Raw genomic sequence first — 209,010 nt, forward strand, 5'->3', positions numbered from 1 at the left:
CCACCCAGGTGTCCCAAGAATTGCTTTTTAAATATTAAGTCAACCTTGCATTCCTGGGATAAACCGTACTTGTTCATGGTATGTTATTCAATGTAGTACTATTTTGCTAAGGATTATTGTGCTCATGTTAATCGTAGACATGAGTCTACGATTTGTTTTTCTCATGATGTCCTTGTCAGGTTTTGGTATCAGAGTTATACAGGTCTCATTAAATGAGTACTAAAGTAGTCCATCTTTCTCTGTTTTCTGAGAAAAAGTGTGTAAGGATGGTATTTCTTTCTTAAGTGTTTCTACTCACTCCAACACCATATGGTCCTGGGGATATACCTATGGGTTAATTTCTTTATGGAAAATGTTTTTTTTTAACCTAAAATTTCATTATGAAAAGTTTAAACCACTCAGAAAAAAAAGAATGGATAATGACAGTCATTTCCATGTCCTAGATTAACATGTTGTTTTACTTTCTTAATCAAATATCCTTCTCTGTATCCATCAGTCAGTCTTACTTTCTGGTGCATTCCTAAAGTGAAGTTGTAGACAGCAGCATTCTCTCCTTCAAGTTCTTAATTATTCAATTTCTTTAACCAATATAGGGCTAAACTTTCTATTTCCTCTTACGTAATTTTGTTGGGTTCTTAGAGAAATTTTTCCGCTTTATGTGTTGTCATATTTGTTGTGACAAAGTTATTCATATTATTTTCTTAATGTCCTAAATATCTGTGGTCTCTATAATGATATTCCTAGTATTGGTCATTTGTCTCTTCTGTCTCCTTTTCGATGGTCGTACTGGGGGACAGTTAAATTTCATTAATTTTTTTTCAAAAACCAACGGTCACCTCTCATTGTTTTACAATGGTTTCCTCTCTATTTCATTAATTTCCACTCTTTTACTATTTTCTTCCTCCTCTTTAATTTGCTCTGTATTTGTTGGTTTCTTAATATGGAGGCTTAGATCATTTTAAACCATCTCTAGTATCAGCATTTCAAATTACAAATTTATTTCCATAAGACTATATATTCCACAAATTTTGATATCTTGTATTTTCATTACTATCAATTAAAAACATTTTCTGGGGTGCCTGGGTGTCTCAGTGGGTTAAAGCCTCTGTCTTCGGCTCAGGTCATGATCTCAGGGTCCTGGGATCGAGTCCCACATTGGGCTCTCTGCTCTCCCCGCTGAGCAAAGAGCCTGCTTCCCTTTCTCTCTTTGCCTGCCTCTCTGCCTACTTTTGATCTCTATCTCTGTCAAATAAATAAATAAAATCTTAAAAAATTTTTTTCTAATTCCCCCTTGTGATTTGACTTGTGAATTATTTAGAAGCTTGTTACTTGTTGAAAGTTGAGTGCTTTTCTAGATACCACTATTGATTTCTGTTGTTGATAGAAAACATACACTGGATGACTTCTTTCCTTTAAAATTAATAAGATTTATTTCATGGCCCAGCATATTGTTCTCTCTTGGTAAATATTCCCTGTGCACTTGAAAAGGGTCTGTATTTTGTAGTTGATGGATGTGGTCTTCTATTCATGTTAATTAGGTTAGATTGTTTAATGATGTTCAAATCTTTTAAATCCTTATTGGTTATTTTGTCTGATTTTCTCATCACCTTTGATATGAAAATGTTAAAATATTCAACTATAAGTGTGCTTTTGTCTATTATTATTTGTCTCCTTATAGTTCTCATAATTTTTGTTTCAAATATTTGAAGATACAGCGGCTCCAGCTTTGTTTCTTTCTTTCTTTCTTTATTTATTTATTTGAGAGAAAGAGAGAACATGAGAGAGGTCAGCAAGAGAAGCCGACTCCCTGCCGAACAGGGAGCCTGATGTGTGGCTCGATTCCGGGACTCCAGGATCATGACCTGAGCTGAAGGCAGCTGCTTAACCAACTGAGCCACCCAGGCGCCCCACTACAGTTTTTTTTTTTTTTTTAAGGATTTTATTTCTTTGACAGAGATCACAAGTAGGCAGAGAGGCAGGCAGAGAGAGAGGAGGAAGCAGGCTCCCTGCTGAGCAGAGAGCCCAATGTGGGGCTCGATCTCAGGATGCTGAGATCATGATCTGATCTGAAGGCAGAGGCTTTAACCCACTGAGCCACCCAGGCGCCCTCCCACTCCAGCTTTCTTAAGGTTATTTTTTCCCATGGTATTTCTTTTTCTATCCTTTTATTTCCAATATAAATGTGTTTTTATATTTAAAGTGTGTCTTTGTTAAACATAATATAAGTGTATATTTTCTTTTCTTTTTTTTTTTTTTAAAGATTTTTATTTATTTATTTGACAGAAAGAGAGATCACAAGTAGGCAGAGAGGGAGGCAGAGAGAGAGGGGGAAGCAGGGTCCCTGCTGAGCAGAGAGCCTGATGTGGGGCTCGATCCCAGGACCCTGAGATCATGACCTGAGCTGAAGGCAAAGGCTTAACCACTGAGCCACCCAGGCGCCCCATAAGTGTATATTTTAAATCCTGCACGACATGCTCTGCCTTTTAATTTGGGTGTTTAGCCCATTTATATGTAATATAATAATTGATATGGGGCACCCGATGACTCAGTTGGTTAAGCATCTACCTTCGGCTCAGGTCATGATCCCAAGGTCCTGGGATTGAGCCCCACGTCAGGCTCCCGGCTCAGCAGGAAGCCTGTTTCCCCCTCTCCCACCCCCCTGCTTGTGTTCCCTTTCTCACTGTCTCTCTCTGTCAAATAAATAAATAAAATCTTTAAAAATATATGTGTGTGTATATATATAAAATAATTGATATAGTTAGGTCTATATCTACCTGTATTCTTGCAAGTTGTTTTCTATTTGTCCTGTTTGTTCTTTGTTCTTTTGTTCCTTCTTTCCCTCTTTCTTTTAGATTAACTGATTTTAAAATTTAAAAGTCTTGTCTCCTCTATTGTGTTTTATGTCACAATACCCTTTTACTATTTTCTAGAGTTCATTCAGGGAGTTCCAATACGTATCATTTGCCTCAAAATCATTTGAAATCACACTATTCTACTTCATGTATATATAAAGACCTTCCAACATATAGTTCTATTTCCTTTCCAAATGGAAATTATAATTTACACGTACTTATAAAAATAAACACAGACTACATTGTTACTATTTTTGCTTCAATGTCCAACTGTCTTGGGGCTTCTGGGTGGCACAGTTGCTTAAATGTCTGACTTTGGGTTTCAGCTTGGGTTGTGATCTCAGGGTCATGAAATCAAGCCCTGAGTTTTGCTCCATACTCAGTGCAGAGTCTGCTTAAGACTCTCTATCCCTCTCCCTCTGCCCCTCCCCATTGGTCACTCTCTCTCTCAAATAAATAAATCTTTAAAAAATGTTCAACTGTCAAATAAAATAAAAAATTTAAAAAATGTTCAACTGTCTTTAAAGAAATGAAGAAAATAGAAGTGTAGTCTTCCATATTTACAGATGTATTTACCATTTCTAGTGCTCTTCATTCCTTTGCATAGATCCAAGTTTCCATCTGGTGTCATTTCCTTTCAGCTTAAACAGCTTCTTTTGGCATTTCTTGCAGCGTGCATATACTAGCAATGGATTCAATAAGCTTTTGTTTATCTGTAATTACCTTTATTTTGCCTTTCCTTTTCAAGTGTATTTTCACGGGATGTAGAATTCACAGTTGACAGTTTTTCTTTCCCAGTCTTTAAAGATGTCTTTCTTTTGTCTTTGGTTCCCTATTATTCCTGATAAAAACTCAGCCATTTTTATTATCATACTAATGTATATGTCTCTTTTCCCCTTTGGTTGCTTTTAAGATATTAGTTTTTTGTTTTCAACATTTTGTGACTCGGTGTGTTTTCTTTGTATTTATTCTGCTTGGGATTTGTTGAATTTGGGGGTCTATGCATTGATTTTTTAAAATAAAATTTGAGGAAAATTTGCCATATTTCTTCAAATATATTTTCCCCACGTTACCTTTCTGGGATTCAACTTACACATATGTCACATTCCTTGATGTTATCCTACAGGTCACAAGTGCTCTTTTTATTTTATTCAATCTTTTCTTCTCTGTGATTTAGTTTGGAATATTCATACTGATCTGCCTTCAAGTTCACTGGAAGTTTCTTCTGCAGTGTCCAGAAACCTAGCCAATACATTTTTATTTCAGATGTGATATTGTGATGTTCAGTTCTTGAAATTCCTTTGCAATTTTAGAGTTCCCATTTATATTCCAAAATATCCCATACCTTTATCCATTATAGTTATCCTTATCTGCAGATTCTTCTACATATTTGTATTATTTTTCACATTGTATGTCTGCTAATTTCAATTACTGGACATCTAGGGTCTATATATTTTGATTGTATTTTCTCTTGACATGGGTCAAATTTTTCTGCTTCTTCACATGTCTTGTACTTTTTAAAAAGATTTATTTATTTGTTTATTTATTTTAAAGATTTTATTTATTTATTTGACAGAGAGAAATCACAAGTAGATGGAGAGGCAGGCAGAGAGAGAGAGGGAAGCAGGCTCCCTGCTGAGCAGAGAGCCCGATGCGGGCCTCGATCCCAGGACCCTGAGATCATGACCTGAGCCAAAGGCAGCGGCTTAACCCATTGAGCCACCCAGGCACCCAAAAGATTTATTTATTTATTAGAGAGAGAGAGAGAAGATGCCTGTGCAAGCAGGGGGAGGGGCAAAGGAAAAGGAAAGAATCTCAAGTAGGCTCCCCACTGAGGATGGAGCCCAATGCAGGGTTTGATCCCACAACCCTGAGATCATGATCTGAGCCAAAATCAAGAGTTGGATGCTAAACCGACTGAGTCACCCAGATGCCCCCACATGTCTTGTAATTTTTTATCCCATTCCAGACATCATGTGTAGATGAATGGTGGAGATTGTTATGTAATGCTTTATTTTTATTTTGTTCCTATTTCCTCCCAAATGCAAGCCATTTCCTGAGTTTGGGTAAGGGGCTTACCATTCAGATTCTTCCAAGAGTCCAGTTGACTCTGGAGCTGGGACACAGCTTTAATTATACTGCGTTCATGTACTTTCAGCCCAGCCCTCTACCTCTATTCCACTGCACCTTTTTGATCTTGTTAGAATTTGATCAGATATATTTAGTTCACCTGAGAGTTAATCCTGGTGTGGCCTGGGGGTCTCAGCACTTCCAGAATGTGGAAGACTAAGTGCTCACTTTGCTGTTCACTCTATTTTCTACTTTCTTTGCAAAATCTGAGTCCGGGTGGGAGAAAGTAGATTAATGGGGCTGACTTATCATCTAAGACTGTGTTTGTTTCTCTTCCTCTCTGCTCCTCCTTCCACCAGGGTGAGAACCAGACTTCTGCTCCGGGCATGGATGTTGCTACCGCATTCTGTTCTCTATGAAGAGCTTATCTTTCTCAGGAATTCAGTTCATTAAAATGTCTGTATTGGCCTACTAACTCCATAGAAAAGTACAATTTTTTCCCCCTGTTTTCTTCGTTGCACTATGGGAATGAAAGTCTTTTGCATCCACATCCCAGGTGGAAGGCGATGTCCCATTTTCTTTTATTCATTATGTTCCCCATTGAAAGTGCTTCAGCTGATGGAAAAGCCAAATTAGTACATTTGTTAAATCCTCCCTCTCAGGTGGAGTGAATGCCAGAGATTCTCATAACCTAAAATACTGCTTCGGCATGGCGCCATTCCTCTTGCCTTTCTTCATATTTCTATTTGTGACTGTTTCCAGAGGTTCTCAGAAGTCAGGAGAACACTCATTACAGTTTCAATAGCACCTGAGGATCGGTTTTGCACTATTGAGCACTCATACTACTCTCTGTTCCCATGTGTGTTGGGCTGGACTGAATGGTGAAGTGGCCTACCTCTACTGGGCATTGACATTGAATGTGGAGGTTGTGAATCATTTTACTTAAAGAAGAGTCCATTAAATTAAAAAAAAATCAAATGAAACAGTTTTGCCTTCATTTAATACTTTAAAAACTGCCAAGAGAAGACTAATAATGGTGCTATCACAATGCATAAAGGAAAAGGTAAACAAGCCCAAATTCTGGCCAGAAACCCAGAAGCCTTCTTTGTGCCAGCTATGGCACAGAATCTGAACTTGTGATACGTGGCTTTGAGGATGCCAACAATGATGATATGCTCTGGAATAATTCAAGGGTCCTAGCTGATAGTTTCTGCATCTGCCCAAAGACGGAAACGCTTGATGGGACATGTATCATATTTGACCTTACAATCGCCCTCAGAAACACAAAAAGAATGTCAACTAGATGCTGTTAAAACAGTTAGATTTAATTCACCCAAGATTCCAGCTGCATGGAAGAGTTAAGTAAAATAGCAGATTAACCTCAGATGAGGAGGAACCGTGGTCTTCTGAGGAAAGTGAATTGTTTGCTCTGTCGCGGTCATTTGGTGTGTCCATTGCTATTGATAATATTAAGAAAAGCTTGCCAAAAAAGAAAAAAAAAAACCAGATTGACCACTTAATGTTTTTAAAAATTAAGCCTTTTTTTTTTTAAAAATTGGAGAGATAATAACTTCTCTCAAAAAACACCACAAAAAAACAAAAACAAACCATCTGTGAAATAAGCAATAAAAATAGCATTCTAGAAAATGTAAGGAAATCAGAACAAGGAAATGAAATCATTTGCATGAAGGTGAAGGAGATGATTCACCTAAAAATAATCTCAACCAATTCCATAGAGAATAGTTACTGTCAGTTTAGGTGAAGACATGATCTTGATTGATGAGAGATTTGAATAAACTGGAAAACATTTGGGTGTTTCTGAAACAATGTCTCAGTGTTAACAAATTGGAAGGAAGAACTTTAGAAGTATCTCATAAATTTAGCTATTGCTTTAAGGTCTAGTGAAAATCTTGCTGTTAATAGTGATTTCTATGATGAGATTAGTTTGCCGAATTTTTTGTGATAACGTTTCATGTACAACCCCATAATAATGTTTGAACATGATATATAAAATCTGTGGCTCTTTTCCCACTATAAATATTTGCTCTAAGAATTTTATGGATGGCCCTGGTTTCTTCTACCTCAGGGAATTGCAAGTCAGAACCACACTGATGGGGCTCAGGTCCTGATCTCAATGTCCTGGGATCAAGCCCTGCATCAGGCTCTCTGCTCAGTGGGGAGCTTGCTTCTCCCTCTCCCTCTGCCCCTCTCACCCGCTCATGCTCTTGCATGGGTACATCCCCAAAAGAATTGAATGCAGGAATGCGACATGCGTAGGTCCACCCATATTCCCAGCAGCATTATTCACGGTAGTTAAAGTGTCTGAGGACAGACAGATGGATGGGAAGCAGAACGTTGTCCATCCACACGATGGAAGGTTAGTCAGCCCTAACCGGGAGGGAGACACTGACACCTGCCGCCACGTGAATGAACTTGGAGGACATTAGACATTATGTTCAGTGAACGAAGCCAGTCCCGTAGGGACAAATGCTGGGTGGCCCTGCGTACAGGAGGCCCCTGCCATCAAAGCACAGAGAGGTCAATGGTGGTGTCAGGTGCGGGCAGGGACAGAGAGTGTGTTAATGGGGACAGAAGCTCAGTTTTGCGGGATGGAGGGAGTTCTGGGCTGGAGGGTGGGTCGGCTGCCTATTATGCATGTACTTAAAGCCAGTTAACAATAGTTGTGGTAAACTTTGTGTGTCTCTTTTACCACATTAAAAATAATTGGGGAAAAAGACTTCATCGCTTCAGCTCGTCTTTTCAATTTTGTGGTTTTATAGGAATTTTTGTCCAGGACATTCTGTCTAGTTTATTCAGTTTGGGACCTTGGGACAGACCTCAGAGGAGCGGGGGCCTCCTGCGGTCATTCTGCTGGGTGGCCAGGCGAGGGTGTTCTGAGTGTAGGGCCAGCAGCACCCTGCGCCTGAGGCCTCATCCCTCCTAGGGCCGGGAGCTAGTGCAGTCCTGTCGCCCAGGGGCACCCCTGGGAGCCTGCCTATCATTGCAGATCTGAGAGGGGGTGAGGCAGAAAGTGTGTGAGGTCTGCCCTTGGGAGCACTGGGGCCCAGGGCTTGGAAGAATTCCCCAGTCTTCCAGGAGGAGACAGAGACCCTGGACAGACACCATGTATTCCAGGCCGGAAAGGGTCCTGTAGGGCCTGGCCTGGCGCTGCAGCCATCCATGCTGGCTGTCCCCACCAGGCGCTGGGTAGGTGGCCTGCTGGGGCGGCTTTATCGGGAGCAGAAGACCTGGGGTGTGGAGAAGGGTCCTGCTTCCTCCAGGCATGAAGGACTGGTGTCCTGCTAGCCATGAAGGGCACGGAGGCAGGGCCTTGGGCTGGGGGCTCTGGGGACACAGGACTTCCACCACCCAAATCCAGCAAGGCCCAGCCACACCTGGATGAGGGGCCCCCCAAAAGGGAAAGGTCACACTTTCACCCCAAAGAGCTCCCAAACCCTCCTCTGTCCTTAGCAGTGCGTGAGAGGGCAGGGGATGGTGGGAGACCCCTGCCCACCTGCCTGCCCCCTGCCACCAGCGAGGTGGCTTTGGGGAAGGCTGGGCAGTGGTATATCCGCGGCTGGCCTCAGTCTCCACACCTGTAAATGGGCACGTGTGGGGCTGCAGGGGATGAGGAGGTCGCCATGGGGAAAGCACCCAGTGCCACCTCACTGGCTGTGGCCGAAGGCCATTCTGTGCCCAGCTTGGAGCCCTTTCCTCTGGGACGTGGCCTTGACCTGGGTCTTGCAGGGCGAGGGCCAGACTGGTACCTTGCCGTGTCAGTGACTCAGAAAGAGGAATCCACCATTTTTATTAAAAAGAACGCTCATCTCTCCTCATCTAAACGTTCACATCTGAAAGCTGACCTCTGGGTGCTGCCTGCTCACGGTGAGGGGAAAAAAGCGAGCTGCAGGCAGCAGCCACTGCATCCCCTGGGAGCAACGTGCCAGGGGCCTGTGGTCACCGTGGAGTCGCTGGGGGCCAGGGCTCAAAGCGCAACATTTAGAAATGTCTCCCGCTGTCAACGTCCTATTTGGAGGTGATGCTCCCTGAATTACTTCATGCCTATTTTCTTTCTCCAAAGACACGTTTCCCCCAAAGAAGAGGAGACATCACTAAGCCAGGTCTGTCCAGGAGGGCGGTGTTTACACCATGCTGGGGACTCCCTTTCCTTCCCGTGACCGTGCCCAAGGCGGGCCTCCCTGGGGGGCCTCCCTGTCCCCGGCCCCCGGTCCCCTGTATGGTCCTCCCGGGGGCCCCAGGGAAATAAAGTCCAGTGCGTGCAGGGACAATGGGCTCCGGGTCATTAGTGTGGGTTCTGTTCGGGGACGATGTGGTCCTACGTAGTTAATGCATATTCTGTTTGGTAACAATGTCCCTAATTAATACAAGTTCCATTTAGTAACAATATGCTTTATTTAATTAGTTTCATGTGTTCTGGGTAAAAACATCAGGCTTCATGTGACTTATCCCCTGTTCACTGGCCCTAATGAATTCCACAGACCGCCACGGGCGGGGTCAGCGGGCATTCAGGGAAGGGGCGGCTTGCCCCCCAGAAAGATAGAGAGGGCCTTGGGGGGGAGCTAGAGCCAGAGTGATTCAGGGGGGTAGGTGTGAGTTGGGCTGGGCTGGGACACCGAAGTCCTGTGTTCATCTCCCTGGTGTCCCTTCTGGCTCCCGCATGGGCCCTATCGTTCTCGGGTTCTACTTGTCCCCTTGGTTCCTGTGCCGGGAGCCCCGCCTCTCCCTGGCCCCCAGATCCCCTGCTGCTGCTCCCCCAGGTGCTGTCGGTCTCTGAGGTTTGGTCACTGTCCCCACTTCCCAGCATCAGGGCCACTCCCTTCTGGAAATGCAAATCCGCCCTGTATCTTAGGCATGGTTCCCAAACTCTGAGTGTGTGGCCCTGCAGGATGACATACCTGCAGGGCTGGTCTACTGGGACGTCCTGGAGTGTCCTGCTCTCCAGCTCTGGACAGTGTCCCCAGGCCTGGTGGGCACCTGGGGTTAGGTGGGTGATTGGGGTCTACCCTTTGGATGGTGGGCCATGGTCCTCCCTATCCAGAAGCACTGGGGGCAGGGGTGGCATGGGACAGATGGAGCTTGACCCCTTTATGAAGTGACAGGATGGTGACAAGTGGGGTGGAGGTCTGATGGGGGCATGCATGGTCCTCCCTTCCCTTTGGGTAGGGTGTTAGGGCTGACACCCTGAGGTGAGCCCTGACAGGTGGGAGGAAGGCCCCCAGGGTGACCGGCCAGCAGGCCCGTGAGGACAGGCCCACAGGAAGAGCCTGGCTGGAGACAGAGCAGAGGACTTGGGCCTGTGGCTCAGCTTGGTCTGCTGGGTGCTGGACCCCAGGCCCCCAGTCCGGCCTTGTCTGTCTCAGCTGGGGCCCCACAGTCCCATCTTGGGAAGCACAAAGGGGCCCCGTGCCAGGGAAGCTGGAGCACCGGCCTCGGGAACTGGACTGTCAGCTTTCTTCCTGCAGCCGAGGCCACCTTGGGACTGTGAGTAGGGATCAGGGGCTGACAGCAGGGACTGCACAGCAAAGGCGGGCTTGGGGGGCGGGCCAGGCCGTATGTGGGGTTGGCCTCAGGCCGTGACCCAGGTGCAAGGGAGCAGCTGTGTCAGGCTTTGGGTATCATGTAGTGCTGACCTCTTGCAGAGCCGGTCTAGCCTCAGTCCCCGTCTGTAGAATGGGCTGGTGCTCACACTCAGCGCACAGGAGGTGGGCGGTTCTGATGAGAGCAACGCTGAGTACAGCTGGTGCACTGACCTCGGTTTCATGGTGGCCAGTGAGCCAGAGGAGACAGTGAGGGGGGACAGTGAAGGGGACAGTCAGGGGACAATGAGAGGGGACAGTGAGGGGGCAGCAAGGGGGACAGTGAGGGGACAGGGGGGACAGTGAGGTGAGCAGTGAGGGGGGACAGTGAGGGGTCAGTGGGAGCAGGCAGTGAGAGGTGTCATAGAGTAGGTGAGGTGGATGAGGTCACCGTCCCACTGAACTTCTCCTGGCTTGGACACTGTGACCCTGGGGGCTGCATCCTCTCCTGTGGGCCTGCATCCCAGGGGACAGAGAGGAGGGTGAACAGGGCATGGACCGGCTGGGTCAGGAGCACTGCCATGTGGCCTGACTCCCTCTAGCACTTCCCCAGCACCTCCCATGTGGTGGCTATAGAAAGTGGCTCATGCAGCAACCGGGTCCCGGGGGGACCACAGGTCACACAGTGGCCCTTCTGAGTGTGGCTTTGCCTCTGATGGAGGCAGGGAGTCAGGACCTTCCAGCCCTGGAATCCCTGAACCCACAGGGCAGTGGGTGGCCAGGGTGTCCCACTAGCTGCGGGGCAGGGTGTCTGCCCAATGTTCCGTTTAGGGGCTAGGGGACGACGGTGGGGTCGGCGACCTGGCTGCCTGCAATCCGGACTGGGCCCCTCTGCACAGGGTGATCTGCACATCTGCAGTGGGGACTGTAGGTCAGCCAGCCTAGATCACGGGGCACCCAGATTTGTGGCCACATCTTTTCTTTGTGTGTCTGCCGGGGTGTGGCTGCTGCTGGGCAGGCGCAGCTGTCCCAGAATCAGGCTGTGGAGGCTGCGACCGCAGAGGCTGGGACCACAGAGGCTGGGACCGCAGAGGCTGGGAGCCAGACCCCGAGGGTGAGGGCTGCTCAGAGCAGAGCCCTGGGCCCAGCAGGACCAGAGTGAGGAGCAATGGCCCTGTTCTTGCCCACCACCGGATGGGCAGAAGGAACCTGACTTAATTGAGAAGACATATCTGCTCACGCTCGGACTCAGTTTCCCCTTTGACCTCCCTGCTCAGTCTGACACACGGCACATGTCTGTCTCACACAACTTTTCCTGATCACGCTGCAGGGGTAGGCAGGCATGCTGCCTACCCCAGAAGCAGCCCCTCAGCACCACCCCTGCTGGAAGAGCATCCACTCTCCTCCCCGTGTGCTGCCTCCTGGACATCCCCGGCTCACCACCCCACACACGGCTGCCTCCTTTCCCATCCAAGCCCGCCACATGCGTGGGCGCTGCGCAAGGGTGGAGAAGCAAGCCGAAGACAAGAGAGAGGCTACAGCTCCTCGCAGAGCGGCTCTCTGCTCCTCTGACCTGTGCCCAGGGCCTGGAGGCTGTGCTGCCCCTGCCTCCAGAAGGTTCCCTCTGTGGACTCAGAAGGAAAAGCTGCCAAAAAGGAAAACTTGAAGGGGGTAGCATGGAGTGGGGAGAGAAGTATTTCTTTTTTTTTTTTTTTTTTAAGATTTTATTTATTTATCAGAGAGAGAGAGAGAGAGAGAGCACAGGCAGACAGAATGGCAGACAGAGGCAGAGTGAGAAGCAGGCTCCCTGCTGAGCAAGGAGCCCGATGTGGGACTCAATTCCAGGACGCTGGGATCATGACCTGAGCCGAAGGCAGCTGCTTAACCAACTGAGCCACCCAGGCGTCCCATGTATTTCTGAAGCCAAACAAAGCAGGTGATCTGTTCTGAAAAGGAAGAGGACAGGAGGGTGGCAGGCAGTGAGGGTCAGGTTTGAAGGAAAAGAAGGCCTGAGAGGAGGGAGGAGTCGAGGGCAAGCAGGAAGGAGCAGTCTGCCCAGTCCCCCCAAAGCAGGCTGCTGAGACAGACCAGGCAGGCAGACTTTCAGGAGGCAGGAGGAACACATGATCATCTCCAAAGGGGCTGTGGCCTCCGATGGGGCAGGACGCTTCTCCCCTGCTCTCCAGCCCCTGGCCCTTGGACTGCAGGGGGGGGCTTGGGTGCTTGTCTCAATCCTTCTGGATTGCTATAACTAAAATACTAGACTGGGCGGGAGTGCTTATCAACAACAGAGTTCTGGAGGCTGGAAGTCCATGGTCAAGGCATCAGCAGCTTCCATGTCTGGTGAGAGCTTCCTGATTCATGGACATGTTGGAAGGACAAGGGGGCTCCCTGGGGTGTCTTCTATGGGGCACTAATCCCATGCATGAGGGCTCTACCCTTATGACCTGATCACGTCCCTAGGGCCCCACCTGCTAACACCCTCGCACTGTACCCTGGAAATCCACACATTGAGGCCTGACCCCAGTCCGTAGCAGTGTTGTGGGGATGATCGGCCCCCAAGGTGCCCAGAGCCTTGGGGCTCTCTGGGACCCACCCCCCCCCCCCCATGGCTCCCAGCATCACCTGTGTGAGGCTCACAGTGTAGTCCACTCTCCAGGTGTTTCATCTGCCCTGAGGGGAAGATGCACATGCCCCAGGGGAAGGATCACCCTTGCTATCCTCCCGGAGCACTGGAAGGAATAGGAAACCTAACTTCGTTCTTTGTTTTTTCCATTCAGGTGGGGGTAGCTGGCCGCGTGATGCTGGTGTATCTGTCATGATGAGTTAAAGCCCAAGGGGCTCCAGCCACGTTTGGGAGCTGGCTGTGTCAGGAGTCTTGGACTTGATTTATTTCTAGGCTTAGATAGTAGAGCAAATGCTCAGGGGACAGTTTCCCCAAACTCTTCTAGCTGGTCGCTGTGACTCCAGGTAAAGTAATTTCCAAAGATACAGTGATTGTTGAGGAGGCAGGGGGAGAGCTAACCCCGGAGGGTCTCCGTGGGTCCCCCACAGGAGGGGAGGGGACCTCCAGGACAGCAGGGAGAAACTGCCTGGCTGTCACACCTGTTGGGAGGACTAGGGGCTGATCGTGCTCCGCAGGGGACACCATACTTCCCATCTGCTCTCCTCCCTTAAAAATAAAAGGATTCCGGTGGATTACGGTCTAGATGTGTATCAAGGTCTTCCGAGGGTGTGGGATCCCTGGTGCTGGGCGGCCAGGGCAGGGGCGCGGCGGAAGTGCCCGCTCAGCTTCTGTGGGACCCGGGGCCGGGAGACGGGAGGGGGACACGGGGGCGCAGGAACGGACCGGGTCTACGGGGGACCCGGGTGTGAGGTGGTGTCGAGAGGGACTCGAGGCGGGAGCGCAGGACGGCCCGAAGGGACGGAAGGGGACCCAGGCACCGGTGTGAAGGGACCGGGGCCGGGAGAAAGGAGAGGACCCGAGCCGGGGATCTGGAAAGATTCCACCGCGGGGACTACCCACCACCTCAGCTCCGGCAGCGGAAGTCCCGTCCAGGGAATGGAAGTGGGGGCCGGGCCCCGCCCCCCGCCCCTCCTCGCCCCTCCCCTCCCCTCCCCTCCAGGTCCGCCTCTCTGGCCCCGCCCCTGGCTGAGGCCTCGCCCCTTATTCTCTCCGTTCTCTTCCCCTGGAAGCCCAGCTGTGCTCCCACTTTCTCGCCCCTGTAGGCGGCGCCTCCGTAGGCCCGCCCCACCCCCGGCGGCTCCGCCCGGCCACTGGGGCTCCGCCCCACAAACCGAGGACTCCCGCTCTATTCCCGAGACCCGCCCACGCTTCTAGAGACCACGCCTTCTCTCCACCCCGCAGGTCCCGCCCTCAGGAGGCCCCTCCCTGTCTGCCCCGCCCCCGAGCCCCGCCCCCCGGGCGGGCGGTGGCGGCTGAGCGACCGTTGCGCGCGGGCGGAGCGGATCGCGCCCGCGGAGCGAGCGGCCGGTAGGTTGCGGGCCGGGCGCAGGGCCGCCCCGCCTCCGTTTCTTTCTTCTCTGGGCGCGCGCTCGCGCCCTTCGCGGCCCGGCCGCCAGCCCCGCCCCCGCCCAGCGCGGCGGAGGGGGCCCGGGGGCGTCCGGCCGGCGTCCGGCTTGTTTGGGCCCCTCAACCCCGCGCCCCCGGGCGGCCGGGCCGCCGGCCGCTCTCCTTTTGTTCCCGGGCCTCCGCCGGGACTCGTCGTGGGCTCGGCGCGCGCGGACCCCGCCCGGAGCCTGGGTTGTGGGGTCGCCGAGGGGCCCGTCGCTCCTTGGCTGGACCCGAGGGCCCGGGCCGGGGGGCGCGGGGCGGCGGCAGACGGGCCGGGGGTTCGGGCCTCTGTCCCCGCCGCTTTCGCCCCGTCCTGGGCTGGAGCCGGGGCGCCGCGGGGCCCGAGTCCGCGCGGGGTCTCGAGTTTCCTGGCCGTCCCGGCCGGCGGCCGCATTGTTTGGGCAGAGCTGCCTCCGGAGATCCCGACTCCGGCGGTTAACTGAAGCAGCGTCGGGGCCGCCGCCCTGCGGGTTCCCCTGGCCCGGCTGTGCTGCCAGCTTGGGGGTCCTGGCGTAGACAGAGCGGCTCAGAGCTGTGGGGCGTAGAGAGAGCCCCAGAGTTGTGGGGTGTAGACAGAGCGGCTGGGATCTGTGGGGCCTAATAAGACAGAGCCCCAGAGTTGTGAGGTGTATCCAGAGCGGCTCCGAGCTGTGGGGCGTGGGTAGAGCGACTCCCAAGTTGTGGGGTGTGGACAGAGCCGCAGAGTTGGGGGTAGAGAGAGCCACCCAGAGTTGCGGAGTATAGACAGAGCGACCCAGAGTTGTAGGGTGTAGGCAGCAGCGCCAGAGTTGTGGAGTGTAGACAGAGTGGCCCAGAATTGTGGTGTATAGACAGCAGCGCCAGAGTTGTGAGTAGACAGAGTGGCCCAGAGTCATGGAGTGTAGGCAGAGCCCCAGAATTGTAGGGTATAGACAGAGTGGACCAGAATTGTAGAGTGTAGACAGCTGTGCTGGAGTTGTGGAGTGTAGACAGAGCCCCAGAATTGTGGGGTATAGACAGAGTGGCCCAGAATTGTGGGGTGTAAGTAGCGAGCAGCCCTGGAGTCATGGGGTATAGACTGAGGTCCCCCGTGTGCCCTGCCTGGCCATGCTCCGGGATAAGCCCTTGGGCAGGTGGCTACCTGCTCTGTTGCTCATGGTGGATGGGCGTAGGAATGGTGCCCACCCATGGGCCCCTCAGGATTCTCAGGGGTGTGTCTGAGGCCCTGGGAGCAGGCAGTGTCGGTGATTCTGTAGTCGCAATGGGGCCAGTGTGAGGCTGGGGGTCCTGTAGGAGTGTGTGCTCCAGAGAGGAGGGGCGCGGTGGGGGGGGTAACACCCCCCACCCCAGGCTGGGGTGAGGCACGGGGAGTGGTCCTGGAGTCTGGAACATGCTGTGAGTGGAAGGCGAGGAGTAAGAGAATGTGGTCACAGTTTCACTTTAGAGACATAATTGTCACCGTGTGCAGTTTCATGAAAATGCCACCTCACCCAGTGGGTTTGAGGACCAGAGACGGTGGCACAAGGGCCTGGCTCAGGACCCGGGCTGGAGGGACACGTCTCAGGCAGGCTGCCTATTGCCTGGGCGCCCATAGCAAGAGCACTAGCTGACTGGTGATGAGGTCTGGGACCACTGGGATGGATGGGGCAGAGGAGGCCACGGTGACTGGAGGGAAGCCCATGGACTTGGGCTGGACGTGGGGAGTGACCGTAGTGGCAGTGTTATGGGGTGGGTCGCGGTGAGAAGGGAGGCACCGAGCTGGCCTGCGTGGCAGAGAGGAAGGCGGCTGTGGGCTGGTGGCCCTGGGGTCAAGGGCAGGCCTCCTTCTCCCCTCTTGCCAGAATAAGGGTGGGGGCCAGTGGCCAGGCAAAGGAGGAATGGAGGAGCTGTGGGAGAGGCTACGGGACACAAGGGACAGAAGTGCTGCCTGCTTCCCCAGGAGGTTCTGACGAAGGTGGCCTTGAGCTGGCTTTCTGGTGACCATCTTCAGTCGTCTGTCTGTGCCCGAAGCAGGCCAAGCTGAACAGTCAGGATGCAGGAAAAGCAGTGCCGGTGGACGGGGGTGGTTCACACTCTGGGGGCGGGTGGGTGCAGAAGGGAGTGGAGTGTAGACAGACCTGTCTTGTACGTGTCACAGCTCATGGTTTTCTTGCCTTGGGTGGGATGCCCAGAAATGTTTTACTTTCTAATTGGCACTTGAGTTTCCCATGGCTGCTGTGACAAGCGACCACACAGTTAGCGATGGAAGCTGCTGGAGGGCAGAAGTCCAACAGGGGTGTCCCGGGGCTGAGACCGTTCAGCTTCCTGGAGGCTGTCCTCTGTCCTTGCTCCCCTGCCCCCGTCTCCCAGCTCCCTCCCTCTGCCTCCTTCCCGAGAGGACCCCCATGATGGCGCTCAGACCTGGGGTCCTCTCTCATCACAGGACCCGGAATGTAATCACAACTCCAAGTCCCTGGGTCCTCTCAGGTGACATTCACGGTCTGGGGAGCTAGGACCCGAGTCCTAAGGGACCATTCTAGCCTCCCACCATGCTCCTGACTTCAGTTCTGGGAGGACTGGGTCTTCCCTCTCCTTGCTGAGGAGCGGCCATCTCCCGTACCTTTCTCGGTGGCCTGGGGAAGAAGATAAGCCCTGCTCAGGGTTCAAGGCTGCTAGAGGACTTGCTTTTACCTTTTGGGAGGCGATGGTCCCCTACTCCCTTCCCCATCTGATAAAAACTAGTTTCTCTTGAGAAGTGCACCCTATACGCACGCACACGTGATTTTATCGTAGACACGAGTTTTCCCATGATCGTCCCCATGTCCCCACATCCAGCCCAAGTTCTCAGGTTCGCCAGGTTGATTCGGACTTGTGCTCCAGGCAGAGCTCTTGAGTCTAAACCTTCCCAAAGAAGACGTGTAGTTTGTCCTTTCTGCTCTCGTTCCATCTCCCGCCCAGTGGCTTTGCTGTCCCCAACCATGCAGTTGTGGTGATCCCCAAGGTAAATCCTTTCCCATCTTTTTTCTTGTCATTTATAGGTGGACACGCCCACACAGCACATTCCCCCCAGTCCAACACACGGACACCCAACACTGCTGCTATCCTGCCCAGCCCTGTCACCCACCTATGGAAGGACTCTTGCCTTACACCCAGCACGCGTCCCTCCACACCCCTATTATGGCCATGCTTCTTGTTCTTCTCCCGGAGTCCTGCGTCCTGCCCCAGTCTGTTCCTGTCCTGGGGGGCCCATGGCTGGCTACTGCACAAGGTTCCCTGGACTGCTCTCCCTCTGTATTGGTCCCTGCACTCTGGACCCCTCTCTCCTCTGCCTGTGCTCGATGCTTGTTTTGGTGAAGGACAGTCTCTGGATGACTATCATGTAGATACTGCTTTTTTAAAAAAGATGTTATTTATTGAAGGGGGCAGGGCAGAGGCAGAGAGAATCACAAGTAGGCTCCCAGCAGAGCACGGAGTCTGACACAGGGCTCAAGCCCGTGACCCTGTAGACTGTAGCTTGAGCCAAAACCAAGAGTCAGATACTTCACTGACTGAGCCACCCAGGCACCCCAGTGTAGATATTCCTTTTGTCTTTATTTTGAAAATATCTTTGCTCCTCAGTTACTTTTAGTTTAGCTGGATATAGACTATTGAAATACTGAAAAGTATTTCCTCAGGATCTTGAAACTGTTGCTTCACTGCCTTTGGTTTCTAGCACAGGTGCCATTCGGAGTTCAGTTCTCTGTCTGTGGTGTGGCCCCAGGGAGCTTGTAGGCATGTCCCTCGTGCCCCTGTGCTCTGAAGTAGCCTGTGACAGTGCTTGCTGTCGTCGCTGTGTCGGGGACATGCTGGGACCCTGTTACTCCTGAGAGAATTCCTTTCTGTCTTGTGTTCTCTTTCTGGAACTCCCTTTATTTGGAGTTTGGATCTCCTGGCTGAACTACTGATCCCTGAGTCTTGTTGGTCTCAGACAGATGTTTGCTGGACTCTTGGGAGATGCCTGTGCATGTCTTCCAGCTCTTCCTTTAGTTGTTTCATTTCTGTTATCCTTTTAGGTTTTCAGGCATTCTTTTTTGATTTTCCTTTTTGAAAAAGATTTATTTATTTGAGAGAGCGTGTGTGGGAAGAGGAGGCAGAGGGAGAGGGAGAGAGAGTCTTAAGCAGACTCTGCGCTGAGCAGGGAGCCTGACGTGGGGCTTGATCGCATGGCACTGAGATCACTCATTACCTGAGCCCGAACCAAGACTTGGACGCTTAACTGACTGCATCACCCAGGTGCCCCCCAATTCCCTTTTCTTTCTTAAAAAATATAATCTTGTTCTTCATTTAGAGATGCAAGATCTTATTTTTTAAAAGATAACAAACAACTTTGAATTGTTATTCTGTTTTCTTATTTTTCTCCCTGTATTTTTCACGAGACTATATCCTCCATGAGACCAGGTTTTCTTCCCTCAATATTATACATGGCTAATTTCAAACACCTGAAATTATGCCTGGCACCTAGAAGAAACACCATATAGCATTCACATCTTCCGTATTATTTCTGTTGTTTGGGTGGTAGGGATTTGGGTTGTTCTAACAGTTCCTGAGAAAGGTTTTCTCAAATCTCCAACAGCTTGGATTTGTCTCTTTCTACCTTTACTTCTTTCTGGTTTGATTCACGTGTTCGAATCTCTGTTATTAAGTTCGCACATTGGTGATGGTGATGCTGCTGATGAATAGGGCTTTGGTCTTGATGTCTGATGTTTGTTTTTTTAAAGAAGAGGGTTGGTGCCAATGGGGAGAGAGAATCTCAAGCAGTCTCCATGCTCAGCATGAGCCCATTCTCAGCACACTGACATTGTGACCTGAGCTGAAATCAAGAGTCAGATGCTTAACCGACTGAGCCCCCAGGTGCCTTTGAAGTCCCATACTGAGAGCGCTTACAGCTCTCTCCCATTTACAGTTTCCCTGGCCTGGCTCTTCGGTCCTTTACGCTCAGCCTGTGTGTGTTCTTACGATGTTCAGAGTCAGCGTCTTATAAAGCATATGCTTGAGTCCTGCCCATTGATCCAGTCTGAGAGGTTCTGCTTGTGATGTGAATGTTTTGTTCATTTACAGTTTTTAGTTTTTAACTAGCCTTCACGTTGAAGACTTTATAATTAACTAATAACAAACACACATTTTTCCAAAGCAGTTTGGAGGTGGGCCATAAATAATATTTGGAATACTTTTATTTTTTTTAAGATTTTAAATTTATCTGTTTGAGAGAGAGAGGGAGCGAGAGAACAGCAGCAGGGAGGAACAGAGAGAGAGGGAGACGCAGACTCCATGGAGCAGGGAGCCTGAGGTGGGGCTCAATCTCAGGACCCCAGGATTTTGACCCGAGCCAAAGGCAGACGTGTCACCGGCTGAGCCCCCCAGATGTCCCTACAGAGCACAGCTTCATCAGGCTCCTACCCTTAGGCAGGCTATGCACTCCGTGACTCCTCTTAAGTGTAGTCCAGAGGAGCTGAACCCAGGAAATGTTTTCCCCAGGAAGTACTGGGGCAGGGTGAGGTGCCCAGACCACCCTGCTCACCAGAGCCCCGGGCCCCTAGCTGCCTGGAGTCCAGCCAGAAGCCAGGTCTGTGGGGTTAAGCATTTATGGGGCGGTTGGGTCCCTGGAGGAGATGGGGTCCCTGCCCCCCCCCCCTTGTTAGTTTCCTGTGGCTCTTATCACAAAGCACCACAGACAGGGGGCGCTTAAAGTAGCAGGAATTTATTCTCTTGCGGTTCTGAAGGCCAGGAGGCCAAGTCCTAGTGTGAGCAGGGCTGGGCTCCCTCCGAGACTCTTGGGAAGGGTCTGTCCTACCTCTTCCAGCTTCTGAGGCTACTGGCAGCTGGGATGTGGCCGTCCCGCCCCGTCCCTGCCTCCAGGTTCTGGGGACCCATCCCCTACTTGTGCTGGATCTTCCCTCTGCCTTCCTCTCCTAGGGATGCTTGGGGTGGCATCTGGGGCCCACTCAGACATCAGGATCATCTTGTGTCACAGAAGCCTTCCTTTAAGCCTATCTGCAAAGACCTGTTTCCAAAGGAGTTCCCATTGGGTTCTACAGATTAGGGCCTCATGTCCTTGGGGCAACCGTGTAGCCCACGACACACGCCCTGCCTGGACCCAGGAGGTGAGGAGCCATGTGGGGTCACCGGGACTTAGGGCCTCCTGCCCACGTGACTGCCTCTGGCCCTCGCCCCTCCCGTGGCTTCCATGCGGGGGCTGCCCTCGGCCTCCCCAGGGGCAGGACTGACGTGGCTTGTCCCTCTCACATTCCCCGCCGAAGTGGGCTGGTGACTTGGTGTGTCTGCAGACTCCCTTATCTCCCTGGGAGTAACGGAGAAGGACGCAGAGAGCAGAAAGATTTCCTGCAGCCCTAATGGAAGAAGCAGACAAGGACAGTACAACGTTCTCTGCCTGCTCCCCTTGAACCCTGTAGGGAATGACCAGATTTGTCCGTGGGTGGAAGAATGCCCCATGCGAGGCCTGCAATAAGGTCCTTTGTTCTGTTTTTCTAGGTGTCCGGGAGTTGGGGGGAGGCAGGGAGGCGTGGGGGGTCAGGCAGGGCTTGGCCTGTCCCCTCTTGTCCTGGGGCTGTCCCTGTCCACATCGCCGAGGGAGGCTGGGGGGACATTGGGGGCAGTGAGGGTAATGGGATCCAGCCAGGCCCTAGTGAGGAGGAGCTGAGGGATACTGAGTCAGGGGCCATGGGCACTGCGGCTTTCTCTGTCCCTTCAGTTAGATTTATCAGACATAAGGTACTGCACAGTGTTCGGGACATGCCTAGACTCACACTTACCCGTCTTTGATCTGAAATTCAAAATGTAACCAGGTGTCCTGTTTATTTGCTACACCCACCAGCTCGTTGAACTGCCACAGAAATACCAAGCAGAGCTAAGAAGGGAAATTCAAATAATGGGGGGCGGGGGGGGGGAATGGAGACGGCTTTGCCTCCAGTATACCAAGACTCTTGTGCTAGAATTTGTTTCTGGAATCAGAAAGAGCAGTGCAGTTCCATCAGCTGCAGAGGAAGCCGCAAGCTGGGGGCTGGAGGGGGTCGATCCTGGCTGTGGGGGCTGGGTGGCAGTGAGCTGCGGCTTCAGGCCCTTGTCTGAGCTCCTTGTGGAAGGTGTGGTGCCGAGCCTGAGCTGACAGCAGACGGCAGACATGGCCAGAGTGTGGGGTCCCCTGGTCTGCAGGGTGGTCAGGGGGATTGGTGGGGATTGGAAGAGTTCGTGGGCTTCAAGCTGAGCCGAGAAGCTGTGAAGGGATAGGGAGAGGGCACATTGGGGATAGAGTGATTTCTCGAAAGGGGTCAAGGCTGTGTGCCCTCCCGTGTGTCCCCCTGTCCTTCTGTGGGCGGTGGCGTTGGTTTGATGAGCTGTGCTTTCCCCCGGGAGCCATCGCCAGTCACTGTTCATCTGTTTCTCGGGAGCTGCTGTTGAAGCCACTCCACAGCCTTCAAGGGAATGAGCGACCACACAGATGATGCAGGAGCCGTGGGAAGTCATGGGGTGGTGAGGCCAGGCCTGCCTCGGGGTGGGGGGGATGCGGAGGTTGGGGCTGGCCTCGGCAGTCAGGTATCCTTGTTCAGCCCAGCCCTGTGGAGAGTAACACAGAATTATAGAAGGGAGCCCGTGGGTCAGGCCGGTGCCGGGGCCCTGCGTGTGCATGGGGAATTCAGGTTGTAGGTGTGGTTGCTGGGTCACAGCAGGCATGTCTTTGTGTCTCCCGAGGCTGCAGGTGCTTTGTCCCAGCCTCTGTGTGTGGTGTGAGCCCCGCTGATATTCGAGAATGAGATTTCTTAATCATCGGAGGTCTTGGGATTTTTATGTATTTCTTTGAGATGAGAGAGCAAACATTTGCTTCTCTTAATTGGTTAGCCTACACATTTGGTTCCATGTCAACTTCACATCCCAGATGATTCGAATCACTCAGAAAGATGCGTGAATATTTTTTGAACCTGTGAAACGGGCCTTTGTAATTTAAATGATAGTCTTTGTGCTAGTTCTTGTCCTTCCTGTGCTAGGGAAGGGGCAAACGCTGGGGGAGAGGGGTGTCGGAGCTGGGCCTCAGTCTGTAGGGGGACTCCAGGAGCAGGAGGAATGGACCCATGCTGCTGGGTGCTGTCCTGTTCCCACAGGCCCTTGTGTCTGGAGGGCCTTGGGCACTCGCTTGGCCACTTGCTGGCGCCACAGGTTTCCCTCTGCTGCTGAGCTGTGACTGGGGCTGGGGAGGCGGGGAAACCAAGGGGAGGCCAGGAAGAGACCGAGGGGCTGTGGGCCCAGGGCTATGAAAATGCACAGGTGTCCTGTTCTGAAGGAGGAAGCTGGGTAAGTGTAGGGCTCGTGTTTCAAGCTTTCTTTGTGCTAAGGATGACATGAGCAGGACTATTTCTTCAACGGCGTAGTAGAATTTTCAGAATTTCATTTCCTTTTCACATTAGACTGGGGGTAGTTATTGTACATACGTTTTTCTGATGGGTTTGCCAGTCTTGAGTCTCTTCTCTCTTTTACTTCTTTCTTTCTCCTCTTTGCTCATTGCTTCTCATTGCTGTCGTTACTGGTTCCAGGAGCCACTTTACTATTGGAGTGCATACTTGGCTCCCCTGCTAATCACAGCTGCTCAGCGAGGGGCTGGCTCTTCCTGGCTCAGCCTGGAGCCCGGAGCCTAGAGCCCAGCCAGCAGGGCAGACAGGGATGCACACTGTTAGTTCTGAGCCCGATGTGAGCCCCTCGTGGCTTGATCTCTTGGTTTTTTTGGACTCAGAAGTGTTAAACCTCAAGAACTGGCATTAAAAAAAGCCCGACGCAGCCCGACGCAAAACCTCTGTGTAATCACAAAATGCTGGGACATTGTATATATTGTGCTCTTCTGTTCAGCCTTGTAAATTATTCCGACAACCATGCATGCAAATGATTTCATTGGCTACTGACCTGCTTCCTCAGCTTAGATTAGTGGCGAATTTGGGAGATGAAGCTACCTGGGGATTGAGCTAGACTCTTCAAGAACCAGGTAAATAATTTTGGTAGGAGGAGAACCTCACGGGAGGTCAGCTCCTCTCGTGCTGATGAGCCCAGACTGGGATCAGTCGGCTGAGTCTGCATTCAGTCATGACCGTGACCATGGGCAGCGTGCCTGGGCCTCGTGTTCTCCATTGGGTAGTGAGATGGTCATGGTTAGCTGTGAGGTCACAGTGCTTACATAGTCACCCAGTGCGGTCACTGTCCTTGGCTGGTTTGCTCCGTTCCGTAGTCTGTTTATCTCAGGTGTGTGCAGACGGATTTCCTGAATTGCCTCATCACAGATTAGTTGAGGGGAACCTGTGAGAAAGCTAATCTCGCATTGCTGCCTAGAAATAAATTTAGCGCCGTTTTGTCTGTGTTTATAGCAGCCAGGCTAAGGAGGGTAGGTCTGCTTCCAGGCTCGCTTACATGCTGGCCGTAGTCTCCGAAGACCTCACGTGGCTGCTGGCAGGCCTCCTGACCTTGCTGTTGGCCAGAGACATTGTTGCCATTAGGCTGCTGGCCGCTGACTTCGCTCGCAGTGAGGGAGGGAGATGGCGAGGACAAAAGCTGGACTCTCTAGTCATCTTGGAAGTGGCTTCTCATTGCTTCTACCCTGGTTATTAGAAGTGAGGCACTAGGTCCAGCCTGGGCCCCGCGGGTAGGGGGCTGCCAAGGGTGGGACACTAGGAGCGCATCACTGAGTAACAGTGTAAGTATAAATACGGGTCAGTCTGCTCTAGCACTGTCCAGCCCCTGGCCCCAGTGCATCGTGGCCCTCCCAGTGCACAACACTCCCCCAGAGAGCCTCCCCCCACCGCGTCAGCTCGGTGCAGAAGTCCCATGGTGTCAGTCAGCGCTGGGCATGCATGAGCCTCCCACACGTGGTTCCTTGATGCAGCCCGTGGAGTGCACTTCCTCGCATCCTGGACTCTAGAGGCCGGCTCCCAGACCCTCCCCCACACCAGGGCGCACTGTCGGCACAGACTGAGGCTAGCCACCGTGGCCACTCCTGCTCAGGACAAGGGGAGGGGGCGCATAGGGCTTGGCGGGTGTTGAAAATGCCTTAGTCAGGTGCCAGGGTCTGGGGACAGCAGCTCTCACACTGACTTCTGGGTTCCTGAGCCCCGTCCTGAGTCACCATCCCTTGTCCTGGGAGACAGCTCATACTTTTTTTTTTTTTTTTTAAAGATTTTATTTATTTATTTGACAGAGAGAGATCACAAGCAGGCAGAGAGGCAGGCAGCGAGAGAGGAGGAAGCAGGCTCCCTGCTGAGCAGAGAGTCCAATGCGGGGCTCGATCCCAGGACCCTGAGATCATGACCTGAGCCAAAGGCAGCAGCTTAACCCACTGTGCCACCCAGGCGCCCCGACAGCTCATACTTTTATGGGATGTGGGTCTTCACCTGCTTCCTGCCAGTTGATAGTTTGGGATCTAGTGTCCACTTTCCATTATGTGCCTCTTCTGACGCTTTAGTCCCAGCTACCGACCCCCCGGCTAATAGAATTTTCTGGACCATCTGTGGGCCTTCTTTGAATCGCACTGGTGTTCACTCCCTTGGACGACGTTGAGATGAGCCCTCCTCCGTCTTGGGCCCCTGAAGGGTCAAGGGTGGTGGCCGTAAGCAGCCTTCTGGAGGCCCTGTTGCTCAAGGTGAGGGTCTGTGAGGTTCACCCTTCATCTCTCAGAAGCCCTGTCTGTCACCCCAGTCCCATCCCTCACCCGGCAGCTTTCCCTGACCTCACATGCACTGTCACTTGGCCCGCACCGAGGTAGAAGGCAAGGCAAGAAGGTAGCATTTGGGGATATCAGGGCCTACGCGGACAGTGGGGATGGCGTGGAGAGGGGCAGGGGGAGGTGCTGGTGAGTGCCCCCAAGGAGAGGTGCCCAGACGTGCCAGAGGGGTGCAGCAGGGGCAGGGGATGTGACCCCGAATGGAGTCCTCATTTCGATATCCGTGCCCTTCTCCTGCGCTATTTTGCTTCCTGTCATATGGCTGGTTTTCCATCCACGGGCTCTGTCCTGCATTGCAAACATGTGATGCCATGTGCTCACCGTCGGGTGCCCGCTTTGCTGAGAGCTCTCTTTTGGTGGCTATTTCCTTTCTTCAGTGTAAGCAGGTGACCATCTGCTCTGGCACTTGAACCTCAGGACCACCCCTTTGGGTCTGTATCATGCCCCCGGGAGGGGCAGGTGAGCTGAGCAGGGGACAGTGACTGTTCCTGCTGCCTGCTCGCACTCCAGCTGCCCACTGCCCTGCTTCCCTTGGTGTTGGGACTTAACTGGGTGGGAGGCTGGGTCTCTTGCCTGCTGACCTGGGCAGTGAGGCTGACAGCCCTTGCTGGAAGGAGCTGGGTTCAGGGGTTCGGGTAGAGGGGCATTGGGTTCTGGGAACAGGGAATGGTGCTGGGTCCTAGCTTCCCCTTAGGGAACCAAGACATGTGCCAGAGTGGGTTTCTCTCAGCTTTCTTTCTTCCTTTCTTCCTTTCCTTTCCTTTTGTTTTTAGTAGGCTCCACGTCCAGTGTGGAACCCAGTGCAGGGCTTGAACTCGTGATCCTGAGATCATGACCCGAGTTGAGATCAAGACTCAGATGCTTCACCGTCTGGGCCGCCCCAGCGCCCCCTGTGTGAAACCTGCTCTTTGCTTCCTTTCATCCCTTTACTCTTTTCTGAGCTGGTGTTGCTTATACTCTTGCTGATTGATGGGGGAGTGAACGGGGAGGGGGTGGGGGGCGATGGCTTCTGCTCACCCCTGGCCCACCATGAGACTTGCTCTGTGGCCATGAGGACGCACTGCGCCCTCGCCAGCCCATTACACTTACGGCACGGTCTCCTGCACAGGAACCAGCGGGGTAGGGGGCAGACGCCATGGCGGCAGAGGACACACCATAGGGCACTGGGTCCCAAGGTTGCGTCCCCGCCGGGCCAGCAGTGGGGAGGGATGGATGTGGGTCTGCAGAGGGAAGTCCACCATTGTTTGTGTATGACAAAGAATTACATGTAAAATGCGTCCCACACTTCAGTTAACTTTTATTTTTTTTTCTAATTACAAAAGTCATGTTTGTTCTTTTTCGAAATTTTAGATGCTATGAACAAAACATTAAATTCCAACACTTAGAGAAAGGGAAGACTGTGTCAGCCACATTTAATGGTTCAGCAGGTGCTTACTGAACACCTTCTTTTGCTCCAGGGGGCCAGAAGACGTGAGCATGGAGACCACCCACATAGCCACACCTCTCTCGTGTGTCAGGGAGGGGAGTGAGCAGAGGGACCTGGGCCTGTGATGGGCCCTGGGGATGGTGGGTGGTCTGAGAATGGGCGTTCCCTAGGGGAGGGTGCTATGAGCTTGGTGCTGGTGACAAGGGGTGAGAGCCAGCACATTCTTGCCCCACGAGGGGTCCAGTGTGGCCCCCTGGGTCCTGTGGCTCCTCAGGTGGGTGGGAGGAGTGCCGGCAAGGATGGAAGCGAAAGCCTGGGCGGGCCCCCCTTCTCATGTGTGATTTCTCTGGACAAAACCTCAGCCAGGGGCGGAGTCTGGGTCTTAACCATACCCACGATCAAGGTCATCATGTGACCAAGGTCACAGGAATGGCTTGGCTGGTCCTCTAATGTCTGGTTCCACAGTCCAAGAGCCCTGACTGAAATAGTCTGCTGCACTCTGTTTTCGCTGCTACTGGGCGGCCAGAAGGCAGGCTCCTCTAGGAGAGGCTCGTCCATGGGACAGGATTCTCAGGATGGGTTCCTCCAGGATGAGATCCCCCAGCACAGGCTCCCCTGGGTGGGCCCTGTTGTCTCTGTTGTTCCCTCTTCCTAGAACAGCGCCTGCGCGGAGGAAATGCTCCTGGGTATTTAATGCACGCGGACAGACCTCAGCTCACTCTCTTGTGTTAGCAGAGGTGTTACAGTGCAGCTGGTATTTGGGGGAAGAGTGCAGGTGCCGCAGGTGCTGCCTGTCCAGCTGTCTTTTTAAAAGAATTTCCTTCTCTGGTCTCAAAGCCCAATAAGCCTTTCTCGGACAGCATGGGACATTTTCCTTTTCTGGTCTGTTTGGGGCTTCAGCCCGCCCCTGCAGGATGTCTGGGGGGTTGTTTATACATTGCTGGTGTTGACCGGATTCTCTGTGCTCAGGACAGCGCCACAGATCCCAGAGGGCTGTTCTGGGAGCATCGGCCACCGTACACCTGTCTGGCCGGCTGGTTCGGGTGAGTGCGGTCTGTGCTCAGCCCCACACCAGCCTAGAGCTTGCATCGTGGGTGAATAAAAAGAAACACAATCCGGGGAGTCAAACAAATGGTACACGTGGGGGACGGTTCCCATGTCTGGGGTATCTAGTTCATTCCGACGGTAGTCACTATGCGACAGACTCAGAGGTAGAGCGACTGCCTCCCTTCTGTGCCGCCCTTGTTCTCCAGTGACCTTGATGCTGATGGACTGAGGTTGGACACACTGCTTTGTATGGCCGCCGCTGACCTTTTGGAGCTGCAGGAAGCTTGAGGTCTTGGGGATGTGGATTAACGACATCGACATCGCTTCACTCCCCTCAAGTCATGGAGGTGCCAGCCACCCTTTGGGGGAGGGGAGCATGGGCAGGCTGGGGAGCACTGGGGGCATGGCCACTGGTATCCTGCTGGGAGCCCCCCACCCCCAGCTTTACCTGTCTGCTGCCTTCTCACTACTCTCATGCTTGTGCCCCAGCATGTAGGCGGGGAGCTGCAGAGCCTCCCAGGCCCGGCTCTGCTGTTTTCATGGCTTCTCGAGCAGATTCTGTCCCTTTATACCGGACCTGTCTCATCTCTCTAAAACTCTGATGGGACTTTTTTCACTTGCCCTGCTCAGCGTTTGGTGGGCTCTTTGTTTTAAAGGTTCTTGTTTTTCTGTAGCTCGGGGAAAGGGTCTGTTAATTTTTGGACCAACCTACCAACCAGGTTTTATTGAGCAAACATTATCACTAATGAATTCAGTTAATCTATTGCATACATTCCCCAACTCATCTGTCCATCCCTCACCCATCCATCCCTCATCTATCCCCCAGCCATCCATCCATCCATTCCCCATGATCCAATATCCCCCAGCCATCCCTCCATCCACCCCCTATCTATCCCCTAGCCACCCATCCCCCATCCATGCCCCCATCCATCCCCCAGCCATCCTCCTCTATCCCCCATCCATCCACCCATTCATCCCCACCCATCCCCCATCCATTCATCCATCCATCCCCATCTATCCCCCATCTATCCTTCATCCATTCATCCATCTCCCATCCATCCCCATCCATCCATCCAACCCCCATCCATCCATCCATCCATCCATTCATCTATCCATCTATCCATCCATCCATCCATCTCCCATCCATCCCCCATCTATCCTTCATCCATTCATCCATCTCCCATCCACCCATTCATCCATCATCCATCCATCCATCCATCCATCCTCCACCCACCCTATCACTGGAGCTGTTACTGGGGCTGTGGTAACCTGTTGCTCCTGCAGAAGCTTGCAGACCACGCCCTGAGACTCGGCATGGCTGTGGTTTGGGGCTTGTAATGAAACTGCTGTGTTTCTGTCTGTGGGGCCTGAGCAAGTGGCCTATCAGCTGATCACAGGGATGGGGCTGGGGAGTGTTCCCTTCGCTCTGCTGACTGCAGGACCGCTCTGCTCTTTCTTCCAGTTTCTTTCTCTCGGTCCCCCTTTTCCACTTTTTTCTAACATCAAACTAGGCCCAAACTAGACATCCCACCAAATGCTGAAGCCTGGCTTTGGTCTCAGCCACCTCCAGGGTCCTCTGAAGAGAATGTTGTGTTTTCCGTATGATGTACAATTTAAGTCGTATGACCCAAATCTACCCTACAAATTTGGGGAGCCCTTTCTGGCTGCCTTCTGTAGGTGATGTAGTGACAGATGAGCGGAGAAACTCGTCCCTGAATTACCCACGTGTTTTCTTCCCCTCCACTCCCACTTTTCCCCTTGGCAGCTCTGGGTTGACCCTCCTGGTGGCTGAGGGCTTTTGCGCCCGTTTCCATATCCCAGGCCATCTGCTTCAGGGGCCGTCCTGTGTGGTCTGTGGCTTTGTGGACTCTGTTCACGTGACTGGTCCTTGTTTATGACAGCCTTTTCTTGGGGCCACCTCTTTGTGAATGTCTGCACGTCCTGGTTAGGACCTGGGGAGTCTCTCTGGGAGCCCCTGCTTGTGGTGGCTCCTGCCCGTGTGTCTGGGGAGGCCACGGGGCTGTCACTGAGAGAGAGGCAGCTTTGGGGAAGAGTTTGTTTAGACTGTTGAGTTTTAGGTGCCCCTGAACTTCAGGAGAGTATGGGTGGGGGATCACCATGTGGGAGACCCCCGCCTTGAGGAGTCTGATTGCTTGGGGCAGAGGGGAAAGAGCTTGGGGCCCCCATGCTTGGGGCAAGCCCAGGAGGTTTGGTGTGTGGAGTTTGCTGAGAAGTCAGGGAATGAAGGGTGAAAAGTGTCTGTGGATGCGGTTGTGTGGGGCTGTTGGTGGCCCGGTGGGACTGCTCGAGGCCAGTTTGGAGAGAGAGGTGCTTCCAGAAAAAGCTGTGTTTGATGGGCCGAGTGGGGTGGTAGGCAGCCAGGAGGGTGTGGGAAATGGGTTTGTAGCTGCAGAGAGAATTACCCATGAGGGAGGGCTTTGCTGTCTAGAGAGGAAATGGGTTCTCAAGGGAGAAGGAACAGGGGCATAGAGAAGGGGTCCTGGCCCGGGTTGACCGAGCTGGTGGTGCCATTTGGTGGAACAGAGTGTGTGGGGGCCATGACCCCTGGAGGGTCCCCATGGGGTGTGCTGTGCTCCTTGGGTTCCTTGGGAGAAGCTCACAGAGCGGCAGGGGTATGGATGTGTAGCTGGGGAGTCATTGGTGGCCTGCCACTATCCTTGTCCCTGAGCTGTGGGGTCTTTGGTGGAAGGGTCCACTCCCTCAAGGGGAAGCCCTGTGCTTGGCCAAGTCCCATGCACAGTCCCAGCCTGGGCCACCATGAGTGGCAGGTAAATAATGTGAGCAGATGTCAGCTGGAAGTAGCCTACGTAACCCAAGAAACCACAAGCTTGTCCTCTGGCGTTTGGGGACCTGCCATATTGGGGAGGGCAGGTCCCAGGTCGGTTTGGTTTGGGGGAGAGCGGGAAGCATGTCCTGGACGGGGGACAGCTTCTCCGAGGTCGGGTGGTGGGCTGCTAGGATGAATCAGACAGGGTGAGGCTGGGATGCGGGGATGGTCAGCGTGTGTCGTGGTGCGTGTGATCATGTGGGGGCTGTGTTGGGTCTTCCGCAGATGTTCCCAAGGGGAAGCTAGGGGGAGGTGGCCCCCAGCGGGTGGAACTGGTGGAACTAGTGCTGTGGAAGTGCCTGGGTGGGTGGCTGGAGGGAGTGCCCAGACACGATGGACTTGGGGGAGGGGAGAGGGGTGGGGCCTGCTGGTGGCTGGATCCCAGTCCGGGAGGGTTGTATGGCGCTGCCAGGCTCCTATAGCCAGGGCTTAGGCCGTGGGAGGGACTGTGGCGGCTTGCTCCCAGCCCCAAGGCTGTGTCTGCTTCCTCTGAGGACCCCTCCATGTGGACTCGAGAGAGCTGGGTTCCAGTCCACCCATGATGCCCATTAGCTGTGTAGCCCTGACAGGTTATCTCTCAGCATGTTCATTTGCTCATCTGAAAAGTGGGAATAATCATACCCATCTCATAGTGGCGTTGGAACCACCTGGAAGGTTGTGAGAACAGCCCTGGCCGGTGACAAGTGCTGAGCACTGAGCACTGAGTAGCGGTCACTGAGTACCAAGTACTGAGTACTGAATACCAAGCACCTAGTACTGAGCACTTAGTACTGCATACTGAGGATTGAGCACTATGTAAGGCCCTACACTGCCAGTGCTTCTACTGTTGTCTGGCTGTGTTCCTGCTCTTCCTGCTTGTCCCGGGTATGCTGGGTACTCTGCCTGGTAGTTCTCAGGCTCCCCTCCTACGCTGCTCCTGGGCACTGTTGCTGTTCTGCACGGCTTCGGTCTTCAGCCCTGAGAATGCCTGTAACCTCTGGTGGCAGAGTCATGGTGAACTGGGGTGTGGTCGTCACAGATGTGTCCCCTTGTGGGTGGGGATGGAGGCCAAGCCCTGGGCGCTCTCCTCCCAGAGGGAACCCGAGCACAGGGTGCAGTTCGCCTTGTCTTGCTTCTGCCCCCTGGGGCCTGTGGGCTGCTCAGGGCCGTGTCCCTTTCTGGGGGCTTCTGGGTCTGACCCTGATTTGAACCTTAGAGAGGAGTCAGGAGACATCACTGCTGCTGATTTGTGTTTCTAGGTCCTGCTGGTCTGAACGACATGTTGGTAAAGAAATGGCCGTGTCATTTGGTGATGAGAAACTGATCCTGGTAGTGGGCGTAGTGAGGAGGAGACCCTCGCGTCCCCCTGTCTGTGCTGCGAGGAAGTTGTCACCTCTTTCTGACCTCTTCCCTTTCCTGCCCCATGGGGAGGCTGGATCAGAGGATGTCTTTGTCAGCTTAGGTTGCCAGGACACTCCCTGCTGAGCGGCTGGAGGCACGCCGAGGTCCAGGTGCCCACGGGTCCACTGTCCACCTCCTGCTTCCGTGTGGCCCCCTTCTTGTGTCCTCACTGTCCTCAACCGAAGGAGAGCAGGGGCGGAGGGCTGGGAGGGCCTTAGTCTCCTCTTCCCCATCCCGACTGCCCCACCCTCCTGATCTCATCTGAACCTAATCGCTCCCAAAGGCTCTCCAAATACCGGGTCCCACTGGTTGGGGGTGGGGAGTGGCATTTCAACAGCCTACGGATCCGGATCCGGAGACACATGCATTCAGCCCAGAGCAGCTGAGCTCCAGGCAGGGCGTTCCAGATGTTGGCACCTGTCAGACGCACCTGGTGGGGGGGGTGAGGGTAGGGACTTTGTCGGAGCAGGTGGCTCAGACCTACTCACCCAGAGTTTTCGTGGTGGAGGAAAGGCACCTAGGAACTGGCACTAAAGCAGCTCAGATGGGAGAAAGCCTAGGCAGGGGTGGTGGTGGTGTGTGTGTGTGTGTGTGTGTGTGTGTGTGTGTGTGCTGGAAACTGTTCCCTGTGCTTTTTCTGAATTTCACTGCCTGCTCATTTTACTATTAACTGATGCAGTTTAAGGAAAAATTCACTTGTAGGCTGAACTCATAACACGTGGTTATAGGTATTAAGATACTACTTACATGAATTAGAAACAATTTTTTTTTTTTTGTGCAAGCCAAAATGCAGAAGACTGTTACTCTGTGTTATATCATAGGTGTGGGACTCTAGTGTTTGGATGAATTACAAAATAACTCTGCATATAAAATTAGGAAATCCTTTCTTTTATAGAGGTAGCTCCTGTTGGCTGGTGGAGTCAACCAGGCGGTTTTCTGTTACCAGAGCAGTGCTGCAGGGCCAACCTCTGTCTTGGGAGGGGTCGCAGTGATGGCCCCAGTGTGCTGTTTCCTGCACCCATGTGCCCCCTCCTTACCAGTAGGCCGTTCCTCCTGACTTCAGGATTGATTGTATCTAGAAACTGCTTCTCCTTCACTTCGACATTTATGTGGTAACCGGAGACTTCCTGTCACGGTTTTTGTGATGAGTTCTCTTCTTACATTTAGGTACTCTGCATAAGCAATAGAAATACGGGCTCTTTAATAACAAACTATGTATTTCCTTCCTTAGGACATTATTTCAAGAAAAAGGACGGCAGCGCCCAGCCTTTCCTGAACGATGGAACCCTTGGAGTAAAGAATGATGCCCTTGGTCTTGCAAGTTCATAGAGATGTATAGGGCAGGGGACATGGTGGACCGTCCGCTTCATGGGCCGGCGCCCCCTCGATTGAGGAGCGTGGAGGTGGCCAGAGGAAGAGCGGGCTACGGATTTACCCTTTCTGGCCAGGCGCCTTGTGTGCTCAGCTGTGTCATGAGAGGGAGCCCCGCAGATTTTGTGGGTCTCCGTGCTGGTGATCAGATATTCGCTGTCAATGAGATCAATGTGAAGAAAGCGTCCCATGAGGATGTGGTGAAATTGATTGGGAAATGTTCTGGCGTCCTACACATGGTGATTGGTGAAGGCCTCGGCCACCTGGAGTCCTGCTCCAGTGACGAAGAGATCGGGTTTTATGATGGCAAAGGCTGGCTGAAGCCCAAGCTTGATTCCAAAGCCTTGGGTATCAACAGAGCAGAGAGAGTGGTTGAAGAGATGCAGTCTGGTGGCATTTTCAGTATGATTTTTGAAAATCCTAGTCTTCGCACAAGCACTTCAGAGCCCTTGAAACTGAAACAGAGATCCCTTTCTGAGTCAGCCGCTGCGCGCTTTGACCTTGGACGTGAAAGTGTAAGTCACCCAAATTCCAGCCTGCTTTCTAAGGAGGAAGTATCCAAAGTCATTAACGATGATTCCGTTTTCAGCATCGGACCTGAGAACCACGAAGATTTTGCGTTGGATGCCAGTATTTTGAACGTCGCCATGGTCGTCGGCTACTTGGGTTCCATCGAACTTCCTTCCACAAGCTGCAACCTTGAGTCGGACAGCTTGCAGGCCATTCGCGGCTGCCTACGACGTCTGCGGGCCGAGCAGAAGATCCACTCCCTTGTGACCATGCGGGTCCTGCATGACCGAGTGCAGCTCTGTACCGACCAGGCTGCCGTTCTGGCCGAGTACCCGGCAGAGAAGTTGGCCTTCAGCGCCGTGTGCCCGGATGACAGGAGGCTCTTCGGGCTCGTGACCATGCAGAGCGGCGATGACGGGAGCCTGGCACATGAGGACGAAGGTGCCTTGCGGACCTCCTGCCACGTGTTCATGGTGGATCCAGACTTATTCAGCCACAAAATCCATCAAGGCATTGCCCGGCGATTTGGGTTCGAGTGCACGGCTGACCCCGACACCAATGGCTGCCTCGAGTTCCCGGCGTCATCTCTTCCCGTCCTCCAGTTCATCTCCGTGCTTTACAGGGACATGGGCGAGCTGATCGAGGGGGTGCGGGCGCGGGCCTTTGCAGATGGGGACGCAGATGCCCAGCAGAATGCCAGCACCAGCAGCAACAGTGACAGTGGCATCGGGAATTTCCACCAGGAGGAGAGGAGCAGCCGGGTGCTGGTGCTTGACCTGGGGGCCAGCTCAAGCAGGCATAGCCCTGGCAATGGTGGCTGGGAGGGTATGGGCGGCAGGGGCTCCCAGCCCTGGGGTACCCCCTGGAACGGGGCCTTCTGCCATGACACTGAAGTGGGGGGTCCGTTTGAGGTTGCTCCGCCAGCTGACAGGAGCCGGGACTTCAGTAAGCACTTGGGACCCGCTGCTCACGCTGAAGTTCCCCCAGCCTCCTTGCGGAGCTCCGTCCCTCCTTCTAAGAGGGGCGCCGCTGGCCACGGTGGTGGTTTGGGCCAGCGGTGGCTCCCGGTCCACGTCTTGCAGGAGTGGCAGTGTGGACATGCCAGCGACCAGGAGTCGTACACGGACTCCACAGATGGGTGGTCCAGTGTCAACTGCAGCACACTGCCTCCTCCCATGAGCAAGATCCCCGCCGACCGCTACCGGCTGGAAGGCAGCTTGGCACAGCTCCCGCTCGGTGCCCAAAAGAGGGACTGGTCCAGGAAGGCTTTCGGGATGCAGAACATCTTCGGGCCCCATCGTCAAGTTCGAAAGACAAAGGAGGACAAAAAGGTAAGCCTGCTCAGTGTGGTTCAGGAGAAGTGAGCTTGGAGTTGTAGCCCCGTCCATCCGTGATGGGATGACATGTGCTGATTGATACCTGATTGACAGGTGTCCAGGCCTGGCTCCCCTGCTGCCCTTGGGCCTCTGCTGGCCATCACAGGACGTGTTCCACTTATGTGCCGTAGGCTCTGCCCGCCGCCCACACTCTTGCAGGTCCTAGGCAGAACGACGGGGTGGGGCAGGTGATGGCGGAAGGGATGTCACTTCTCACAGCCAGGCCAAGGCCCTCCTCCTGCCCTCCTGCCTCTTGAGCTGCTGTGGGGGCCTAGGAAGGTGCTGTCCCTGTGCTCCCATGGAGCCCATTTCCGCACGCCCTTTTGAGGGCAGAAAATTCCTGAAGCCCAGAGACTATTGACTTTGGTACAGGGAATTTCCCAGGGTGTGGATCCTTGCTCCGTTTCCTTCATCTGGAAAATTCTGCCGTGAGAGAAATGCCAGCCAGTCGCAGCAGTGGGCTGGTGGCTCGTGGTCTCTTGCTCGCCTCAGGTGCGTCTTAGATGGTGGGGGGACCATGCTTGACACGGTGCCCTGAACACCTACATCCCGTCTATGTTCTTTGGGGCCTTTGCCTCCCCACCCCTCCACAACCAGGAACTCAGTTTGGAAGACAAGGGTGGGCGTCAGCCTGCAGGACTTGGCTCACGGGGGTCACGATGGGGATGGGCAGGCTGAGCTGCTGGGTGGCGGGTGCCGTGTGAGTGACCCGGTGAGAGGGGGAGTGGTGCCTGGCTCAGGCTGTTTCCATGGTACTTTTTTCTAGGTGGACTTCCGTGATTTTAAAATACCTTTTCTGTGTGTGTTCGCATTTTGTTCTCACAACGGGGTGGGGGGCAGGAGAGCTGGGGGTGAGTATTTTGTTCACGCCCATTCCCTTCCCGTGTCATGGTAGTTTTCACTGTACGGTGCATTAAAGAACAGTTCGAGATGGGAGGGGCAGCCCCCCCTGGCTTTCCCTCTTGTCATCCGCCATGGGCACATTTTAATGGGTCTAAGGTTATAAACAGTTGTAATCATGTGGGTTTTTGACTCCATTCTTACACTGCACTCTGGCCTCTCGCATGCCCCTTCTCTTAGTCCTTAGCCGAGCCACGGGTGGCCTGGGTTCTCGGGCAGCAGCCCTTGCCCCCGTCCTTCCCGGCCACCCCCACCGGGCCGGGCTGTGGCATGGGCAGCACCGTGCACCTGAGCCTCCCCGCCCCACGTCCCTGTCCCCTGGGGTGGGTGGTGGAGGGAAGGCCTGGAACGCAGCAAGTGTTATCTGAAATGGGAGAAGTCACTGTCTCTTTGAACACAAACGTGTCTCCCTGCCCGTGTGCAGGAGAGGGCGACTGGGTGGTGTGTGCGGCGCAGGTGGGATGGCAGCTGTCTCTGCTGCCAGGTGCCCTGCTGTCTGAGGGCCCCCCCAGGGTTCTGACCTCGGGTACCTCCTCAGTGGGGTGCTGTGGGCCCAGTCCTGTGGCTGAGGCAGCCAGTCCTCCAGAGGACAAAGGTTTGCGCTTTAACAGGATTAAGCAAGGTCCCAATTTGAACCTTGGGTTTCTTCCTTCTGTAATTTGTTTAGAGCAGTTTGAGGTTTACATTAACTCTGAAAAGGCACAGAGACTCCCCACGTACCCACCGCCCCCACACACGACAGCTTCCCCCACTGTCTGCAGCCCCACCAGTGGACCAGTGCTGACACGTCATCATCCCCCCAAGTCCACGGCTCATGTCCAGGTCACGCTCAGTGCTGCGCATACTGTGCATGTGTCATGACGGTTTCACACCTAGTAGCTTCACTGCCCTGAACCCCCTCATGCCCCACCTGCTCCCCCCTCCCAAATCCCAGCCTTGGCGCCGGCCGATCTCCTTGCCGTCCCCACCATGCTGCCTTTTCTAGGACATGCCACGGACAGACTCTCACAGCTCGCAGCCTCTCCCTGCCGGCTCCCTTCCCTCCATCACGTGCATCCCAGCTCTTCCAGGTCTCCTCGGGGCTCAAGAGCCGGCTTCTGTTTAGTGCCGGGTAACACTCTTCCACCTGGAGGGACCACCACGGATTCATCCATCATCTGCTAAGGACATGTTAGTTACTCCGGAGTTCGGGGGATTACAGAGAGAGAGGTGCTGTTAACATCTGTGTGCAGGTTTTTGTGCATCCGTGAGCTCTCGGCTCCTGCGGTAAATGCCAAGCAGCTTCATGGCTGGATCGGATGGTGAGTGCCCAGTTTTGTAAGAAACCAACCAGCCGTCTTCTGCATTCCCGGCACCGTGGATGGGAGCTCCCGTGGCTCGGTGTCTTGGCCAGCACCTGCTGGTGTCGGGGTCCTGGCTAGATTTAGTTTTCTGCACGGGGCCGTACTGTGGCTCCAGAGCCGTCTGTTGAAGATGCTGTCTTTGCTCCCTTGTGTTGCCTTTGTTCCTTTGTCAGAGATCAGTGACTATATTTGTGAGGGTCTCAGGCTTCTTTCTGATGTCCTTTCACCTTGAACACAAGTGTCATGAGAAGGAGGACCCGGCTTTTGGGACTTAGGCTGCAACAGAGCGGTGGCCTCTCTCTTGTCGGGACATAACAGTAGGGTTCTTACCAGGGCGGACCCAGGTCAGGAGTCTATGAGCTGTCCGGCCAGGCATCTTTATCTTTATTCACAAGTAGCTGGGAATGGTTCTTGCTATAACTCTTGAAAATCATCAGTTACTTTTTACTTTGCCTCATGGGTTCTCCTGGTTCTTAGCTCAGCCTGATCCCGCAGCTTCCCTTGCTGGAGCAGCTGAAGTTTCCAGAGGTTGTGAGCTGGTCTCCTGGTGTCCCTCCTGCAGGCTTATGGGGATGAGGAGGACTGGCTGGGAGGAATGTGGGAAGTGGCCAGAAACGGGAAGAGGAGGGGGAGGCATTGGGAAGGGCGGAGGGGAGCAGCGGAGGCATCCCGGGTTACTCCCATTCCTGTCCGTGGTAGTGGCAGCTTCAGTGCCTTGCTTTACACAGACTCAGGCAGTCTCAGTGGGGCCGCAGCTCGGGGACCAAAAACACACCAGAATCCGAGCAGGGAAACAGCTGGGAAAGTGCTAAGTAGGCCTAAAGTGGGAAGCTACTAGGAGGGAGAGCCCTTGGGGACCCTGGGGCGGGCCCCGCAGCATGGGCAGGACAGAGGCCAGTAGGGGAGAGGCAGGGGGAGCTCAGAGGCCACTCCCCAAGGCCAGGAGGCCCCTGCCACCGTGCCTCACTGCTCCTCTGGAGACAGAGCAGAAACTGGATGGCCATCCCTGAGAAAAATGGCACAGCACTCACACACCACCTGGAAGATATCCAAACCCAGAACCAGCTCCTATTTGACCTTGACCCCTCCCTCCCCCATGCTGCTGGCAGAGCCTCCATCAGGCTTTGGCTTGGAGCTTTGCCTACCCCCAGACGTATCTCAGCACCTAGCTGTCCTGGAGCTAGTCTTGGCCACCTGTGCCCGAGGGCTCTTTCTTGGGATGGTGGGGCAGCACTGGCCTGGATGGCCCCCTGGCTCCTCCTCCCCAGGTGAGGGGCACACACTCCCCCAACCCCAAGATGGCCTTTCCTTGTCTCTGTGCACTGACGACGGCTCCCACACGCCGCTCCTGTCCAATTACTGCTTGCATGCTCCTGCACACGGCCTGCTATCCTCGGTCGGCCTCGGCCCCTGCTTTTGTCACTGCGTCCTCATCCTCTGTACCCAGTCTCAGTCCAGATCCTGGCCTGGGGAGCCCCACTCTTGGGGAAGCCTGGAAGCCAGTAAGCCATGGGGAATGTCGCTCCCAGTCCTGCTAACAGCGGAGCACCAGCCCCGGGGTCACAGAATGTTCTGGTCTGGGGAGGCCTGGGGAGGCCGGAGGAAGTAGGAGGCAGCAGGAGGAGGGAGTTCCTGGGGGTCGGAGCCTAAGAGAGGCCCCTGCGGATGGTTGCTGACTTTGTTTATTCTGCTTTTCTTTTTGCTGGTGTCTGTAGCTGGTAGATACAGAAGGGAGCCCATGACCCATGTGAGAAACGTGCAAGACCTTGAAATGCTGTGTGTAGCATCAAAAGTGATTCCATTCCATTTATTTTGAATCTAGAATATGGAATTCTGCGTCTTTGAAAACTGATATCCTAAGAATGATATTAATTAAAATATCTAGGTAAGTAGCAAAATCCACATTCTGAAACGTGGCACATAGTGGATTTTGGAAAATTGTGAAATGAAAGTAGGTTCATTATGATACCATCCAAGGGATTTGCTATTTTGAAACAAATTAAGAAACATTTTTCAATTCCTCAGTTTCCTTTTTCATATGAACACATCAGTAGATGGAACCCACAGAGACAAAAGCTCTTTGGGGCTTTCAGTAATTTGTAAGAGGGTGCAGGCATCCTGAAACCATGGCGTTTGAGGACCGGTGCCCCGGGGACACTTGCCTGTCAGTGGGGTAAACTTTCCGGAGAGAGTCACTTCCAACCCGGCAGTGTTGGTGGGCGCCTAATAATTAATTACCTTTCTGATTGAATGCGATGAGAAAGTGCTGGAAAAATACCATAGACTACGTGTGCTCATTTAAAAGTAGCATAGGTTTTAGCTCAGGGTCACAGCAAGATGGCACCAGTGGCCTAAGCCCCGGAGACTACTGCGTCCCTGGCTGGCTGGTGCACGCACCGCCCCTCTGGAGCTCTGGGTTCCTTCTCTTCTCCTCCTCCACCTGCTGGACCTGACCCTGAAGGACAAGAGAGCGTCACACCCTTGCTCCAGTGTCATGGCCCCGCTGTGTTCCCATGTCTGCCATGCCATGTGGGTCAGGCGGGTCACAGGACGGCCCCTGCAGCAGGGAGGCCACCCATGTCGTAGTGAGCCATTCGGCCACGTGTGCGTACACAGTTCCACAGTAGAGGTGAAGAGAGAACAGTCCTGGGGCGCCTGGGTGACTCAGTCAGTTAAGTGTCTGCCTTCAGCTCAGGTCATGATCCCAAGGTTCTGGGATCGAGTCCCACCTCGGGCTCTCTGCCCAGGAGGGAGCCTGCTTCCTCCTCTTTCTCTTCCCCTACTTGTGTTCCCTCTCTCACTGTCTCTCTGTCAAATAAATAAATAAAATCTTCCAAAAAAAAAAAAGATCCCCCAAATACCTATATTTAATATATTCCCATTTTTGTGTAAAAATTTCAGTACCCCTCAAGTAAACCTGTATGTTTTAAAGTGCACATATATTTATATATAAATATCTAGAACAAATTCAAAGGAAACACCCCTAACTCATAGTTACTGCAGCGGGGGTGGGGGGGGCAGGTAAGGGAAATCTGGGGACCGTCCAGGACATTTTAGTTTTATCTTCTTGTACTTCGATTTTTTATTAAGGGAATAGGAACATATTTTACTTGCTAAAAATAATCCCTTGGGAGAAAAAAATTATTTTTCTGAATTCTTTGAATAAGAGTGAAGTAAGGCCTGGCCCCAGAAGGCGGCGTCTGTGTTCCTGTGGCCTAGTCAGCAAAAGGCTCCTCACCCATAGCGCAGGGAGCATTCTACGTCCCATGAATGGCTCCGGGCTTCTTCTAGTACAATGAGAGGAAGTTTTAAAATAGATTGTAAAAAAACCCTGGAGACTCCTAAAAAGGCCAGGGCAAAGGCCCCCGGATTTCAGTCCCTCTGCAAAGAGAGCTTTACTCGTGACCCTGTGGAAACAATGCTGAGCAACGTGGCATCCCTCTCTGCCCCAGATCATGAGGAAAGGAGGCTCTCAGGGACACGAGACCCTGGCCTGGCAGCTGGGGGCCAGGGGCGGTCCCCTGTCCAGCACTGCTGGGAGGGCCCAGGGCTGGGGAGCTCAGGGAGGCCTTGGGAACAAAGGGACAGACACAGAACGCCCCCTGCTGACTATCCTGCTGAGATTTCCTGTGGTTTCCAGGCAAAGTGAGTGTTCAGAGCTAAGTGGCCACCATGTTCCTACCAGAGTCAGGAGCCTTCGAGTCCCGCACGGTCACCTGTTCTGTCCTCGTGCTTCTTTCTCAGCTTTGTGAAGATGCCTTATCACTTGTCCGGTGTCGTTTCCCAGATTTACCCGGGACACTGTGTGCGGCTGCCCCTCATTTATTTTCATGGCGCGCTCACACACACACACACACACACACGCTCGCTCGCTCTCTCATACACACTCCCCCGAGCCGTAGAAGGAATGGTGGGAGTTGCTCTTTGGGACACCCTGCACCCATCTCCATCTCGGGCTGTGCGCATGACGGGGTTTCCCGGGGTCTGTCCATGGTGGAATGGCTGGTCCGTGGCAGTACGTGTCCATCTTTGCAAGTAACGGCCCGTGCTGAGTTTTTCATATCTGTATTTGTATTGACTGGAAATAGCAGGTCTCTGGAGCAGGGACAGATTGGATTACTGATCTATGACAAGCACACTGTTCCCGGTGCTCAGTCCTTGCCTCTGGCCCATTGCAGGGACAGTCGTGTCAGGGATCACCCTGCGCACCAGCATGGTACTGGAGGCAAGAAGCCCTGTAAATGGGAATTGGGGCACTTATACACAGGTTGTACCCTCTTCTTTCCTCCCTTGAGAGGGGAGAGAATCCCTGGCTCTTTAAGCAAGTATCCTTTGAGACAGAGGGGTGAACCCTGGGTTTCCCCTCCTACCCTTTGCAGTGTAGATAAATGTCTCTGGGAGTGGAGGCCTGATAGGTTCTCCCCAGACGTATTCCAGCCCCACCTCTGAAATGTGAGGACTTACCCTTGGCAGGTAAATTTCTCCTGGAGTTTACAGTGCCTGTTCCCCTATAACCCAATCACCAGTCCAAGACCGGGAGACTGTGGGTTCAGGTCCCATGCCTCAGTTTCCCGGCAGTCCCTCACCACTACTGTGAGTGCCTAGACTGACGCTGCATGTCTTCGCCAACACTCGGCCTGGCCAGGCTTCTTGAGTTTTCACCGGTCTAGCAGTGAGACGGGAGAGTGCACCATGGCTTTGCTCCTGGAGAGGCATGTTCCTCATTGTTGAGGCACCTGCTTAAGCTGATGCCCACTTTTCTCTTGGGTTGTCTCTTCTGCTTGACCTGTCAGAATTCTAGATCCTGGCTGTTGACCCTGTGCTGATGGCATTGCATGTACACAGTTCATGGCTTGTGTTATTCATTTGCTTTGTGGGGTCTCCATGAACAGAAGTTTTTTTTTTTTTTTTAAAGATTTTATTTATTTATTTGACAGATAGATCACAAGTAGGCAGAGAGGCAGGCAAAGAGAGGAAGGGAAGCAGGCTCCTTGCTGAGCAGAGAGCCTGATTTGGGGCTCAATCCCAGGACCCCGGGATCATGACCTGAGCCTAAGGCAGAGGCTTTAACGCACTGAGCCACCCAGGCGCCCCTGAACAGAAGTTCTTGACCTTCATGTCAACCATCTTGTCAGTCTTTTCCTTCTGATTTGCAGTGTTGATATAACACATTCATCATTAACCTGAGGTCAGGAAGATTCTCCCTCTCCCTTTTCTTTTCTTTTTAAAAAGATTTTATTTATTTACTTGAGAGAGAGAGAGAGAGAGCGACCACAAGTGGGGTGAAGGTCAGAGGGAGAAGCTGGCTCCTCACTGAGTAGGGAGCCCGATGTGGGGCCTGATCCCAGGACCCTGGGATTATGACCTGAGCTGAAGGCAGATGCTTAACCGACTGAGCCACCCAGGTGCCCTCTGTTTTTTTTTTTAATTTTTTATTTTTCTTAAAAATGTTTGCAGTTGATCTTTATGAGTGGAATAAGGTGATTGGCAAATTAATTTTTTCTCTCTTGGGATGACTTTGGAGCTGCTGCTCTTGTTAGAGCACAAAATTCATCCTGCCATGTGGCTCAGCTGTGCCCCTATGCATCACGTGTTCACATGTGTGTGCGTCTGCTTCTCAGGGCTCTACTCCCCACCGTCCACACCTCCAATGATACTTTCCTTTCACATTTGCAGCTCAGTAATGAGTCTTCATATCTGATATGCTGGATCTCCTTACCTTATCTTGGCTATGCTGAGCCTTGCTCTTTTATGTAGATTTCACAGTAAGTTTTTGTAAATTGTCCAAAAATGCTACCAACATTTTTGTTGCAGTCGTACTTTCATCTGTAGACTGATTTGGGAGAACTGAAATGTTTAGAATATCCAGTCTTCCTATCCATGAAATTGGTATTTCTCTCCATTTATTTTAGCTTTGTTTTCTTTGTAAAAATTTATGACTTCCTTTATAAGTATCTTTAATTAGATTTACTTTTAGAGCCTCCCTTCTGCAATCAGCTCCTGGATGTTGGTGTCTGTGTCCCCTACCCCTGGCAGAGCTGCCAGGCTCTGCCCCCAGGGGCACTGGGAGTGGACAGAAGGGAGGGGGAGGGCCCTGTCCCTCCCTGTCTGCTCTCTCCTTTTTGCCACAGCAACACTTCTCACCTCAGTGAGTGGGCAGTTCTTCCCCCTGTAGACCCTTAGCTCAGTTTTGGGCTCCCCCCCTCCCTGGGGGCTATCTCCTGGCCCCTCAGACACCAGCATGGCCCCATCTCTTCCCAGGTCTCGGTCCTCATTTGGCCACTGAGTTTATATCTCTCCCTCCCTCTTGGTGTCCTGTCCCAGTCCCTGGATATAGCCACCTCCCACGGTGGCTGTCTCCAGACCTCTTAGGGCCTCTGTTTGCCTTCCCGTGTCTCTGGTGCCTGGTTCACTGTTCTTTCCAGGGGGTTCTCCCTGTGAAAACCACTGGAGTGGGCTTGCTTTCTGACTAGACGCACTAGACACACCAGGAGCAGTATATCAGCTGGAAGTCTTACTTCTTAAATTCTCTAATTTTCCCACATTTTAGAAAAACCTCCAGATGATCTGGTCTCTGTTTTGAGCTAAGGTCTTCTTTGTTAGCATCCGTTTTTTCAGGAAGTGCTGACTGAGCACCTATTGTGTGCTGGGATCTGCCGGAGGGGTGGGGGCATGACTGAGCAAGACAGGCACAGCTTGGCTCCCCTGTGACTGATGACCTTCCGTCGAGACTCTCAGCGTTTGGAGTTTCTGGTTCTAATTGTAACTAAGAAGTGACAGGCCAGTCCCCCCTGGGTGACTGTGAGCGGGCGCCTCTCTGGCCTCCATGTTCTGCTGTGAGATTGAGGGGGTTGGACTGGCTGCTTTGGGTCACGGCCTGTGGTGACATGAGTCCCTGATGCAGTGGTTCCATGGGATAGTTCAGCACCAGTGCCGAGTGGTGGAGGGCCGTGGGGTTCTGCCCTCTCCCTGTTTCCACCCTGGAGAGAACGACACTTCTCAGGCTCCCTGAGAGACCCCTTGCTCATGGTCTGAGGTGATGGGAGCCAGGTGGGTTGTTTCTCCCACATCCTACGTGGGGGCAGGTGCACGGGAGGGCCCTCCGGTTCTTTTGGAAGCCCGGCTGCATACCCAAGCCTCGGCTCCATCTCCAGCGTGGCTGCCAGTGGTCAGGCGGTGCTCCCCATGCCCGGAGCTGGGGCGAGACGGAGTCTACCGCCGATGCTGGACCACGGCCATGGCCTTGTGACCGTGATAGCATGCTCCGTCTGTCTGTCTCCTCCCCATGTTCAAGCCCACAGTGTCAGCCACCTACATTCACTCCTGTTGGTGGCTGGGGGTTCTGGCGTATTCCAGTGCTGCATGGCCAGCCCAGCCCAGTGACACTGTGTTCTTCTCATGAAGCTGTGTGCTTGTTACCCCTCCCTGCAAATAAAAATGCAGAATCGCAAACACACGATTTGTGCAACGGGGTCATCTTGTGCATGTTCAGAGCCCTCTTTGGCCTCAGAACTGACTAAGAGCATTTCCCATAGTGCGACTTCGGCTGCAGCAAAGGCATTTAATTTGGATGGCTGCCTGGCTTCCCTTGGCTCAGAGCGACGGGCTCCCTGTTGCTGGGCACTTAGGTCTCTGGACAGGTTGTCCTCTGTCTTTCTCCCAGCACTGTGCTGGGCCGTAGGTGTTCAGAAGACCGAGGGCCCTGCTTCTGGAGGAGTTTGTGCTAATGGGTGGGGAGGAAAAGGGTGCAGCCTCTGAGGGGGACCCCATGGAGGGGACCCCAGGACAGCCCCTAAGGCAGCACAGTTTGAGGTAGCCTCTTAAAACAGGTGGCCTGGGGTGGAGGTCAGAAGGGCAGAGACCCAGGCACCTGGAAGAGTCTGGACAGCAGGTACCCAGCCTCACCTACTGTGTGGAAGGGTCCCAGCGAAGGGAGTGCCCTGCATCCCTGCACAGGAAGCCTGCCAGCATGGGTCCTCTTTGAACTCTTTTTGGGATATTAGCATTTGATGAGCGTAGTGGGATGTTCTGTTACCAGTTCTCAGCACCCCTGTGCTGCTGGTGGCGGCCAGGGTGCATCTGGGACAGGGACCCTGGGCTGCCCCTGCCTTTTCTTCAAGCCTACAGATTTTCCTGTTCCTGAGACAGTTCCTTCCTCTGTCTTTCTCCGCTCCCTTTCCCTCCCTCTCCCCTTTCCCCTTCCCTCCCTCTCCTGCTCTCTTTCCCTCCCTCTTCCCTCCCTCCCCAGACAGACCCCTTTGCTGTCCCTGCTTCTGGCCTTTGCTCCGTTGGGTTCTTTCTGCTCACAGCTGCACACAGGTTGCCTTTCTCTCAGCTTGTCCACTAGGTCAGCTGACTTTGCTCAGATCCCCTACTGGTTTTCAGCACGGCCTTGCCCATGCATCCCCCTGCTGCGTTCAGCCTCATCTCCACTCCTGTCAGCCTGGTCCCTTCTAGCTGTCCTGGCATGTCTTCTGCCTGGTGCTGGGCTTGTGGTCTGCCTCCTAGCCTCCAGGGGCCTCTGGTTTCCTCCAGAGTGTGAAGTGTTCAAGGAGCCCGCAGCTACCCTGGGGCCATCTCTGGGTAGCCCCTCAGGAGGGCTGATGGATGCATTGGGAGTCTGGAGAGCTGCCCCAGGTCCGGCTCGGGAAGCAACTGCCAAGAGCCCCGTGGCGCTGAGAAAACCAAGGCAGGTGCTCTTGGCACCTACATTCCTTCTTAATAAAAGTCGAGGGACTAAAAATTATGTGCTTGTTGCTTTGGTTCAGGCCGAGTGGCTGGTGGGGCAGAGGTGAGAAGTCAGGTTCTGGGTGTGAGTACAAAGGCGGGGTTGCGGGGGGCAGCAGTGGGTGCGAGGAAGCCGGGGGAGGCTGGGAGGAAGCAGGAGGCTGTGGTCAGTGGGTGAGGACTGTCCTCCCTTGGAGGCCCCTGTAGCCTGAGGTCCTGGGCGGGGGCGGCGGGGAAGAAGGGTGGGTGAAGGGAAGGCTGTCACGTTGCTGAGGGCACCCAGAGTCCATGTCGGGTAGGTCGGGGGACGGCAGTCCTGGGGGTGCGTTCTTCCCCCAGGCAACCTCGTGGCCTGGGCACAGGTGCCTCCCTGGCAACAAAGAGGGATGGTGGCATCAAGGGTGTGTGTGAGGCTCATGGGGTGTTGAGACCCAGCCCGCCAAGCTCTCCCAGGCAGGGGCGCAAGCCTGGGGTGCCCTAGGGTCTTAGGTAGGAGGAAAGCTGACAGCAGTTGGAGAGCCTCACAGTCTTTAGAAAACATGGAAACTTCCTTTCTGTCTGAAATGGGTCACTTGGGATTTCAAGTACCCAGGAAATCAGAGATTTTCAGCTGTGATGCTTTTTATATTTAAAATGTGCTGCCTTATTTGTTGGACCCAAATCGCATTTGGGGAAGTGTCCAGCATAATGACAGGGAATTAATTCTGGTCATTTCCCAGAGAAAGAACAAGATGTTTTAATGGCCTGTGATTTCATGCACCTGAATCGGTTTGGTCTTCAGACACCAGCTGAATGTCTAAGGAGTCCTTAGTTTCCAAAAATGCCTATAAAATGATGTAAAAGCATAATCTCTACATTAATAGTTGTTTCTCTCCCCACACAGTTTATTTTTCCCCAAATATCCTCATGTTTTTTTCATTTGCTCTTGGCAGCAGCCTCTGGAGGCTGGGGGGGGGGGGGGGACCCCTGCGTGTGCTTATGGGGCGGTAATGGGGTGTGAGGCTGGGGTTGTCCTCAGGCTGCAGCGCTTCAGTGGTGGGGCAAATATGTAGACGTCCTGCGGTGACTTTTGTTTTCAACTTTGGATTTTTATTGTGGTGACACTTGCAGAGCATGACATTGACCCCGGGCAACGTGCCAGTCTTGCCCTCCTGTGCTCCCTGGCGCCCTCTTCTCTCCAGGGTAGTGCACCTGGCGGAGCTCAGCATCTCTTTCCAGGAAGATAATGTGATTTGTTTTTTCTTTGTGTTTAGGGCTCAAAATTTGGGCGGGCCATCGGACTCACTCAGACTTCTCAACGCACCTCTGCCCGGAGATCGTTTGGAAGATCCAAGAGATTTAGTATCACGCGCTCCCTTGATGACCTTGAGGTATGTGATTTCAGTTTTTCTCTTTCCTTCATCAGACTTTTTATGTTGAAGTGAACATCAGTCGTGCAGATACATCTGAATCTTCCTGAATCCCACCCCGATCCTTCTCCCCTTCCCTCCCTCTCCCCTGGTAACTGATCTGTGGGTAGGCAGGCTTTGACCGCATGTCTGGGCCTTTTCTGGCCCCTCAAGTGTCTGCAGAGCACATGGGGGGCTTCACGCTGTCTTCCGTGTGGCCAGCGGGGCTGTAAAGGCCTTACAGATGCGAGCTGATCTCACCCCTCATGGGAATCCTGGGGAAGGGCCTCTCATGGCTCCTTCTTCAAAGATCAGGTGTTGATTCACAGATCGAGTTGCTTGCTTTTATCCAGAGTCCTTACAAAAGTGAGCGGTCTTGACTTTGAGAGCAGCTGTAGGTCCACAGAAGGGTGCAGCGGAAGGCACAGAGCCCCCGCGCTCCTGGCTCGCATGGGTGTAGGCCATGGGACACAGACAGGCCAGTGTGGAGGCGTCCTTGTTAGGCTCGCAGTATGTATGAGCAGCCACTCTCTGGGCCGTGCATTTGCCGGCTGTGGACAGGCGTGTAATGTCACATGCAGGTTTCACTACCCCGACAACCCTGTGCCCTGCCTGATAACCCTCCCTTCTCCCCCGAATCCTTCCTTGGCAGCACCCGATCCTCCCGGGGATCAGTGTGTGTTCTAGTACTTGACACGGAGTCTTACCCTGCCCCCTTGCACATGCTGCCTGGCACTTTCCAGGCGAACCCTCATGGCCTCGGTCTGGTGTGCTGGTTGAAACACAGTATCCTGCTGTCAGTGTGCTGGGGTCCCCCCAATCTGCTGCCCGTGGACAGCCAGTGGGAAGCAGGAAACCCTCTCCTCTGTGTTTGAGCCTGGGTACACGCTCTCGCAAGGGCCCCTTGAGCCCGTGTGGAGGTTGTGGGGGGGGCCTGGCCATGGAGGGCTGGGTAATAGGTGGCTAGATGCCATTGGCCATGGCCACTCCCACGCAGGCTCTGGTCACCCCTCCTCTCTGGCACCTGGTGCCGTCAGACTTGAATTTTCCATTCCAGTGGAAGGGCACCTTGGTTTACTTTGCATTTTGCTGATGACGAGCTAGGCTGAGTGGCCCACTGTGGGCTCTCTGGCACTGTTCGAAATTAGCGGCGTATTCATATTCTTTTTCTGTTTTTAAAAAAGATTTTATAGTATTTCTTTATATATTAATCTGAATATGGGTCCTTTGTCAAATAAATGTTTTAAAAAATCTTTATGGCTTATTTCCACCTTTGTTTACGGTGTCATTTATTACACATATATTTAATTACAGTAAACTGTTGCAGCACAAAGTTCCTGCTGTTAGTGCCCAGCTCCGTGGTGGTACACACAGCCATGTTGTTGTGCGGCCATTCCCCACCCTCCGTCCCCAGCACTCTTCCTCTTGCAACACGGAAACTGTCCCCATGGGGCACAGATTCCTCATCCCCTGCCTCCATTCCCCAGTGCCCACTGCCACACTTTTTGTCTCTGGTTTTGACGACCCCAGGTCCCTCGTATAAGGGCAATCAGATAGGATCTGGCTTATCTCACCGGGCACAGTGTTGTCCAAGTTCATCCACAGTGTAGCACATGTCAGAACGTCCATTTCGTTCATTGTATGGGTAAGCCACGTTGTGTCCATCTTTCCATCTGACAGCGGACGCCTAGGTTGCTTCCACCTTTTGTCTGCCGTGGAGAACCCTGCTGCGAACACAGTTGTGCAAATATCTGTTTGGTTCTGTTTTAAAAACTAACTACATAAGGTAATTTCTTACAGCCTGAATTTGTTTCTTAAACTGAAACAAACCAACTTTGGTTGTTTCTTGCTTAAAATAGCAGGGTAATTTGTGTTTTCATGCAAAACTGCAATCATTGACTGTTCGAGCTGGAAGGGGCCGTTGAAAGTATCTCGTTTTCTGGGCTGGATGTGGGTGGGGGTGGGGTGTCAGAGTCGGAGCGTGGGCCTGGAAGCTGGAGCTGGGCTGGTTGTGGGGTCTCTCGCCGGTGGTCTCGTGGTGAGTAGGGGGCAGTTCTGGTTAGTAATGCTCAGCACCCACGCTCTCGTGGAAGAAGCAGAGGCGCATGCCACACTTGTGCTCGGGCGAGGCCGGACCTGCTGGCTGGGACCCCCCGAGCAGTGCTGCTGCCACTGGAAGGGGGGGTTCTCGACGGAGCCTACCTTCTCAGGTTAGGCGGCTTGCCAGGTGTCTTCTCTGCATGTTTCTGGAAGGGGCGTGGAAGGGGTCTGAGCTTCCGTGAGGTGACGAGGTCGCGTCAGCCAGGCTCGTGGTGGCAGCCTGTGGTCTGACCTCCATGTCCCTGATGTGGTCCTGGCCTCCGCAGCCGCATGCTTTTTGCTCATATCTCCTCGCCCACGAGGAAGTGCTGGGGCTTCTCACGCCATGCCACCTGCATGGGTGCTGTGGTCTGTGCTCCTTTTTTTTTTTTTCTAAAGATTTTATTTATTTATTGTCAGAGAGAGAGTGCGGAGCGAGAGCGAGCACAGGCAGACAGAGTGGAAGGCAGAGTCAGAGGGAGAAGCAGGCTCCCTGCGGAGCAAGGAGCCCAATGTGGGACTCGATCCCAGGACCCTGGGATCATGACCTGAGCCGAAGGCAGCTGCTTAACCAACTGAGCCACCCAGATGTCCCTGTGCTCTTGATCAAGGGCAGGCCGGCCACTTGTATCTTTTCTCTCTGACCTTCAGACCAGCTCCACAAGGAACTTGACATGGTCTCTGTGGTACAGGTGGGGAGACTGAGGTGTGGGATCAATAGCATTTTCCTGGCCATGCCGGGCTGCATGCTGTGGTCTTTTGCCACATCTGGGACCTCTCACTTTTGTTAAACTGGTACCTTAGAGACATAAGATCAAATCTTTGCTATTTTTTTCCCTGTCTGAGGATTTGAAAATGTAGATGCTACATGTAACTTTCATGAACGCTTGTCACTGGTGAGCCTCTTTCCGAGGGCAACTCCTGGAGCACATTGTCTGTCTGTCCTTCCCTTTGTTCCTCTTCAGCAGGTGTCCTAGGCATCCTCTGGGACTGTCCCCAGACTCTTGGCCTTCACTCCCTTGTCCGGTCCCCTCCCCAGAGGCACTGGCGTTCACATCAACCTTCATTTGGTGCTTAATCATCCTGGGCGTCTTAGAACATTCTCTCCATGTTGCTCCTGCTAGAGGCCTCTACATCCCCTCGACCACCACCAGCCTGGCCCCTCCGCATGAGTCTGGTCTCTAGTCCACTCCCTGAGGCCCCTGGGACACCAGCACCTGGGGTCGGGTTCCCTGGAGGTAGAGTCAGACAGAGAGCTACTTAAGCTGGGGGACAGTGAGGAGGAGCGAGGAGGGCCATATAACATGGTGAATGTGTGGGTCAATCAAATGAATGGTGACTGAATAAAACGAGGTGCCCAGGATAGCGATTTTAAATGAATTCAGTATTCTAATTAAAAAGAAAAATGGTCAAGGAAAAAGAAAAAATGGTCAGCCCGCATGAAAAATCTGATTATACTCTTACTAGAGATGCGTGTCAAACTGGAGGGTACAGAAAGTGAACAGAAGAATGGGAAAGGAGTCACCGTGCCATGCCAATCAGAAGAACATGGCAGGGCATCTGGGGCCGTAATTGGTCAGGTGTCTGCCTTCGGCTCACATCAGGATCCTGGGGTCCTGAGATCGAGTCCCGCATTGGGTTCCCTCCTCAACGGGGGTCTACTTTTCCCTCTGCCTCTGCCTCTGCCCCTCCTCCCTCCCTCAAATAAATAAAATCTAGAAAAAAGGAAGAACGGTGGCATAGCTCTGTTGTCAGAGTTGGCTTTTAGGCAAGAAGCCTTCCTAAAGGTAAAAAGGGAGCTTTCACAACAATAAGAGCAGTAAGAAGTTACATTCTGTTTTTTTTTTTTTTTTTAAAGACTTCACTCATTCATTTGAGGGGGTGAGGCATGCGTGCAAGCAGGGGGAGAGGCAGAAGCAGACTTCCCAGTGAGATGGGAGCCTGACATGGGGCTCGATCCCAGGACCCAGAGATCATGACCCAAGCCGAATGCAGACACTCAACTATCTGAGCCCCCCAAGATGCCCAAAAGGTTACAGTCTAAATCTGGTTCATTCAGATTCATGCATTGAGTAGCTTAGTCTCAACGTATCTGAAGCTAAAAGAGAGAGAAGCAGGAGAAGTGGACTAACGGATGTAGCAGGAGATTTTTAACACTTCCTGCTCTGTGACTGGCGGATTGAGCAGGAAAAGGTCTGGAAGAGAGGGGATCCCAATAGCAAGACTCCTAGCTTGGCCTTCGGTACCCCACGCGGGACTGTCCCTGATGGGCACGTTCTCCCCACTCCCTCGTGGAGCGTGTAGGAATGTTGGCTACGTGCTGGACCATAAAGCGAGTCTCGGCAGCTGTGGAGGTCTCTTTATAGGGTCTGTCCACTGCCATAGCCAGGCCGGCTGGACTCCTGCGGTGCTCGCACACCCGTGAGTATGTGTTCCACCATGAGCTCCGTAGTTGAAAGGAGAATCACTGCGGAGTCAAGCGATGATGCTGAAATGTGTGCATCTGAACTGTGGTGCACAGCTGCCCCGGTGCCTGGAGTGGGTGCTCATGGTGCTATGGTGCAGGCACCAGAGGGGACAGAACGTGGAAGGTCGTCTTGAGGCTAGAGAGAGAGAGAGCAGTGAGACCCACCCAGAGGAACTGGAGGCTGGGCAGGGAGGGAGGCAGAAGGAATTAATGAAACAGAGAATGAACAGACTGAACCAGCAAGGGAATCCCTGAAGGTGGGCTTCCTTCCCAATTCGTTGGATGAGGCCTCCAAAACCTTGGCCCCCAAAGCTGATGAGGACCCAAGAGGAGAGGGGCGGGGTGGGGCGGGGCTGTCCAGTGGTTAGCAGAGGTGGAAGGACGCCACGCCCTTGACAGAAACACAGCCCAGCAGGTTACGTTCATTCCAGGGATGTGATTTTTTTCCACACCTGAAAATCAGTATAATGGGCCACATTAACAGAGGAAAGTAGAATTGTCTATCATTGCAGCAGACACAGGAAAAGCATTTGGGAAAAGCCAGTATCCATTCGTGGTAAAAACAAAACCAAAGAAAACAAAACAAAACTTAACAAAACAGGATTTAAATAGAACTTCCTTAATCTGACAATGATATAAAAACCCCAAAAAGCAGCATATGTAAGTTTTTCCCCTGAGGTCCCGAGCAAGAGGAAGACATACGCTCTTACTGTTCTGTTCAAATGTTTATCGCCAGTCTTAGCATATGAAGAAAGTAAAAACAGTAAAAATTTTAAAACCACAAAGGAAAGATGAAAATGTTCTTATTCTCACATCATATGATTAGGACATCAAAAATCTAAAAGAATCAATGGAATCATTATTAACATTAATGAATGCTTGGCAAAGTGCTAGATATTCTGTCCATATACTATAGTCAACTGTGGGTACACTTAGAAAATAGCATGTAGATTTAATGCAATTTTAATCAAAATCCCAACAGGTGTTTTGTCAAACTTAAGAAGATGATTTTAAACTTGGCATAGAAATGCAAAGGGCCAAGAGTAGCCAGGATATTCTTGAAGAAGAGTAAGTAGGAGGACTTCCGCTGTTTGCTGCCAAAACTCATTACAAAGTGAGAGCAGTTCAGGACTGTGTAAGTGTTGGTATATGGAGGGAAAGACAGACAGTGGACTAGAAGAGCATGCCCAGAAATAGACTACCCAGCGCAGGCATACATGTGCAGAGCAGGACCGAGTGTGCTCTTTTCAGTTGGTGGTGCTGGAATAAGGAGACATGCACATGGGAAAAAGAAAGAAACGGGTGCCGGAGCAGAAGCAGCCTGCCTGTCCCCCTGGCCATGGGAAGGACGGGAAAGCTGTGATGTCTTCATGTCTCGGATGCCCCATGGCTGCTCTGGGAGTGCTGGTGAATGTCCCAGAAAGAAGGCAGACACCAAGGATTCCATTTCTGTACATGAGTAGAGAGGCCAGACTGATCTGCGGCCCATGACTGTGTGTTGGGTGTAGAACCACGGAGAGGGGCTGGCACATGGCCATTCCTTATGGCCTGGGCGGGGCTACATGGGTGGCCCTTCGTGATGTATCTTTGAACCACATGTTCTCATCAGGGGCTTCTTTCTGGGTTTGTAGTCCAGCTTCCAGAAAACATGCTTGGCCTGAGCCTTACAGCCCTGCTGACTGCTGGGGTGGACAGTGGTCACCAGCTGGGGTTCTGCAGGTGAGCCCAAGGGAGGAAGAAGATGGGACAGAGGGGACAGGATGTATGGAGTGGGGGGGATGAAGGGGCCTGCCCTCAGCAGGAGACGAGCTGCTGACAGATGGCGGGAACTGGGGAAGGGCCTTGGGGAGGGGGGTCAGGGGAGGAGACAGTTGCTGTAGACATGTCAGAGGTGAGATCTTGTGTGTTTTCAAAAGGTGCCCATTTTGGTCATGACTTTGGCAGATGGTCACCTGGGAGGGAGTGACCCGAGAGACCGGTCAGGAAGAATGTGACCAGCTCTGTGGGCCCAGCGTGGACCGCGGGGCATCTCTGCCCCATAGGTGTTTAGTCAGGCAGAGATTGGGGCATGAGCCATGGTCTTGATGTTTGTGAGAGGGTCCAAAGGTGCCGAGAGCCCAGAAGAGGGGCCCCAGGGGCTGGGGTGCTGAACTGAACACACAGGCTTATGAGGGAGCCATGCCCCGAGACCAGCACAGGAGGCCCAAGTCTCTAGAGGTCCTCCACCCAGTGTCCCCAGTGTCGCCGTGGTAGGCTGCTGGCCACGGGGAGAAAGAAGCAGTTCACTGTGTGTGCAGCTGGACTGGTCCCCGGTGGTCCCTGCGCAGAGCGGGGAGCAGGTGCAGTGGGGAGCAGGGGTGGGGGTGCACGAGTGCAGACCAGTGGGGGCTTCTTGCCTTAGTTGTTTGGACCAACGCACCAGGAAGTCCTCCATGGTGCAGCATGTGTGAGACTGCATGCGTGACTGGCATGTGTGTGGGGTAAGCAGACACTCTTGGAAAGGGGGAGTGACAGCTGTCACGGGTGGGGGTTGGAAATGGCCCGTGAGCCCCCCGGGCAAAAGGGAATGGGGAGGAGGTGGCCCTGGGACCTTCGGTGCCTCTGATGTGGTACAGTTGTGGCAGGAAGGCTCTTGGACTGAGCTGGGGGGTGCCCGCGCTTGGCCAGGGCCCAGAGAGGGGGTCGAGTGTCCCTAGGTTGCACAAAGGTCCCTGGACCTGGGGACACAGTGGGAGGCCTCTGGTGCTGGGGACATCCTGGAAGGAGGCATGGCAGGCCATGGTATGTTTGTGGTTGGGAGGTGGCGGGGGGGACCGGAATAGGTTTGTGACCAGAGTTGCTAAATATAAGGGAGGCTTTAGAGTAAGTGGACAACAAGGAGCCGAGGGAGACGGTGATGTTTGTGTTGAATGTGGAGAAACTCGGGGCTATGTGTCCAAGGCCTGGGTCCATACAGCTGTGTGTGGAAGGTCCTCGGGCAGAGCAGGGGCAAAGCAGGAGGGACAGGGAGGGACAGGGCCCAAACCTTGCCCGCGGCAGCTGGAAGCCACTGCTCAAGCTCACCAGAGGCGTTCCCTGCCTTTAGGAGCTCCTGGGGCGTCCGGAGGCTCAACGGAAGCTGTGAAGTTTTTAAATGACCAGGGGCCACCACCACCCACCAGACTGGAGAACAGGTAGGGTGGGAGAGAAGCCGCTGGGAGAGCCCAGAGAGCCAGGGGATCTGGGGCTGGGCAGAGAGGTGGTGGCAAGGGCCAGAGTCTGCACACAGTGGCCCACAGGCCAGAGGCTTGTCTTTCAAATAAAGCTTTATTGGCACACGGTCTCTCCATTCATAGGCTGTGCTGTTGTCATAGAGGCCCAGCTGGGTGGTATGACTGTGGCCCACAGACCTGGAAGTGTTTGCTCTCTGGCCCTCCTCAGAGCAAGCTTGCTGCCCTCCAGTTAAAGCCACATTGCTGAGCTGGCTTTGGCCCTGGGAGGGGGAGAGGACCTGGCCGTTCTGCTCCCTTTCCAGAGGGCCCTCTGGGGAGTGCCCGGCCCACAGGTCCTGCTGCCCCTTGAACGTCTCTGGCTCTAACCAGCATCCCATGGGGAGCTCCCCATTGCTCCTTCTGGCTCTCTCTGGTTCTGCGCCCCCACTGGGTCCTCCCTATGCATGGGGATCTAGAGCGCTGTGCCCAGAGGAAGTTTGCAGGGGAGACCGCCCAGGTGTGGTCTGCAGGGACTGGCAGTTTGGGGGCTGGACAGCAGAGGGCGCTGAGGTCATGCATTTCCTTCCAACCTGTCCAGACCTGGGGGTGGGGTATGCCTGCACTTGAGGGGCTGATCCTCAGATTATCTCCCTCTGCCACGCTGGAACCTTGAGTAGAGTGTGTGTTTTCCAGAAGACCTGGGTAGTCCTTACGGGTCCAGGGCATTAAGGGGAAGGTACTCCTCCTCCTCCCCAGACTGGCATGGGGCAGTGAGCAGGAACCCATGAGAGGTGCCTGGGGAGGTGGGAGGCTACTGGGAGGGCTCCTGCCAGAATACAGGAGGGGCTCTCAGCAGGATTTTCTAGGTGGCTGCAGAGTGTCCTGTCTGCCCAGCGTGCCTGTGTTCCCGCTGGAATGTCTGCTCCCCTCTCATCTGTGTGCTCTGGCCAGAACACTCTCCCCTCACTTGCTCCCAGAGCTGCTCTGACCCTGTCCCCACAGGGCCTCTGCTGCCACTCCCAGGTGCTTACGCTTCCCAGCTCAGGACTGAGCCCTGGGCGGGTGTGGGGAGGAGGGAACAAAGAAAGGGCCTCTGGGCTCTCTCTGGCCCTGTTTTGCAGCCCTAGGTGCTTGGTACCTGTTTCCTGTTGTCTTGCTTTCTGGGCCGTAGCTCCCCATTGAAGGCCCCTAGCTTAGCGGCTAGGTAGCTCACTGGTCAGGCAAGCCTGACCTGCCTGGGTCTGGGGGGAGGGGAGGCAAGGACCCCCAGCCAAGCCGGCACTCTCCCCACTCCCCCTCTGTGCAGCTCTGTGCCCTGCAGTGCCTACCACAACACACTGCCACCCCTGCCAGACTTTGCTTGCACCCAGACCCACACCTGGTTTTATTAGGGGCTGGTCTTTGTGGGCCCAGGTCTGAGTTCAGTCCTTACCTGGCCCTGAGCCGGCATACCCATCCGAATAGGGAGGGTGGGACAGTGAGTGTGTCTGGTGTCCTGGACACTTGCCCTCAGCAAGTGCTGGGACTCTGGGACATGTGGATGGCCTGGGAGTCCCTCCCTCCTCTGCAGGTGAGCCAGGCTCCGGGAGCTGAGGTTGCCATCCAGCTGAGGGGGTCTGTCGCCAGATTCTTGCGCCATCTCTTCCCTCTCCTTGCCCTGCAGTCAGCAGAGAAGGGCAGGTGGACAGTCGGAGGGGAGACACAGAAAGCCCCCAGGGGACACAGAGATTCTGAGAGACCCCGCATGTGGAGCTGGGTAGGGGCAGGCTGCTGTTCGGGCCACACGTGACAGACCACACAGACGAGATGAACTTGTACTTCCTCTGCTGGGATGTGGGCATTTCTGTCTGAAGTGATTAAAATAAAAACAAGCTTGGGTCCTGGGTGATAGTGTGGACAGCCCAGCGCCTGGGGGCCGGGTTTTCTCAGGGTCCCAGCCAGAGGTCCCTTGGGTACCTACCATGCAGTCTGGTTCTGTCCCTGGTCCCTGGTGTCTTCCAGGGTCTGGCAGGCCTTCAGGGCTGGAGGCCCACTGTCCCCTCCCCAAACCTACAAATTAGTACAGGCCTGTCGCATATAGGGAGGGAAAATAACTAGTGTCACAGAGTCACCACCCAAGAAAACTGCCAGAGTGTGTCCTCGGAAGGTGTGTGCATGCGTGTTGGAGGGTGAAGTTGGAGGGGAGGAGTGTCAGGATTGGGGAAGGGAGGGTGACGTGTGTCCCGTTCGTTTGCCTGCTGGGCCTGGCCAGATCCTGTCTCAGCCTTGCCAGTCTGTGGTCAGTACCACATAGCACCCTGCGCACCGCTTCCCTCTCTCGCCACCGCCCCGGGGGTAGGAGCTGGGCTTGTGTGCTTCCTCTGCCAGACTTGGTTTATTCCCCAAAAAGGGGACTTGTTCGTGTGCTCCGGGGAACCTGTCTGTAAGTGGCGGCCCCCACTTTCCTTCATACTGCCAACTGTCCTGTTGGAGAAAGACGAATCCTGGAAAATGGGGGGGGGGGCATGGAACTTAAAGTTGAGGCCCTAGCAAAGGCGGTGGCTCTAGGCCCATCCAGGCCTGGCGGGTCATCCACGGAAGCCCGGACACCCCGGAGGGCTGGAAGGCGCTCTCTGGGCTGAGGCTTGTTTCATTATGCCCTGGCCTACCTGGAGCGCAGGGGGCAGGAGGGAGGCGGGGCTGCCTGGTGCATCCCTGCCCACCTCTGGGTGGGGGGGTGGGCGTGCTGTAGGCTGCTGCTCCCATCCTCTCTCACCGCTCTCCCCCACCTCTCCCAGCGGGTCCTAGCCCTCTGTGCAGCCTTCCCCCATCCCCCAGCCTGTCCCACAGCCCTGGGCAGTGCTCCCCCTCCTGGCCCTCTTCTTGCTTGGTCCCCTCCCAGCGTTTCCTGCACTCAGGGGTGGCGGTGTGGATGGTCATGATGGCTTCTGCCCCTTCCTCGCTCTTGACTTGATGTCAGTTCATACTTTGGTTGCAGGTGGATCTTGAGAAAAGCAGTCTGAGGCAGCGTGAGCTCATGCCTGTGTTTTGTAAGATTTTCACCTCTCAGGCAGATCCCATGCTCTGTTTCGCGGACTCCCCTCGCTGAGTGCTTACTCTGGGAATGCTCATGTTTCTCCCACAGAAAAGCAAAAGTTGGCATGGTCAGGGCGGTCAGCTGAGGGCCCGACTCCTAACCCAAGGGCCACTCTCCCAGCCCCTTGAGCCTGTGGGCATTGCCTTTTGCAGCCTGGGGCAGGATGCTCCCTGAGGTCTGCAGCCTCCTAATCCTCCATGGTGGGGGAGGGGGTGCTGAGCCCTGGAGCCCATGAAGATGGGACCCTGACACGTACCACGTGGTGCAAAGAAGCCCTTTGGGAAGAGCGGTCTGCCCCTGGGTCTCCAGCAAGTCAACAGGCCGTTTTGCTATGACACCTAGGTTCTAGACTCAGTTTCCCATTTCTTCGTCCTCTGTCCACTGGGATCTGCCGTGGTTCCTTCACTCGCAGCCTGTGGAAGGCAGACGAGGCAGATCGTAGGACACAGACGCGTGAGACGAGTTGTAGGAACCCGGCCGAATGCGCAGGTTGGCATCACAGAGACTCGTGCATATGGAGGCTTTTAATAGACTCATCAGCAGCTGTGATTAAGGCTGTGAACTGCGCCACGCCGCTAGAGAAACCAATTCTGTGCAGCTGCTGTGCCGACAGAGTGTTACCCCATCAACTGAAGTTCTAGTCTTCCGATTCGGTAGAGAAAATACTTGAAAAATGATCTCACAGCGTGACTTATGTAAACGGCTTTTTTTTTTTTTTTTTTTTTTGGTACATGAGACAATTGAGATAGAGTCTGAATCCCAGGCAAACCACAGCTTCCTGCAGTGTCCTGTTGCCATGGGTTACGGAGGGAGCGGAATGGAACTTCAGCTGAAATGTCTTTAAACTTCCCTGACGTGCACGGGCACGCTGCCGCAGGGACCGGTGTAGGGTAGATTGGCTCGACCGGTGTGGGGCGGAGGTGTTCCCGTCTTAAGATGAATTTGGGGAAAGGGCTGTCAAAGGAAGCGCACTTGCTAAATGAGCAGCAGGTAAGATCTTCCAGCTGTCTCTTGTCATTGAACAGATTTTCTATAAGGAAGCTTGGCAGCTCTGTGACTGCTTTGATTTTAAACCGTTCAGTGAATGGGGGATTTTAGGTGTTGGCTTTGAAAACCCTACTGATGTCTGCATCGCGGAGCCCCCCGGAGCAAGACTGGGCCGGGAGGGAGGGTTGGCAGCAGCTGGTTGGGGGGGCACCAGCCCAGCCTCCCTGACTCCCAGCAGCGGCTTGCCTCGTGGGTTAGCCCTCCAGAGAGCATCTGTGCCTTTTTCGTCCTTAACCATCGTAATGTGAATAGATTTGAAAGATGAGTGAGCTCATTGTGTTGAAGTGTTAAATTTCAACGGATGACAAAAATCTATCATAGTCTTTAAATCACTGTTTTATATCTAATATTGTAAAATGTAACAAGTTGATGCTGCTCTGTACACACACACGGAGGATTCCCGGCATAGGGATCATTCTCCGAGCTTTTATATGAAGTTGAAGTTACTATGAAACGTCTTTAAAAAAGGTTTGAGATTTTAAAAAGAATGTTTATTTTCCTCTTGCAGCTGTGTTATGTTTCCATAAAGGTAAAAAGAAATTATTTACGGGAGAGTGTCACGAATGATAGGATACCAATATTAAATCTGTTCTTTTCTGAGAGTGGTTTCATCTTGGTATTTTCCTGGTGTCGAACTGGAACCTCTGGTTTCCAGTTAGAAGGAACAGGTTTGGGTGTGAGGTGCAGGGGGAAGGAACTGCCCCCTTTCCTTTACATGGAAAATAGGAATAGATTAGATGGAGAGGTCACGAATGATCCTGACACAGGGTGTGCATATTTTAATGTATTTTAAAAATATTCAGGATGTAGTTTGCAAAACCCAGGGACTACTAACGCTTACTCTAGAGGGTGGAGAGGCGCCTTTGATGTTTACGGGCTTGGGTGTACCCACCTCTGGCTGCCTCACGTTCCCGTTTGCCCCACTCCTCGTCCTGGACGGAAGAGTGAATTTTGGATATATCGTGTCCTTCGTGGACCAATTAGCCAGCTAGTTATTTGTACATAAGTGTGGGTTGCATTTTTAGTTCAGTGGTATATAAAGGCAAGTTTTAGAAGATGTGGGTTTTTATTCTGAGTCAACAAAAAAAGGTCACTAAAAATCTGTTTGCACTTGACTGTATAAATGATTTGGATCCCTTTTGAATTTTTTGCAAATGCTCGAATTCGCAAATAGGTTGTTGGCATGGGGGTGTGCAGATCTGGTGGCAGCGTTTTATTAGTAAGTGGCTGTCCATGAGCAGCTCACTCCCCTCTGGGGTCCAGGTGGTACCAGAAGGTCATGGGGTGAGTGGTAGGTGCTGCGGGGGGTGGGGTGGGGCGTGGGAAAGTGGGCAGAAAGACGGTCCTCATGGGGGGCTAACCCCGCGGACACATGGTGCAAGGGGGAGTAAGATTGGGGGCCCATGTGGGAAGGCTGGGTCCACACCTCGCCAGCTCTGCCATCGGGAGCCAAGTGCTTCTCCCTCGGAGTCTTGGCTTGGTGGTGGGGAAGTGGGGGGGCCCCAGTTGGCTAGGTGGCCGTCTGTGGTGTGTGTGTGTGCTCAGCGGACACTGTTCAGCAAGAAAGGCTGCGTGTCTTGCAAGCGTCTTTTATCTGAAGCTGGAGAGCCTTTCCATCTTGGTAGGGATGCTTTCCTTTCCCACAGTCGTCCTGGGGAGCACAAAGGAGAGCCGTGGCTGCCGCGCCAGAAACAGTGAGAGGCTCTCACTGGCCTGATGAACAGACCAGTTTCTCCATCTTTTAAGATGTGAAGTTGAGCGGAAGTAGACTGGAAACACGCATATGCACCCCTTTGTCCAAACAAAGCAGTCGTGGCCCTCCAGCCACATGGGACGGTGTCAGCCCAGAGGGGCTGAGGTGCTGTGGTGGTGGGGAGGGACACCAAACCCACAGCCTGAAAGGACTGTGATTGTCACAAGAAGAAAGTGGCAGCAAGCGTCCTGTATGTACCTCTCGACCCGCAGCTGCTGTGGCACTTGTGGGGGGCCAGGACTGGGGGTGCACGGCCCCCACCCTGCCTCCCACCATCCTGGTTGGGTGCCCACCAGGCCAGTACCCCGTAAACGGCAGACCCTGCTGGCAGAGGCCCAGCCGAGCTTGTCCTCCGGGGAGGCGCAGGCTGGGTGGGGAAGAAGGCAGAGCCGGCCACACAGTCCAGCTCCAGTCACAGGCCCTTGGGGGCTGGGGGATGGGGAAGCTGAGAGCCGGGTTAGGTGTCCCCAGGGTCAGGCCGTGTGGGCTGCCAAGCAGCCCAGCTGGCCATGGGTTGGGAGCAAGTATGTCAGGCGTGCCCTTCTGTAGGCCAACGCGCCTCCTGCCCGGCGGTTCCGAACCTCTGGGAGGAGCAGGGTGGGTTGCACAGAATTCTTTTGCATTCGGCTGAGTTTCTCTCTTTTTTTTTTTTTTTAGCTCAGATGAATGGACTTCTCTGCACTGCTCATCTCCCCTGTCGGCCTGTCCCACTCCCGGTACTGCTCCAGTGCCGAGCAGAGCTGGGGTGGAGGGTCGTGGGCCTGTGTCCAGTGGGCTGGCCCTGTGCGGCTGGCGGTCCGTCAGTCTGCGTACTTGGCCCCAGATCGCTTTTGGCCCTAAACCCACTGGGGGAGGGGCCTCGGGTCTGCTGGGGGCGGCCACGCTCATCCCACAGAATGCACTGCTTGCAGACACATTCTGCTCTCCCTGTTGGAGGCTCTGCTCCTGGCTGTCTGTATAAGAAGACCCCCCAGTCTGTTTGTGGAAGATTTCAGTTTCTGTCTGCACATCTGCCCCTTTCCTTCAGTGAGAAGCAGGCGCCCTGGTGCTGGCCGCTCTCCCTCCATGGTATTTGCCGGTCCTGTCTTCTGCTCCCCCAGTCCTGTGGTGCGACCGGCATGGGGGCTTCTTTCTCCCTGACTCCCCAAGGGGCGTCTGGCACACTGTGCTTTCACCCTTTCATCTTTTCATCCTTTCTTTCACTTGCCCTCCACCCCCGAATGACTTGGCTGTCAGTGTGTGTCATCCCCCCAGGAAAGAAAGGCCAGATTTCCTAAAACCACAGGATGTCTGGGTGCCCTGGCATTGGAGCAGCTTTCCTGGGGGCCCCCCGTTCCCTCAGGCCCCCTCCCTGGCTTCTCTCCTCCAGGTGCTATCACTTTGAGACTGCCCTTCTCAGCCTGCTTCTATCCTGGGGACTCCTGACTCCAGACCATATCCATTCCCAGCTCCCTCTGGATGTGCCGGAGGCGGGTGGGAAACAGTGGCCAAGTCGGACTTGGGCTTCTCCCTCCATCTCCCCTGCCCCTCAGTCAGGCCTTCCCTTGAGCCCTCCGTGTCCACAGGCCCATGGACTCAGCCCTCCAAATCTGTCCCTGTGTTCTTCTTTCCTCGCCCCCACCTTGCTCTCTTGCCTGCAGCCCTGGGCACTGCTCACTCCGCCCTGCATTAGCCAGTCTCCCGCGACACCCCATGGGGATGCCTTTGCGTGCCCTTCTCTGTGCTGTGCTCTCTCCCATGGCGCCTGACTTGCCCAGGCAGCAGCGATCTGACATTTTTGGATTCATCTCCGACACCCAGCAGAAGCACCTGTGCGCGGGGCTGCCCGGTCTGGGGGCTGTGGAGACGGCTTTGTTGCAGTGCGCCCCCCCCTTTCCCTGCACACACGTGTGCAGAGGCATTGACGAGGGGAAGCAAACCACTGACACGTCTTGGCCTTTATGAGAAAGCATATCCCTGGGGTTGGGCTTGCACTTCACACAAGAGTGGAGCTTGGATTCCGGCCCCCTGCATGTCTCTGCATGTCCCATTCCTGCAGGAGCTCCTCCGCGACAGGGTCTGTCTCACAGCGAGACTCAGTGGAGCATCCCAGGAAGGGACGTCCCAGCGCTCACTGCTGTCTTACTGGGATGTGAAGTTGTGGGTGTCATTCCAGACCTTCTGCCTCTTCCCACCTCGTGTCCTTCTTGAGTTGGGCCAGCTGGTGAGGAAATGGGATTGGCAGTCTTTATGTCAAGGTCAGAGGATTTGGGGGTGAAGTCGGATGTACACACCGAGTTCCTCGCATTAGTGTGGAGCCCGTGTGCCACTCACCAGGATGTTTGCAAAGTGTGTCATCTCAGGCTTCCCTAAGGGTGTGCCAGGAACACTCACTCTTACGTTCTTGGGGAAATGCTGTCATCCATCGTAGGTTTGGGCTGCTTGGGTCTCTTCTGATTTTACTGAAGGATGAAGAGGTCTTTGGGAGGCAGGTGCAGACACGCACGCATGCTTTAGGGAGAGAAGCCTGGGTTCGATTCTGAGCTTGGGCTCTGCCCACATCTGACCCAAGGCCCTCTATTGCCCCGTCCCCTCTCCCCCTCGGGCTGCACCCAGTGTGGTGTGCTGTGCTCTGATGGGTCCCCCCTGGCCCACATCACGCGGCACTGGACACACCCAGAGTGCCTTCATCCTGTGTCATTTGCCCCATGTCCTCCCTATTTCCCGGATCACGGAAATCCTTTATTGTGCACATCCTAGTTTGGACCTTAGAAATATATGCCCCTTCCCTGCCTCCACGGGAGCCTTCCCTCCAGGTGTCTCTTTAGCTGGGCCTGCTGGAAAGTGGTTGTGTGGAGTGTGCCTGTGCTTGTGACTCATGTGCGTGAACATGGAGAGAGCCGGGGCTGGGATAGATCACTGGCAGCCCAGTGTGGGGACGGCCTCTGGGAGGTCTATGGGGGTCACTCCTGTGCCCCGCCACTGAGGGACCTGGGAGCTGACCAGCAAGGGCAGACATCAAGGCTGTGGTGGGCCCACCTCAGGGGCCTGGCAAGTAAGGCTTCCCTGAGAAGGCACAGTTGATGCCATAGCCAGGTGGGTGGACCAGCCAGGTGAGACCGCAGGGGGGAGTGGAGAATGGGGGTGAGGGCACGGGAAGGGCTGGGTCCTCAGAGTCCTGGAACTACACTCGGCAGGAGGAGACAGGGGTTATGTCAGGACCTTGCACACGTGACACACACAGCACGGATCCCGGAAAGTACTTGGTATTTTCCTTGCACGTTTTTCTATTCATCTTACTTCATGGTTGACAAATGTGGCTCATGGCCTTTGAATTGATTTTGTAACTCCTTTGGGGGTCATGGTTGGGCGTGAAGTCCCCTGGGCCCGCGGAGCCCAAGTCAGGTTACAGCCCCCGCAACAGGCCCTACATGGGCCCACTCTTCCGCATTCAGTCCAGTGAGGAATCATCTAAAACTTAAACAATCAAGTGTGGTTTTTTTTTTTTTTTTTTTTACGATTTTATTTATTTGAGAGAGAGGGAGACAGAACGAGAGAGCACACAAGCAAGGGGAGCTGCAGGCAGAGGGAGAAGCAGGCTCCCCGCAGGGCAGGGAGCTCAACCCAGGGCTCTATCCCAGGACCCTGGGATCATGACTGGAGACAAAGACAGATGCTTAACCGACTGAGCTCCCCAGTGCCCCAATGATGAAGTTTTTAAAAAGTCACGTAAACATGTATTAAGGCTTTTTCATCATTTGTGTTATTTCTATTCTTTTTGTATTCAGAACGTTTGATACATTTGGGCAACGTCCAGCCTTTAGTCTTTTATTTAGGACTCAGATGGGGCTGATTAATACTTTGTATGTCCAAGGTAGGAAATTCTGTCAGTGTCTCAAAATTGAAAATTGGTATTATATACGACTATATGCCAAGTAATTTGGTGAGGATCTAGCTTAATCCATGCCCTTGTCTAGTATTACAGACAGGTCCAGCATTGAGAAATGCTAGCTTCTCATATACTTTCCTTCATATTAATGATTGGAAACTTTCACACTGTTAATTCAAAGTAAAATATCCACAGAATGTGTCCAGGGTTCCTGCTGGGAACAAGTCTGATTACCACTGAACTGTCCAGTTTAAGAGGCTGACCTGAGGAATGGAGATGGTTTGAACTTAAATTGCGTATCTACCATACTTTGTAAGTTTCTTTCAAACAAATATGTTATGTCAGTGTAAATTCCAGTCCTGCAAGCATATGTTCTAGAACACTCTCGAGCTGTTTCGTTATGGTAAGCAGAGGGAGATGATCACTTACTGGGACCTTTGTCACTGGCGGCTTGTTTTTGCAGTTCTGCGGCTTTTGTAAGTGTAACTTGCACATACGGACTACAGAAAGAGCCCACGAGTATAGACTGATGAAAACGAGTTGTGATCCAGATTGTCCTGGACATCAACATAAACATCAGGGGCATTAAGTTGTAATTTGTAACGATGTGTGTAGTAGTCCTGTGGTCTCCCTGTGCTGAGACCTTGGGAATGCCCGACTTTAAGTCATGCTGAGCAGTGGGCCTGCCCCCGGGGGATGCTCTGTGGCAAGTATCGGGGTTGGGGGGAGGGTTCCGAAGCTTTGCCATTTTGGACCACGCCCTCCCATCAGCTGGGCTGTGCTAAAAAAAAATTACAGACCAGGCTTTAAAAGGGTAACTGGGGTCAGAACCAGGCATGTCATCGATCCTGAGGCAAACAGAAATGATTTGGGGGTTCCCCCTCATTTCCACCTCCCCGTTGTTGTCAGGTTGTCTGTCTGCGCCTCCTCCCCACTCCTCGCTGAGCACCAAACACTGGCTGCAGTACAGCCCGCTATGCACCCCCCAACCCCATGCTCCCCGCAGGAAGCCTCCCGGCCCTGCTCTGCCAGCCCCTGCTGGTTGGGGGGGACCACATCATCTCTTTAGGCCTCCTCTTGGAGCAACAGCCCCTGATCGGTGCTGCTCAGCCTGCTCCCATGTCCATCTCAGGGGCCAGGGAGCTGGGGTGCTGAGCAGATATCAGCTGACATCCGCCTCTGTGCGCCTGTAAAGGACAGTAAATATGGGACAGTAAACAGAGGAATCAGGTTCTGGTTCCTAGTAATTATACATTAGTTACTTGCAGATTAAGTAAGCTAGTTAGGAAAAGCATCATCCGTTTCTCCAAAAATATGTGAACTTGTAGAGGACAGTGGTTTTTTGTCTGGATTTTATATATATATATATATATTTTCCCCCCCAAAGATTTCATGTATTTATTTGGGAGAGGGGCAGGGAGCAGGGAGCCTGATGCGGGCCTCAATCCCAGGACCCCGAGATCATGACCCAAGCCAAGAGGTGACTCAACCGACTGAGCTCCCCAGGCTCCCTGTGTCTGGGTTATACTGAAGCATGTCTCCCTAGAACTCCAGCTGGCCTATGAGCATCACTAGGGTAGCAGGTCCAGAGCAGAAGGTGGTAGCCATGAGTGAGGCCAGAAGTCTAGCTTCCTCATGACCCCTCTCACACTGTGGTCGGTGTGCTAGGAGCAGTCCTCATGTGAGCTTGAGAAGATGTGGGGTTATAGGGGGACATCTGTGACCTCTGAGCCCTGACTGGCCTCTCTGGGAAGAGCCTTAGCACAAAGAGCCCATTAACCCTCAGCTTTCCAGATGCCTAGAACTTTCCTTGGCACTTTAAAGATTGATTGATTGATTTGGGGGGAGGGCAGAGGCAGAGGGGGAGAGAGGATCTCCAGCAGACTCCCGGCTGAGCACGGAGCCCAATGCAAGGCTTGATCTCACAACCCGGAGATCACGACCTGAGCTGAAACTCAAAGTTGGAATTGAACCGACCACGCCCCCCCCAGGAGCCCCGAACATTCCTTAGCATTTTAAGTTTGGGAGGTGCTCTTTGGGCTCAGCTTCCCAAACTGGGGCAAGGGAAGGGAAGGCACATTTGAGGCTATGGCTTAGAGATCTTGAGTGCCTCTTGGAACATGGTGAACAGCGGAGGCACCCAGAATGCTGGAGCTCCTCTTCCGGAGGACGTGCTTGGGGCGTCCTGGGAATGGTCTGTGGGCAGTGAGCTCTTGCCCCTGCAAAGGACAGCCCCAGCTGTCCTTTCTGAAAGAGTCCGCTGGCCTGTGTCTGGGCCTTGTGCCACTCCTCCCCTGTTTGCTGCCGGCCCTTCTGGTCTCTGACTGGCCACAAGAGTGACCATTCTCAGGGCTGTCTTCCAGATCCCAGACTCTCCTCCACAGCCTCCCCCGGGCTCACCCCTTTCCCCAGCGTCTGATCTCAGCATCCTTCACTATCAGACACCTCGTGGAGGACTGTGTTTCCCGGAGGCCCCCTCATCTCCTCTTGTGTAGGTTCCAGCTTCCACTGATGAGTTCAGAGCTCAGGGGCATTCTCCATCAGAACTTTCCAGTGTGCAAGGGTCTCTTGTCCTTTCTGCTGGCTCTTTTCTCCTGGTGGGCTTTTCTCTTGGGTCCCGGGGCGGTGGGGTGGGGGGGGGGGGGTCCAGTTTGAATTGTGAGCTCACGTTTGGGCGGGCTCACTTTTGGAACTCCAGCTAGGCCTCCAATGGGCTGCTTTCCTCCCAGAAGGATTAGGGAGCTGGGCATCTTTGTCCAAGAGCCCCGGGGCATGTGGCTCACGCTCTGCACCTGACCCCCGGCCCAGCCCCTTCCTGCCCCATCCGCGTGGCTTCCCCGCTGCCCCTCCACGGCACCTCCCTTTCACCCCCACCTTTTCCCATCTCTTTCGGCTTCAGGGACACGCCTCTGTCCTGGATCGTGGTTTTGGTTCATTTTGGGGGTGGGCGTAGAGAGATTTTTAGTGCATTTGTTCCGTCTGCTGACATCTGAGAATGTTGTTTTCACCATCATTGCGACACGATGTTGACCATGGCCTTCTGATTGGTGAAGTTTGCATTTCATGATTAATTTCTCAGATGTTATTATTGACAGTATTTCTGATTCTGTGTGTGGCCTTGTGGATTTTCTTCGCATAATCTCGAGGGAATACTGTGCCTTTAATGCTACTGAGTTTATAACGTGACTGTGGGTGATTTACTGTGAGGACGGGAGGGACAGCTTCCCACACAGCACTCGTCAGCCTGGGAAGGAGACTACCCTGTGCTTCCAGAGGGAAGTTTAGACCCCCAGTGGTTGAGGGCTGATGGCCTGGTGCTGGCTGGCTGCGGTCCACACTTGGCTGCCTGTCTGGCAAGATGGAAGTGTGAAGACTGGACACGCACCAGTGTGTGTGTTTGCTGTTGGGAACAGCTTGATAAAGTGCCAGGGGTCAGTTTTAGAGCAGTTCTGCCCCCTGGACTCAGGATGGTTTGAAATCACGAGGAGCCCCGATCCCAAAACTGTCAGAGCACAGGCCTGTTGGAGCACAGGCCCTTTCCCTGGGGCAGAAGGTCATCCCTTAGTCAGGCCTCTAGCCTTGCAGGTTTAAGTCCCACAAGGTGAGGGGCTCCAAATGCGAGAGGGTCCCCCATCTTCCAAGTAGACTGGGAGGCGAGGTTTAGGGGGGCCTGGTGTTAGGAATGGTCTGTCAGCCGGGCCTTTGGGCAGACCGTCCTCATGTCGTGCACTCTGGTGTCATCTGCCTCCACAGAAAGGACATGGGTCTTTCTCCAGGCCAGAGTGCCAGGGATTCTGTGGCCACAACTGAGCCCTGGGGGGCTTTGGTCACCACCGGGAAATGTGTAGCTGCTAGGATTGGTTGTGTGCATGGTGATGACCGGAGGGCAACTTGGGGAGGCCCCAGAGCCCGTATCTCAGCACATGTGCCCTTGGGGATCGGTCCTCACATCATCCTGGGGAGCTGTGGTGCCAGGACGCCCAGCGAGGTGGCAAGCTATCCCTGCAGGCTCCTGTGTCCTTCTCTCGTTGGCTCTTTCCAGCCTCCTGTGTCTGTGCACCCAGGTCCTCTCCTTCCTTAGCCGCCCCTCCCCTCCCCACCACTGGCCCCGCGGCCTGTGCGGCGTCTTGCAGTCATCTTCCTCAGATGGGCCTTTTATTAGTCCCTCTGTCTGTCCTCCCCGGTCCTCCCTCGTGGCCTCCCACTGCTTGCTGGCCTGTTCTCCTCTTGCACAACTTGTTCCTTCTTGCCCTGGTGCCTTTGAGGCAACCGCCCTTCCCTGCTTCACTCCCACCCTGTCCAGGCTCCCTACTGGCAGGCGGGCTTCGGGCTGACCCCCGAGGGACTCTCCCCTGCACCTGTCCCCAGCACCCTGCGATGGGGCCTGGATCCCCACACAGGTGGAGGCAATTGAGCAGCCTGGCGCAGGGTGGGCCTGAGTACAGTGTGCGGGGGGCCTGTGTCCTCAGTACCCCATGTACCCCACATGCTGCCTGCACTGCAGTGGGCTCCTGAGCCTGCCTTCCCTGAGGTGTTCTAATGGTGTCAAACATGCTGGGATTTGTTCTCTTCCCATGAAAGTGGTGATGACTCGCGCAGAGCCCTGGGTCCCTGGCCCGCCCGGCTTGGGCGGGGTTCGCTCAGGAAGTGGGAGCACGGCACTCGGCGTACAGAGGTGCCCGCGTGTCCTCCGGAGCCCTTCCCTGGAGTTGGGGCCCACTGCACTCGCATGACGGACCTACTGCTTCCCGACTTGTCATGAGGCTTCATTAACTCATGTCTCTCTCTCTTTTCTTTCAGTCTGCAACTGTATCTGATGGTGGTAAGTCCCAATTTCTGATGTCTATTTTTTATTATTTTTAATGAAGTGTTCAAATTGTGGAAGTGTGTTTGCCATTGGTTGACCCAGAAGAGATGTTTGCCTTGCCTCTCCCCGTCCCCTGTGGGAGGGTTGCTGTCGGGGCTGAGGTGGGGGGAGCTTCTGCCGTGGCTCCCAGCGGGCAGGGATGCGAGTTCTGGAAGCCGTTCACTGCAGAGACATGTTAGGAGCCCAGCCCCGAGCCGGCCTCGGCGGCAGCATGTCCCATCCCACACCTGTCCTGACGAGTCCAAACATGCTGGCTTGCTAACCAGCAGGAGAAGATTGCAAAGCTCTGGCCGAATTTGAGCAATTCTGGAAACTTGGGTGAGACTCAGGTGCTATGGAAGGGCCCAGCGAGTGATTTGAGGCCCCAGGGTAAGAGGAGGAGGTAAGAGGTAAGAATGAAAGGAAGCCTCCTTCCTGCCTCTAAGTAGTGTCGCATGTTGGGGACTCCTTTTCTGGGAGCGACCCAGCATGGAGAGGCCACAGATGTCCTCTTGGCCTGGAAATTGCTCTGACGGAACCTCGTTCTTTTAGCTCAGTGCTGGTTCCCAGGTTCTTATGATACTCAGGAAAGTCCTTATACTCTCAATTTCCCTTTTGTTTTCCACATGTTTTAATTAATATATTCTTCTGTCTTTTGAGAATCGAATGTTCTAGTGTATCAAAAGATATGAGCCCTGTGTTCTCATGTCTGCCGACAGCAGGTCTGAGGGCCGGCAGTGGTGGCGGCAAGAGCGGGACAGGTCTGGGGTTCAAGGGTGCCTGGGGACCCAAAGGGAAAAAGAAACTCAATGTGGTGTTCTCGACACTGTTTTTTGGCACAACCACTGGCTTTGGTGGTGGGCCCTGGACGGGGCTGCTGGCACAGCGGGTGGCTCAGCTCAAGCCTGCAGCCCTGCTCCCTAGCGCTCGTGGGGTGCCTGCAGAGCACCTCTTGAATTACAGACATGCTGATCCCTGAGGTTGGGGCCATGGATTGGGAAGGTTGTGTTTGGGGATTGATTTATTCTAATAAAAGGAATTACGTTCTGTATTTCACATACAGTGATAATTATGCCATTTAATCAGCCTTCAGCTGGGAGTGGGAACGATTTCCTTAATGAAAAGAAATAGAACCAGTAACCAAATCCAGGAAAAAAAGCAAGTGGTTTCTATAACATTCTGTTTATGCTTACCCTTTCTTTCCTGGTAGAAGACATGCATTTCTGCAGGGGATTTATAAATGTGAGAAGTTCAATTTCAACATAAATATTAAGCCTAATCCCCATGACAGTTTTGTTCTGTCAGGAGTGGGTGCAGGAGTCCCAGAGGTTGGGAATCTCGTCCTCTCGGGGTGTGTACAAAGCCAAGCCCCCTGAGTGTGGGGAGCCCCAGACTCATGGTCCTGTGTGTCCTTCCTGAGGAAAAGGCACCCCGCTGGTGGCAGGCAGGGCCCCTCCCCTGCAAGGCCTTCCACCCTTGCAGACCTGGGTGCCTCAGGGCACCTTCCAGGCCCTTCTCTGTGCAGGGCAGGAAGGGAAGGGCTCACTATTCCATGAGTACGCCCTGGACATCAGGAGCTGCTTCAGGCAGCTTGTGTGTGTTTTATTTTATTTTTTAAATGCTTTTTAAATTTTTCCACCTTTGATTTCTCTTCTGATTTGTAAGAAGAACAAGTTTCTCATTGAATTTGCACGCTAGGTCTAGGAGGAATAGATTATATTCTGCCATCTTTGCAGGTGAGCGCACTGAGCCAGAGAGGCTACGCTGATCAGAGTCACAGAGAAACCAAGTTAGTGGCTGGAATTCGGGGATTCTGACCCTGAGGTCAGCCTGAGCACAGAACCTGCGGGGGGAACGCGGCCACCGAGTCTCATGGCTCCCGTCTTCCCGCCCCATCTCGCCCCAGGTCTAGCCCCAGCCCCCCTTCCAGTCCCTGACCCTGCTTCCTGGGGACACTTCCCCAGCAGCAGACAGGGGCCTGCCAAGTGGACCCAGGCAGAGGCTTGCAGTAGGTTTCCCCATGGGGATGTTTGGGGTGCTGTGCTGGCCGGGAGAGTCAGGTTTGCCGAGGGGCCTGGGAGCTCCAAGCAGCACACCTGCTCCGGGAGGAAGGCAGGGCCCCAGGAGCCAATTCACAGGTGGGGGAGGTCTCCACATGGGCATCCTGCGTGGCCTTGGTGAGGTGGCCATCACCCACCCACTCAGAGACACCGTCAGTAACCACTGTCTTCTGTTTCACGTAGTGTCCCTTTATCTCACAGCCTCTCACCGTCTAGTGTGGCTTTGTTTTAGGGAAGTGGACAAGGCTGGTTTTGTGATCCTTGTCAACTTGAGGAGTATTTCCACTTTCTCACAAGGAGAGGCCTCATCGACGGCTCCCCGCCGCCAGAGACCCTTGTGCAGGCAGGGTTGGAGGTCGGCCCCTGTGGAGGGCAAGCCAGGACTGGGGAAGGGGAGGGGGGGGCGAAGCCCAGGGGCAGCTTCTGCCTCAAGGAAAGGAAGAACATTCTAGCATCACAGAGAGTCTTAAAAATGGAGCTGTCACCCTGTGGGAAGTTATTCAAAACTTGCTCTGAGTGGCCGCCCACAGCTGAAAGCCAGAAGGGCCGAGGTGGGGCGGTGAGAGGGGCCGGCCCGACTCTTAGTCTGGGCTTGGAGTGGGGCGGCTTTCTTGTAATAAAAGCTTCTTCCTGTATTTGAGTTCTCTCCTTTTTTTACCCCGTACCAAGCAGCTTTGCCAGGATTCCCCTCCCACCCAACTCCTACGTCCCCAAAAGGTTAGGCTGCTTTCTGCCATTCCTAGATGTGCCTTTTTGAAGCTGAGAAGTGAGGTGCGAGGGGGAACGTTTGTTCCCCCCACCCCAGGCGCATGCGGTGGGCACGGCCATGGACACAGTCCCCGCAGGGGCCACATGACACCTCTGCCCAGCTGTCCGTGAACGCTACCTCACCCGTCTGGCTCTCGGCTCTCCCCCGACACTGCTCCCAGAGCCTCTCTGTCCCCTGGGGGGCCTGTCCACACCGCCTGCCTCCCGCAGTCCCTTCCCCGAAACTACCAGCCCTCTGTGGCCTACTCCCCTACCAACACCCAGCTGGGCCTGCTGGAGCTTGCCTGCACCTTGCTGGGCACCATCCCCCTGCCCTGGTCTCATGTGCCCCTCAGGCCCCATCCCTGTCCTGTGGCAGCTCCTATGAGGGATCTGTGCTTGCCAACCAGCCTTCCTCTGAGTGTTGGCCTGGCTCCATCTGTGCCCAGCACTGCCGACGCGGCTGTCATCCTCATTATCTGTCTGTATGGCTGCGTTGTCTACCTGTCCACCTGCTGGCAGGTGGCCTCCCTGCGGTGGCTTTGGTGCCCTGCACAGCAGGCAGTACCCAGGGTGGCCGCTGGATGAATGACTGAATGAAGGCGTTCACAGGACGCGCAGGCAGAGCCTTGGCTGGGATAGTGGCTTTCAAAGGTTTTAGTCGTTGGTGGAACTCTCTAGAACACAAGCAGGCAAGCCCCGCAGAACCGCATTTGGTAGAGCACAAAAGCAGAGCAGTCTGGTTGAGTCATGGTGCTGGGGCTGCAGCCCAAGCCTTCTTCCAGGTGGCCGGCCCATGGGGGGTCACATGTGGCCAGTCTCCTGTCTTCCTCCAGAAGTTGCCACCCATCACCTCTCACTAACAGACACACATATTTTTTTTAAGATTTTATTTATTTATCTGACAGAGGTCACAAGTAGGCAGAGAGAGAGAGGAGGAAGCAGGCTCCCCGCGGAGTGGAGAACCCGATTCAGGACTCAATCCCAGGACCCTGGGATCATGACCTAAGCCTAAGGCAGAGGCTTAACCCACTGAGCCACCCAGGCACCCAGAGACACATATTTTTGAAGTCCGTTACGAACTCTGTGCCATAAACGAAGAGCAGTCCTTTCTACTAGTTTTGATTATTGTTTTAACATCAAAACGGGAACATTTTTGAAGTCGGCAATAATACCAGATAAAAGACGCATGGGATTTTTAATTCTTGTTTGTTCTCTGAATGTACATGGGCTTTGATTTTAAGCCTCCTCTCGCCTGTTTTTATGTCTGCTCTTTCCAAGGACGTGCACAGTCTGGGGAGCCGTAGGGCAGTGGAGAGATGGCTGGTGCGTCCCCGGGCTGGTGGGTTAGGAGGGAAGGGGCAGCTGAGTTGTCCTGTGTGGCCGGAGCCATGGGGGCCTTGCTGGGCTTCATCGAGCCAGCCTTGACTTTGCAAACTCTGGGGCGGTGCCTCTCCTACTTCTGTCCTTAGCACTCCATCACGGGGAGATGGGGAAGTGTCCCTTGCTCTTTAGTTCCTGTGTAACTGGGAGCTAAAAAAGCTGTGTTCATAAGTTGGGATCATTTAGTAACTGTGGTCAGAGTAGAGGGCAACGATATGTCATGTTAGCAAGCCACTAAGATGACACATGTCACGGACCTTGGGCCTCAGGAAAGGCGCCGTCCAGAAACAAGGCCGTGTGTTCTTGGCCACATTGGTACCTGGCCATGCACACTCTGGCCCGTCCCCACTCCTAGTACCCATATTCTGCACGCAGGCTCTTTGGGTTTCTTTTTACAATTATTTTCATTTTCCCCAGCTTTACTGAGGCAGAGAGGACAAATAAAAATTGTATGTGTTTAAGGTATGCGACACGGTGATTTGATACACATATACAATGTGAAATGATCACCGCAATCAAGGTATTTAACATGCCCATCACCTTGCATGGTTACTTGTGGGGAGGTGTAGATGAGGACCTTAACATTGACTCTCTTAGCATATCACAAGTGCACAGGACAGGTTTGTGAAGTGTGGTCATCATTTGGACCCGAGGTCCTCAGAGCCCAGTCATCTTATAACTGAAACTCTGTGAAGCTCAATCACATCTTCTCCGTCCCCCTTGCGCCACCCCTGCTAACCACCTCCTGCCTTTTGCCTTTGTGGACTTAGACTCCAGGTGCCCTTGAACTTCACGCTGAGACACAGGGTTTTTTTCCCCAATAAATACAGGACAGTCCTGGAAATACATTGTCCTTAGGATTTTCTTTTCTCTGACCTACTTTATTGTAAGATACAACCTATGATACTGTGACAACCGACTATGTGTGGGTCAGCTGTGTGTGTCATCAGCAAGTCTCCTAGTCAATAGGAGACTTTCCGCAATGAAGTTTCGAAAGAGAACACAGATTTCGGGTTTGTGACTGTGTGGGGAATGAGTTAGATCACCCTAAGCCCTGTGCTGTTCAAGCATCCGCTATATTTTAGATCCCACACGCGAGAGAGAACGCACAGTACCTGTCTATGTCTGGCTTATTTTATGTAGCATATTGTCCTCTGGGTCCATGCATTGTGTCCCGAAGGAGACAAGAATTCCTTCTTGAAGACTGAACAGATAATTCTCCCCTGAATGGATATATCATAATTTCTTCATCCCTTCACCTGTCGACCAACACCACGCCTCAACTGTTGTGAACACAGGGGTGCAGATCTCTCTTGGATGTCCTGATTTCAGTCCCTTCGGACACATACCCAGAGGTGGGGTTGCTGGGTCACAGGGAAGCTCTATTTTTATTTCCTGAGGAACCTCCCTACTGGTTCCATAGTGGCTACACCCACTTACCTTCCCACCAACAGGGCACAAGGGTCCCTTTTCTCCACGTCCTGGCCAACACCTGTTGTTTCTTGTCTCTTGGATAAGGGTCATCCTGATGGTGAGGTGATTCCTCACTGTGGTTTTGACTTGCATTTCCCTGATGATGAGGGATGTTGAGGATCTTTTCACGTACCTATTGGCCATCTGCATGTTGGTTTCAGCTCAGGTTGTAATCTCGTAGGTCGTGGGATCTAGTCTTACATCAGGCTCCCTGGTCAGTGAGGAGTCTGCTTGATATTCTCTCCCTCTGCCCCTCTTGCTGCTCATGCTTTCTCTCTCTCTCAAATAAATAATCCTTAAAAAAAAAGTCGACCCATATCCAGCCACTCTGAAATAGGGGAGCACCACATCAGGTGTTTCTGTGGAGAGCCGCTGAGGCAGGGGGATGGCAGGTCGAAGCCATGCTACCCGACGTCCCAGGTCACCCATGCAGATTTGGGTCCTCCACATGTGCTGCTCGGTGGAGAGGACCGGGCCGGGGTCCCTCAGGCTGCTTGGTGGCTCGGACACCCAAGAGAGACCTGGCCAGCAGCCTCCACATTCTCCTCCTGGGTTCCTACCCGTCCTGGGCTCATGGCCACAAGAGTACACGTCACCCGTGGAACGTGCAGTCTGGTGTCAGACCCAGAGCCCATGCTGCGAGCTTCCGTTCTATGTGGAGTGGAGGAGAGAAGGCTCGCCATCCACCCTTTCACAGGCTTCTCTGTCTCTTCTTTTTCACTTAGACTTGCTAGCGGCTTTCTGAGAATCTACAGGTGCTTTGTTCCTCATGTTTCTGCTTCTTCAAGAAGTCAGTCTGTTCTTATCGTACTCTGCACAACTTGGTGACAAAAGTCTTTTATTCTAAGTTATGAGATTTTCAGATCTATCTTGTCTCTTTTTATCTCTTTTTTGGTGCTATAATAGTATTGCTCTTGTCCTCAATTTGTTTTGTCAGCTGTGTGCTCTCCCCATTCCCTCCTAGAAATATGAAGAGTTTTAACCTTCTTTACGCTAGGTTTCCTTTCAGACCAGACTTTGTGTTTGTCTTTTGCATGTTATACACCTTCTTTCCTCTCTCCATCCATCCATCTACCCATCCATTTACCTCTCTATTCGTTCACCTTCCCAGCTACATAGGTCAGCAGTTGCCATGACCCCAATCACTTTCTGGTACATTGTCCAGCCTAGGGAGACCTCAGCGCTGAGCCCCTGCGAGATCCTTGGGGCCAGCTGGGGATGTACCCACAAAAGTTTATCCCTGCTCTCCCCGGCTTCCCCATTAGCCCACCTTACTGAGAATGTCAGGGTTCTGCTGAGTCCCCTCCTTTCCCAGGACAATGGCTGTGGACTCGGGTGGGTCAGACAGAGAACCTGCAGAAACGTTTTTGTTTTTAACCTTTCTTTGGCTTTTTTTCTCCCTCCTTTTTTTTTCTCCTGTTATGGCACCACAAGACAGCCTCCTCCTGTGGTTGCTTTTGTGAAGTCCGAGGCGGGTTTGTGGTCTGCCCAGCCACCCCTCTACCCGCCTGCTGTCGCGTGGGGACAGGAAGCCTGTGAGCCCACTTCATGTGCCCTCACTTACTTGGGATGCTGCCATGTGCGGGCTTGTCTTGTTTCTAAATGGAACTTTTAGTAGGAAACGAAAGAGGAAAGTAGGTTGCTGTAGACGAGGGCTTTACAAATCCCCCCTTTTTGCCTGATCCTCTGGGCACCAGGCACCTGAAGTACTTCAGGGAATGAGTTCTAAGTATTTGTAAACACTAGGCAGACTGTAGATTTTAGTTTGGGGAAGCACGGAGACTTGATTCATGCCAAGATGCCTTCCACCGTGCTTCTTTCTTGCCAGTCCTATAAGATATTTGGAGAGAGCTTTTATTAGTAATTTTTTCTCTTTTTAAAAGACTATTTACTTGAGAGAGAACGCATAAGTGGGGGGAGGGGCAGAGGGAGAAGGAGAAGCAGACTCTCCCTGTTGAGCAGAGAGCCCGATGATGCGGGGCTCTATCTCAGGGCCCCGAGATCATGACCTGAGCTGAAGCAGATGCTTAACTGACTGAGCCACCCAGAGGCCCCTATTCATAACTATTTCTATTGTGAATTTTTTTTTTTTGAGCAAACAGAAGTTTAAAGTAATAAAGCCATTGAGCACATACATACCTTCTAGAAGTTACAAATGTTAACGTTTGGGAGTATTTGCTTTTGACTCTTTTCCTAAAGCATTAAAATCATGGTCGAGGTCCCATTTGTACCCCTCCTGTGTCTTTTCCTCATCCTCCCTCCAGAGGCCCTATCTGGAAGCAGGTATATATCCTTCCTACTCCAAGGGAATTAATTACTTTGTTTCTTGGCAGGGGGAAGCCTCTCTTACAAAACTATAGTGTAAAAAGAGTGGAGCGTATAAACAATTTCTGTAAGTCATGTGTTCCATCAGGGAAGTGGTTATAGCTTCTGGGCAGCTCAAGTTCTACCTCTTGATCTGGGAGCTGACCTGGAAGCTGGCTCCAAAGGTGTGTTCACTTGTGGAAATCCAGCTACATACTTGTTGCTTATGCGTGTTTTGGTCTTTGTTCTACATTCATAAAGGATCTACTGAAAGAATATTGTTTTAAATGTGGGAGGTTTTCTAACCAAAAGACTTACAGAATGGTCTAGAAAATTTTCATAGATTCACGCTCAGATTATTCATAAAGTTGCCGAGGAAAAGCATCTTATAGACTGGGTTGAAAACTTGATTGGCCAGAATAATTCTGAGGAAAGATTTAAAAGTAGACTCTGAGATCGAGGATGACTCAGGGCTTTTCCAAGGGCTGTCTTCGAGTAGTTTTTGTGCAACTTAGGAAAAACTTCCCTGTCCCCAAGCAAGATGAACTCTAAGAAGATCAAGTGTATGCCTCCGGGAGTGCCGCTTAGAAGGCTTCTGAGATTTTCTTGTTATTGCTGGTGTTCAGCAGTTTAACTCTAGTAAGTCTTGATTTGGTTTTGCTGGGTACATGCCTCCTGAGGGTCAGGTATTTTCTCCTTTAATTACAAGAATGTTGGCCACTCAGGCTTTTCCTACTGCCCTGGAGATACGCTCATTTTTAGTTTTTCTTTTTCTCTCCTACGCTTCATGGCTCATAGATCCCTTAGCTCCGTCTTTAAGTTCACTGATCTCTTCTTCCACGGTGTCTGATATGCGTTCATGACATCCTGTGACCTACTCGTTTCCAGGGCTGTATCTTTGTCTCAGCAGGGCCTCTGAGGCTCCTCCAGCCCTTTGCCTTTCTCCTCACTGAGTCCCTGCCTTCCTTACACCCGTGACCATGTTTGAGGCATCTCTGCCTGTCTTCAAGTCCTTGGCTACTAACACGCCATTACTGTCATTTGTGAGTCTGTCCTGTTGACCGGTTACGGGCTACATTTTTCTGCATCTTCACATGTGTAGAGATTTTCAGCCGGTGCTAGATTTTGTTGTCTTCCTTTGAAGAACACATAGGCCGGTAAGCTGCTTATTGGTTGGCTTGATCCCTGTGAGGCTTGTTTTTAGGCTTTTTTAGGGCAAGTCTAGGGTAGCTTTTACTATAGGCTGGTTTAGCCACACTACTTGAGCCTAACACATATGGGGTCTCCTTTGAGGGACATGTGTCCAACTAGAACTGCCTGGAAATCTGTGTGAACTGTGGGGGCAGGTCAGCCTGCAGCTCACTGGCCGCTCTTTGCCCAGCCTCATGGGGTTTCACCCTGTGCCCACATGAGCCAGAACTCAGCAACAGGCCCCAGGGTCTCCTGTGAGCTCCCCACAGCTCTTTTCCTACTCGCTCTTGTCGCCCCACAGATTCCAGCCACCTGGGCTTCCCTGAGTCTGGTCTCTGTTCAGCACAATGAGAGAGCTGTCACCTACGCAGCTCCTCTTTCCCTGTGCTGCCCTTTGTCGGTACCTGCTGGCTGGGTGCTGGGCAGTCTCAGGACTCCGCTCCCTGGTCTCTTTTCCATCATGAATCAGAGCCTTACAGTGACTATGGTCCAGTTTTTGAGGACTGTTGTTGGTCTGTTTTTAATATGTGGTGAGATGGGAAGTCTGGTCCCCATTACTCCATCATGGCCAGACACAGAATTCTTGTGATACAATTTTTTTCACTATAATTGGGAGGGTATGGTCTCTCAAATTCTAAACAAAACTCAAGCCATGACACTTTCTTGCACAAAGGACTTCCGTGAGTTCCCATTACCTGTAGGATAAAAGCTGCCCTCAACCCAGAAAGAGTGGGTTCTCATCCCCCACCCTAAGCCCTGTCCCTGATGTATCCAGTCCTGGGTCAGTGTTGGCATTTGAAACAGCCAATGAATGAGTGACACCGAAGTCTGGAACCTAGTAAGCTTGGGATACCTTCACAGTCCTGTGATATCCTGGTAGAATTTGTTGAGGCCACCAGAATGAACTAGTGAAATGAATGAGGAACCTTTGCCCTGACTCTACCAGACGGGTCTCCAATGGCCGTCATAACTAGGCTCTGCCTCCCCCTTGGGGGAGAGCCCATGTCTCTGGCATGACCCAGTCCTCTCTAGAAACGAGAGCAGGGGACCTCAGGAGGGATTCCTGGCTCATGGACCACCATACGGAGAAACACTGGGGGCCTGAATGCCTTTCCTCGGGCGGGCCAGGAGGGACTCTCCTAGGTGCTTCCCATGCTTGAAGCCATGTAGTCCTCCCTGTGAGCATGTGGCTCCCAGTTTGCAGGTCACCAGGCTCTCGGGCAGTCAGAGGGTCAGAGCGTCTGAGCCTCTCGGTCTGGCGGCTGTGCACCTGTGCGCCCACTAAGCAGCAGGTGGACAAGGCCCGTCACGGGTTGTCCTGCAGCTTCAGCTCAGGCGTGTCAGCACGTTGCTACCACCAGAAGCAAATCTGTGTGCCCCTCACTCATCCCAGTTCTTGGGGGTGAAAAGCTCTTATGCATGTTTGTAGTGTTGCTGAGTCTGATTGTTCTGATCTAATGTCCTCTTTCCCCAGCTTTATAAAGGCAGCCCTTTGAGTTAGTTCCCATCCCTCCAGCTCCAGCTCACTGACCCAGCAGTGAGGGATCTGTCAGAACTCACTGTGGAGACCTGGCTGCAATCTGGAAGGAAGGGGTCGGCCCCAGGTTGAGTTTGGCTAGGCTCCCCTGTGTCTGTCCCACTGGTGGCTGGGAGGAGGCGAGGGACCAGAGCCCCTGCCCAACGCACAGTATGCCCTCGGCCCCCTTTGTGGGCTTTGCTCACATGTGGCCTCTCCATTCTCAGACCCGGGCTCTTTCCGGGCATACCTCTGTTTGCTCCAGCAGACTGTGTGCGGGTCACCATCCCCACTGCTGGGGAAAGGCAGGAGCACAGCTGCTCAGTTATCTGCCCCTCTCCCTGCTGACACAGCTGCTTGGAACATGCATGGGACAGTCCTCACTTAGGACACCTCCCCATTTTTGTTCCTAAAGACAAGTCTCAAAACTCAACTTTGGCTGATTTGAATGTAGAAATGGTCGATAACAACTACAGAAAGGAATGTCAAATTATTCTAATTAGAATAGTTAGTTTCATTATACAAAGTTACATTTTACATTATAAGATACTAATTTGGAGAGGCTACTCTTTCTTCTTTTCTCACATTTCATGATAATATTCCATCCAGATCCCTCCAATGTGTTTTTGTCACACCTGCTCTTCAAGCCATGAAAACTTTTCCTTGGAGAGTAAGCCTCTGCACACCAGCGGCAAGAGGCCTGAGGACTGTCCACAGTACGAGCGTACCGTGTTACCAGCCCTCGGAAGCCCCTCGTCCCCCTTTCCAGTCCCAGACCCCAAAGCAGACCAGTAGCCTGATGGCTGACACCATCGCTCCATTTGCCTATTTTTGACCTAGAACACAATGCACTCATGCCACACGTCCTCCTCTGCGTCCAGCTGCTATTGTTTACTCGAGGCTTGTGGGTTCTAGGTTTTATATGTGTTGTGCGTATCAGTAAACGTTTATTCTCACGGCCACGGCCACGAGTCCATGGGACTGCTGCTGACATTTCCCTGAGTTCTGACCTCTGGCCATCGCTGGTGGTGTGCTGTCACAGGTCCGTGTGGGATTCGAGGTGGCCGTCCGTGAACACTTCTGCTGTGACAGGCTGGCGCGCAGTGCAGGCACATACGATGTAGTAAACACAGTGTTCTGGAACGGTTCCACCATGTGTATGCCAACCAGCATTTGTGGAGTCATATTCTCGCCACACTTGACTTTGTCTGTTTGCATCTTAGCCTCAGGGAGGGAATATGGGTATTGGGTCGTGGTTTGTGTTTGTGGTTCCCTGGTGACCCATGAGCTGAGCACCTTCCATGGTTTTGGCTGCTTGGATATCCTCTTTGGGAAGTGCCTGTGCAAGAGTTTTGCTCATTTTTCTATCAGATCTCCAGTCTTCCCTTATTGACTTGTAGAAAATTTAAAGAAGTTTTGTCTTGACTTTATGTGTGCAGGAAGCCCCTTTGTGGCTTACCTGTTCATTCTGCTGGTGGTATCTTCCACTGACCAAAGCGTTTCATCTTACAGTCATCCAGTTTGTCATTTTTCTGTTCTGGCGACGCTTTTTATGTCCTTTTGGAGCGGGCCTTGCCTGTGCCGTGACCATGAAGGTAAAACCATTGTTTTAATGTTTCCCACTGAAATCTCAGATCCCCTGGAAGCGGTTTCTTGGGCACAGTGTGAGTCAGGGGATGAGACTTGTCTGTCCCGTCTTTGGTCCAGCTGGCCTGGCCCCAGGTGTTGCATTGCCGATCCTCTCCCTCTTTATCGGGTAATCATATCTTTGTGGGTCTGTTTCTGGCCTCTGTCTTTTGTTCCATTGGCCTCTTTGTCTGTCATGGGTCGACACGTTGTGCCATAATTACTCTTACTCTTGGTGCATTGTGAGATCTGTGGTGTGTTCTCAGCCTTGTGTGCCTTCAGGGTCGCTCCTGCTCTTCCCGGCCCCAGGCATTTGCCCATGCATCTCAGAGCCAGCGTGTGCATCCCTGGCCACGCTCCAGTCATCTTTGCTTCTGTTTCAGCTGGGCGAGACATAGCACTTCGGAGTGATGCTTCCTTTGCAAATGTTAGTTTAAAGCCACAAACAGCCATTGACATTAAGACTGCTGGGTTTAAAAATTTGTTTTGTAACCATGCATTTGTGATCTCTGATATGTAGCTGCTTACTGCCTTGCTCTATAAAAATCTTGAGGTCATTCCCAGGAATAAAAACCAAATCTGGCTTGGTTTATTTGTCTTGTAACGAACTATTTCTTTTGAGCTGACTGATCTCCGTAAATATCTAAAACCAGGATTAACTGAGATGATTTCAGGCTAATGCGTCACCCTTGGATAGATTCCATTGTCCAAAAGAAGGTGAGGGCGAAGCCTGCAATGTCTGAGGCTTTTTGAGGATTTGGATATAAGGTGAGCCATCACATCAGAGAGAAGCCACTGGAAAGGCCACACTTGCCTGTGGGTAATTGGTGGACTGTGGCCAGATGTAATACCATTTTGGGTGGTAGAGGTTTGGGGCTTGACCCAGCCAGAGGGCAGCATGGCCCGGCAAAGCTGAACCTGGAACATGAATTGAGTTTAGCCCTAGTATGGGTATGGGGAGACGGGGGAGTCAGGTGAAGCCAAGAAGGAGCAGCTAGGGGCAGCGGGGAAGCTGAGAGAAAATGCCCGTGTCTGTAGGGGAATTGTGGAGCGAGGAGACAGTGTCCCCAGCCGACTTCTGCATTTTTGCTTTGGCGCCTAGGGGGGGACGATCATGGCATTTGCAGGGGAGGAAGGAATAGGATGGGAAGAAATGGACAACGGGACAGTAGCAAATGTTCTGTTGTGGACCTGGGATTTTTGAGATGCTCACTCAATGTCCAAGGGGAGATGTTGTGTAGACATTTGGATAAACAGATACAGAATGCAGAAAGTCCGGGAGTCACCCGTGCATCAGTGGAGTTGAATGCCTGGATAAACTTGTAGAGTTAGAGATGGAGCAGAAAAGGCACATCGCAAACCTTCGGGGTGAGTGGGGGGCTGGAGTTTGTAAAAGTTATACTTGATGGTTAAACATTAGAAGCGTTCTCATTAGAGCTAGGAATAAGGCAAGGATATTCCCTGTCTCAGCAACTGTGTAACAGTGTATTGGGAATTCTGGCCAGCAGTGTAAGGCAAGAAAAAGAAATAAGTTTAAAAAGCTTGGAGAGGGACGCCTGGGTGGCTCAGTTGGTTAAGCAGCTGCCTTCGGCTCAGGTCATGATCCCAGCGTCCAGGGATCGAGTCCCGCATCGGGCTCCTTGCTCCGCAGGGAGCCTGCTTCTCCCTCTGACTCTTCCTTCCACTCTGCCTGTGCTCTCACTCGCTCTCTCTCTGACAAATAAATAAATAAAATCTTAAAAAAAATAAAAAAATAAAAAAAAAAAACAAAAAGCTTGGAGAGGCAGCACCTGGGTGGCTCAATGGGTTAAAATCTCTGCCTTTGGAGCAGGTCATGATCTCAGGGTCCTGGGATCGAGCCCCGCATCGGGCTCTGCTCAGCAGGGAGCCTCCTTCCCCCCCCCTCTCTATGCCTGCCTCTCTGCCTACTTGTGATCTCTGAAAAAAAAAAAAAAAAAACTTTAAAAAAAAAAAAAAAAAAAAGCTTGGAGAGGAGGAAACCAAATTATCATTATTCTTGAATGATATTAGTATCGAAATAAAAATCCCAAAGCACGTCAGTCACATGACCAGGATTTTCAGAACTAATAGAATTCGGAAAGATAAAAATTAGTTTTCTCATTATACCTAAACAATACCCATTGTTTCTGTGGGAACATATTTATGTTGGTAAAGGCATTAAGAAATATCTGGAAAGATCAACACCAAATTAATAAGATGGGTTTTCTCTGGAGAGGGAAGATAGGGCAGGATTTTAGGTAATGATAAATAGAGATCTTAGATTTAGGTTTAGATATTTTTGAAGGAGAAAATATTTCATGAATTGTGAGTTAAAACCGCAAGTTACGTATAATAGGAAGTTATTTGCCTTTTAGCTTGTCCCCTGTAAGGAGGGGGAGTTCCCAGCCGAGAAGACTGGGGCTCTCATTCAGCCAGGCAGTGGGACTCCGGAATCCACAGGACAGGGCTCGCTGCAGAGCAGACCTTCAACAGATACTATCAAATCAATGAGAGCCCAAGATGGCCCATTGACCTCCCATCCATCTTAAATGTCCCCATCCAGTCTGAGGAAGAAACAGTAGAGAATGGGCTCCCCAAATAGCCGATCCCTGCTCATCTGCTCATCCCGTAGAAGAGTCAGCCTGGCAATTCCCCACGGCCAACCTGCGAGGTAGTCAACCCAGGCTCTAGTAACACCGCTGGAGGGACAGTCTGCTGGCCGAGGTGCCGGGAGCCTTACCGCCTCCTGCCGCTGGAGGAGGAGCGGGTCGGGGTGGGGGTGGGGTGGCTGAAGGCCCCCAGGGAACATGGACTCAGCATGGGGACCAGATTTTTGGAACCCGGTTTTGGACAAGGAACTTTTTAAATGTGATTGTTTTCTTTGGAATCTGTAGAAGAGACACAGATACTCCTTGTGTTTAGTTTTCTGTCGTACCATCTTCACTGAAACTCTGTGACTCCATCACTGCCCCCAGAAAGCCCTGGCTTATGGCTGCACTGGGTTTACCTGTAAACCCGGTCTCTTCCTTTCTCCCATGATGAGCTTTCTTGCACTCGCAGGAGTGGTCCCAGTGCCGTCTCTGGGGGAGGACGTTCCTGCTGCAAGCATCCTTTAGGGTTGCATGTGTGCAATCCTTTTCCTTCCTTGGGGGCCAGTGCTTTGGCCCCTAGGCCTGTTGGGGAAAGTGCCCCTGCCCTGTCTCCCCCTGCTCCATGGCGGTGGAGGCCAAGGGCCCGTCGCTGTGCCTTTGGCCTTCTGTGTGGCTGGCCCTGCCTTGGCTGTGGGGAGGGTTTAGCGGCATTTTGTGTCTTCCTCATGGAGCTCGAATTTGGGGTCCTTGGGCTTGTGCATCGGGCAGCGGCTGCAGCTGGGAGAGCCATGCTCCCTGTGTGGCCTTTGGCACCAGGATAAAAGAGCGCTGCCTTCATAGAGGATACGTGTTTTTTTCCAGTGGAATGAAATTAATTAATTTCACAGAGAATTAACTAGTAAGTGAATCAGGCACATTTGTTTAGGTTCAAACCAGCGTAATAAATGAATTTGATGGCGGCTCATCTTTGAAAAATGTCCCACGTCCCCTTTTCAGAGTCCTGGAGGCTCCCTGTGGTCGGATACCACCTTCAGCCTGCCAGCCACTTGTGGTCGTTAGTGGATGGCTCTGATACCAGAATCCTGCAAATTCAGTGTGACAAGTGATAAGATGCACCCGTCTCCACTTGTCGCCTCACACTTCCCACACTGACCCTTTTCAGTTACTGTTCTGCCCACTCACGTGGCCTCGGGAGCTCCCGCAGCATTTTCGCCCATCTGCTTGGCATTTCACTCTCCAGGACTTGTGTCATTTCAGACGTGGAGAGTGGGTCTCGCTGCTCGCTTCCAGAACAGTGAGAAATGAGACTTGGAGTTCCAACTGCGGAAAGGCTCGGAATGTCAAGTTCCCCTGTTTGGGCCCATGTGTGTTCGTGCCCCCGGGCCTCCCTGTGAATTGCAGCGTGTCTTTACCTTCCCTGCAGAGCTGTGTCTTCTGGCCGTGGGGGCACCAGGGGCCTCACTATGGAACAGGTGCCCGGGGGCACGGCGCCGTCCCTGGTCACAGTCACGCAGGTGCCAGGAAGTTCTCTGACCCTGGCAACTTCATGTACAAGTTGGGTGATTATATGAGAGCAAGAGTTTCCAGACATGTCTTGAGGAAGGGCTTGTAGGGCTCCAGAATTGTGCTCTGATGATCAGTGGGGCTCCGTACATCCCTACTGGCCCACTTGGTCCCATCTGTGCCCTCTTCCACCCCCAGCCACACCGGCCTGCTCAGAAGCATTCCATATATGATTTCTCAGGGAGTGGGGGATGGCCTTGCTGCTTTAAATTTGTTGGTAACTAGGGAATGAAGTGAATACTCTTCAGTCCAGAGGGTGACTGCTTTGGGGATAAGGGGACAGACAGTCTTGGATACATGGCTGATGGGGGCAAAGCTGGGGTGGGAAGAGAAGGCGGTGGGATGCAGCCCCCCCCCCATTCTGCCACATTTTGGTGCAGAGCTTGGACGGATGAGTTCCAGATTCTAAAATCAGATCTGCTCTTCCAGGCTGAAGGTAGGCTAATAGAATGTAGCTTCTTTATTTAGCAGGATGGCCACTCCTCCCATGCTTTTTCAGTGTTTAGTTACATAGTTTGAATTCCTTTATTCATGTTCTAGCCCCAGACCCTGCAAATGTCAGTTTCTGCCCTAATAGGAAAACTGAGGCACAGAGGTCTCTGAGCCCACTCACTGCCCACAGACGGCACCACCATCCTGGGGCCTGAGTCTCCACCTGGGCTCTTCCTCCAGCTGAATTTCACCATCATAGTAACCCAGTGGCAGGCATCCTCAAGACCTTCTTGGCTTAAAGAGAGGACAGGTTCGCTCGGTGAGTTAGTTCAGGCTTGAAAAGGTGGATGAAAGGTGATTTTGAAACTCAGCCAGTTGTTCACCAAAGACCGTGCATTTGACTCTGTGTTTCTTTTATCTGAGAAAAAGAACTAGACAGAAAGATTGACCGCAGGTAGTAAGTTTGGTTTTCTTGGTGGTATGAGTTAGCCCTTCTGACATGATCTTGTAGAGGGTCCAGGTGTATTCTGGGCTTGAGTAAATGAGTGACTATGACCCAGGACAGTGGGAGCCCAGCTTTCACAGCTGGGGAGGGAGTCCCAGGAAAGCAGAATGTGCTTGGGCTTGGGTCGGAGTTGGAGGTGTCAGTGTGAACTCATGGTTCTAGTAGATGTGTGGACACACGTGGAAATGCCTGTGTGGCTCTGTGCACGCGTGCATCTCATTCCTAGCTCTGTCCACTGGAAAGTTCTGGAAGTACCATGGCAGTAAGCACCCCTCATGTGCAGAGCTTGGTGCCCGAACCACTCTTCAGTGAAAGGAACCATTTGCCCCTGACGCCCAGCCTCACTTGTGGGTCTGGAGCAAGGAAAGCGCACTTGAAAATCGGGAGACACTCAGTGTGCGTGCAGGCTTCCCAGAAGGACACAGGGGCCAGTGCCGAGGGAGGCGGAGCAGACAGAAAAGAGGAGGAGAAAACACTGCAGATATGTATGGATTGTAAGCTATGGAATAAAATAAAAGTCCACTGAGGGCCTGCTCTTCTAAATAAAGGACTTTGTAAAAATGGGGAAGAAAGGAAAGCTCTGCCTTACAGTGGACTATGGACCAAAAGTGGAGGAGGGTGGTGGCCGCGGGCCAGGTGGGGGACCAGATGCTCCCATCACCGCCCTCTGCTCCCCAGGAGACAGTCCTGTGGTGGGGAGAACAGGTGCCCCACCAAGAAATCACCGGGGTTGCAGTGAACTGGCATTCTGTGCTTCTAAGGACAGGTGCTGAGAAAGTCACACATGACTTCCTGAGGATTCCCGCCAAATCGTGAGGAAGCCTCAGACAGCTCCCACCGAGGGGCAGTCTAGAAAATAACAGCCAGGATAGAAGTCTGGAAACAAAGGTTGGGAGTTTTTAGAGAGACAGGACAGCTCTGGGGTCCTGAATTTAGTCCTGGGCTGAGCTGGGGAAAGAGCTGGAAAGGACCTTGTAGATGACTTTGGAATACAGACTGCTGCTTTCCCCAGGTTTGGTCACTGTGCTGTGTTGGTGGAGGAGAGTGTCCTTGTTCTTTGGAAATGCACACTGAAGTATTTAGGGGTAAAGAAGGGCGCCATCTCCAAATAAAGCTCCAGCAGCTTGGGATGTGTGTGTGCATGCGTGCACACGTGTATGTGTGTGGATAAGTGGATGGGAGGGAGGGGGAGAGACGGGATGATCTAGCAAATAGGGCAGTGTAGGTAGAGGTCTGGCGAATCTGGATAGAGGGTGTGCAGGAGTTCCTTTTACTATTCTTGTCACCTTACTGCAAGTTTGAAAGTATATGAAAGGGGCAGGTGTTTGCACAACCTGCTGGTTCAGCCCCCACCTCCCTCCAACCCCGTGCATCCCTGTCTGGCCCAGCTGCACCGAGGGCTCTTGCTCTTGGAGCCCGCCACACCAGCTCTGGCTCCCAAGACGCTGGCCCTCCACCTGCTCTGGCCTCGTGCACATGGGGGCCCGTGGCCCGGAAACCCTGGAGCCGGGACGGAGCAGAGCCCTCTCCTATGCTCTGCTGCCTCCCTGGCGAGTGGCGGTGGGGCGTCTTCCTGTGCTTCAGAAATGTGAGGCCAGAAAGGACGTTGATGGAGAGGCAGGACCAGCAGGGACCCCGCTTTATCTCTCTGTCCTCCCCGAACTGTCAGGAGCCGCTGAACACCTGCTCAGGAGAACCGCTCATGCGGCCGTGCGCCCACATCCGAGCGGAGCCCGCGGACCGGACCTCAGCTGAAGCCGATCCTGCCCCTGCAGTTTTGTGAATAAAGCATCCCTGCTTCTGCTGAAGATGCGCTGCTTTCTGACCCGACTCCGTACTTATTCCTTAGCACCCTGTGGTTTGGGGTGAACTCTCTGTTCTCATTTTGAAAAGATAGGCCTTTAATGGGGCTTAGAAAACTTCTCAGATACAGCAGGAAATCCAAGTTCAAAGCCTCACAGTTATCACAAAAAGCTGTGAGTATTTATTCTTTTCTGCTCCCAACGCGTTTCATGGAAAGCACACTGTGGCGGGCCGGCAGCCTGCGTGAAGCCTCCCCTGTGGGCACGGGTGCCTCCAGCCAGTGCGCCCGCTTCTGCAGCAGAGCTCTGCTCTGCCCAACTAAATAATTCAGGTTCCATGAGCAGCCGCGGGCTAAAGGTCTGGCCGTGAATTATGCATGTGGCTTCTGGGATGCTTTGTGTTGGCTACACTATTGGTTTCCTCTGCGCACACCGAAGGGGGAGCATTGCCTTTGTCGGCCCTGCCCAGCAAACCCGGTCGCTGGGGAGTGTGCTAACCGGCCTCCTTGGGGATCGTGAGCTGGGAACAATGTCTCTGTGTGTGGCCCGAGCCTTTGCCCAGGGCCCTGGGGGCTGTGCCGGCTGACCCTGGTATGGACTCGGAGGGGTGGTTTGCGGTGAATGGTTGGAAGTATTTGGTTAAGTGGCATCACAGTGGCTCTTATCAGCTCTACCCAGGTAAAGTCCCTTGTGGTCTGCGCGCCTTGTCATGCTTGTCGGGGGCTGGCTGACCTGAGCACCTACAGGTATGTTTGTTGGGAGGCTCAGGTGGCCGGGGGCAAGTGGCCCAGGACCCTGACCTTGAGTTGTGATTTGCATACTTCAGGGATGTGAGCTCAGGGTTTGGACGGGGTGTTCTGGTGAGATAATGGGCTCAAGCTGTGTGGTGTAGAATTAGCTATAAAATCATAATCCCAAGGCATTGTCGATACATGTATAACCTGTAATGTGCACGGTTATCGGGCCAGTGTAAGGAGGGTGGCTTTCCCAGTTTTCAGCACATCTCAAGTGGATTTTAAAAACTTTCTCACCAGGAAAGCATTTCTTTGACTCAAACAAAAAAGAAACCAAGCCACAGGGAATGTTCTCTAGTCTGAGGCTCTAACATGGCAGATCTGCTATTTTCTCCTCGCTTGGAGCAAGAAAGAGGCTCGGGCAGTGGCGTGGACTTGTGAGCCCTTCTCATTTCCTTGTCCTGCCTGGCCCTGGTCATTAGGATCACCCTTTTCTCAAAGGGGCACTCTTGTCCGTGCTGGGGAACAAGTGCAGAGTGAGTCTGAAGGTGGAGTTAGGAAATTCAGGCTTTGGCGGTGCGTCTCGAGAGAAGGGTGCCGGGCCCCCTGTGGTGAGGACATGTGCAGGGCGCTGGGATTTGAAGCCCGCTCGAGCAGCACCCACTTCCTCCCCCCTCCCAGGGCGCTGGCACCCACCACATGCCTTCAGTCAAAGTTGCTAGGAGACCCTCTGGTGATAGACAAGCTTACGCAGCCAGCAGTGGTCTCTGGTTTCCCTACTTCAAAGACTGCGTGTTCCTCAAGGTCTGGCCTTTGTGAGGGAGATGGTGGAGTGTGTGGCCTGCCTCGCGGGGCTCAGGGAGCGGCTCTTTCGGGGTCCTTGCGTCCCCTGCTCCCTCTCCAAACTCCACTAGCGCTGGAGTTGAGGCCCGGCGGGCGTTCTCGTGGTTTCAATGAGAAACAAAACAGAAAGAAACAAAAGGAGACCGTGGGAAGGAGCCTCAGCTTTTCCTCCCGCGGGATGCAGGGCGCCTGGTGGCAAGATGACCCTCCCCGACTCCAGTGGCGGGGGTGGGGGGATTGGGCCATGAGAGCCAGCCCCTGGCCCGCCTGGCTCCCAGGCCTGCAGAAGGAGAGGGTATGCAAACCATGGGGGCAGGGAGATTCTTCCCTACATGCCTACATGCGCCTGTGTGTGTGTGCACCTCAGCCTGCCTCCTGCCCAACAGTCCGTGCCCGCCACCCTGAGGGAGCACCAGGGTCATGGTAGGGCATGCATGCGGGGTTAGGCACCAGGAGTGTCCTAACTTAATTTTAAAGCTCCTTTCTCCACTAGGCTTTTGAAGTATCAGCTGTTGAGCTGTGAGTCTTTAAAAAAAAAAAAAAATTGGTATTTGCAGGTTTCATAAAAATGAGTTCCATCAACAGATGGGTCACTTTTCACTTCCCTTGTTCAGCCATGTCTTCCCTTGTCCAGGCTCAGGCCGCGGCCCACAGCACCTGCCCGGCCCAGGGCGGGGTGCCAGGCTCCCCTCCTCGCTGCTGCCCTGCGTGGCCTGGGAGCAAGGAGGGCAGGTGTTCCAGATCTGCTGGCCACTTTGCTGGAATCCAGACACAGGAAATCAGAAAGCACCTCCACGCCTGATGGGGTTCAGCTGCTCTGTCTGCAGTCTGTGGCCGGTCTTCTGGCGTACTCCCCTGCCCTCACAGCCCCCATCTCCCTGCCCCCTCCTGCAGGCCACCTTGTCCCTCAGCCAGGCCAATGGACCTGTGAAGGAGTGTCTTCTTGACCTTCCTTTGTTCTTCACTGCCCCCCAGGGTGCAGTCTGTGTGTCATTTGCCCCTATGCCCAGACACACTGGCTCTGAGCCATGCCTCTTTTGTCCCAGGGCCTTTACACATCTGGCTACTCACTGAAGGCTCTTCGAGGTCCTCTGAGCCCAGTTACCTTTTGTCCACCCCTCAGTTCTCAGTTCAGCCTTCGTTGGCTCCAGGAAAGAAAGGCCAGAGGAACAATGTGTTTTGAAAGTTATTTTGTGAGGATCACCTCATTTATCAACATAAAATATAGCAGGAAAGTGCCTGCTAATTGCAAAGTTATCCTGCTAGGAAGGTACAAAATAGCACGTCTACATCACCTTTAGCTCATGGAGGTGAGACTGAACATAGCGACACACGGCTCGGAGCCATCTCAAGCCCCCATGCAATGACAGCCATGCCGTCCTTTCCAGTTGTCTTTGGTTTCTGCATCTCTTTCATTGGTGACGTGCAAGTGCGCTTAAGTGTAAAGAAAATCAGTCCTTCCTCTGTGGAGTAGATCGTGTGGGTTCCCCCAGACTTTGTCTTTTGACCCAGCTTATAGTGTCTTTAAACTTTTATTTCATTTTCATTTTTCATCAAGGTCCAGACAACAGGTGACGTTACGTGGGCTGAAGGTGTACAGCGCGATGCCTTGGTGTTCGTATATATAGTGAGGACGGTTGCCGTGCATGTCTGGTTAATGTCTATCACACACAGTCACACGCTTTCCTTCTTAGGATGGGGACTTGTAAGATCTCTCTTCGCCAGTCGTCCCTGTAGCACGATGCTGTGAGTTGTGCTCCCCGCGTGCCAGGACCTGTTTGTCTTGTAACTGGAAGCCCGTACCTTTGACCCCGAGCTCCCCTTCCCGCACCACTCCCCGCCCGCCCCACCAGCACCTCCCACAGAGTTTGGTGCCGTCTGTCCCTTTATCCATCTTGTCGTCTTGTCTCTCATGGCTCTGGACTGGCGTCTTCCCTTCCAGAGTTTCTCTAATTTGAGGTTCTTGCCTTGAAACCTCTGGTTCAGCATGCCCCAATGATCCCGACTTGATCCCCTCTCCAGTGGTTTTCCAGTTGTCCCCACACTGTGTGGCCTTCTGTCGCAGCCGTAAGTCCACAACTGCCGTGTGGCGCCAGGTGGGGCTGACCCCGCCCCCTGGCTCTGTTTTGCTTTGTTTTCCCAGCATTTCACGTTTAGTCTTCCACGTGAACTTTCACACTCCGCTCGTCTGGTTCTAATAAAACCTCTGTTGGGAAATCTGGGGGTAGGATTAACATCTGTGGGGCCCTGCCCCTCATTGCTGTGGCTACTGGACACAAATCAGAGGGCACGGGGGTGCCCGTGAGCAGGAAATGGGCATCTGTCACTTGGGGTGCTTCTGGGCGTGGGGATTGTGGAACAGAGCGATGCCAGGTGGTCTGTCTGGGTGACGGCGAAGTTGTTGAGTTCCCTGGGGGCTGGGCTCAGACCCCTGGCAGCTGGCTGTGCTGTGCTCAGCGTTGAGCCATGGGGCGTCCATGCCATGTGGTAAGCTTCGCATCTTGATGACAAACTCGGCCAGGGCCTCCCCTGTGGTCCTTGGTGAGTGACACCGGCAGATTCTACCAGGAGGCTTTCGTCTCAAAAGTAACATGTACTGCACTGTGAGTTCTGCTGGGCCGCCAAGAAGAATGAAAAGTGTCCTTCTCTCATCTTGTTTTATCTCCTGAATCTTATTTAAATTTTTGTCTATAGCAGTGTAAGTTACTAGGTTACTCTTTGACTTTCTGTTTTTCTTTTCTTTTCCAATCTGAATGCTTTTTGAGCTTTGAATGATTCCTGCCCAAGTGGCTTCTGGTTCCCACATGGGGCCCCTTTGACCGGATTCCTGCCTCTGCTTTTTTAGCCCTCTGTTCCCGGGGCTAGCAGGGCTGTGCCGTGGCCTCCTCCCGGCCCTCCGGGGCCCTGGTTGTGGCATGGCGGCCGCAGGCTGGTCCTCTGCCTACTGCTGTCTCCGTGCAGCCATGGGTGGGCATCAGCCTAAAGGGTAGGAGGGCCTCAAGCTGCCTTGCTGGTCGCCACTTTCCCCATGGCTGGCCCCTCATCACTAAGTAGAAGATGCATTTTCGGTTGGCCTAGAGCTGAGGCCAACAAACTAGTCCCCTGGGCTCCTTCCTGCCACCAGCCCTGATGGCTGACTGTGCGTGGTGGGACAGGAGCATGGGATGTAGCCAACAAACCCTGTTTCATTAGTTAGCTTTGCTCCTCCAAGCCTCACACCCATGTGGGTTAGGGGTGTCCTCTGTGGTTGGCAGGCCGTGGCTTGGCCTTGGGTCTCCATGGTGTTAGGACACGTGGAGGGGACAGCCCTGTGTAAGATGGTGGGATGTGCTGTCTGTATTGAAGAGGATGCATGCATGGCAGAATGTGTGTCCGGTCCAGCTCCTGGCCAGTCTGGGCCCTTCCCTTGGGTTTTGCTCACCAGGCCTGCCCATGTGGGGACCAAGAGCCCCCATACGCTGCTCACATAAGATGGGAGACGGTGACACAGGGCTCCCGGAGCACCTCCTCTTCCCTTTGTGAAGAGAGTGGGTTATTCAGGAACTCGTCTAAAAGACAAAGGAACGCACACTCTTTGGGGCTCTTCTGTAGACGCCCGGAGCCAGCCTCCTGCGGCACATGTCGTGTTTTCCGCTCTGGAGTGGCCTTTGATGAGTTTCACAACATATGTGGTTAGATAGACGTCTGGACGTTATGCCACGCTTGCACATCAGGACCGTGCCTGTGCTGAATAGGGCGCATGTGTGAGCGTGTGCTTTCCTACAGCAGATGTTCCCTCCTGACACCGAGCGGCGTCCTGGGTCCTGGACACCCCATCTGGGCCCCTTTGCCTCTGCTCACCCCACGGGGATCACCCGGGAGTGCTGTTGTGTGTGCAGCATGCCCTCAGCCGTGGACCTGTGGCGTGTGGCTGTGGTTGCCCCTCTCCTGGATCCGCACCCTGTTCCATGTCCCTAGAACGGCACCGGGCATGTTGTAGGCACTCAGCGCGTGGTGTCGGCTGAGCACGGGCTTTAGAGAAGGCAGGTCGGGGAGAGCCTCCCCCGAAGGCTGGCTGGGCCCTGCTGGGCAGGCGTGGTGGACACGCGTGCAGGTGAGGTGTGTGCTGGTCCCACAGAACTGACTGGCACCGACCTGAAGGACTGCGTGAGCAACCACAGCCTGAGCAGCAATGCCAGCCTCCCCAGCGTGCAGAGCTGCCGGCGCCTGCGTGAGAGGAGGGCCGCCAGCTGGGCCGTGTCCTTCGAGCGCCTTCTGCAGGACCCTCTCGGAGTTCGCTACTTCTCTGTGAGTAGAGGGGTGTGGTGGGGCCCAGGGGTCCACGAGGACCCTTGGCCTGGGCTCCTCCAGCAGGATCTGGGACTCAGACCCCATGACACCTACTGCAGGGAGGTCGCCCTTGTCCACCTGCTCTGCACACTCGAGGCCAAGGGGCTGAAGGGGGCGCCCTGTGCCCAGCCTGGCCTTGGCTGTGTGCCAGGGAGCTCCCCACAGCAAGGGGCATGGGAGCTTCTTAGAAATGCTTGGAGGCCGCATGTGGCTAGGCCATCTAGGGGGAAGGGGCTCTCTGCCCTTGAGGAAGCCACTGGGAGCGTGCCTGCGGTCCTTAAAGTGTGCAGTGTTTCGGTCCGAGGCACGTGGCTTCAGGTAATTTGGGGAGAGGTGCTCCTTCTCTCATCACAGAGCCCTGATGTCTGTGAAAAGCAGGCACAAGGAGGAAGCCGGAGCACAGTAACAGCTCGGGGGTGGCAGGGGGGCAGATGCCGCAGCCACTACCTGCTCGTGTGTGAGGGCTCACGGATGGTGTCTTTCTTAGGATTTCCTGAGGAAGGAGTTCAGTGAAGAAAACATTTTATTCTGGCAGGCCTGTGAATACTTTAACCATGTGCCTGCACACGATAAAAAAGAGGTGAGTGTGTTTATGCCCAGAGCATCAGATGGTGTCACCGTGGCCTAGCATCTAGTGTCCTCATACGATTTCGAAATGCTGCTTTTTCAGAATAAGGTTTTTTGTGTATATGATATTCAATCTTGCGTGAACATGGTGTGTGTAAACACCCTTCCCATGAATTGTTTCCCAGCATGCGTGCTGCTGCTCGGTGTGTTGAAAGGGGAGCTTAAATTCCCAGGCAGAAGAGCCCCTCACCATGTCCATTTGTATGGCCTCGCTGCCTGCGCCCCCTGCACCGGTTGCTGAGCCCCCGTGGGCACAGGTCCCGGTGCATGCTGCAGCCCACGCGAGGCTGTCCGTGGTCCTCCACCTGCCACTGGTGGGGCTTCTTACCCACTTGCCAAGCCTGGTGCTGCGCACACTGAGCTCCCCCTCTGCTGAGGCCGCAGGCATGAGGCCCTGCACATGGATGGTGCCCCCGGACACCCCCCAGGCCGCAGCACCTGAGTCTCTGAATTCAGGGAGGAGCCTATTTGGTGAAAAGTTTTGTACCGGCTTGGACTTTTATCTATTAATTTATTCACGAAGGAACTATTCAGGGGCCTCAAGAAAACGCATCTCCAGTGCCTGGACCCACGTCTGGCATTTGGAACATGGAGGGACGGCAGCAGCACACATGCATGTGGTGGGGAGGGGCTGGGCCCGCGCATCCCACTCACATGCATGTCCTTCAGCTCTCCTACAGGGCCCGCGAGATCTTCAGCAAGTTTCTGTGCAGCAAAGCCACTACCCCCGTCAACATTGACAGCCAGGCCCAGCTGGCGGACGACATCCTCAGCGCGCCTCACCCTGACATGTTTAAGGAGCAGCAGCTCCAGGTGACTGGGCCTGTTTCCTACGGGGACTCATCCCAGGGCTCTCTCCGGGGTGGGGGGGAAGGGAGATCGCACTCGTGAGCCAGCTACCAGATGGGGCAGAGAGGTGCCAGTGGGCGTGTTGTGGCTGGAAGAAGCCCCAGAAGCCCCGGGTCCCCCACCAGGCTCTTGAGGAGCGGGCTGCAGTTGGGGAGGGCCCTGTCTTTGGTGACCTCTTTCTGGCCTCTCCTGCGTCAGCCTTTGTGTGATGTCACAGATACGTGGAGTTGTTCAATCCTAGGGCATTGCTTGTGATTAAAAGGGTATGTGGGACCTAATCTGTTTTAGAGCCTGTGTCCCACTGGCCCCCTCAGGGATGATGTCTGCTGCTCAGTCCCATGAATTACATGGAGAAAACGGAGGGAAGTCCTTCCAAGGTTCTCACGTCCTGCTGGTCTGCAGTTACTCTGGGTCTCATTCTTATTTAACAAAGTAGAGCTTCTCTGGGCCCGCGCGTTAGCTAGCTAGCTACTTCGGGAGCTGAACCGTGCCACATGTGCCCTGCAGATCTTCAACCTGATGAAGTTCGACAGCTACACCCGCTTTCTCAAGTCCCAGCTGTACCAGGAGTGCATCCTGGCCGAGGTAGAAGGCCGCTCACTCCCTGATGCGCAGCAGGTCCCCAGCAGCCCAGCCTCCAAGCACAGTGTCAGTTCTGAGCACTCTAGTGTGTCCACGCCGAAAAAGGTGCCTGCGCCCTGGCCATGTCCTCTCAGAGAGGGGAGCTGCCCTGTGGGGAGCAAAAGCAGAGGCCACTAGGACGCAGCCCCCACTGGGACATAACCCCCTGCCAGGATGCAACCCCCCATCCCCCGCCAGGATACGACCCTCCTGGGATGCAGCCCCTCCTCCCCGGGATGTACCCTGTGCCCGTGGCTGGGGGTGGGGGTTCTGGCCAGTGGCAGAGCTGCCCTGTGGCCGCTGGAGGGCTGAGCTGTCCCACAGATAGTTTTATAGCTCTCCTCCACTTTCTTCCACTCTTCGTGTAACGATGAAATCATGTCATGTTAACATCTCCATTGAATGACAGCTGAGCGGAAAATCAAAATCCGGACGATCCCTGAACGAAGAGTTGGGGGATGAGGACAGTGAGAAGAAGCGGAAAGGAGCATTCTTCTCTTGGTCCAGGACCAGGAGCACTGGGCGGTCCCAGAAGAAGAAGGAGCATGGTGACCACGCAAATGGTTCGTGGTGTGCCGATGGGTATCTGGGAGGTGGACCACTGGGGCGCAGATGGAGTGGTGGGGCCGGGCCAGGAGGGTGCCTCTGGAGTGCTCAGAGCACAGCGCTGTGTCCTGGTGTGGCCCTTTGGGGGTGGGCCAGCAAGAGTGAACCAGGGCAGCAATAGTGCCTTTTGAAAAAGGGGTGAGGGTGCACGACAGCGCAATCCTCCTCAGGCCAGGGCATCCTGCCGGGGTGGGCCTCCCATCTGGTCCTCTTCTGGCCTTTTATAGGAAACTGGGAGGAGAAGAAAAATGGCAGTGTCCTAGCTGTGCACCCAGACCACCTCTCGGTTTCCTGGCGAGGCTTTTTTCTAGGTGTGCATAGGGCTACATGAGCCTTTGGCATTTCTTGTTACTGTAAATCTGAAAGGCCATTTATTAAAAGGGATTTTATCCCTTTGTTTCTTTCTTGTGCATAGCTCAGAAGATGGGGTGAGAGGGACAGGCTCGTCCTGGAAGGTGGGTCAGAGACAATGCGAGCGCTTTCGGGATAAGGTGGAGAAAGATAGCAGTTGACACCGGGCATGAAAAAGCATGAAGCAGAAAAGCCTTTTCTCCTCGAGGGATTCTTGGGAAAGGGATTATTTTTCAGGAAATAACCCATAGGCTCCAGGCTCCAGGCCCCAAGTTTGGGGCATTTATGGAGACACCACTGGCAGGGAACACCTGAGGATGAGAGGTGGTGGCAGCTCCCGGGATGGGGCCTGTGTTGTGCCATGTGGTTTGGATTAAATACGTTTGATCTCGTCCTCAGAGCAGCCGGCGAACTCAGTCTTTTTGCGCCTATTGTACGGATGGTCGTGCCATGGGTGTTACTACAAGCGTTCCTTCTAAAGGCCAGGCAGACAGACTCACAGAACTCAATCAGTGGGAGACCGCTCTGAGGGCGAGAGCGCTTGTCAGATGGGGCCAGGGACCCCTGAGTACCTGGGAGACGGGAATGGGGGGCCGGCGGCTCAGAAGGTCAGTGGGACCCAGGGCTGCTGTGTCCTTATGTTTTGGCCTGCAGCCGCAAGGCGTGGCTCAACTAGGGAGAAGGTCCTGTGTTCTCAGAGGGCCTCCCTGGGTCAGTTTTCGTGATCTTTAGTTTAGCCAAAGACAGCAGGGCATTCAGGTGATAGTAGCGATTGGCATGCTTGTGGGCTCACTTGAGGACTTTGTAGGAAGATGTGAGTGGGCAGAGCTGCCTAACCTGCTGGGTGTTTTTATCTGTGCCCAGAAGCCACTTGTTGAAGTAAAAATCCCAGATTAAATGAGGGGAAGGGAGGTCCTGCAGCAGGAGCATGGACTTGTGTTTCTGATCTGCTGCTGGCTGCTGCTGGAGGTCTGGGGGCCGACTGTGGCCAAGGGCAGAGCAGAGCTGTCTAGCTGTGTCCTGGGGGCACGCCAGACTGTCAGAAAGGGGAGGCTGTGCCTCCAAAAGGCTTCTCCACGTCTTTCGTCTGCTCAGCCTGAAGGGTGGTGTTGGGAGAGGTGACAGTAAGTGGGGAAAAGTGACAAAAAGTGCTGTTTGGTTTTCTGAGTCCCTGTGTTTCCCCTTCAAGAGCCCCCACACGCCAATGGAGGCCTGGGCCGCCGTGAGTCACAGGGCTCCGTGTCCTCCACAGGGAGCCTGGACTTGGTAAGTCATGCCTCCCCTGTCCCCAGGGTCACAGCTGATAAGTGATACCCCGCCTCCATGTTCAGTCACAAAGCCCCACAAACGGGTGTGTTGGACGTGGGTGGCTGGGCTTGGGTTGGGGCCCTTGCCAGCCTTGGGCTCCTGGTCGCGTGGGTACCTGTGTGGCAGACGGGGGTGGGGGGCTGATCCTTGCGTGCTGATTTCTAGACTTAACTGTGGATGCCCTTTTGCTCTCATTTGTGTTTGTCTCCCAGTTTGAATATTTCACTAAGGCAAACCTTCCTGTGTTTGTGCTCCTGTAGTGGGGGGCGTGGCCACAGCAGGGGCTCCGCCTCCCCTTGCACCCAGCCCACGCAGCCCAGTGTCTCATTAGGGGCGGGCGGGCTGTCAGCTCTTGTCTGATACCAGGTTTGGAAACCCTTACGGCTGCCAACATCCCAGTCACTTGTCACTGTCAAATGACAATGTAGCATATTATTACTTCTGCAGTTACACTGTGTAACAGTTAAAGCTGGAGGGGTTTACCCACCTGTCCGTTCGCTGTTGCTGCCCGCCAGATACCCTAGAACCTTGGCTTGAAACAAACACCCTTTATTCCTGTGTCCATGTCCGTGGGAAGGGAATGGTTGGGCCTGTTTTATCATCGGCCTACCACCTACAAGCTACATTTTCCGGAATGCAGCTGGGGCGGCAGAGAGTTCCAGACTGTCAGGAGGAGATAGTTGCTGGGGGTGGGGGTAGCACCTGCCAGGGCAGGTCGCACATGGGAAGGACATCTGCGGTGGCCTGTCTGCAGCAGGGAGACACTGGTGTAACTCAAAGACCCCAGGAGATGTCACGGAGAGACCCAGGGGTCTGCCACACACTGGGTCCATGCTCTGCCCATCAGGGGCCCTTGCATCAGAGTGTGTGTCCTGGTGCTGGACAGAGTGCTAAGTAGTGATGTCCTGCGCCTCTGACTTAGTCAGTGAATGATGCAGACGGTCCCAAAACCCTCTGCCTGTACAGCGATCCAGGGCCCTGCCTCCCCCTGCCCACCCACCCCTACCCTGTGGCTGTGTCCCGCGCTGGGCCCTTGGTGAACCTGGGCCACATCCTCACCCAGGCAGAGGTATAGAGTATCCTCTGGGCGGAAGGAGCACCAAAGGCCTCAGCCTGGCCCTGGCACTGGCAGGGTGGGCCCTCTGCCAGAAGCTAAAGGAGGATTGTGGCCATGCCCGCCCCACCCCACCCTGCCCACACCGGCCGGCTGGAGCCCTTCTCTGGGCACCCTGCACACCTGCCCATAACACTTGTCTCCCGGCTCCCTAGTCGGAGGCCTGCAGGACCTCCGGGCCAGAACGGGACAAGGCCGCCAAGCACTGCTGTATCCAGCTCCCGGATGGGACGTCCTGCGTGGTGGCTGTCAAGGCAGGGCTGTCCATCAAAGAGGTCCTGGCTGGGCTCTGCGAGCGACACGGCATCAATGGGGCTGCTGTGGACCTCTTCCTGGTGGGCGGGGACAAGGTAGGGGCTGCGTGGACCCTGGGGGGATGCTGCCCAGGGGCAGGGGAGAACAGTGGGTCTATTTGTTTGGTCCACTAAATCTGCCCAGTCCCCTGAGGCTGTGGCTGGGTGAGGCCCTTTGGCTGATGGCTCTGCCGCCGGAGCCTAGCCGCCCTGCCCGGAGCCCTCGGCATGTTAGCCTTCTCTTGTCTACACAAGGCCTCCATGGGGTGGCTGGTTTAGAAGCTGCGGTTTTCCGGCGCCGCTGTACCTCCCCGTGCAGTCTGGGAGCAGGTCAAGGGCACTGCTTGCCCCCACTCTGACGTGATTTCTGTTCTCTCCATGCATCGCAAAGCCTCTGGTGCTGCATCAAGACAGTAGCATCTTGGAATCTCGGGACCTGCGGCTAGAGAAGCGCACTTTGTTTCGGTACGAAAATGCCCCAGCTGTATCCTGAGGGCTCCAGGACCATGCAGCTGTGTCTGGGGACATCCCCATGAGCCCTGCATGCTGGGCTGGGAAAGGAAGGCTGGTGCCCCCTTCATGAGCAGGGTGGTGGGTTGACAGCGGCTGCATGCAGCCCCCAGAGACCCATGGGGTCAAGGGGCCACTCTCCATCCTGTGTCACAGCTGCTGTGGGACCACACTCAGGGGTACGTGGGCAGGACGGCAGAGTGCTGGCCATCCACCCGTGGGGGTGGGCATCTTTGCCGGCTATGACACCCAACTGGAAACTTTCCGGAAGCCCCACCCCTGTCCCTGTGGCTTCCTTCTTCTGCCAAAGATGCTCCACAGCCGCAACCTGGCGCCGACCCGGGGACCCCATGGAGCTGCCACGCTGTGGTGCCCTCTGGGAGGAGCAACTCAGTATGCATGTGCAACAGCTCTGTTCGTGTGTCCCCCCCCCTCCACCCAGGCTCGATCTGGTTCCAATTAATCGGTCCGTGGGGCTCAAGGCCAAGCCCACCAAGCCTGTCACAGAAGTGCTGCGGCCTGTGGTGGCCAAGTATGGCCTGCACCTGAACGAGCTGGTGGCCAGGCTGGTGAGTGACCCAGGGGCCCGAAGCTGTGCTCCCTGTGCGGACAGGCCTATGGGACCTCGATGTTTCACGGACAGGGTTAAGCCAGAGCAAGGGCCACGAGGCCCTGGTGGGAAGGTGTCCCAGTAAGTGGAGGTCCTTGTGGCTTGTTTGTCCTTGTTCACTCCCAGTGGACTCTGGGTGATCATGGAGGTGTGGCTTTGATCCAGGGACTCCAAAAAGAGAAACACACCCCTAGAGATCCCTGGAGTCCCCCTGCCATTTGCAGGTGTGCTCCACTGGCTGAGTGCTGGGGGCACTGATGCATCCTGCGTGCGAGTGGCTGCCAGACTTCTGCTGGCAGCCTCGTGGGAGCGCTCTCCTTGACATGGCCCAAGTCCCGTCTGCACCTCTAGATTGAAAACCTTGTCATTTCAAGCAGGGCCCCTGGGGTATGAATAAGGTGAGTGGGTGGGAGCAGACCGTGCTTTGGGACAAAGACACCAGTGTGAACCTGGGCAGAGTACCCTGTCCCTGTGAGCAGAGGGTGTTTGCAGGAGACGTCCTGGGACCTGAGACCTGGCCTATGCTGAAAGCCCTGTGTTCTGCTGCGAATCATGGCGATTAACGACAGTGTTCGTCCTGCATTTCTTCTTCAGAGATAAACTTTATCAGAGCTATGATTTCAAGTACTTCTAGGATTTTTTTTTTTTTTTTTTTTTTTGGGAGAGAGAGTACGGGTGGGGGGGGGGTGAGAGAGAGAGAGAGAGAGAGAGAGAGAGAATCTTCAGCAGACTCCCACACAGGGCCCGATCCCATGACCTGAGATCATGACCTGAGCCGAAATTAAGAGTGGGATGCTTGGACTGAGCCACACAGGTGCCCCACCAGTATTTTAGGATTTTAATTTCGCACAGACACCCTGAGGGTAACCAGAAGCCCCTTCCCCAGCTCAGCAGGGAGGCCCACTGGCCAAGGCCAGGCTGTGCTGGTCAGGGAGGGGCATGGCTGAGGCATCCTGCTTTTACTCTGTTGTGATTCTTAGCTAGTGCTCCACCACTCGGGTCTCAGTCTTCCTCTCTGTAAACTGGGGTGAGTCTTAGGAGCACACCCCTGGGCTTGTTCCTGGATGAGCTGTGTTCTGGCTGCTGAGACCATCACCTGAAAGAGTGGGTCCGCTGCCTTGGGGCTCTGGCCACAGAGAATTCTTGTGGAGCAGGTCGTGGCAGATGTGGCTTCTTTGGTGAATGGTGCCTACCTACATCGGGAAGGTGGAAAGCAGGGCAGCCCTGTGGGCTGGCACTCCATTTCCTCATGGGTGGTGTCGGGAGCTGAAGGACACTCCCCAGTAGGACATCGGTCACTTTTAGCGTTCTCTCGACTAACGGAACTCAGGGACCTGAACTCCAAGTTCAGGGTCTTTTGTCTGTGTAGTTGGCCAGGGGGAGAGGGCATTCCGCTTTCATCTCTCACCCTCTGGCTGTGTCTGAGGGGCCAGGGACTGGTTTACAGTGAGCAGACTCATTGCAGCTCAAAGCTTGGCCCTGTACTGAGAGGTCTGCAGTGTTCCCAAGGCTTCCTTCCCCCCGGGTCTCAGATCCCTGTCCCTGTTGCCCAGCCGGTACTCAGAAGCTGGGTGGCCAGCCCTGGGGAGGTCCCACGCGTGTTGGCTGGGCACCTGTGGAGTGCCCTCTGAGGCAGCCCTCCGAGGTGACAGGATCTGGGGTCCCCTGGTGTGTGACTCCATCATACCTGGGATGGTCTTCCTGTGAGCAGCTATTTCAGAGAGTTCCAACCAGGGTGGGTGACTCAATGCTCCCTCTCTGCCCTAGAGTGGAGAGAAGGAGCCCCTGGACCTTGGCGCCCCCATATCAAGTCTGGACGGGCAGCGGGTCATCTTGGAGGAGAAGGAGCCCTCCAGAGGAAAAGGTAAGCAAGGCCCCGAGGCTTCCCCTTGTCCCCCTAGCCTGCTAGGGTCCCCTTTGTGCACCTCCTGGAAGCCCCCAGTGCTGCTATCTGGGTGGTCTCATTTAGGGTCTTATGGGGCCTCATGATCTCCTAGCCAGGCATCTGAGGGGCCCAGCCCACCCTAGTCCAGGCCCGTCTGTGGGCCGGAGGCAGGGGGACCAGGAGCACGAGGGCCTTGCTGGGGATCAGCCCACCTGCTGATGAGCAGGGTGTGTCCTCTTGGCTATAAGAAGGGGCAACAGTCCTGCTCGACACCCCCACCCCCCGCCACAGGATTGTGCTAAGGTTCCAACGCTCCCTGTGTCCAGGGCCTTAGCCAGAGACTGCTGCCTCTTGGTGCTTTGCATGAGGGACATAGGCCCAGCAGAGATGAGGTGGAGGGCTAGCGCCGTCCACCCCGTTGCTGCTCGTGTGCAGGGAATTAGGAGGTTTATGGAGCCCTTTCCCTCCTGCTAACTCTGCTGCGAAAGGCCTGACCTGGGGATCCTGGGGTACCTGGGCCGGTGCCCGACCTTGGGGCCAGCAGTCAGTCCCCCATGCTTTGCCCTGATGCTCCTCCTCAGAACGTCCAGCCCCCTTCAAGGCAGAGAGCAATAGGCAGCATGCCTCCTGGAGAGGGCTTTCTGGAACCGCCTACTGAGAACCCGAGCAAGGAGATACTCTGCAAGGAGCTGCCAGGGGCCACTGGGCAGCTTCTTCCCTTTCCTGGGCTTCCACCCAGTGAGGGCTGGCTCTGCTCTGCAGTGTAGCTGGGCGCGCTTATCTATGTCCCCTTGGAGGCCCTCCATGCTGCTGCTCCTCTCCCACCTCACTGCAGAGAGGAGACACCTTCCTGGGCCCACCCTTGGTTCTAGAGAATGCTGTGCTCATTCTGGGGCCTGGTACCTGGCCCTTGTCGGGTGAGCTGCCGAGCAGGATGGGGCCCTCCCTCAGGGTCTGGCAAGGTCAGACCTTCCGGTCTGCCTGTGCGCAGGGGAAGGTGATGGGGGCGCTGCAGGCAGGAGCCCCCATGGGCTTATAAAGCTGGAACAGGCAGGAGCAATAACATTAGAGCTCCAGGCCGGAGGAGTGGTCTTTGTTCCTCTGGTGCCAGCAGAGGCCAGCCCACCGTCCTGATGTGGGGCAACAGCCGTGTTTGAAAACATCATCAGCGTGAGACTCTTCTGCTTTCTAAAGAATGTTCATACAGTACCTGAAATGAGCTTTCCTTTCACCATGCCTCCCCTCGACTGCAGGGGACCGCCGTGCCTCCCACGTGTCTTCAGACGAGGCGCATCTCCTACCCCAGATACGACAGGGGGAGAGGGTGGTCTTTGTTCCTTAGTCCTGCACCTAGGGGTTTGGCCTGTGTGTGCATATTTGATACGGGATGTTTCATACTTGGGCCTTCTCTACAGCTTCTCTACAGCTCAAAAGCAATAGAAATAGAATTACATTTGAACATTCAGGAGAATTTGCAATTTGTGGAAATCATAAGACATGTTTCATTGTGTTCGGTATCCACAGAAAAACAGAAAAGTACACCAACCAGACAGAATACAGCTGTAAATTCCAGTTCCAGAAATCACTCGGCTACGGTAATTCCCCCCTGCCTTCGTCTGCACGGGTCCCTTGCTGGTGGGTGGTGCAGCTCCGGGGCAGGCCGAGCCCCTCACGCTCCTCCATTGGCCTCCCGTTGTGCCCATTGGCCATGTGCTCGGGGGCCGGCCCTGCACCCCTGTTCCCCATCTGGTGCCCGGCTTCCCCTAACTATGGGCTGGCTGTTCCTCTGCATTGGGGGAGGGGGATGCCTCACACTCACACTCTTGTTCTTGTGACTTTTATAGCTGTGATTGGTTTTCCTGCAAGGCACGTAAAGTATGTGTCCCTGTGGCCTATATTTCGGGGGGTGCTTTTTGTCTCTAACTGTTGGATTGTGTGTTGTCATGTGTCCAACGTGTAAGCAGAACTCTGACTTTCCTTCTAATGCAGGGAGAGGAGAGAACACTAGGCAAGTCTAATTCTATTAAAATAAAAGGAGAAAATGGAAAAAATGCTAGGGATCCCCGGCTTTCAAAGAGAGAAGAATCTATTGCAAAGATTGGGAAAAAAAAATATCAGAAAATTAATTTGGACGAAGCAGAGGGTATGTGTGCTTTCTACAACTTCCGCGTTTTCTAGTGAATTGCAATGTCAGTTTCCTAGGGCCGTTGTTAGGAGCTCCTCTGAGCCATTAACATCAGAAGGATGCCTTCCCCATCCCAGTGAGCGTGTCCTCGTCCCGGGTCAGTCTGTGGCTGCCGTACACTCTTCCCAGTTGTCAGACTGAGAATTGGGTCCTTAAGGGACAGGGAGTGCCCTCGAGGGGGGCAGCAAGTGGTTCCCAAGGGTCTGTGTGCGGCTTCCCCTTCCCCAGCTCCTGCAAGGCCTTGGTAGTGTCAGAGTCACTAGCATGGGGGGAGGGGTTGCCAGGTAGAAGGCGGAGGCCAAGAGGGCCCTGGACTTGCTGGCCAGATGCTCTGCCCTCCCTGGGCCTGCAGAGGAGAGGGAGGGTGGCCTCAGAGACCCAAGGAGAGGTGATCACTTATGGAAACTTCTTTTTCTTCTGAAAGCTTCTAACGGCAGAATCAAAACTAACAACTGTTACTGGGACCTGCATTGCAATCCAGGGAGCAGTCCCTAGGCTGGGGGGCCCACAGTTAGCTCTCCGTGAAGCCAACCCAAGCCCATTCACCACCCTCTGGGCTATCACCAGCCACCAAGGAGGCAGAAGACACAAGCCTGCTCCCGGCTGAGAGCTACTAAGATTTGAGATTTTAAAGTCCTTGTCATTCTTCAAAATTAAGAATGTCCTTTAAATGCTAGAGAAAGTTCAGCTTAGACTCCTTCTCCTTTGAATAGTGACCCCCCAGTTACAGCTGGCAGACAGCCCAGGTAAGGGGACAGGAGCTCAGGGGAGCCATCGAGGAGGCTGGAGACAGAGGTGGGAGAGAGAATGGGGGCCCCTCTTCGGAGACCATGGGCTTCGCTCGTGCCTCAGGTGGCCTCCCTGTCAGCATCACAAGGGAGGCAGGACATGGGTAAAGGGCTTCCCCCAGGTACTTAGAGACCCTGGGCTGGAGTCTGGGTGCTGAACACACCTCTTGAGCCGTCCTCACACAGCCAGGTCTGCTTGGGGGTTTCAGTGTGTTCAAGTCTGAACTTGACCCCACTGAGTTCTCGGCCGGAGCCTTTCCTGCAGCTCTGGGGGCAGAGAGGGTGCCAGACGGAGGTGCCTGGCTGGCCCAAGCCTACACTTTCCAGGGCCATGGGACAGCCCACAATGCGAGCTTCCTAGAAGGTGAACTTTTTGTGGTTGTGATACAGGCCTGGGTGTGGAACTCTCTAAAGCTTGATCTATGCGGGGCTTTTTTCCACTAGAGTTTTTTGAGCTCATTTCCAAAGCTCAGAGCAACAGAGCCGACGACCAGCGTGGGCTGCTGAGGAAGGAGGACCTGGTGCTACCTGAGTTCCTGCGCTTACCTCCCGGCCCCGTGGAGCGGACCCTGCCCTCACCCACCGCCGCCAAGAGCTTCGGCAAGAGAAGCTTGACCAGCAATGGCAAGGACAAGGCTCCCTGGCCCTCCGCCACGAGCCCCACCACAAGCCCCGCCACAAGCCCTGCCACAAGCCCCACGACGAGCCCCACGACGAGCCCCAGCTCGGCTGGCAGTCCGCCATTCAGTGCTCCCCAGACCCCCTCACCCCACTCCCAGGAAGCTGAGGCTGGGGGCGTCCAGACCATGGAGGGCGAGCACGTGGCTGACCTGACGCTCACAGGGGAGGGGGACATCAGCAGCCCCAACAGCACTTTACTGCCGCCCACCCCCACCCCGCGGGACTCGGCTGGACCTCCGAGACCAGGTACCTCCGAGTTTGACCCCCCTGCACACCTTTGACTCTCTGCTCCTCCACTATCCACCTGGTGTTTCCACTCTGTTTCCAGTAAAAACAGAAGCAGCTATGGTAAGTCCCCTCTGCCTAGAACCCTCTCTCCAACGAGGTTCCAACAGGACCTTTGCTGTCCTGCTTGCTGGGGGCCACCTCTGCCTTTTCCAAGAGGAGCGCCTCTGCGTGTGGCCAGCACGGGTCACTGAGGGGCTCAGGGTGAGTGTGCCAGGCCCCGGCGATGCTCTGGGACGGGACATGCGTGTGGGCTGTGTCCGTGCCTGCACAGACAGCAGCACTCACCTGCCAGCCCCTCCCTCGCTCCTGCATCCAGGACCGCCTCCCAGCAAGGCCCAGGGAGTTTCTGAAAATGTATGTGCTATTCTTGAAATCTGGATAGCTAGTATTTTTTGTGTTGTAGTCTCAAGACTGAAAAAAAAAAAAATAGCATTTGTCTTGAGCAAACCCGGAAAGCCCCGTGTGATTTGGTGAGGAGAGCACATGCTCTCTGACCCCAGGTCGTCCGTGGAGAGGGCTGCACACTCCTGCCTGATCCCGGCAGACCACAGGGGGGTCTGGCCCCATGTGGGCCGAGCTGTGGCTCAGTTCCCAGGGTGTCACAGGAAGTCCCTGGGGGCTCCCTGGCCCGGAATAGGCTTAGACGTTTCTCCAGACGGATGCGCGGATTCGTGGGTGTGGAACCGAGCGGTCCGGCCGCCCGAGAGCTACAGATGCCCAGGCTCAAAGCGGGGATCCCGGCCTTCCAGGAGCAGTTCTGTCCTGCTCCGATCCCCAACGTGTGTGCCTGTGTCCCCACCCCCACCCCACCCCTGTGCCCCCATCTCTGGGCTGTGGACACTTTGCCGGAGCCGCTGGTGGCTGTCCTTTCTCCTTTCTGTGCTTGGTGATGCGCGGACCCTGGCACCACTCTTGTGGTCTGCCGTCGGGGGACACCAGTGCCTCCCTTGGCTCGGCCTGGCCCAGGATGCCGATGGTAGTCGAGTGTGCCCCAGGACCAGGGGCCAGGGAAGCACTGTCGCGGTGTGTTCTGTACATAAGTCCACGTCTGGGCACTCTGGGGACATAAGCCACGTGGGCAGGGCCTCTGGGCGCCTTCCCGCCGAGACCGCACGGACACCGAACCGGGAGGAGCCGTGGTCCTGCCATGCGCCGCACTCTTGCACGCCTGCCTGCGGCCGACTTTCCTTTCTGCTCTCATTTGTAGATACCTGTGTGCAGGTTCCCCCGTGTTCCGGGTCTGTGTTCTTCCGAGAGTAATAAACTCTGGATCTTGTCATTGGACTGGTTGAAAGCGCTCTTCTTTCTCTTTTGAAAATTCCTTCCTGCTTTCCGTGGGTTTGCCTTAGTGTAGTGGCTTTTAAAGATCCTGAGCCCTGCACTTGTAGGCATCCCTGAGTGTCTCACACACACCCATGGACATGGACATGCAACCGGGAGCAGTTTGGGGGGCCGTTTGCACGACCCTGGGAGCAGGAATAGGGAGATGCAGCACCGCACTTGGGCCATGCGGGGGCCTAACGGGTAGGGCCTCCTCTCCCCGAGCGTGCTGATGGCCCCCATCCATGGTCAGGTGCCCCCTGTCTCTCTCTGCCGCCCCGTCCAGGGGAGGAGAGTCTGGGCATTGGGTGGTGGTTAGGCTGCATGACTGAGCTCAGTGGCCAGTTGCTCCTGACCTGGATCCTGCGGGGCTGGTCGGCCCCAGGTACCAGGGTGTCTGGCCCCCGCTGTTCACCCCCGGGGGCTATCCGCACACAGAGTGACCACCAGCATGGGATGTGCAGCCACCCTGCGCTTGTCCCTCAGGGTGACTCAACGGCCATGCGCTGGCATCTCTGACCCATTGGGGTGGAGGGCAGTGGCTCCTGTGTTCCCCATACTGTGGCTGGCTCCTCCTGGCTGGACCAGTCCCACGGCCAGCACATGCACCCCAGCCCCCTGGCTCACAGCGGTCCCAAGACAGAGGGACTCTGGCCATGGCCCGGGGAGTGGGTGGGCCCAGAGGAGTTAGACAAGGTCCAGCACCCACCTGTATCTTCTGGAGCTGACAAGCCCATCTGCTGGGAAGGGGCTTGGTCTTGAGCTCCCTCCTGCGCAACCAGCTCGGGCCCAGTTTGGCGAGGGCCAGCAGCCTGGAGGCCTCGGACTTAGGCTCCTCATGGGCTCTCTGTGTGGAAGAACCACTGACCCCCAAGCCTTGTGTCCGGTACCTCCACGTTGCAACAAAAGGGAGGCGACCCCGAGATTCCAATGTCAAGTGGGGGAAGAGCATCGGTCACAGCCATGGGAGGCACTGAGCACTGAATTGTATTTCTCACAGTTTAGAAGGCAGGTCTCAGCACAGCGATTCTCACCGGTTCTTGCAGGTGCTGGGAAATATTTCTTAGCGACACAGTGGTCACCATGGATCAGTTCAGGGTGAAGAATGCAGTGTGTTGATGGCCTGGGGCCCCCGGGCTCCACAGCTCATGGCCACATACGGGCCAGACAGCTAGTTGGGCAGCTGCCAACAACGGGCCCCCAGATGATAGGGTGTCCTCCTGAGGATCATGGCACCCGCCCTGGTCCATGTCCCTGGCGCCCACGTACTAAGAGGCTGTCAGTGCCCTGTGTGGCCAGAGGACAGAGGAATTGGGCAAGATGAGTGGCCCAAGAAGCTTGTCCAGTGCAGAGGGCCCCATCCATAGTTAGGCTCCCCCAAGAAATGAACCCTGTGGTTGCTTTGATCTTGATTCCCAGCTGCTTTCTTCATTGTTATCTATAGGACTTCTAGAGACACCCCGGGAATTTGGGGGCACCCTCTGGCATTTCCAGTCCTGGGAAGGAGCCCCAGGGAGGTGCATGTCCTCGGGTCTAGCAGGACCAGAGACCGATGCCGAGGGTGTGGCCCACACTCAGGGTGGTGCTGGTCTCTCCCCACTGGGTGAGAAGACACCCGTGTCCACGCACTCAGAGAGCAGCTGGGAATGACATCCTGGCGGCACATGCTCCCAAGGGAGCAGGCATCTCTGTTGAGCTATTTGGCCAGGGTGTCTGGGCAGCTGAGGAGCTGCCTTCAGTGTGGACCGGTGGCCCTAGCAGCCCCTGCCTTAGCCAACCCCAACGGTCAGATGGTGTCTGACCCAAGACTGAGGTTCACCCCTGAGTAAAGGGCCAGTGGCCAGGAAGCCGAGGGTACAGGGCCTGACCATGTGGGATTTGGAAGCAGTCTTTGCAAGGAGACATCCAGACCTTCCCCAAAGGTCTGGGTTTGGAGAAATCTCACTTCAGCTGGCCCTCTGTCTGAGCAACAGGGGGCCCCAGCCCCACCCCTCCCCAGGCAGGCGTGGGAAGAGCCCAGCTTCCCTCACTGCTGTCTGGCCATACCGGGTATTAGGGGAATGGGTCAGGGTCCTAGCTGAGCCCCTCCTAGCCTTTTTAGGAGACAAGGCCCCTGGGAACCGCAGCAGCCAGCTGCTCTTAATAACTGGGGGGCCCCTCAGTGACCACGTGGGCACAGCTACACCCCTCCCAGGAAGGGGTGCCTGCACAGCCTTTCTGGCCCGGGGTCTGTGGGTGCGCAGACGCAGAGGTTGCTGCTCCTTGGCTGGGGCGGAAGCTATCTCCACTTGGAGACCTTGTCTAGTGGGCAGTGTCCAGGGTCCCCAAAGGCACACCCAGTTCCCAGACTGGTGGCTTTCCAGAACCCACTGCTTACTTCCTCACAGCTACCTGTAGCTCTTGGTTTCCTCACATATGGCCCACCCAGCAGGGGTTGTGGGGGCCTAATAATGTAGTTTCCATGGGAACGGAACTGGAGAGTTAACCAGAGGCCACGGCCTTGATCTTGGCAGTGAAGGTAGCCAGACCACATGTCCTTGGTGTGGCTGCTGTCCCGGGAGCCTCTCTACACCTGGCTTCTCAGTGGTCAGCCCCCCTCCCCCATGCCAGCCACAGCCTTGGTGTCACCCCCGCTCAGCCCAGATGACGTGGCCGCCCGGTCTTACTGTGGCCGTGTCCATGACAGTAGCCCCAGGGAGGCCTCCAGGGAACGCCATGCAGGTGTCCCCAGCCCTGGGCCCCACCTCCTGTTCCCATGTCCTTCCCCACATCTGCAGCAGTCCTCTCTCCAGCAGAGGTCCGGCCCGTCCATCTGGGGGACTGAGGGAACTCCACACTGAGCACCCCTGCCGTCTGGGGGCAGACAGCCCTGCCCTCCCCAGTACAAACCATGGCACGCACAGGGGTGGCTGGCTTCCTCGGGGACACGTTGGCGTGCTAGGGGCCTGCCGCCAACCTCAGGACTGAAAGGTGTTGAAGGGCATCCCTGGCCGGGGTCTTGCCAGAAACCCCCTTTCCAGCAGAGCACGTTCTAGCGTTCCGGCCCTGCTCTGGCTGGAATGGACCCTTAGCAGATCTTCTCTGGCTAGATGCCTGGCTGGAAGCCTCCACAGGCTTCCAGGCAGCTGACGGTACGGGCCCAGCCCCCTCCACAGCCCCCCAGCACTGACTAGGACAACTCCACTCTCCCGGCAGCGAGAGTCAACAGCCCTGGGTCTCTTGCTGCACAGCCATGCTCCATGCCCTGCCATCCCTGTCTTGGTCTGCTCTCCCCGGCTTCGGGTCTGAGTGGGAACCCCAGGCTCGCATGGTCCACGGTGTGACTGACCTACACCCCTTCCCCCGCCATCCCCTGCCGGGGTTCCTGCCTGCTGCCCCTCCCTCAGGCCACCAGCTCCATGCCTGCACCCCTGTGGCCCTGACACTGCCCCGCCCCCGCACCCCCTTCCCTGCGTGCTGCCATTTCCCTGGCTCTGAGTTGGTGCTCAGTACAGATTTACTGAATGAAGGATTTGCTGAATGAGGAGCTTTAATCCAGTAACCCCTCCCCTGCCATGTCCAGACAGAGTTCAGTGGGCCTGGGGCACCAAGTGGAGGGGTCCCTTGTGCATTTCATGGGCTGGAACCTGGGCTTTTGTTGGGGCTGTCCCTGCTCTTTCCCATGGGGACCCGGTCAGCCTCTGTGAAAGTGGGCGGAATGGGGTCCCCAGGGCCAACAAGGTCTTGGGAGGGCCTGGAAGGGCCAGTCCCCCCACTGTTTTCCAATTCAGCAGTGCCCGCCTCTCCGTGTGCTGTGAAAGCAGCTCAGGGGCATCTGAGAGGCTTCACAGAGAGGATATCGGGATGACTGGGGGAGCACATGGGACCCAGCCTCACAGATAATGCCCTGCACCAGGGGCTGAAGTCACGGCAAAGCCCCTGGAGGCTGGGGCGCGTTTCTCTGGGTTAGGAAGGGCTGTGGGACAGGCAGCAGGAGTTGGCTCCTGAAGGAGAGCTTCACCCCTGGACCAGGCCCCACCAGTGTAGCCCTGTACCATGCTGTCCCCGAGAGCAGAGTCCTGTTCTGTGTCACCTTCTCCCAACGTGGTGGTGGCCAGAGTGGAGCTGGCAGTCAGCACAGAGAATGCTTATGGACAAAGGAAGGGGTGGCCTGGGGACGGATGGACCACAGACAGCTGGTGAGGGGCTCCGGAGTACGGTTCTGCCCCGGGATGGTCAGGGCACAGGGTCTGTGGTGGCCCCGGAAAAGGAAGGGTCAGTGAAGCCGCCTGAGTGGGGAGGAGACAAAGGTCTCCTATCTGGGTGGGTGAGGGACCCGGGACAGAGGCTGGCTGTCCCTGGAGAGCAACCAGCTGGGGAGCACTGATGAGAGCTCTGGGAAGCTGGGTGGGAACAGTGCTGGGGCAGGCCCTGGCCTGGGGTTGGTGACACATGCCTGTTGCATGGGGCTGGGCCCCGCCACTGAGTCACAGGCCTGGGGCTGCCACTTACTCGGGAGAGCGAGTCTGAGCAGAGCAGGCAGGAAGGGCCCAGACTGTAGCCACCCTCCCTGTGACGCTCACATCTTTGGCCCCTGGACTGACCTACTGCCCTGTCCCCAGAAGCCGTCATTCCTCCCCATCCCACTGAGCTGCCTGGGGGTCGGGGTGGGGGGCGGTGGGGAGTGCCATGGCTAAGGCCAGATGGCTCCCTGCAGCTCTGTCTTCCCGGAGCAACGTCTGGGCGGAGAGAAGGCTGGGCTCCTGAGCCCAGGTGGGGTCACATGCTATTTAAGGGGGCCGAACCCTGCCTCTCTGCTTGTCCCAAGTCCCAGGCAAAGGCCAGCCCCACCCCATCGTGTCTGGGCCCCACAGCCTGGCATTTGGGGTTACGGGGACCCCGTGACAACGGGGTGGGGTGGAGCCCAGCCAGACCTAGCAGAGTGGCTGTTGAACATCTAGAGGTCCATGCTTTTTTGCCCTCTCAGACCCCTGGAGGGCAGCCTCTTCAGAACTGTGATGACCCCGCTGGCCAGGTGCCCGATGCTGACATGCAGGGAGGCCCAGGTGAACGGCCCTCCTGCTGCCCCCTTGACTTGCTACTGAGAGTTTGGGCTGGACGCCATCGGAGAGCATACCCGCCTCTGCCTGCAGGCTCGGACTTGCCCCAGGGAGGCCACATGGAGGTGCCTCCAGAGGCGTGGGGAGTGGTGGGGTCAGGGGACTTTCGGGGCCACAGAGCAGCTGGGGAGCCCAGACTCCTGCCCTCTGTGGTCCTCTCTGCTTATGCTTCTATGCCTGGGTACCAGGAAGGGAGCCATCTTCCCCTCCACCAGCAAGGCTGGGGAAACTGAGGCCCAGGGACAGGTGGTCAGTGGGCAGGACCCGGGGTCCCTGGGGGCTGTGCTCCTCCAGCCTGTCCTCTATGGGCTCAGAGCTCTCCCTGCCCCCCAGGGGCCCTTGAGGGTCCTCGGCCCCAGGATCACCAAGGACATGGCTACAGACAGGACAGAGCTCATGCTCAGCCTTGGTCTAACTGGGGCACCAGAGTCCTGCCTGTGGAACCCGCCCTGGAGTGAGCGAGGTAGCTCAGGAGGGGGGCTGAGGCTGACGGTGAGGCCAAGCCCACCTCGAGCTGGTTCCTGGAGACTCCATCCGGAAGACATATTTCTGCCCTCTGGAGGCCCTGCTTGGAGACAGGACAGGGCAGTGACCCGCCCCAGGGTCTAGAAGCTTCCGAGGCAGTTTCAGGCAGCCTGGGGCTCCAGGTCAGGGGGTAAGAGGAGTAAAGGGAGGGGAGCTTGGAGCTGGATGGCCTGTGAGGGGGCAGGCAGCAGGGTGCTTGACCAACAGTGCGTGTGATGGAAGGGATGGCGTCGAGGAGCACAACAGGGAGGAGAGGCAGGGAAAGACTCAGAGTTTGTGAAGGTGAAGATATGGCCCCAAGGCAACCATCAGGAGGACAAGTAGGTGGCCAGGACGGGAGGGCTCAGGTGGCGGTGGGGCCATGAGGGTCTGGGGGCTCGCTGAACAGGAGCTGCAGGTGGGCGCCCTGAAAACAGCTGGGTCGAGGGGCAGCCAAGGTCACAGATGACCCGTGTCTGTGTGATGGGGTGGGGCTCAGTCTCCTGTTGGGGGAGCTCGCCCAGGGAAGGGCAGACGGGTGACAGTCTCTCTCTTCTCCTTGTGACAGGAGGCGGGGCCAGAGGCAGCCAGGGCCTCCCGGTCAACACCATCATCGACGTGGACCGCGTTGCGGGCCTGGCCCCCAGGCTGGGCGGCAGTGTCCCCGGGGTACGGGTGTGCCCCCAGAGGTCACGGACCAATGGGGCCCTGACATCAGACCTCCCTAGCCTGAGTCCCTTCCCAGGTGCTCCTGCCAAGCCCAAGGCCAGCCCACATCACGCGACCTTCGTCTAAGGCTGCCTGAAGCCATGCCTCAGCAGCCGTCCCCCCGCCCCCACATCAGCACCACCCCAGCTAGACACGCATGGACTCCCATGATCTGAGGAGACCACCCCAAGCCCTCCTGAGAGCCTTGAAGGGGCCTCCTTGGCCACCCTGCGTTCGGGAGCCAAACCAGGAGGTGCAGGGTGGCCTGGCCTCGGACACTCGCTCCCTCAGATCCTGTCCTCTCCTGCCCCTCAGCCTCCAGCCTTTCCTCAATAAATCAACTTTGGGGACCCCCCGAGTGTGAGCCTCGTACTGGGTGCTGGGGTCGCAGGCCTGCCCACAGGGAGTGTCTCAGGAGAGGGATAGAGGTGGTGACAACTCCCGGTGTTGAGGTCAAGGCTGGGTGGAGAGTGGAGCCAGCCTGACGGTGCTGGAGGCCGCGGCGGCTCACATGGGTCACAAGTCAGTGCAGGGCCCCGGGGGGTGGGAGCCGGGGAATGCCAGAGGGGGCAGGGCTCTGCCTGGAGACCCACAAGTCATGCCATGCCCTATGCTCCCCTGCCTGGGCTCTGGGGGCCCCAAGCCTGCTCTTGGCCTAATCTAGAGGGTCTGTCCGTCCATCTGTTCGTCTGTCCATGGAGGGGGCCCTCACTGAGGTCCTGGGTGGTGTCAGGCCCCAGAGAGCAGCTGGAGCCTGGTCAGGAGGGCCTGTGGCCGGCCAGGTGGGGGCAGGACCGCTGGGGACTGTGGGCTGAGACAGCTCCAGTCACCCACCCAGGTCGCCCTAGTGGAACCCCCACATGGAGCAGCTGAGCGCTGAGGGACCCGCACCCTTCCCTCCACGGAGTTGCCGGAAGGGCCCAACCTGCGAATGTCTGGCAGGCCAGGGAGGTTCTGAATCTTCTAGGGAGCAGGGCTGTGGAAGGGGCCGTGGGAGGTGTCAGAAGGAAGGGGGACCATCTCCCAATGTGCCAAGCTCTCGCTGTGTCCCCACAGGCACCACGCTCTCCCCCGATGCTCCTGCCCCTGCCCCGTCCCCGCACCCAATGTACTCCCCCGTCTGACACTCCTGCCCCCCACCATCCCCCACACCCACCGTGCTCCCCTACCTGACACTCCTGCCCCCATCCCTGAACCCACCACCCACCCAACTGGATGCCCCTCTCCACCTTCCTCCTCTTGCATGGATGGCAGAACGGCGGCCCAGAGAGCATGGTTTGGGGGTGCAGAGTAATGCCAGGCTGATCCCTTGAGGAAAGGGCAGCTAGCCCCTGCCCTGGCCCCTGTGGGCCGCTGAGCTGACTCATGGGGAACCTGTGCTCAGAAATGGCAGAGGAGGTTCCCCTAGCAGCTGTGCCTGTGCCACACGCATTGTAGGGCCCATGGGGTGGGGCAATGTCCGCATCCCAGGTCCCAGATGGAGAGAGCAAGGTGCATGCAGACCTGGGCAGGACCCCAAGCCAGGTCTCTGTGGCCCTTGGTGACCCTGGATGCCTGGCAAGAGCTCTTCTGGGGCCCAGCCAGGGCTCAGGATAAGGTGTGGGAGCCTTGGCCAGAGATGGGGACAGCACCAATTATCCAAGCTGTGAGGAAGCTAGTTCACTAGTTCACTAGTTCACAAAGGGACAGCGGCCAGTCCCGTGGAGAGGTGGGGGCTGGGAGTCCAAGCCCCCACGGGCTGTGTGTCCTGCCAGACTTCCTGGAGGAAGCATCGCAGCTGAGACCTGAGGACCTGTCGGGTCCAGGGCCAATGTGGCTCATGCCAGAGGGGACAGCTGGGCCAGACAGGGTGAGCTGGGCAGCAGATGGGGGGACATGTGGGCCCAGTGCTGGAGGCAGCCAGGGTTAATCATTTCCAAGTGGCCTTGACCCCAACCCAACCTGCTCGCCGCTTCCACCTCCCGCTGCTCCTTGTGCCAGCCCAGGAGGAGCCATGGGGCTGTGGGCCTGGGGTCGCAGCCTTTGCCCCTCGCTGGGAATGGCCCTGTTCCTGCTGCTGCTGCTGCTGGGGTTTCATGGGGCTCAGCCCCAGGCTAGCAGGGTGAGCACTGACCCCGTTGCATGGGGACCATAGGCTCCCCATGCCCACTCTGGGTCCTGGGGCCGGGGCTGGGGAGGACTGGGGAGGGCTGTGGAGTGGGTAAGGGGCCCAATGTGCTGCAAGCTGGCTTTCTGGCCTCCAGCAGGCAAGGTGGGTGTGCTGGGCTGGCCTGGGGGACAGGAGGCCTGGGGATCTGAACTGCTGGGCCCCCACCGGGGGACATGAGGGCCACTCCCCTCTCTTTGGGCTGCTTTTGGGTCCCATTGTTTGGGGGGTGGGTAAAAGGAACCTCCGAGGGCCTTGCCGCTGCTTTTGTCCATCCCCCAGAACAGATCCCCAGAATCTGAGGCTGGAAGGCAGGGGTGCCCAGCCTGGGCAGACACCCAGCCCGCCCTAAACCAGCGGGCTCGGCAGGAGGGGAGGGGGACAGCCAGTGGCCAGGTTCCCCTTGGTTTCTACTCTAAGGCCTGAGGGCCCAGTATGGAAACTAAGGTTGGGGACGGCGATGAGCCCAGCCACTGGGGGGCTGAATGTGAGGGGGGCCACCTCCTACTGACACCATCACAGCCCTCTTGGCTCCTCCTAGAACCTGACAGAACCCCCAGAACCTAACGCCACAGTGAGCTCTGGGACCCCCATGATCCCTGTAACCTTGGTGACCCCTGTGAGCCCAGCCACGAGTGCTCCAGAGCCAGAGGGACCCGGTGGTACAGGACTCACCCCCCCACCCAGAGCAGCTCCCTCCAGCAGCAGCCCTGGGGGCCCAGGTGGGTCAGGAGAGCTTCCCGGAGGCGGTGGGCTACACCTGGGCGGGTGGGTTGGGAGGCTGGCAGGCGGCTGCTGGGGAGCAGGGTGTACGACATGGGGCAGAAGGTGCCCAGCGGGAGCCCCCTGACCGCCCTCCGCTCACCCTGCAGTGCTCACAGAGGATGGGCGGCCCTGCAGGTTCCCCTTCCGCTATGGCGGCCGCATGCTCCACTCCTGCACGTCAGAGGGCAGCGCGCACAGGCGATGGTGGGTCCCAGGTGGGGCGAGGTCCGCCAGCAGCGACCGCCAGCCTCCCCTCTTCCGGATCCCCACGGCCCCTATCCACTCTGGAGACCCCCCTGCCCTCTGCCCTCCCTCCCCAAGCCCAAGCCCCAGACCCAGCAGGGAAGGAAGGCATGGGTGTGACTGGGGCGAGTTACCAGCAGCCGGCAGGGCATCCTGCCAGAGGCAGGCTGTGGGAGGCCTCGGAGCCGGGACCCACCTGTGTCCTCACCCCCAGGTGTGCCACCACTCACAACTATGACCGCGACAGGGCCTGGGGCTACTGTGCCCAGACCTCAGTGCCCAGGGAGGACCCAGGTGGGTGCTGGCGGGGGGTGGGGGTGGGGAAGGGCCTGTGCTGGGGGAGGAGGGCTGTCCAGGCTGGGGTTGGGGGTAGTCTAAGGGAGTACTAGGGTCAGCCCGCTGATGGGGGTGGGAGCCAAGGGGACAGAGCTGACCTGGGACAGGGAGTCCTGCTTGGAGTGCAGAAGAGAACTTTGGGGTTGACCCCACTGCACCCCAGGGGGGCTGCAGGAGTGCAGAGGGTGGAACCCCCCCAGGCAGGACCCTGCCCTGTCCAGGAGCCACAGGGCTGCCTTGGTCATTGCTGGGAGTAAGGCGCCCCCTGGTGGTCAGGCTGGGCACTGTGGCTGCACAGGTGGAACCCTGGGCAGAGATGAGGGCCCCTAGGGTCTGCAGGGTGCCGGGGGTGCTGACAGCCCCACCTGCAAGGATCCCAGGGCACACAGGAGGGGACTGTGCTGACTGATGGGGGATGGGCTCCCAGTGTCCTGATACAGAGCCAGAGGCCTGCTTGCCCAGGGTCTGAGCATGGCATGGGGTTGGGGGGGGCTGCTGGGACAACAGGGAAGGTCTGCACCCCTTCTTAGGACTCCTGCACCCCAAATAACCCAAGGAACCCAGAGGGGCAGCATGAAGGCAGCAAGCCCAGTGAAGGCACTGAAGGCCTTGGAGAACAGAGAGGGTCTGGGGGAGATACCCCAGTGGGCCGGGTTCTCCCACACCTGCTCCCTACTCCTCCTGCCTGTCCCCAGCTGCCCCGGATCCCTGTGCCTCCAGCCCGTGCCTCAATGGGGGCTCATGCTCCAACACCCAGGACCCCGAGTCCTACCACTGCACCTGCCCCATGGCTTTCACAGGCAAGGACTGTGGCACAGGTGTGCACACCAGGTCCTGGGAAGATGGGTGGGGGAGGGGCCTGCCTGAGGGCAGCGGCCTGAGGGCACTCTGCAACCTCCCCCCAAGAAAAATGCTTTGATGAGACGCGCTATGAACACCTGGAGGTGGGCGACCGCTGGGCCCGAGTGAGCCAGGGCCAGGTGGAGCAGTGTGAGTGCGCTGAGGGCCAGATCCGCTGCGAGGGCACCCGCCACACAGGTATGCCGTGGCCGAGGTGGCGGGCTGGCCCAGGGTCCCCCAGCCACAGGCCCCAGTGGGACAGCCCCGACCCTGCCCTCCCGCGGTGGGCACCCTCAAGGCCTGAGGCTGAGCTCCTGAGCCCTCCCCGCAGCTTGCCTGAGCAGCCCGTGCCTGAATGGTGGCACTTGCCACCTGATCGTGGCCACCGGGACCACTGTGTGCTCCTGCCCCCCGGGCCATGCCGGGCGGCTCTGCAACATTGGTGAGTGGGTCAGCCTCCTGGCCCCGTGCCCTGCGGCCCCCGGAGCCCAGGCTCACCACCCACCATGCCGCCCACAGTGCCCAGCCAGCGCTGCTTTGTGGGGAACGGCACTGAGTACCGAGGTGTGGCCAGCACCGCAGCCTCGGGCCTCAGCTGCCTGGCCTGGAACTCGGACCTGCTCTACCAGGAGCTGCACGTGGACTCCGTGGGCGCTGCGGCCTTGCTTGGCCTAGGCCCCCATGCCTACTGCCGGTCAGCAATGGGGCCCCAGACCATCTGCACAATCAGCCCAATGCTGTTGCTAGGGGAGTGGGGGGGAGGTCCGTCAGGAGTTCCCTCACAGGGTTCTCCCAGGTCCCCTGGCCCCGGGCCCACCCGCCTTTCCATGCACCCCAGGAACCCGGACAAGGACGAGAGGCCCTGGTGCTACGTGGTGAACGGCAGCGCCCTCTCCTGGGAGTACTGCCGCCTGGTGGCCTGTGGTGCGTGAATGGGCTGCAGGCGGCTCGAGAACCCTGCTCCCACAGGAGTCACGGCCATTTTTCCCGCGTCTCTCCCCTCTTTGGAGCACCACTGCCCCCTCGGGAGATGGGGAAACTGAGGTTCCCTGGAGCAGGGCTCAGCTGAGGCCATTCGTCTGCCAGGCACAGGGGGTCTGAGCAGGCCAGCCAGTCTCCAGGTCCTCTGGGCGGCTCCCACCCAGCCTGAGCCGAGCTGAGGGCTCCCAGACACAGGAAAGGGCCGGTCAGGGGTGAATAATGGGGTGGGAGGGCCAGTAGCCTCCCCTGGAGCCAGACCGTGGGAGCGGGCAGCTCTGGGAGGCCAGCCTGCCCTCTGGCCCCCATGCCCCTGGGGCCACCCAGCCGGCCTGGGCTCTGAGGTCCCAGGCTGCTGAGAGGGACAGGAAGCCCTGCCAGACGTGCCATACCACTTTGCTTCCCACAAAGCCTGGTGACTGATTTGGTCTTGTTCTCCCCATTGTACAGAAGAGGAAACTGAGGCTCAGAGAGTAGATTGTGTGCCTGTGAGGGCAGAGCTGTCTGGGGTGGGGCGGGGGGTGGGTGAGGACAGCAGCCAGGACCCACTCTGGGCGGGGATGTGTAGAAGGAGCCCCAGCAGTGTGACCCGGTGACCTGTGCTCCCAGAATCCCTCACCAGAACTCCGCTCCGGACCCCTGAGGTCATGCTGAGACAGGCTGAGCCTGCCCCAGGGGGACGCCAGGCCTGTGGCAAGAGGCACAAGAAGAGGAGCTTCCTCCGGCCACGCATCATTGGGGGCTCGTCGTCCCTGCCGGGCTCCCACCCCTGGCTGGCCGCCATCTACATCGGGAACAGCTTCTGTGCAGGCAGTCTCGTCCACACGTGCTGGGTGGTGTCCGCGGCCCACTGCTTCTCCAGCAGGTGAGCGGCTCTGCCCATGCCCCTCACTGTGTGTTTCAGCCCATCCACTTGCCCTCCCCCAACTTGGCCACACACCCACCATGCATTCCACACCTTCGCGTCCACCATCTGTCAGCCTCCCACCCACCCATCTGCCACACACATGTCCCCACGTGTCCCCACAACCCATATAACCCCAATCTTTGGTCTCTCATTTTCTCGTGGCCCAAGGACCCCAGGTGGGGGTGGGGAAGACCTCCGTGTTCAGCCTCGCCCCTGCTCGGGGTCACTGCCCAGTCCTGCCCGGACAGTCATGCACTGGGTGGGGTAGTGGGGCGGGGGAAGTTGGGGATGCTGGGCACATTATGGGCAGGCCCTCCTCAGAGAAGATTCTGCCCCCCCATCCCTGACTGTGCAGGGGGGGGGGGCACCTTTCCCCACCCCTCAGCAGGGACTCTTAGGCCCTGCCCACTCCATGAGCTGGGAAGGCAGACTTGGGCTGGCAGCTAAGGGAGTGGGGGTCAGGGATGCAAGGCCCACCTCTACACACCCAGAGGAGCCTGCCAGTTCAGAGCAGGGAAGGCCAGCCCCTCTTGGGCTTCACCCAGTGTGATGGGAACAAGGTTCCCCATCTGGGTGTCCAGACTAGGAGGCTCCCCAGGGGGGTCCAGTTGGAGAGGATGGCATCCCAGGGATCAGGGCCTGGGGGTTTGGCAGTGTGAGTCTGGCCTTGAGCCTCCATTGGTCACCCAGGGACTAAGGCATGGGTGGGGGCCAGTGGGTGCAAGGCCTGCCCTATGTGGAGCCTTGACAGGCAGCAGGCTTCCCACTGGGCCTGGGAAGTAGGGTCTCTGAGACTTCTCCAGTATGAATGAGATTGGGTGGGGGTTTAAGAGGCCGGGGGAGGGGAGCAAGCACCCATTCTTCACATCCAGGAAAGGGTTGGGGTTGAGGCAGGGGCGCTGGAGGTGAACAGATGGATGGACTCTGGGTGGCTCCCCAGGAGGGGTATGCTCCTTTGGCAAAGAAGCAAAAGGGGCAAAGGACAGAACTAGGGGCCCAGAGCCGGTGGACATCCACCCTGCCCGGCTGCACACTCAGCCCTTCAGCCAACCCAGTCCTCCCATCCCTGGAGGCCTGCATTCACTGGCCGACCACCCCAAGAGCATACCTTTCCCCCCTGAAGTGAGACCTATGGATCACCAGCTCTGGCACTGGACTTGGGTTTCTGACCCTGCCCTGAGGCCAGGCACCAAGCCCCACTGTGTGCTGAGCTGGTGCCTGCCCAGGGCGTGGGAGCCCATTTTCCAGAAGGACCTAAGGCCTGGGAGGGCCCAGGGGCCAAGGTCCCACAGGGGCCTGGAGCTGGAGTCCAATGAAGGAGGGTCAGGCCTGGGTGGGAGTTACCCCCTTCATCAGGAGCTGGGAAAACAGAGGCCCGGAGAGGGAACGGGGGGACTGAACTGGGGGCCCAGGGCCTGTGCCCAGCAAGAATGAAGGGCTATATCGGGGAGACCCAGGCTACATAGGAGCTGGATCTGGCCACCAGGCCTCCACCCACTCAGGCCCCAATCAGCATAGACCCCACCTTGCAGGAAACCCTTAGAGTCACTAAAGGGGATGCATTAGAGATGGCACTGCCCAAGGTCGTGTGTGGCCACAGCCCACCATTCCCCTGTCCCTGCTCAGGCCTCTCCCCTGGGCTGCAGGGGACCTGCCCAGCATCCAGGATGCTGGAGCCGCAGCGAGTGGCGGGGAGGAGCCGAGGAGGGGAACTTGAGGGAAGGGATCTGGGGCGGGGCCTAAGGGGCCTGAGAGGCGGGGCTTGAAGGGAGGAGCCTGTGGGGAGGGGCTTGAGGGGCGGTGCCCGAGGGGAGGGCTTCTGGGGAGGAGCCGGTGGGGAGGGACCCAAGGGGCGGGGCCGGGGGGCGGGCCTGGGTCGTGCTGCCACCAGACGCCCTGCACAGCCCCCACAGGGAAAGTGTCTTAGTGGTCCTAGGCCAACACTTCTTCAACCAAACAACGGACGTAACACAGACGTTTGGCATCGAGAAGTATATCCCGTACCCTATGTACTCGGTGTTCAACCCCAGTGACCATGACTTGGGTAAGGCTTGGGACATGCTGGGGTGCACCAGAGCCATGGATGTGTGTGTGTGTTGCACACCCCAGGCCAGAGTCAGGAGAGGGGCAGGGGTGGGTAGGCATCAGGCCCACCTGGGGAGAGGGAAAGGGAGGGAAGGGGCAGGAAAAGAGACAGAGGGGGAAGGGAGGGAGTAGGGGGAGGGGAGGGCAGCAAGGGAACTCTGTATGGCAGAGTGGCCTTGGCCTGGCGGGAGGAAAACCTGGCAGGCCAGCCTTGCTGAGCCCTGGGCCGGCCCCCCTGCTCCTCGGCCCCTGCAAGGACCCCCACGTCCCAGGCTGCCCTCTGGTCTCTCTCTCTCTCTTGGCCAGTCTTGATCCGGTTGAAGAAAAAGGGAGACCGCTGTGCCGTCCGCTCCCAGTTTGTCCAGCCTATCTGCCTGCCTGAGCCTAGCAGCCCCTTCTCCGCTGGACACAAGTGCCAGATTGCAGGCTGGGGCCACCAGGACGAGAGTGAGTGGGGGTGGGGGCACCGTGCCCCAGGGAGTGGTGGCTAGCCCCAGGGAGCCTTGCCCCGCCTGAGAACACCCTGTTCATAGATGTGAGTGGCTACTCCAGCTCCCTGCGGGAGGCACTGGTCCCTCTGGTTGCAGACCACAAGTGCAGCAGCCCAGAGGTGTACGGGGCCGACATCAGCCCCAACATGCTGTGTGCTGGCTACTTCGACTGCAAGTCTGACGCCTGCCAGGTGAGCCAGAGCTCACCCCAGATCTCAAGACTGCCTGCCCCCTGCTAGCATTTATCAAGGGCTCCACAAGCACCATCTTCTTTAGGCTGCAAGATGGAGGAGCTGCTTTACTTCCCATTTGATAGGTGCGGAAACTGAGGCCCAGAGAGGCTCTGCCACTCTTCCCAGGTCACACAACTCAGAAGTGGCAAGGGGGGGTTGACACTGGACCGCATGAATACAACAAGCCCCTCTGGGGGAAGTCAAGGCGGGCTTTTCAGAGGCAGGGGCATTGGCACTTGTTTTGAAGGGTGAATAGGAGTTTGGCAGAGGGCTGTTATTTCAAGTGGGGAGATTAGCCCAGAACACAGGGACCACCTGGTCCACATAGGGTGTGTGCTGGTGTGTGGTTTGGGGAGCCAAGCTCAGATGCACGTTCCTGATCATGGAGTTGAGAGGAATCCATGGCAGAGTTTAGGAACTGAAATGACTAGTCAGATGCTGTCACAGTAGCCCTGGAATGAGGAGACTTTGTGTCTAGGGAACCAGGGGAAGGTGGGATAGTTCTTTCACTTGGAAATACCTTTGTCTTCTGTCCCCCGAGCTGTCAGGAAGTCTGCGTTGGGAGCTCCTGGGGAGTCCTCCCCAAAGGGACATCGGAGACTCTTCAGGGACGTTTTCGGGGTTGGGGTGAGGGAGGCGGAGCAGGAGTGGGTGGTGGGGTGTTTCACGACTGCTGAGGAGCTGAGCTGGTGCCTGGCTCTGACCAGCAGCCCTGCCGCAGGGGGACTCGGGTGGACCCTTGGCCTGTGAGAAGAATGGTGTGGCCTACCTGTATGGCGTCATCAGTTGGGGCGACGGCTGTGGGAGGCTTAATAAGCCTGGCGTCTACACCCGCGTGGCCAAGTACGTGGACTGGATCAAAGACCGGATATGGCCCCCTAAGCGGCCTGCGGATCCCTCCTGAGACAGCCCCGGCCTCAGGGTTGGGCATCCCACCTCTGCGCTGTTCCCAGACTCCTAACAATAAATATGCTTCCAAGAACCAGGTGCACAGGGCCCACGCCTCTGCACCCCACCCTCCTCAGCCTTCCCTAGGGCAGCTCCCCATCTTTGCTTTCTCAGTGGAGAAGGGAGCCTGCAGCCCCGGGGTGGGGGGTCTGGCCCCAAGGCCCAGGGGGTCAGGGCAGGGCACCTAGCGTCCTTCTCCTAGCCTACCCACCTCGGGCCACCCCCAGGCAGCGGGGGCAGGAGCCCACACACGCTGGTTGCCCCAGGGCAGCGCACAGAACTTGAAGATTTAAGACAGGTAATTTGGAACTACATACCGGCCCTCATTCTCCTTGGAGAAGGCGCCCTATATGAGGCTGTCCCTTAGCACTGTTTCCTAGGGCGAAGGCCAGAGAGCCCCCCTTGCAAAGAAGCCAGCAGGCCCGCGTGTCAGGGAGTGGAGGGCAGTGGGGCACTTCTGGGCTGGAGCTCCTGGAGCCAGGAGGCTGCTGCCAGCAGGCCAGCACAGCTGGGGGAAGGAATCAGAGATGCCTGGAAGAGCTCCCATTCCAGGAAGAGGGAAGCAGCACCTGCAAAGGCCCTGAGGTAGTGGGGTGGGGCTTATCTGAATCAAAATAAGGAAGTGAGGCTAGAGACCTGAGAAGGCAGGGATGGGTGGTGGCTGCTGGCTGCAGTGGGGTACTGGGTTTGCTCCAGGGGTCCCTGATGGGGCTTCAGCAGGGTGGACAGGGGATGGCCTGGGAGTGTGGGGCCGGGCAGAGCTGTGCTGTAGACAGACCCCCTGCCCCCAGTGCCCAGAAGCAGTGCCTCGGGGGCTGGGAGCCCTGGTCTCAGGGAGAGGGCCGAGATGGCCCCACATTCGGTCATTCATGCCCACACCCACCCATCCCACTCTGGGAGGGGGACTCTCCTCCCAGAGCTGATCAGAGGATGGGGTTCCTCGGCACAGTCCCCACACACCTCTCCTGCTCCTCGACCCCAAAGCCACCTCCTCTCCTGTCACCTCCACAGCCTCCACCTTAGACCAGGTCTTCCTGCCTCTGTCTGAGGTGACAGACCAGGACTTTCTCTAGGTCACTGCCCCCCCCCCCACCTTGGAGCTTCCCCCAATCCCTGGGGCAGACCCTACCTACCTCCAGCCTGCTTCTGCCCCACACTGCTCCCCTACTCTGTGCTCTGGCCTCCCTCTGCCCATGCTCCTGCTGTTCCCATGCTTCTAGAATGTTCTCTCTCATACTGCCCTCGCCACTTCACCCAGCAGAACTCAGGCCACAACTGGACACTGTCCCGCGAGGCCAGTCCGGTGAGGCCCTCTCCCGGCCGTTCTCCCCACTGGCACAGACGTCATGGGCTTTGCCCGCCTTGGCTGTCTGGGCCACACCCCGAAACCAGACCGATGCCACGGGAACCAGGGCAGTTTTGCCTTCCTCCTGTGATGGGGAGTCCAGCGCTCAGCCACTTGTGGACCCGGGTTCCCTGGCTGCATCTGTTCCCCGTATCAAGAGAGGAAGAGCAACCCGGAACTGCCTTCACTGGGGGTTCCTGCACGAAGCTCTTGGGGGGAGGGTCCCCCTCTCAGAGGACAGAGCCTGGTCCTGGGAAGGCCCAGGCAGGTGTGCAGGGCCGCTCTCTGTATGGTGGGACTCGGAGCCCTAGGGCTGCCTGAAACACTCTGCTGGAGCCCCACCACGTGGGTCCCACCGCAGGCCACTGAGGCCGGTGCTGTGGCTTCAAGAGCACTGGGAATGCGGGGCCTCCAGTGGCCTGGGATTGGCTCTGCACACCCTGCATCGCCCCCTAACTCTTCTCCCCTGTGGGTGTTGAGTGTGGGTCTGTTAAAGTGGCGACTCCCGATGGGAGACAGTGTTGCATGGCACTGAGCCGGCCGGCCTGCAGTGAGCCGCGTGGAGTCCATGCGAGTCTGGCATCTTCCAGCAGCCCCTCCAGGTCGCTGTCCATTCTCTGCCTTCTGCGCCCAGAGCTCTGGTGCCCCAGGAGGCTGATCTCCATGGATGGCATGGCTCCTGTGCCCGCTGGGTTTTTGAGGACACTGGGGAGCCCCCCAGCAGGTCAGAGGAGGGAGGAGAATGACACTGGGATATTGACTTCCCTGGCTACCCCGTTTGGGGGTCACCTCCATGTTACAGAGTGAACCATGTCCTCCTAAAATTCAAATTTTGAAGTCCCAGCCCCAGGACCTCAGAATGGGATCTCATCTGGAGGGAGGGTCGTTACAGAAGTGATCAAGTTCCTGTGAAGCCGGGAGTGCGGGCTGGGACCCAAGAGGACTGCATCCCTAGAAGGAGGGGAAATGGGACACAGTCAGGCACACGGAAGTGCCACAGGGGACAGTGGCCATCTGCAAGCCAGGGACCTTCTGTTTCATGGTCCAGGGACCTCCCCCTCGTGCCTACAAGCAGTATCCACTCCTCCTGTCTAGCCCCGCCACCCCCACCCCTGGTGACTCCCTTCCAAGACCACCGCTCTGAATTATCCTGATAGCGTGTGGCCTGGTGGGCCCCAGGGTGACGCCCACCCACTGAACTTTTTACAAGCTTTTTACCATCTGCTTGTATTTTGTTTAGGATTTCACATCAGGCTTGTGAGTGAGATTGGCCTTCTTTGCTGTCTTCAGACGACTCACAGGATCAGTTTCAGAGTGTGCCTTCTTTATTATTCCCCGAGGACTCCGGATAAGGCTGGAATGATCTCTCTCTGAAAGTTGGGGGACTCCTCTATGAAATGCCCTGGGCCCCATATTTCCTTTGCAGGATGACATTTTCCTATGGTTCAGTATGTTAATCATTACCAGCCTCAGGGAAAATTCTGTTTCTTCTTGAGCCAGTCACAGAGTTTGCACTTTTATGAATTGAGTGTCTGAACTTCGGCAGTGGGCCACAGAGCTGTTGGCATTCCCCGGTCCCTGAATCTCAGACGTGCCCGCGTCCTTCCTTTCTGTCGGCTGCTGGAAGGTTCTCCATGGCCGCCGGGCCTGCTGCTGAACATCTGCTTTACTCCAGTGGATCTTTCTTAAAACCCTTTTCCCCTCTGGCAGCTTTTCCAATCCCCTTCCCTGCGACAGGCCGTGGGGTCCCCGTGACGGGTGCCAACGTGGGTTCCCTCTCTCCCCCCGCCCTGCCTGCTGTCTGTGAGACTTCTGGTTGGTTCTTCTGGGCTGGGCTGGCTTCTTCCCTTAGCTGGAGGCATCAGTGGATCTTGGGCTGTCCCACTCCTGGGGGCCAATGGGCTCTTGGCTGGGACCATGTGGGGACGAGGCCATGTGTGGCTTCTCACCCTGCGGGTTAGCATAGGCTTGTTCACGTGAGGGGCTCTCAGAGTGTCTGTGAGCATTCCCACTGTGCCTCCTTTGTCAAAGCCTGCAGCTGACTGGTGGAGTGGCAGACTCGGTCTCCATGGACGGGGTATATGGCCTCATTTCCAGGGGTGAGGCTGTGGGGGCATCATTGCCACCATCTTTTCAAGGGATCACCCCCATTCTCTGTTGACTTGGGCTGCCCCGCTGGGGAGGAGACAACGGAAATTTATTTCCCCACCATTCTGGAGGCTTAAATCCAAGATCAAGATTCAGCAGCACTGGTTTCTGGTGAGGCCTCCCTCCCAGACCACAGAGGGCTGCCTTTGCGCTGTGTCCTCACAGACTCCTGTGTGCATGCGCCCGGAGAGGGGAGAGAGATGGCTTTGTGTTCCCCCCTACTGGTGAGGCTGAAGTCCTGTGGGATTGGGACGCCCCCTCTTGACCTCACTTAGCCTGACTTGCCTCCTTAGAGACCCTATCTCCAAATACAGCCACATGGAAAGGTGGGGGCTTCAACCCATGGGTCTGGGGGACACGACTTAGCTCGTGGGATGTATGTGGGGGCTGGGCCTGGGAGTGGTGCTCGGACCCTCTGCCCGTGCACCCCTGGCCAGGCCTCCTCCCTGCAACCCCCCCCAACCAGGGGGTGCCGTGAAATATGAGTGAGCAAGGGGGGTGGGGGGGGGGACACGGGGCAGGTGCTATGTGTTTGTCCCCAGCCACACTGAGCTCCTGGAGGCCCAAGATGAGACGCCGGGCCTGGTCCTGATGATCCCTGTGTTTGTGACCCACGGCCATTTTCAGAGACACTCACACGCACAGTCGCACGTGGGGGCCCATCATCATAATGAGGCCAGAAGAGGAAACTGAGACCAGAATGTCACGTGATGGTTTGGGTTCACCAGGTGGTGAGTGGAGGGGGGCAGGGGGTCGAGGGGAGCCTCAAGCGGCAGACGCTGTGTCTGCACAGCCAGTGATGGGATGATGGTGCCTCGTGGCCACAGATTCTGGCAGCAGCGGTGGCATCCCAGGCCACGATGTCCGGCAGCGGGGCCCCGGGCTGTGTGGTCCGCCCGCGGTGCAGCTGTCGTTCATGGCCGTGGGCTGCTGGGTGGGCGCCAGCCGTGTCCCATGGCTGCCAAGCCCAGCTGTGTGGCGGTGTGGGGCCGGGGTGGCATCCGGTCTCGGGGACAGTGCTGTGCATCCCTACTGCCCAGCCTCCCCAAACTCCCACGGACTCTACGGCCTCTCCTGGGTTCGACTGGAGGCCTGACGTGCTTCCAACAAATTCCTTCCTCCTTCCGTGGCCAGAGTCCTCTTCTGCCACTTGCAACCAGCAGCTCTGGCCATAACCACTGGGACAATGGTCCCTGTGCCCCTGGGGGACTGGAACAGAACACTGGAGGCTGGGTGGCTGAGAAGCAGACATTTGTCTCTCACAGTCCTGGACGCCAGAACGATCTGGGTGCGGGCATGCTGGCTTCCTGAGTGTGGACAGGCACCTCCCAGGGCAGGGGGTGGGGGGCGGCGCTCATGTGGCTGAGAGAGTGCGTCTCTCTGTGTCACTTCTTACAAGGACACTGTAAGGGCACGACATACCTTCCTCAGCTCACAATGAGCTTACATTGAAAATGTCGTGAGTCCAGAATGTATGGAACACACTTAAGCGACCGAACGCACAGCTCAGCGGGGCCAGGTGGCCACACACGCTTGGGACACGCACGTTAGCCTGCAGGTGAGCAGGACTGCCTGGCACGAGGCCTGTTCTAGAACACAGTGTCGGCCATCTCCTGGGTCTCCCTGGAAAAGACCAGCAGTGGGAATCTACAGGATGGTTTCTACTGGATGGGCATGGTTTCCCCACCATCCTAAGGTTGAAAAATCCTCAATGGGACAGTCTGTCACTGGGTCCCACGGGCTCTGCTCTCCTGATCTAATCACGTCCCGAAGGCCCCACCTCCCAGCTCCATCCCTCTGGGGGTTGATCTCAATGCTGAATCTGGGGTCCACAGTGGGAGCTGAGAGGCAGAGAGGCCCAAGTCCTCGGGGGAAGAGGCTCTCCCACCATTTAGCAGCCCGGTGGAGAGAGGGGACGCGCCTCGGCTGCATTTTCTGGGGCTAGCGGGGGAGCAGGTGCAGCTGCCGGGTGTGGCAGGACCTGGGTCAGGGCCAACTGGGGAATGCAGCAGGGGCGGCCCCTCCCTGCAGGAACGTCTGAGTGCCAGGCGCCCGGGCGCAGCGGATGTGTCTCTGGCCTCAGCCCCCGGCCGCCATCCGGCTCTAGGCCGGCTGTCCTGCGCCAGCCCCTGGGGGCCTGAGCTGCATGGGGGCATGAATGGGGCTCTGTGGCTGGGCAACTGCTCTGCCAAAGGCAGCACAGGTGATGTGGGGATGGGGGAGGTGGTGGCAGTGGGAGAAGCAGAGCTCTTTCTGGGCCTGGCATAACCCTGCATCGGAGTCCAGCCTGTGGCCCACCAGGGACCCACACTGTCAGGTCCCCAGGGACTAATGGGTAGAGGGTGTGCCCTGAGGGGGTGAACCAGCGGCCTTCTGCACCTGCACCCAGCAGGATGGCTGCTCCTTGGGGATCCCAAACCCCCTGCCCTCTCCCCTGCCTGCTGCTCTGAGTATTACACCTAAAGGGCCTGGATGGGGTAAAGACACATTCAAGCCCCACACACGCCAGCCTTCCTGCCCTGTAGGTGCTGAGTTCCCGGAACAGTGTTTACTCCTTCCCTCTTCACCCTGCTGGATCATAAGCCCCTCAAGGTTGGGAACCGGAAGGAGGGCACACTACTAGGATACTGCCCCCAGCTCTGCTGGTGCCCCCTTGTTGGATACTCCTGAAGCCGTAGGTGTTGGAAGCCATCTTGGATATGGGGGTAGATGTCCAAGGGGTACACCTGCCAGAGCCCCCAGACCACCTGGGCTCTGGAAGGACCATGGTCAGCCTGATTCGAGCTAGAGGATCTGGGATGGAAAATCCAAATGCTCAGAGCCCCCCACCTCCTGCTGTGAAGGGGGCTCCCTGTGGGTCTTCCAAAGAGCCTCACAGCACCTCTCCAGAGGGGATGGCTCTTAGCTGGTGTCAGTGTCAGGGAGACCAGACACACTGACCTGGGATGGGGTGGGGGTGGTCATGGTCCCATCCACTGGGCCTCAGCAACCTGCACTGGGATCCATGCTGCCAGGGGACACGAACGGACTCCCTCCCCACTACCCTGCAGAGGAGGGGTCTGGAGGGCTGGGGTGGGCGGCGGTGAGGTAGCAACCTGGCCAGGGTCCTCCAGGGTCAGGAGATGGTCAGGGTGTCTGGGGACAGCTCTGGGATGGGGGGAGGGGCAGGGGCCCAAGGGTGAAGCCGGGTTGGTTGAAGACACACTTGGAACGAGTCTCCGGGTGGTCAGGGTTTCCTTTGCTTTGGGATGAGAACCCCCCTCCCCGCCCGCGGGAGCCCCTCGGAGCCCCAGGCTGCGGGTGCAGGTGGCCCCAGGTGCCCCGCCCGCGCCCCGCCCCCGCCGGCCCGCCCACCGCCGGCTGCGCAGCGCCCTCCCCGAGCTATTTTGAAAGTGACCCTGGGCTGCGCGGCCGCGGGGCGGCGGGGAGAGGCGCGGCGGGCGCGACGGGAACCATGACAGAAGATGACCGAGGCGGCGCTGGTGGAGGGCCAGGTCAAGCTGCGGGACGGCAAGAAGGTCGGGGCGCGCGGCGGGCGCGGGGCGGGCGCGGGGCGCGGCGGCCGCTTACGCTCCCTCTGTCCCCGCAGTGGAAGACTAGGTGGCTGGTGCTGCGCAAGCCGTCGCCGGTGGCAGGTGAGCGGGCGCGGGGCGCGGGGCACGGGCTGGCGGCGGGCGGCGGGCGGAGGGCGGCAGGCACCCCGGCCTCTAGAGCCTAGTCCGCCCGGAGCGCGGCCAGCTCGCCCGAAATAGCCGGCGGCGCCGGCCGGGCGGTAACCGGAGAGCAGAGCGCGCCGCCTTGGGGCCTGCTCCTGCCGGGACCCTCCCGTACCCCAGCTTCCCGGGACCGCCGGCCAGGGCTGGGGCTGGGCGGTGGGGGCCCGCGGGGCAAGGGGGGCGGGTCGCAGGGGTCAGGAGCGCCAGGGCAGAGGGTGCTCTCCCCTTCTCCTGCGGGCGGGGGGAGCACCTCTGGGGAGGTGCCACCCCTGTGTGCCTGGGGGAATTGAGTGGTGCCCCTGAATCTGAATCCCGAGGGGACCCTTCAGAAGCGTCCACCCAGGGGGCCCTTCCCACCTTGGGTGGTGAGAACAGAGGCTGGGCCCCCAGGTAAGAACAGGGGTGCTTCTGCTGGGGAGAAGAGGCAAGACTAGGTTGTTGGGGGTGGGGGGAGTGACTGAGACTACCCAGCCCCCCTCAGTTGGGTCAGCACCCCCAAAGTGGGAGGAGGCCAGCCCTCAAGCCCTGACGGAAACATTTGGCCTCAGCGAGACATCCTCTTGCATTTGGGGGGCTCAGAGCTCCAGGCCTGCAGCTGTTTCAGGAGACAGGTGTCCTGGCATTGGCCCAGGCACCCCTGGGTCTGTGTGGGGTGCTGGGCGTGTGACTGCCTACTGCCTCACACATGTGGGGCTGCCAGAATACCTTCCAGGGCGCCCAGGTGTCTGTCATTTCCCAGGAAGGATTGGGTGGGGGGCGCCCTCCCTGCTCTCTCTCCTAGGTTCCCTCATTCCCTGGGCCGTGCCTGCTCACGGTTGCCATCCAAGGGCCTACTTTTGGCCGGGGACACACTTGGTGCGTGCCCAGGCCTCAGCTTCCCCTTCCAAGGGGGCCCCTGTCTCCCCGGATGGCTTGCTCAGCCACCCAGTTCTTCCTGTCCAGACCCTGCACCTGGTGCCCCAGGGGCCCGTATCCAGGGTCAGGGCTGACTGACAAGGTGTGGGGCCTGGGGAGACTGAGTGGACCCTGGAAGGCGGAATTGCAGAGGCACTGGTCAGACCGAGGGCAGGGGGCAGCGGCACAGCCCCCAGTACCACTGAGGAGCCTTGGACCAGCTGTGGCTGGAGGCAGGGCTGGCTGCAGGTTTGGGGGTGGGATGGACTGAAGAGTAGCCCCAGAGGTAGTCTTTGTCCCCACTTCAGCCCTGGGGGGGGTGGATTTTCTCTCAGTATCAGAGAGAGCTATCTGACCGGTGAGCTCCCTGCTGGATCCCGGGAGCACCTGCCCGCAGAGGGAGGGCCTTTCTGCACTGTGGGGAGTTTGCAGGTGTCCCCGGGATCCAGAATCTGGACCTCTAGGCCCCAGTGGTCATGGAGCCTTTCCTGAGCCTTCCTGTGTGTGCAGGAGCAATAGGAAAGGCAGGTCCTGTGCAGAGAGCACCGTAGGAGTAGGAACCTGGGGGGAAGCCCCCAGCAGAGGAACCAGGACTCGGTTTGAGGGTGTTTGTTGCAAGAGCGAGGCAGGACACTCCAGGCAGGTCCTTGCATGAGAACCTGGGTGGTGGAAGGGATGGAGGCCAATGCAAGGTAGGCTCCTGCCCCTCTGAGCCCACCTACCATCTCTCGTCCCTAGACCCAGAGTCTCACCCCGCCCCTCCCGCCCCCAGTCCTGGGGCACAAGGACCTGCCTCGCCATTCTTAGGCAGCCTGGTGGGGGCTGTGAGCCCAGCTGGTCTCCAACACCAGGGGTCGTGCAGGAGCGGGGCCTTGGCATGGGCCCCATGCGGCTGTCAGCCTCTCTAAGGAGGGCGTATTCCAAGTCCCATGGGAATCGGCATGACGTCCCAGTCCCAGACTGGGCAGGGAGCCAGAGGATGGAGTGTGAGCAGTGGCCAGCCTTTCTGTCCTCATGGAGACCTCGAGGACGTGTGGGGGGCAGGGCTGGGGGTTGGAGCCCCCAGGCTCAGATCTCGGTTTTGCTCACATGCACTGTGTGACCCACACCGGTCTCCGTCAGGCTCGTGCCATGGCACCTGCTGAGGGTGGATGGCAGCCTAGCAGGCAGAGGGCTGAGCCCCCATGGCCTGTGTGCCCCCACTGATGCCTGTGTTCTCGGGGTGGCCTGTCCTCGTGAGCCACACAGCCCTCGTGAGCCACACACCTGTCCCCGTGAACAGTGTGAACGTGTTTCCTTCCTGAGTCAGATCCTGAACAGGGCTGGGCTGGCGCTGTGTAACGCCTCCCGGATTCAGCCTGGTTAGCAGCCCCTGTCCCCAGCGCTGCCTCCAGGCTGCCCCTACCCAGCAGAGTCCCCTTGGGCTCTAGCGGCTCAGCTGAAGGCACTGTGCCAAGGTCACTGACAGGAAGACTGACTCCAGCCGCTGCTGCTCCTGCTGCGTCCATCCGCGTGGGTGTGGATCTCTGTCTCCATCCTGCTACAGCCTCTCCCCAGGCCCGAGGCCGGAGGTGTGCCTCTCCCCAGCCTGCCCTCCCCCAGGCTCTCAGCCCCTGGCTGCTAGCGGCTTTGAGGGCTCATGACCCCATGGTTATTTTTACATCTGCACACTCTCATGTCCAGCCGCCTGCATTTGTGCACGGTGTCCGATGGGTCTCTGTGCTCACGTATCCTGGAGGAACTGGCACAAGCCCCGCCCCTGTAGCCCCCTCCCCACATGCCCCTGCCCCGCCCCCCACCAATCTGGGCTTCTAGGCCTTGGTAGTCATGGAGCCTTTCCTGAGCCTTCCCATGTGTGCAGGAGCAGTAGGAAAGGCAGGCCCTGTGTGGAGAGCACCACAGGAGTAGGAACCTGGGGGGAGCCCCCAGTAGAGGAACCAGGACTAGGTTCCTCTAGGAACATAGGTCCCCCCCCCACCCCCTGTCCTTGTGTTGCCAGCACTTTCATCCCTCTGCCACATCTGCCCTGCTGGGAAGTCCTCCCCACCCCAGCCCCCCAGCCTGGCTGTCGCCATGGTGATCACAGGGCCTGGCCCAGCCTAGAGCACCTCTTGCCTGACCAGCCTCTGCTCTGCCCCAGGCTCACCAGGCCCCTGACCTGGCACCGCATGCCACTCTTCCCCTCCCTCTCCTGCCCGCAAGCCCTTTGGGTTCCTGCCCCTGAGCCTTCACTCTGGCTGTTGCCTCCAGCACAGCACTGTTCCCGGTGGGGCTGCGTGCTGGCGTCTGGCGTCACTTAGAAGTTTTCTGCGTTATGTCCTTTGGGAGGGTCTCAGCCCTGCACTCAGGCCCCCACAGCCCCTGTCATCTCTTTGACCATCTCCCCTCCTGGGGGTCAGCTCTGGGGGGTCTGGGCTGCCCCCCGGGTCCCTTGGCTGCTCACGAGGGGGATGATGGGGCAAGGGGCTTCAGAGCGGGAGGCATGGGGGCTCTGAGGGATCCCAGCAGGGGGTCTTCATGGGAGCCCGCTGGACTGCCCTCGATCACAGCAGGGCACAGTTGCTGCAGGGCAGGGTGGGCTCAAGGGGGATCCTGGCCCAAGGCTCCCTGCTGGGGGGCTCTGTGCCTGCTGGTGGAGGGCATTTGCTGGGGGTTAGGGCTGTTAGCACCTGGCCTGGGCAGAGCAGTGTCCATTCCTCAGATGTAAAGCAGACTGAGCCTGAGTCTGTGGTCGTAGACGTGATTGGGACAGGGTCAGCCAGTCTCCCATCATGGCACCCGTGCCCTTGGAGGGGCTCAGCAGCCACGGCAGTGGGGTGGGGTGTGTGCGTGTATGTGTGCAGATATGTGGGTAAGCACACATGTGTATGTCTTTGCTGCTGAGTGTGTGTGTGTGTACCTGTCAGTTGTTGCTGCCTTGGTTTACCTCCTTATCACCACGAGCCCCTCTTTCCCCTGCCTCGGGCCTCCAGCTGCCCAGGCCCAGACCCTCTGTGGGCCCTGTGGATGGCCCCGTGTCCTGTCTCTCGGGCCGCAGTGCAGCCTGGCCACCCCCTGGTGCCCTCTGGCCGTGGGCTGGGCCCATACAGCCACATGGATGGGAGCTCAATAGGGGCCACTGGAGCAGGGGTGTCCGGTGCCCTTCCTGAGCTGCCGACCAGGAGCCCTCACCAAGCGACCAGTCTTGTTGGTGAGGGGTGAGGCCATAGGGTGTCCGGTGGAGCTGTCCCTCTGGGGCAGGCTTCAGCATGCTGGCCCGTGTGTGTGCAGGGGTGCTGTGGTCCCGGAGGGGTGGATGCGGTCTCTCCTGGGCTGGCCCTGCTCTGTTTCGGGCTGGACCTGAGCACTCACTTCCTTCTGGTGCCTGTCGGTGAAGCTGGTTGGTGGTGAAGAGCACTCCCAGGGAAGAGGTTTTTAAAACATGATCCATTTATTGCCCCAGGGGACATGGAGGGGAGGGGGCGGGAGCAGCTGCAGTCCCAGGGCCCCCCTGGGGCCCCACACTTGCTGTGCCCAACCTGGCCCCCTCCCCACCACCCCTTTCCCACCTGTGCTGCTGGGGCTTGGGGGCTCTTAGTGCGAGGTGGATGCCAGCTGCTTTAGCCGAAACCGGGCGGTGACCTGGGTCAGCTTCCCCCACCCCCAACTCTGGGCAGAAGGTGGGAGAGCGACATAGCCGCCTCCTTCAGCCTGTTTGCAAGCAGGGACTTGGAGGATGTGCTAGTGTCCTGGGGCTGCAGAGATCTGACAAGGCCGGAATCCAAACAGATGGAACAGGTGCGTGAGGAGGGCCTCAGGGACGGATGCTGGCTCTCACCACGTGAGGGTGCTGTGGTGGCGGTGGCAGACTCCGCTCTAGGCTGAGACTCTGCAAAGTACCATCCCTAGCCAAATCTGGCCCTCTGCTTGTTTCTGCAATACAGTTTTATTGGAGCGTAGCTGTTCACTCACATGCTACTTTAGCTGCTTTCACAGTTAGGTCTCTGGGCCAGACGCTGCATGGTCCATGAGGCCAGAAGCAGTTCCCGTCTGGTTCTTTACAGAAAGCTGCACTGACCCTGCTTGTGGCTGTATTCCTGGGAGCATGACTCCTAGAACAAAGGAGGTGACAGTCTCACCCATCTGACAGATGGTTCTATGCTGTCCCTTGTGCTTGAGCAGACGATGGCCTGCCAGCAAGAACCCACCTTCAGGGCTGCTGGGAGGGAGAACGGCTGGGGATGGCAGATAGACAAGGCACCGACTTCTACACAGACGACCCGCTGTGCCGGATCCCAGAGCCTAATGGGGGGAGGGAGCGGCAAGGGTGGTCGCCGTGTCCCAGCATGCGCGGGCGGCCTTGCCTGGTGCTCCCTCCTGAGGCTGGCCGTCCTGTAGCCCGCAGAGGCTTGCTGTCCTGTAGGCGGGCCCTTCTCACGGCTCTCTCAGTGCCCAGACCTCTGGTGACACAGTTCTGGGGCATCTCCATCACAGAGCCAGAGCCAGGGGGGCAGGCCCAGCTGTGGAGTGTTCTGGGCCAGCCTCTGCCCTGGGGGCCGGTACACCGTGTGAGACATTGCCCTGGAGCCTCTGTGTGGCTTGCTGGGGGCCATACCTCGAGCCTGAGACTCTCCCTCTGCAGGGGACGCAGGGGCGCATGGGGGCTCAGGGGCGGTGCCGCTGATGGCCTGTGCCACATGTCTTGCCCTGCTCCTGCAGACTGCCTGCTGATGCTGGTCTACAAGGACAAGGCGGAGCGAGCCAAGGGCCTCCGGGAGCGCAGCAGCCTGACGCTGGAGGACATCTGTGGGCTGGAGCCCGGCCTGCCCTACGAGGGCCTGGCCCACACGCTGGCCATCCTCTGCCTGTCCCAGGCCGTCATGCTGGGCTTCGAGAGCCGCGAGGCCATGTGCGCCTGGGACGCCCGCATCCGCTATGCGCTGGGCGAGGGTGAGTGGGGCCGGGGCGACACACACGGGGCGAGGACGGGGACCCTCACGCGCAGACTGCCAGAGCCGTGACGAGTGTGCCGAGCGCCTCCCTTGCCAGGGTCTGTGCCTTGGGCTTGCGGTCTGGGAGGGGATTTGGGGAGCAGCAGGGGCCGCGGGGTCTTCCAAGCTCCCTGACTCAATCCTGTTAGTTAGAACACGGCCCTTCCCCCGAGGGGCCTCTATCCCAGCACAGTGACTGTCCTCATGCTCCCCTTGGCTGCCCCTCCCCCCAAGCCTGGAGCCAGCGTACCAGGGGGAGCGAGGCCACAGAGACCCCGTCCCACTGCATTGCCCACCAGGGGTGTGGTGCCTTCTGCGCCTGAGCGGGGGAGTCAAGGAGGGCCGGTACAGGGGTGGCTGGGCTGGGTGCAGAGGTGGGGGGCCCCTGGTGAGCTGGGGGAGGAGGAGGGGCCTCATGGCAGATGCCAAGGAACACAGCCATCAAGATCAATGACGCTTTAACACGGTTTTTAAAACCCTCAGGATCAACGAACATAGCCTGTGATGAGCAGAACACTGACATTGACCCTGCCGCGATCCTGCCCTGCCTTCCCCTGCCCTCCTGACCCACCCCTGCAACCTTGACCAGCCTTGTCTTTATTTAGCCATTTGATACCCCATTCATCACGGACTTGTGCATTAATTTTAATTAGTTTTAATAAAAAATCATTATAATATCTCTGGCCTCAGCCACTGCGTGTTTGGGGCCTGAGCCAGGGGCTGCCTGGGGCTTGCTGGGGTCAAGTCAGCCTTATTGGGACAGGGAGGGTGACCTCTGGACCAGGACTGCGTCTAGGAGCGGGAGGGCACTGGCTGGGCTGGGGTGAGGGGCAGCTGGGCCTCTGCTAGCGGTGACGCCCTCTTGCTCCTCCCCTGCCCCCAGTGCATAGGTTTCATGTGGCGGTGGCGCCGGGCACCAAGCTGGAGAGCGGCCCCGCCACCCTTCACCTCTGCAATGATGTTCTCGTGCTGGCCAGGGACGTCCCCCCAGCGGTCATGGGCCAGTGGAAGCTGTCCGACCTCCGGCGCTACGGGGCTGTGCCCAACGGATTCATCTTTGAAGGCGGGACCAGGTGTGGGTACTGTAAGTACGTGGGGCCCTGAAACCTGCGACTTGGAGCCGTGCGCCTCCCCTCCGAACCCTCCTCGTCCCCAGCTGCGTGCATCTTGCTGGCATCCTGGGGACATGGCAGGCGAGGGTTCTGTGTCTCCAGACCTGGTGCTCAGCCGGGGCCAGACCCTGGCGGCCCCTGTCTGGCCCTGGCTGCTGAGGGTAGGAGGAGGGGCACCCAGCTCCCTGGAGCCAGGCTGGCCCATTGCAATGCCTGGCCCTGGGTCTGGTCACGGAGCCCCGGGGCGTTTATGTTTGGACTTAATGAAAAGAGAAAAAGGGGAAATGAATGAGCATGTCCATTGAGGACATGCCGAGAACACATTTTTGGAGTGAGGATTCCTCGTGGCCACACCAGCTCCCGTGGTCCTTGAGCCCCAACAGCAGGGGCATGGGGGGAGGACAGGTGCCCTGAGGTGCAGGTGAGGCTGAGGGCCAGGCCCCCCACGCTGGAGTCCACGGTGGTGCCCTGGTGAGGAATGTGTTCCCAAAGTGTGCCTGTGGGCTGGAGCGGGCGGGAGCCGGCGGGAGTAGCAGAGCCTGGTCCTTCTCCCACGGGGAGCTCGGCCCCTGTGGGGACGCCCATTGCTTGCCAAGTATGGCTGTGTGTGTGGCATTGGGGGCAGGAGCCCCCTGCCCTCTGGCTGGAGGAGCCCAGGCCCACCGATGCTGGCTGCCCAGGGCTGGCATTGCAGCCCAGTGGCCTCCCAGTGACCTGTCCCATGCCCGGGACGACCTCAGTCAGGGTGTTGGGTTGGAGGGGTTTGGGTGGGAGCTATACACCTTTATCTGGGACCCCTTCCAGATGGGCTCACAGCCCCCTCCCTTGTGTGAGGGGGCCCTGGAGGCTCTGAGCAGCAGGCCATCTCTCCCCACCTGTGCCCCTTCCATCTAGGGACACTGATACTCCAACTGACAGTCTCTCCCCAGCGGGAGGCCTATCACAGGTGGGTCCACAGGACTCTGGGACTTGGGTCCTGCCCAGAACTCCCCAGCAGAGGGATGGTGTTGGAGGGACCGTGTTCGTGCTGGCTGGCTGGGTCCCTCCTTCTGCAAAGAGTGGGCAGGGGGGACAGGCAGACGGGGACCGCATGCCAGTGGGTCCTGCCATGGGAGCCAGCCCTGGGGGGCAGCCTGTGGGGCCCTGCCTCCAAGGACCTAAGTCATATGCAGGTGAGGCTCCTGCTCAAGGCAGTGAGACATCTGAATTTTTTGATGGGTTGGGTCCTGGGCTTGGGGGAGGGGAAATGTCTGATGATGCAAAGGCAGACCGCGGGGGTGGGGTAGTGAGGTGCAGGGGGTTTGTGGGGCTGTGGTCTCCAGCTGTGGGGTGGGTGAACCAGGCCCTAGGGTGTCTGAGTTCTGAGCACAGCTTCCCCGGGGGTATGTGTGGTGAGACACCAGCCAGAGCCCCCCTCCTGCCAGATGTGCCCTCAGGGCCCCAAATTCTGGTATATTCGGTGGGGTTAGCACTCTGGGGTCCAGAGCAGAGGAGGAGAAGGGCACCCAACCTTGTGGGTGGTTGGAACTGGGCCACTGGGCAGTGGGTCCGGGGCAGCCCTCCCTCCACCAGATCCCATCCACGTGGGGGCCCTGGAGGAGGGAGAGTGGGGTGCAGACTGCCCAGGGGCAGTGCTGACGTGTGCGCCCAGGGAGGCCAGTCAGGGGACCCCTTGCCCCGGAGACCCTCAGATTTGCTGGGCGTGATGTAATAGGGTGTCAGAATTCTGCCTCGGCATGTGGGGGCCCTCCCTGCCTGTGAATGATGGTGGGGATTCGGTGTGGCTGCTGTGAGGGTCGCTGTGACCTCCACGGCTGCTGGGAGCCCAGAGGGAGCCCCCGTGGGGCCTTCCTGGGGCTGCTCCCTGGCAAGCCGGCACCCTGACAGGACGCTGACCTGGGATTCAGTAGCCCCTGCGGCTCCGAGCTCTCGGGGGGGGGGGGCGGGCAGCCGACCAAGAAGAATACCTGTGGGGTTGGTTCTGCAGGGCTCCATTGTTCAGAGACAAGTTTGCCAGGGCTCTGCCTGCATATGCTTGGTCAGAGGCCGTCACGTGGGGCCGCCGTGCCCCTGCCCATGTGGTCAGACCGCTGCCATCCAGCACCAGGGTCTCCCTGCAGGGATGTCAGAGTCTTGGGGCTGCTGTAGCCAGTGACCACAGACTGGGGCCTCAGAACAAGGAAAATGGATTCCTTCACAGTCACATCCACAGTCAAGGTGGGTAAGGGGGCTGCCGGGGGGCTTCTCCTGCCTCTTCTAGCCCCTGGTGGCCCCTGGCAGCCATGGCCTTGTGGCCGCCCACTCCAGTCTCTCTGCTGTCAAACAGCCATCTCCTGTATCTTCTCTGTGGGACACCAGTTGTGGGATTTAGGACCAGGCGATAACCCAGGATCACGTCTCATTTCAGTTGGTAAAAGGCCATTGTTTCAGGGAAGGTCACAGTCCCAGGTTTGGAGTGTGACCTGTCCTTTGGGGACCACACTGTTCAGTCAACAACATGGGTCACCTTGACTGTGAAGGTTTTAGAATTTGGATCCTGATGGGCCTGTGGCCCTGGGAGTGTTTGATCTGGAGGATGGAGAGCTGGGTTGGAATCGTTGGAAGGGCCTGGCCAGTCTGGGGCCCAAGAAATTAGCCTACACTGGGGCCTACAGTCTCAGCCCAACCCCTAGGCCCCCAGAACCACACCGTGTGGTGCTTGAGCACAGATGATTCTTCAGAGAGCAGGAAACGGTCCCTGGCCCCCTTTGCCCACCCCGAGTGTCAGGAGGCAGAGGGCTCCGGGCTCTGACAGGTTTGGGCGTCAGGGTGGGGTATAACCAGAATTGTTTGGCCGTGGCCTCTCTGGGCTCTCTGGGCGGGGCCAGGTATGTGGGGTTGTCGTGTGGTTCTGGGTCCCTCCCGAGTGGGCATTCCCTCTTTGTGGCCTCCATGTGGACGGTGGCCCGTTCAGAGTCAGATGGGAGTGGGCTTGTTAGCTGGGAGTCCAGGGTCTCCCAGGGTGGACTTGATTCTCTGTCTCTGGGTTGGTGGCAGCCCAGTGTATATGGTTAGGGCTTTGAGGCAGGAACAGAGGATGCGACAAGGGGGGCCTGCCCAGAGCCCAGGGAGGGCAGGCCATGGGGAGGGTTGTGCGAGCTGAGCCTAAGGGTGAATGGAAGTTTTTTGGAGGGGGCCTGGAGGAGGTCTCTGTCCCTTGCATTAACGGATTGTCCTGTCAAGGGCATTTCAAGGGCATTTCCACATCCACATAAGCCAGCTGTATTTACAAGTGATCAGGGTCCTTGGATGCTGAGGACATAAGCAGGGGCCAGAAAGGTCCTTGAGCCTTTGGGGGAGGTGCATCGTGATTAGTCACTCTCAGAAATGCACCCCCCGCCCCAGCCCAGACATCCTGCATGCTGGACCCTCCCCCACTCACTGTGCCCAGCTCTTCGGGGCACTATCCATGGCTTCAGCCTCTTGGAGCATGATGGGCATTTCTAAATGACCTTTTTTTTTTTTTTTTTTTTAAAGAATGTATCTTTTAGGGGCATCTGGGTGGCTCAGTGGGTTAAAGCCTCTGCCTTCAGCTCAGGTCATGATCCCAGGGTCCTGGGATTGAGCCCCACATCGGGCTCTCTGCTTGGCAGGGAGTCTGGTTCCTCCTCTCCCTCTACCTGCCTCTCTACCTGTGCCTACTTGTGATCTCTGTCTGTCAAATAAATAAAATCTTATTAAAAAAAAAAAAGAATGTACCTTTTAATGTTTTATTGAAATTCAATTTTTTTTTAAAGATTTTATTTATTGAGAGAGAGCTAGAGAGTGGACACACAAGCAGGGGGAAGGGCAGAGGGAGAGGGAGAAGCAGGCTTCCGCTGAGCAGGGAGCCTGACATGGAGCTCAATCCCAGGACCCCGGGATCGTGATCTGAGCCGAAGGCAGACGTGTCACTGACTGAGCCCTCCAGGTGCTCCTCAGTTTAGTTGTAAATGACTTCAAGTGAGTTAGCCAGGAGGAACTTTCTTGCTGTGTGCTTTGAACACTTGCATTGTCCAGCTCTGCTAAGTCTGCTGGCGGGTGGACGTTGTGGTCCGCACCCTGGGCGATCTGGATGGAGCTGGCTGAAGCCCTGAGCACAGCAGTGTGTGTCCAGCATGGACAGGTGACCTTTACAGTGTGTGCAGGAACCCCGCTAGGGGTGGGGGGCGGCAGATGGAAGGCTCAAGTTACGGAAAGCCTGGTTGGAGTCACAGGGAGCCATCGAAGGGCCTTGAGCGGGAGGGGCAAGGGTCCCAGGAGGGTGGAGCCCCTGCCCTGACCAGGCCTGCTGCTGTGCTTTGCCCGCAGGGAGGCATCCAGCCCATGCAAAGGCTTGGCAGCGGTTCCCTTCCCCTCAGCTGCACGTTAAGGGACGCTTATGTTTGGGGTCATTTGACAGGGACGGTTCCAGGTTTCTAAGAGGAGATGCAGTCTGCTCTCTGGGTCTAGACCACCAGGTACATTACAGATGGTTTGTGATTGATCGCACCCCTCTGCTGGGAATTTCTCACATTGGGGTTGGGAGTAGGCCTGGAATCTGTTGGCCCCTTGGACCTCATTAGGGGTTGGCGTCCCAGGCTGGTCCTGGAGTCCCTGAGTGTCCAAGACGATGCCCTGGGCTTCTCCCCTGGGAGGGCTTCACTCTACTCTGTTTCCTTCTGGGCAAAAAGGCCCAAGGGGAAGGCACCGTGTCTCCTGGCCCTTGGGGACAGGCAGTGTGGCTTCCTGTGGGGGGCAGCCTCCTCCCCTATCGCCAAACACAAGATGTTCGGTCCTTGGACACAGAGTCCCACTCAAGACCGTCAGCTGGCCCTTGAGGAGAGGCAGAGAAATGTAAGATTGTGGGTCTGCCCTGAGGAGCCTCTTGCCTGAGCAGGGAGCACCCAGGTGCCCAGTGTGCCCATCGGGTGATGGCAGCACGGCTACCTGAGAGGAAGGTGACTCACTGAGGAGCGGGCTTCAGGGAGCAGGAGAGGAGGAGCATCCCCTCCTCAGGGATGGAGCTCCCCTCCAGCAGCATTCCTACACCCTGCCCAGGGTGGGCTGCATTGTGCCACGGTGCCTGAGAGAGGACACAAGAATTACTTTGCATTCACTGTGGCAAAATAGACACACGCAGAATTTACCATGTTAACTGCGGTCAAGAGGCATTAAGTGCGCTCAGTGTCATGCAGCTGCCCCGCTGCCCTGTCTAGGCTGGCTGACACTCTGTCCCCCGTGGACACTAACCCGTCTGTCCCCTCCCTGGACCCCGACACCCACCATCTACTTTTTGTGTCTGGATCTGACTCCTGTATGGGGCTCGCGGAAGTGGGATCGCATGGTCCCTGTGTCTTCATGGCTGGCTCATTGCATGGAGCACAGCGTCCCTCAGGCTCATCCGTGCGGTAGCAGGTGTCAGGATGTCCTTCTTGCTCGAGGCTGAGCTCCGTTGCACTGGGCAGATAGATGGACCACTTCGTTTATCTGTCCCTCCATCTGTGGTTGCTTCTGTGGTTGTTGGGGGCGCAGGCCTCTGCTCGGTGCCTGTTCTCAGTTCCTTTGGGCACACACGGGACGGGGGCTTGCTGGGTCTGCCTTTGATGTTTTGAGGACCCTCCACACTATTTTCCACACCAACCCCTCCCACAGCGCACTGGGGTCCGGTTTCCCCACATTCCCGCCAACACCTGTTGTGTTCTGTGGTTTTGTTTTCAATCAGTCTTCCTGGAGGGTAAGACCATCAGAGGAGATAAAAAACTTGATTTTGAATGAATGTGTTTCTTTGAACTTTGGTCCTGTCTCTCAAAATAAGGGGAGAGAGAAATGAAATTCTGCTCAGCAGATGTTTGCCTCTGTTAGGGAGCCCTGTGCAAAATGATATCAGAGGGTCCCGGTCAGCTGCATTCTGAACAGAAGTCTAACACAAGGCAGGTTGGTGCTGCCCGGGCAGAGTTTTCTAGAACCTTCTCCGCACGGAAGTCCTCCAGATGCTTCCAGGCACTTTCTCCCCAACGGGACTTTACCGTGTGCTCTTGGTCTCCATGGAGCTGGGACACCAAACTCATGCAGAACTCAGGGCCCTGGGGGTTATCTGGACTAACTGCCGCCCACGGAACTTGGCACATCCCATGTTTGATTGGAAGAGTGTTTCTTTCTCGGGGTCGTGACTCCTTCCGTGTGATGTGACATCCTTCACATTGGAGATATTGTCCTAGGAACTGACTGCACTTATAAAGCCCGTGAGGTATGCCGGCGGCCCCCAAGAACCCAGCAGGTGCTGGCTTCCCGCTCAGCACAGTCTCTCTCCTCCCCATCCTGTTTGCCTGTGTCAGTGATCACAGGGCAAGAAATACCCTAAACTGGGCAGTTGGGTCTTTACTGTGACTCTGTGGGTCAGGGATCTCTGCTCCATGGGGCGGACGGATCATTCAGGCTGTGGCATCGGTGGGTGGCCTGGCTGGGAGGCGCAGGATGGCCTCAGGCACGGACGCTGCCTGGGGCTGGGGCTTCATGGACAGGGATGGGGGGAGCTGCAGGGGCTGTCTTCACAGAGACTGCATGGCAAAGCATACCCAAGTGCCAGGAACATTTTCTTGGGGGAAGGTCCACTCCTCTGGCTTCCCTCTTTCCACCATACTGAGTGCTGGGCGTCCCCTGAGCAGCTGGCCCTGGGTGAGACACTGGGGTCCTAATGTTTCTGAAGTGGTCCTCACGTATACGACGTGGGGCCTGGACGCCAGGACAGCATGCAGATGAGGGCAGAAGCCAAGCAGAGGACCACAGGGTGTGACCTAGAGGAGGGGCTCCCTCCAAGCAGTACGGAGGGGATGATCAGGGCTCAGGGGTCAGGAACAGTGACGTCAGGTGAGCAAAGGCTCGATAAGTGAAGGAACATTACAGGTGGCCAAGGGGTGTTGATGGATGGGGGTGGCCGCCTCCTTGGGGGAAGGCTCAGGTGGGCTGGTGTACTTCGGGAGCTCCTGGGGTCCCCAGGGCCTACGCTGGGGGAGTGGAGCCCACAGAGGCCAGCCAGCAATCAGTGGGCTGTGTGTCCCGGAGGCCTTCCCTCGAGGCTCAGGCAGCCCAGCCCTCAGAGCCATGTGCCGTCCCCAGGGAACCTCTGTGGTCAGCTCACTGGCGTGTATGGGGGCGGCCGCCATGGCCCCAGGCCTCGCCGGCAAGCGTGACGCTCAGCAGACGCCTGGTGGAATGCCGTCGGCTCCCCTCCCTTAGTAATGTGGTTTTTTATAGTCGGGGGACTGGTTGTGCTGCGGCCTCTGGCAGCTGACCGTCTTGGGATTAGAGGCCCGGCCCTTTGCGCGAGCTGGCAGGCCGGCCCCCTCCTTGGGGTGGGGCAGCAGCCGGGCGGGACGCTGTGGGCCGGCTTTCTCCTCGACTGCCCTCCAGCCCGGGCCCAGGCACAGCTCACAGGGGACAAGCCGCGGCTCGGAGGCCCGTCCATCTGGCTGGAAGCTCTTTGGTGCCTGGATGTTTCCAGATGGCCCGCTGGCCAGGCTGGAGTCCCTCTTGGCCCTCTCCGGGCCTCAGTGTACTCATCTCTAAGTGGGCTTGTCACCTGCTTTCGGGGGGCTTTGAAACAATGGAGCTCCAGCAAGCAGAGGGAGCTGGAGCGCCCCAATCCTTGGTAGGGGGCATTGCCTCGTGTGGGGGGCTGGCCTGAGTCCCAGGATCCCGGGAAGACTGGTGGTGACTGTGGCCAGCAGCCAAGTTTTAACTGGGAAACGCTCCCCTTCCCTCTGCTGTCCGCCTGCAGGGGCGCTCTGGGACCTGGCCTTCCGGAACAAACATGCCTTTCTTTGGGCGACGGGTGGAGGGCAGGGCGCAGAGGGATTCTTGTGTGGTGACAGCAGCTGCGTGTCCAGTCCCATGTGGCTTGGTGTCCCCATTCACTGGGCGGGTAGTGAGGGATTTCATTCACGCTGGCGGGGCCGCAGCCGGGCTGTGCTGACTCACGCGGCCTGCCCTCTGCTGGCTGGGGCCCCCGTGGGCAGGACCTTGACCTCCACCCAGGCACACGTGGGCCTGGGTCCTCCCTGAAAACACACCCAGGAGGAGGTCCGTGCAGAGGGCATGGTGTATCGCTGACCATGGCAGAGCCGGCTGCCTCGTGTGTGGGGCAGGCCCACCTCACGCAGACTCTGACCCTCAGAGCAGCCCCGGGTCAGGAGACCAGGTTGGGGGGCAGCTATTGAGGTCAGGGGGCACCTCTTGAGGTCAGGGTCCCCCGGCTGCTTTCTGGCATGTGACCCCCACTCTAGGGCAGCCTGTCCCTTGCCCCTCTGATAAGCCAGGACACCCTCACAGGCATCTTCCTGTGGCCATGTCCTCCCGGGGCATCCCCAGTGCTCCATCCTGGCCGGTGGACCCAGGACTCGGGACCAGAAGGATGGGATGCACTCTCCCTGCACTGTCCTGGAACGCAGCATGGTGGCCACAGCTGGGCTGGGGCACACAGGCCCGGGGTGGCCAGGCGTGTGCCCTGGCTGCCCAGACAAGATGTGTGGGCCTGGAGGACGGAGTGGGGCTTACGAGGGCCGGGTGGGGGCTCATCGGGTGCCCAGGGGACACTCCCCGCCACCCCCACTCCTGTGTGTGTGGTTCCCGCCTTCTGCATCCTGGTGTCCTCGGTGGCCCATCCTGCAGGGGTCCCGACCCGTGTGGGGCCAGGCGACACCAGGGTCTGTTTTCCCTCTGTAGGGGCCGGAGTGTTCTTCTTGTCCTCTGCCGAGGGTGAACAGATCAGCTTCCTGTTCGACTGCATTGTCCGTGGCATCTCCCCAACCAAGGGGCCCTTTGGGCTGCGGCCGGTCCTCCCAGGTGTGTGTGGGAGCATGGCTGGCAGGTGGGGTCTCAAGGATGGGTGGGGTCTCACCGGCGGGTGGGAGTGAGGTTGCCCTGAGCTCGCCTGCTCTTACCTACCCCCTTCCCAAGGTGTGGCTGGGGCACGTTCTCCAGGAGCCCTGGGCCAGGATGGAGCTGGATGCCGGAGGGCCAGGCTAGCCCAGGCATGTGGGGCTGCTGCAAGCAGGGCTAGACCCCTGAGGTCCCGGCCCCTTTCTCCCACTGGAGGAAGGTCTGCCCTCCCCTCAGGACAGGCCTGGGGGGACAAAGGCTGATTCTCATCACCTCCTTTGACTGAGGCCCACGGGGTGGGTGGTACCTGGGATCGCTTGTCACCTTGTCCAGGTGGGAGAGACCATGGCCTGTGGCCACGCGGTCAATGAGCTCACATCTGTGGCCTCCTTGCATGGGCATCACAGTGTGGGCCATTCAGGCCACCTGGGGAGGACAGAGGGGAGCAACCAGCCAGGTTCCCCTCCCCCCACACGGCCCTGGGACAGGCTGGGGAGGAGGAGGCTACCACGACCAGAGCCTGCGGTCTGGGCTCTGCGAGACAGTATGGCGGCGCCCTCTGCTGGCGCCCTCCTGCCTTGCAGACACAAGCGGGGCGTAGACAGCCGGGTGTGGGCGGGACCGTGAGACCAGTTGTGTGGACAGGTGTGGACAGGCCTGGCTGGCATTGCGTCTAGGCTCTGAGCTCATCCTGAGATGTGGCCTCCACTGGGTTACGGTCATGCTCCAGGCCTTCTGGGATCTTGCGTTCACCCCCTGCTCAGTCGGATCCGCGTGGACACCAAGGGCAGGAGAGGCAGGCCACCCTACGCAGAGGGTTGGGAGGGGAGAAGGGAGAGTTCCGAGGTCTGCCCTGCCCTGAGCACAGCCCCTTGCACTCCCGTCTTGGTCCCACCACGGTCGGGGTGCACTCTCTCTGCACCCTCACTTTGCAGATGTGGACAAAAGCTCAGGGCATTCGTCCAGCGCCGGCGTCTCGCTGCCCGGTCTACTGCCGGAGGGGAAGTGGTCAGGAGGACACGCCCACGTCCCCACCCTGGACCTCACCTGCCGGCTTTGGGGCACAGGACATGGGCTGGTGGCCGTGGCCGAGGGGCCTGGAGGGGGCAGGCGCCCTGAGATTGGTGTCCTGTGTCTGGGGTGCAGGCATGGGGAGGAGCTGGGACTCCTGGGGGGTCCCCCGTGGCTCTGCAGTGGCCTTGAAGCACGCTCAGCACACGTGTGGCCCCGGAGGTGCGGGACTCTGAGGCCGGGGGTCCGGGGTCGGGAACTGAGGCCACGTCTCTGCTGACTGTCCTCTTTGCCGCAGACCCGAGCCCCGGGGGACCCGCCACCGCTGAGGAGCGCGTAGCCCAGGAGGCCCTGGAAGCCCTGAAGCTGGAGAAGCGACTCAGCCTCCTCTCCCACGGGGTCAGGCCGGGCAGCGGAGGTAGGCGGCCTGGGCTGGAGCGGGCAGGGGCGGGGCCGCGGAAGGGGCGGGGCTGCCGCCACGGGGAAGGCCTGGGCTCCTGTGCTTTTGCGCATTCGTTCCCTTTATCTACTCATTCGTTCGTTCTCCCCTCTCCTCACTCATTCATTCCTTGGCCTTTGCTCACTCATTCTCCTTCTGCTCATTCGTCCTCCCAGCTCACTCACACCTTCATTCATTGCCTACCCCGGCTCTCTCATTCCGCACTCCCCTCACTCATTCGTCTGCTCCTCTCCTCACGGGTGATGTCAGATACACGGAGCGCAGGCCTTGGCCCTGACCGGAGGCACAGTGCTTCTAGACAGCGCAGAGGGCTCGTGTGAATTCTTGCTGCCCATGCCTGAATCCGGCCACAGCCTCTTGTGGTCGAGCTTTACTGTTCATGCCCAGCTGACAGGCCCCTTCTTGGCAGCCTGAGACTCCCAATTTGCTGCAAAACAGATAGAAGGGGCTGTGGCCATGTGAGGGACCTGGCTGGGGATGGGGCTGGGGAGCTGCCCTGTGGGGCCTGTCTGTCCTCTCTGACTGCTGCCAGTCTCCGGGGGTGCACTGGGAGCACAGTGGCCTGCCCCTAGAACAGGGAGCCTCGATTTGCATCAAGCCCCAACCTTCCGGGGGCACACATCTGGTTCCTAGAGGGCAGTGGCCAAGGAGGCTGGAGGGAGAGCATGGATTCCCAAGGGGGCTGGAGGTGTGAAGGACTGGTATTCCACAAGGAGCTGGAACTCCTGCTGCCAGCTTGTGCACCAGCCTCCAGGCAGTGGGGAAGCTTGGGTAGGGGGCAGGGTGGGCCCTTGGCTGATGTCACCCCCAGCTCCCCCCCGAACTTGCTCCTGGCCCCCAGAGCAGCACCCACACCCCCAACCTCCCTGCACTCTGTCTCAGGGGATGACCGCAGCCTGTCCAGCTCATCCTCGGAGGCCAGCCACTCAGACATCAGTGCCGGCAGCCGACTCACAGCATGGCCAGAGCCATCCCTGTCCTCGGCCAGCACGTCGCAGGAGGGCCCGGGGCTGGCGGCTGCCCAGGTGTCTGGAGAGGCTGCGCCAGGCATCTCCAGGCAGCCCCCTAAGCCACTGCGGCCCCGGCAGCTGCAGGAAGTTGGCCGCCAGAGCTCCTCGGACAGTGGCATAGCCACAGGCAGCCACTCCTCCTACTCAGGCAGCTTCTCGTCCTGTGCCGGCAGCAGCCTGGATGTGTGGCGCACGGGGGACGAGTTTGGCTCCTTGCTCAGCCTGCCGCCAGTGGCTGGGGTGCCCGAGCCCAGCCTGTGCGCCTGCCCGCCAGGGACAGCTGAGTACCAAGTGCCTACGGCCCAGCGGCACCATTATGACACGCCGCGCAGCCTGCGCCAGGCCCCCAGGGACCAGAGCCCGGCCGCGCAGGGTGGCCCCGACGACCCTGGGGCTGGGGACTCGGGGGGCCAGATGTCCACGGGGTGTCCCTCCGGCTGGCTGGGCACGAGGCGGCGGGGACAAGCAACGGAGGCCCCGGGCTGTGAGGCCCCTGGCGAGGGCTGGGAAGCAGGCAGCCCCCATGCTGGGCACCCTCCGGCTTTCTTTTCCACCTGTCCGGTCTGTGGAGGACTCAAGGTAAACTCCCCTCCCTGAGAGCTGCAGCCCAGGCCCGCTGCTGCGGGGGCTGCGTTCTGTCCCTCCTGGCAGAGTGAAGGGGAGGCGGTACCCTTTGTGTTGTCGTGAAGCCTGAGACTGTGGGCATGGTGGCGGCACGGTGGGGAGGGCCTGGAGGAAGGGGTGACACCCCCAGAGCCTGCCCTCTGGGGAGTGGAGCCTGCAGAGAGGGCTCCCGGGACTTGGAGAGGCCCAGTGGCCTGCAGCTGCAAATGCGTTCTGGAAAGTGGGACGCTCCGGTTGGCGCCGGCTGGGCGCTCCTGGCATCCCAAAGCCCGTGCGAGGAGCAGGTGCTGGAGACACAGGCAGCACTGTGTCCTGGCCGACTTGTGCCACACCCTGGGAGTGAGTGGGGTTGGGAGGCCCCTCACTGGCCATGGCCGCCTCCCTGTCCTGTTCACTGCCTACCCAGGGGTCGGCCGTGCTTGACCTCTTGGATCCGTGCCCTCTGTTGTGCATAGGCGTGCTGCATGGGACGTGTGGCACAAGGCATGCAGGACGAGATTTGCCTGTCTGCCCCATGTGTCCTCTAGGAAGCAGCACCACAGGGGCCCATCTTACAGGGGAGGAAACTGAGGCTCAGGGGTTGCAGGGACTTGTCGGATCTGGGTCTCCTGGCATGCGGACTGTCATGGCTCACCCACCAGCCTGTTCTCACACCTGCAGGCTTCCGGGCCAGGGGCAGGCGGGGAGGGCCTGGCTGCAGCCCCCGCCGAGCAGGGAGCAAGGTGGTGATGTCCTTGCAGTGGTCAGCCCACGGTGTCAGCTTGCCAGGAAGCCCCACGAAGGCTCCGGGACCCGCAGCTCACTCCCCCGCCCACCCTCCTGGCTGAGGCTCATGGTGGGGACCAGAGGAGGCCAGGGTTCCCAGGGCCCATTCATGTGCATTTGGAGGGCATGTGGGCGACCCAGGGGTGCAGCAGCTTCTGGCACCCTCCATGATCTGTCTGCATGGGGTGCAGCTGCCTGGCCTGGTTTTGTCCCTTGGTTCCGCGGCTTCGTGCCTATGCAGTTCTGGACGCGGGCAGCGCCGTCCTGCACTGTCTGCCTTCAGCCCCTGGCTGGGGGGCAAGCCGCTCATCTGTAAAGATTTGGCTTTGTACCTTTACTGTCGGCTGAAGACCTTTGTTGCTCTCTGACGTTTTTAAAAACCTGACACTGTTTGTAATACATTCTTAGACTGGAAATAAACTGTTCTTTTCTTACCGTCTTGTCCTTTTCCATTTGCCAGCCCCTCCCCCTCCCACCCAAGCCCTCTCAGTGGGGCCTTTGACTGTCTCTGAAATCTGGGGGCCTAGGCCTCCAGCCTGTGGGTTTTGGGGGCAGCCTGGGGCCTCTCCTGGGTAGGCTGCTTTCAGCCAGAGTGCCCTGGAGGCCTGAGAAAGGAGAGGCAGCGCCTGGCGACCGACAGGGCCTGTGCGTGTGATGCGTGTGCACTCACGTGTGATGTGTGCACGTGTGAGCATTCATTTGCATGTATGTGTGCTGTGCACAGAGTGTGCAACGTGTGTGCATGTGTCTGTAGTGTGTACACAGGCTACATACATTTGCATATATGTGCGCGCACGGTGTTCAGGTGCAGGTCTGATGTGGAATGTGTGCGCATGTGATGCATGCACAAGAATGTGCATCTGTGCACATGCATGTGTTTGTATGCGGCGTGTGTGCATCGCACATGTGGTGTTGGTGTGCATGAATGCATGCGTGTGTGCCTGTGCACATGTGGCGTGTGTGTGCCTGTGCACATGTGTGCTCTACCTCGTGCGTGCACTGTGTGTGGCATGTCCCCCTGTTCAGTGGACCACGGCGAGGTCCCTGATGGTCACTTGGACTCAGGCAGGGGGCTCCCTTTGTCCAAGTGACGCCAGGGGGCATCCTGCTCTGAGCCTGGAGCCCCCACGCCCTCCCATCTCCCCCCTTTGGGTGGCAGAGCTCCCACCTCACGTTTCCTGCACATCCCAGGGGCCACGCCCCGCCCTGTCCCACCCATTTTCACCCTTGTCCATCACCCTGCTGGAGGAGCCAGCTCTGCACTGCCCCCAGAGTTGGGAGCTCTTGAGTGGGGTTCTTGTGCCCTGCAGTGTGAGGAAAGCCAGGCTTCGGGGGCTGAGCCGCACCCGCCCTGCCAGCTGGGTGGCCTTGGACAAGTTACTACACCTCTTTGAGCCTCCGTTTCCTCCTGCTTAGATGGGGACAGCAGTCCCTATCTCTCTGGGCACACAGAGAGGGTCTAACGAGGTGGCAGAGGCATGCAGGCGGTAGATGTCTATTCACAGGAGCCGTCACCAGACTCGCTCTTGTCACCTCCGCCCCGAGGCACTCCAGCCAGTCTGGCTGCCAAGGAAATAAGACTGTGAGCTGCCAGGGCCACGAGATGGGGGCGGGGGTGGCTGCTGCTGCTGCTGGGGTCCCTTGTTGTCTGGGCTCAGTCCTGCTGCACTCACAGGGGTTCCCGGCCTCAGACAGCCTGGGAGGGTGGCAGGCGTCTTCGACCAGAGCCTGCTGAGGCCCCAGAGTCTGCTTTGCCCTCTCCCCACCATAAGAAGCAGGGGGGGTTGCTGGCCAGTGCCGGGCATCCTGTGGACCCCTGCCCCTGGTGGGCATCCTGGCTGTGGACTCCGTCTCCTCAACTGAGGTGGACCCCTGGCTCTTCAGGGAAAGTCCGTCTGGGGGTGAGGCAGTGGGGGCGGGCTGTGGCCTGCCTGGGACTCAGGCACAGCTGGAGCTGGTCTTGGCTGGAGGTGTGGCGGTGCCACTGGGCTGGTCGGGGTTGGGCTATCGCGTGAAGTCCTCAGCCAGAGGAGGGAAGGAGCCACAGGAATGGCCACTGACTGGCATGGCCCTCTGGGGGCGTTGGTGGCCAAGGCATCTTGTGGGATGGAGTGACTCTGGAGGAGGGAGGAGGGCCCGGCCCTCCACAGCTGCCCCTGCACTCCAGCATAGCCCTGGGAATGGGGTCTGGGGCCCAGGGGCCTTGCCTGGTGGGGCTGGGTGGAATGGGCAGACCCGTGCTGGGAGTCCTCTCTCCTCATCCCCCCAGAGCATGTGCAACCCACTTCCCCAGAACTGGGGGTCAGGGGTCCTGGCCCCCAGCAAGGGCCTAGGGTAGATCTGAATCCCACTGGTGCTCAGTGCTGGGTTTGGGGCTGTGCCTGCAGGACTGGCCCCCAGAAGCAGATGCAGTCTGGGGGGGGGGGGCGCAGGTGGTGAGGAATGGATCTGTGGCTCCTGGTGGGCACTGGCCTCCTGACACAGGGTCAGAGGTCAGACACCCACTGCCGAAGTCCCAGGCCCTCACAAGGGCTCCTTAGCACTAGGTGACGGTGAGACCAGCTCAGCGTGCCCAGTGTCCCTTGAGCCTGGCCCTAGGGCCAGGGTTGGGGTGCTCTGACTCAAGTCTGTGGCATCCAGCTAGGTTCCCCGGAGCAGGCTTGGGGTTCCTCCAGCCCCAGCCCAGTTCCCAGTTCCCCGCGAGGTGCTACCACTGGGCTGCGATCCCCACACTGAGGGCGGATGCCGGGTCCTCTCCCCTCACTTGCCCTGGGCCCATCCCTCGAGGGCTTTGGGAGGTGAGGCCCAAGCTCAGTGACCATGCCAGCCATGGGCCACTGTCCCTCCCCCTGGTCAGACCCTGCCCTCAGCCCTGAGGCCACCAGGACCCCTCCCTCCTGCTCATCCCTCCACATGTGTCATCAGGTACCACCAAGAGGCTGTTCTGAGTTCAGGGGACTCATCTGGTCCCTCTGGCCTCTGTGGGCCCCTCCATGGGCGCTGCTGGGGGAGGGGTTGTGGGGCCCCAGGAGTTCCTTCTTCAGCCTCTGTGCTCCTGGGGGCCACACCCCCTGCCATGCAACTGCAGACAGAGGCCAGGGGCTAGAGCTGCCAAGCCCTCTCCCCAGAATGGGGCAAGCAGGGGTCAGGGCTGGTGGGCCAGCTGGAGTCCTGGGATATGTGGGTAAGAGGCACCTGGGAGATGAGGTGGTTGGGCCCCCAGTGATCTGGTCACACCTGGGCCAGCATCCTGGTCGTCAAGCTGGAGCGGGGGGAGCGGGAGCCGAATGGACAGACTGATGCATGTTCTCTTTGGTCTAGGGAGCAGTGGCCTCACCTCCTCGCCTTCTGATGATGCATTCAGGTAGGTCTCAGCTCTAGGACCAACTCCACTGGGGCCTTGGGACAAAGGAAGTAGGGGGACGTAGTGGCTGCCTTCACGGCCCAGTGGGAAGCTCTCTACCACTCAAGCCGGCAGGTGCTAGGGGACAGTGGGAGGCAGTGGACAGAGGGTGACACGGGCAGTGAGGGGGGAAGTGCGCAGCCCCTGCCAGAGTGGGGCAGGCCCAGGCAGGGAGTGGAGGACAAGTGTGGCCAGCTTGCCCAGAGGGGTATGTGGATGGAGTGGTTACGGTGGGGCTGCCTTGGAGCCTCAGCCTTCAGGAGGAAGCCATGTCCTTGGGGTGAGGGGTCCCTGTGATGGGCAGGGAGTGAGGGGAAGGCTTGGGGTCTCTAAGGCCCAGTTAGAAGGTGAGGGCTGGGCAGAAGCTTGCTGTCACCAGGGGAAGGTCTGGAAGGTGCGGTGGCGGTGGGGAGCTGGAGGTCAGGGGTCAGCTCTGTGCCTTATCTTCTTGGTGGAGCCTCTGGGCTGGGGATGGGGGTGTCCTAAGGAGCTCAGATTCTCCATCTTTCTTTAGAGATCTGACACCTGTTGGGGCCAGACCCTGCAGGCTGACTCTGAGTGGACCTTTGGGGGCAGGAGTGGGTGGGCAGGGCTGGTGGCAAGCAGGGTCCACAGGAATGGCCCATACCAACTGGCCTTGGGGTTCCCTGGGTTGGGATAGGGCCCCGAGGACCACCCCTGACAATGCTATTCTCTGACACTCAATCCCAGATGGTCCTGGACACGTCCTCCTGCTGTCCACCTGCCTCCCCGTAGGGTCCTGGGGATGTCTTCGACCTTGACATGTGGGGGTGGGGCATCAGGACCTGCTGGGGGATACAGCCCTTCCTACTGAGGTCAGGGGCTGGGGGATGTGGGGCCCAAGCCTGGTGGGACAGAGCAGCTTTCCTGTGTGGCCAAGGGCAGTGCCAGGCATTGGGCCATCCAGAACCCTCTGCCCCTCTCCTGCCTCCTCCTCCCTTCCAACTGACAACTGTGGACTGGGCAAGACGTGGGTCCAACCTAAAACTAGCTGCTACGTCTTGGGGACGTGTCCACGTGACTTTGGGGCCAAGGCCCCCTCCTCAGCTTTGAGAGGCTTCTGTGCAGAGGCCTGGCTTCCTTCCTGGTCTCCCCTCAGACCCCGTTTCAGCCCCTGCAGAGTTCCACCCAGGTCTCTACTCTCACCCACTATTCCATCTTGTCTTCTATCCCTTGGCACACGCCTCCTTCTCCAGGCAGCCTGCCCGGGTCTTCCCTGGCCTCACTGGTCTAGGTGCTCTCCTGAGTGCTTCACCTCTTGGGAAGAGGGTCTGCACCTGCCCCTCTGTGTGCCAGGGTCCCCTCCAGGCCAATCGAGAGAGAGTCCCACACTGTTGGGGGCAAGCTGGAGCGCTGTGGGTCCTCCTCATCTGGGAACAGTCCTGGCTCTGAGTCTCTGGGACGTGCAGGCCTCCCCTCGCATCTGGGGGGCCTCGGGCATCCATGTTCCATATTTTATACCAGTAAAGTCAGCATGGCCGCCTGAGGGGGTCCCATCGTGCAGGGACCATGCATTGCAAGGAGGTGGGGGTTGTCGCTCAGGGCCACCAGGCAGGGAGGGGACAGGAATCTTGTGACTTGCTTTGGTTCATGGAGTCAGGTGGGGGCACCTACATGGCCGGGCCCCATGTGGCTCTGTGGGCCGGTGTCTGTTCCTCCCTTAGCTCAGGGCCTCTGTGGCCTTCCCGTCCCTGCTGGGAGCAAGCCCGAAGTCCTGTGCCTCCCACCCCTGGCCTTGCTAGAGCAGCTAAAGGGCACGAGGGTGACAGGCACCCAAGCAGGTGTGGACCTTCAGAGGGCACCTTGGGGCAGTAGGTGTCGTGTGAGGGGACAGGGCACTGTGCGAGATGGTGGCTGCCCACTGAAGTCCCCAGCCCTGGCCTTGGCTCTGTCGACCTGTGAGCAGGCCACTCAGGGATGGCAGAATGACATTTGCTACTAGGAAATTGGGGATGTGCCCGGGGCCATCCTGGAGGAGGTGTCCCTGTGGATGGAGGTATGGACCTGCGGGGGGGGGGGGGGGCTTTCTGTGGAGGCTCACTTATCCAGAGAGGGTCCCTGAAGCCTGGAGCCAGGGGGTGGGTGAGTGGTGATACGGGGGGACAGCCATCAGTGTTGAGGACGGGCGGCAGGGGCTGAAGTGAGAGCTGTGTGTTCACTGGACTGCAGCAGGCCACAGGGCATCCACGGGAGCAGCTCAGCCGTGATCTGACCACTATGCCAGGAGAGGAGTACCCCCTTCTAGAAGCTCCTGGTGAAGGGAAGCTCAGGAACTCAGAAAGGGCAGGGCTGGGCCAGCAGAACCTGAGAGCCGGGGGCTATGGATAGGGTGCCGGAGGGGGTGGGCATGGAGCTCTCTGCCCCCGGAGACTCACTGACTTTCCCCCACAGGAGCCCCAGGGTCCGAGAGACCAAGCAGCGAGGCGCCCCCCTATGTGAACGTCCCCGTCAGCCCCTCCCCCAAAGCGCAGCTTCAGTACCTGGGCCTGGAGCTCCAGGGGGCCAGCGCCGGGATCCGAGGTGGGTCCCCATGTTGGGGATGCAGGCCTTGGCAGTGGAGAGGGACTCCTCCTTCCAGGACCCCCACCGGTCCAGATTCTTACTGAGCTGTGTCCCTGAGGGTGTGGCCCCACCTTCCTCCCAGCTCAGCAACACCCCTACCAAGCTCCAGTCCTGGGTCCCATCCCCTCTTCCAGGCCAAGGCCTCTGCGGGGAGGGCGGGGGGGCGCTGGCGGGGGCTGTGCGGGGGTGCGGAGGGGCGCTGGCGGGGGCTGTGCGGGGGTGCGGGGGCCGGCCAACCAGCTCATCTGGGCTACTTTCAGGGGCTGGTGCATCCCGCTACGCGCAGATTGACATTGTGGCCACTGAGGCGGCCCACAGGGCAGGGGCCCGGCACGCACAGACCCGGGAGGAGAGGCTGCCAGAGCTGGACCAGAGAAGGAAGGGGACCCCAAGGTGAGGACAGCGCCCCTGCCGGGACGGGGCAGCTCAGCCAGCTGGCCTCGCTGTGGCTGCCCACAGCCCAGAGCACCAGGGGGCCCTGAGGGGACCGGAGAGCAGCACGCACAGCTCTGGGATGCAAAGCGCCCTCCCCTTCCCTGGATGTCGTGGCCTCCAGACTGAGGCCAGGACTGCCGTTGGGAACACACAGCCCCTAACCACAGCAGGGCCAGACCAGGCCCCATCCCTGCCAAGCGTCCTGTAGCTGCCTCCCTCTGTCCCACACCCGGGTCACTGCTGCCTTGGGCCTGGGGACTGTGCCATCCATGAGCCCTGGGGGTAGCGGGACTATCCCCCTTCAGCCCGGTCAGGCTGCTGGTACGGCCCGCACATGCGTTTACTGGACTGTGTTGCTTCTTAGGACCCATTATTGTTTGACCTGTAAATAGTTAAAAATTGTTAACGTTCTATTTTTAACATGCACATTATTTTCCTGAAGGATGAGGTGCTTTCTCTTCCTTGGGCTGTGGCTTAGCCTGACCCGGATGTGGTTCTGTGTCGTGACACAGCACAGGCGCTCAGGGCCCCGGTTATCCCCGCCTTGGCAGGTCTGGGTAGGGTTTCCATGTTTCCTCCCAACAGTGCCTATAGCCTTGGGGAAGTTGTGTGGCATTTTCACAACTCTCTGAGCAGGAGGGAATGCTCATGGCTCCAGTGGCCGAGTGGGGTCTGGGTGCTGGGAAGTTTCCAGAGTTGGCAGTGGGACTTCCTGATATTCCTCCCTTGTCATGAAAGGGAAGCATCAGACTGGGCCTTCTGACCCCGGTCTCAGAGAGGAGATGAGGCTCTGATCTGCCTGGCTGGGGTCTCCAACCACAGCCTACTCAGAGACATTCCTCCTGTCTTTCCGCCCTTCTCCCTCCCATCTATCCAGCACCCACCATCCACCCACTGTCCATTTGCCATCTATCCATCCCTCTATTCACCCACCATCCATTAATCCACTTCCATCATCCATCCATCCACCTACCATGCAACACCCACCATCCATCACCACCATCCCTCCACCCATGAACCATCCATCCACCTTCCATCATCCATCCACCATCCAACAACCATCCATCCCCCATCCACCATGCATCTCGCACCCATTAATCAATTCATCACCCACTCACCATCCATCCATTCATCCACTACTCACCATCCATCCATCCATCCATCCATCCATCCATCCATCCATATCCCTCTCCCACCCCACTCTGACCTACTAAGGACCCCGTGAGTCCAATGGTAGTGTAATTGGCTGACACTCAGGTTCTCCTCTTCAGCTGAGACCTCTCAGGTCGATGGGTTTCAGAACATCAGCACTTTTCTCCTTGCCTCATCTTCTGAGCTGACATCGGACTTCTGGGGAAGCTTGCGAGTCAAGGCAGAGGGAAGCAGGCTCCACTGTGAGCCTCTGGGATGCAAAGGCCTCAGGGTTGAACCTATAAGCAAGTCAGATTCTAACCCTCAAATGCCCCCACTAGCTTGCCCTGGACAAGATTCTGTGGGAGTCAGACTTCCCTTTTAAATTCCAAGGGGGGAGCAAGGCATGGGGTTCACATCCCAGTCCAAGGTTCCAGTAGTGCCGGGCTGCCTTCTGGGTGAGAGGGGGCTCAGGCATCCATGCACACCAGCTCTGGGATAGGCAGCTTGAAGTTCTGGCCTTACCAGTGACCCTGAGTGGCCGGAATCTGGGGTCTCTTGTTTTCAAAATGAAATAAGGCTGCTGTAAGGGCCTTATTCTGTAAGGCTGGAACAGGGAAATGGATCTATCAAGGAATAGCTCCCCGGGGGCCTCAGCCAGGCCTGGCTCAGCCCCCACATACACTATGGTGCTTTGGCAGGGTGGGGGGCTGCGGAGGGTGACCCCCTCTGGCCCAGGAGGCCTCCGGGGCTGCTATGTCAGTCACATAAGCAGAGCAGGGCGGGACAGCCACCTGTCCGTCCTTCAGAGCCGCGAAGGCAGGCACAGTGCTCTGTGCCTGGAGCCCCACTCTGGGACCAGGTGGGCTGAGCTGTTGCAGCTGCCCTAAGGCAACAGTCACGTGGCTTCATGTGGAGGTTTTAGGGACCCTGTGTAACCGAACCCAAGTTCCACCTGCCCGATGGTGCTGCAGAGACATCTAGAGTTGGTAACAAGAAAGGGGTTTATCCAAGAGGCATGGAGGGGGAGACAGGGTGGGGGGGAAGGGGGGCTGTGGGGGAAGGGGTGAGGGTAATCCTCACGGCCACCTCCCCAAAGTGGGGGCGCCAGGCAAACATGACGGTGGAGGAGAAGCTCTGGGTGATGAGTTGCTGCCACGTGGGTGAGGCCCAGTGGTCATCAGTCCCACTAACACTTTGGTTCCCAGTCCTGCCCAGGCCTGGACCTGTGCCTGGGAAGGGCTCCTCGCCTCTGCAGAGATGTGAGAGGTGGCCTGGCCAGGACCCCTGCAGCCTGGCTCGTGCCCTTGGGGGTCCTCCTTGGGCGGGCAGTGCTGCACACACTGCCAGAGGTCTAGGGCCCTCAGATACAGGCTTGGATCGAGTGACTTCATTCTGGAATGTCAGCGCTCCACGCTTCCCCCGCCGCACCATGCAGGGGGCCCATCCAGAGCCATCCTGAGTGCTGAAGCCCGTCCTCTCTCCTCTCGCCATACTTGGAACTGGGTCTCTGCCTCCATTGCCTTTAAACCTTGAAGTTCCTACTTTCATCTCTTGCTGGAACATTTTGTTCTGTGAAATTGCTCTTCACTTACGGGGGCTTTTCTTGGACATTCTGACGTCTCCTCTCTGGCCTCTCCTGGGTCCTGCTCCAAGCATGGAGCACCCGCTTGCCCTTTGAGTTCGTGTGTATGGTTTCCCCTCTTTTTCTTGTGGTTCCTTGTGAGATTTCCTCCCCTTGCTTATCTGAGTCTTTGGGCGGGTGGTTTACTTCTGCCATCAAAAGCTCATTCCCAAGCTCGTCCTGGCTTCTTATGGTGTCCCGTTGCTCGGATGCACTTTTGTCTTTGAGGGGTTTCTTAGTTTTGCTTAAAAACAGAAAGCCACAGGTCACCACCGACCACAAGCAGAGGGCACTTGCAGTCGCAGACATTCCTTCCAGCCTTCGGAGGCAACGCCCACCCTGTCAGGGGACCACTGTTTTGACCACCATTCCTAGCAGTTCATTCTGTCTCTTTGATAGCTGACTTCTTTGGCTCAGAACGTTTCCAAGATTCTCCAACAATGTAGGTAACTGCACGCATTCCATGACATGAACACACCGAATGTTTTGTCTCTCTGTGGGTGAACATGTAGCTTGTTTCTGATTTTGAATGAGATAGTTGAACACGAATTGAACAGTTTTCTTGTGCTGGGCCTTTTTTTTTTTTTAAAAAAGATATTTATTTATTTATTTATTTGACGCAGAAAGAGGGACAGCAAGAGAGGGAGGACAAGCAGGCGGAGCGGGAGAGGGAGAAGCAGGCTTCTCGAGGGGCAGGGAGCCCAATGTGGGACTCAATCCCAGGATCCCAAGATCATGACCTGAGCCGAAGGCAGATGTTTAATGACTGAGCCACCCAGGCGCCTCTTGTGCTGGGCCTCTTATGGACACACGCCCTCCAGTCCCTTGGCAACTCAGGTGATCGGAGGAGGAACTGCAGGGCCCACGCCAATGTTCACAAAAAAGAACATGACGTTTTGCACAGCAGTTTCGCCATTTTGCACAGCGGTTTCGCCATCTTGCACCTTCTACCAGCAACAGGAGCATTCTAGTGCACGCCCATTGTAGTAATCTGCATTTTTCTGATGTCTGATGGCCATTTGGATGTCTTCTTCAGTGAAAGACCTGTTTGATTCCTCTGTCCATGAAAACACTGGGCTGGAGAACTTTGGGTCTGAGCCTTGTCTCAGACGCCGGCAGCATGGCCTCTCCTCGTTCTCCGGTTGTCTGATTTCCTTTCTTAATGATACATCTTGATGAGAAGTTTCTGATTCTGAAGAGGTGCAATTTCTTTGTTCCTTTATCATTGATGGCTGGAGGCTTTTGTGGCCTGTTTTAGATGTCTCTGTCTACTCTCCGGTCAGAGATGCTCTCCTGTTTTAGAAGCTTTACAATTTTAGCTTTCACATGTAGGCTTATGAATCACTGTAAATTATTTTTTGCATGTGGTGTGAGGTCCACTTTCCCTCCAAATCTAACAAGTTGCTCCACTCCATTTACCTAAGAGAATCTCTCTCCTCAAACTAGGGGTTTCTAGGTCTTTTCTCCAGACTTTAGAAGTTTTATTTGGTTCTTTGACTCTGTGAGGGGATTCTGAAGCTTCCTGTTTTTGGAAATCATTTTGAGTTTGTCCTTTGTTCTGTGAATGGAGCGGGACTGCTCTGTCAAGTTACGGTTGTCACCAGTCACTCTGATCTCTCGAGTCTTCAAGGGGCTATCTGAGCTGTGACCCCTGAGTTCTCACTCCCGGGGCCTTGCTGTCTTCTGTGCTTGGTTTTGGTCAAGTCAGTGTTTGTGAATGCTTATGTTCGGGTTTGTTTGAGAAGGACAGCCGACAGTTGTTTTCCAGAGATGGGTCTTTAGCTCATGTTCGTCCAGAGGCCCTGGAGGGTTAGACCACTGTTCATGGCCCAAGGCCCAAGACCGAGTCACAGGGCCTGGCCCTCATCTCCACCCTCTCTGCACAGAAGCCAGCCAGCCTCCCTTTTCCTGGGGTGGCAGAAGGGGTCCAGGTTCATACGGAGGTTCTCCCTTTAGACCCCCACCTTATATGAGCCCGTGGCCCTGAACCCAGGGTGCCTGGATGGCCATGTTCCTGGGCAACTGTGGTCCATCCCACCTCGGTCACACCTTGGCAGGCAATCAGATTTCCACTGCTCCTCAGGAGAGGGGATTTATCTGCAGTGTGGGGGCTCCCTTCAGTGAGTTAGAGCCCCCAACCCAAGCCTGCCAGGCCTGGAGTCGGAAACCCCCTGGTTCTTTCCTGTCAAGCACTTCTGCGGTTCAGCATTTTCCCCAAAAGCCCCTCCACCACATCCTTGAAGTCTGGCGCGTGGTACTTCTGCTACCATTCAATTAAAAGTATTTTCTAACTTCTAGTGTCATTTCTTCTTTGGTTCATGTATATTTTAAAAGTTCCTGAATATACTTTTTTAAAAAAAATTTTATTTGAGAGTGAGCAAGCGAGCGAGTACACGAGCCAGGGGAGGGGGAGAGGGAGAAGCAGACCCTCTGCTGAGTGAGGACCCCCCCCCCCCCCACCAGGATCATGACCTGAGCTGAAGGCTAGCACTTAATGGACTGAGCCCCCCAGGCACCCCTAAACTTCCTCAATGTACGTAGTTTAACTGTCTTTCTGTTACAGAGTCCCTGCTTGGCTGCAATAAGGTTAAAGAACTTGATTTGTGTCAATTGACTTTGCTGCTGAGTTACTGGGATTTGCTTTGTGCCCTGAGCCAATCAGCTTTTAAAATATTCCATATGTATTAAGAACATATTTTCCTCTAAAGGACATGAAGAGGATCATGCTTGTTGGCTGTTAGTCCATCCATCTGTGTTCATCAGGGACCTGAGCCTCTGTGGAGAGAAGCTGGCACAGGGGCGGCAAATTAAACAGAAATGAGAGAGAAAGGAAGCAGAGAGAGTAAAAGCCAATGAAAGAAAGCTAGCAAACAACAGAGGGAAATCCTTGAAGTTGAAGCTGGTTTTGGGGGAAAAGTTTTAAAACTTGATGGAGCCTTAGCTAGACTGACTGGGGGTGGGGAAGGGGAACAGGAGTTACTGAGACAGGGAACAAAAAGGGGGCATCACCACAGATCCAACAAACATTAAGGGAATAACTTTGCACCAATTGTTTTAACAACTCAGATGAGATTCCTTGATAGACACATAAAGACACAAGAAGTATTAGACAATCCAAACAGCCTTATAACTAGTATTAGAAACGGAAAAGTTAATATAGAACTCTAGCACGAGAAAAGCTTTGGGCCTAGATGGCTCCCATGAGGGCCATTGCACATGAAGAAAGAAAGAAGGCCGAGTACACACACACACCACAGCAGAGCCTAGGAAGGGGGGCTCCCCGCTCCTCTTAGTCTGATGTGATACCAAACGTGACAGAAGGCCTGTGAAGAGAGCAAGAAGCACAGGCCAGTATCCCTCAGGTGGAGAGAAGCAAACGTCCATCAGCAAATTGGATCTGGCTGTGCCAAGGAAGGACCATCATCATGGCCAGCAGGGACTGTCCAGGAATACAGGTTATTTTAGCATTCAAAAATCAGTGAGGTTCACCACAGTAACTCAGTCAAGCAGCCAACCTTTCTGATCATCTCAGTAGATGCATGAAAAGCACGTGACAGCTTTCAACACTTGTTCATGAAAACTAGCAAGCTAGGAGTCCCCATGATCTATAAAAGCATTCATACAGCTCCACAGGCCATGCACTACTTAACTGGCAGGCTAAATGTGTCCTGTGAAGATCAGAAGAGAGGGGTGTCCCCTCTGCCCCAGCCACTCAACACTGGGCTAGACAAGCCGGTGAGTGTGCACAGAGAAGGCATGGTGCTCGAGGGAGAAGCAAGACTGCCGTCTGACAGACACAAGTGAACATAAACAAGTGTGCAGATATGCTGGGATCTGGGCCACAGGATAGGTCATCACAGGAAAACCACCCCATTAAGAAATGAAAACGTACTACTGCCAACAGCAGAAAACACCAAACGCCTAGGAATAAATCTTGTGGAAACATTCAGGGTCTATGTCCAGAGAGATGCAAGACAGGCTGAGTAAACGGGTTTGGAACAGAAAGGTTCGTGAGACCTGATACTAAGACGTCCGTTCTCCCCAAAGTGATCAAAATTCAAGGTGTCAAAATTCTAGTCATTTAAAAAAAAAAAAAAAACACGAAGCTGATTCTAAGGTGTATATGGAAACACAAAATGTCTGTAATGAATCTTTAAAAAGAGGAAAATGCACCCAACTCCAAGCTCTAGTAGAAAGCTACTGTATCCAAGACCGTGAGAGCCTGAGGATGGACAGTCTAGAAACAGAGCCACACCCGCATGCACACTTGATCTCTGACAAAGGCACCGAACCAACAGAGGAAAACATCTGTGTGAAGAATGGTGCCAATGTTTCCAAGTAAGTTATCAAGTGGTCATCGGTGGGCAACCAGAATTCACTGCACGATGTCCAGTCACCAGAAGACCCTCCAGCGATGAGCGGAGTACACGGCTGTACAAAGCCCACAGACACGGAGTGGAAAAGAACAGATGTGCTTACACGTCCTCCTGGTCTGGTCCCTTGTGTGGGAAATACAAAGACAGGCGAAAGCAAGCAGTGGTGAGCAAGCGCAGCTGCTGCCCAGCGGGTAAGCAGCTGGTTCCAGGGACTATCACCCAGGCATGCGGAGCTGTGAGCGCATATGGAGCATGGCTCTGCGCACCTGGGCTCTGCATGCGCTCCCTCCCCACCTCTCAGTCATCCCCTGCCCGGAGATGAGCAACTCTGCAACCGGACCTGGAACGAGCACAGTTAATGTCGATGACCACAGACTGAAGACCGAGGAACGCGTGCCACCCTGCGGGTCAGTGGCAGGCGCAGGCCCTGGCCCTCCACAAAACCAGTTGGGACCACACTCTGCGCCAGGGCAGCCACGCTGTGGGACCATCCCTGGCACTCCTGGGAGCCACACGTGTGTGTGTGTGTGTGTGTGTGTGTGTGTGTGTGCGCGCGTGCGTGCACATGCACGGGTGCACACAGGACCCTTCACCACAGCCCTCCCAGCTGTGCTCTCAACCCAAACCACAGACAACTGAACAACCTTGCACATTCCTACTACAGGACACTACATGGCCCTGAAGAGGTGACACGTTTCCATGAGACATTGTGGCCAAATCATGACAGAGTGGCTAGAAGCAGACGCCCCACCCCAACACACACACAGCCAGCCTGTCATTTCAGGTCCATCCAACAAGAAGATCCGATCTGGCTCCATCAGGAACATGGGTCTGTCGGGGTCTGTCGACATGGTGTGAATGCTTCCGACAGACCACGGGGCCGGAACCACACTTGTCCTTCTCAGTCTTGGAGGCTGGATGTGATTGCAGTGCAGGAAGAGCCTGCCTGGCACAGGCTGCCTCCTGGTTTGTGGACACTCGCAACTGCAGGGAGGGCCTGGGAGCTCTCTGGGGCCTTGAGGACACTGATCCTATCTGAGGGCTCCATCCCCATGATCTCATTACCCAAAGGTCCCAGTGTTAACACCAGCACCATGGGAACTGGGTTCCAGTACCTGGACTTTGTGGGGACACAAGCTCAGTGGTCAGCTGGAGGGGAATGTGGAGGTATCCTAGGACGTGGGTCATCTCTGTTGACCTGGGGGTTGGCTCCACAACACTTTTGCGGGGGTACTGAGCCACAGGCATTTGGTGCCCTTTTATGAATCCGTTCTACTTCATAGCAATTACTCAGAATCTCAGTGTGGTCACTGACCCCCTGTGTGGGGGGCCGCCCCCATACCTGCTGCCTCCAGGGGCAGAGACAACGACAAATCCCAGAGACCTAGGTGGTTCTCCAGCATGTCTGAAGGCCAAGGGCTCCCTCTAGTCGTCAGTTCCTGAGATGGTAAATGGAGTCAAGCGTCCCGTCCTGTTGGTCTCCCTGTCCTGGGCCTGACCTCCTCCCAGGCCCTGCACCCCACACAGGGGCACTCATAGAACAGGAGCGTGTGCCCCGGAGCTCGGAGCCCCCAGGAAGCTCTGCAGAAGCCCGATAGCGAGCCCTTCTCTAGTCCTGGGCCACCTTCTGAGCAGCCCATCACCCTGCCCTGCTCATTAGGCCTGGCCATAAGGGACACAACAGCCAGGCTGGTGGCAGGCATGATGTGGAGGCCTAGGGCGAGGCTCTGGTGCTGGAGAGGACGGCAGCAAGGCTTGCCCTGAGCCCAGTGGCCCACAGAGGAGGGACCACATCCCTGCTTGGTCTCACTGCATCCTGACACATGGGGTCCTGGCACGCCTCCCCATGGACTTGATTCTTAGAATAAAGCAGCTCATGGGATAGCTGTGTCTGGAGGGTCCCAACACCTGAGGCTGAGGCGGGGTCACTGCAGAGTGCGGTGCTGGGATCAAGCCTCTTCCAAGTTCAGACCTGGGAACTGTATGAGACCGCCACATGGACTACCTGCAGTGAAGTCAGGGGAGGGTCCCCATAGAGCTGTCCCACCTCAGTGCCCAGGCCCGGTCTCTGAGGTGGGGAGGGAGACGCCAGCAGGGTCAGTATGAGCTCCCAGCAGGCCTGGGCCAGAGGTCACCTCTCCCTTCAAAATTCAATCCACCCTGCTCTCGGGGGTCAAACCAGGGGGACTGTGTCCCTGGGAGGCCCTGGACCCCACCCATGTCACACTCACACAGCAAAGACACAGGGGGTTGAGGGGGTGGAAGAAGAGCAAGATGCAGATGCAGAGACCCCACCGAGGGACAGGTCACATCACAGACAACTGACACCGTGTGACATGTTTTTAAAGACACGGTACTTGCAGCGACAGATTCACATGAGTCTGATACATGGCTCATCGGGCACCCAGGGGATCGGAAGCAGTCCTTCCGCGTGAGGGATGTCCGGCCGGGCCCCACACGCCATGTCCAAGGTCCTGTCTTGTGTCCAGTGCCACCACAGGTCCCTGGGCCGTGCTCAGGCAGATGCCCAGCACCCCGCCTCTTCCCGCTGGTGCCTCCTGCAGCCTTCAGAGTTCGTTGTGGCGAGCTCTGGAGATGCGGCCTGACAGATCCTGTAAATGCTTCTTCACCTAAAACCAACAGCCCAGCGTCAGCCCAGCGGCCACCTGCCCAACATCACTAGATGCGCGGTCTTAGAAGGGACCTGAATGCCTCGCTTTTCTTGATTGGCAAGTCTGCCGTCCGGAAAGAGGAAATCAACCATGAATGCTGCTTTTCGCAACTAGACCACCACTACCCGCTAAAAACACTGCACAGGGCAGGTGATGTGGAAAGAAAGGAGAGATGTTTTCCACCCCAGCTCCTCACAGAGGCAGAGAACAGAGAAGTCACCTGGCTGGGCCCCTCCAGGAACTGCCCAGCGCCCCAGCCTCATAGAGCCGAGGGTGCCATACACATGCATTTCTGCCACGGTAATGAGGCAGAGACCACCCTGTGCCTGTCCCTGCCCATCACAGCTGGACTCCCCTCTGCAGGTTCCTGCCCCGCAGCGGCACTTTGGAGCCGACCTCCCACGTGGGGTGCTTGCCTCCTCCCCAACAGGCAGCCAGGTGGGCCTGGACCCCGCAGCCCTCCCCTGGGTCAAGACCCCCCTGGCTCACTAAAGTTTCACGTGTTTGGATGACTGGTCTATCCCTGTGGCTCCAGAGTGAGATGCACAAGGGGATCCCTCCTCCCTTGCTCTCTCTAGAGATGACCCATCTCATCTGCTTCCAGACTGTACTGTGAGTCCTTCGGCCACTCCAAGCGTCCGTGCTGCCCTGCTGCTTCTTTCTCCCATGGAGGCCAACCACGTTTCTATGCCTGGATGGGCACCTGCTTTGTGGGTCACCGTGAAAAGCCTGACCAGCCCTGGAATGACCCCATCCTGCTCGAGCCACTTGCTGCTGTGCTGGGACGGTCCCCATTCCCACAAGAGAAAACACGGCCTGTACACACACCTCACAGGATTCTCAGGGGACTGTCCTCCCGGGCACACGCAGGTGTACCAAAGCCACTGCCTCACATGCACACCCTGTGCAGGGTCACTAGGCCAAGGGAACAAGCCAGGGACACAGGTGTCCCACAGCTCTACATGACCACCTGCCGCCAGCAGGGGAAGATCAGCACACATGCGGGGCCAGGGGACACCCCAAGGCACACACACCTTGTAGCCCAGCTCCTTGGTCTTCTCCTCCAGCATGGCATACTTCTCCTTGTTGCGGCTCACATGCTCTGGGTCCCCGAAGCTCTCCACGTGTTTCAGTTTCTGGTGAGAGATTTCCAGCTGCTTCTGATAGTGGTTGTGCTTCTCGATTTTGGCTTCAAAGTGCTTAAGCTCCTCCTAGAATGTTTAAACAGATGAATATCCCCCCAGTGGACTCTTCGTGCTGCTCTGGGGTCCCCAGTCGACCTCCCCACCACCTCAGGACCCGGGAGGCCACGCCTCACCTGGGGCTGGGTGCCAGAGCTCAGTGCGGGAAGCCAGGCGCTGCCTCCTCTGAGGGCACACACCCCGAGCCCCTCAACGTGCCCCCTGCCTGGGATAGCTCCAGGTGCTGTCCCTGCTGCTCCCTGACAAGGCAGCAGTGCACATGGACACAAAGAGAGCGCCCCAACCCACTAGAGATGCCATCACGTGTGGACAGCCTTCATGGGGCCCCTGCCCATGTCTGGCACCCGGGCCTGCCACCGCCCCTTGGTGAACCTGATCCCCTCTCGCCCTGAGCCCACATCCAGCCTGACACTGGACTGGGACTTCAGCCACAACCACACTGCTCTGTCCTCTCCGCTGTCCCCATGGCCTTGTGTCTCACCAGCTGCAGCCACCACCTCACTGCGGCTCTGTGACACGGCCCTTTATGCCCCGCCCCACCCCACCCCAGCCACCTGCTCGGTGCTTTTGGGTTGGTCTTGCTGGCCAGCTCCCGACAGCCCGGTCCTGGCTGAACAGTGACCTCGTCCAGACTGCCAATGGGCCTAAGTGGGCTGCCTGGGGACCACAAGGGCTGACAACATGCGTCCCTGTGAACTGGGCTGAGCTCCTGGCGGAGGCTGACATAGGGACCTCTGCTGGACAGTCACCGATGTCCCCACTGTGTCTCCCTTGTCAGGGAGCAGTGTCCTGCCTCTCCTGCCTGCCAGTGATCCCTCAGAGGCCCCTGTCCCCACCACTACACAACTATCCCCTTTCCTACCCTCTCTCCCTGCCCCTGTGACCGTGGGCCCTGTGGTATGTGCGCGCAGCAGTGGCCTCCAGGACCCACATGGCAGAATGACCTCTCCCTCCACAGGCCCCAGCTGGAACTCCCATGGCAGGCTCCTCCAGCCAAGAGGGGCCTCTTGCCCACACCATTCTGACCTGACCCACTGGCTGTAGCAGCCTGGTTACAGCACAACCCCCAGGAGGCGACACTCCAGCAACTCAAAGGCCCTTCCCTCCAGGGCAGCTATAGAACCCCATGCAGGCTCTGTTCTCAACCTGTGTGCTTCTACCCCAGCTGTCTGTCCTCACACCCAGCATATCGAAGCTGAGCAAACGGCCTCGGGGCCAGACCCTCAATCCACCAGAGCCAGCACCATCCACAGAGATGTGGGCACGGTGGTGCCCCACAGCCGCCAAGCAGCATGGCAAAGGGACGCAGGACATAAGGGAAAAGGCCCAGGAACACGCTGGTCTGCCACTCACACCATGGTTACAATGTTTTCCACATTAGTACAAAGTGCGACAACAGGTGTTGCCAAACAACACAAGGTGGCGTCACCGGCACCTTCCTTACCCGGAAGGACTCCAGCTCCTTCTCAGTGAAGTTGGAAGACTTGGCCAGGTCCCACAGATCTATGACTCGGGGCTCCTCGAACTCTGGCAGAGAAGCAAAAGCAGTTCTGGTGATTGTGTGGCAGCTCCTGTGACGCCCAGGGGCTGATGATACCACGAGTGTGAGCGTCTGGACACACATACACAGGGACATGCTGTGTGCTTGCACGCACACGTGTTGAGTGTCCAGTGCCGTCTGGAAGCAAATGGAGGGCTGTTCTCATGCACGCTCAGTCCGCAGCTCCAGGCATCACTGGAACCTGGCCTTGGCGACACTCTCGCTGGCCTGCACCTTTGAAAGGGGAGGGCCCAGTGGCAGAGCCCCTCGCTGGGGGAGGGGTGCTGGGAACCAGGAGCTGTCAGGGTTCCTTGGGGCCTCTGGGCCAGGACTGTGTCAATCTACCCACAGTTCTGGGTTAAGGTTTAAGCCACTGCTTGTCCTTCTGGCTCCAAAGCGAAGCAAAGCACATGGAAAGGACCTGTTGATGTTGGCTAGCACTCCTGAGTAGACGCTGTGACGGTGCCCACCTGGGCCACTCACCCCTCCTCCTTCCCCAGAGGAGACCGGGGAGCAGGCTGGTCAGAGCTGCCCCCACCCCGCAGGCATGCCGTCAGGTGCTGCACCCCCTCCTTCCACTGACCCCTTCCTGCCTAGGGACCTCAAGAGGCTCATAGAGAATGTTCTGGAAGAATATGGTAGACCACGGGACAGACAGGAGCTGGCTGGGTGCGGGCTGGGAGGGGCAGGGGCAGCGGTCAGCCCCCACTCCAGGTCTCCTGACCTGCTGTGTCCCTAGCAGGAGAAGCACCCGCTGAGCTCCCGCTCTGCACGCTCAGGCTGGAGACCATGTGAGCACGCAGGAAGCCTGAGAAGGGGGGCAGCCTTGCGCAGTGTTCCCCAATATCTTCACAGGCCTTGGGCGGGAGCAGGACAGATAGCGGCCCACCATGGGGGGCCCAGACCCTGTCACAGATGGCATGGGATACACGGCGATGATGCCTGAGCGCAGGGAGCATGCCATGCACTCACCGGTCTCGGTGCCGTAGCCCTGGTGGCTGACTTTGCGCAGGCGGTCGTAGGCCTGGTTGATGCCCCGCAGCCGGTCCTTGAGCTCCGCGTGTTTGCTGTGCAGCATGTCTTCCTTGACGTGGCTCACGTCCAACGGGCTGATGACATTTTCTTGGATTTCTGCATAAGATCGGCGCCGAGAGGGGCGGCCGTGAGCTGATGCTGGGGACCCCGCCTGCTGTAGCAGAAATGCCCCAGGCCGACACCTGTGACCCCATGCCCCCATGCCCAGCTTGCTGACATCCCCAGGGGTGACACAACATGCTGGGGCGGCATCTGTGTCTGTGCGGGAAGGGCAGCCACGGCAACCCATGACCCATGTCCAGCGTCTGACCAACACGCTCATGTTGTCAGAGGTTCCCCGATGAGCCCAATGGGGGAGTCCCACCCATGGACCGGGTGCACAGGGAGGGAGGGCACCCCCCCAGGGCCGCCTGCAGGAGGGCGGGGCAGGGATACCTTCGGTCCTGCTCAGCGTCTCCAGCAGGACGTTGTATTCGCGCACTTTCTCCTTGTGGTGTTGGAACTCCCGCCACAGCTTGGTCAGCTCCTCGCTGGAGAACTTCCCAGATGTCTTTGCCTGGGGGAAGTGAACACACTGGGAGCCAGCCCACGCCCTGGGTGACCCCTCTAGGCCACATGCCGGGACTCCATGAGGGTTGCTGCTGAGCTCTCCTCATATCGGGCAGGACCCTCGCTCCTGTATTCTTGCTTGATGACCCTGCAACTACAGGGCGAAGTAGGACCTGTCACCAGGCTCCACGGAGAGGTGACAGCCATCAAAGAGTGGGAGCTGCAGGATCCCCAAGGAGGTGGGGCGGGGCAGCGTCCCCTCCTGGGGGGGACCTCAGGCCAGTCTCCACATGGTCATCCACCTGCCCTGCGGGGCTTTGTGGTGACTCACAAAGAACGCAGGCCTGGGGCTCAGCCCGGTGGCCACGGGGGCCCCCTCCACAGTAGACCCGCCCTCCCTGCTGCTGCAGCCTCTCCCCATCTCCCCAAGGACGATGGGCTGGTGTGCAAATTCTGATTCTAATTCAGTGCGGTCCAGGCAGAACCTGCACAGGAGCTGGGAGATTAAGAGCCGTGGAGCGAGTGACTCGCTGTGGCCATATCAAGCCACTGTCTGCCTGCACCCACCCGGATTTTGTACCCCATAGGAGCCCAGCCCCGATACACCTGCCCGTGAGCACACCTTTCTAAACCAGACAGCATATAGGCTCTGACTCCAAAACCAAGTGGACACCATACAACACGTGGCCCATGGGATGCCATAAGCCTTGCCGTTTACAGATCGTCCAGCCCATTCTGGTCCTTTGAAGCTCTGACAGCGCCCCGCCACACACGATTCCTTCTCCGAGTGGGCAAGCGTCCCCCTGGCAAGGCAGTGAAGCCCCACAGGAGGGGCCCCAACCACAGAAAAGCAGCCTTGTGGTTCCAAGAAGAAAACCCCACCCCTCAAGAGCCCCCTAGAAACAGGCTCCTAAGCAGAAGCAGCCCCTAGCAGCCCCCTTAAGCCTCAACGCTTAGGGTACAGGTCTTGGGGCCCAAAGGAAGCGCCTAGGGTACCTTGTGCCACAGCTTCTCCAGCCTGGGGTCCTCCAGGCTGTCCTCCTCGGCGGGGTCACTGAGGGAGTTGCTGCTCACGGCCCGGGCATCCTTTCTTCCATCCAGGCCGTACTTGGCCAGGATCACTAGGAGAGACACAGGAGGCGTTATTCCAATCCCGGCCATGCCTGCCGGACCCCCCAGTCTGCACTGCACGCACACGAATGGTCCCAGTGAGGGGGAACAGGAAGGGCGGAGGGATAGCGAGGTCATCAGGCTCGGCCTGGCCCCAGTCTTCCATGTCTGCTGCCACACGGGACCCCTCCGAGGGCAAATCACACACCTCTCAGGGTGCATTCACCAGCCTGGAAAGCTGAAGGTTCTAGATTCCAGCTGTTGGGGTTCAGCGTGAACTGGAGCCAGAGACAAACACTCCAGTGGAAGGGACCCCACAAGCACAAGCCTAGCTTTGCTGCTCTCACTGAGGATGCTGGGCCCGGCACAAGGGCAGCTGGCCCAGACAGCAGAGTAGATAGAGCACGACCCATCCTGAGACAGAGGCCTCGGTCAAAACTGGCCCGGACACGGCGGACCCGACGTAGTTTGCTCCCCACGGGGCTGGTGCATAGCAGGGGCATGGCCCTGCTTACACCTGGGTCCTCCCTTTCACGTCTCGGTCCCGGTCTGACCACCGCACTGCACTCTGTGGTCCCCTCAGTGTGGCTCAGCCTTGTCAATGGTCCTGGGGTGGGGGGAGCTGAGGAGATGGGGAGGGCAGGGGCCATATCCTGGAGACAGCCAGCTGCCCAGTGAGGGACGAATGCTCAAGAGGGTCTGCTCTGGCCCTCCAGCTTCCCAGTCTCCAGAGTCTTCTGCCACATGACCCTGGCACCCAGGAAGCAGAAAACAGATGGCTCCACTTGGAACCCAGACTTAGACATTGGGCTGGAAGGCAGGCCTGGGAGGACATGGGCTGGTGGCGGGAGTCCAGGGAGACGGGAGCTGGCTGACCTCTCTACACCCTCATGCTCCTCCCCACCTTGGCCCTGGGCCATCCACTGGGGACTGGTTCTCTCCAGAAAGGAGGACATACCAAGGATTCCAGGTCTTTCCAGAGCCTTCTTTCCTCAGGGGTAACTCCAGGTCAGGCTCTTGTCCTGGCCCTCTGGAGTAGTCCCCAAGCATTCCGGCTGGGAGCAATGATTCCACATCTCCATGTACCTGACCCTTCTGCTACCCCGTCCTGTTTGTCATGTGTCTCATCACATTCTAGAACGAGGCCGTATGAGATAGCAATAGACCTACGTCTTCACCCAGAAGCAGGTCCACAACGTGGCCTGAAGACCTGGAGGTATCTCGTAAGGTCTAACGGTGAGGGACGAAGGGTGGCTGGGGCAATGTCAGCAGCTGAGTCAGAGAACCCAGGGTTAACCCTGCTGTGCTCAATCATGGACAATCACTCACCCTCACTCAGCATCCACTGTCTGTCTGAGCCTGGGGACAAGTGCCTCCCAGAGGCCTGTGTGGATGTACAGCATTTGGGCTCAGGATCACAGACGACACTCATTCCACGTGGTGCCATGTCTGAGGAAGCCCTTGTCTGGCTCTGTGAGCATGCGGGACGGCGGCTAGGCTACAAGGCGGACTCCAGGACCAGCCACACCTGGAGCCAGCTAGTCATGGCTACTCCAGTCCCATGGGGGGCTCTGCAGGGAGCTACAGCAGGTTTGGATGGATGAGGGTGTGCTTGCATCCCCAGGCGGGGGGGTGGCAGGCCAGGAAGCCAGCAGGCAGGTCGGGGACATGACTTCTGCCCTTTGCTCTTCGCTACAGGATGATGGCAAGTGCAGTCAGTGTGGGAGTGGCCCCGAGACACTGCCGCGAAGGGAATGAGGGCGCCTTGGCAGTGAGCTCGGGCTTCTGCCCTGCACCTGGTGTGTGCCACAGGCAGGTGCAGAAGGGGGCTTGAGAGGCCTCTCCATCCTGAGGATGCATGTCTTTTGCATCCTGGGAGGTTGGGCAGATTAATTGCTCTGTCTTGAATACCCACAGTAACAAGCAGCTCACTACTTTCCATCTCAATACATTCCACTCTGTTAGAAAGTTATTTCATTACAGATGATGTGAGATCTGCTTTCCCATGAATTTACAGACCCTGGGAACATCTCCACTGTCTTCTCCAGAGGACCACAGGCAGCGGGGTGGCCCCGGCCCCCCCTTCTGGGCCCAGCAGCAGGGCCCTGAGCGCTGTGTGTTCTACCTGCGGGTACCCCTGTTCTGACTTGCCTCCACTGGCCAAGGGCCTCCCCAAATGGCCTGGCCACCGTGGCCACAGCTAGCGGCTCCTCAGAAGTGAGCCATGGCACAGGCAGCAGCTGGGCAGCCCCACTCGACTCCTGCCACAAACCACGATGCATCCACTGTGGGGCCACAGGGCCGAGCATGCGTCCCCCCTACCGCACTGAATAGAGAAGAAAGCTACCGCTGAGGTTGCGCGTGAGCTTGGCCTGCTTCTCTCCACCTTCGTCCAGGCCCTCAGCCTTTAACTTCTTCCAGGCGAATTCGTCCCTTTCTTGCATCTTCAGATCCGCATGGAGCTCGGACAGCTTCACGGGGGAAAGCTGAAGCTAGGATTGAGAGCAGACAATGCTGACAATTAGCCCCAAGACGAGTCAACAGCACCACCCAGGAGATGGAGAACCCAACGGAGGGGGGACTAGGAGACGAGCAGGGGGACGCAGGGTCCCGGCAGGTAAAAACTCACACGTGTTCTCGGGAGAGCCCTTGGTGGCCTGCCCCGCTGCAAGGTTGCGGGGAGCCCGCTCTCGAGCCTCACTGGAAGAGCTCCTCAGCCGGGCATGGTCTAGAAATACCATGTCTACGAGGTGTTGCCCACCAACAGTGGCCTGAGCCTGGCTGCCAGCCCCTCTCTCTGAGCCCACCTAAGGCCACAGGGCCGGCTCCTACACCGGGACGTCCCACCAGCCACCTGGACCCCGGTGACACTCGTGGGGCCCCGGGTATTGGAGTGTGAGGATGGAGGGACGTGAATGCTGAGCATGGGAGGAAACCATCACCTTCTCCTTGTGTCATGTAAGTACAATAAAAAATAAATCACCATGATCAGAGGACAGTGGACTAAATTATGGCAAACTTCCACATTAAGAAAAGATCAGTCTGTGAACCTGCCTGACAGATGCCCCACCCACAAGAGACTGGCTAATGACACAATGACAGAAGGCTCTAAGTGCAGCACACACACACACCCTCCCACTGCCTTCAGGCCAGTAAGAGACCTGCACTTGTCTTTGGTGGCCTGAGGCCCAGAGTGGCCAAGAGACTGGGCCCTGCTCCTGCCTTTCCTGCTGACTGCTGTCAGCTCAGCCCAGATCAATAGGAGTGCTTCAAGCTGGTCCCTCAGACCAGAACATTCCATCAGTCTTCATGGGGCTGGACCTGCTGGCGCTCCCCCGGCACCCAGAGATACCACGGCGGGCTGCTGGACAAGCTACAAGACAGAGCAGGCCCCTGCCACCCACACAGGCTGGGAAGACTGCGGCCAACGTGCTTTTTCAGCTACAAGGGTCATAGTGGTGACCCTACCTAGCTCCAGCTAGGCTTCTCAGAAGATGCCCAGAAAATGTGGGCCCCGTCCTTCATCAGCTTGAAAACTAGCCAGGGAAAGTTCCTCAGGAGTAAAAAGATGGCACCAAATAAACAGCAGGGCTTAGGGCAGGAAACTCTCCTAAGGCTTCTAAAAGTTTCTTCGACCTTACTCCATGGGGCTGCTCCCTCCTTTGCTGGCTCTCTGGCTCTCCTGGGGCAGGCGTTTGTCTCATAGTGTACCAGCTCCTACTCCCTCTCCCGAGGCCCAAACCCTTCCTTTCGAAGACTCCTGCGTGTCCCCACCCAGAAGCCTTAGACTCGTCAAGGGGCACCCAGGCTGACACAGTCCCACCTGTCCTCCCGGGCTGTGTCCTAGGCCCCACTGTTGCCTGGATGCCCCCACCGTGGGCACTCTCAGGAGAACACCAGGACTCTGGGGAAGCTGGAGCCACAGCCTCACCTGACCTGTGGGATCCCCGGGGCAGAAAAACTGGACAGTGGTTTGGGGCATGTGGATTTTCTAGGAAGGGCAGAAAGGGCACTGGGTGGTGAACAGCTGAAGGGCAGGCCCTCAGTCTGCCCAGGACACCAAGGCATCCAAGGGAATCTATCCTCTGTAAGCCTAGGGCCTGTCTGCACTGAGAGCCACAGCCAGGGCCTGGGAGGGCCTGGCTCCCAGCTCTCCCCTCTCTGGTTAGTGCGACACTGCACTGGCCCCTGTGTCCCTCTTGGGGACTGAGTATTCTCTGCCTGCCAGCTAGTTCCACCATGAGGGGACAGATCTGAGGACCTCAAGGCAACGTTCCCACGCACCTCTTACTTTCTTAGCTGTCCACCTCCCCAGGGCCCTGGCTGGAGATCAACATGACAGCCAGTCAGGAGCCCCGGAGCTGCAGACTCGGCCCACTTTGTGACGCTGTGAGTCGCTGCTTCTCACATCTGAAGCCCCTGGGGGTCTAGTTACCCGGGGCCTCTCTCACACATCAGCCCTTTCGCTGAAATGTAGATACCGGTGGGCTCAGCACAGATGCCACCTGCAGTGGCAACACCCGGACACAGGGGCAGTCAGGTCCCATCGAGAAAGAGGCAAAGACAGCTCCGGGCAAACACTCAGCGCTCCCTCTCTGGACTCCTTCAATCTCTTCCAGTTAAACGTTAATGCCTCACAGGAAACGGACTAGTCAGTAGAACTCAAATGCAGAGCAGAGTCTGTTCATTATTAAACAGTCACTAAAGCATCAAGAATGAAGAGACAAGCAAACACACAGGAAGAAAGCCTCCTCCAAAACAAGGGCCATGTTCACGGCCCACACGTGTCGATGGTTTCCCAGGTGGATGCTTCCCGTCAAGTTCACCAAGATGAACGTACTAACTGCGCACAGTTTTTTATACGTCAATCGTATCTCAGCAAAGTGGTGAAACAGTCACTGGGAACCAGGCTCCACTCAATCCTCTGCCTCAGCCACGGCTCTGCACTCAGGCAGAGCGACTGTGCGCACAGTTTCAGGAGGCTGGCCCCTAGGTGGATACTGGGGAGCTCCCTGGGAGACCGTGAGGTCGAGGCCTCTACATGGGAGCAGTCTTACCTGTACGCGGCAAGGCAGCACCAAGCACAGAACAGGACAGGACCCCGACCTGCCCTTCCTAAGTCCTACCCACAGTAAAGGAACAAGGCCCACAGAGAACAAGGGAAACACAGTCTACCCTCCTCTTCTGGCCCTCCCACCTCCCAGGACAACACCTCAACACATTCTAATCACAAGGTCAGGAGAGGAACCCGACAGGAGCTTGGAGCTCAAAGAACTGGGTGTGTGAGCTCTGTGCCGTGGAGCTCTGTGAGCCGGCTCAGGACATGTCTCCAGCCCTGTCCTGTGTCCCCCACCGTAACACCAGAACACGAGGCAGGGCACAGCGGCCAAGGACCATCAGTGTGCATGTGGGTGCCACCCCCAGAGGCTCTGCTTCACTTAACTCCCAAAGCTCTGAGAACAGCCCTTGCTCCCCCGCTGCTCAGCAGCCTTGCGACACTGACGATGTCACAAGACCCACAGGACCAGGCAGAAGGAGCCCTGGTTCCCGTTTGGCCTACAGCTCTCTGAAGCACTTCTATCAAAGAGGAACCAGATAATGTCACAGAAAGTCAAGACACCAAGTGGAAGAACTCCACAGTACTTCCCGGGTCTCCGGTGGGGTCTCACAAGACCAGGAGTGAGTTTCAGAGCCTTATCAAAGGACCCCCAACCCTAACCATGGCATCTGCATACCAAGGCAAGAATCACGGGGCCAGCCTGAGCAGTGGCCCCCGAGTAGAGGAGACCCAAGCCCCTCGGGTCCCCAGAACCAGAGACAGGAAAGCACCAGACCCTGCAAAGCCCCAGGACTAAAGGAGACCCAAGCCCCATCGCCCTGCAGATAGAAGACGCCCGACCCCGCAGCATGTCTCTCGCCCGCCCCGGGTCCGGGGAGACAGAGGATGTCCAGCCCCCGCTGGCCCCCGTGGCCCCAGGAGACAGGCGACACCCCGGCCCCGGGGTCAGAGGAGACAGAGGATGCCCCGGAGCCCCGCTACCCAGGGGACATCCCCGGGCCCCACCAGCCCCGGGGTCACAGGACACACGGGACGCCCGCCCCGCCCCCACCCTCGCGGTCACAGGAGACCCGGACGCCCCGGCCCGAGGGGTCACGGAAGGCCCCGGCCGCCGCTCACCCGCTGGGCCTTCTCCCACAGCTGGTTGAGCTTCTCCATGCGGAACTCCCCGCCGGGGGAGTTCGGGGGCTCGCGCTTCGGCAGCAACTCGGGCTCATTCTTCTCCCGCGAGTATTTGCCGCCGTGACCCGCCGCCGGCCAGGGCCCGAGCAGCAACAGCAGCACCAGGAGCAGCAGCAGCAGCACCAGCAGCTGCGGCTGCGGGAGCCCGCGCGACCCCACTCCTAGCCTCGGCGTCGCCATCTTTATCCTTCGGCCGCCGAGACCCCGCGCCTCAGGCCGAAGGGGCCGGTCCCCACCGCGCGTCGGCCCCGCCTCTCCGCGCGGCCTCCTGGGAGTTGTAGTTCGTCTCCGCGCGGGTCGTCCGAGCGAAGCCGGTGGGGGACTACGAGGCCCGCGAAGCCCTGCGGAGGCACGTGAGCGTTTCCAAGGCAACCACGCCGCGGCCTCGTGCGCGGAGTGCGCTGGGGCTACCCTCTTTGGGGTTGAGAGGTTGAGTGAAGACCCCTCCCGGACTCCGGGATGGTCGGAGAGGTCCCCCTCCCCTCTGCTTCCCGGGAAGAATAGACAGTTCCGGAACCCCGACGATCCTCAGATGGTTCCGGTGTCACCGGCAGTGATAGGAGCCTTTATTGTCCCTGTGGGTTGCGGGCAGGTGGCTCCTGCTAGGCACTCCTTCCCTTGACGGGGGAAACAAACTGAGTGCCCGCGGTTCCAGGAGTCTGGGCTTTCTCACTCCCGCCCCGCGGAAGCTTTTCCGGGGACTGGGGTGGGGCTGCACCCTTATGGTGTCTTTGAACCACGTCCCTACACTTCCTCTCCACACTCTGTTTCCATATTAGAGATACTTGTGCATCTGCCTCGTTCCCGCCCTGTTGAATTTTGGTAAATCAGCTAAGTTCAACCCAGGGGCCCAATGTTGGGTAGGGTTAGGCATGCCCTGGAGCGAGCTGTAGATCGCTGCCCTCAGGGGGCTTGGTAGATGATACAGTGAGGTCACCGACTGGGGGCTTTGGGGCAGGAGAAGAGACGGGGTGAACTCACCTGTTAAGAGTGACCTGAAAGGCTTCGCAGGGTGGTGGGTTGTGCCGGGAAGGGAGGCCTTGGGATAGGAGGGACATTGAGGACAAAGGATGGGGCTGGAGAGTACTTGGGCCTCTTGGACTGAAGCAGTAGTTCCTTTAAAAGTGTTCCCTGTGCATAAAGTGCCTGGACTGGAGGAGGGCCTTACTCTCTTTCCTGCCTAACCCCAGGATCTTGAGAGCTCTTCTTTCATGTTTGTCTGGTTGTTTAGTCTTTTCAGGCAAAGATTAACTTCAGTCTCTGTACTTCAGTGGCCTGGCTGTTAGTATTTAATGAAGTGGGAAACAAAGGCAAAAGAAAAACTCAATTTCTTTACTACCTACAACCCGCTGACAAGTCCTTGCAACAGGCAGAGTGACATTCCTGTAGGAGCTCAGCGGCCTTGATATTGATACTCTGCTGAGGGTAAAAGGCAACCTTAACCTGACCCCCAGGATCCTGTTAATCTGTCTTAACATAAAAATTCCTTTGGAAACTTCCTTTATCTCTGTCTCCTAAGGTACTGGCAACCATCCCCAATCGCAATGCCCACGCCCACCTGATACACATCTGAACAGTCTTGTGACTAAGGTTTTATTAGATGGTGATAAGTGACCTTTTCTCAACAGCAGCTAGCCCCCTCAAGGTCCTAGAAACCTTGCTTCCAAAATTCCTTAGACACTTATGCTATCCCTAATCCTCTCCTAATTTGAAAGTATATAATGGGCCTCCTAACACCAGTGTGGCTCTTCCTCCCCTAGGGTCCTATCTCTTTGCTTTATTAAAACCACCTTTTTGCACCAAAGATGGCTCAAGAATTCCTTCTTGGCCATTGGCTTTGAACCCTAACATCTTTACTACATCATTTAATGCGCCTGTCCTATTTGTTACCTAATAAGTGCATAAAGACCCCAAGAGGATAGTTGTTTATTTTCTTCCCTGTTCAAGACTGACCAACAGGTTGTTGTCCTCTGGGTCGTGATATGGGGACTGGGCTGCCCCATCTTCAACACAGGACTTTCAAGATCGCTTCCCACTGGCACAGGGGGAGAGAGTGTTGAGGATCTCACAGGGGAGGTAGTTAGAGAGCCAGGCCTATCACTTTTGCTCATGTTCTACTGCCTAGAAGCAATTCTATTTTTTTTTTTTTATTTTATTTATTCATCAGAGAGAGAGAGGGGGAGAGAGCAAGCACAGGCAGACAGAATGGCAGGCAGAGGCAGAGGGAGAAGCAGGCTCCCTGCTGAGCAAGGAGCCCGATGTGGGACTCGATCCCAAGACGCTGGGATCATGACCTGAGCCGAAGGCAGCTGCCTAACCAACTGAGCCACCCAGGCGTCCCAGGAAGCAATTCTATTAATGTGGTTTTGGAGGTGAGGTTTGGTGGGGTGGGGTCTGGAGCCCATGACCAAGAGAGAATTCTTAAGATGTCTTTGGTGCAAATTGGTGGTGGTATTAAGGCATGGGGACAGGACCCCTGGGCAGAAAGAGTGGCCATGCTGGAGTTGTGAGGGATAGCTGATTGTATACATGGGAGTTAGGGGAGGTAAGGAAAAAGGAGGTTTCAAAAGGATTTTCATATGTTAAAGACTCACAGGATACTGGAGGCCTAGCTATTGTTGAGGCTGTTTTCCCCTCTAGTAAAGCAATGATATTAAGTGGGAGCTTCCTGGAAGAATAACACACATGTCCCACCCCAGAGGTGGGGGGTTGTTTCAGGGTCAGCTTCTGCTTTGTCCTCAGCTAGCCTTCTGCTCCCGTGTCAAACACAGACACAACAATCCATAACAAAGTATTAGCAAATAGAATTCTGTGATATGTAAATAAGCTTGGCTTCATATTTGAAATGGATTGATAAGTTTTCTTTATTAATAGAATAAAAGAAAAAGAAGAACACATATCATTCACAAATAAGTCTAGTTGAAGCGCTTGACAAATCCAACACCCGTTTGTGATAGAAATCATTCAGCCAGCTGGCACTAGAAGGGGACTTTTGCAACTGAATAAGGGTCATCTACACAAAATGTAGAACTCATCCTACTTAACTGGGAAATGTTGAGCACTTGAATGAATGCAAGGATGTTCACCACAGTCGTCAATATTCAGCACACTACCTCGTGCCCAGTAGAACAGCCAAAATTAGGTTCACAATGTCATATGTTGGAAAAAATATGAAGCCATCAAAATGCTACCACTTTGCTGGTGGGAGTGTAAAATACTCGACCACTTGGTGAGACCCTTTGTCAGTTTCTTATGCAATTCAGGAAACACTTACTCTATGACCCAATCCAGTGGGTTCAATTCTATGAACCTGTAGCTAGGGCACAGGGGTATACGAGCACCTGGCTCTGGGGGATCCCAAGCAGACCAGGTTTGGCCACTCGTTGCTGATAAAATCCACAGGCAGAGAGATAAGTGCTGGTGAAACAGGAAAGGGATTTATTTCAGTGAGGCCGCCATCTGGGAAGCCAGCAGACTAACATCTCAGACCATCTCCAAAGGGTGGAGAATATGTCCAGGTTTATATGAAGAAAATGTGGGACCAAGGCTGGTGGGTCCATGCAGGTGGGCAGTGAAGGTCAGGTTGATCATTGTCTCGGGGCCAATGGTGGGGTGGGGGGCGGTTCTTGCTTACTCAGGGCAGCTGCTATTGCTTGAGAGCTAGTTTCAGTTCCAATCACAGATGCTTCCCCACTCCCCATCCACTCCCCAGTTTTTTACCAGAGCTGAGCTGAAAAGAAGAATGTATCAGGAGGTATAGGCTGAGGTCAGAGTGGAGGTGGTAGACATCCTCTTTCAAACCCAGCGATTCCACTCTAGGTTTCCCAAGGTAAATTAAAGCATGTATCTGTAAAAAGACTGTACAAGAATGTTCTGGCAGGGGCACCTGGGTGGCTCAGTGGGTTAAAGCCTCTGCCTTCGGCTCAGGTCATGATCCCAGGGCCCTGGGATCGAGCCCCACATCAGGCTCTCTGCTCAGTGGGAAGCCTGCTTCTCCGTCTCTCTCTGCCTGCCTCTCTCCCTACTTGTGATCTCTGTCTGTCAAAAAAATAAGTAACATTTTAGGGGCACCTGGGTGGCTCAGAGGGTTAAGCCTCTGCCTTCAGCTCAGGTCATGATCTCAGAGTCTTGGGATGGAGAGTCTTGGGATTGAGCCCACATCGGGCTCTCTGCTCAGCAGGGACCCTGCTTCCTCATCCTCTCTCTGCCTGCCTCTCTGCCTACTTGTGATCTCTGTTTATCAAATAAATAAATAAAATATTAAAAAAAAAAGAATATTCTGGCAGCTTCGTCATAGTAGACGAAATATTAAACAACTCAAGTGCCCAACAATTGGAAAATTGGTAACAAATTGTGGTATATGCCTACAAAGGAATGCTACTCAGCAAAAAGAAAAAAAAAAAAAACCAACAAAAAATGAATGGCTACATGCAGTGTGGAGAAGTCTTATTGCTATGAGCAGTTTAGTAAACCAAAACCAAAAGAGAACAGTATCTATATGGCTGCATTTTCTGAAGTTCAAGGTCAGACAAAAAATCTCTGATGCTAGGTATCAGAACCTTAGCTGCCTACAGTGGAATGGTGGTCGGGGAGTTGGTGATTAACTAAAAGGAAGCATGAGAGAACTTTCTGGAGTGAAGAAAATGTTTGATATTTTTATTGAAATATGGGTTGGGGGTGTGTGTGTATTTGTGAAAGATCATTCATTACATTGTATGTTTAAGATCTGTGATTTCATTGTGTGTAAAGTTTATCTTAAGATAAAACACACACATGTGCACACATGCACATGGGAGGTTGAATCATCCTGAATGTTAACTGTAGGGACTCCCAGTCTTCTTTCCTTGTTCTGCTCTGAACACTGAGAGCTGGGTTCTCAGCCACCAGACAAGAGATTAGAAGAAACATCTCAGCTGAATCAGACCATCTCAGTACTAAAGAACCATGATGTTCTTAGCAGGAGTAACCCAACAAGGGCCCACCAAGATCATTGTACAGTGAGGCCCTATGTCAACAAACACCATGCGAGTGGGCAGGACTTCCAACAGCTCTTAAATCCCCTTCCTTTATCATGCACAGTCAGCTAAGAATTCTTTTTTTTTTTTTTTTAAGATTTTATTTATTTGACAGAGATCATAAGTAGGCAGAGAGGCAGGCAGGCGGGGGCTGGGGGGAGGCAGGCTCCCCACTGAGCAGAGAGCCAGATGTGGGGCTCAACCCCAGGACCCTGGGATCATGACCTGAGCCAAAGGCAGAGGCTTCAACCTACTGAGCTACCCAGGTGGCCGTCAGCTAAGGATTCTTAAAAATGTAAGGGCAGCTCTTAATGTGGAAGAGAGAGAAAGAGAGAGAGAGAGAGACACACACACACACACACACACACAGACTCAAGCAAATAGGCAATAACGAAAAATAAGAGAAGAAAAAAACTGTGCAGTGAGCAAAAAAGGGTAAAAATGACTGTTTTTAATCTCATAGAGAGAAAGTGTTAAATTCATAGAATATACATATACATGCACACACATAAGTATAGAATTACATACAATATATGATATTATAGAAGGAAAATAAGTATAATTCAGGGAACAAAAGGAGTTATTGGAAACTACAAACATGATAGCAGGTATGAAAACCCAGGTGGAATAAAAAGCAAATAATATTGAGGAAATTTCTGATAAAGCAGTTTGAAGCAATGAAAAGATAGGAAAAGGATAGACAAGGAAAAAACTAGATTTCCAATTTAGGAGACCTATTGTTTGAATAACAGGAGTTTCAGAAAGAAAGGACAAAAAAATGAGGCATGATAGAACTATCAAAGAAGGAAGACAAATTTCCAAATCCAAAGGACAGAAGTTGCCAGGTTAAAAGGACCTGTCCCCTGACGCCCGCAGTGGGAAAAAGTAGACCCACACTGAGGCAGATTGGTGTGACATTTCAGGACTCTGGAGGCAAAAACCAAGAGTTGATAATTGTTTGAGGAGAAAAATCAGCAAACAGCGCATAAAATACCTACAGACTTTTCAATACCAATCCTTGCAGTGAGACCTCAAAATGCCAAAGGATATTGGCCTTCAACCTAGAATTCTATACCTAGTCAAACTACCAAGAAAGTATGCAAGTACCCAATGCGACTCTCTTAGAGCTATTCCAGACATGCAAATGCTCCGCCAAAGTCAGAACATAAAGCAAGAAGAGGAAGACAAGGATATGAGGCCCAACGGAGGGTGCATTTGGGAGGGATGGAAAGGAGCCTCCGCCCCAAGAGGAGGATGAAGGGGGGATGACCAGATGCAGAGGGAAATGAGGTCCCATTGGAGCAGCATGACTCAAGAGACAGGTCAAATGCCGTCATTGCTATTCCTGCACAGGTTTAGATCTATAGAAGGACTGGCCAGGTGGCCCGGCCCAAATTCTCAGCTGGACTTGGCTCCACCATGTGTTCCCCAGTCCCTGCTCTTCTGCCTGTGTCCTGAGGCCTGGGACACAGATGTAATCTGTTTCACCTCATGTAAGTGTGTTGTTCCATGCTGCTCCTGAGGCTGTGGCTGGGTCTTAGTGGGCTCACGTAGAGACAGTCCAGGTGGCCCATCCTCCAAGAACTGATACCTGTTGGGTCGTCTGGTACCTGGTCCTCAATAGAGCCCCTGCAGTGCCCCTGTGGTAACAAACCTGTTTCTCTCTTGCTCCCTGGTGTCTCCAGAGAGAGCTCTTAAAACTCACAGGGAGAGAGAAGCCACGGTAGAGCCAAAGCCTTCTCCTGCAAACCTCCACGTTACAGTGGCAAAGCCACCCTTTTCTTACCAGCCCTGTTGGCACACACTGTCCACGTTCCAGAGCGAAGAGACAGCGGACACTGGGAGCAGACACAGTTGGTGAAACTGTCAGGAAAAGCAAAGGGATGAATAGAAGTTGGGATGGTGGTTTTCTGGGCTGGGGGAAGGGAGGGCGTGGTGGAGGTGGACGCAGATCTCCCTCTCACGGGCTGTGTTGTGCTCCTTAACCTGGGGGCGGGGGCGTGCACAGGTGTACATCCTGTCATTGACCTTCAAGCTGTGCAGACACATTTGCCACATTCCTCTATGTACGTTACCTTTATCAAAATGAGAAATCTCTGTTTTGATGAGTGAATGCACTCGGTCCAGGGCCTGGCACACATCAGGGTCCCTCATCTCCTGAATACTGATTTTAGCAACTGCAGGCTTCTTCCTCCCCAACTCAGTTCACCATATCATGCCTGGCCCTGCCCATGAGGGACACTGAGGACCCCACGTGGAGTAGAGGTCCCTGCCTGCCTGGGGTGAGGGTGTGTGAGAGACGAACATGGGGCCAGAGAGCCTGGAGCGAGGGCCCACAGCATTCAGGAGGATGGACCGCAAAGCTTTCCTGTGCCCCTGGAAGAGGCCACATTCAGGCTGTGTCACCTATCAAAGGAAGGGGCAGCTTGCAGGCAGGATATCTCTCTTAGCAAAACAAATTGTGGGCTTCCAGGAGGGGCCTGGGGTAAGTCCACCCTCAGCTGGCTCCCAGCAGGCATGAATGACGTCTCTGGGCAAAACCCACAACCTTCACCGCTTCCTACCACCACCTGCTGCTACAGACTTTAGAACAAATCTGGGTATGCTCCTTCCTTGGTCAAGTTTAAGTCTCCAGGCCACTCTTGGCCTATAGCTTGTATAATCCCTTCTCTGAGCCCTTCTCCCACCCCCCTAGCCCCCCTCAAACCCTTCCCCAGTGTCCTCTTGAACCCATAACCAGCCATGAGCAACATCTCTTCTTCCTAAACCCTTTGTCTGAATGTGCCCTTGACCTTGCTCTAACTGAAAACAGGTGCTTGCTGGTCCTTCAAAAACAACACCCCTCTCTCTAACACTTCTCCCCTTCTAGTCCTTGGTGATTTCCATCTCCAGGTGGGTGACCCGCCCACAGCCCCAGCCTGCTGTCCCCTGAGGACTTAGACCTCCTACCTAGGCCAGCCACTGACTCTCATGGCCACACACCAGGCATTGTGACCCATGGCTGTAGATTCTCCTTGCTTCCTGAACAGTCTCAGGCACCCACTCGGCAGTCACCACCTTGTCTCTGTCCCGCTGACTTCATCCATGCCCTGCCTCAAAGCTACAAGTGCTGGAACTTAAGCCTGCCAGTCTTACCAACCATTGACCCCCTGCATGTTTACTGCTTATCATCTCCCTTGTCCTCCCTCTTCCCCGCCAGCCGTCATGGTGGGCATCCAACATGGTGGGCAGCAACTTCCAATTCCTCACGTCTTTTTAAAAAAAAAATTTTTTTTTTTAAGATTTTTATTTATTTATTTGTCAGAGAGAGAGCAAGCGAGAGCGAGCACAGGCAGACAGAGTGGAAGGCAGAGTCAGAGGGAGAAGCAGAGCCGAAGGCAGCTGCTTAACCAACTGAGCCACCCAGGCGTCCCAATCCTCATGTCTTTTCTTCCTTGGACCAATGTCCCCCAGTGGTCCCCCAGGGACATGGTCTGTAGGCTGGCCACTATCTGCAACTTTGTCTTGTGTTTATGTGCAACTTCCCTCTGGACTGTGTGCTCTGGGAGCAGGAACTCTGTTTCCTGCACCTCTGTCTTCTGTTGCTCAGAGTTGGTACTCAGTGAAAGTTTGTGGAAACAATGGGTGGTTGGATGGGTGGGTGGATGGAAGGGTGGGTAGGTGGTGGATGATGGATGGATGGATGGATGGATGGATGGATGGATGGATGGATAGGTGAAGGATGACTGATGAATTCCTCCCTTGTTCCCGGTCTGGTCCTAGAATATGCCGTCTTTTCTCAAAAACTGGGTGCCACAAAGTCCCTGGTGATGATGGGAAAAAGGACTGGATGGTGAGTATCTCATGCCCACTTCAGATCCGGAAGAGGCCTACGAGAGACTCCAGTGGGATCCATCTCTGAAGGAGGCTGGGGTTGAAGGCTGGGAGTGAAAAGGCAGCTCTGAGCCTCCTTTCCCAGGCTTCCCTGCCCCCAGAATTTCTGCCTGCTCAGGCATCATGGTCCCATGGAGATGCGGGCTGGCCCAGAGAGTCCTTTCCCAGGCGTGTTGCAGTGGAGGGGACGTGGGGACTCCTGCCCCGTGTTCCCAGGGCCTCTGCTCCGCTGTCCTTTGCCTTCCCTGGAGCATCACATGCCGGCCACGCCAGGAAGCACCCCACCTGGGTCCCTCGATGTCGCTCAGCTGCTCACCCCACACAAGGACAATTAACTTGTCTGCTCTAAACACCTACTCGAAAATCTGACATGAAACTCCCACCAGGCTTAAACTTGGCGCAGAACAGCCATTGCTGCAAACACGCTTTAAAGAAATTGACGTTTTTATAAGAGTTCATCCTCCTCCATGCTACAGCCTCCCCCAGGGAGACACGCACGGAGGTCCTTTTGTGCCGGTCTGGCTTTGCGATGCTGTGGCATCTGCTGAAATGGCTGTGGGCCAAGCCCCACACCTCATGCCGCTCAGTCTCTGGTGGAGCCTGTGCTCGGTGCTTGGGTTCTGCCACTGGGGGACCAGGGGCTTTATGGAGCAGCCTACGCCCAAGGCCCTGTCTCAGTGAGCTGTGGAATTTGGGGAAGGGGCTTCGTCTCACCAATGGCAGTGGGAGGGATGTGCCCCAGGGGAAGGAAGCTCACAACCCTTCCTGGGACTGATCTCAGGTCCGCAAAACAACACTGGTGGCCCCCGTGACTCCCTCCCCAGCCAAAGCCCTGCCTTCCCCTTCACAGTAATCAGCATTTGCTATTCTAATTTTTTTTTTTTTTTTAAAGATTTTATTTATTTATTTGACAGAGAGAAATCACAAGTAGGCAGAGAGGCAGGCAGAGAGAGAGAGGAGGAAGCAGGCTCCCCGCTGAGCAGAGAGCCTGATGCGGGACTCGATCCCAGGACCCTGAGATCATGACCTGAGCCGAAGGCAGCAGCTTAACCCACTGAGCCACCCAGGCGCCCCTGCTATTCTAATTTTTATTGGGATTATTCCCTGCCCTTATTTGTGGTCTTACAGCGTTGATACCACCCCTAAACAATGAGACTGTGTTTGCACTTTCTATAAATGGAATCGTGCTGTGTGTATTCTTGGTAGCTTTGTCCGTGTCCATCAAAGTCATGGGGAGACTCATCCACATTCTGAGTAGCTCTGGATCCTGCACTCTTGTGGCCATTGTATGTTATTGTGTCACAGGAATATCCCGCACTTCCTGTCTCCAGTCTGCTGGCCATCTGGTTTGCTCCTGACCTCTAGAGATGGTCGAAGTGCTGCTAAGAGCAGGTGTGGATAAGCTTGCCTTCTTCAGAGTATTTTCGCAATGCAGTGTCACGTGGTTTCCATATCTTCAGCTTCAGTAGATGAGTCAACAGTCTTTCCCAAGGTGGTCAAAGTCATCCACATGCCCGTGAGCAAAGTGGGTACAACTGATGACCCAAGCTGCTTCCCGCCCTTGATGTCCTCATGCTGTCCCCACCCAGGGGTTTGGCCCCAGCCTTTCACTGCAGACTCTGCTTGCATTTCCCACCTTGATGCAAGGTGTGTGCCTCCTCAACCTGGTCAGGATTTCCTCTTTGTAAAGTTTCAGTCCAAGGTCTCTTGCTTGTTTTTCTCCTAGTGCTTTTGCCTTTTCCCATTGATTTATCGAAGCTCTTTATATATTGTAGACACTAGCATTTCATCAGCTTAATGTGTTGAAAGTTCTTCTCCTACACCATGGCTTGGTTCTACTCTCTCAACAGTGCGTTTTTATATGCAAACAGTTAAATATACTTGAAGTTATCAATAGTTTCCTTCATCAGTGTTTTTTGTGTTTTTCTTAAGAAATCCTTCCCTACTTCAAGATCACAAATATATTCCTGTATGTTATCTTCTAAATGTTCAGCCTTTCATGGCCAAGTCCTTAATCCAACAGGAATTGATTTTTGAGGGTGGTGTTTGGTGGGAACACAGTTTCTAGCTTCCCCTCTCATAAGTAGACTGTTGTCCCAGTGTCGTTTATTGCGGTGCCTGTTAGGCTGTGCGACCATAACCTGAAATCTGGCGTCCCAATAGGCAAGGATGGGCTTCTGGGCTTTTCATAGTGCCTTACCTGCTTAGGTCTTTGCTGCAGCAACCCCACACCGTCTTCACTGTAAGGGTTCAAGATGTGCCGTGCAGGTAGTCCACCTTTCTCTTTGTATTTGAGCTGTTCTCTTGTCTTGCAAATGTCACCTTCAAGGAGGCCCCTGTTGGCCACCTGCTAGTTCTACAAACAGCATCCACCCAGCACTCCCAGCAGCTCAGCTGACCCTCACCCTGCCTTGCTCTTCACTTTCCCCAGTCTTTACCAGCTTGTGCTTTCCCCCAGTCTTTACCACCTTGTGCTGGGTAAGCCGCGCGTGTTCCTCGTGGGTCTCCCTGCTGGAGGGAAAGCCGTGCAAGGCGGGGTTTTGGCTGATTTTGTTCTCTGATATAACCAAAGTCCTTGTAAGTGTTTCTTGCATTGGATTTGTATTTCCATATAGACCTTAGAATCAGTATTTTGAGTGCCACAAAATTTAACTAGAATCTGGATGGAAATTTCTTTGGTTCTATCAATTAATTTAGAGGGACTTAGTGGGTCTGGGGGCACCTGGAGTGAGCCTTCTACACCACCAACATGACGTCTCCATTTATTCAGATTCTTTTAATGTCTCTGGTAACGTTTTGTAAGTTTCCTGATAGTGGTCTCACGCATTATTATTTTTTTTTTAAAAGATTTTATTTATTTATTTGACAGAGAGAGATCACAGTAGGAGAGAGGAAGGGAAGAGATCACAGAGAGAGAGGAAGGGAAGCAGGCCCCCTGCTGAGCAGAGAGCCGGATGTGGGACTCGATCCCAGGACCCTGAGATCATGACCTGAGCTGAAGGCAGTGGCTTAACCCACTGAGCCACCCAGGCGCCCGGTCTCACGCATTATTCCTAGATTTTTTATATTTTCGGGGCTGTTATAATGTCTGTGTGCGAAATTTCATTTTTCTAGCATTGTTGCTAACATACAGAAATAAAGTGGAATCCTGCACACAGATTTTGGGTCCACCAAATTCATTGGCGTCATTTCTCCATAGACTCTTCAGGCACCCTTGTGCGCAGAGCCATGCCCTCTGTGAACAAAGACGGTTTTGTTTCACCGAGCCGTTGGCCACCTCCGGGCTAACACTGCCAAGCTGCCGGGCTGACGGGCTGCTCTGTCTCCTGCTAGGCCGACAGGGAGAGCTTTCAACATTTCCCCACGAACTTGGATTGCCGCTCTATGTTTTTTTGGTGGATAGCCTTTATCAGATGAACAGCGTTCCCTTGTCTCGCTAAGCAGCAGGAACAGAGTTTGTGTTTTACTGAATGCTTCTTCTGTGTCTCCGGAGACTGTCACAGAGGTTATGTGTTTCAAGGCATGAATGTGTGGACCTTCCTGGGTGCCTGAGGGTCCTTGTGGTCAGGGATGGGGAGCAAGGTTCCTCCCGAGAAGGGAGGAGCTGGAGGAGTGAAGACCCCCAGCTCCCCTCCTCCTGACCCGCCTCCTTATGCAGTGCCCACACCCCAAGTTGACATTTCCCAAATCAATGTCACCCTGGGGCCGGGTACCAGAGAGCTGGGGACAGCCCCATGCCCAAAGCCTGCCTAGCCAATCTGAAGCAGTTTCCCTGCCCTTCCTTTCCCCAGGAAACCCCGGTGGAGGTCTCCGCGTCCTTCCTGTGGCCCCAAGCCTGGTGTTCCCACTGTGGCCCTTGGGGAGTGTGACCTCTCTGGTCTAGGGAGCTGTGAGTACAGCCGAGCTCATCTGTCAGTGACAGGGACCTCCGTGGCATCACTCAGTCACCAGAGCACAGGTTGGCCCTTTGGCGTCGTGACCCAGAGGTGCAGGGCAAGGGCAGATATGGGAGAGAAGGCATCCTGTGAGCCCAGCCTGCCGAGTGTGCCGGTGGTAGAGGCAACGAGTGAGAACCATGTGGAGCTGAGCCCATGCTGCGCTATTCCCACTGCTCCGCTGTTCCTGAAGCCCCTGGAGCACAGGTGGACATGGGACACTCAGTGCCCATCCACACCTGGTCAGAATGGAAATGCCGTCAAGACTGTATGGACCCCAGTCCCACATGTGCATCTGCCATCATTTCTTCCTTTAAAAGTTGGACCTTCTGCGAGTGAGCTGATCACACCTCTGCTGTTCAGGCACACAAGCAGGTTCGGGGTCAAACGCAGCAAGTCCGGTCTGGGGCCGTGTTCTGAGCATCCAAACCCTACAGGAGAAGAAGCAAGTTTCCACTAGCCGCACTCTGAGAAAGGCAGCTACATTCCTCCTTCTGTTCCTTCGGTGGAATATGACATAACGCTGTCATACACAAGATGACAAAAATTATGTGGCCAAGAGCCGCAGGCCCAAGTATTTACAGGTGGGACCGTGAGCTGGTGAATGAACGCACGTTTCCCCCAACACTTTGTATATATTTTTTTTAAAGATTTTTATTTATTTATTTGATAGACAGAGAGAGATCACAAATAGGCAGAGAGAGAGGGAAGCAGGCTCCCCGCTGAGCAGAGAGCCCAATGTGGGGCTCGATCCCAGGACCCTGAGATCATGACCTGAGCCGAAGGCAGAGGCCTAAACCACTGAGCCACCCAGGCGCCCCTCCCCCAACACTTTGTATTATGAGTGTGTGCTCATCAGAGTTTTAAAACTTGCAAGCTGTCTTTTTTTTTTTTAATTTTTTAAAAATTTTATTTAGTTATTTGACAGAGAGAGAGAGAGAGCACAAGCTGGCGGAGCAATAGGAAGAGGGAGAGGGAGAAGCAGGCTCCCTGCTGAGTAAGGAGCCTAATGCAGGGCTCTATCCCAGGACTCTGGGATCATGACCTGAGCCGAAGGCAGTTGCTTAACCAACTGAGCCACCCAGGTGCCCCTAAAACTTGCAGGGTGTCTTAATTATTTTCTCACTCTGAATCCACATCCACATTCATGCCCGGTTTTGATTCTGTAAGTTTGCCTCCTTCTCTCTAGTGGTAACCCCAGAATGCACAGCTCACAGCCCCTCTGTGCTGGCCACTGCCTGCTGGGCGGTGCGGGGTGGGGGGCACTGGGGAGCAGTGGTCCTTGTTGAGCTCAGGAGGCCTCTGGGTCATGCTGGAATGGGGACGGTGCAGCGCCTGGTGGCTGATGGGTCCCCTAGAGTCTTGCCTAAAGGAGGCAGCCACCTTCAGTGCTCAGCTGGCATGGGGCATCCGGAAAGCCCTCCACCCAGGGGAGCCCTCTGCCCCTGTCAGCATGAGGCGGGCAGTTCCTGTTCATAGCCCGTTCCTTCCCTCCTTCCCTCTCCTCTCTCTCCTCCTTTCTTCTCTCTCTCCCTTCCGGGGGAAGCCCTTGCGAAGTGTCCACAAGGTGTTGGACCAGGGCTGTAAGGAGACAGATTGGACCAGAGCTGTGCTGGGGATGCCTCGGTGCAGAAGGAGTCTGCAGGGTGGTGACGAGGATAGTCGGGCTCCTGATGGCTATGACTCAGCTGGGGCCGTTTTGCGCAAGGGGACAGTTGGCAATGTCCGCCGATAAGTTGGTTATCACATTTGGGAGGGAACCGTGCTACAGACATCGAGGGGTGGACCCCACTCAGTGTCCTGTAGGAGCACAGGGCTGGGAAGCCCTGGTGTAGAGGGGAGGTGATGCGGGCACTGGGGTGGTGGAGACCCAGAGGCGCCCAGGCCATCCACACAGTCTGCTGGTCCCTGAAGCAGTTGGCGCTCCCCGGGGCGGGGGGGTGGGGGAACAGTGCAGCAGGGGGCAAGACTTCTTGCTCCCATTTCCCAGGTAGGAGGGCTATGTCCCCCTCTGCAGCCAGGCTGGCCAGCACCTGGGCTCTGGGTTTGCACCCCTATTGGGATTCTAAATGGGGACGTTTAGAGTCCCCTGTTACGGGGAGTTTCTACCTTCCTGAACCATTCTTACTGTGTGCTCCCAGTGTCTGAGAACTAAGAAGGAAAGGTACTTCCTCCCATTTCACAGATGGAGAAAATGGGCCCGGGGCGGGAGGACTGTCCTCCCACCACCACCCGGCCCACGGCCCTGTGCTGCTCTGGCGTCTGGGATCCGGGTCCTGGTGCCCTCTGAGCCTGGCCCCGGGGAGCCCTACTCAGGACCCCTGACAAGGTGGAGCTGCTTGCCGCTCTCAGAACATATTACTTAGCTAACTGGAAAGAAAATTACCCTAATGAGGCCTCAGGGCCTTTTTACATCTTCCTGGGGTGCTGTGATTGAGCCAACACCTTGGCTGCGGGGGAGGCGCGGAGCTGTGGCTGTGGGTAGGGGAGCAGAACGGGCCTGCGGCAGAAGTCAGCCCCCCACGCCCACCCCCTTCCACCGGGGCCCACAGCACACTCGTGTCAGGGCTGATGCTCTAACCTTCCGGGCCTGGCCCCCCAGGTGGGGTGGGTGTCCCAGCTGCTGCATGGCCCTGGGGCACCGGGCGGGATGGGTTGCAAGCCTGAGCACGTGTGGGCTCTGCTCCCTGAGGATTTCATCCGGGCTGCCCAGCTTGGGCCGCAACTTAACCTCTCTGAGCCCTGTGGGGGTCTGGGATCTCCTCCTATCAGGGCTACAGCAGGCGGGGGTCCTGAGGGGTGGGGTAGCTCTGAGCATGCTGGGTGAACCAGTCAGAGTTGCTCCGGGACAGGGAGGGAGCAAGATGAGACAACCTGCCGCGCCTGGCTGGGTGGAGGCCCAGGGCGTCACCGGGACCCCTCCCCAGGTGGGGACCCTGCCTATTCTGGGCTGTGACCTTTCAGCGACCTGGGAGAAGACCCAGCTGGGGAGGAAGGCCGGAGGGGGCGGAGGGCTGTGGTTTGGGCAAGTCAGGGCAGCCAGGGCAGCCCCGTGCTGTGGGGACCAGGGGCTTGTGTGCTTGTTGCCCAGGCTCCCTTGTGGCGGGGGGGGGGGGGGGGGGGTCGGAGGTGGCTGCTGGAGTCCCGTGCTGGGAGCCAGACAAGGCAGGCATACATGGCTCTGTGAACTAGTGATGCACACACGTCTGCAGGGGGTGGGTTTGCCCTTCCCGCCGTTCACTGTGAAAGGTCTCAAACGGTCTCAAAGCCGATAGTGAGCAGGGACACTTGGTGGCTTGTGAATAGCCACCACGGGACAGCAGCAAACACTGCTGGTCAGGCCTCTCCCCTGAGAGCTGGCTGAGTCCTGGGAACCGCCCTGTGCTCCACCTCTCAGCCCCGGCCAGGCCTCATCGCTGCAGGGCTGCCTCTGGGCCCCACTTGACCGCCCTCCTTCCCCAGATGGAAAAGCTGAGCAAAACCCAGGAAGCTGGCGACTTCTGGGCGTACCTCAAAGCAGAGGCTAGTAGGTGACCTGGCTCCTGCATCTCCTCTCCACGGCTCCTGTGGCCAAGGATTCCCAGGGTCGCAGAAATGGCAGCAGGCCTGGGGACCACGGGGTTACTGAAGGGACTTGCACAGCTCCCTGTGTGCCATGAGCGATGTGTGTGGGGGGCCCACTGTAGTCTTGGAACCTGAAACCCACCACTGCTCAGCAAACCCCAGGGCCCTTCTCTGTCTCTCCTCCAAGGAACAAGGGGCTACATCAGGCCTTCAAACCCTCAGCTGAGAAATCCAGTTTGTGGGCAGAGGACCCTGAACTTGTGTGTGTGCGTGTGGTGGTGGGGGTGGGGGGTGTCTTTCCATGCTGGGGTCCTGAGGGGGTCCCAGTCCCTTCAGCTCCTGTGCCCCACCACCACCCTGCCCCGAAGCCTTGTGTCTGGGACATTACTCAGGAGGGGTCTGTCTGGCCTAGAAGGGGGTTCCTGCTGTTACAGAGTATCCCTCTCTGTTGCTTCCACTGTCCTCCCACAGGGCAAGCCCTGGGAGAGGCCTCCAGCTCAGGCTCCTGTGCTGGGGGGGGGGGGTTGTCTGTCTGCGTGTGGGGGCTGGGGGTGGTGCCCAGCCAGTGTCTCCTGATCCCCTCCGTCCTCTCCTCTCAGGCTCTCTCTCTGTCCTCGGAATGTGCTGCCGCTGGTCATCCTGCCGTCCTTTGGCAGGCTCCGTCTTAGCACGGAGCCATCCAGGGGCCAGTTGCACGGTCTCCATGTTTCCTGGGGCCTCGGTTTGCTCCTGCTGTGTTCCTGGGCCTCGCGCGGGTGCGAGCCATTTTTGTTCCGCCTCGGAAGGCGGGAGCTCATTCTCGGTAGTTACTCCAAGGAGCGCGTGTCCGCGCCAGACTCCCTGAATGCCGTCCTCTCCAGAGCAGTCTCATGGCCTCTGCACTGGCCGCAGTGAGCCTGGCTAGGAAGCCCTTGGCTCGCACTTTCTTTCCCAAGGACAGCCCTGGTGTCCTGGGGCTGCTGTGGCGGAGAGCTGCAGGCCATCCTTGGCCTCTTCCGCCGTGCAGCCCCGACCCTCCCGTCTCTGCGTCTGTCATCACGGGCCTTTCTCCTGTGTCTGCATCTTTCCCTTCTTCTAAGGACACTGTCCATAGAAGATCCAACACTGTCATGTTAGATAAGGACTGGCCATAATCGCACATGACCACGACTTAACCCCACTCCGGCTGTGAAAACCTTATTTCCAAAAGCGTTATGTTCCCAGGTCTGGACGGCTGGGACTTCAATATATATTTTGGGGGGATACAATTCAACGCACTAGGACCTTCCGCGCCCTACTTTTGTTTCTTCTGGCATCGGTGTTACCGCGGAGAAGTCTGATTTCCACCTGGGTTTCTGTTCTTTATAGGATCCCTGGCCTTCTTATCTGGCTGCCCCAAGGGTTGTTTCCTTACCACAGAAATCCAGGAATTGTGTCAGCAAGCACCAGCTCTATACCCCAGCGGTTATTTCTTACCGAACTGGAACATTCCAGCGCCCAACCATAGAAGTCCTGACATGACGGAATGTCTCGAGCGCCATGTCCAATGCAGGCCCTACCCTGCCCACAGTCTCGGGCAAAACATGCATGGCCCCAAGTGTGACCACGCACCCCCCTGCCTGCTCTCCTGCGTATGCCCCTTGGACTCTCCCTAAAACATTCCAGGGTCCATCTTGCGGGCTCAGAGTTTGGGCGTTAGGGCTCAAGCCCATTCCCCCTCCCCAGGCTGTGGCACCTGAAATTTTGCCCTCATCTTGTCTGAGCCCTCATGTCTTCAGTCACTGGCTTGCTTGCTTCCTTCCTTCCTTCCTACCTTTTCCTTTTTTAAAAAAGATTTTATTTATTTATTTGAGAGAGAGAGGATGAGAGAGGGGAGGGTCAGAGAGAGAAGCAGACTCCCCGCTGAGCAGGGTGCCAGACCATGACCTGAGTGGAAGGCAGTCGCATAACCAACTGAGCCACACAGGTACCTGTCATGTGACCTTGTACGTCTTCCTTTAACTTAGGAAAACTTCTTGTGTAGTGAAAGACCCCTCCCCTAGAAGATAGATAGGATAACTAACCGCTTGTTTCCTTTTCTGTGAACCGCTGGCTTTTAGGCGTAAATTAGGTTATTAATCGCTCTTTTGCCCTTCTGTAACCGCTTGGCTTATAGAAATAATAGAGACGCCATGATGGCATTCCTACCTTCCCCCTTCTTGTTCCCCTTTCCCGCCTCTCTCCTCCTGCGCGCGGGCCCTCAGAACCAATCAGCTTGTTCCCCCTTCCCGCCTCTCTCTTCCCGCGCGTGGGTCCTTAGAGCCAATCAGCAAACTCCACGTATGCCTTTTTCAAAAGTTCTAACTGTCAACCAATCAGTTGCGCTCCACCCAAAACTTGTTTGTACCTGTCTATAAAAACCCGGCACCACCCCAGCCGGGTGTGCTCAGCTAGCAGGAGCTGCTGACCACCCGCAGGCGCGCGCTGACCACCGCAGGCGCCTGCGTAACAATAAAGAACCTCTTGCTGATTGCATCCAGTGGCAGTGTTGGATTCTTGTGTAAGGGGATCCGCGGGTCTTTCATAGTAGTTTACACATTTGTTCTGATCAGTCACAATTTGGGTGATCATGTGGCCTTTGGTGTTCAAACTCCCCTCCCTGATCCAAAAAAAGAGCACATCCTTCTCCACTTTGCAAAGCAGTGCTGTCTCCATCAGGATGCGGAAAGCTCACCAGACAAGTGTTGCCCTGAGCCAATGACACTCATGGTGGAATACGGAAGGGAGACCGTGGCAGAGCTTCTCTGAGATGTGGAGGGCACGCTCATTTTGTTGCTCGTATCTGAACAGGATGCTTTTCCCCAGATGCGTGGAAAGTTCTTGCACAGCCGTGTGCCTGCGGTGCCTGGGAGGACTGGCTGAGATGGTGTGGGAGTTCCTTCTCGGGCGGCGCTCCCGTCTCGGAGCTGCACTGGGCTCCTCCTCGGGTCCATGGTCTTGGGAGGCAGTTGGCGGCGTGCTGGTCCACGACAGCTGGCCCTGTGTGTCTGTATGCGCTGCTTCTGTGTGACTCTATTTGTGTGCTGTTCTAGAACAGGCTGCGCAGGACGGTGAGAGAAGTCAGGATAGAGCTTGTCTCGAGGGGGTGGGGCAGCAGGGAGAGTGAGGAGGACCCCGAGCGAGCATGGCGGGTGGTGGTGGTGGGGGGGGGATGTCATGTTTTGTACCTTCATGGGATCTGCATTTGTCAAACTCTTTTAGTGATTTCTCCATGTCCTGTTAGGGGTTGGATCTTGTGCGCCCCACCCCCACCCCGCCCCGCCAAATTCCTATGTTGAAGTCTTAAACCCCAGCACCTCAGAATATGTCATTACTTGGAAATATGGTCTTTTCTAATGGAATGAGCTGGATGTTACCGAAGCAGGGTGGGCCCTGCTCCAGTCTGACTGGTGTCCTTACAAACAGGGAGCATTTGGACACAGACACACACAGGAAGAATGCCTTGGGAAGATGAACGCCGAGATTCAAGGTCATGCGTCTACCAGCCAGGAAGACCCAGGATGCTGGCAAACCCCCAGAAGCCAGGAGAGGCTCTGAGCAGGCTCCCCGCATGACCTCCCAAGAAGTCAGTCCTGCTGACACTTTGACCTTGGGGCCCTGCCTCCGGACGGCTGTTCAAACCCTGTGTGCTTCATAACCACAGCCCCGGAAAACTGGCTCGGTCACTGTGAGCTCTACAAAGTGCTGAACCCAGGGAGTGATATGTGATACGTGTGCTGAATCGTTTAGAGGTGATCTCTACTGGTATCTACAGCTTGGGTGGGTGTGTGGCCAGAAATAAGGGGGCATTGCTGGGAGGAGAGAGGGATGGATGAATGGACAGAGATGGGATACGGCAGGTTTAAGAACTGGTGAGGGTTTGGGTGGGGGACCTGTGGGTGTTCACAGAGTGATTCCACTCTTCTGCATGCTAGAGGATGTTTGTGATCAAACACTGAATACACTAGGTGTTTAGACATGTCTTTTTTGTTTTAAGTAGGCTCCCTGCCCATTGTGGGGCTCAAAGAGTCCCATGCTCCTCTGACCGAGTCGGCTAGGAGCCCTCAGGTGTCTTTGAATAACCAAGTAAAATGACAACTGAGGATAGAGGCTCTTTTTCTCAGTCAGTGCTGCCATGCCTGAGGAAGACACCAGAGTGGGCAAGAGACAGGTCCCTGGGGCAGAGCCAGAGGAAGGCGTGCTCTTCTGCCCTGTACTTTTCTGAATGCCTTCCCCCTATCCTCAATGGCTGGAGCTCCAGCAGCCATCTTGGACCATGAGGTGGCTTTGGGGATGGAGACCATACACTGAAGATGGGGAGACCAGATGGCACAAGTCTGGGTCCCAGAGGTCACTGTGGAGCTGCCAATCCACCCTGAATCAGTTACCTTCAGACTTATTTACTTAGGAAAGAAGTAAGTTTCTATCTTGTTTACGCCCCTTTGGTTGTGATTGGTCTCAGATGCTGCCAAACTAAACCGTGATGGATATGCTCTTATTACTATTCCCCATAACCTCGACTGCTCTTCTGTGGAGGGACAAACTGAGGCTCAGGAAGGCCCGTGCTCAAGGTCACACAGCTGGAAAGGGCCAATGAGCCCACGTCTGTGTGCTTCAGAGTCTCCGCCTGGCATTATGTGGACCTCAGGGCCTGGCGCCACGGGATGGCTTTCTCTGGGCTACTTGAAGTCCAGTCCGTCTGACAAGCCACCCCAAGCCACTGGGGTCTGGCTAGAGGGGCTGCATGGCCCAGAGACAGAGCACCCACTCAGAATTCAGACTGTCCTCCCCACCAGCTGTCCGGGCGTCTTATGGGAATTACTTCCCTCTCCTCCCCATGTTTGGACAGATTGAGAACTAAGACATGGGTGCCAGACCGATGGAGGACAAGACAGCTTTATTACTGATGTTAGAGCAGCCCCACATGGGGGCAGGGGAAGTGGACCTGGGGCAGGCGGTCTGTAGAGAGGGCTCAGGGTCTGAGTGAGGGCCACGGGGTCAGTCCTCCTTCCTGGAGCCATGAAATGCCCACGAACTACCTCTCGGTGCATCAGGAAGGGTGAGGTGCCCTCTCTGTGGACCCAGGTGGGGAGGCCGGGAGGGAGAGCAAGCCATTCCCATAGTGTGGTGAGGACCCCCGAGTCCCTGAGCTCCTGAGCCTCAGGCCCCACCAGCGAAGAGAGAAGGGCCCTGCCAGCTTCGCCTGAATGCTGAGAGGGCATCACCCACGGCCACCTTGGTGGAAAGCAGGAGGGTGCAGACTCCCAGCATGCCCCTCCCCCTCCTCGCCACCTTCCCAGGCTTCAGTGTGACTTAGCAGGTCGGCCACGGGGAGCAAATGACACCTTGCCGGGGAGGATCCATGCCAGGGGCATATGGGAGCCATGGCTCCCCTGTGGATTCCTGGGTCTCGGGAGGGCCGCTCTGTGATTTCTGGGAATGCCGCGTGGAGGGATGGCTGTTGGAGGCAAGGGGCTCTTCCTCGTGGCAAAATTATGGCTGTGTGGCTCTCTGGCCGCAGCGGGTGACGGAGGACGAACCCTCTTAGCCGCCCCTGCTCTGTGCCCATCACTCTGTCTCCATTGTCATTTGGGAGGCCACCATATGCCATCTGCCTGGGCACACTGCACGTGTGGGTTCTGGTCTTGCTCGGAGAAGCCCTTCCTCTTTCCCGTCCTAATTCATGGCGGCACTCCAGACACATTTTTGTTGCTGTGTGACGTCTCCAGCTTTCTGGTTCATTCATTCCTGTGTGTCGAGGGCTTGCTTTGTACCAGGCCTGAGCTGGGCTCCAGGGACGTGGACAGTCGTGGGACAGGCATGAGGGCCGTGTGTGAGGGCTGAGAGCACACGGAGAAGAGCCCTCATTAGGGGGCGGTCACAAGACCCATTTGGCTTCCCAGGGATGCGGCAGAAACGAACATTGTCAGCTCTGCCAATGGTCACATGGAGAGGGAATCCCTCACACACCTTGGGTCAGAGTCAGTACGGGGAAAATCTGTTGAGGGTGCTCTGGCCACTTTCCAGGTGGCTTTCCTGACCATTCCCAGAGGCCCTTGCAGCTTGGGGCATCTAGGCATGGTTTTGGGCAGAAGGGGAAAGAGCAGACACCTGGTGCCTGCAGAGTTTGGCTTTTCCAGCGGGCGGCTTCCTCATTCCTGCACAGCTCCGCAGGGACCACAGTGGGGCCAGTGCGCCCACCTTCGTAGGAGCAAGGTGGGGAGCATGGTGGGGCTGAAGAGGCCAGGGGAGGCCAGTCAGGTTGGGACCAGGGACCCACTGGGCATTTCCAGCAGATTGTATACAGATAAAGCAGTATTTTCTTTTATTTTATGCCTAAAAACCTAAACTATTTTTTTGAACAATTTTGGATTTATATAAAAATCGGGAAGATAACAGCGAGCTTTGTCATATGCTGATTTCCCTGTTATTGCTTAATGTTAGGACAGAATATTTCTCACAATCGCGGACCGATATTGATGCATTATCATTAGCAGAAGTCCAGAGTTTTTTTTATAAATTTCCTTTGCTTTTTTCCCAATGTCCTTTCTGCCCAGGATCCTATCCAGGACACACACCTCTAGCTACTGCTCCTCAGTCTCCTCCTGGCTGTGAAGGTGCATTCTTTCCCTTTCGATAAGTTCCCTGGACTGCAGGTGCAGAAGGCGTTTGTGGCCCTGGGGGCTGGTGTTCTGGGGTCTGGGGCTCCCGGTATCCAACACTGAGTCAGTCCCGGTGGAGCCCAGCTCCTCCTCATTTGCCTCTTTTGCATGTGTTTTGCATGTTGTTTGCATGTGTTTTGCATGCCATTTACATGTGTTTTGCATATTGTTTCCACGCGTTTGTGTGTGTGTTTCCATGTGTGATCATACATTTCCCAGTTCTCTCTGCTGGCGGATAGAGGAACCTGGAAGTGGGGACCCCTCTGTTTGCCTGGTGACCCCAGCCCTCTCCCACTTGCCCTCCTGGGCTCCCACAGCTTATCTGTCTGTGCTGCTGCCCCGTCCCCTCCCCGTACTGATAAAGTGTCGAGGCAGGAGCTGGACGGGGAAGGGTGTGGGGACCACTGGTGGCAGTCTCGGCAAATCTCCCCTCTTTCTTTGATGTGCCTCCCATCTGCTCTGATGCATCTGGATTTGGATTTATTTTATTTGTTGTCAGCCTTCCTTCCTCAGGGTCCATGTCTTTAAAATGTTCAGTCTCTTTGGTGATTCCTGCTCCCTGTTCGAGCTCTGCTTGGACCCCACCCCCGAGTTCCCTTCGTGACTCCCGTGAGCCCTCGGCCGCTGCTGTGCTACTTGGGGATCCTGTGGGTCTCCTCTCCTAGCAAGGAGGTGCTGCGGCTGCTGGGGGTCTCTGTCCCCCTGGCCGCCTGTGGGCAGGGGCTGGCTGGTGTGACAGCAGCGCCCTCATCTGGATGGAGGCAGGACGAACTCCGAGGTCTGGAACCACGTGGGGATCCCACTCCCTTACCAGGGTCCCCTGGGAGAGGTGGAAGGAGAATTCTGTGGGTCACTTTTTTTTTTTAACAAGATTTTATTTATTTATTGGACAGACAGAAATCACAAGTAGGCAGAGAGGCAGGTAGAGAGAGAGGAAGGGAAACAGGCTCCCCGATGAGCAGAGAGCCCGACACGGGGCTTGATCCCAAGACCCTGGGATCATGACCTGGGCAGAAGGCAGAGGCTTAACCCACTGAGCCACCCAGGCGCCCCCTGTGGGTCACTTTTTAATACGGTTTTGACTTTGGAATCATGTGTAGGAGTCTCATCGTCAGAAAACAGAACTAAATCAACAAGGATAACAAACTCTAAAATGGAATCCCAACAGAGTGGCTAACCTGAATTCACTGACAACACAATGGTGACAGGGAGAGGGGGGTGGAGGATCAGAAATTGGTGGCGGCTTGTCTGGACACGGTTCTCTAACTGTGGAGCGACCTTGGACTGCCCTGTCCGGGTTGGGTGCTGCTGGAGGTCACAGGGGTGAGTGACAAGTGTGAAGCCACCTCATGTGTCTTTGGGGTTAATGGCCGGAGAAGCCAGAGCGTGACCTTGGGGACCAGGTCCATGAGCGCAGAGCAGGGCAGGAGAAGGCGGCGGCAGGGGTGGGCGGGGAGGAGCTTGTGTCCGAACACAAAGCCACAAAGCTGCAGAAAACTCACCATCCCGAGGAGGTCATCCATTCTGTGGCTCTGAGCCCGGAAAGGAGCTGGAAACCATGCTGCCCAAGGCCTCCCAGGTCAAGGCCGAGCCCTGTGGGTGAGGCCAGGGTGCCCGGGGTGCCCCGGGGAATGCTCATGCCAGACCCGGGCCTGGAGGAGCTCGCAGCATCCTGGGCGCTGGGTAGTGCAGGAAGCCTCAGAGACAGATGGGGACATGTCCCCAGACACAAAGGCCAGTCCACAGGGCTCCCAATGGCCAGATTTGGGAAATATTATGATGACCATCAGGTGAAAAGTATGCACAAATGCACCGAGATTCTACCAGGATCTGCCAATGAGATACCTGCCCCATCCCCTCTCTTCCACCTGCCATTCCCACGGCCCGGCTGATGCCCGCTCAGCGCCTTCACCCCGAAATGGGGGTGTGAACACTCACCGTGCCATCTGTTCCCCAGCCTGGAAAGCGAGGTGACAAACAGTGGTGTGTTTGTGGTTACAATGTGGGATTCTGAATCCCCAGCAAATGTGAGCCCCTGAACTCACACCATGTGTGGAGCTCGAAGCCTGGCGTTCTGCCTAGAGATGGGGAGCAGTGTGGTCTTCACCGACTGTTTCCTGATGGAGGACAGCTTATTCGCAGAGGGGCTGCCTGCAGAATGGGGGGCTTGTGGGCCCTGTTGCCTCCATCCACACATCAGCTTAGGGCTCAGGGCACAGGAGGGACGTCTGCCCTCAGAAGGGTTCATGTCGTGGGGAGAGTCTATACAAAAACACGTGGCGGGGCATCGGATGCCCCGTGGACCTGAACCACTGTGGGGAATGAGACATCTACACACTTGGGAGAGTGGCGGGTGGGGTTCCAGAAGCGCACCTGGGGCCCTGAGGCTGCTTTTCCCACTTCGGGGGGTGCAGCCAGCCCATCTGCCCCAGGCTCCAGGAGCCTCTGCCCCAGCCTCTGGGGGCCTCGCTACGCTCCCATGAAACGACATCATGAAGATCGTGGGCACACAGGCCTTACTGGGTGGGGCATGATGTCCCGACCTGTTTGAGTGGCGCATGTACCCCATGCACTGGGAGCCAGACCTGTGGCCAGGGGCTCCACCTCATGGGTGATGGTACCTTACCACATCCAAAACCCTACCCTGACCCCGGCCTGGCTGCCTGGCCCAGGACCCCCCAGGACATGAGATGCCGTCACAGGAGGGGCCTGTGGCTCAGAGAGGGACCCCTGGGTCCGGCCTGCACTCCTGGGCCCAGCACAGGGCAGTCCCTGCTGCTGCCCATGGCTCCGGCGGAGGAAGCAGTGTGGGGCCCTTCCCACACACATCCTGCCCCAGCAGTCCCCAGTGCCCAGCTTGCCCGCAGGAAGAGTGGGGACAAAGAGGACGGGCTGCCAGGGCCCGGACCACCCCCAGGCAGTCCTAGCTGGGGACCAGTTTTTTAATGGCTGTGTACTGGGCTTCTAAATGCCCCCGGCGGGGAAGCACCTGCTGCTGGGGAAACCTCTCTTTGGGGACAGAGTCCTTTCCTGCCCTGTAGGAAAATGTCAGGGTTGAGGCTGTTTATCCCCAACCAAAGGGGGACAAGTAGGGAACATGACCAAGCCCTGGTGGTTGGGCTGGGAAGCAGGAGAAGGTGGTTGGGGAGAAGGAGCCTGAAGAGGAAGAGGAGGAGAAGAGGTGGGGGTAGGGGGGAGGATGGAGGAGCTAGGAGGGGGAAAGGGGAGGGGGAGGAAGGTGGGAAGAGGAGGAGTTGGGGGAAGAAGGGGGATTGCCCTTCAGCCTCAGCCCTGCCCTGTCCTAGCTGTGGGACACGGGGCAGACCCTGCAGACTCAGTTTCCCCGTCTGTAACCCAAGCCTCCCTCTCTCGTTGGCTCATGCAGGGCCTGCTGTGGGGGTTGTCTATCCCTGAGGCCCAAGCAGGCGGGAAGGAGGGCTCAAGTTCAGGCTGACTCACTCCTCCAGTTTCGACAGCAGCTCCCAGGATGGACTCTTGATTTACAGCTGAAAGGGCAGAAGAGGCACGGAAGTGTGTAAGCCGCAGAGTCTCTGAGTCTGGCGGGGGACAGACCCAGGGCCTTCAGAATAGCTTTCGGGATGGGCCACAGGGTCAGCAGATGCCTGTCCACGGCGGGGCCTACTCTTCTGGCTTCTCAGCCCACCGCCCACAGCCCTGCCTTCCCCAGAGCCCTCCCCAGACAGGTGGGTGGCCGTGGGGGTCCCTGGCTGACACTGAGAATCCTGAAGCTGGAGTGGGGAGGGGGTCCCTGCACACCGACTGGGAGACATTCTAGGCCTTTCCCAGTCCTGCGGGAAGCAGATGCCCCAGGCTGCGGGGGCTGTCGTCTGGGGTCAGACCACGTCCTTCGTGCCTCCTGCTCTGGGCACCAGGAGGCAGAACTGTGAGGGCAGGGTCTAGCTGCCACCCCGTTCCCTGGTCCTGAGGCCGGGAGATGGTGATACACCCATCCTGCAGTCTCCCTCAGCTGCCTGTCTCTTAAGTGGGGCCTTCATGGAGAGCCTGCCGTGCCTGGCGTGGCCGAGGGGCCCCTGGACACGGGTCTGCAGGGGCTCTGCGGGGAGGGCTGGGTGGTCGCTGGATGGGAGTCCAGGGCAGCTTCTGGACCCCCGGGGCTCTATTCCTCCAGGATGCTCCACTGTGGTCCTAGGGTCACCTAAGTGGGACCCCCTCTCTCTGCTGGAGAACACACAGTCCCAGGAGCCAAGCAGAGGGAGATCCTGGTCGAGAAAAGCTGGGCTGGAGGCTTGGCTCTGAAAAGGGGCCCCTCCGGTGTCATCATCTGGTCACTGTGGATCCCCCTCAGCCGTGCCCATGGCGGGGAGCAGGCCAGAGCCACCTCTGGGGCTACTGGACCCAACAAGGGGCCTCCCCCGTTCCCCCTGGAGCTTCCTGCCCCAATCGTGGGCAGAGAGACAATGAGAAGCAGAGGCCGGGAGAGGAGGTCACAGGCTCCAAACTCAGGCAGATGTAGGGGTGTCAGGCAGTATAAGGAGTTGCCCAACCTGTCCATCCTGCCCTGGGAGCCCCTCCTACTCTGGGTATGACCTGGGAACACAGGCCTTCGCCAGCGGGGCCCCTGCAGCCTAGATTTGATCCACCCTTCCGACCTAAAGGCTGTTTTCTGGCACCATGTGCTTCTCCCAGCTCTTTTCTTGACTGGCACCTCCTCCAGGAAGCCCTCCCTGACCACACAGCTAAAGTGGCCTTACTCCTTGACAAAACAGCAGCTGCCTAGTGCTCTGGTTCCTGTCAGAATGATCCAGAATCCTGGAATCCAGTGAGAGGGTCAGAGTCATGGAAACTCAGAGCTGGGGGGCAACTTACAGAACTTGCTGTCCCCGGGACTCTCCAACATGTCTGCCAGGTGGTTGACTGGCTTTAACTTGCACACTCTCAGGGACTGGGAGCTCACCACCTCACGGGCTCCTCCGTTAGAAGTTTCTTTTCCTGTGGTTCCCCTGAGGCTCCTGCAATGATCGTCAGTCCCACAGTCGAATCTGCCCTCTTGCCTGATTATTATCATTATCCGCCTCTCTTTTGTGTCCCCTGGGTCTCCAACTCCCCCTGAGACGGGAGCCTGTGCAGGCAAAACTGCCTCGAGGGACCAACATCGGTCTATTTGTGGCAGGAAAGGTTAGTTGGCTCTTGGGAAATGTCAGGGGATAAGTCAGAGCTGGCCAGCGTCGAGGCCCAGGGGCGCTCTGTCACTTTATGGGTCCCCTCCTTAATCAGTCGAGGAGAAAAACAAGCATCGAAGTGTTCTCCATGGCAACCATCTGCGGAGCAGAATGTTCTCTCCCTGTCTGAGCTTGTCCCAAGAGGATGGGCTGGCAGAAGCTGCTGACCCTGGCCCCACATGGCAAGGGCTGTGTCCTGGGTGTGACTCCCAGGCATCCAGGCTTGGGCTGGAGGACAAAGCTGGGCATAGCTAATGAAGACCATCTTCTCCATGATGCCATAGGGCAGATGGGGAAACAGCCTAGGGAGGGGCAGGCACTCACTCCAAGTCAGAAAGCAACTTTGGGAAGGAGTTAGCACTAGGATCCAGAACCTCTGAGCATGGTCAGAGGGGTACTAGTCTATTCTAGAAACTTATTTATGCACTACTTCAGCATCCGCCTACCTAGCCATCTACCCGTCTACTCACCCACCCACCCATTCATCTATCCATCCATCCACCCATCCACCTATCCATGTATCCACCCATCCACCTATCCATCCATCCACCTATCCATCCCTCCACCCATCCATCTATCCATCCATCCACCTATCCATCCATGTACACACCCACCCAACCATCCATC

General features: G+C 56.3%; 4 protein-coding genes across 10 annotated transcripts; 3 read left to right on the plus strand and 1 right to left on the minus strand.

Moving 5' to 3' along the window:
• The first annotated feature begins 14,374 nt into the window (after nucleotides 1-14,374).
• RGS12 (regulator of G protein signaling 12) lies at nucleotides 14,375-115,672 on the plus strand. Of its 3 annotated transcripts, none has more exons than XM_059379982.1 (18): nucleotides 14,375-14,453; nucleotides 33,175-35,155; nucleotides 47,424-47,540; nucleotides 69,840-69,861; nucleotides 94,773-94,942; nucleotides 95,472-95,564; nucleotides 96,281-96,424; nucleotides 96,968-97,147; nucleotides 97,491-97,644; nucleotides 99,228-99,304; nucleotides 100,616-100,810; nucleotides 101,145-101,218; nucleotides 101,706-101,832; nucleotides 103,641-103,737; nucleotides 105,283-105,353; nucleotides 105,748-105,901; nucleotides 107,176-107,658; nucleotides 115,192-115,672. In XM_059379982.1, exons 2-18 carry the CDS (start codon nucleotides 33,275-33,277, stop codon nucleotides 115,416-115,418), a joined length of 4,266 nt encoding a protein of 1,421 aa, XP_059235965.1. In that variant the 5' UTR covers nucleotides 14,375-14,453; nucleotides 33,175-33,274; the 3' UTR covers nucleotides 115,419-115,672. The 3 variants fall into 3 exon arrangements, with proteins under 3 accessions (XP_059235965.1, XP_059235973.1, XP_059235981.1); XM_059379990.1 differs by having other exon boundaries at nucleotides 96,968-97,045; XM_059379998.1 differs by lacking the exons at nucleotides 105,748-105,901; nucleotides 115,192-115,672 and having other exon boundaries at nucleotides 107,176-107,340.
• A 1,611-nt stretch (nucleotides 115,673-117,283) lies between these two features.
• On the plus strand, nucleotides 117,284-125,337 carry HGFAC (HGF activator). 2 transcript variants are annotated; one of them, XM_059380005.1, is made up of 14 exons: nucleotides 117,288-117,432; nucleotides 118,019-118,199; nucleotides 118,350-118,446; nucleotides 118,700-118,779; nucleotides 119,517-119,639; nucleotides 119,728-119,859; nucleotides 119,993-120,103; nucleotides 120,181-120,355; nucleotides 120,500-120,585; nucleotides 121,249-121,504; nucleotides 123,451-123,590; nucleotides 123,938-124,078; nucleotides 124,165-124,313; nucleotides 125,077-125,337. In XM_059380005.1, exons 1-14 carry the CDS (start codon nucleotides 117,325-117,327, stop codon nucleotides 125,257-125,259), a joined length of 1,962 nt encoding a protein of 653 aa, XP_059235988.1. In that variant the 5' UTR covers nucleotides 117,288-117,324; the 3' UTR covers nucleotides 125,260-125,337. The 2 variants fall into 2 exon arrangements, with proteins under 2 accessions (XP_059235997.1, XP_059235988.1); XM_059380014.1 differs by lacking the exon at nucleotides 124,165-124,313 and having other exon boundaries at nucleotides 117,284-117,432; nucleotides 125,077-125,191.
• A 6,827-nt stretch (nucleotides 125,338-132,164) lies between these two features.
• DOK7 (docking protein 7) lies at nucleotides 132,165-159,015 on the plus strand. Of its 4 annotated transcripts, none has more exons than XM_059380037.1 (10): nucleotides 132,166-132,290; nucleotides 132,386-132,431; nucleotides 138,105-138,335; nucleotides 139,260-139,460; nucleotides 148,210-148,329; nucleotides 149,675-149,794; nucleotides 150,719-151,425; nucleotides 155,557-155,599; nucleotides 158,051-158,179; nucleotides 158,482-159,002. In XM_059380037.1, exons 1-10 carry the CDS (start codon nucleotides 132,261-132,263, stop codon nucleotides 158,616-158,618), a joined length of 1,764 nt encoding a protein of 587 aa, XP_059236020.1. In that variant the 5' UTR covers nucleotides 132,166-132,260; the 3' UTR covers nucleotides 158,619-159,002. The 4 variants fall into 4 exon arrangements, with proteins under 4 accessions (XP_059236026.1, XP_059236020.1, XP_059236009.1 ...); XM_059380026.1 differs by having other exon boundaries at nucleotides 132,166-132,314; nucleotides 158,482-158,997; XM_059380043.1 differs by lacking the exon at nucleotides 148,210-148,329 and having other exon boundaries at nucleotides 132,165-132,314; nucleotides 158,482-159,006.
• A 9,097-nt stretch (nucleotides 159,016-168,112) lies between these two features.
• On the minus strand, nucleotides 168,113-180,382 carry LRPAP1 (LDL receptor related protein associated protein 1). Its single transcript, XM_059380065.1, has 8 exons — nucleotides 180,074-180,382; nucleotides 176,243-176,387; nucleotides 173,782-173,906; nucleotides 172,672-172,792; nucleotides 172,174-172,332; nucleotides 171,106-171,188; nucleotides 169,494-169,670; nucleotides 168,113-168,417 (listed from the first exon to the last, which is right to left on the minus strand). The coding sequence occupies exons 1-8, from the start codon at nucleotides 180,314-180,316 to the stop codon at nucleotides 168,355-168,357; spliced, it is 1,116 nt and encodes a 371-aa protein (XP_059236048.1). The 5' UTR covers nucleotides 180,317-180,382; the 3' UTR covers nucleotides 168,113-168,354.
• Nucleotides 180,383-209,010: the final 28,628 nt, after the last annotated feature.

This window comes from Mustela nigripes, chromosome 1, assembly GCF_022355385.1.
Source record: "Mustela nigripes isolate SB6536 chromosome 1, MUSNIG.SB6536, whole genome shotgun sequence".
Classification (NCBI taxonomy): Eukaryota; Metazoa; Chordata; class Mammalia; order Carnivora; family Mustelidae; genus Mustela; species Mustela nigripes.

What these genes read in the sequence shown, in the direction of transcription:
- DOK7 (XM_059380026.1), top strand. Translation starts at nt 132,261, where the DNA reads ATGACCGAGGCGGCGCTGGTGGAGGGCCAGGTCAAGCTGCGGGACGGC. An exon ending in CGGGACCAGGTGTGGGTACT is followed by an intron (nt 139,461 to 148,209) that starts GTAAGTACGTGG and finishes TTCCCTCTGTAG; the next exon opens with GGGCCGGAGTGTTCTTCTTG. An exon ending in GCTGCGGCCGGTCCTCCCAG is followed by an intron (nt 148,330 to 149,674) that starts GTGTGTGTGGGA and finishes TCTTTGCCGCAG; the next exon opens with ACCCGAGCCCCGGGGGACCC.
- LRPAP1 (XM_059380065.1), bottom strand. Translation starts at nt 180,316, where the DNA reads ATGGCGACGCCGAGGCTAGGAGTGGGGTCGCGCGGGCTCCCGCAGCCG. An exon ending in GGGCTACGGCACCGAGACCG is followed by an intron (nt 171,189 to 172,173) that starts GTGAGTGCATGG and finishes CTTCTCTGCCAG; the next exon opens with AGTTCGAGGAGCCCCGAGTC. An exon ending in AGGAGCTGGAGTCCTTCCGG is followed by an intron (nt 169,671 to 171,105) that starts GTAAGGAAGGTG and finishes TAAACATTCTAG; the next exon opens with GAGGAGCTTAAGCACTTTGA.
- RGS12 (XM_059379982.1), top strand. Translation starts at nt 33,275, where the DNA reads ATGTATAGGGCAGGGGACATGGTGGACCGTCCGCTTCATGGGCCGGCG. An exon ending in CCACAGGGAGCCTGGACTTG is followed by an intron (nt 99,305 to 100,615) that starts GTAAGTCATGCC and finishes CCGGCTCCCTAG; the next exon opens with TCGGAGGCCTGCAGGACCTC. An exon ending in ACGAGCTGGTGGCCAGGCTG is followed by an intron (nt 101,833 to 103,640) that starts GTGAGTGACCCA and finishes TCTCTGCCCTAG; the next exon opens with AGTGGAGAGAAGGAGCCCCT.
- HGFAC (XM_059380005.1), top strand. Translation starts at nt 117,325, where the DNA reads ATGGGGCTGTGGGCCTGGGGTCGCAGCCTTTGCCCCTCGCTGGGAATG. An exon ending in AGTGCCCAGGGAGGACCCAG is followed by an intron (nt 118,780 to 119,516) that starts GTGGGTGCTGGC and finishes GCCTGTCCCCAG; the next exon opens with CTGCCCCGGATCCCTGTGCC. An exon ending in CCCCAGTGACCATGACTTGG is followed by an intron (nt 123,591 to 123,937) that starts GTAAGGCTTGGG and finishes TCTCTTGGCCAG; the next exon opens with TCTTGATCCGGTTGAAGAAA.